This window comes from Phascolarctos cinereus, unplaced genomic scaffold (assembly GCF_003287225.1).
Source record: "Phascolarctos cinereus isolate Bilbo 61053 unplaced genomic scaffold, phaCin_HiC Scaffold_2;HRSCAF=192, whole genome shotgun sequence".
Taxonomy (NCBI): domain Eukaryota; kingdom Metazoa; phylum Chordata; class Mammalia; order Diprotodontia; family Phascolarctidae; genus Phascolarctos; species Phascolarctos cinereus.
Window position 1 is genome coordinate 49082331 of NW_027555625.1, and position 288358 is coordinate 49370688.

General features: G+C 42.3%; 2 protein-coding genes across 2 annotated transcripts; both read right to left on the reverse strand.

Moving 5' to 3' along the window:
* Positions 1–3578: 3578 nt before the first annotated feature.
* TANGO6 (transport and golgi organization 6 homolog) lies at positions 3579–211254 on the reverse strand. Its single transcript, XM_020989092.2, is given in 20 exon segments — positions 3579–5788; positions 43303–43416; positions 54081–54232; positions 109085–109225; positions 135580–135637; positions 137882–138436; positions 149522–149656; positions 153298–153461; positions 153464–153488; positions 154658–154784; positions 159630–159806; positions 164300–164412; positions 192714–192799; positions 197153–197176; positions 197179–197314; positions 198058–198194; positions 200228–200369; positions 202546–202662; positions 205633–206279; positions 211082–211254. Coding segments are annotated over 20 exon segments (3306 nt in total). The 5' UTR covers positions 211161–211254; the 3' UTR covers positions 3579–5611.
* Positions 211255–220679: 9425 nt separating this feature from the next.
* CDH1 (cadherin 1) lies at positions 220680–278126 on the reverse strand. Its single transcript, XM_020989093.1, is given in 17 exon segments — positions 220680–222423; positions 223989–224132; positions 224926–225056; positions 227679–227909; positions 230530–230754; positions 231905–232050; positions 233866–233982; positions 233984–234108; positions 234299–234481; positions 235273–235401; positions 236313–236488; positions 238176–238320; positions 240226–240381; positions 240525–240668; positions 244998–245245; positions 276809–276923; positions 277937–278126. Coding segments are annotated over 17 exon segments (2682 nt in total). The 5' UTR covers positions 277994–278126; the 3' UTR covers positions 220680–222213.
* Positions 278127–288358: the final 10232 nt, after the last annotated feature.

Consider the following 288358-nt stretch of genomic DNA (forward strand, 5'->3'; position numbering starts at 1 on the left):
AGGCTGGATTTGAACTAGGGTCTTCCTGACTCCAGGCCCTCCACCGAGCCACCTAGCAGCCTTCAACATAGGGAGTCCTTAATTAATACTCGTTGAGTAACTCAATTGATTAACTGATTTGGGAGATGGAGGGACAAAGAGGAATAAAAAATGATTCCAAGGTTTTTTGAGTCTGGGAGAACAGTCTAACATAGTAAGTGCAACTAGAGGTTATGCTTGCAATGCCTATGGGGGCACTGGGAAACAGAACAACCTCAGGGAGGGGAAGAAGAGTCTAGGGAGGGAAGGAGTTCCTTGGATATCCATGTTTCAGGAAGGAAGGGCATCTGCGTGGCACCCTGCAGCTCTCAGTTCATAGTTTGTGGGGGGGAGACAATTCTCCCACCAAAAAGGGTAGGCTGTTCTTTATACCTGCCCTGGCTCCAGAATTATTACAGTTTCATAATTATTAGTGGAACGAGCCAGAACGGAAACCAGAGGATCGACAGGATTATCCACAGGATGGCACCAGCCCACTCTGAGGTCCTTATTGGCTGAGTCTCAGACTCTCGACCTGGTGGTAAACAGTGAACCAGGTTGGGGAAGGTACTGAAGGAGGCTGAGAGAGAAATTTTAAGTGATTTTAACTCCTCTCTGTGCTATGATGATCTTTTTGGTCTAATGAAAGTGAGGGATGTGTGAGAGGAGTGGGATGGGGTGGGAGTGGGGCCCTGGAGGAGGGGGGGGAGCAGGAGCCAGAAAGGAAATAAGGGGAGCTGTGGAATCCCCCACCCCCTTTTAACAGGGGGTCCTCTTCCCCATGTAGTGCGGTTGGTGGCTGGCTAAAGCAGACGTTTGGGCATTAACTGAAGCCCCCAAAGAAGCCTAGATTTCAAGTCTTTCAGACAGGTGACATCCCTGTAATTCCGGAGTGTATGCACCCCCAGACTCTGGGCTCTGCCTCATTTTGTAAACCTTACACAGGGTGTCCCAAAAGGCCTAGTGAAGGTTTAAGCTTTAATAGATTAACACTGAATTAAGGCTTTTGGGACTCCCTGTACAAATGTGAATTACTATGATCAAGTATTTATATATACATACACATACATACAAACATACATGTGTACACACACACACACACACACACACACACACACACACATAGTATAATACAGGCATGGGAGCTAGGGTGAAAAAGAGCCTGAAGCCGGTCTAGAGATTTTCTTTTGTCTGGTCTTTTCTATAAACGCTAAGTTCTTCTTTTCTAGGGAGAGCCCTTGGAGAGAGGTGGGTAAAGTATGGGGGGGTCCCTTTATTCCAGTCAGGGTTGACTGGCAATTAATAATGTGGAAAGGAGAGGTCTAGTTTTCTTGCATTCATAGCCCTTTGAGCCCAGCACCATTCTTTAGTGAGAAAAGAAAAGTGATGTTACGGCCTTAGGCTCTAAGTAACATAAGACAAAGAGATGTATAAAAGGGGTCAAAGCTGAAAGATCTTGGGCGGTGGGGTAGGTATGTGACCTGGGAAAACATAGAGAGATGGTAGTGAACGATCAGGACAATGTGTACTCAAGAGGAGCACAGAGCCCCAGCATCATTAGTGGAGAATCAGAGGACGGTTGCCAGGCTTGGTACCACAACATCTCAAGTTAAGTGACCCCAGAGACCCCGTGACTTTGCTGAAATAGGCTTTTACCTGAGGATATGCCTCAACTCCTCATTTCCCAGCATGCTTGGGACTGGCTGTGTGTGACCTAGCTGGCCAGCAGGATGAGGAGTGCAGCAATGAATAAATGAGAAAAGAGGATTTGCCAGCCCTGAAGCAGGCAGGCAGCCGAAGGGGAGGTGGGTGAGTCTGAGGAGCTGCACTGTCGCAGTTGACTGCAGGGATTTTACTGCAGGTGATTGCAGAGTTGACTGGTTTGGATATGCAAAGCCGCAGAAGGGTCATTCGTTGTCTCCTGCTGGTGCAGGGACCACTGCAGGTGCATCATCTCCCTCGGGTGACAGCTGGCACCTCATCTGACCCACCCCAGGCTGCCAGCTCTGAAAGAGGCCAACTCTGCTTCTCCCCAGGCATCCTCTCCCTTTGCCTAGGAACGAAGGATCGAACTCCCACCTCGGACTGGCTAATTTGGTTTCTTTTCTTTCCTTCTTTCTTTCTCCCAGTTAGTTAGCCTAACTTATTTTGAGGAAGGCGACAGACAGGACTGCATTGTTTCAGATGTCTTAGACATAGAGGCCCCCACAAGTGTCAGACAAAACACTTCACCCCAAATGGTTCAGAGACAAAGGGAATGAATGAGGTGGAGGGGTGCTCTGGGGGCAGATTCATTCATGGGCTTTTCCTTTTCCTTTTGAGTGAGAGATGCTCAGAAGAGGACAAATTAACACTGAACAGTCTCAGCTGATGCTAAGTTATAGGGGTGATGGCTGAGAAAGGGTAGGGGAAGTCAGAATTTCAAAACAACATTTGCATTTAAAAAGAAGAAAGTTGACTTAAAAAATTCAACAGGACTGTCGAGGCAAATGTGTGCATTTGTTTTCTGTTTGACAGCATTTATCATCTTGACCCCCAAAGTAATTTTTCAGAAAGAAGGCAAACTAGAAGGATCTGTGGCCCGAACAGGCCTGTGATTTGGTACCCAACTCCTCAGGGCTCACCACCTGGACTTTAAAGATGGATGGGTGGACAGAACGATAGAAAGTTGGAGGCAAATTGAATTATGAACAGATGAGACGTTTGTAAAAGGATAAAAGGGAGATTATTTAGTAAGTGGAAACATCAATTATGGGAGGAGGTTGGGAGGAGCAAAGTGAATGTTGTTATTCAGTCATTTCAGCCACGTCCAGCATTTGGGGTTTTCTTGGCAAAGATACTGGAGTGGTTTGCCGTTTCCTTCTCCAGCTTATTTTAAAGATGAGAAAACTGAAGCAAACAGGGTTTAGTGGCTTGCCCAGGGTCACACAGCCTCAAGTGTCTGAGGCCGGATTTGAACTGGGGAAGATGAGTCTTCGTGACTCCAAGCCCAGTGTTTGATCTACAGTGTCACCTAGCTGCCCTGGGTGAGCAGATTAGTACTAACAACGAATACACAGGCTTCCCATACATTATTTGAGCCGCGAAGCAACCTGTTATTATCTCTGTTTTTCAGAAGTGGAACCTGAGTCTCTGGGAGGTCTCAGAGTCACATGGCTAGTAAGTGTTTAAGGTGCGACTCAGACTCAGTTCTTCTTCACTCCAAATGCAGGAATGCATCTACTGTGGCACCTTAGCTAGACCACAGATTAGTCAATAAAAGACCCTGAGAGCATGGCGGATTCCATGCCAATGCCTGGCTAGAGAACAGTGAGTGAGACTGCCCTGGGGCGAGGATTGGGAAGGCCTTCCTATCTCTCCAGTTGTTGTCTTTATGGACTTCCCATCCCATGATGCTGACCACAGGGCTTTGGAAGCAAAGAGGGCGACAGCACCAAACCTTGGAAAGAGGAAGAGGAGGAAAGTGGAGAAAAGAAAGGAGGAAAGGAGAGTGGGGCCTGGTAGAGAGATCTGAGCGACATGCAGTCAGGCAGGCCAAGAAACCGAAATACACACGTGTGTATAATATAAACACATCTATTTATTTATCAATCTTATTCATCCATCCATCCATCTTATCACCCACCCATTCATTGAGCCATCCGTCCATCGATTCATCCATCCATCCATCCATTTATCTCTCTCTCTCTAACTTCTCCTTAATGTGGTTTACTGGGCAAGGTTAAGCAAGGAGTGAAAAAGCAGACAGAAATAAGGGGAAGGGTCAGTTAGGTGGCATAGTGGATAGTGTGCTGGACTTGGGAGACAGGAAGACCTGAGTTCAAATTCTGCCTCAGACACTTACTAGCTGTGTGATCCTGGGTAAGTTGCTTAGCCTCTCTCAGCCTGTTTCCTCATTCATAAAATGTGGATCCTAATAGTACCAACTCATAGGGTTGTTGTGGGGATGGCAATGCATAAAGTACTGTGCCAATTATATAAATGCTAGCTATTATCATTAATTTATATATACTTCAGAATAATGTCACAGAGTCTGGGTTACTCAAGCCTCTAAATTAGCCAAGGTGAAAGTGATTGTGCTGGAAAGGCAGACTCTCTGGCAGGTACGTCACCAGAGGATACTTTCACAGAGATTGTCCTCGTGCGCACAGCACTGTGTTCAATGTACTTACTATCAATCCAATCCACGTAATGGCATCTTTCTCCTAAATTTTTTTATTGATTTTTTAAAATATCACCTTCATTTCTAAACCTATCCCCTCTCCCATCAGAACCAAGAAGATCGTCCCCTCTGTCAAAGGGAGGGAGGTGCAGCAGGGAGATGCATTTAGGAAAATGCATTTTTCTAAGATGGGGAGAAATTGGACAAATGCTGATCTGTCTTTATCATTGGCACCTGCAAATACCTAAGGTACTTCCAGCCCCATTTACCATGGACAACGCTGTAACGCACAAAAGGGTGGGAAAAGGAGGCCAGGGAGAGAATGGAGTTTGCCCTTCTTATCTGGAGGATTCGACAGGCTCGGGAGGCTTCCACTCGGGAGTCGTCTGTTCCGTGACTATCCCTTGGGAATGCCACCAGCACTGCTGCCCAGGGTGGCAGAGGGAAAAGACGCCTGCCCAGGCTGTCAGGAGGCCACTAACTCACCCTGAGACCTCTCTCTGGGCTTCAGTTTCCTCATCTGTGAGATGAGGAGGAGGGCTGGACTAGATGGTCTCCCAAGGTCCCCTTTCTGGCTCCCTCCAGCCAAAATCAACCTATTCTATGGGGAGTGTTCCACAGACATTGGTCCCTTCCTCCCCAGCTGTGGGAATGACCGCTTTCATCAGCATCAAAGGACAGGTGCTCCTCACTGTGACTGCCACTGAGAGTAATGAGCCTCTCACTGGGGAAGGATGTCACAGGGAGAATCTCTAGGTCATCAAATGCCACCACCTCCTATAAAAATGTTTTCTTTACAAAAACACTTCTTTTTTTTGTTTTGTTTTTGGCTAGGCAATGGGGTTAAGTGACTTGCCCAGAGTCACACAGCCACTAAATGTTGTGTGTCTGAGGCTGGATTTGAACTCAGGTCCTCTTGAATTCAGGGCTGGTGCTCTATCTACTATGCTACCTAGCTGCCCCAACAAAATCACTTCTTCCCTAACGGGATCGGGGCAGGAATGGGGAGGGATGTGAGTGTGTGCCTCAAAACCCTTCCCCCTCATTTCTACATGGCAGGCTGGTTATCGATGACTACATGAGCAGCATCTTTAGGCAGGGAGACCCCAGGTGACATTCTTGGGCAGGAAGCTGTCTCTGTGGCCACCTGTGGTGTTGGGTTTTTTTTGTTTTTGTTTTTAGGCAATTGGGGTTAAGTGACTTGCCCAGGGTCACACAGCTAATAAGTGTCAAGTGTTTGGTGTGAGGCCACATTTCAACTCAGGTCCTCCTGACTTCAGGGCTGGTGCTCTATCCACTGCACCACCTAGCTGCCCCCTCTGTGGCCATACTGTTAACAGCAGGAGGGGAGGGGGACCCCTTTCTGGAAGAAGTTTGCCGCCCAGCTTGTCTTGAGGCTCCAAACTTGACCATCCTCTGTGGAAGGGCATGTTATGGGAGTACCACTATCTTCTTTTCCAGCGTCTGTGGTGGGAACAGGAAGCTTCTCATAATTTCATCAAGTTCTTCCAGGGCGAGCTGGGCATGCAGCTTGGCTGCCTCATCTGGCTCAAAACGGACCACGTGCTTCAGCAGGTGGTAAAGGTCCTTCAGGACATCTCTCAGCACCTGTGGGGAGAGGCACACACACTTCCATGAAAATGTGGCCAGGAGAACAAACCTTTCCAATACTACCCAGCTTCCCCTGACTAGCGATGAGTTACCTTCACGGCCAGCAAGCTCCAGAGAGCAATACTTGCCAAAACTTAATGTTTTTGCTTTACAAAATGGCAGGGGGCTGCCCATATTCCAAGTAGGCGTTCAGCTCATGGGGCCCAGGAGGCCCCCAACTTTCCCCTGCAGCCACTTTCTGAGTCACCCACACTTCAGTTCTCTTCTCTCACCTCAGTGATTCTCTAGCTCCAATGTCTCCTATTTCGACTTTTCCCTGGGAACCAGGAGATTTCTTAGATATCACCCCTCCTGTCCCTCATGACGAATACTCTGATGTCACATTATGATAAGGATTTGTGAAATCTTTGGGAGCGCTCCCAAGGATACCCCCTCTTCTCCTCTCTGGTGCCATAACTTATAGCAAGAACAGGATACTGAGAGGACATGCATTAAGCAGGTTGTGCATTTCCCCAGCCTCCACTTGTCACCCAACTGAAAGGGTGAAGAAGCCCCATAAGAGTTAGGCGGCCAATCTTCACTTTGTGTTTTTGATCAGATATCTTTTTTTTTTAATTAGATATCTTCCACTCAATACAAGAACAGACTGCTCTTCTTCAAAGACTTTTTCCTTCTTGCTGATCAGAAAGTAGGGGTACCATGGGGATGGGGGGAGAGGGAACAGGGAAGACACAGATACACATTGGTTCACTTTCCCTCTCCTTCCTTCCCATCTCCGTCAGAGGTAAACAGGTGAGAGGAACCCCTGAATGAGCAACCTTCCTTAAGGGGCAGGGGTGCACCCTCATTCTGATAGATTCTGTGCCTTATCTGTGACAAGGGCACCTTTGTCCCAGGAGAGTCTACCACCCAGCCAGAGAACACCAGTGGTTGTGGATGGGGTCCTCATTTCAAACTAACCTCATGCCTGTTGGGGCAGAGAACTTGGAAGAGACCCCTCATTTCCCTACAGGGAGCAAGACGGAGATTCTAAATTGTCCCCAGCCCACAGCACGCCCTGTATGATAAGAATAGCAGCAACGTGCACTTCAATAATGCTTCATCCTTGAGTGTGAGTCACCTGTAAAAGGGCAAAGGTTGCTCCCACCAGCTGGAGGATCTCCCCTTTTGGCACCAAGTGTCAGGCACAACTCCTTTTTAATTAAAAACTTAATCCCAATAACTCACCACAGTGCCCTTCCTCACTGAATCCCTGTAACTCTGGGAATCCCACACATCACAGCACTTCCTCTGGACTCCCCATGGATCAAAGCACCATGTCAAGGAGGGATTGTCATCAAATCCCTCAGATCACAGGCTGAGCATGAAGAGAGTTCAAAGGTAAAGCTACACACAGGAGTCTCTGTGGTGGGCAGGATACAGGCAATCCCACCTGGGAAACCTCTCATTAACAGTTCAGCACACCTGCCGCTCATCCCACTCTGTACCGAGGGTGGGGGCTAATTCGTCTAACTCGTTTTACAACAGTGGGTGGTGAACATGAACCTCTTTGCTATCTGAGAGTCAGTTTGATTGGGGATATCCTTAGGAAGTAGTCAGAATTCTTTGAGGAATGTCAAGGAGGGATGGCAAGGGCACTTTGCCAAAAGCATCTGACATTTTTTTCCTCTTCCTGGCATGGACGACTTGTAGCAAGTAAGATGGATGCTGCAGGGATAGGGATGGTCAACCACAATGGACTTGGCCTAGAACACATCATGGAACTCGTGGCTACATTCAAAAGGGCAGGGGACAGCTATAAGCTCTCACAGGTGCACTCACAATAGAAAAGACAAAAATGAGCACTTCTACTTTCCTCAAAGACCCTGATCTAGAATATCCTAATGCTGGATGAGATAGTGAAAACCAAAAGGAAAAAAGGGGCACATTCAAAGTGATTTTCACAAAGTGAAGTCAGAAGAATGTCTCCGATTCTTCTGTTATTATCCTGGGATTAAGTTATCATAAATAATTACAAATGAGCACAATCCCCAGAGAAGGAGCTAAATTAGATCCAGCAGATTTCTCTCTCTCTTTTTTTAAAATAAATTTTAAATGGCGGAGTTTGAACAAAGTAATCTTTAGCACTACAATGTGAAATATAAAAAAAATTAAGCTATATCTCCCTATGGCTAAGAACTATAATTAGTGAATTCTTTGCTCACCTGTCCTATTACCCACTGTTCCTTTCCAGACCCCAACTCTAGATTCCTCCTACCATCTCCTTTCAACCCTCTTATGTTGCTGAGCAAAGACAGAGGAAGTCCCATTACAAATGACTGGATCCATTACAGATTAATGCTGTCCAGTCTCATCTGGGCCCTTGCTGTTACTTGTTAAGCCTTTCACTTTTCCCTGATTGACTTTATATCCCATTGTCTCTTCTAAAGGCACCTACAATATCACCAACACCACCTCCTTTCTGCCAGCAGAGGACCTTGTTTCATCTTTCACTGAAAAAAAATGGTGGCACTTATCCTTAATTCTTTCTTGTCCACTTCAATGTCCTCTCCTCCTTCGGTCCAGTCTTGAAGAATAAGTTGGCCAGCTCCTTCAACCATCCCCTCTCTCTCCATAATTATAAACTTCTACTTAGCCACTGAGTCTTTTCCCTGCTGCTTACCAAGCTGCCCAGAATTCCCCCATTCTTAAAAAGCCTTCACTTGATACTACTATCCTCCTCAAGCTAGCATTCTATAGCTCTCTTTCCTTTCAGAGTCAAACTCCTGGAAAAGCCCATCTATACTTTTGTCTCCACTGTTACCTCCCACTCACTTCTCAACCTTCTACAAACTGGCTCCATTCTCATGATTTGATGGAAACTGCTCTCTTTAAGGTTACCAATGATTGTGTTCATGCTAAGTCCAAAGACCTTTATTCACTCTACTTTCTTGACCTTTTTATAGCATTTGAATATTTTGATCACTCCCTCTTTCAGGAGAGTCTTTCCTCCCTGGGTTTTCATGGCACTTTTCTCTTGTGCTGTTCTCTTCCTACATGCTGAACTGATTATTTTCAGTCTTTTTTTTCAGTTTTATCTTTCACATCCTGGCCTTTATGTGTGATGGGCTATGTCCTAGATCCAGTCTAGTCTTGCCCTCTGCTCTCCCTCTCTGTCTCTCATATCAAATCAGTTTCCATGGATTCAACAACCATCTCTATGCCATGTCTACATAGCCATCTCTCATCTCTCTACAATAACATTCTCTTATCTTCAACTGGTCATCACCTAGAAGATCCACAGGCATCTTAAATTCAAGATATCTCAAATATAACAAACTATCTTTCCCCTTAAACTCACTCCTAGTAACTTCTCTATTTTTGGTGAGGATAGTTCCACTTTTCTTGGCTTAGGTTCATAATCTAGGCATTATTTATGACTCTCATTCCACACTCTCCCCCATTCCAATCCAATTAGTTGCCAAGTCCGGTCAATTATACTCCTCAATATCTCTCTTTTCTCTCCGCACCATAACTGCCCTGGTTCAGGCCCTCATTACCTTTCATCTGGACTATTACAACAGTGTCCAAAATAATTCCCCTGCATCCAGTCTCCCTCCTTCTCCTCCTTCCTCCACAGACATGCCAAACTAATATTTCTTTTTTCTCACTTAATACGATTTTTTATTTTCCAATTACATGTAAAGACAGTTTTCAACATTCATTTTTATAAGATTTTGAGTTCCAAATTTTTCTCCCTCCCTCCTCCCTAAGACAGCAAGCAATCTGATATAGGTTATACATGTACAATCATGTTAAACATATTTCCACATTAGTCACGTTGTGAAAGAAGAATTAGAACAAAAGGGAAACACCATAAGAAAGAAAAAACCCCCAAAAAAACACACACCAAAAAAAGTGAAAATAGTATGCTTCAAACTGCATTCAGACTTCATACTTCTTTTTCTGGATGTGGATGGCATTTTCCATCATGAGTCTTTTGGAATTGTCTTAGATCACTGTATTGCTGAGAAGATTTAAATCTATCACAGTTGATCACAAACTGATTATTTCTAAAGCATAATTCTGACCATGTCATAAGAAATTAACCTTTTGTATAACATGTACACATCTCTACTTGGCATTTAAAGTCCTTCACAATCTGGCTCCGGTCTTTTTTTCTAGACTGGTTACACATCATTACCCCTCAGATGCTCCATTCATCCTTTCCAGGCTGCATTCTGGAATTCCTCCACCATGCCTCTGAATCCTCTTCATCCTGGAAACTCTCTGTTAAGTTGTTGTCCAGTTATGCCCAACTCTCCGTGACCCCATTTGGGGCTTTTTTGGAAAAGATACTGGAGTAGTTTGTCATTTCCTTCTCCAGCTCATTTTATAAATGAGGAAACTGAGGCCTGCCCAGGGTCACACAGCTAGTAAATGTCTGAAGCCACATTTGAACTCAAGAAGAGTCTTCCTGTCTTTAGGCTTGGCACTCTATCCACTGTGCCACTTTGCTTCAGTCCTGGAGTTCATACACGGGAAGTACCCTCTGCCCCTACAGTCCTTCCATCTGGCCAGATGGCTTCTCCCAGAATTTCCATTTCAGGAGGGCGCCTGGTCAACGAGGTCTCATACCTCTCCAGACTTTCTCTAACATTTCCTCTCTCCAAGGTACGCCCCTCCCTTTCCTTTCCTCCCCTCCTTTTCATCTTCCTTCTACCTACTGTTTTCTCCCTTTAGGATGTAAGTGCCTTGAGGGCAGGGAGTATCTTTCTGCTTTTTTGGTTCCCACAGCTTAGCAAAGTGCCTGGCATATAGTAAAGGCTTAATAAGTGCCTGTGGCTGGCTGACTATGCTCCAACCAAATCTGTCTGCTTGTGTTTAACTGTGTGACATTCCATCTCTTGTCAATATACCTTTGTATAGGCTGTCCCCTATGCCTAGAATGCTTTTCCTCCTCACAAAGTGGGGAAGGACTGAACAAATTCTGGTACATCAGTGAAAATGTAACATTATTTTGCCAAAAGAAACCTGGGAAGACTTGTGTGAACTGATGCAGAGTGAAGTGAGCACAGCTGTTAAAGAAAACAGCTTTGAAAGACTTCATGATTCTGACTGATGCAATGACAATCACCACTCTAGAAGACTGATGATGAAGCAGTTTTCCCACCTCTTAGCAGAGAGGCAGATGGTGAAGAATGAATAAATTCAAAAGCATCTGCTAAGTGCTTACTATACACCAAATACTGTGCTAACTGGGAAGACAAATATAAGAGTAAAGGCAGTGCCTTCCCTCAAGGAACTTACAGTTTAAAGTGGAAGATGACAAATAGAAGAGTGATGGTAAAGAAGGGAAATACTGATTTGGAAAGTTACAAAGATGGTGGGTGGGGTTATAGGGGAACAGGCTGACATACTTTTCCCAGAAACAATGACAAAATTAATTTGATTATGCTTCCAGAGCTAGGTAGGAGAGAAGGGAAACAGTGGGTAAGACAAAGGCTGGGAAAGAAACAAAGGATGTCTAGAGAACTGAGCCAGGAAGTAGGGGAAGACCGAGGACATCAGTGCTCCAGGGTGAGACATACATTTTCAGGCAAGACTAAGGTGAATTTGTTTTACTTCAATAAACTTTTTATTTCAAGTGAGGGCTTTTTTTTTTTGCAGGTGGAGTAGAAATATAAGGGGGTAGTACTAGAAATGTAAAGAAAGAAAATAGTGTTAATGAAACATTTAAAAGTACACAGAAGGGAACAGAAAGAAGTTCAAAAGGGGTCACATGCAAGGAGGACAGTGTTGTTATGACCATGTTAAATTTAAAATCAACTTTAAAAAAAGAAACAAATGTGCATAATGGAGACTCCTGGTTTCATGTCCAAATCTCTTTTCCTGTTCTTCACATATGGAAATATTAATACTTAATGTTTATCAAGTTCATGATTAAAAAAAAAGGAAGAAGAAAAGAAGAGCAGCAAATATGCTGTGAGATCATTTGGGTTCTTGGAAATCCTGGGGAATCAGTAAATCAGGTTTCAGTGTAGACAGTAACCGTTTATTAAGTAGAATATCTGTTCAGCTCAAATACCTGGACCAAGCCAAGTGTCATATAGCTAGAGAGAGGAATTTCTCCTGCATAAACTGGAAAGAAGCAAACCACAATTAGTATTAAGGGTTTTACTGTTTTTGTCCAAGTGATGAATAATCTGAGATAATGTGCAGTGAGCAAACGAAAGGCAAAGGGGAAGAAGGTGCAGGTGCTCCTGACCTCATGGAGGAAGCTTCTGGCTGGCAGAAGAATCAATTCTTTATCAATAAAGCTTATACCTCCTCTTTGATGGGCATGGAGCAAGAAATCTCACCATTTTAAACAAAAAGACCAGGCTCTTCAGACATTTCCCTGAAAGCTTTGGGAGAGTCAGAAAAGAAAGCCAGGATTACTAATGTAGTCTGGGGGGTGGTGTTATCCATGCCTGACAGGTATAGAATATTGAATGTGCTCGAAGTTCTACGCATTGTTATAAATCGAAGGTGGCTGAGCTTTTAAAACATTTTTTTTTTTCAAAGCATTTTCTCCGTTAGACCCAGAGATAAATGCAGTTTTTACCCTTTCTGGATTGTGTCTGACTGTTACAAATCGGCAGAGTGCCTCAAGTGCTGATTGGAGGCTCCAGTAGGCACGGTATTACTAACTACCTTCATTGAAGAATAAAGAGAAAGGGATTAACTGCTGAGGCACCAAAAAGGCTATTGGGAGGCAGACTGGCTGGGCAGCCAAAGAGCCAGAGACCAAGATGGCAGCTATCAATTAAGTGCTCTGAAAGGAGGCAAGAGGAGTGAAGTCAGATGGCACTTGGGTATGAGTCCATCTGGGCTGCTCCTTGATACCGAAGGGCTTCTCAGGGTCATGCATCAATCCTAAAATGGTGTGAAAAGAAACCCTTGCAGCAGCAGCAGCAGCAGCAGCATGAAGAATGTCTTTAAATAGCAATCAGAGGACTGCAGCAGCTTTCCTACACTCCCACAGGCACAGAAATAGAACAAAGGAGGCTCAAAAGCGGTTCGGTGTATGCACAGGCAGCAGGCTGCTGCTTTCTGGGTCTTGGGACCATTGTCCTTGGAAGGTGATTAAAATCTTGGCATTTAAACTGAACTCAATTATGACTCACGACTCGGGGAGAAAGAGCTTCATTTCTCCTTACCCCTGATAATCATAATGCAGATATCCTGCAGAGAAGAGGCAAGCGATGCCTTCTTCCCCAACTAACTCAGAAGCAGGGCTGGTGCAGAGCAGCAGTGATAAACAGGACTTAAGGAGTCTGATGCGGAAACGAACGCTCTGGTGAGATGGCCCCAGAGAAGGTCGTCAGGTCTCATCACTCAGGGCTGATCTGCTGCAAACCCAGCTCTGGTTATCTGGGCTAGCTCTGGGTCATTCCTGGGCTGCAGGGCGCCAGGAGTGAGGAGGCAGGTCAGCGTAGAGGCTATTGAACAGGGAGAACCTGGCACTGTTTTAGGTCTGAATGGAGCTCTGCTTGGGTACCAAGCAGCCTAAGCCACCTCACACATGTCTTGGTCTCAGGTCTTCAGGTCAGAGAAGAACTGTCCCAGTTTCTAGGGATGGGCCCAGGGAGACAGGGAATTTCCCTAGCAGTATTCAACACCACGCAGTATGGGGTATTTCACAGGATTCAGAACCTTCATGGAAGGAATCTTAGAGCGTATCTAGTCTAACTCTACAGACTTTGGGAGGATTATGCTTTAGGAGACAGGTCAGAACTCTGGACGACAGGCCAAGGGAAAAGCAAAATTCATAGAACGTGTAGGAATCATCATCAGCGACCATATTTAATACTCCCAGACACACAGCGTGTGGTGAAAGCCCAAAGAAAGCCTGTTAACAGTAAGCAGCCTGACCTTGGCAACCACCTCCCTAAACACTGATTCTTTGTGTTAGGCTCAGACCGAACGTGTGATATACTACAGGTCTGAAGACAGAAGACTTTATCAGGACGCCACCACACAAACCTAGAGAGCCAAGGAATGTGGAATGCAAGCATGGAATCACAGAATATCAGAAATGGACGGGCCACCTGAGGCCTCTGGACACCAATCTATGTCTGATCTAAAATGGCACGTGCAGAAACTGAACCCAATATGCTGAATGTTGGCTGACCAGAACAGAGCAGAGGGACTTACCTCCCTTAAGGCAGCCCAAGATCATATCAGCTCCTCTGGCTGCCATATCACACTGCTGACTCATACAGATCCTTTCATCTGTCCATTAAACCTCTGGATCTTTTTTCAGACAAACACAGTCCAACTCTGCTTCTCCCCTCATCTTGTCCCTATGAAGCTGCTACCCACATCTAAACCCCTGCTTAATTCCTTCTCAAATCCAGCCTGGTGTTCTCACCTGTCAATACTGTTTTGGATCCTAACTCTGTGACTCAGTGGGTTAGCAACCCCTCCCAGCTTGGTGTCACTGGCCAATCTGATAAAGATGCCATCTACATCTTTATCCAAGTGACTGACAAAAATATGAAACAGCCCAGAGCCAAGCACAGCTCACTGGGGTACTACACTAGAGATCCCCTGCCAAAGGACACTGAGCCATTAATGACCATTCTTTGAGGCCAGTCATTCAACCAATTCCAAGTTCACCTACTAATTGAACTGGCATCCAGTCCACATATCTCCAACTTTTCTTTTTTTTTTCTTTCTTTCTTTCTTTCTTTCTTTCTTTCGTTAGGCAATGGGGTTAAGTGACTTGCCCAGGGTCACACAGTTAGTAAGTGTCAAGGGTCTGAGGCCGGATTTGAACTCAGGTCTTCCTAACTCCAGGGTCGGTGTTCTATCCACTGTGCCACCTAGCTGCCCCTCCAACTTTTCAACAATTATAGCTCAAAATATTTTATCAAATGCTTTGCTAAAATCTAGAGATAATATATCTATGGTACTTTTTTGCTCTACTGATTCACTAAACCTATTGAAGAAAGGAAGTAAAATGAGTCCAGCATGTTCAGACTTCTTTATGAAGTCATCCTGATTCCTTGAAATCACAACGACTTTTTCTGTAACAATCAATCTGCAATCATTCAGTGCCAGGCTTGGTGCTGGGTCTTGGGGGTTAAAAGATAAAAATTAGACAGTTTTGTCCTCAAGAAACTTAAATTCTATTGAGGGAATCAAATGTTTAAACGTAAGCTGACACAAAATGTATGGTAAAATATAAGCCATCCTGGGGTTGGGGTGGGGTAGGGGGAACCATGAAGGAACTGGTGTAGGGGAGTGGTGTCTGGCCTGACACCCGACACCTTCCTTTTGAAGGAAGTGGGAGATTCTGAGAGGACAAGGAGAGGAAGGAATAAATTTCAAGCTTGGTGAAACATCACGTAAAGACTTGGAAAGAGGAGATGGAATGTCATAAAGGAGGAATAAAAAGGCAAGTTTGGTTGTATAGTGAACTGTGTGAAGGAGACCAATGTGTAATGAGCTTGGGAAGGTAGGCTTACTTTAAATGACAAAGACATAGAACATCCAGAAGGAGACAAAGACAAAACCAAACTCAAAGGTCTAGGACTTCAGAGAGCTCCACTAGGTTGGATGAGAGGTGGGGGAAGAATACAACGGGTACCAAGACAAGCAGTGGCCATGGGGAACTACAGAAAATTTTTGAACAAAGGAGTAACATGATCAGATGTGTGTTTTAGGGATAGCTCACTGGCCTCAATGTGGAGGACATACCAGAAAGAGGAGAGACCTAAGGCAGAGAGACAATTAAAAGGCTACTGTCCAAGCCAGAAGGGGGGGGGGGATAAAGGCCTGAATGAGAACATCACTAACGATCTTGTCAATAATAAGGTTTAGAATTTCCCCAGGAAGAGAAGTCAGGCTCACTGGCCTGAAGTCACAGGTTCCATTCTCTTTCCTTTTTTTTTGAAACTTGGGGCACCTGCCCTTCTCTGGGTGTGCAGAACTCCTCCCATTTTCCACATTCTTCAGATATCATTGACAATGCTTCAGCAATCACATCTGCCAGTTCTCTCCCTGCTTTAGGGCTAATATTTTATACAGTTCTTCAAGGTTTTCGAAGCACTTCACATAGAGACTGCAGACCCTCTGGCAGGTGACCTGAATGAATCAAGGGATGCAAGGTGCTATCTTACTAGCTCTTTTTATTTATCTTGGCTATCAACATCCCCCAAGAATTTCTGTTCTGTTCTCTCTGGTCCAAAGGTCATTCTTTGGCAAGATAAGAATTAGGCAACTCAGAACACTGTATACAGTAACATAATTTTTGTAATGATGATTAACCATTAAAGACTTAGCTACTCTGATCTATACAATGATTGAAGACCTTTTTAAAGGACACAGGATGAAAAATGGTATCCACTTTTAGAGAAACTAGTGATGAACTCTGAGTGCACATTGAAGTAAAATGTTTTTTACTTTATTTTTCTTCCTTTAATTTTTTTTTGTAACATAGCTAATATAGAAATATGCTTTGTATCATATTGCTTGCTTTTTCAGTGGGTGAAGGAAGGACTCAAGGAAAAGAATTTGGAATTCAAAATAAAAAAATACATGGTAAATGAACTTAAAAAAAATAATTAGGCAACTCAACCTTTCCCGGTTGTCAGTTACCAACCATTCCATCCACCCTGGCTAGTGGTCCTCTCTGCCTTTAATCCTGTCACTTCCCAATATCCCGCTCTGTCGTGTGTCTTCAGCTTTTGCCATTCTGACTGTTGGCCTTCCGAACACTGTCCTTACAGGACCCTGCCACACTTCTGCATTCATCCTTTGTCACTTTTCCTTGCATCCATCTTCTGTATGTGACTTTAAAAAATCTCAGTTTGCTAGTGAATTCTCTGTGCATCTGCATTGCTTTTTTCAGACAATTTTCATTTTTCTTCCTCACTGGAATTGCTTCCCTCCATAATTACGTTCTTGAGAGTCTTTCTAGCCTCCTTGGCTCATTTCTCATGTGGAATTTTGGTCCTTGGCCTTTTATCTATCATTCCCTCTGTATCTTCCAAAGGTTGCCCTCCTGACACCTACCCAGAATGCAGGTTACACCTTGCTAGTGGGCACTTGGCCTGGAGATTCCCATCATTTCTACCAGAATGTCCAGCTCCTCTCTGTTGGGGAGAATCAGATCTGTAATAGAATCCCCACCCTGTTGGTTTCTTTGCTTTTCAAAGAATGAAATGAAGGCAAGCCAGAAAGTTGTTAAGTGTTGTGCTCTTAGCAGGCAGAAAGCTCCAGGAGAGCCTGGACAACTGGTATCCCATCCCCATGATGTTCTGTGATCTAGACTCTGACTCTTCATCAGTTTTCTCTTTCTGCCCTATGGTTTCTAGTATATGCCAACTAATTAACGAAAAAGTATGTATGAGGAGTTGGGTCAGAGGAAAGATAGAATTGAATTCTATACAGCAAATGTTTATTATTATTTATCACCTCTCTATACAGGGCCACTAAACAGGCCAAAACAGTTCCTACCCTCAAGGAGCTTTTTTTTTTTCCTATTAAACATATTTTCCCATTAGTCATGTTGTAAAGAAGAATTAGAAACAACAAGAGGAACCACGAGAAAGAAGAAGCAAAACACAACAGAAGAAAAAATAGCAAATAGTATGCTTCGATCTGTATTCAGACTCCATTGTTCTTTCTCTGTATGTGGATAGAATTTTCCATCACGAGGCCTTTGGAGATGTCTTAGATCCTTGTATTGCTGAGAAGGGCTAAGTATCAACGTTAGTCATCGAACAATGTGGCTGTTACTGTGTACAACGTCCTCCTGCTTCTGCTCACTTCACTCAGCATCAGTCCATACAACTCTTACCAGGTTTTTCTGAAGTCTGCCTGCTCATCATTTCTTATAGCACAATAGTATTCTATTACATTCATATACCACAACTTTTTCAGCCTTTCCCCAATTGATGGGCATCCCTTTTGTACATGTGGGTCTTTTTCCCATTTTTATGATCTCTTTGGAATTCAGCCCTGGAAGGGCTATTGCTGGATCAAAGGGTATGCACATTTTCATAGCCCTTTAGGCATAGTTCCAAACTGCTCTCCAAAATGGTTGGATCAGTTCACAACTCCACTGACAATGCATTAGTATTCCAATTTTCCCACATCTTCTCCAACGTTTATCATTTTCCTGTTTTGTCATGTTGGCAAGGAACTTTTTTTTGAAGGGGATAACACATGTATACAATTAAGTAGAAAGGGGGATCATCAGGGATCTCACACATGATGAGGTGGTACTTCTTCCTGCCAAGGCCAACCATTCTCTACTGGGGCAAGCCATCCCAGCCCATGCCCTCTCCTCCAGCAGACTGCCCCTGTATGATCCTCTCTCTCACTTAATCTTCAATCTCTCCCTGTCCAATATCTACTTCCCTACTGCCTACAAAGATATCTCTCCTCCCTTGGTCCTCCAATCCCTGCTAACTACTGACTGATATCTCTCCTCCCTTTTGTGGCTAAACTCCTTGAGAAGGTTGTCTACAGCACTATAACAGGTGCCTCCACTCTCCTCTCCTCTTAACCCTTTACTATCTGGCTTCCAATCTCATCATTCAGTCAAAACTACTCTCTCCAAAGTTACCCATGATCTCCTAATTGCCAAATCCAATGGCCTTTTCTCAGTCCTCTTTCTTGACCTCTCTGCAGCCTTTGACACTGTCAATCACCTTCTTCTCCTTGATACTCTCTTCTCTTTAGGTTTTTGGAAGTACTACTACTAGGTTTTTTCTGGTTCTGCTTCGATTTGACTGTTCCTTCTCAGTCTCCTTTGCTCAATCTTCCGCTAGGTCATGCCCACTAACCATGGGTGTCTTGCAGGGCTCTGTCCTGAGTCAGCTTTTCTTTTTTCTTGAGTGTCAAACTCAGATAGAAATGGGGGCACCAATCCATGCATAAAGATCTCTGAGGACTGTATATTACCAGTTTTAAAATGTAATGTTAAAAAAAAGTAATGATATTTACATTTTCTTGTATTTTTATTTATTTTGTTAAATATTTCCCCAAAATTGAGAGGATGCCCATCAACTGAGGAATGGCTGAACAAGTTGTGGTATATGAAGGTAATGAAATACTATTGTGCTATAAGAAATGATGAGCAGGTGGACTTCAGAAAAACCTGGTAAGAGTTGTATAGACTGATGCTGAGTGAAGTGAGCAGAAGCAGGAGAACGTTGTACACAGTAACAGCCAAGTTGTGCAATGACTAATGTTGACAGACTTAACCCTTCTCAGCAATACAAGGATCTAAGACATCTCCAAAGGCCTCGTGATGGAAAATGCTATCCACATCCAAAGAAAGAACTATGGAGTTTGAATGTAGATTGAAGCATACTATTTGCTATTTTTTTTTCTTCTGTTATGTTTGGTTTCTCTTTCTGGTGGTTCCTCCTATTCTTTTTTTTTTTTTTTTTGCTTTTTGGTGAGGCAATCAGGGTTAAGTGACTTGCCCAGGGTCACACAGCTAGTAAGTATCATGTGTCTGAGGCCGGATTTGAACTCTGGTCCTCTTTGATTCCAAGCCTAGAGCTCTATCTACTGCACCACCTAGCTGCCCCCTTCCTATTAGTTCTAATTCTTACCTACAACATCATTAATGTGAAAATATGTTTAATAGGAATGTATATGTATAGCCTATATCAGATTGCACTCTGTCTTGGGAAGGGAGGTGGGGGGGGAATTTAAAACTCAAAAGCTTATGGAAATGATCATTGATAATTAAAAATAAATTAATTAAAAAAATAAACATTTCCCAATTACATTTTAATCTGGCTTAGGCCACAGTTGGTGGCCTAACAGCTGCTCACTGTTTGACACCTCTGCTCTCTATCATTTCACTTGGTGATCTTATCAGCTCCCATGGATTCCATTATCACTGCTATGCTGATGACTCTCAAATTTACTTATCTAGCTCTATCTCTCTGCTGATCTCCAATCTCACATCTCCAACTGCCTTTCAGACATCTTGGACCCGGAAGTCCAGCAGACATCTTAAACTCAATAGGTCCAAAACAGAACTCATCACCTTTCTCCCTAACCCGCCCCCCTCATTATTGTCAAAGGCAACACCATCCTCCCAGCCCCCTAGGCTCACAAGCCATCTTGGATTCCTTACTACTCTCACCTCCCCTATCCAAGCTGTAGACTTCACCTCTGCAATGCCTCTCAAATAAGCCCCCTTCTCTCCTTGGACACTGCCAACCCCTTGGCCTACTCATCACCTCACTCCTACATACATTTCATAGCTGTTGGTGGGCCTGTCTGCCTCAAGTCTCTGCCCATTCTGGGTGATCCCCCACTCAGGGGACAAAGTAACCTTCCTAGAATGTAGGTCTCCCGTGTCACTCCCCCTTCTTGATATACTCCAGGGATTGTCGATCGCTCCCAGGATCAAACACAAAATCCTCTGCTCGGCATTCATAGCCTTTTATAACCTCGTTCTTCACGCTAGCTCTCTCCCCTTTTCCGGTCTTCTTAAACATCACAACCCCTCACATTCTCTTCTGATCCAGTAACACCTTCTTCCTCGCCCTTCCTTGCCCAAGAGCCTCCATGGCGCAACTCTTTTTTTCTCTGGCTGCCGCCATGCCTGGAAATGCTCGTCTTCCTCATCTCTCCACCTCCTGGCTTCCCTGGCTTCAATCCCACCTTTTATGGCACTGATATCCAACAGAAGGTCTAGGGTCTTCATGCAAATGAACCAGACTGAAATATGACTGGGAAATATTTTACAAATTAAATAAAAATACAACACAACACAGATAATATTACATTTTGAAATTAAGTCAACATGCCTGGCCTGCAGAGATCCTTATGCGTGAAGGAGAGGCTCCATGTCTATCTGAGTTTAATACTGCTATTTTACATGAAGCTCTTCTCAATCCCTTTTAATTCTAGTGATTCCCTCTGCTGATGATTTCCTGTTTATCTTGTATACAGCTTATTTGTGTATGGTTGTTTGAATACTGTCTCCCCCATTAGATTGTGAGCTCCTCAAGGGCAGGGACTATCTTTTTTAGTACAATGCCTGGCACACAGTAGGAGCTTAATAAATGTTTACTGACTGACTATTTATGAAGGAAGGCTTGGCAACTGAATGGGTAATAGGAGTTATTTACTTCTCCCGAGTTTTACTCTAATGTCTTTTACTTTATTTTTAAATTTTAGTACTGTCCTTTACTTTTACATCACATTCATTTCCAAATAAACCTTGCAATTTCATATCCAGCAAGAGATCCCTCGTAACAAAGATTTTTATTTTGTTTTTAAAAAACATTTTACTTTTTCTCAATTACATATAAAAACACATTTAAATATTCATTAAAAAATTTTTTTTGAGTTCCAAATTTCTTCCCTTTCACTCTTCCCTGAGATGATAAGTACGCTATGTATGTGTAATCATGCAAAACATTTCCATATTAGTCAGTAACAAAGATATCAGCAAAATCTACTAACACAGAGAGTGTATGAGACAAGCCCACAGTCCTTCACTTCTTGGAGAGAAGGAAGGTGTATTTTCTCATTGTTCCTAATGCCTTTTCAAAGATCCTGCTTTGTTTTGTGATGTGCCCTGACTGAGATCTTTGGGTGCAAACTTCTAAAGAAGAGCAGAGTGATGCATTGAACAGGAGGATGAAAAGATCTACGAACCCAGCCAGCTGCATTCATCGCAGGATCCTCTGTAGTCCCGCCATCCAGATGGGGGGAATTAAAGGGCGTGCGTGTGTTGAGTTTTTGACAGTACAATACAGAAAGTGGGAAGAAGCCAAGTTTGGAGCCTAGACTCTGTTTGCCTTTCAATCATCATCCATTCTGTCATTCTGCCTCAGGACTCCTTTCACTCTCAGATAAGACAGAGAGCTTGCACACTGACTTTTACAAAAACTAGGAGTTTCCAAGGAAGGGCAATTCAATTACCTCCTAAAGCAAACCTGTCCAGGCAAATTCTAAACTCTGTTCTTAGGAAATCTAAAAACTGGGGGAGTTTTAGGAATCCCAGAATTTCCAGTTTAAAAACTGAAAGGCTATGAAACTCATTCATTACCAAAGGAATTACAGGAAAATTCCACAGGGAATTTCCTTACCCACTTATTCCTTGTGTTCCTGGGTTCAGATTCTTATTCCTTCACTTCTTTCCTAAGTGACTGGAGAGAGCCCTGTTGGCCAAATCTGGGCAGCAATGAACTGGCTGCAAGCCTAGGTGATTCCAAGTCCAAGAAACTGTACTTGATAACACTTAGATATCACCTTATACCGCCGAATTGGCAAAGATAGCTTTTTTTTTTTAAAAAGTCACATTGTAGGAGAAACAAGTACATTATTGACATTGCAATAAATGGATACAATCTTTCTGAAAATCAATATGGTAATGCAAAATCTGAAGCAAAAAACTCTTCATGTCTGTTAACCACGTGATCACACTAGAAGGACTGTACTGGAAAAATGTTACTGAAAAGGAAAAAGGGACCTTTTTTTACAAAATTATTGAGTAGTGCTATCTGGAATTACAGAAAACTGGAACCCCTGGCTCCAATGACTGGTGCATGGCTGAACAAATCATGGTATACAATAGTAATCAAATATTATTGTGCCATAAGAAATGACAATTAGGAAGAATACAAAGAATTATGGGGAAGATTCATGAAGCAGAGTGAAGAAAGCTGTATCTGCTGAATACAATTGTATAAAAAGAAAGACTCAAACAAAAGCAATAATAAAAAATCCCCCCCCAAAAAAATGAAGAAAAAAGTTCAGAAGGAGACGCAGAGGCAAATGGGACTTTTTTGTTATCCTGTCAAATTAAAATTTAAAAACAAATTGTGGTTTATAAAAATCTTATGAAGCATGATAAGTAATTATAAACAGCATCATCTCATAAACAGTGGAAGGTAAAACCAGTTTAAAGAAAGCTTGGGGGCAGCTAGGTGGTGCAGTGGATAGAGCACCAGCCCTGAAGCCGGGAGGACCCGAGTTCAAATCCGGCCTCAGACCAAACACTACCTGTGTGACCCTGAGCAAGTTGCCTAGAAAAAAAAGAAAAGAAAAGAAAAGAAAAGAAAGCTTGGACAGAGATCCAACTAAGCAAAGTCATTTTGTTGTCATTTAAGAATAAAAATGGAAGGAGGGGAATAAGTAGAAGAAAATGAAAAACAGGCAGATTGTTTTTAGGAGGGTGTGTCACCATCCCTGGACCCTGACATGACAGCCTTGGGCTGCTCATAGAGGAGTTGGAACTAATATTAAAAAAAGATGGGAAAAGTAGCTGGATTAGCCCAACTAGCCACAGAGGAAATACATGTGGGAGTTGACATAATTTGAGGGCACTGAGGAATTGATTCACAAGATATTTGAAGGAAGGGAAGATACTAAAGACATGGAAAAAATTGGGGCTTTATTAATAAAAAAAAAATTCGAGAACATTGGCAGCAACTCCACACTCCACCGGCTTTCTCATCCATACAAATCTTTATGAGATTTGTCTACCCACGCAGTAAGGGCTTCCTCAAAGAAGGTATTAGTAAGGGACAGGTAGACTTTTTCAAGTGATGCTCTATAGCAGACCTCATCTTTATCATCACAAAATTGACTGAAAGATATAAAGAATACAAGAGACCGCTGAGGTTATTTGTTGATTATGAAAGAGCATTTGATTCAGTAGAGCAAACACTGTCTTAAGGACATTCCAACAAGTAGTCTCTATCTATAAGCCAAATCATTCAAGATTTCTTGAAACATTTAACAACAGAAATAACCTCATTCAATGGCCCTCTGTTCATAAATATCACGTGAGGCATAAAGCAGAGAGGTGCTCACCACTGTGGCGGAGTAGGTCCAGAAAGGAGCATAAGATGAATGAATGGATGCTGCTGCTGCTGATAAAGCACTAATTAAGTGTTTACCATGTGCCAGGCACTAAAGACAGATAAACACAAGAAAGCGCAATGGTCTGTACCAACAAAGGCTCGTGGTCTAATATGGGAAGACAAATATATAAGAGGGAGGGGCAGCTAGGTGGCACAGCAGATAGAGCTCCAGCCTTGGAGTCAGGAGGACCTGAGTTCAAATATGACCTCAGAAACGTGACACTAGCTGTGTGACCCTGGGCAAGTCACTTAACCCCAACTGCCTCACCAAGAAGCAAAACAAGAACAAAACAAATATATAAGAGGGAGCTAGAAAATGAGCAGAGGAGTCCATGCATGACAGCATGGTTTGGAGACGGTAGCTTGCAAGTGAATTTGAAGAGGGACTGCCTGTGGACGGTGATGTTCTCTGGGTGTTCCTGTTTTGGATGATGCCGTGACACTAGTGGCATCCAGCTATAGGACTTGTAGAGCCACCGGGAAGAGATCATGCCACTCAAAAGAGTTTGGGCTGCCTATTCTCCTAAGGAAGACCACATGGATGGAGAATAGCAGCATATACACCTGGGACAGATAATAAAAACGAACTACAAATCAGACCCAGAATTAAACAGCGGAAGGGGAGCAGGCTAGATTGCTTTTAGGAAACTGAAAAGCTCTTTCAATAACCCCAAGCTTCTCCCAGAAACAAAAATCTATCTTTCAAAATACCGATACCCCATCTGTGTTGCCATAATGAAGAGAGGTGTGGAATACGCTAGTTTGCAAAGAATTAAACGTGAATCTCATGCAGAGAACAATGGAGAAGCGTGCAGTGAGTACAGGTGGGTTGTACACCATGTAACCAATGAGCAATCCTGAAGAGCAAGAGTAAAAATATCTCATTGGGGAAACATCTGATAGGAAGAGAGTCTGGGCTGGTCACGAGACTGATCGGTGACAGGTACCCTCTCAATGCTCTGGGAAAGGAAGCAAGGCCTCCAGCAAATGTTGGGTACCCCAGGGGAGGCCTCATGGGAGGGGATGTACAAGAATGGTCACAAGACAGGGAGGCACGGAAGGGTTGGGATCTGCATGGCTGAAAGAGATCACAGTCCATTCAAACACTTGTGTATATTTCGTGTGTGTGGGTGTGTGTGTGTGTGTGTGTGTGTGTGTGTTTGATGCTTGTTTTGGTTGATGTTTACTAAGTCTGGAATAAAATGTTTAAACAGAAGCCGCAATTGATAACCAGACACGCAGTGTACAGCCTTGTGTATGAAGGCTCAGGTGGGAAGGGTGGGTTGGGCAATGGCCTTTCTCCCAACATATCTCTAATAATTTTTCCCTCTAAAAGAGATTTTATACTATTGGGGAATCTGTTAAAAGGATGAATCCTTCCAGTGCTAACAAGTCTTCCTAGAACAGCCAAAATGGCCTATCTATATCAAGAGCTAAATCTTAGAGAAGAGGAAATACTTTGGTGGAGACCAGGAATAATTCAGCAACGAGCTGGACTAGCAGAGTCCAGACCATTCATGAAGGTTGGCATCTGAAGCCATCATGGTGTGGAGGGAGGGCAGGGTGAGTCATATTTTACTCTCTTCACTAAGAAAGGGGCTAAGATCACTATGCTGTGCAATGCAGAGATCACTTTAGGAATCAGCATATGTAGAAACAGACTGAGAACAAAGCCTGAAGGCAAAGATGGAAGAGGAAAGTCCCTGTTCCAGAAGGAAGCCCTACCAAGCCTGAGAGCCCTCAAGGGACTGTCTGCTCCATTCCTTGTTTCTCCAGACACAGTCTTTGTGAGTTTCTCTGTTGTAATAGAGTGGGCAGAGGCCACATTTAGGCCATGCTTTCCCTAAGACATGCTCAAACTGGAGAAGGGGGAAAGATAACAGCCTGCGTGCTGAAAGTGATGATCCCTCCGGTTTCTTTTCTGTGTTCTAAGGAATATGCCGGCCTGGCAGATCCTGGGAAGGACATGGGTTCCAGGAGAGGCCCAACTAGTCTACTAACTGTTGCTGTTCTTTCTGCTTCCCCTAAAGATACAGTAGGTGACCTTTAAGGAGGTGGCTTTTCCTTGTTGGAAGAGAGGCAACCAGGTGAAATGATATGCCGAGGGTCACACAGCAAGTAGGTGTCTGAGGCCGGATTTGAACTCAAGTCTTGCTGACTCCAGACCTAGTGCACACAGCCACCTAGGTAATACTGGGTAATCCCTCATACGAGCAGAGGACTGCCCTGACACCTTCAGTTTCTTAATTTTTCAAAGTATGACACAATTTCCAAATCCCAAGACTGAGAAGGGGTCCACCAGATGACTCATCTACACTAGAACACAAGCTTGGCTGCACAGGCTTTCCCAAGCTTATCGCTTCTCTGGATCTCCAGCTCCCATTAATATTCCTATAATTTTCTGAAAAGCAGAAAGCACCCAAAAACTCTTCAAAAAATAACTGGTCTTTTTAACTTTTTATCAGATTGGGAAACCGGAAGCATCTTGTGAACTCATGGTCATTCAGTCCATCTCAGTTACCAATGACAAATGGAACCTAGAAGCTAAGTTTAAAGAAGTGATTCTCACAGGCTTAATTGTCAAATGAAGTTGTATATTGGCCTGTTCTAGATCAGGATATGAAAAATGGAGAGATAAAAACAACCAAGGAATGACAATCCTATAACAAATAAAATATCTTAAATTTGCTGAAGAAGAGGAATAACAACCGAGCCCTAAATTATGCAGATCTATGCAAATCACTACGCCAGAGAGGGCAGGAAGGGAACACTTAGAGCTGCTCCCTTCCCAAGCTGTCACTCATGTCAGCTAGGGGCTTGTCACAGGGAAAGGCTCAGAATTTCAGTCTAGCAGTCGGCCTTGTACTGAGCATCTGGTTCCAAGCTTGATTTCCCAGACCTGCCACTCACCTAGCGCACTCTGGACAAACTCCGTCAATTTTCTCTGCCTGGCCTTTTCATCAGCCAGGTGGTGATGGGGGATGTGACTATACTTCCATAGCTTGCTCATTTTGCCAATGCTAAGCTCAGAATTAGGGGGGCCGCCCAGGGGAAGCTGGTCCTATCTTCCCCAGTGTTTTTGTTTTCTCATCACTTACGTACTGACACTTTATTCTTGCCAGGGTTCAGTTTCCTTGCTCAGCATTCTTTTCCTGGCTTAGCCCAGCTCTGTTCTCTTACTCGCTAGTTTTGTTTCTGGCCTCAGTCATACTTCTCACAGGTTCTCCTCTGGCATGATCTGGCTAAATCTCACCCCTTCATTCGGAGGTTTAAGCATGTGAGTCTTATGCGGTATTGCCCTAAGCACCCCAAAACACATTTGACACAAATCGTAGAGATGACCGGCAGCGAGGGAAGTGTCTTAGTTTCCTCATTTGTAAAATGTAAAGGTGGACTTGATGATCTCAGGATCCCCTTCCACCTGCGAACTTTCTGATCCTATGAAATGGTTTCTATGCAAGGACAAAACATTAAGCTGCTGATGTTCATGAATCAATAGAATACTCTCCTATTGATATCTTTTATTTTAACATTATCTTCATTTTCCATTTCATTCCTCTTTCTCCCCCTCCCAAAGACCCATCTCTTATGAAAAAGAATCAAGGCCAGGTTCCCTTTACTTCCTTGTTGTTCAGTCATGTCTGACTCTTCGTGACCCCTTTTGGGGTTTTCTTGAGAAAGATACTGGGGTGGTTTGCCATTTCCTTCTTTAGCTCATTTTACAGATGAGGAAACTGAGGGAAACAGAGTTAAATGACCTGCTCAGGGTCACACAACTTAGTGTCTGAGGCTGGATTTGAACTCAGGAAGATGACTCTTGATGACTCCAGGCCCAGGCTCTATCCACTATACCACCTAGCTGTCCCTGACCCCCTTTAAGAAGGGTAAAAACAAAACAGGTTAGCAAACCAACCAACCCACCTATCAAAAAAGTCAGACATCATATGCAATGTTCATCCCTACAGTCATCCAGCTCTGCAAAGAAATAGCAGGAAGTGCTTTCTCATGGAGCTTCTTTGGGGCCGAGTGTGGTCATTCTAAATCATTTTAATTTTGTAGCATTCAGTTTGGATGGTTTTGTTTTTCATTCCATTTACACTGCTGTAGTTGCCGGAAAGATTGTTTTCCCTGGCTCTGCTTAGCTCACTTTGCATCAAATCACATTAGACAGACGAACAATTTAAAAGTATGTGTGCCTTCTGTTTGAAAAACAGAGCTTTGCACATAGTGAATACTTAATAAACGTTTGTTACGTTAATTAGTTAGGAGGTGAGGAGCAAACAACCTGCAAGAGAACTGATTTCACACAACATAGAATAAGATGGGCCTGTAAAACATAAGCAAAAGATTTAAAAACACAAACAATATTTTCCTAACCAGGCAACATTGCCACCCATATACTGGTAGCACACCCAAAGATGCCAGCAGCCCTTTCTGCCCACTGGGGATGAACTGTTAGAATTCTCATTGTTCTGTATTCAGGACTACAGTAAGAGTCCTGCTACCCAGGAGGCAGGAGTATCTAGACCTTTGCATAAAGCCTTTTCTACTGACCTGAGAGTCACATTATGAAAATTCTTAGCAAGCTACAATTTAGAAATGAAAAACCCACACTGGCTAGAGCAGAATTGTATCTAGTATTACATAATCTAAAACACCACCCAAAACCTTAGTTCATCTTCTACTAGCTCCAAAAAGTTTTCCTTCTCAATTTTGAGTACAACGAGGTTTTATAATGTTCGGTTTGCTAGCAATAGACAATAGACAAAACAAACTGTTCGTGGCCTAACCTACCCCCAAGAGATGGTCACCTTTGAGTCAGTAGACACACAGCACCCAAGTCCCTATATTTCTGCTAACCAGTAGTCACTTCCCACTTGGGTTTGTGGAGGGTGTAGTGACTGAGAAATAGGGCAGGAAATGGCATGTACAGACATGGAATTTCTTGATAAGAAACTCTAAAGCTTGAATTCTATCCCAATAGGCAAGTCCCAGAAATGAGAGAAGACCACCCCAAGAAAAACGGGATTTTGAAGGTACTTCAAGAAGAGTTAAAATGGCCCATCCTTTCATTTTCCAGATTAGGAAACTGAGGCCTTAGGGAAGGGAGGTGACTTGCCCCATTTCCCAAGGCAACAAGTCATTGCTGGGGTGTGCTGCGCCAGCAGGCCTCTTCACTCCAAAGCTGCCTCCCTTTCTACTCCGCCATATTGTCTAGTGCTCTAGGGGAAGCCTGACAGCTGTAAGCTGGGAAATAGGAATGGTGCCAGTTAGGGGAGGAGCAAGCCGCCCGTTCACCTAAATTGGGGAAAGAATTCCCTTAGGTGGGAAAAGAAAAAAAAAAGGCAGCTTTTAATGCTCTGATTACTATCTGCTCTCTTAAACTGCCCAAACTTGTTTCTCTTAAGAGAGGTATGACAAAAACATTATTCTGATAGTTTTATTCAATCATTCTTTCATTCATTTAACTAGCACTCATTAAGCAGTGCTGTGTGCCATATGCTGGAGATACAGATACTAAAAAGAAACAGTTCCTGCCCTTAAAGAGTTTGTATTTTATTGAGGCAAACAACTTGTATGTAGATAAGCAAATATGAATATGCACAAAGTAACCACAAAGCAGCTGGGGATGGTATTAACAGCCCTGGTGGGGATGAGGCCAAACCTCTTAGCACCTGAGTTGGGCCCTGAAGGAAGCCAGAGATTTTACCAGGCTGAGGTGAGCAGGGAGGGTATTCCCAACGTGGGGGAATAGCCTATGCTATTATATGTTAGATGGAGAGACAGAAGATGCAAAGTTGTACATGCTCATAGAAGCCAGTCAGTCTGTCTAGACCAGAGTGTGTGAAGAAGAAGGGAAGGGGATACGCTATTAAATGAAAAGTAAAGAAAGAGAACAATCTAAACTATTCACATGAAAGACAAGTGACAGGTCTAGTGGTAGAGGAGCAAACTTAGAGAGCTGGGCAGTCAATCACTATTTATTAAGCACCTACTAGGTACTCAGTACTGCGTGCAGTGCTAGGGATACAAAGCAAAGCAAGAAACAGCCCCTGCTCTCAAGGAACTCATGGTCTAAGTGTGGGAGACATCATAGAAATGACCAAGGACACAGAAGATGTATAGGGTAAGGATGGGGAAGCTGCAGCCTCAAGGCACACGTGGCCCCCCTAGGTCCTCAAGCATGGCCCTCTGACTGAATCCAAACTTCACAGAACAAATCCCCTTCATAAAAGGATTTGTTCTGTAAAACTGAGACTCAGAAGGCCGCACCCAAGGACCCCCGAGAAGGCCACATGTGGCCTCGAGGCCACAGGTTCCCCAGGTCCGGTATAGGGGATAAACTGGAGAGAAGGCACTAAGATTAAGGAGGTCAAGGGAAGCCTTCTTGTAGAATGGACTTTATCTGAGACCTGAAGGAAGGCAGGAGGTGGAGATGAGTGATGGAGAAAGCTCCAGGCAAGGGGACAGTCACAAAAGGCTTGGAGCTGGTGGCCAAATGAAGGATGGACTAGAGCAGAGAGACACTTGCGGCAGCACACATTCTAACAGCTACTGCCACAGTCCAGGCATGAGGTGATAAAGGCCTGCACTATAGTGAGGGCAGCATCAGAGGAGAGAAGGTGGTAGCGGGTCAACGGAGATGTTATGGAGGCAGAAATGACAGGACTTGACCAGTCGTAGGATATGGAGGCGGTGAGAGAGAGAGTAAGATGTTGAGGATCTTCCTAAAGCCCAGGTCTGACAGTATCCCCTCCCCCCCATCCCCACTCCCTGGCTAATCAGTCAGCTCTAAAGGCTCCTTGTTGTTTTCCAGCAAAGGGGAGAGAATAGGAGCAGTCTGGCAGGCAGGAGAACCCAGAGAGCAAGCGGCAGGCAAACCTAGAGAGACGAGGATGACCGACGAGTGAGAGGCTGCAGAGGGGTCAGAAGTAAGAGGCTCCACAGCCACTAGAGGCCCTGTCATCCTAAGGACTGAGAGGATTTTATTTAAAAAAAAAGTATGATGTAGTTTAGATTTGCACTAGAATAGTAATCAGGGTGAAATGAAAAGCCCTGAGGGAAGAGAGGGAATTTGTAAATCTTTTATAAATTTTAAAAAAGTCAGCCCTAGCCCATATGGTCAGATGGAAGTGGGGTATTTCATAAATGTCCATGGCAGGCAGTAACAATTCTGCAGATGAAACCATCAACAAACATTTATTAAGCACCCAGTATGTGCGAGGCATGTGCTAAGCTCTAGGGATACAAAAAGGGGCAAAAGACAGTGCCTGCCCTCAAGGAGCTTACAATTTTGTGAAGGAAGACAATATGGAAACAAATACATGTATTTATTTATATGTGTGTGTGTGTGTGTACACACACACACACACACACACACACACACACACACATAATACCAAGCTATATACAGGATTGGAACTAATTAATAGAGGGAAGTCACTGGCATGATGAGGGACTGGAGGTGGGATTTTAGCTGGGACATGAAGGAAGCAGGGAAGCCAGCAGGTGGAGACGAGAAGGGACTGCATTCCAGGCATGGGAAGTCAGATAAAATGCCCTGAGCTGAGAGATGGAGACCAGTGTCACTGAATGGAAGAACACCTGGTTGGGAAGGAGGGTACCAGAAGACTGGAAAGGTAGAGGACAGGTCTGAATGCCAAACAGAGGATCCTGGGGGTGATAGACAGCTATTGGAATTTATTGAGTAGGGAGAAAGACATGGTCAGATCTGAACTTTAGGAAGATCACTTTAGTGGCTGAGTGGGGGACGGACTGGAGGGGGAGAGACGTAAAGCAGGCAGACACCCCACCCTTACCCTCCACCCATTGTAATAGTCCAGGTGTGAGGTGATAAGGGGCTGCACTGGAGGGGCAGCAGTGTCAGAGGAGAGAAGGAGGTGTGGGTGAAATTGACAGGCCTTGGCACCATCTTGGATATGGGGGTGAAGAGATAGTGAAGAGTCCAGGATGACTCCTAAGCTGTGAGCCTGGGTGACTGGGAGGAGGGTATTGCCCTCCATGGGAAAAGGGAAGGCAGGAAGAGGGGAGAGCTTAAGGGGAAGATAATGAGTTCTACTTTGACCATAATGAGTTTAAGATGCCTACTGAATATCCATTTTGAAATGTCTGAAAGGCAAATGGAAATGGGAAATCGAAGGTCAGCAGAGAGTCTGGGACAGGATAGGCAGATCTGAGAATCGTCAGCATAGAGATGGTCATTAAATCCAGGGGAGCTGATGAGAGCCCTAAATGAAGTAGTATAGAGGGAGAAGAGAAGAGGGTCCAGGACAGAACCCTGAGGGACACCTACAGTTAGAGGGTGGTATATGGGGGAGGATCCAGCAAAGGAGACTGAGAAGGAGTGCTCAGAGACATGGAAGAAGAACCAGAAGAGAGAAAATGGCACCTAGAAAACCTAGAGAGAAGACTATCAAGTGATCAACACTGTCAAAGGCTGCAGAGAGGTCAAGGAGAATGAGGATTGAGGCCTCGAGGCAGGACTGCACATTGCGGCTAGCTTTGAGGCAATGAACTGGAGGAGCTGGTGGCCCCCCTGCCAGCCTTGGGATGGAGCCACCGGGGAGGCTGATGCAGCAGCAGCAGGCTCGGGCCTCCCTGGCTCGTGGCAGCTGACCAGGTGCTGCTGCCTGGCTGGACCTGCCAGTGCTCCACGTGCTAAGAAGACTGTTTTCATTCCTGCTAAGGCTCTGGCGAGCATTTTTTCCTAAGTCTGCAGGGGGAATAATTATAACCTGGATCTCAGTTTCCTCTGCATAAATGTCCTTTTCATTTACTCTCCACACTGAACCTTCTGTCTCTTGCATGTAGCAGTGACTGTGCAAACTGGCCGGGCCAGTTCATAGTACGAGTCACACAAAAACACACCAAGTGATGTTAAAATAGCTTTCAGGGTGAGACACAACCCACAAAACGCAAAAAGCTTTCCATTCAATGTGTCCATCAGCTTCTGACTTGCCTTTTGTGTTGTGGAAATCCTCTGCCAGTCCTCCTGAGGCAGGCAGAAACAAGCAAGCTAGCCATCCTGCCTCAACTTCTGGGGTGGACAATGGGTCACTTCTGAGATGAAAAAGGTATCCCTCCTAACAAAAATACTGCATTTTTCCAGTCTGAGCTCTTTGGCAAAGGAGCCTAGGGGGCTCCATTAATTTCCTCTCCAAAAATGTTAGGAAAGCCACTACTCAGAGTGGTCTCGGGAAGACACGTCTGCCATCAGTCCAAAGGAAGAGTCAAAAGAGGACATGAATATGATCGCTTGCAGGAAGTCTGAGGCTGGCTCAGCACCGGATTTGCTCGTCAATCATTATTAATGAACTGTCCTTCCCCTCCATGCTGTTGCTGCTGCCATTGCCAGGCTCTGCAGACCTAATGGGCAGCTGTATATCTACTCAGTGGATAGCTTAAAAGACTCTGAGTAGGGAAGACCTGAGTTCAAATTCCAGCTCAGATACTAACTATACAACCTTAGGTAAGCTGTTATCTATCACTCGTTTGCCTCCATTTCCTCAACTGTAAAATGGGGGATGATAATAACCTCTCTCCCAGGATTGTTGTGCGCATCAGACGAGACAGTAACTGTAAAGTGCTGAGCATGCTGCCTGGCTCTTAATATGAAATGAGATAAAGCACTTTGCAAACCATGAAGCACTATACAAATGCTAGCTATAACTACTGTCGCATGTCATTGTCCTGCACTACGGTCCTCCTTTAATGCTTCCTGTTAGTGTGGAAGTCACCCAGTTTCTAAAGCATGAGACAGCAAACCCCAAGCAGGATTTAGATGTGGGTAAATGAGTGACCTGTTGTCTGAGAATAAGCCTCGTTAACTAGCTGCAAGATGATGAACTTTTTCAAACCAACCAACCACTGGAGACCATCCTATGAAGAACTGGTGATTTACACAGGAGTGTTCAGAGTGACAAGATCATGAATCACTAAAATAGCTGATGTTATCTGGCCGTGAATCATGGCATGCCACTATCTCAGACGCAGGAAAGCCCAGGTGACCCCAAAGGAAAAGTTCAGATGCGGCAGGACTTAAAAGGTGCCGAACATTACCAATGATGACTTGCATGCAAGAAGCAGCCCAAAAGGCAACCTGCAGGACACACACAATTGGCGAAGGAGGTAGGTTGGCCATGGAGAAAGAAGGGATAACGGACAGGAAGTTAGGTTGCACTGGTTTCCATGAAATACAACGTGTCCCCAAAGTGTTAGGTAAAAAAATTTTTTTTTGGCTAGGTAATGGGGTTAAGTGACTTGCTCAGGGTCACACAGCTAGTAAGTGTCAAGTATCTGAGGCAAGATTTGAACTCAGGTCCTCCCGACTCCAGGGCCAGTGCTCTATCCACTGTGCCACCTAGCTGCCTCTAGTGCAATTTTAAACTTTAATAACTTCGGAAATATAAATGCTACACACTTACAAAAAACAACATTTAAAAGGTTAGTTATTAATAGTTTACCTATCAGACTTATGGAGAGCAGAAGAATTCATGACCAAACAGGAAACAGAGAACGCTACAAAAAGCAAAACGGATAACTTTGATTACATTAACTTGAAAAGCTTTTGCACAAACAAAGCCAATGCAACCAAGATTAGAAGGAAGGTAGAAAATTGGGAAAGAATTTTTATAACCAGTCTCTCTGATAAGGGCCTCATTTCCAAAACATATGGAGACTTCAGTCAAATTTATAAGAATACAAGTAATTCTTCAGCTGATAAATGGTGAAAGGATATGAACAGACAGTTCTCAGATGAAGAAATTAAAGCTATCTATAGTCAAATGAAAAAATGCTACAAATCACTATTGATTAGAGAAGTGCAAATCAAAACAACTCTAAGGTACCACATCACACCTATCAGAATGGCCAACATGACAAAACTGGAAAATGACAAATGTTGGAGAAGATGTGGGAAAAGTGGTAGATTGGTACCATTCTGAGAAAATATCACTCAGAAACCGTTACACAGGCAATGCATAATGACAAAATGCCTCATCTTATTAAAATTAAAATGAAAAATTCATTATTCAAAATCCACAAAACTAAGTAAAATACATTTAAATAATTAAACTTTCACATGATCTTTTTTGTCAGTTTATAGCACTTGTACATCTGAAGTTACTAAAGCTTGAAACTGCCCTTTGGGATGACCCAGAGAAAGACTTCCACACACTGGGAAGAACCTTTGCGGAAGATTTCTAGAACATTGACAAGGAATGCACAAGACGAGCTGGCTCCGCTGTTCTGTGATCTGTTTTGGCAAAGGGAATGATCTCCTTAATGAAATCAGCCATCCATTACAGTACCTGATACTTGGGCTGTTTTTGGTTGGTAAAGAACGATGTTTACTTACAATGTTATTTTTCCCCACGGGAGAGAAGAGATAGCAGAGGCTTTTAAAAAATAAAAACAACAATTTAACTTTAATTTCAGATTTGGGTACAGAATAAAGGCATGCACTAGAAAGTAACTTATTTAACTCCAATGTTAAAAATGACAGAAAAGGTGCTGCAGTGAAAAATATTGACAGGCAACTATCATAAATCTGTGTGCCAAATTCTTAAGATCTTCATCATTCCCAAATGAAGTCAACTTTATTATTTTTTTTTTAGGCAATTGGGGTTGAATGACTTGCCCAGGGTCACACAGCTAGTAAGTGTCAAGTGTTTGGTCTGAGGCCGCATTTGAACTCAGGTCCTCCTGACTTCAGGGCCGGTGCTCTATCCACTGCGCCACCTAGCTGCCCCCCTGAAGTCAACTTTCAATGATATATCCTAATAGAGGGAGGACAGTGGCCAAGGTAATCTGAAATAATGGACCAACTAAAATTTACTTACATTATTCTCAGAAAGTATTTCTGTTCTTCTGTCTGAATAAGGAGGTTTTGGGAAATTCATGACATCAAACAAAATTTAAAGCCCCATCTTTTTTTTTTAGTATCTGAGTAGTTTATTATTATTTTTTAAATTTTCCAAATTTTCTCCCTCCTTCCCTCCCCTCTTCCTAAAATGGTAGGCAATTCGATATGGATCAGATCTGTAAAAAGCCCCATTTTGAAGATCCTGGGCCAACTCTGACAAAAGCACAGGTCCACACCTCACAGGGACCTCAGAGACGATTCGGTCCAACTCCCCCATTTAACAGGTGAGGTAACTGTTGAAAAAGACCAGTTGAGTGACCGGCCTAAGGACACAGAGGGAGGGGCCGAGCTGGGATCTGAACTCGAGTCCTCTGACGCTACAGCTAACAATCTCTGCACTGAACTGAGCGTACAACAGCTCCCCAACCCTTACTCCATGAAGGAGATATTTTCAGCTCTGAGGCTGATGCCAATCATCAGACAAACTGCAGCTGATTTCCCAATCTAGCCCTCTCTTCTCTCCCATGCAGAGTAACACCCCAATAATGGGGAAAAAATAAAGAAGGAGGAAAAAAACTAAGCAAAAACCGACCAATAACACATCAGCCAGCAATGCTGCGCTCTACTTCCACAGCCCCCAAGTTCTGTGCAGAAGGGGGGGTGGTACATCCCCGTGTCTATTTTAGGGGACCGAGCATGGTCCCTTGTTTCTGCCTGCCTCACAAGGCCTGGCAGAGGATCTCCACAACACAAAACCCCCTCAGTGCTGATCTGTATGGTTGTTGCAGTCATTGTGATATCGTTTTCCTGGTCCTCCCGATTCATTCTGTGCTGGGTCATGGCTTCCCCTGGCTCCCTGTACTCTTCATAGCTCCCACAGAGCCTTGTAACATTCCATTCCATTCAGGTACCATGGCTTGTTATTCATCTCCCAAATGATGGGCATGCACTTTTTTGCTACTGCAAAAATACAGCAGTTTTCTAAGCTTGTCATTATCTAATTCACCCTCTATCCAAGGGAATGAGAGGCCGTTCCAAAGGTCTTTCTTTCCAGCTCCTTTTGGGCTGCTGACCAAATGTGGGAATATGGGTCAATAGAAACACTGCTGATGTCACCAAAAAACTTCAGCAAACAGAACAGGTATTATGGTCAACACGATATTGAACATAAAATTTCCCACAACTCTCCACGCATGAATAATTGAGAGCTAACTGTACAGCACACGGGGCACCTCACTGCTGGCATACGTGATGAACCCTAACAATGCAGTCAGGAAGAGTTTGCATCCTTCTTCCCCTAAGCTGTCTCTAGATTTCCGAGGGACGTCTCCTTCAGACTCCTTGTAATTCTTTTACTGGTCCCTCCATCTCCTTTTCAGGACAATGGAACAACAAAGGTGCTTGGCAGACTTGTGGCAAACAAAAAGAAGCACAGCGAAAGCCCGTATTATCGTGTGGTGCTTTCTGGAGGAGAGACCAGCGATTAGGAAAGTGCCTCCATCATCAAAGTGGCATTTTTGTTTCAGCTGCTCCCGAGGGCAAAATAGAAGAGTCGAGAGCAAATCCCAGGCTGAAAGCTTTGTGGTTATCTCCGCTTCTCAGTAAAATGCCCTGATTATAAACATACCTACGATTACAAGATTTAACACACCTGCCCTCAAGGACGCACCAGGAAGAGGGTCCATAATTCATCCCTTCCCATTTCCTTTTCTTGATTAAGTAAGCACAGCTTATAACTTTAGATATCATTTCAATAGGGAACAGATGGTAAGTCAATTGGAAAAGAGGGCAGGGGGCTTTCACTAACATGGCTTTGGCAGAGTGACTAATGTCACATACAACTCATGCGATAAAAACGTCATTAAGGAAGTCCTTAAATTCGTTCTTTCTCTGTCTCTCTCTCTCCTTCTGCCCCCTAAGGTCTGTGCACTCCTTGTCTGGGGTATCTGATATACATCTGTATACTAATGGGCCCAAACATAACAGTCTTCCTTAGTTCCCCACCTGCTGAGCAAATTCTTAACCAAGAGCTATGTGTCCACTGCACCCCCTGGCAATTGTCGGCAACATGCTAGTTAATTATTTGAATTACCAAGCTCTGATACACTCCTTTCTGTGGACCTGGGTAACTATATGGTCAAGGAGCCTCCATCCCCCAAGTGAAAGTTCTCTCTCTTCTAAGTATTTTTGTCACTAGGTATGACACACCTGCCTCTGAGGGGCTGCCAAACAGCTCTTGCACACAGAGAAGCTCTGAAAGCCCCACAAGACAGAAAGGGCTGGAAGTGAAATTCCACACACTATCAGGAGCCCCCCCCTTCCAGCCCACGGAGGGCAGTGAAACACCTGCAGGCAGGAGACTCTGAGAAAAGGCAAGTGTGGAAGGGAAGACTGCTCGTACGTTCATGAGGAAACGGCAGTAAGACAGAAGGATCAGGAACTCGATGCAGGCAAACTCTGGCTTGATGAAGCCCATGGGCTGACTGGTTCAAAATGCCAAACTAGAAAGTGTCACCTGCGAGGCTCCGTGGCAGTAATACACACCTTTGCATTCTGTCTCCTGGGTCTGCTGTTAAGAGCTGCCTTGCCGAGTCAGAGCCATGGGGATTCTAGCCCAGCAGTCTGTGTGTCTGACAGCTGGAGAGTGCCTCATGGGGCAGGACAGTGATTCTCCATGATATCAGACCTCTAAGGTAAGAGATGCGTGTCTCGACATTTCTCATTTCCCCACAGGCCACTAAATTCATGCATGAATTTATCTCAAACTTTTTTTTTCCCTTTTCTGGTGAGGCAATTGGGGTTAAGTGACTTGCCCAGGGTCACACAGCTAGTTAAGTGTCAAGTGTCAAACTCTTCTTGAACTTATTTTCATCCTTCACAGCACCTAACATGACACCTTCCACATGGTAAGAGGACCAAATAAATATCTGTTGAAAGAATAGCATAGTGCATAGGGCCCTATACATGTTCAAATCCTATCTTGGCCTTTTACTAGTCGTGGGATCCTGGGCAACTCACCAGACTCCCTTATGCCATTGTTTCCTCCTCTGTAAACGAAAGGCTTGGTGGCTTCCAAGGCCTCTTCTAGGATCCTATGAATGAGTCAATGACTGCCTGGAAGTCTGCGACAACCGGACACTAACCTGCCCCAGAATCTGTAAGGAAGGAGAGGGTTACGAGGACATGGGGCTTCTTTCCACACACAGGGATCACGTAGGAGTCTGGCAGTGACAGCTGCCTCTGGTATCATCCCCTGCTTCCTACACCACTGCCCCTGATGTTGATTTCCTGTTCCAATCACCTGGTACTTTCCCCGCCCTATGCTAGGAAATTCATACCTCCTTCTTCCTTGATCCCTACAGTTCAGAGGAAAAGAACAAAAACAAAACAACTTCCCCTTCTACCTCACCTCAAACTTTTACTCTCCCTGGCTCAGCCTCCTAGAGTCCCTTCTACTGCTAGCAAACTCCTCTTCATCTTGGCCGGCTTCCTCTCATACTCTTTGCGGCTTGTGGCACTCAAGGAACCTTGGCTTTTTCTGGAAGGGACCTGGTTGCTGCCATCCTCTGCAGCTCTGGCTGCTTCTTGTAGAAGATGCCGAGCAAGCAAGAGGACTGGCATCTGTTGCTCCGTCCAGACCCTGCCACCACAGCTCCCTGCTTAGCCTTCACATCACTCTCCCTCTTTACTCAAGCTGTCAATAACAGTCTCACAGTATTTAGTATTCTCTTCCACTCAACTCTGGCCCTCATTCTTGGGGAATCTGGCAGGCACAGTGAAACAGCCTCATCTCCCTAATTATCAACTCCATTATTCTACTTCAGGCACTCACAGGGCAAACGTAATTCAGACTTCACCATCACCCCACCCTGGTTCATGGGCATGATCCTGACCCCTGGAATGCCCCTCCCTGACCATAATACCCTCCTGCCTCACTCTTCTTAAACCCACGCTTGATCCACAGGACAGCCCTGTTCTCCTATGGTAACTTGATTATACCCCTGCTCTGGCCTCACTTTCTTTCCTTCACAGTCTCAGCCCTACTTACTGGTAACCAGTTCAGCAATGCACTGTCCTCCACCACTGAATCCCTTTTGCCCCTTTGTCCTAAGGCCACTCACTACTCAAGAAGCTGCTGGCAGAAGTCAAGAACTATGATTGCTTGATCCACAACAAATTCATGCTATCTATTATCAACTGGGTCCTCGCTGCTACAAGGCAAACCTTTTACCTTGCCCCAGGTAAAAGCGGCAGCCTTCACTAATCAATCCCTACTCTGTCTAAGCAGATGATCTTATATTCTACTTTACTGAAAGAATGGAGGACATCTTCCACATCCTTCCTTCACCTGTCTCTTCTCATGCCCCAAGTCTCTGAGCCCTGGAAGAAGCTGGGTGGCCTTTCTCCTTTCCAAGGCCAACTTCCTGCTTGTGCCCTTGACCTCATACCCTCCAATCTGCCTTCCAGGGGCTACTTCTATCTATCATTCTCTTCCCTGGCCAATGACTACTTCCCTATAAAAATGACATGGTCTTTCCTATCCTTAAAAGAAAACAACCCTTCATTTGACCCTGGAACCCACTGTCTTATTTCTCTCTTCTCTTTTACTGCCAAGCTCTTAAATAAAAGAGCAGTCTACATTTTGCTGCCATCATTTCCTCATCCCCCCATCACTTCTCAGTCCCTTGTAATCTGGCTTCAGACTTCCCGACTATGATGAAACAGATCTCAAAAACTACTAATGAACTCCAAATTGCTAAATCCTATCGTTCTTCCTTGTCTTCTCTGTAGCTCTGGACACTGTTTGCCATCTCTTCCTCTTGGATTTGAATGGTTGTGAGAAGGAGGGCTGCATCTAGAGTCAGAGGGCCTAGGTGCAATCCTTATCTTCACCACCAATTACTGGGGTGACCTGGGGCAAATCACTTCATCTCTCTGGGCATCAGTCTTCTCTTCCGTAAAACGATGGCTTTGGAATAGATGACATCTAAGATCTCCTCTAGCTCTCAGCCTACAGTCCGCTGATCCTTGGCCACAGTGACCCCCTTCTCTCCTGATTCTTCTTATCCCATGGTACCTTTGCTGGCTCACCATCTCTAAGTATCAGTCCCCTCCCCCCCCACTACATTTTTTGGTGGCAAAGTCCTTTGTTCCTCCAAAATCAAGTATCGCTTCTCTGTGGCCTTTTCCCAAAGTGACATCGCCAGACCTAATCTTCTCTCTCCTGTATTCTGGTCCACACATCTCTAAGCGCCTACTGGCCACTTCCACGTGGAGGTACCACTGGCATCTCAAACTCAACATGTCTACAAGAGACCTCATCACATTCTCCTTTAAATCTTCCCTTCCCAAAGACTTCCCAGTTCAGCGGTGGGCACCACCACCCTCCCAGTCACCCAGGTTAGTAACTTCCGAGTCATATTTGACTCATCCCCTTCCCTCAACTCCCACATATGGTGAGAACTGGCAAGTCCTGTGGATTTTGCTTCTGCAGTGTGCCTCCCCTCAGCGCCCATGCTCTATTCACATAGCTTCCGCCATAATGTCGCCTCACATGGAGCCTCTTAATTGGTCTCCCTCCTTCCCGTCCGTTCCCTTTCCAAACAATTCTCCATAGAGCTGTCCAAATAATATTCCTGAGGCACAGATCTAGTCATGTGTATCACCTGTTCAAAAGCCTTCAGTGGTTTTTCTTACCTTCAGACTAACTTCTTAGCCTCATATCGAAAGCCTTTCACAATATGGCACACACTTTTCTTTCCAGCCTTATTTCACACTATTTCTCTTTATATGCTCTACATTTCAGCCGAAGGGGTCTATTACCTTTTTTTAAAAAAAAAAAATTAATGGCATTTATTTCCTGTCCCTGGGGAAAAAAAGGAAAACAAAGCCTTTACCACAAATACATATTTGTTGCAAAAAAGCAAAACAAATTCCCACACTGGCCCTGTCTAAAAATGTGCATCTCATTTTGTACTCTTAGTTCACCTCTTCTCTGTCAGGAAATGGTTACTATTCTTTTTCATCAGCCCTCTGGAATTTTGATTGGTCACCGTGTTGATCACAGTTCTTAAGTCTTTCAAAGTTGTTCGTTTTCACAAGGCTGTTGTCATTATATAAACCGTTCTCCTGGTTCTGTTCACTTCACCCTGCATCAGTTCATAGAAGTCTTTCCAGGTTTCTCTGAAACCATCCCTTTCATCACTTCTTATGGCACAACAATATTCCATGACATTCGTCTGCCATAACATTTTTAGCCAATCCCCAATTGGTGGACACTCTTGAGTTTCCAGTTTTTGCCATGACAAGAATGGCTGCCGTAAATGTTTTTATGCATGCGGGTTCTTTTCCTAAGAATCTCTTTGGGACAGTTAGTAGTGCTACTCTCGGATCAGAGGATACGCACAGTTTAGTTACTTTTTTGGGACTAGTTCCAACAACGCTTTCCAGAATGGATGGGTCACTTCACGGCTCTACCAACAGTGCATGATTATCTGTCTCCTAAACTCAACCTCTCAAGCCTGCGTCTGTGAATTAGCACATACTTTCTCCTATGAAGGGTAGCTGATGGCACATGGGATAGAGCACTGGGCCTACAGTTAGGAAGACCTGAGTTCAAATTCAGCCGCAGATACTTCCTAGCTGTGTGATCCTGGGCTCCGCAGTCTCTTCCTCCATGAAACTTCTCCTTATCTCTTCAGCTGAAAGTGTTCTTTCCTACCTCAAAATACCTTGTGTGAACATGGTTCGTCCCCTAGTAGAATGTAAGCTCTCTGAGGGCAGAAACTCTTGCTTTTGTTATTGCATCCCCAACACATAATAAGGATTCCCTTATAACAGTCTGTTGAATTTAATTGAATTAACCTTGAACAAGTTACCTGGGGCAGCTAGGTAGAACAGAGGATAAGAGTACTAGGCTTGGACTCAGGAGGACCAGAGTTTGAATCCTGCTTCAGATGCTAGCAGGGTGACCCTGGAAATGTCATTTAACTTTTCTTCACTTTAGTTTCTTCATCTGTAAAATGAGGTTAATAACAGTACCTGTTTCACAGGTTTATTGTGGGAAACAAATAAGATAATACAGGTAAAGTGCTTTGCAAACCTTAAATACTATATGGATATTAACTATTATTACTATTAGCTATCATTACTTATTATAATTATTAAACTTCTTAGGGCCTCAGTTTGCTCCCTGTAAAATGAGGGTGCTGAATGTGAGGATTTCTGAAGTTCCTTCCAGAGGGATATAATTCTCTAACCTTTCTCCCTACTTTGTCAGGGATCTAGGGAAGAATCCCTCGAGGGCAAATGGTTCATTTAAAACGCAAAATAAAATCCCATCCACCACACCCTGGTCTGAATGGCTATCAGCAGCCTCTCAAAAAGAAATCTTCCTACTGGGTTTTGCAGTGATTCAGCACCAGTAACCACTGAGTCAAGGCGAGGAGTCACTAAAGTTCATGTCAGAGAGGCCGAGGCACGTTCCAGCTAACTCACCTCGTGAATGTTACTCTTGGAAACTTGTCCCTACAAGGTGAATTAAAGAACTTGTGGCATCTAAGTGCGAGCCGCGGCACTGGCATTCCTGGCAGTCGGGGTTCTGTTTGGCACACATGTCATAGAGAAGACAGAGAGGCACTCGCTGAGGATAAACCCTCCGGACTGATGTGTGCATGAAAGGGCATCTGCATACACCAAACCTGCCGCCCGCTCCGCTGACGGCCAGATGGGTGTCGGGACACACTTACTTCAGTGGCTCTCTGGCTGAGCCCACGGAGCAGAAGCACCACCACGTGGACAGCGGCTCTTCGCACCTGGGCCTCAGGGTCTGTCTTCGCCACAGCTATCAAGCAAGATGTCACCTGGGAAGACAGGAAAGGTGCAGTCAGGGAACAGCCAGCCTTTCACCGAACTTTACTTTAAATTTAATAGCAGCGGTCCGGTTTAAAGTAGGCAATAATGTCTGTCATTCTCAAGACTCAACCCTCATTCTGCATTCTCAATTTCCCTCCTTCAATGGAGGTAAACCAGCTCCAAGTCTCTTGATTTTGAAGGGAAAAGTGACGCCAGTGTCTCAGAGGCATGTAGGGGAATGGGAAGGAAATGGCAATACATATAGAGACATAATGACTTGTTAAAGGGAAAAAAAAAAGCAACATGGAAATATTTCCCCTGGAAATGAGAGGATCTGTCACTTGTCAAAATAGGGCAAAAACAGAGCAAACAGACTGACAGTCGTGGAAACTCTTCTGATCAGGCTTCAATGTTCGAGGCCAAACGTGATTCTGCACATGCTCTGGGACACGGGAAGCCTCAGACGGCTCACTGGCATGTCCGGACTACCCAGCCCTCTCTGATCCAATGTTAGCCCCAACCTCACAGCATGAGTCACCGAGGGCAGGTTTCTTAGGCTGTAAAACAGGAGGGTAATAAGACTGCCTGGGAATGATGTTCCCAAATCCAGTACTTCAGAAATATCTAATAACTAGGGAGCACTGAAACAAGTAGCTTTTCCCCTGACCTCCCTCCTGCTTGGGAGTCCTCAGAGAATTCTAGGCCCTAGAATGACACACTATAAAATTAAAGTTCCTAATTCCCTTCAGCGAGAAATTCTGTTTTAAAAGATCCAACACTGTAAAAGAGAAAATTCAAGTGTGAGAACCTGAAAGAAAGAATCAGTGTTGTTAACAACGTTCACCCAAGTCAAAACTGCAGGATGGTTATCTGCTTAAAAAAAAAGTTGTGTTAAAAAAAACTCTATCTATCTATCTATCTATCTATCTATCTATCTATCTATCTATCTATCTATCTATCTACCTAACACAAGATTTAGACCTTCAAGGGAAGATTAGGGGCAAATGAGTCCAACCTCTCATTCAGAGCTGACTGAAGGGTAAGGGACTCACTCTAGGCAACCTAAGGAATGGAACAGCATTTGAACTCAGATACTCTAATTCCAAAATTAGCATGCCTTCTGCTAACAATATCTATTAATATATTTCTTAGCCAACAGAAAAGATAATCTTTCTGCAATAAAGAAACAGGCAGACCGTGTGTTTGTAAATATGTACAAATACATACTAAGTTTTCTTTAAAAATGGCTTAAAAAAAAGATCTCAGGAATGCACGGGAAGAGGAGCTTGTCGGAAATTTAAACTCTGCAGGTTGTATTTGTCACAGCTTTCAAACAGTTGGGCACAGTTCAAAGTGCCTAATTAATCAGCGACAGCAGAGAGGATCAGCAGAAGCAGCGTGTTCTTAAAGATAATTGCATCTGGGATGCACTGGCATTCAATCAAATTCTAATTCTAATAGATAAACTTGCAACCCACAACAGAAGGGAAAACTCCAAACAGCTCAAATCTGGTGTCTGCTTCTCAGGAGACCCAGCCAAGTCTTCTCCATGCCACCACTTAATGCTGTTGGTCACCTCAAATGCAAGACCCAGAGAAGCCTCGATGGGCCTGGCATTCACGGGATCCTCAGGCTCGTCAGCCCAAGCAGGAATGTGTTTGGGTGTCCTCCAAGCAGGCAGCAAATATAAGAGCTAATTCCATGTGGAGGTAGAGGGTTTACAAGGTAAGAGCTAAAATCAGAGAGACAAGTTTGAGCTGAGCCCGAGTCCCTCCTGACACACAGAAGCCCTGGGGTTGATGCAGCCAGGTGGGACCTGGGGTGAAAGTGCGCGTGGGACAGAAGGAAGGGCAGGCGCTTCTTTTTTGCCTCCCTCCCTTTAGGTCTGGTTAAGGAGACTGCGGTCCTTCCCCTTGACAGATTTTGGTCTATCTTCTTCCTAATCTAGAACACCCACTGGCTGCCTGTTTTTTGCTGAGTTTTTTTCCTGGCTCTGATTCATTACGTTGTGGGGACCATGCCTTTATAGCAATTCTCAGGGTTCAGAACTCACTTGTGATTCTAGCAGCATCTGGAATCAGGGGTGGTGAGGAGAAGCACAAAACCACCTACCTATAAAACTGCTTTCCTCTTAGACAGGTCAGCCCTCCAACACCCCCTCCTCACATACACACACGTGTAGGCCCCACCTCACTGAAATGAGCTGGAAAGCAGCCGCCTGCTTTCCACCTGGTGAGGGGTGATTGATATGCGAGAGGGTACCAAGCCTTGGTGCACTCAACCATCCAGGAAAAAATAGGAAGGGAACTGTGAACAGACGTGGTGCTGCTCCTGAGGTTTCCTGAGCAATTCTGGAAGATCAGGCCCAAGTCCCATGACACACAATGGCTTCTGAGAGTCTATTTTAAAAACCTGACAACTTCTAAAGATAGCAGAGCTGGAAGAATAAAAAGAATTTTCTTTTTCCCTTTTATGGTAGACTCCTTAAATTCCCTACCACCTCAGCCCCTGCACCTCTGGAAGAAAGATATCTTGTTAAAAACTGGGAGGAGAGGTGCTCCCTAGGCCACGTGGTCATTCTCTCCTGTCTGTCCTGCTGGAACATGGGAACTAGCTCAGCTCCTCTCTCTTACCTCCACCACTCCAATTATCGGCTTATCCCTGCCTTCTGCCCTAAAAGCCTTGACCTACATATGATGTGAAGTCTATTTAGTCATGCATTGGTTTAACGTTTCTTTTCTACTATCTCTAATTCCTCCCAGAGGCTGAAACCAGGTCTATGTGACCTGTGCGCCACCTGTTTTGAGTCGCTGAAAACATCTTATTAACCATGCGGAGGAGTGCTTCTTCCTTCCTGATTTAATTATAAATCATACCTACTTGTGGAGAAGAGAGATAAGGATGAAGGAAGCTCATGGCTATTGAGGTTCAATTTCATGGGATGTCAGATCTAGGAGAAAAGTTGGAGAATGTCTATTTCAGAGGTCTTTAACTTTTTTTTTTTTCGTATCACGGACCCCATAAGCAATCTGGTGAAGCTGATGGGCTGCTTCTCAGAATCTGTTTGTTGTTAAATTTCAGTGAGAGGTTAGTGAAAATAAAAAATGCATATTTTTTTTCCCACTCAAATTCACAGATCTCCTGAAATCCACCCATGGGCCCTCGGTAACAACCACTGATATAGTTTAACCATTTCATTTTGCAGAAAAATAAAAAAAAGTAAAGCCAAGAGCGGTGAAGAAACTTATTCAGTGTCACAAAGGAAGAGTCATTCTCCTAAGCCCAAATCCAATGTTCTTTCCACTGTACCATACCGTCTCTGTGTTTTCAAGTAAGACAGCTCTTGACAGGAACCAGCAGAAAGAGAGAAACAAAAACGCTTCCCAAGCATGTCAAATCTTGACACTACATAGAAGAAAAACCTGAATTCCTTGTATAGAATTTTAGAACAGTTGAACCTGAGTCCTGGATATTTCTATTAGTGAGCACATCAGATCATACAGTCTAAATGTGGGCCACCCAAATCAAGATCTTCCCATAGTCTAGAGAGACACACATTCATGGAGTAAGGGCACTGATGATGATTTTGAATGTGCAAGCCACAAAGCCCTAATTGATTAAATAAAAATACACATATTACGCAAATACTGTGTGCTAGGCTCTAGGGACAGAACAATAAGTAAGCAAGACAGTCCTTGCCCTCAAGGAGGGCATTACATTCTAAGGGAGGAAGATAACACATCAGCAGAGTGGTAGTCAGGATGGAGGGTCAATTGATATATCTTGATTTGATTTCCATTTTCTGAGCTAGTAAAATAAGGTGAAAGCTCATCAATCAGAGCCACAGGTAGGAAGAGAAGGAGGAGGAAGAGAAGGAGGAAGAGGAGGAGGCTGGAGTATAGGCAGTGAGGTGGCACAGTGAAGAGAGTATTGTCTTCAAGCTAGAAGACCTGAGTTCAAATCCTACCTCAGACACTTACTAAATGTGTGATCCTAGACAGATCACCTAACCTCTCATCCTCAGTTTCCTCATCTGTAAAAACAGGGATTACATTACTATCTATCTCATGCAGTTGGTTTTGGTGAAGCTCAAGTGAGATAATATCTTTGCAAACCGTAGAGAGTTATTATTATTATAAGCTATGATAGAGATTTCTAGAAGTGGGATGGTGAACTTGGAACAAGGTAAAGTGAGAGCTAACCCCAAGAGAGTCTGTGGTCTGATGATTTCTGGATGGAAGAGGAGGCCTGAGTGTGGACAGGATGGAAAAGAGATGTCTAGAAAGTGGTTAAGACCAAGATGGCAACACTTTGCTCTATCTAAAGCACAGTGCCTGGCACGTGTAGGTGCTTAATAAATGTTTATTGATTAATTGAAGAGAACTAATTGTTCGTATCTGAGTTTCCCAATAATACATTGCTAAGGTCATGCTAAATTTAATTTCCTCCCAAACTCACAACCTCTTCCTAATTTCCCATTTCCATCAAGGGCACCACCACACTCAGAATCGCACAAGCTTGCCACATCGGTGTCGTCACACCCCGACATCTCCTGCAGATACTGCTCCCTTCTCTCCTCTGACATTGCCACCACCCTGGTGTAGGCCCCCATCATCTCACACCCGGATTGCTGCAATAGCTGCTGCCCTGAGTCTCTCCCACTTGGCACTTCTTAAACTATGGGTCTCCTTCATCTTCACGCCTTCTCTCTGAGACGACCCCAATTTGTCCTGTACACATCTCTTTGCACACAGGGGTTGTCATGTGGTCTCTCCTGTCAGTCTGTGAGAGAGCAAGACTGTTTTCCCCTTTCTTTATATCCTTAGCACTCTGCACAGTCCCTGGCACACTGAAGACACTTAGTAAATGCTATTTGACTGACTGAGCCAGGGGAGTCATCCTGGACTCTTCCCTCTCACCCATCTGGACAAGACCAGACCACACCATGCTGTACAGCCCAGACACCCATCTTCTTCTCATCTGCCCAGACTCCACGAGGCCTCTCCCTGTTCCCCACTTCCCCATGTGGCTTAGCTATCCTATTAGAAAGTAAGCTCCTTAAGGACAGGGCCTGTCTTGCTTTTCCATTTGTATCCCCAGCTTGGCACTGTACTGGGCACACAGTAGGTGCTGTTCATTCCCAAGTCAGGCCTTCATCACCTTCCATCTGAATGATTCCAACAGCCTCTTCAATGGTCTCCCAGCACCCGGCCTCTCCCCCCCGATCCATCCTCCACACAGCTTCCAAATGGGATTTCCAAATCCACAGACCTGACAATGTCACTTTCCTACTCAAGAAGTCTTGGTGATCTCAAGGACAAAGCACAGACTTCTCTGTTCTGTGTTTAGAACCCTTTATAATTTGGCTCTAGCCTATTTTTCCCATCAAACTGGACTCCTTGCCATTCCTCGCAGGTAACATTCCAAATCCTGTCTACACACCTTTGCACAGGTTTTGGCCCATGCCTAGAGTGTTCTCCTTCCACATCTCCAGTGCCACCTGCTTCAGGAAGCCTTCCCTGATTCCTCCCACTAAAATAACTCTGTTTTTCATATATCCTGTATTTAGTTGTCTGTGAACATACTGTTTCTCTCAGTAGAACATAAGCCCCTTGAGGCTGGGGACTGTCTTACTGAGCCACACAATGCCTGGCACCCAGTAGGTGCTTAATACATACCTTGCTAGAAAGAAAAAGTGGTCACTTAAATAAATAAATACATTCTTGTTGACTGACTGCTGCCTCATAGAGCACCTGTGCAACTGAGCTCACTGGACCTAAGCATTACTGAGATTAAAAAGTCTAAGCCCATCAAAGTGATGGTAACAGAAGAAGTGATGAGGAGAGGCTGAGCTCTCCCAGAACAAACGATCTCAGAGCTTCAAAGGATCTTAAGGGATTATCCGGGAAACAGAAAAAGCTGTCAAAGAACCCCTCAAAATCCAGAGAAAAATGTCCCCTTTCTCAAACACCTGGGGAAGGGTCTCCAGCCATGGCCACTTAGGAAAGTTCTCCTGACAAGGACAGCTGTTCACACTTGTTGAGACCTGCCATCTAGTGAAGGTAAAATGCAGCCCTTGGCAGCAGCCTGGCTGGTCTTCGATGACAAGGCAAGTGTGGGATGCTACATAAGAAGGAACATCTAAGAGGAAGAGACAGCGGCTGTGTGGGATGGAAACACCTGGGTTTTCAAATCACAGGGAATATCCTGCCTTCTGATGTTTCGTGGCTAAGAGCGGTTCCATTAATACTAAGATACATGACGCTTCTTGCCACTACCTTTTCACACGCCACAAATCTATTCTCACGAGCAACCTGGGTTCTCCGCCCGGCAGGAGAGGAAAAAGCCAATTTTGGGGTCTGCAGAAATTGCACTTAAAAATCTACACTTACAATCATCTATCCTTGTGCAGAAATTTTCATGCTTTTAGGGCCACAGAAACAGCTTTATACATTAAAAAATACATACCAGGCTTTGTCTCTCCAATGAATGCACTTAATTAGCCTTCTCTTCTTTAGAAACAGTCGATCAATAAACATTTATTAAGTGCCTAATATGTGCACTGGGGATATAATAAACAAAAGACAGTCCCTGCCCTCAAGGAGCTCACAATCTACTGAGGGAAACAACATGCAAATAAACAGAGAGAGAGAGAGTGAGCGAGAGCTACCTATACACATGATAAATAGGAAATAACAGCAGGCAGGCACTGGAATTAAGAGGGGTTGGGGAAGGCTTCCTGTAGAAGGTGGGATTTTAGTTGGGACTTAAAGGAAGCCAGGAAGGGCAGTAGTCAGAGCAGATGAGGGAGAGTGTTTCAGGGATTGGAGACAGCCAGAGAGGATTCCCAGGGCCGAGAGATAGGCTGTGTTGTTTGTGTGACAGCCAGGAGGCCAGTGTCACTGAATGGGAGAGTACCTGGTTGGGAAGTATGGTGTAAGAAGACGGGAAAGGCAGGAAGGGGCTGGGTTATGAAGGATTTTGAGTGTCAAACAGAGCATTTTGACCCTGGAGGTGACAAGGAGCCACCGGAGTTTATTGAGTGGGAGGCGAGGAGAAATAGTCAGGCTGCACTTTAGGAAAATCACTTTAGTGACTGAATAAAGGAAGGATTGGAGCAGGGAGAGACTCGAGGTAGATAGATCCCCCCCAGAAGCTACTGCAACAGTCCAAGTGTGAGGGGATGAGGGCTTGAACTACAGTAGATAGTGTCAGAGGACAGAAGGGGATGTATTCGAGAGACACTGCAGAGGTGAAATCAGCAGTCCTTTGCAACAGCTTGGATATGGGTGGGGCGGGGGAAGCACAGGATGAGAGATAGTGAAGAGTCTAGGATGACTCCTAGGTTCTGAGCCTGGAGGACAGGGAAGATGGTATTGCCCTCTATAGTAATATTAGTGGAGGGAGGAAGGGAGAGCTCAGTGGGGAAAATAATGAGTTCCATTTTGGACATATTAAATTGAAGATTGGATAATCAGTTTGAGATGTCTGAAAGGCAGCTGGATGTTAAACTGGAGGCTAGCAGAGAGTTTGGGGCAGGAAAGGTCGATGTGAAAACCATCAGCACAGAGGTGGTAATTAAATTCCATGTGAGCTGAGGAGATCACCAAGTGAAGTAGTATAGAGGGAGAAAAGAAGAGGACCCAGGACAGAACCCTGAGGGACACCTACTGCTAGAGGGCATGATCTGGAGGAGGTTCCAGCAAAGGAAACAGAGAAGCAGCGGTCAGAGAGGTAGGAGGAGAACCAGAAGAGAGTAAAATGGTGTCCTGAAAACCTAGGGAGAAAAGATGTATTAAGGAGAAGAGAGTGTTAAACAGTGCCCAAGGCTGCAGAGAGGTCAAGGAGAATGAGGATTGAGAAAAGGCCACTGAATCTGGCAACTAAGAGACCATTAGTAACTCTGGAGAGAGCAGCTTCAGTGAAATGATAATGTCAGAAGCCAGATTATAAGGGGTTAAGAAGAGAGTGAGAGGAGAGAAAGTGAAGGTACCTATTGTAGATGGCCTTTCGAGGAATTTAACTACCAAGGGCAGAAGAGATATAGGATGATAGTTAGCAGGTGATGGAAAGCTCAAGTGAAGGCTGGTAAGGGGGAAAATATGGACATATTTGTAGACAGCCAGGAAATGAGCCAGTAGAGAGGGAGAGATTGAAAATAAGTGAGAGAGTGGGAAAGACAGAGGACGGAATGAGATCGATTGAACCTAGTGGAGGGGTTGGAGTAAAGCCACTTCATCATGTGAGATGGGGTGAAGGAGAGAATGGTCAAAGGCTCCTAAGTGATAGGATATAAGAAGAGGGAGTTCACAGCCAATGGCCTTAATTCTTTCAGTAAAATATGAGGCGAGGTTCTCTGCTGAGAGAGTTGGGGGAGGGAGAGCCATGGAGGTCTGAGGAAGAATGAGAAGGTTTGGAAGAGCCTGTGGTGAGCAGGATAGTTGGTAAGTGGGATACAGCAGGATGGCCTAGCGACAGTGAGGGCCCAGTTGAGGTAGGGTGACCTAAATCCACAGTGGAACCAGTTGCGCGATTTTCTCCAGTTTCATTCAGCAGCACGTTGAGAAGGTGACAAATGGTGGGAGTGATCCATAGCTTGGCTGGCTGTAATCAGTGATGTGATAAGGGGGTAAGGGGAGGAGGACAGTGTAGAGTTGGACTGGTTCACTTAAGGGCCAAGATGGGGAGAAGAAGAGAGAGTGACCAGTGCAGGGGAGATGGTCTGGGAGACAAGGAGCGCGGAGGAGGAGGAGGTCAAGGGACTGAAGGTCAGTAGGGATCTTAGGACGCAGGAAGGTCAATGAGCAAGATTTGTGCTCCTGCCCTTTAAGCCTCCAATGGTGGGTCAGTGATTAGGGTAAAGGCAGTCTCTATTCCACAGATTGATATCACATATCAACATTCAGGATAATGATGAAGACTCCTTCCCATTCCACATGCCCATTCCAGTAGTGGTTGAAGCAATATTTGGTTCTGGTTCTAAGGCGAGCGATCTTGGTGTGATGAGGGACATACACTGTGTGCTGGGGGGGAGGGCTCAGAACAGCATGAAGGGCAGTAACATCACATTAGAAAAACAATCTCTCCAGGCTTTTCTCTTTCCCTTTTGTTCCAGCTAATGACAGAGTCATCACATAGAAGCCTTAACCTAGAGCTACTGTTAAATTCAATTCAACAAAACTTTTATTAATCGGCTACTACAGACAAGCCACAGCCTCAGGCACTGGGGATTCATAGATTATGAGAGTCCAGAGCTTACAACCACATGGCTTGGAAAGGGGGTGGAGGGCAAGAATACACAGACCGGAAATAGTCATGGTACAAGGGATTTTAACAGATGAAGACTGGGGGTGTGGGCAGACACAGACTGCAGGTGTAGGGGGATAATATGAACAGAGCAGAAACGGAAAAGGGCAGGAGCAGAAAGTCAGATGGCGAGAAGGAGTCTGAAGTAAGGCTAGGGAGGTGACCTGGAGGCACGTTCCACAGAGCCTGGAATGCAGGAGCTACTCAGCAGGCAATAAAGAAGGCACTGAACGCCTTCGAGATGAGGAGGGACAAGCGGCGTAAGCGGGAGAGCAGCCTGAACAAGAGAGGCTACGGTGGAAGAGCAGGGTGTGACCAATAGGCATTGATTCACTGATTGATTGATTCATTCAAAAGATATCATGGGGGAAGAGAAAGCAAGACATAACCACTACCAGACACCTTATTGTTTGTTAGATATCAGGACTTCACATTCGTTAAGTCATCTATTGGCAAAGTAGTATTCACAATTGTGACTCAGAACCATGGTGCCTGACCATCCAGATGTAAGGGAGGGCCCTCAGGTTTCTAAGTACCTGAAAATTCTGGCATGAAGAACAATTTCTAAGAGATTAAAGATCAAATTCAGACCCTGGGTATGAGAACAAGACTTGTAGACCTTCAGGAAAAAGCCCTTGGGGAAAAAGGAAGAGCCAGCTGATGTGGAAGCTACATGTGATAAAAGCCGTAGGTCACCATTACATAACAGCAGAAGCCCTTGTAATTAGAATCCGATAACAGCCAAAGTACCTTATTACCAATAAAGCAAAGGCGCTTAATAGCAGGGAGCAGAGGAATTGCAGCAAATAGAGGAAGGTGCCTATTTATCTCTCTGCATGGAGTGTCAAATGCAGATTCAGGAAATAACGTATTTCTCATGAAGTAGATTCTTCTGAATACAATATTCAAGTATTTAAAATTAGATAGTCAATAGGCACATTGCCTCCCAAATCACGCACACTCTACCCAGCATCCCCTAAACTTTCATTCTCAAAGCCTTTTTGTGCAAAGTAAGCAGACACATGAGTAAACCAAAGTGTGACTGACACAGATATCTATGCATGTATGTTAAACAGACACATGCAGATAGACACACATATATATATGTGCACACACATACATGCAGAACAAAAGAACTGCAGGTCACGTTAATCTGTCTTTTCTCCCCATCTAGAGACACCATCAGCACCACCACCATCCTCTTCAAAAACAAGAGTGACACTATTAATGAGGATGGTGAAGGAGGGGACTCAAATTCAGAAGGACAACGGCATAATTCATGCTTATAGCAACATCCTAAAGGTCATTACATTCCAGTGAGAGATACAAGCTCAAAGGAAGCCGTGCAGAAAGCATCATATGATACCTCGTGAACCACGGGACCCAAAAGAAAGTGCAGCCTCTGACAGAGTTCTCCGAGGTTGGACAAACTGCTGGCCCTGTGGCTCCCGTCTGGATCTTTTGCTCCCCTCAGGAAGGTGTGAATCAAAGGTTCTCGGTACTTCGAGACCATGTCCCCTGTTGGAGAAAGAGAAGAAATACAAGCTTACTTTAAAACACATTTCCAACCTTTAAAAAAGGAAATACCTTCTATTTGTTCAGTGTTTCATACTTTTAGGGGGTTCTATCATTCATATTATTTCATTATATTCTTATAACAATGAGCAGATGAGACTCCTGACCTCAGGGGATTCCCCAAGGCCCTATCCTAAGTTCTTTTCTCCCCTCTCTCCATCCTCTCCCTCTTGGGGGCCTCATTAGATCCCATGGGTTAAACATCGTCCAGGCATTCATACACTAAGCTCCTGGCTCTCTCCTGACTTCTAGGCCTAAATCACTGTCTATTGGATATTTCAAACTGGATATTCCATAGATACCTTAAACTCAATATGTCTTTATCAAGACTTGTTATCTTCCCCCCTCCAAAACCCAGCCCTCTTCTAAACTTTCCTAAACAATAATAAGGATAGCTAGCGTTTATAGAACACCTACTACGTGCTAGGCACTGTGCTAAGCTCTTTACAGATATTATCTCATTTGATCTTTACAACAATTCTGGGAGGTAGATGCCATTATTACCCTCATTTTATAGTGGAGGAAACTTAGGCAAACAGAGGTTAAGTGACTTACCCAAGGTCACACAGCCAGTTAGTGTCTGGGGCCACATTTGAACTCAGGTCTTTCTGACTCTAGGCCTAGCACTCTATCCACTAATAGCACCACCTCAGTCTGCCAAAGGCACCACAATTCTTCCATTCTCCTGGGCTTTGCAGTCATCCCCAATTCCTCACCTCTTTTTTCCAATTAGTTACTGCATCTTGCCCTCCATAATATTCATCCCCTTCTCTCTCCTCACATGTACACCCCTTATTGCAGGCATTCGTCAGCTCTTGTCCACACTACAACAGTGGCCTTCTAATTGGTCCCTCCACTCTTATTCTGCACAGAGCAGCCAAAGAGCATTTACTTATGGATATGTCTGGTCATGTCACTCAATAAACTCCAGTGACTTTCCATGACTTGTAGGATCAGGTACAAACTGCTATGTTTGGCTTTCAAAGTCCTTCACACCTGGCCCCAATTAACTTTCCAGCCTCATCATATATTACTCTCCCACTGGCACCAGACCATTCAACCCAACTGCTTTTTTCTCTCTCTCTTCTTTTTAGGCAATTGAGGTTAAGTGACTTGCCCAGAGTCACACAGCTAGTGTCAAGTGTTTGGTCTGAGGTTAGATTTGAACTCAGGTCCTCCTGACTTCAGGGCCAGTGCTCTATCCATTGTGCCACCTACCTGCCCTCTCTTTTTATACACACACACACACACACACACACACACACACACACACACACACACACACACACACACACACACCATCTTCTCTCTTTGGATCTCTCCTCTGTCCTTTTGTGCCTGGAATGTGCTAACCCTTCATCTTTGCTGCAGATTTCTCTTCAAGCTTTGCCTCCACTGCCACCTTGGACAAAAAGACTTCCCTGAATCCCCCCATCTGCTAGTGCCCTCTCTACCTATTTTGCATGCCATATGCATGTGTGTATGGATGTATGTGTGTATGGATATATGTATAGATACATATGTGTGTGTATACAGATACAGAAATAGTATGTACTTATCTACATATATACTGTGTCATCTCACAGAATGTAAGCTCCACGGGAGTAGGAGTTAACTGACTTGTATCAGGGCAGCCCAATGGCTCAGTGGATAGAGCGCTGGGCCTGGAGTCAGGAAGCTGTTCAGTCCTTTTTCAGTCTGACTTTCCATGATGTCATTTGGGATTTTCTTGGCAAAGATACTGCAGTGGTTTGCCATTTCCTTCTCCAGATCATTTTACAGATGAGGAAACTGAGGCCAACAGGGTTAAATGACTTGCCCAGGGTCACATAGCTAGTAAGTGTCTGAGGCTGGATTTGAACTTCGGAAAGATAAGTCTTCCTGATTCCAGGCCCACAGCTCCACCCACTGTGCTAGGAGCCAGGAAGACCTGGGGGGGGGGGAGAGAGAGAGAGAGAGAAAGAGAGAGAGAGAGAGAGAGAGAGAGAGAGAGAGAGAGAGAGAGAGAGAGAGAGAGAGAGAGAGAGAGAGAGAGAATATGTACGTATATGAGTACATATATAATCATATTCAAAAATTATGAAACAAATATGAAATAATTTAGGGAAGGAGGACATTAGCAGAAAGACTTCATATAGAAGGCAGTGCTCAAGCTGAGCCTCAAAAGAAGCAAAGGATTCTGAGGTGGAGGCGAGGAGGTAAAGCATTCCAGGAGTGGGGGTACAGTCAGGGTTAAGGGATGGAGAGCTAAAGTACCATGTGTGAGAAACAGGAAGAAGTCCAATCTGACCAGCCTCTGCAGAGTTCTGCCCTCATCCCGGGAGATTTCAGCATGTGTGCGCAGATTTCTAAGTGCTTAACTCCCTAGTTCCTCTGTCTAGACAGCTCCCACGACCTGTTCCTCCACTCCACCTTGGCTACACACTGGGACAGACACATCCTTGATCTCACCCAATGTTACACTTCTATGTCCAAGAACTCCAGATTCCCTCTTATCTTTTTTCATAAATCTCTCTCTACACCTCACGACCCTTAACTCTATTCTCTGTCCTCACTGTGTGCTCCAATCGTTCTGTCCTTCCTTGGGCCATCATCCCTACTCTGGCACATTCTTTGCCATCCCCAATCTCAACCTCTTGGTGAACCGGTCCAGCTCTACACAATTCTCTAATCTTGAACCCTCGTTCCCTCATTGAATTGTTGAACATGCCTTGCTAAATCCCAACCCTGGATTAAATCCACTATCCACCTTCCTTGTTCCTACTCATGTGTTGCTGAATAGTTAGAAGATTTTATGCAACCACTGAGCCTAGATCCACTACCAATTTAAATTATCTAACCTCAGATGGGTCTTCACTGTAGCAGGGCAATCTATCTATTCCTCCCTAATCAATTCTCTGTCCTACTCACCACAGGAGCTGTTCCAAACCTTCTATCTGAACCTCAAGACTCCCATGGCACCCCCACCTCCACTCTCCCAATATGAAGCCTTGCTTCATATTTAATGAAAAAATTGAGGCTGTTCAATGAGAGTGTCCTCTTTTTTCCTTCTCTTCCTTCTCACCATTGACATCATCTCCTGCTAGGCCCTCCTTGCCCCCACTTCATATGAAGAGGTGGCCCTTCTCCCTGCCAAGGCCAGCTTCTCCATGTGAACACTGATCCCATTCCCTCCCACCTCTTCTGGCAGACTGTCGTCATTATTATCCCCCCTCTCTAATCTTCAGTCTTTGTGTCTACTGGTTCTTACCCTGCTGCCTATACGCATCTCCCACCCTTAGAAAATCTTCACTGGATTCTGGAATCCAGACCCTCCTCTACCGTTATTATCCTTGTAACTCTCCCTGTCTTTCTCAATAAAACTGAAAATGTGGTCACACTTGGTGTCTCCATCTCTCTCCTCCCAGTCTTCTAAACCCTCTGCAGCCTGACTTCTAACCTCACCCTACGACTGAAGCTGCCCTCTTGGTTTTTCTCCTTCCTCTCTCAATACCCTTTGCTGTGTCTGTACCCATGTGGGTATGCCCCAAGGCTCTGCTCTGGGCCCTCTTCTTTTTCTTCTAGACACTCTGGGTTGACTATCTCATCAGCTCCTATGAGATTCAATTATGTTTAAGCTGAAGATTCCAGAATCCACCTATCCAGCCCCCTCCTGAGTGCCAGTCCCGTATGACCAAGTTCTAAACTTCTCTATTACTGTCAAGGGCACCACCACCCTTATCCGTTGCCCAGGTTTGGAAATTTTTTTAAAATTCAATTTTATTTTCAGGTCCACATTTTCTCCCTTCACCCCTCTTTGAGAAAGCAAGAAAAATAAAACCTGTAACAAACATGTATGGTCAAGCAAAACAAATTCCCACATTGGCTACGTCCACAAAAAAGTCTGAGTCTATCACCTCTCTATCTGGAGTGGGATGGCATGTTTCATCATGAATCCTCTGGACCTATGGTTGGTGATGGTGTTGATCAGGGTTCCTGAGTCTTTTTTTTTAGACAGCTTTTTGTCTTTACAATGTTCTTATCATATAAGTTGTCTCCTGTTTCTTGTCACTTCACTTTGCATCAGTTCATACAAGTCTTCCCAGGTTTCTCTGAAACCATCCCCTTCATCATTTCTTACCACACAATAGTATTCCACCATATTCACATACCATGACTTGTTCAGTCATTTCCCAATTGATGGGCATCCTGTCAGTGTTCCATTCTTTGCCACCACAAAGAGCTACTAGCAATACTTTTGGACATCGGGGTCCTTGCCTCTTTCTTTGATCTCCCTTGGGGCAGAGACCTGGTAGCAGTGTTACTGAGTCATAGGGTACAGACAGTTTAATAACTTTTGGGGCATAATTCCAAAACGCTTTCCAGAATGGCTGACCAGGTGTGAAATGCTGATGATGGCTTCCCTGACTCTTTAATCTCAAGCACCCCATTTATCTAATTGGTTATCAACCCTTGTCACTTCTTTCTCCCAAAGAGCAGCTGCATATAACCTCTTCTCTCTACTCACGCAGCGACCACCCTAGGCCCTATATGCTGTGCTGCCTGGGTGACTGCAGTAACCTTCTATTTGGGATCCCTGCCTCGCGCCTCTCCCTACTCCAATCGGTTGTCCACATAGATGGCAGATTCTGACCATGTCACTCAGTAAACATCAGTGGTTCACTGTTTCCAGGGTATGCTATGGGAAAGGTCCAGGAGGCAGGTTCTGTCACCCTCCCAGACCAAATATAAACTCCTCTGCTGATCATTTAAAGCTTTCTATAGCCTGGCCCATCTCTGTACTTCCAGGATCCACATATTTTATGTCACCTCCGCCTACTCTATGGGTCAGCTGTACCGGCTGACTTGCTACTGTCCCTGACACATGATGCCAAGTGGCACGGTGAATATAGTGTTGGATTTGGGTACAAAAAGACCGTAGTTCAAATCCTGTTCTAGACACTTATTAGCAGTGTGATCCTGGGTAAATCATTGCCTCAGTTTCAACATCTATAAAATGGGGATAACAGCATTTAACTCAGAGAGTTCTTAGAAAGATCAAATAAGATAACACGTAAAGAGCCTTGAAAACCTTAAAGTGCATTATAAATGCTATTTACTGGCTATTATCTCCTGTCTCTCCTGCCTTTGCACTGGTGGTCCCTCATGCCTGGAATTCTCTTCCTCCTAACCTCTGCCTCTTGGAATCCTTGGCCCAAACGCCATCTTTGGCAGGAGCCCCTTCCCAGCCTCCCAAGATGCTAATTAGTAGAATGCCTTTCATCTCCTCTGTATTCATCTTCAACATAATCATTTATTGACATGTTGTCTTCCCAGTTAGGAGGCCAGTTACTTGGTGTTGCTTGGCCTTCATTTTTTTTTTTTTTGGTGAGGCAATGGGGGTTAGGTGACTTGCCCGGAGTCAAACAGCTAGTGAGTACCATGTGTCTGAGGCCCGATTTGAACTCAGGTCCTCCTTACTTCAGGGCAGGTGCTCTATCCACTGTGCCATCCAGCTGCCCCTCTGGCCTTCACTCTTGAAGAGGACCAATGACATCACAAAGGTGATGTCTTGATTCTTACGTGAACTAGATGAAGCGAGGCAGAGCTGGGCAAAGTCTTCAGCCTCACTCTCTCCTGCAAGTCACTGAGGTCCAGTGGCAAGACTTGAAAGCAGGGATGATTTTTGCTTTTCCTGAATATCCTGAACTTTGCACATATTAAGCAGTCAATATGCTTGTTGACTGTACAATGTGGTTGGAGCTAACACTGAGCTAGCTTGGCATGCCCACATCAGAGAAGGTGCTGTGCTCGATGAACAAATTTAGAGAATCCACCCAAATGTCCACGTGGGCTATCTGTGCCCGCCCCTGTGGTAGAGCCTCCCGAAGTCCTATTGGTCTGATCAGCCACAGGTGGACACATGGTGACTTGACCCCAGCACAGTGATGTCATTTTGAAGGACAACAGCCAGTGTGGTTGGAAAAGCAAGGGAGAGCCAAGTTGTCAGAGGCTTTACTAACTAGGAGTCCTTTTTAGCTTACCGGCAATCCTCAGGAAGTTATAAATGAATGCTTTCTCCTTCCTCAAAGCGTGATCTCATGAGTCATTTTGCCCTGGTGTTTCACACCATCTTCCCTTTCTTCCAGATCTGTCATCTATGCATTTCCCTGATGGAGGTGGTATAGAGAAGCTGGCCCTGAAGCCAGAAAAGAAGACCTGGGTTCAAATTTTGCCCTGAGACATCCTGCCTATATCAACCTGGGCAAGTCATCTCAGTGGTCTAAGAAACTAAGACTGTAGGTTGCAGAAAAGGTTCTGACCTGCACTGGGAGAGGGAGTTTCCTCACTAGTTCAGTAGGCCAATGAAATCAGAGACCCAGCCCCGATTGCTCTCCTTACAGGTAACAGGGATTATTTCTGATTCTTCTTCAACTCATCTATTCCACTAATCTACCTTTCTATTTTTTAACCAGTACCAAATGGTTCTGTAGAATTTCTGCTTTTCACATGTGATCCCAGATTCAGACCTGGAAGGGACACTGTTTGTTCTCTTTCAGTCCTATCTTCCCCATGAATTCTATTTCTGTACTACAGATCTTCTGCTTCTCCAATGGAATTCCATATTGTGTTTTGCTCTATATAGGATACCTTTGGTTGATATAGCACTGAATGTCCCTCCAATAATTGATGTTTTCTTTATTCTTTAAGGAGTGTTTTCTAATTCTATCTATACAGGTACTGACTGTGCTTTGGTAGGCTCATTCTCAGATATCTTATGTGTTTTATAGTTACTTGGAATGGAACTTCCCTTTCTATTACTGCCTCCTGGGTTTTGTTATTGCTATAAAGAAATGCTACTGAGGCAGCTAGATGATGCAGTGGATAGAACATCAGGCTTAGATTCAGGAAGACCTGAGTTCAAATCTGGCCTCAGACACTTACTAGCTATGTGACCCTTGACAAAAAAAATGCTATTGATTCCTGTGGGTTTATTTTTTGCCTGCAACTTAACTGAAACTATTAATTAATCTCAATTAATTTTCTTGCTTATTCCTCAGAGTCTTCTAAGTAAGCCATCATGTCACTGGCAAATAGGGGTAGTTTTATCCTATCTTTTCTCTATATTTATGCCTTTATTTCTTTTGTCTTATTGACAAGATCTTAAGGACTGGTATTTTTCACCTCAATCAATGTTTCTAGTATTTCTAAAACTATAACAAATAACAGCAGGCAAAAGGGACATTTTTTTTTTGGCTAGGCAATGGGGTTAAATGACTTGCCCAGGGTCACACAGTTAGTAAGTATCAAGTGTTTGGTCTGAGGCCGCATTTGAACTCAGGTCCTCCTGACTCCAGGGCCGGTGCTCTATCTACTGCGCCACCTAGCTGCCCCCAAAAGAAGCACTCTTGCTTTACTCCTATATTTACTGACAAAGCTTCTGGTGTTCCCCCAACAACTACAATTCTACTTTTGATTTTAGATACTTTTTATCATGTTAAAAATATCCTATCTTACAAATATGCCCATATTTTGTAGGTTGTTTTCTTTTTTTAAAGAATATGTGAATGTTGTACTTGGTCAAAGACTGATTCTGCATCTGTTGATGTAATCATGTGGCTTTGGATGTTTTTGTTTTTAACAATTAATTATATTGTTTTCCTTTACTTTTTTGGTCTAAATTTAGTTTGATCACAGTGAATTATTTTTTTGGATAAATTTCTGTAATTTTTTTGGCCAGGATTTTACTTAACATTTTTGAATTAACATTCATTAATTGCTCTAAATTCTCTTTCTTTTCATTATTTTTTTCCTGGCTTAAACATTAGAACCACATATGTCTCAAACAACAACAACAACAAAGAAGTTTAGAAGAAAGCTTTTCTCAATTTTTAAGAATGATTTGTGTTGTATTAATTGTCTCTTAAAATTTTAACAGAATTCTCCATGTCTCCATGGACAGAAATCCATGTGAAGCAGGTTGCTGGGTTCTTCCCACCCCCTCCCCTTGGGCAGTTACTTTATAGAAGTTCAATTTCCTTTTCTAAGATTGAATTATTTAAGCTCTTTCCTCAGTGTTCATTACATTATGTATTTCTGGTTAATCTACTTCTTTAGAATTCTCAATTTTTTTTGACATTTTACCCACGACTCCTAACTACTATAACTGTGTATAGTAGGTTCTGATAGTTCTTTTTATTTCTTCTCTGTTATGATTTCCTCTTTTTTATTTTGTTAATTTCACTTTCTTTCCTCTTCTTTTAATCAAGTTGGCTAGTTTTGTTAGTCTTTTAAAAGAACCAGCCTTTAGTTTTGTTTTACTCATTCTCTTTGATTCCCAATTTATTTTTCTAATAAGACCTCCTCTTGATAAACCTGAAAACATAAATTATGAAGAAAAGACTATTTGGCAATAATTGCTGGGAAAACCGAAAATCAGAAATTAGGTTTAGACCAACATCTTGTACCATCTACAATAATAAATTCAAATTAGATATGACTTGAATATCAAAGATCGAATCATGAAAAAAAATTAAAAGGGAAACAGATCATATGTTTTTCATAGCTACAAATCAGGAGTGGATCCCTAACCAAAAAAGGGATACAGGTGATTAGAAAAGATAAGATCAAAGTTTTGATTACATGAAATAGAAAGGATTTCATATGAACAAAATTAATGCAACCGGGGTAAGAATGGAGATGGTTTACTGAGGAAAACATCTTGTATTGAACATTTCTGATAAGAGTCTGATATTCAAGATATGTAGACAAATAATGTGTAAAACCAAAAGCCGTCCCTCAATAGACAGATGTTCAGAGGATATGAACACTTCTCAGAAAAGAAATGTAAATGATTAGAAACCAAATGAAAGTGTCCCAAATCAATATAAAAAGAGAAATGTAAATCAAATAACCCTGAGGTTTTAGCTCACACCCAGCAAATCAACAAAGATAACAAAAGATGATAATCAATGCTAGAAGTGAAGATGAAAGATAGGTGCATTACTGAATTTTTGGTGGAGCAGTGAATTGTTCTAATCATTCTGGAAAGCAATTTGGAATTATGTGAAGAGTGTGACTAAAATACACTCTTTGACCCAGAAATCCACTGCTTGGGCATATAACCTAAGAAAGTCATTGCCAGAAGGGACTCAATCATATAATATTTATAGCAGTATCAAAGAACTAGAAACAAAGTAGACATCTATCAACTGGGGAGTGATTGAATAAATTGTGGTATTTGGACATAATGGGACATTACAGTGCAATACATATATATATATATACACAATATATATAGTATATATTATATATAGTGTATATATACTATATATATTATATATTATACAGAAATTAATTCTGACTCTTTTGACCCCTTTTGGAGTTTTCTTGGCAAAGACACTGGAGTGGTTTGCCATTTTCCTCTCTAGCTCATTTTACAGATAAGGAAACCAAGGCAAACTGGGTTGAATGACTGACTAGCTCTCAGGGGCCCACAGCCAGCAGCAGGTGTCTGAGGCCAGATATGAATTTGGGTCTTCCTGACCCCAGGCCTGGTGTTCTATCTACTGTGCCACCTAGCTGCACACGTATAATCTATATCAAATTGCCTGCCTTCTCAAGAAGATGGGAGGGAGAGAATTAGGAACTCTAAATTTTAAAAAATTAATATTAAAAATTATTTTTATACATAATTGGAAAAAAATATGAATTTTTTAAAGAAATGAAAAGTACAGAGAAACATGGAAAACTTTTATGAACTGATGCAAAATAACCAGAATCAGCAAAACAATACATAACACAATAATCAAAACTGAATGCTGTAAAATGATCATGACCAAGGTTAGCCCTAAAAAAATGGATATGAGAAGCCGTGTCCCCCCACTTCTTTGCAAACATGGGGGAATGTAAGATTGGACTTTTTTTTAACATTCTAGTTTTGTTTAACTTTATTTTCCTCTACTTTTTTTTTTCTTCTTTACTATAAAAGATGGCTCTCTGGGAGGGCATTGGGGAAGAGATGCAGTGGGAAATATAAAAACAAAAGCTATCAATAGTATTTATTTTAAAAAAATAAAGGCCAATGGAGAGCCAAAGGAATTTACTGAGAAGAGTGGTAAGGTCAGATCTGTGTTTATGGAAAGTCACTTTGGCAGCTAAATGGAGAAGGACAGAAGTAGGGGAGAGGCTTCAAGCAGAGATCAATTAAGAGTCATTATAATAGTCTAGGTGGGAGGGGATGAATACAGGAAACAAGGTGGTAGCTCTGTGAGTAGTAAGAAAGGTACCTACATGAGAGATGCTGTGGTGATGGAAGTGGCAAAATTTGGCAATTGATTAGAAATGTGAGTGGAGAATGAGGAGTCAAGGATAACTCTATGGTCACAAATCCAGAAAACTGGAAAGACTGCTTCTCCCAACAGAAACAGGGAGGGGAAGTCTGGTAGATGAGTAGGTTTGGGGAAAAAGATAACAAATTGTTCCGGATGTGAGTTTGCCATGCCTCCAGGTCATCCAGTCTGAAGTACCCAATACGTAGTTAGCGATATAAGACCGGTGGTCAGGAGAAAGCCTGGGGCAGGACAGAGAGATGTGGGGGGTCATCGGCATAGACTGAGAGATAATCAAACCCGTGGAAACTAACTTTAAAGAGTAGGGGGAGGGGCTTTGGTCTGAATGTTCTACATTTGAGGGTCAGCCTCAAGCCGAAGAGCCCCAAGACAGACATTTCTCAAAAAAACTGAGACACAGACCCTGTTCGGTTCAGAAGCCTCTGGACAGTCTTTTCCCCACACATGGGAAGGCGTAGATGAGAGGTAGACAACACCACTTACTTAAAAGAGTGCTGTCATTTGCTGCATGAATATACAAATAGACATTCAGGGCCTCTAACTTCCTGGCACACTGAAGGCTTTTCTCCAAATTTCTGAGGTGCTGCTGCAGGACTCAAATGAGCCCCCAGAGCTCTCTAGGCTTTGCCCCAGGTGCCAGGTGGAAAGTGGAGGTTTCTCGGCATGCCTGGGTGTGGGAAGAGTTGGCCTAAAGCCAACAGAAGAAGAGTTGAGCCCTGGGAAAGATTTGTAATGAAAGGGAAGGTCTCCAAAGAGAAGAGTCAGGCTTTGGAGGATGTTTTCAGGCTGCCTCCTGTTGCTGCAGGTCTGACCCAGAGTCCGACTGCACTGTCCTGCTAATGACACCTACGATCCTCAGCTATTGCTGACGCAGAGAGCCCGTGGCTGTCAGCGTCCAGGGGGCTGGGAGCGGCCGAGGAGTCAGACTCACACGTGGGATGGCCGGAAGGGGGTTTGCAAGCCATCTCCTGCAATCCCCTCATTTTACAGATGAGGAAACCGAGGCCCACCGAGAAATGCATCCAGGTCTTTTGACTTCAAAACCAGTGTTCCTTCTACTGTACCACACAAAGAGCCTTCTGATTTCCCAAATTAAAATATTTTGTTGTTTTATGTTAGAAAATATTTCACAGGTACCTAAAATTAGGTCTAGTGCATAAACGGGAGAATTAAACAATTTAAATGAACTAAGATGTGTGACAGGCCACTGAACTTTAAAGGTTCCTAAGCTGTAGAAGTAGGGCCTGGCCCTGGTAATCTTCTGGTCCCTCTGAATTCTGTGATTATTTACTAAGCCATTAAGGATCTCTGGCTTATTAGTAAATATTATATTTAATTTAAAAATTTAAAATCTCATCTATACATTAAGATATTTCTAATTTTGGGAGAAATATACTCATTCCCATGTAAGTGTATATTGGTTTTTTTAAACCCTTATTCTAGCTATATTATGGCAGGTGCTAGTGAGTGCCAAGCCTAGAATTGGGAATTCCTGAGTTCATATCTAGACTCAGACACTAGATGTGTGGCCCTGGGCAAGTCACTTTACCTCTGTCTGCCTCAGTTTCTTCAACTGTAAAGTAGGGATAATAACAGCATCTACCCACCATCATTGTTGTGAGGATCAAATGAGAAAATATTTATAAAGTGCTTAGCACAGTGCCTGACACATAATAGGCGTCATATAAATGCTTATTCCCTTCCTTCCCCTTATAGGGAAGTGACTTAATAATTCGAGAAATAAGATACTTATCTTATATTCAATTAGTCATCAGAGTTGAGAAGGATGAGTAGGATACTCATCAGTCATAGAGTGGGAGGCTGTTTTAGTCAAAGGAAAAAGACTTACTATTAAGGGAAAGGAAGAAACGGAAAAAAAGAGAGGTTGGGAAAATCCTAATGCTGGGGAAAGGTGTTTGAGCAGGGAAGCTAAATGCATAAAAAAATTTTCCATTGGTGGTATCACCATTTTCCCCTTTACTCAGGCTCAGAAACTTGGAATCATCTTTGACTACTTCCTGTCCCTCCCTCCCACAACATTCCAATAATCTTTAAGTTCAATCCGTTCTTACTTTGGACAGTTTCTCATTAATGTCTTTCCTAGCACCCCATAGGTGGGTTCCAGCACCAAACCTTTCCAATTCATCCAACACAATGCCACCAGATTAATCTTCCACTACCATTTTCATCATGTCACTTTTTGGGTTCAAAATCCCTCAATGAGGGGCAGCTAGGTGGCGCAGTGGATAGAGCACCAGCCCTGCAGTCAGGAGGACCTGAGTTCAAATCCGGTCTCAGATGCCTAACACTCGCTAGCTGTGTGACCCTATTGCCTCACCAAAAAACCAAACCAAAAACAAAATCCCTCAATGATACCACATGGTCTAACAAATAGCCTGGAATTTAAGGCCCTCTAAAATGTGGTCCCAACCTACTTTTCCAGTCTTAATTTCCTCCCCCTCTCCCCCCCATCTCTGTTTTAGCCAAACCGAGCAATAATCTAGATTTTGTCCTTCCACCTTTGTTCCTACTATTTCTTCTGCCTGGAAGTCCTGACCTTTCTACTATTTTTCCTTATTATATTGCTGCCAACTCAAGGACCAGATCAAATGCCTCCTCCTCCATGAAATTTTCTCTGATCCTCCCAGCTCAAAGCGCTAGCCTCCTCCTCTAAATTCCTAATGTATTTTTTTTTTGGTCCACTCTTATAGCTCTTAATACTACGCCTTGGATTCATCATTTCTTCATGCATCCTCTCCTCTACTAGGCTGTAAGTGCTTTGAAGGGAACAAACATAATATATTATCTTTATAATTTCCATTCCACTTATCACACAGTAGGGAGAGGGAAGAGTCTGGACCTATGATTTCACTGACATAGGGAACTCCAGGATAAGAAAATTTCTTCTACTAATTCAGGTTTGGAACACTGAGATATTAGGTGACTTGCCTAGAGTCAAAGGGTCTGTATGTGTCAGATGAAGGACTTCAATCCAGGTCCTCTGGTCATCAAGGCTAGCTCTGTTCACCACGTTACTCTTCTTCCCCTTGCACATAGACGTCCAAGAAATATTTGCTGAATTGATCAGGAGGCAGATGAGATATTTCAGTAGGCTGGTAGTTAAAGCTGATGCAGTCTGTTTGAGTGTATTCCTTCTCCCTGCCCTGCTCGTGGGAGTAAGAGGAGCAGGTTGACAGAAAGAGCCAGCATGACCAAGGAGCTCATTACGTGCAGCTTCTAACATCAAAGGGTGCATGACTGGTGTATTCAAAGGTACCTGGGTCTGTCTGCTGACTCTAGTTTGGCGTATTTATAATGGACTCCAGCTCCTTTTGTCTAGGGGAGTTTGCTAAGCACACAGATGCTCCCAATCCGGGTCACTCAGAATTAGCCTGCTGAGCTGCCTGGGCCTATTTCTTTTGCTGATTCATCTCTCAGAACCAGAACCAAAATCAGCATCTGGGTATACTCATGCATCCTCCATGTCCTTGGTCCACAAGGTCAGTTTTATCCCACAACCCTGTGGCTATTGTTCAGTTGTGAATGGCTCTTTGTGACCCCATTTGAGGTTTTCTTGGCAAAGACACTAGAGTGGTTTGCCATGTTCTTCTCCGGATCATTTTACAGATGAGGAAACTGAGGCGAACAGCGCAGCGTCACACAGCTAGTAAGTGTCTGAGGCCAGATTTGAACTCATGAAGATGAGTCTTCCTGACCCCAGACCCAGTGCTCTATCCACTGTGCTACCTAGCAGCCCAATCCTCTACTTGGATCAATTAAGTATGAGGCTCTGTCTCCGTACTTTGAAATCTCAGAGGTATCAGGGGAGTAGAAAGGAAGTGAGAATTCAGCTCTGTTCCCTGAACGGATTTACTCACCAAGTGCTCTCTGGAGGTGACCCATAAGGCCCCATGTCAGAGGCATCTGCTGTCACAGTGTAGAGGAAAGCAACAAGGGATGTAAACACAGAAAGGCTGAGCTACTACCTGGTAGATGTGTACCCCTGGGCAAGTATTATTTAACCCTCAATTTCCTTATACATAAAAGGACGATGATAATACTTAAACTACCTACTCTTAGACCTATTGTGAAGATCAAAAGAGATAATGTATAGAAGTGTTTTGTAATGATAAAGTGTGGTTATAAATGTAAGTTACTATTAATAATAATCTACACTAATAAATTGATGTTACTTATACATCCATCCCTTGTGAGCCTGGTTATTGCAAACTGTTTTTCCCAGGGCCTGGTCATCTAAGCTACTTACCACCTCAAGCAAAATACCTCAGTATGCCTCAGTTTCCTCATCTGAAAATAAGGGAATTGGACAAAATGATCTACAAGATTTGTTCTAGAACAAAATTCTATGATTCTTTAATTGCCATGTGATAAAAATTCTGAGCTGCCAAAGCAGAGGATTAGATTTGGACTCCAGCCAATCCCAGCAAGGCGGTCACCCATGAAGCCTTTCCCTGGGCTAACCTGCTGGTGTGTTGTCTTTACAGATCAAAACCTGAACTTACAACAAATAAAAGAAAACAACCACAAAAGCTTCAGCCCGCTCTCTTCTTCCAAACAATGGCTCCCCTGAGGAGCAATCTTGGCTTAAAGCATGATCATAATATCAGCACATCCATTCCCTCATTTCCCACTGGGTACCCTGCTTTGGAACTTCTCTGGACCTCGCCACCCTGTCTTCCTTCCCCAAGACACACAGCATCAGCAAATGTCAATATCCTTAAATACTGACTCTGCCTGGTCCTCACAGCTCATCTGTCCCCTCTGCCACTATGATTGGACCTTACGACTAGAGGGCAGGGCCATGAGCTCCTGGGTGTCTATTTAAAGAGGGGGCTCAGCAGTCTTCTCCCCATTTCCCACCAGCTTTTGGACATCTCTGGAACTCTCCACCATGCCTGTGCCGGGTAGGTACCTTCCTCCTCCCAGTGCTTTTCAATGTCTTTTGGTGTAATGGGGGACCCCTGGATTGGAAGTTCCTTGAGGGCAGGGGCTGTCTGTTTTTATTTCTCTTTGTATCCCCAGCATTTAGCACAGTGCCTGGCACAGAGTACATACTTAGTAAATGCTTATTGACCTACTTATCGACTGATAACTTCCCCAAAGGACTGAACTGCCTTTCTGTATCTGTCAAATTAAAAGCTGAGTAAACTCGCTTAGCTTATGCCAGCGTGTGATGCAACTACTGGCAAACTTTGAGCTTTTTAAAAAAATTTGAATCCAGGACTATGGAAAGGAGCTTACTGAGACAGTAGTGTTTCTGACTGAGCAATAAAACCACATTCCTCATTCAGCTTGGCCTTCTTTGCACTCCTGCCCCCACCATCCAAACAACCGGGTTTTAGATGTTCTTGTCAAGGCTTATTAAAACACAAAACTTCACCTCTGTCTCAAAGACTTGGCCCACATTTTGCCAAATATTCATTATCATCCTATTAGGTTATTTCCTAATATTACTTGGCTTCAGAGTTGAATGGTTGCTTTGGGTTCCCCCCCCCCATTTCTAGAGAGGAAGAAGAGATATGATCTAGCTTTCACCATATCCTAGAAGAGTCAAATTAGGAAACTCCCCTTTAGGCTTGAATCAGAAGATTCTGGACAAAAAGAAGCACTCTTTGTCTGCTTTGTCTGATACATCATTGTAGAATGAAGGTGACCCAAGGTTCTTAAACCCCATGCCAGGAATGCAGCTTCTGGCTGGTCCTGCCTGGAGCACACTCTCTGTGGCTGAGGGTGGTGGGGCCCATCCACCAGGTCAAACATGAGATAATGAATTTTTAGCCAATAAGCCATGAAACAGATAAAAACACAATGGTCCAATGCCCTCAGTCTCCTTCAGCTATGACTGTGGCAGAGCAGAGTAAAAGAGGATGCTGAGTGAGTGCTAAGGATAAGATGACAGAAGGTGCTGAGGTCCTGCTTTTCTGAGTGTCTAATGACTGTTGGTATTCTTACTGTGCAATCTTTACCCAGAGACTGATGAATTAATAAGCTACTGCAGGAAGCGAACCATATGAATATCGGCTTTCTTGATACAGATGAGTGAAGGACAACAGGGGATCATTGGCTTAGAAATGACAATTAAGTTCCTGGTTGCTGAAGAGATCACCAGGAGAGTGACTGTAGAGGGAGAAGAACAGGAAACCTAGGGAAAAGCCTTGGGGAGCACCCATAGTTAGGGGGTGTGATCTGGATTTTGTTCCAGCAAAGGGACTGAGGAGGAGTGGTTAGACAAGAGGAGAGCCAGGAGAATAGGGTCCCAAAAGCCCTTTGGTCAGGCTCTCATCCCCTCTCACCTCTGTTACTGGCACTTCTAGGTTCCTTCTTAATTGGTCTCCCTCTACAGCCTGGAGTCTACACAGCTGCCAAAGTGATTTTCCTCAGTATAGATTTGGCCAGGTCACTCTTCCTACTCAACAAAATCCAGGAGCTTCCTATTACTTCTAGAGCAAAAACAAACTGCATTGTTTAGCTGTTAAAGTGCATTACAACCTATCTTTCTAGACTTTCAGGACACTATTATTCTCCCTGCTCTTTACACACTACAGTCTAACCACCCCATGCCCATATCTACCCTCGTCATCTCCTATCCCTGGGGTGCACTCCCTCCTTACTTCTCTGCCTCACCAAGAACACACTCCAGCTTAGGCTTAGAGAAGGGAGTCATGGAACCTCCATTTCCAGAAGCAGTACCAGACCCCTCCATGCCAATAAAAAATTGAGCAGAACAAATCTCAACCTGATTCTCAGACATATTCAGGGAAGGCAGCTCTGACTTATCATCACAATTCAGCTCTAAATGGCTCTGATTTGTACCAAGATAATGGTTAACACCTGGATATTTGAATCTTTGGATTCCTCTCAGGAACCCAGAAATCATCAGTCTTATTGAGAAGCAAGCAGCTGTGTGTTCAGCAAACAGGAGGATTCAGATTTACTTACATGAGCTTTAAAAGGATGGCAAAGACTTTAAAGGTGAGAAGTATAGAAATGAATAGTGAAAAGAAGATTTGAAGAATTTTCTGTCATTGGGCTGATCCTAAAATACTGAGGATAACACCAAGAAAAGGATCCTTTAACAAGTGTGAATTTGAAGGATCTCTTGATGTCTCATCAAGCTTTTCCTTCCTTGTCATTCATATGATTGATGTCTCAACTAACAGAGTATAAGCCCCTGGCTCTTCTGATAGTAGGGGCCCAACCCTTCTGAAGGACTTGGTAGATGTCCCCATCAAAATAAGCCAGCTGAGGTTGGGAGACTGAAAACAAAGAGAACACTGAATATTCTACTTTTACTATCACTCCCACCAAATGTCATTATTTATTTCTAGGTCCTCTTTCCTAGGCCAGAAGAGGGTGAGGTATGGAGAGAAAACCATTTCCCATCTCCCAAGCCATTCTCTCCCTTCCCTAGCAGCCAAAAGTAGGTGGTAAAAGGAATATCCTATGTATTAAGGAACTGTTGGCAGTCTCATACACAGTGTAAGTGTGGAGGGCAAGATGATGAAGTCTAGATTGGACAAGTTGAATTTGAGGTGCCTACAGGACACCCAGGTGTCCATGACTGGAGTTCAGGATAAAGACTAAGGTTAGACAGGTTTGGGAGCCACCTGCATCTAAAGGATCACTGAACCCATGGAAGTTGATGAGGTCACCAGGACAGAACAGAAAGAAAAAAAGGGCCTAGGGCAGAGTGCTAAACCTACAGTCAGAGGATGGCCTATGGAATATAACCCAAGAAAGGAGACTTAACCATTAGACAGGCAAGATGACAACAGCCTGGAGAGAGCAGTGTCACAAAAAACCCATTCAGGAGAGGAGGATGGTCACGAGGTCAAATGTTCCAGTGAGGTCAAGAAGGCTGACTGAAGAAAGGTCATCAGATTGAGAAACTGAGAGATGAATGGAAGATAATGTCTTCCATGGGATTCTCTCACTAAAGACAAAGGAACTACCAGCCTTCCTTCTGGAAGGAAATGGATTTGATAACAAATATCCCAGGAGATAACACAAATTTGATGAACGCCCAAGTAGAAAAGGAAAACATTCCCTTCACCTGGTGGAACAGAAAGGAACGCTGCCTTTGGAATCAGAAGTTCTGGGTTCAAATAATGGCATTAACGCTTAATTCCTGTGTGACTTTGACCGAGTCACTTTCCTTATATTCTCCTCGGTAAAATGAGGGACCTCTAAGAACCCTTCCAGTGCTATGATTGGAGATTTTCTGGAAGACTGAGGAACAGGAAGGGTAAGAGAGGGACCAGGCCACTGATAACCTAGTTCACTACAAGGTATGGCTTTGAAAGTTCACAAGTTCTGATAATCACCCACTCCTACCACATCACACACACAAAAGTGCTCCACTTGGTAATGATTTAAAGCGACCAACATATCCCAACTTGCCTTGGAGTCCCATAGCCAGCCAGGTGTCAGAGGGGTGATGGGTGGGGAGGAATGGGGAGAAAGGGTGGAGAAGCCATTTTATAATGAAACTGTCAAAACTCCCGTTTACTGGAAAGAACTTCACTTGTTAGGAGATGAGAGGTGAGGTGGGGTGGGGTGGGGGTAGGGGTGTAGAGCTCTGTGTCATCCCCCATCCCTGCAGCTCATAACCATGGGTTGTGGGCTGGTCTCACATATAGTCACCTATTTGCTACATCTTTTGTAAAAGAACCAGTAAATAACTTGATTTGTTGGAGGCTGCAAGGTTATTGGAGATTTGAGCCTGGCCTTCCACAACTGCTGTGGATGAACCCATGGAGTTCTTTCCTCTCTGACTGCGTACCTTCTAGTGGATGGTTATATTCTGCCAGTATTTTATCTTCTAGCAAGGAGGAGAACCAACATAATTTTAGTTTTCACTACCTCAAAGTTCTGCAGGTAACTTAAAAAGTCCTTCCACATTAAGGTTCAGTTTTTAATGCAGTCACTATTCAAAAACCTCTTCCTATCATATGAATAGGTCAGCCAGCGAGGTGGCACAGGGCTTCATCTTCCTGAGTTCAAACCCAGCCTCAGACACTTCCTAGCTGTGTGACCCTGGACAAGTCACTGAACCCTAGTTGCCTCAGTTTCCTCATCACTAAAAGATCTGGAGAAGGAAATGGTAAACCATTCTAGTATCTCTGCCAAGAAAACTCCAAATGAGGTCATGTAGAGTCAGACACGACTGAAACGACTGAACAATAACATAGCAATAGAAGACTTATTGTTAAAAGTGACCTTCACAAAGCCATCTGATTCACCTTTTGCCTACAGGTAGGACTGTCCTTTTACTTTGGAAGATGACAGCCTAATGTTCATTTACTCTTATAATCTAGATTTCTTCACCTTCATGTATAATCTAAATCTCGTCCACTGAGGCAGTTAGGTGGGACAGTGTACATAGATTGCTGGATTTGGAGTCAGCAAGACCTGAGTTCAAATCCTGTCTCAGACGCTTACTCGCTGTGTCATTCTAGATAAGTCACTTAGCCTCTCTGACCCTCATTTTCCTCATAGCACCCACTTCTCAAGGCTGATGAGACAGAACCCTTCACAGGTCCCAACGCGGTCCTAAAGCACTCTGCAAACCTCAAACACCACACAAATGCTCTTGTTGTTGATATTTACTATTACAACTCCATTTCTTTTTGATCAGGCTTCAGTGGAACTAGAGAACAGCTGGCGGTCTCCTCTTACATCCCTGCAGCCCTCAACGTCTCCAGGCTAAATGATCTCAATCTCAGCACTTCCATCTCAAAGTGTCTACGTTCCAGCCCTTCAGGCGTTTCATCAGACCTGGATCCAGAGTCCCTAACAAGTTCAGGCACTCCCTTTTCCCCTCCTGTCTGGCACCTTGGGGTGAAGAAGAGAGTCAGGGAGCAGAGCTGTCAAAAGTTGTATTTAGCACCCCACAGCAATGAGGTAGGATTTCTCTCTTTACCAAATAAGACGACATTGACAGGCATATTCTTCCTCTTTGGGAACACAACATATTTCTCTGTTGACATGTTTGACAAATATCCCTCAACCTTTTTTTTTAAAAATGTTTTTATTTAAAGTTTTGAGTTCTAAATTCTTTCCTTCCCTCTATCTTTCTCCTCCCCCTTCCCTGAGACAGTAAGCAATCAGATATTGGCTATACATGGTGCAATTATGTATAACATTTCCATACTAGTAATTTTGTACAAGAAGACTTGAATAAAAGAAAAAAATGAAAGAAAGAAAGTGATAAATAGCATGCTTCAGTCTATATTCAGACAATATCAGTTCTTTCTCTGGAGGCAGATAGCATGCTTCATCATTAGTCCTTTGGGATTATCTTGGATCACTGCATTGCTGAGAATAGCTAAGTCATTCAGAGCTCTTCGTACAATGCTGCTGTTACTGTGTACAGTGTTCTCCTGGTTCTGTTCACTTCACTATGCATCAGTTCATGGAAGTCTTTCCAGGTTTTTCTGAAATCAGCCTGCTTGTCATTTCATGTAGCACAGTAATATTTCATTACAACCATATACCACAGCTTGTTTAGCCATTTCCCAACTGATGGGTATCCCTTCAATTTCCAATTCTCAACCACCACAAGAAGAACCGCTATAAATATTTTTGTATAAATAGATTCTTTTCCCTTTTTTTGGCTGTCATTGGGATACAGATCTAGCAGTGGTATTGCTGGGTCAAAAGCTGTGCACAATTTTATAGCCCTTTGGGCATAATTCCAAATTGCTCTCCAAAATACTTGGATCAGTTCATAGCTCCACCAACAGCGCATTAGTATCCCAGTTTTCCCATATCCCTGCCAACATCCAACATTTTCCTTTTTTTTGTCATATTAGCCAATCTGATAGGTGAGGTGGTACCTCAGAGTTGTTTTAATTTGCATTTCTCTCATCAATAGTGACTTAAAGCATTTTTTTCACATGAGTATAGATAGCTTTGATTTATTTGAAAGCTGCCTGTTCATATCTTTTGACCAGTTATCAATTGGGGAATGACTTCTACTTTTATACATTTGGCTCAGTTCTCTACATATTTGAGAAATGAGGCCTTTATTAGAGATACTTGTTGCAAATTTTCCCCCCTAGTTTTCTGCTTTCCTTCTAATTTTGGCTGCATTGGTTTTGTTTGTGCAAACCTTTTTTAATTTATATAATCAAAATTATTTGTTTTAAATTTTGGAATGCTCTCTATATCTTCTTTGGCCCTAAATTCTTTCCTTATCCATAAACTATTCCATGATCTCTTAATCTGCTTATGGTATCACCCTTTATGTGTAAATCAGGTACCCATTTTTGACCTAATCTTGGTATACAATGTGAGATGTTGGTCTATGCCTAGGTTCTGCCATACTATTTTCCAGTTTTCCCAGCAGTTTTTGTTACAAAAGCCTAGATCTTTGGGTTTATCATACACTAGGTTGCTATGGTCAATTACTATAACGTAATTTGTACCTAATCTATTCCACTGATCCACCACTCTATTTCTTAGCCAGTACCAGATTGCTCTGATAATTAATTACTGCTTCATAATACAGCTGGAGATCTGTTTCAGCTAGATCACGTTCTTTCGCATTTTTTTCACTGATTCCCTTGATATCTTTGAGCTTTTGTTCTTCCAGATGAATCTTGTTATTTTTTCTAGCTCTATAGAATAATTTTTTGATAGTTTGATTAGTATGACACTGAATAAATAGATTAATTTAGGTAGAATCATCATTTTTATTATATTGGCTTGACCTACCCATGAGTGATTAATATTTTTGCAATTGTTTAGATCTGACTTTATTTGTGTGAAAAGTGTTTTATAGTTGTGTTCATATAGTTCCTAGGTTTGTCTTGGCAGGTAGACTCCCAAATATTTTATACTGTCTACAGACATTTTAAATGGTATTTCCCTTTCTATCTCCTGCTGCTGGACTTTGTTGGTAATGTACAGAAATGCTGATGATTTATGTGGATTCATTTCATATATTGCAAAGTAGTTTTTTTAGTTGATTCTCTAGGATTTTCTAAGCATCACATCATATCATCTGCAAAGAGGGATAGTTTTGTTTCCTCATTGCCTATGTCCTTCAACTTTTTGAGGGTGACATCACAGAGCTCCACTGTGTCCTCTTACAAACTACCCTGGACTTAGAGGAGGTCACAGCTATACCCAGGTCAGAGACAAAATCCTGGGCTAAATGGATTGTAAATAGGTATTTTGTTCAATGTTTCTTTGGGATCCTAAAATCTACTCAAATGTCAGAGACTGCCACTCCAACTGATTATGGCTGGAGGACTACCTTGTAATCTCATGATGTCATATTCCATTAATCCCTTCACTGCGGGCCTTACTGTCATATCTAGAACAACATCAAAGTTCTTATTTCATTGGACATATTATAGCAGCTGCCAAGGTCAAAAGAGAAAACGACACTGGACTGGGAGAATTTCCCTTTGTAGTTGCTGAGATAAATAATTTATAGTTAAATACCTAGATGAAATTCACAATTTTTGAAAATGGGTTGGTCAATCTTGTCTATTAACACCAAGCATGTTCCATGTTTTGTCTATTAACACCCCAGACAGCTCTGGTGGCCTCAATCAGCCTTCCCAGGGCAGCTCCTCTTCCCTTTACCAGGCCCCTTATTCAGGAGAGTTTTCAGTCAAGTTAATTCATTCAGGGGGCCTGGGCTGTACATCACACTTAGAGTTATAAGTCATTTTACACTCCTCAAAGTGCTTTCCCACCCATTATCCTGATTCTTACAACCAGGCAGGTATCATCCCCACTTAACAGAAATGGAAACTGAGACAGAGGCTGTTAAGTTATTTATTCAAAGTCACAAATTAATGAAAGAGCCAGGACTAGAGCCCAGGTCCCCTGACTGCCAGCCTGATTCTCTTTTCCTTGTACCAAGATATCTATTTATTCTTTATAAAGTTCTGCAAAGACAGAAAACTACTATTCTAAAATAAAGACCACAACATTTATCCACTATTCAAACCTGGTGAAATCTAGGTCCTTGCAATCCTATATTCAACCACGTAAGATACACAATGGAAGAGATGCTAAGGACTCATCTGTATTATTCATCACCTGAACAATTAAGGTTCTATGGGAAGAGGTATGTGAGTACACGTCCATGTCTATGTACTGAAGGGCGGGGAGAAAGGGAGCGTGACCAGACAAGGAAGTTCTGTCCTTCCAGCACGGCCAGTGTTTTGCCTACTACGTTCCCCCATGTGAGGTGGGCCTGCTTTGGAGTGTGTAGAACGGGGGGGACCCTGCTCTCCACTCCAGAGCATGCACAGGTATGCTAGGACTGTTTCCCATCTGCCTACTGTGTGATAAAGAAGGGCCTTTTAACTGACTTTGGAGCTGGAACTGGGTACATATCCAAAATGTATTAGCCAGCCAAACTGACCTCTCTGTTCATCAAGCAAGCAGGATGAAACACTGGAAGCCTTCAGGCCTTTATCTCCCCACCTGGGCCATGGTCCATGAGCACATGGCACCATTGTTGCCTCTGTTTCTATTGTGTCTTAAGGCGAAGGAGTACTGGAGATGACTATGACCCTGTGTGTGAGCTTCAGAAGGTCTGAAGACTGAGTGGCCAGAGGTCCGGGATCTGGAGTCCATACTACAGTTGTCTGGCAGCTAATCCCAGTGGGTCACCAGGGTACCTCTGAGAAGTGACCTGCTTGACCCAGGAGAGTGGTGGATAGACTGGAAGCTGAGCTGCCACAGGACTTGTCTAGCAGCTCTACCATACTTGGAAATGACTCTGGTGTGAGGAAGGCTCTGAGGCAAACTTTAAGTTTGAACCCAATCTCCCCAGGGTCTGAGGTGGTATGGGGAGAAAATTATGTCCCAGTTCAGGGAGATAACTCTGTACTTTGGGTCTTGCTATATCTTTTCATTAAATATTCCTTTGTAAAAGCTAATTAATATTAATTAGTTAAATGATACTGGGGTTCAAATCATAGGGTGAATCAAAGATATGGTGGAAATGTTAATTAATTAATTAATGCCATTAGAACAATATCCCTAAGGCCTCAGACATACTCCTAGGACTCTGAGGGGCAGATGTAGCCACCTGCCCTCCAAGGACCCAACTTGAGAGTGCAAATGGGAATTGGGATAAGGATCCCTAGACTCTATAATGGGCCGTGTGTGTGTGTGTACACACACACACACACACATATATATATATACATGTATATATATATATATATATACATGTATATATATATATATACATATATATATACATATATATATACATATATATATACATATATATATATACATATATATATATATCCATATATATATATATATATATATCTATATATCACATTAGTGAATGTGGAGGAATGGTTGTTATTATTATTATTTCTCTGAATTGTGTTCAGAAAACAGGATTGTCGCATGCGTACGAATATGAATGTGATTCATTCTTGCGTGAAACCCCCTTCCCCTCCCAATCTTCTTCCCCACTCTTATAAGGAATAGGGAAGAATGGCGTGCTTCCTGTTTCCTGACGGGAGGAGGATGACTGACAAATGGCCTTGTTAAAGGCGTTAGTACCAGGTACTTAGCGCACATACGAGGGTATTATGAAGCCTTCCAGCTAACGCCAGCCTTTGATCTTGATGGGGCTTGTCAGCAGAGCAGGTGGAAGAGTCACTGGGCAGGAATGCTGGGGTAGTACCTGGACAGATTCCCCCTGCTGGTCTCCACATGCCAAAACTCATTTTTCCCCATAAGCCAACTGACTTTTGCTTTCAGAATTCCGTTCAGGCTGTTATCCCTGTAAGGCATCATTCTCCAAACTATGGCCCCTCAACCATTAGTAATCCGGCAGATGTCAACGACTCACTTCCCCCCCTTCCCAGGGAGGGCTCTACAACTCCTTCATTCCTGATGTATACTTCTAGTGGAAGATAATTTCATAATTTTATTGTGTATAATTTTATTTTATAATTTTACAATGATAATTTTAACTTTTATCACAGATCATACAGGAAGAGTCATTCAGACGTCAAGTATATGCAGATAGATTATTATAAGATAATCTTATCCACAAACCTGTGTATTATAAATAAATTATAAATGAATCATTTTAGACTTTCAAGGGATCTTGGAGATTGGAGATTATCTGGTTCAATCCCCTTATTTTGCAGATAATTAAAGTAACAGCTGACATTTATATATAATTTTTCTGTTTACAAAGTGCTTTAAATATTATTTCATCCAACCTTCAAAATAGCCTCATGACTATGTATAGGGAAATTATTATTATCCCAACTTTACAAATGAGGGAGCTGAGGTTCAAAGAGATGACGTGACGTACCCAAAGTCACCTAGTGATGTAGAAGCAGAGACAGGGCTAGAAAACAGGTCTCCTGGTTCCCAGGTCCAGGGTTCTCCCCACTATATATACAAAGTCTCTCTATTTAAGTGGGAATCAGTTTTTTAATGTGAGTCAATGTATTAACTAAAATTTCCTGGTGTTGCTCTTTCTATAAGAGTAGGGGATCTACAGAGTACAGGAAATTCCTCCTTGACCCAGGAGCATTTCCTAGTAAAGTCCACTATCTCAACTTCTACCATTAGAGATTTATTCCTTTAGTGAACAACAGCCATTTAAAAAAAATGCAAATATCCTCTCTCACCATTTCCTACAGAAAGTTGTAAAGTAAGCACTTCCACAAGGAGTCCAGAAGAGCCAAGAAACATCCTCATCCAGAAAATACCCGATTTTCCTTCCCAGATTTTGATAAAGACAAAGAACATAAATTCATTTGTAAAACATGACAAAGCAGGATGGTGGAAGAACACAGGTATGCTGATTCAAAAAATATCAAACAGCACCAGAGAGGAAAATGAGTTTGCAAAAACACCATTAAGGGATCCAACTAGATCAGATTACCACTTATTGATTCAACCGGAAGGAGGATGACAAACAGACAAAAACCGTGACAGATCTGCTTATGGTTCTACAGCGATTCTTCTTCTTCATGACACGGAAATGACCACATTTTCCATAATAAATCTAAATGGCACTTAAGAAGATGAAGATAGGAAGAGCAGTTGAACCAGATCAAATATATGTGGGGGAAAATTATGCTGGAGGAAACACAATTTAGAAAGAAAAGAAGAATTCATTTTTAAGATATCTAAGTGAGAGGATGATACCAAAGAAATAGAAAAAAAAATTACAGATCCAAAAAGGGAAGATCAGGTGGAATGATGTAAGTAGCACCAAAAGAACAACATACGTGACGGCTACAAAGTAAATGAAAAAAAAATTATTAAAAGGCAATTGAATTCTAAGCAATGGGGGAAAAAAAGGATGAAAATCCATGAGAAGAGATAACAAAATATACTTTTCCCAGTGAAGATAGGGAACTACTAGGAAAGATTATTTTATACAGTGACAAATAAGGTTCCAAATCTGATGTTTTCGCTTAATTGTTTTGCTTTACCACAAAGGAGAGTTTAATCTGGGAGGTGGAGAGGAAAAATGATTATGATGTAAAAACAAAATGCATCAGTAAAACATTCTTCAAGGGATGATAAAATAGGCATTAGTAACTACTGCTCCAGAGGCTTACTTTCTTTTCATTTTCAAGTTTTACTGAGGCCTTTTTACATCAACAGGCCTTTCTTATTATATCACTCTATCCTTCCTCCCCATGGACTCTCTTTTGTAATACAGTTTCTTTTTTTCCCCACTTAATAGTATTTTTTTTTCTAATTATGTGTAAATATAGCTTGTAACATTCACTTTTATAAGTGTAACAGTTTCTTTAAAAAAAAAAAAGGTAGAATTAAACCAACCAACACAGCCACTATATTTGACAGCACATAAAATATTACATATTGGTAGTTCCTCACTTTTCTATGAAAAGGAGGGTGGAGTAGCACCTCCTCTGGAGATACAATGAGTCATTTTAATTAATGAGGTGGCTTTTGCATTGTTTTCATTAACATTTACATAGTCCTATATGTTATTATCCTGGTTCTACTTACTGCACTCTGCATCAGTTCATAAGATGAACTTCCAAAGCTTCTCTGAATCCTTCATATTTGTCATTTTCTACAGCACAATAATATCCTAATTATCTTCAGACCTGTGACTTTATCAGTGTAGGGAACTCTTAGTGAGAAAATACCTTCTAGTAATATAGATCACTGACTGTTAGTCAATTAAGCACCTACTATGTGCTAGGCACTGTGCTCAGCTCTGGAAATACAAATATGGAAAAGAAAGACAGTGTCTGCCCCCACGGAGCTTACAATCTGATAGGAGAATATAAGTCATGGTCACGGGGGCAGAGGATGCTAAGTGTGCTGATGAAGTTTGAGTACCAAAGCTGATGCAATCTTGCAGGATAATGAGTTTCCTGATGATGACTGTCCTGGGCATGATCATGATGGAGTCCTGTTCAAAGGAGCATAGCTGAGGGAGAAATGTTCTGCAACTTGACATCTCAGATTGTTGTCTGGACACTGAGAGGTCTCACAGGCAGTGTGTCCAAGAGGTGAAACATAAATGTAGGACTTCCTGACTCTGAGGCTAGCCCTCTATCCTCTATGACCAGCCAATTCTCCAATTTACAGGCACTCATTTTGTTTACAATTATTTTTTTCTGCTATAGAAAGTAGGATTATGAATATTTTGGCATATAATGGAACCTTTCTTTCTGTCTTTGACTTCCTTGGGGAATGTGCCCAGGTGTGGGATCATTATAAGAGTACGGATAATATAATCACTTTTCTAGTATAATTCCAATTAAAAAAATTTTTTTTCATAATTCCAATTTTTTTCTAGAACAGTTAGAACAATTAAAAAATCCAACAGTATAACAGTATGCCTGTCTTCCCTCAGCCTTTTGACACTGAGTGTTCTCATCTTTGCCAACCTGATAGGCATGAGGTGAAACCCCACAGTTGTGTTAATTTTTATTTTTCATTATTAATCATGTGGGATCCTCATTATATGGCTATTGCCAATTTGCAAATTTTCTTTTTGAAAACTGTTCATATCCTTTGAACCTGTATTGGAGGATGGCTCTGTCTTTTATATGTCAATTCCAAATACATCTTGGATATCAGACTTTGGTATTCGACGTAGTTTTGTTTTTATCATTCAGTAATTTCTCTTCTTATTCCAGTTGCATTGATTTTGTTTTACCACCTTTCTCATCCTTAAAAAAATTTGCGAGAAAGATCTATGTACATATTGAAGGAGTCCGTGAAAATATCAGATGGAAACTGGCAGACTCTTAAGAGTTATTTCCTACAGCTGGGCAACAAAACTGATCAATAGATAAGGGGAATATAAGATTCTGTAGTATATTCTGCCTACTGTTTATAAAAAGAGAGGTTGTATGGTATAATGCAGAAGTGTTAAACTCAGGGCTCCCAGATGTCAAAACCAAGTATGCCCCATATTAAAATGGAATGGGGAAATGCTCAGTAAAGTAAATAAAAACACAGTATAAGACAGATACAGTGAATTTGTGGTTTTCTAAGTCAGTATGAGACTCCTGATCCCTTTCTATTTGAGTTTGATACTGTGGATAGAAATCATGCCTCAAAATCAGTCTTGTTCCTGCCTGGGTGAACCTGGGCAAGGCAATGAACCTCTCTGTGCCCCAGACAACTTCCAAGGACAAGAAGTTATAAAGAAGGTGCTGATATGCTCTGGTAGAGGAAGTGTCCTCATTTAGGAAGGTATCCCTATTCATTAAAGAAGCATTTGAATCTAAAGATCAAAATGCAACATTAGAAGCTCTCCTCCACCGCGCTGTCCCCTGTGCACATCTAAAGGCCTGACAAGGTTCCCAGGCAGATGGAATGAAGATAACCTGCTCATTCAGCTTTCCTCTGATTATCAGTATCAAGTGACTCGTTAAACAGGGAACAGCATGCTTACCATTGTGATGGAAAATGTGCTAGGCTGACACCATATAGAATAAAAGTCTCCTCAATTTAATTCAAGAATTAAGGAAGAATAAGAAAACGAGAAGCCTTATAAAGCACATACTCTATGCAGATGCCGCATTAGGTGTTGAAATACAAAGATGAAACCAAAACATCCCCTGCCCTTGAGGAGTTCACACTCTGCTGGAAGAGGACAGACACCTAGGCAGATAAAGGAATATAAGGAAATTGGATAGGGGAGAGAGGACTAATAACTGAAGGGATCAGGGAAAGGTTTAATGCAGAGGCAGTACTTGAGCAGATCCTAGAAAGGTGAGGATTCTGAGAAGCAGAAATGAGAAGGGAGTCCAGGGTAACAAACCTCTGCTGAAATAGGAAGGCTTGGGGAAGGAGAATACAGAGATGCAGTGGGATAGAGTGCCAGGTCTGGAGTCAGGAAGACCTGAGTTCAAATCAAGGCTCGGACACTTACTAACTGTGTGACCCTGGACAAGTCACTTAGCCCTGTTTGCCTCAGTTTCCTCATTTGTAAAATGAGCTGAAGAAGGAAATGGCAAACCACTCCAGGATCTCTTCCAAGAAAACCCCAAAAAGGAATCACGAAGAGTAGGACACAATTGAAAAATACTAAACAACAACAACAATCATGAGTTAAGTTACTGACATATGTTGAGTCGGAGATGTTGATCAAGTAGTGGCCATCTAGAATGATTTCTGTATTGAGATGATTGAACCAACCTAAGGGCTTAAATGAGATCATTGAGAGTATAAAACAAAAAGAGATACCAGGACTGAATGTGGAGGGGATACACACATGTAGGTGACAGATGATGGACGATGATGTTTTGGAAAGAAGGCTGAGAAAGCAAGGTCAGACAGGGAGAAGGAGAATGGTAAGAGTGCTATGATGTCCAGCGCTTCAGAGAAGTCAAGGAAGAGGACTGGAAAGGGCCATCAGAACAAATGGCTAAGAGATCACTGATAAATTCTGAGAATTATTTTCAGTTGAGTGGTGGGAGTCAGAAGCCAGACTACAGGGAGCTGAGACAGGAGTGGAGAGTAGGGTAGTGGGAGCAGTCAGAGAGGCATCCTCTCTAAAAGTTTGACCGTGAAATATAGACAAGTTAAAGGATAAAGGTTTGAGAGGAAAAGCAAGGCCAACTGAAGGGTTTTCCCTCTCCCAACACTTAAAAGTATTTTATTTTTTCCAATTATAAATCAAGATAGTTTTCAACATTCACTTGTATAAGATTTTGAGTTCCAAATGTTTCCCCCCCTCCTTTTCTTCCTTACTTCCTCCTCAAGAAGGCATGCAATCTGATATAGGTTATACATGTGCAATCATTAAACATATTTCCACATTAGTCACGTTGTGAAAGAAGAATCAGAACAAAAGGGAAAAACTGTAAGAAAGAAAAAGCACAAAGAAAAAGTGAAAATAATGTTTCGATCTGCATTCAAACTCTACAATTCTCTCTCTGCATGTGGATAGCATATTCCATCATGAGTCTTTTGGAACTGTCTTAGATCACTGTACTGCTGAGAACAGCTAAGTCTATCAAAGTTGGTCATCACACAGTGTTGCTGTTACTGCGTACGATGTTCTCCTGGTTCTGCTCAGTTCACTCTGCAACAGTTCGTGTAAGTTTTTCCACATTTTTCTGAAATCTGCCTGCTCATCATTTCTTATATAGCACAACAGTATTCCATTACATTCATACACCACAACTTGGCCAAATAAAGGTTTTCTAAAAATAGATGAAACCCGAACATATTCCTAGGTAGCAGGAAAATAGACAGAGAATGAAAATGAGAACAAGAGAGAATGATACATAGGACAAGCTTCCAGAAGAGAGGAGAGGGGAAGGGATTAAGATTGCCTTGGGAAGAAGTATCATCTCTTCTTCAGACTTGATCAAAAGAGGAGACAGGGGAATATGGAAGGGTGTAGAGGAGAAGTAGGAGCTCATTTCAGATATTACTGATCTTTTTTTCAATAAAATATAAAGCAAGGTCACATACTGAGACAAAGACTGGGAGGGTTTTGGGGACAGAGGAGATGTTGCAGGGAGGACAAGAGAAAATTAATCAGGGAAGAATAAAAGGACTCCCTTGCAGGAGTGAGGGCTCTGTTGATATTCAATACTTGGATCATGGTGGACTGTGTTACTACCTTCAGTGGTGCAACAGCTACAGAGGAGGAGCTAAGGTCAATGGTAGGGGTAACTCAGAGCTGAGGACTGTCACGTACCAACAGGACAAGAGGGCAAGGGATTCTCGAGTAGGTGCATAACTGAATTAGTCATCTATACCATCAAGTCCAAAAATGGAGGTAAGCGATAGATTGAGAAAAGAAGGAAGGGCAGAGGGACCTTACGCTACATTTTGGAAGAGTTAGGCAGAAGGAGAGATCAGTGGATAGTATGATCAAACTGGTAATTTTAGAGTTCCAGATTATAGAGATGGCCTGGTTAGAGTGGCAGTGAGGCTGAAGGTGTTATCATCTCTGTGAGTGGCTAAACCAGTACAGAAGTCATAAGACTTCAAGAGGTTGATGAACTAGGAGAGAAAGGTATTGAAGAAGTCATCAGTGTGCATATTTGCACTGTTGTGGATAAGGAGAGGTGATAGGCTAACGGTGAACACTGTAAGGCCAGTCCTGAATTCAGTGAGAAAGGAGAGAGAGTGACCCAGTAACTAGAAAATGACAACAAGAATCTGGGAGGGGGAAGATATATGGATTGATGTTGATGCAGGAGCTCTCAAAGCCAAAGAAGCGATGAGTCAGGCAACAGTAAAAGGGTCTAGGAATGGCAGTGGGGAGCAAGGAGTAAGCAGACGCCTCCTGGCTTGTGCAGGACCCTAAGAGAAGGTATAATACATCCTGGACAGGGTGACCATGGATGAGGTTTTCTAGATGCATCTGTTTGCAGATGATACTGTACTGACTACCTCAGTTTCCAGAAAGAGAACCAGGACCACTCAAAAGATGTTTTAAGAATCCATAGGGAGAAAGAATGCCTGCCACTCAAATCATGAACTGCAACTGGCCAGGGATCCCATCTAGTCCATTATTATCGATACCTTGGACCAGTACTACATACAGACAATGAACTGGCTCAAAAATAAACAGGAAAAAGAGAATGTACTGGATTATACCTGGAAAACCGAGTAGTGCCTTCAATGATGCCAAGCTGCTTACTGAGACAAAACTCTTTTTATTTGGCTGCAAATCATGGAACACAACCCAAACTCAGAAGAACCAAAATCGTAGGTGACCCAAATGGTAACATGGAGATCACTGGTGGGTATTAGTAAGATGGGGCATGTTATTAATAATGACATGCATGTAAGAAGTGGTATAAAATATGTCATCAGGGAAATGTGATAGGAAAAGTCATATTAACAAATGTGATATGGCACTGGAACCCAGAGAATCTTTTTGAAAAAGTCCTGGAGAAAAAGGAAGGCTGGGCGAAATTATCTCACTTAATAAGGGGGGCACAAGTAGATATCGATACAAACACAGAGTAGTTGGTCTACTCATCTAAGCTGGTCAAGAGAAAGAAGAATACACAATTGGGTACAGAGATATATTTCACTCAACAGTGAAACAGGAAGGAAAGGGGAGAAGGGGAATTAAGAGGGAGAGTAGAATTAAGGGAGTAATTAGTTCTAAGCAAAACAAATTTTAAGAATGTACAAAAATATTTATAGTTCTGTTGGAGGTAGCAAAAAATGGAAATCTGAGAGGGTACCCATAAATTGGGAAACAGATAAACAATTTGTGGTATAAAAATATAATGGAATACTATTGTGCTGAACTCTTATCAGCATAATGACCATCCACAATTCCAGAGGACTAATGATGAAACATGTTGCCCATGGTTGCAAGAAAAAGGTCAAGGACTCAGAGTATAGAATGAGCATCCTCATTTTTTAGGACATGGCCAACGTGAGAATTTGTTTTGACTGACTACACATGTTTGTAATGAGTTCTGTTTTTGTTTCCTTGTGAGTGTTGAGGGAATTGAGGGGATTAGGACAGCAAGTAGTTAATTGTGGGAATTGAGTGAACCACACTGACTCCATCTTGTGACTCAATCCTGGAGCTAGCACAGTTCTCTCTCTATCCAATTATGTGTCTGGTCCAAATTCTGTCCTGTGAGAAAACTTTATTTAACTGTGCAAATTGAGAGAAAAACCTTATTGCACTGTTTGAACTTAGCTCTGTGTGGCTGGGAAGCTGGACCACTTCTACCTGCTGCTGAGAGACCCTTAACCAAGGACCTCAGTTATGCTGACTAGAAAACTCAGTCAGATCCAAAGACTGATTGATAAGCAAGGAGTTTTCTCACACCTGTACTTCTCAAGTAACCCATATATCTTACATGAAAACTGGCCGCATAATGATCAATCAATTATTGTTTCCAGGTTCCTTTGATTGTTTAGGGGGGATTGGGACACCCCTTTTGTCTGAATTCAGGGAACTGCACCTGTTTAATCTCCCCCTCCCAACTTGGAAAGTCCCTAATCTTTCATCCAATTAGAAATCAGATGACCAAATGTTTATTGTTTCCTTTTAGTTAATTGGCCTTATTTGATTAATTGTTTTTTTGTGCACAAAAGTCTGTCTCTCCCTGTATTCAGGGTCCAAGCCTAAGCAGAGGAGGTCTGGTCCCACTCTGTTGGGTAACTGGCACACAATGCTTAATAAATCCTTATGTTCAGAAGATCGATCCTTTGTTTCCTCAGTTATTTCATCTTTCACCTGCCAAATGTGTGTGCAAACATAAAGAAAAGTTGGGAACTCTGATTACCACAAAGACCAACCAGCTCCCGAGGATTCATGATCAAATATAATGCTCACGAAGACGGAGGCAGACTAGAGATTTTTTAGACGTGGCCAATGAGAGATTGTATTTTGCTTGATTACACACCTTTGTACCATGAATTTTGTTTTTCTTGCTTTCTCAAGGTGTGTGTATGGGAAGTGGGAGGGAGAGAAGGCTGACCTTTCTTTGAAAACAAAAGGAAATTTTATTTATTTAATTTTTTGCTAGGCAATGGGGTTAAGTGACTTGCCCAGGGTCACACAGCTAGTAAGTGCTATGTGTCTGAGGCTGGATTTGAACTCAGGTCCTCCTGAATCCAGGGCCGGTGCTCCATCCGCTGTGCCACCTAGCTGCCCCAATAAAATTTAATTTTAAAAAAAGGAAATCCTTTAGTATTCAGGACAGATCTTTGGCACAGCGCCTCATCACCACTCTCTGCCTGTGATTAGAAGGTAGAACCATGGACTCCAAAGCCTTCATTTAAGGACAGAACTCTGCCCACTACTTCAAGACTTCTTTGACTGACTTCACTACCATGTCTGCCTCATGTGAGCGACTTCCCTGGTGTGCAGCCCCCTCCCCTTCTATTCAGCTGCCTTTTGTGGCCAGTCTTCCCTTGCTAGATTATCAGCTTCTAAGAGCGCAGGGACTGTCTTTCTTGTTTCATATTCCCAGTACTTACAGCACCTAGCATGAGCTTAATAAATGTTTACTGACTGTTACTGACTGACAGATCCTCTATAGAAGACTGAAGAGAAAGAATGAACAAGAATCCCATAGGATGAGTAGGTATGGATTGTGTGGGAAAGACTAACTAAGAGTAAGTCCTTATCCATAAGATCCCAATCTGCTAAGTACTGGTTTCCTGAAAGGCAAACTCTTAAAATACCAAGCTAATGATCATTCACATTTTGGTATAAATTATTTTAAATATAGACAAAGCATGTATAAATTTAGGGGTAGCTAGGTGGCACAGTGGATAGAGCCCCTGGACCTGGAGTCAGGAAGATTTGAGTTCAAATCCAGCCTCAGACACTTACTAGCTGTGTGACCCTGGGTAAGTCACTTAACCCTGCTTGCCCCAGTTTCCTCATCTCGGTGAAGGAAATGGCAAACCACTCTAGTATCTTATCTTTGCCAAGAAAACCCCAAATGGGGTCACAGAAAGTTAGAAATGACTGAACAAATGCATATATTTTATGAGATGATTTCTCTTTATAACTAGCTACAAGCAAGGCACCAAGAGAATGGACATTTTGAGAGGGCAGAAGAAAAGTAAAGTAGAGGGCCTGCGATGAAGGGGATTCACATCTGTCAGAATTCCTGAGCAGATCCAATAGAGACCCCAAACCTACGGATGAAAAAGGTAACAGAGCAGGGGTCCTAAACTTTTCTGTGACATGGATGCCTTTGGCAGTCTAGTGAAATCTAAGGAACATGGAGAGTTGGGGCTCGGATGAACTGGCTCTTCCTTCATCCTCTAAGAGGCAAACTGACCAGCTGTATGACCCTGGGTAAGTCAATGTCTCTGGACCTCAGTTTTCTTATCTATAAAATGAGGGGATGGAATGACCTCTAATGACTTCCAGCTCTAAATCTATGATCCTATAAAGTCCTCCTTGTGAGTCACTATCACCATCTCCTGATACAGAAACCCTTGCCCTATGTTGGCCACACCATTTCTTCATCTTTATCTATCTAAGCCCTATACCTCTCCATAGTCCGTATCCTCCTATTTCATTGTATCCTTTGGAGCTCCTGCCTCCAGCTATATGGGCTGCTATCAAACTCCCCTTCATCCTAGGTCTCTTTATCTTATACTCTTCTATCTTCTATCATAGAAACATGGCTTCCATGGGGACCACAAAGATGACTACCAAGTTTATATATCCAGTCCTTATCTTTTTCCTCCCCTCCATTCCTGCACAGCCAGCTGCCTGTTGGATACCCCCACTTAAATGTCCAACCAGCATCTCAACCCAATACATCAAAGTCTAATTTCACTAATGTCTTCCCATCCCCCCAAATGCCCCTTCTCTAAACTTCCCTATATTTGTGGAGAGTGGCACTATCCTTCCATTCACCCAGGTTTATGACATTGGAGTCATCCATGTCTCTGACCTCTTATTCCTCCCTTCCCAGTTCCAGTTATTTGCCAAGTTTGTGGATCCTTCCTCAACCCTACCTCTTACATCCCTCCCTTTATCTCTACTCATGTGGCCTTTGTTACATCTTACCTGGACTAATGCAACAACCTCTTAACCAGTCTCACAGTTCCTAGTCTCTCCCATTTTCAGTCCGTCCTTCACACAACTGCCAAAACAATATTCCTTTAGAGAACTCCGTTCATATTTGGTGATCCATTGGGGAATGGATCTTCTTATATATTTGTGTTCAGTTTCCTACATATTTTAAGTAGCAGACATTTATCAGAAATGTTTGATGCAGACTCTTCCTCAATCAACTGCTTGCCTTTTTACCCTAGTCAGACTGAATTTGGTAGTACAAAGACTTCAATTTCATGGAACCAAAATTATCTAACAAATTGGTATTCCTAAACCTCTGCTAATGAATCTTCAGGGACACAACAATGTAAACAAAATGAACAAAACCCCAAAATTGAATACTATATAATTATAATGATCAAGCCTGGTCCCTAGAGAAGGGTTGAGAAAATATACCTCCCTCTCTTTTACTGAAGAGGCAGGAGTCTATAGGCATGGGATTTGCAGATGCTGTCAAATATAGCTGATGTGTTGCTGAACTGCATTTCTCCCCCCGCACTAACCTCTACCAAGTCATATGGGAAATCCTTCAGTTTCCTCACATTTCCATTATGATGGATTCACCCCAAGAATACCACTAATACGGCATCAGATTTAGCCAGAAAAAGGTGGGATTTTTCTAGGATGCTAGAGCTAACAGTATGATACCTAGAAGCAATGATTACAAGGATGGAGATATTCCAAGTTTATGGCAAAGTTATTTAAAAAGATTAAAGAAAAAAAGAGATAATTTAAATGAGGGAGCTATTCTTTTCAATTTTGTAATGATTAAAGTGTTAAAGCCATTCCACTCATTTAATTAATTTAATTTGCTACCTAAAATGTTCCAACGAGTTAAAGCAGGTCCTAGAGGTTAGCAGACAAAGAAATATAGCCTTAATATTGACAAACACAAGTCATTAAGTCTATGACTTGAGAATAAACTTCAAGTTTAAATCATATAGAAAAATTCCAAGCATTAAGAACTCCTGTTTTATTCCTACTGAGGAAGTATAAGTCACATAGTCTTCCAAAACATATAATGTACTTTGATTATAATTATATAGCTAATATTGCCACATAGTATAGATCACTTGAAAACCCGCACACACAAAAAAAAGGAGAGAGAGAGAGAGAGAGAGAGAGAAATCTTGTTATCCCCCCAATCTGCTTCCCAACGCTTTAATTTACCTCTGAATTGAAGGGGGGGGTAAGAGGCACTAAGGCTGGGGAGGAAGAAGCTGCTTAAAAGAAGACAACAGAATAAAAAACGTTGACACATTAAAGTGTAATTATGTTATTATCTTTAAAGAAAGGGCCCTTTGCCAGTTCCATCTTGCATCTAAGAGCCACTGAATCCTGCAGCTGGTGATTGCTGAAAAAGAGCTAGAATATCTTAGATCTATTTAAGGGGATCCAAATATAAAAGGTAAGATCTCTGACTTTAAAAGGGAAAAAAAAGGCTCCAGCTTAAAAAAATAATCAACACATGGATGGTTATGAAACAGGAGAAAGTAATTTCTAAAGTACCTTCATTGAGAAGCCGGCAATGAATGCTTACGTAACAGTTACTCTTCAGGACTGGTTGTGTCTTTTTAGTATCAAAAAATAGGTTAAAAAAAAAAAGACAATTTCCCTATGCAAAAACCTAATGATATTCCTGCTGTAACCTCTGCTTGCTCTGGCCAACCTCCCTCAGGCAAGCTGGCAGTCACTCTGCTTTTTAAAAGTCTAGTTTTAATCAAAATACAAAGAGGTAGAATGGAGTACTAGATCACCAACCAGCCTCAAACCGGGTAAGCCTTGGATTCAAATCTTGCCTGGGACACACTTTGGCTGTAGGACCCTCCGTACTCCCACCCTCTCCCCTTCCTCTAAAAGTGCCAGGTAACACCCTAACTCTATTCTTTGCTTATATACGTAGATAGAGGGACCTTCCATACCTGAAATTAAAGTCATACTTTTGAATCTAAAATAAACAAATTAACTGTGTTTTTTCTTAAAATGGGCTGAAGTTGAAAAGGAGAAAGAATGAAATGGATTTGGGGGACAGGTGAGTCAAAGACGATACCAAGATTTCTAAAGTAGTGAAAAGAGAATGATGGCATCATAAAAAAATAATCTTTACCACAGGTGATATTTAAACAGAATTTTCTGGTCAAGAGGGAGGAAAGGGGAAGGGAATAAGCATTTACATAGAGCCTACTATGTGCTAGGCACATGCTTTATAAATATAATCTCATTTGAGCCTCACAACCCAGGGAGGGTGGTGCTCTCCTTTTCATCCTCTTTTTACAGTTGAAGAAATTGAGGCAGACAGAGGTTAAGTGACTTACCCAGGGTCATAAAGCTAGTAAATGTCTGAGGCCAGCTTTGAATTCAGGTCGTCTTGACTCCAGGCCCACCACTCAGCTGCCTCACCAAGCACCTTACAAAGTACTTTACATATATTATCTCTTATCTCATTTAATCATGGCCACATCCACACCAGGTGGGCAGACAATGTATTATTCCCATTTTATAGATGAGGGAAGTGAAGTTGATGGAAGTTAAATTACTCCTTCTCCTCCCCAGCCCCACAAACAAGTGGACTTTTAGGAACTGTATTACTCCTTTGCCACACACCTTCTCCAAGCTTGAGCCCACTTTCCCCCTGCCTCTCCATGCAGAAGTGGCAGAAAGGGTCACAGACTTCTGAGGGGATATTTTGTGCCAACTGCTCTTTATACCTCCTTAATAAATATCTCTTTCGGGGGCAGCTGGTTGGTGCAGTGGATAGAGCACTGGCCAGAGCACTGGCCCTGGATTCAGGAGGATCTGAGTTCAAATGTGGCCTCAGACACATAACACTTACTAGCTGTGTGACCCTGGGCAAGTCACTTAACCCCACTGCCTAGCCAAAAATAAACAAACAAATAAATAAATAAGTATCTCTTTTTAGGGGCAGCTAGGTGGCCCAGTGGATAGAGCTCTGGCCTTGGAGTCAGGAGGGCGTGAGTTTAAATCTGGTCTCAGACATGTGACACTTACTAGCTAAGTGACTCAGGGCAAGTCACTTAACCCCCATTGCCTCACCAAAAAGCAAAAAATAAAAAAATAAATAAATGTCCCTTTTTAAAAGTTAGGCTGACTCATTAATATAAAAGATACCACTGTAGGCTTATAAGCTATAGCACTAGAAAAGACAGCCATCCTCAGGGTTAACTCTGAGACCTAAGGGGATGTTGTAGCTGAGCTGTCCAGGACCGAACCTGGATGGCAGAATGACAGTTTGGGAGAGTAGCAGGGGCAGATCAGTCCTGCCCATCACCTGCTTTTGGCCATGACCTAAGAATGGTCTTTATATTTTAAAATAAATATAATAAAATAAATGCTTAAAAATGCAAAAGCCATTCTTACCTGCCACCCTGAAGCCATAGTTTGCTGACCCTCTACTCTGGAGCATGTGCTACAGAAAGAAAAGTCAGAAAAAAGAAGGGATATGGTGGAACACTAGCAGTTCCATTTTGGACCTAGATGTTCAGCATGAGGTGGCTGTAATACACAGGGATGAAGCTTTAGGAGAATGGTTTTAGCTAGAGATAAGCACAATAAATCCAAAGGCCCGACCAAAGTAGAAGTTAGTTCTCAGCTATTTTTCTGTCTCATCAAAGCTAAAATACCACAATGTCTTCTAATGAGCTCCCTACTTAAATCAGTGATAATGCAGAAGTCAGATAACTTGGCACCTGCATTGCTAATAGAGCTTTTCCAAGCATACAAAAGGGCCTGAAAGGCCCTAAGCACTTTTCCTGTTTGGGCTGGGCCAATGGTAGCATTGGCTGCACTGATAAACAAAGCCAAACTGGGCTAGCTCATGTAGAATATACCAAGTGGGCACAGTTAGAACAGATTAGGCCTTAACAAATATAATAAACGTTTAAAATTTTACCATTAATAAATTAGCATACCTATTTCTCTAATGACCCACAAACACTGAGTTTTGTTGTTTCTAATTGTTTTTGCCATTTTATGGGTATGAAGCAATATCTCTGTTGTCTGACCTGTATCTCTTTTGTAGAGAGGTTGACCATTGATTCAAGGGATTTTTAAAAACAAAATGTGTTGGGCAGCTAGGTAGCACTGTGGATAGAGCACCGACCCTGGAGTCAGGAGGACCTGAGTTCAAATCCAGACTCAGACACATAATACTTACTGGCTGTGTGACTCTGGGCATGTCACTTAACCTCAACTGTCTTACAAAAAAAAAAAAAGCAAAACCAAATATATGTTTCTTCTGAAGCTCTAACGCTGCCTGGGAATGTCTGGGTGGTCCCCTGAAGGGCAGCCTAGTGACGCTGTATGTGCACAGGAATACATGAATCCTGACTGGCAGAGAGTCTTCAGAGAGGACAGACACAGGGAGAGGCATGGACTTTGGATGGGAAATGGAAGACCTCCCTGGAACCACAGGCTTGGGGGGAAAGCTGGAACCCTTGTATGTCCTTCAGCTCCCAGTACATGCGTCCTCAGAGACTTCAAGAGTGAGATCACCCTCTCCTTCGCTGGGCTGACATTTCATTTCACTCCTGAGTCAGAGTCCTTTTATTCTAGTGTTATCTTATTGCCTAAATTAATCTCTGTGACTTCCCCTAATTTCTGTTTTACCACTTGCTTTGGTAAGTCTGTTTGCTCCATGTCTCTAATTTTTTGTGTGTGTAATAAATATTTGGTGGGAGAGCTAAATGATGAGATCAAGCTAACAGTTAACCTCTCAGCCTAAGGCAGGGCCTCTTTCCACCCACCACAACCAGGGAAAATAAGTCTGATAAGGAACTCATGGACATAATTATAGCCCAATACTTCTCTTGAAGATAAGAGAGCAAAATGATTTTCCCAATTAAGGACTTCTAATCTCCACCAAGATGGAAAGTGCAGTGTGCCTAGAGTGAGTGGGGCACTGTAGGTGTCCCTGTAAATCCATGCCAAATGCAGCCAGGTCTTTGTGGCCCTGTTCAACTTGCTACTCTTCTTTTGACTATTTTTTTTTTAAGGCAACTGGGGTTAAGTGACTTGCCCAGGGTCACACACTTTTGACTATTTTCCATTCGTATTTTTTTACTTTGCTCATTTGGATTAGAACTTACTTTGGGAATTTTTAACAGCTTATATATATGTTTTAAAATTTTTTAAGAGTTATATTTAAGATATTCTTCTACTTGGCACATTTGTTGTCAATATTTTTACCAATCTGTTAGTTTTTTTCTTTTAAAAAAAATTTTTGGTCACTAATGTGAAAATATGTTTAATAGGAATGTATATGTATGGCCTATATCAGATTGCATATGGTCTTGGGGAGGGAGGTAGAGAAAAATTTAAAACTTAAAAGCTTATGGAAGTGATTGTTGATAATTCAAAATAACTTAATTAAAAGGGTTTTTTTGGTGTCTTAGAGTAATTTTTTATTTTCAAGTAGTTAGGTATATCTATCTTGTCCCCAGTAATCCTATTTATTGAATAAGAAAGAAAAATCACTTCCCCTCTATGAGATATTTTTATTATTCCATTTTATCCTATCATTCTTAAAATTCGGTAATACCAGCTTCAATAACTTCTTCCCCAGAAACCAGATGGTGACAATATAAACTGTAACACTATGAGCAGTCTATGAAGAGGAGACAGAGTTTAAATGTCATTCTGGAGACAGTTAATTGTGATGGCTGAAGAGAGGACATAAAAAGGACTAAGGGAATTTATTTACTAAAAGAACAGAATTTAACGCTTATGTTTTGAGAAAATATGAGGATAATTCTTAAGAGATTTTAAATGTATTAAAATGGTGGGGCTGTGTTTCCAGAATGGAGAAGTCACGTAGTGATGGTTAAAAATGATCTTTCTTACAGCTGATATACTATAAATAATTACTTCTGTCTGTTAGTTAACAACAATTAATTAAGCGCTTACTACGTGTCAGGCACTATGCTAAACACTGGGAACACAAGAAAGGCAAAAACACACTTTAAATTTAAGGAACTGGCTGGGTGGCAGCACATTATGGCATCTCTATGGTCCACCACCTCCACCTTCTCCCTGCTGCTAGCCTGGACTCTGCCTCTAGGTTACCTAATCCCTGATACTAAGTTTCTGCCTTATCCTGCTAGGGCGCAGACCTCCCCAGTGCTCCCCAGACCATTGTACATCATGCTCCCAGATGTGTACATCCCACCCACATTTTCCAGTTCCTCTTCATGTATTATCCTCCTTCCTTTGGGAAGGAATTCCTTGAGGCAAGTAATTGTATTTGTATCCTGAGTCCTTAACACGTGCTCTGTCTACCTTTCTATCCACCCATCTACTTGGTACATGGTGGGCACCTAATAAGGTGGCTAAATAACTAGGCACATACAGAATCTATACTAAGTATACAGAAGGCAATGCGAGAATGGAAGGCATGAGTAGCAGGGAGAACTGGGAGGAGTGAGGCTTCCTACAGAAGGTGGGGTTTGAGCTGAATCCTGAAAGAAGTCAGAGAAACTTTAAGAGGCAAACCCAGTGTGTGGGACTGTAAGCCAAGGGCGAGGGCAGGGCCATGCTCAAAGGGCTAGAAATGCCAGAGGAGTTTCTACTGGATCTTGGAAGTGCTGAGGAAGCATGGGAGCTCACTGACTAGAGGAGTGACACGGCCAGAGCACGCTGGCAGAGGACGGCATGGAGCCAGGACAGACTGTCAGGGGGACCAGGGAAAAGGTGCTGCAGTCATCCAGGTGCGGACTCCGCAGGAAGTGAGGAGGGCCTCACCCAAGGCTGTGGCTAGGCCAGCCAAAAGAAGGGGAAAATACAAGATACTGTGAAGAGAGAAGTGACAAGTGACAAGATTTGGCAACAGATTAGCTATTTTACTGTTTGATACTCTGTTAATAGATAGTATAGCCATTGGGGCAGCTAGGTGGCTCAGTGGATAGAACACAAGCCCTGGAGTCAGGAGGACCTGAATTCAAATCTGGCCTAAGACACTTACTAGCTATGTGACCCTGGGCAAGTTACTTAACCCTGACTGCCTCCAAAAAAAAAAAATGTCATAGCCAGTAATGTTTATGTTTATGTAAGCCCAGGAGAATTAGGGAGTTTGACACACAGAAATAAGCAAATGCTTATTATCCAAATTTTACAAATAAATAATATTTTCTTATGGAGAAGAAGCCTCCTGCCCCATTGTTAGTGTCTGCAGCTGCTTCCTGGCCCCAACCTGCTCTGATCCCTGAGCTCTGCACAGTGAGGTGTCTCAGCAGGAAGCTGGAGTCACCTTGGCATGAAGACGGTGGGGCTCAGAATGCGGGTGGGCACAGCAGGGAAGGGAGCGGGGCTGGCTGGTCCTAGAGGAGGCCCTTCCCCCCCTCCAATGTGTGCTGATGAGGACATATCCCGGCCCCCCAGCCAGCTGTGACCTCGTCCCTGGCAGAAGCAGCCCCGTCACCCTGTCATTTGAACACTGATTATTTCTTGGTCACTTATGGCGTACCCCAAAGACGAATGTCAGGTTCCCTTCCGTCTGTATTTAAAATACTCATCTCCAACTCTACAAACACCTCTTACACACTTACTAAGCTTCCCTCAGAAGCACAGAGCTATGAACAGGACTTACCTCTCCTGGCTCACATCTTCAAGCCTATGCTCTAAAGTAACCTAGAACTTGTCTGAGCTTGTTTAGAGCGAAGTTTAATCTATGACTCAAAAAGCAATAAAAATATTCCGTTCTTTATATATCAAGATGATACTGCTGGACTATTTTTTAAAATTTTATTTTCAGTTCCAGGTTTGCTTCCTCTTCCTTCCCCTCCCCCATGCATTGAGAAGGCAAGAAAACCAAAACTACTACACATATGTATGTAGAGCGCCCAGAGCACCAGGCCTGGAGACAGGAACACCCGACTTTGAATCTGACCTCAGACCCTTTAGTAGCAGAGCTACAATTGTTAGAATTTCTGGGAAGGCTGTCCAGGGTTCTAAGTATAACCTCCTTAGCCATTTAATCAGTTTTTCTCTGTGAAACTTACCTGGCCTGGTGATCAAACTTGAGACTGAGTTTCATTAGCACTAACCAATTAAATTACTGGACCTAGGACAACAAAGCTTGTAGACAAGACCTGGTTGGAAGCACTTAATTTAGACTGCAAAATTTCTTAATTTGCAGGCCACTGACCCACAGAGAAGAAAATCAAATGAGGGTTACACACAAACGAAAGTGTTTTAGTTAGCATGTTCTTTTTCTGTAAAGCAAGAAACATAAAACACTAAATTCATATAAGAGACAGAGAGAGAGAGAGAGAGGGAGGGAGAGAGAGAGAGAGAGAGAGAGAGAGAGAGAGAGAGAGAGAGAGAGAGAGAGAGGGAGGGAGAGGAGAGAGAAAAAGAGAAAGAGAGAGAAAGTATGAGGGAAAGGGAGGAGAAAGAGGAAGAGAGGAAAAGAGAGGGAGTGTGTGAGAGAGAAGACAGAGGAAGAAAGAATGGATGGAAGGGGTGGGAGTGACGAAAAGAGAGAGGGACAGACAGAGAGACAGAGGAAAAGACAAAGAAATGAGGTAGAAAACCCGAGACTTGATTCTTTGTTTATATTTTCTGTCAGGGTGATGTTTTGAAGAAGTGCTAGATTTAAAGCCAGAAAGTCTGTGTTCACACTCTAGAGCTGCCACTTGCTACCTTTGTGACGTTGGACAAACTACTTAGGGGCCTCAGTTTCTTCACCTGTAAAACGATGCAGTTTAGACTAGCTGATCCCTAAGGTCCATGATCCTATAATCTTTATTCAATTAGAAAGTCAAGTCAAAAAGCAATTATTAATTACCTACTCTCTACCAGGCACTGTGCATGTATCCAGAAATACAACCACAAAATAAACACAATAGTAAGTACAAAGTAATGAAATTTAAGGTAATTTGGGAGGGAAGGCACTAGCTAGAAGGTGATGTTTGAACTCCAATTTGAAGGAACAAGGTGATTTTATGAGAGGGAGGTGTCCCGGGCATGGGGTACATCAAGTGCAAAGGCGTAGAGATGGGAGATGAGAATTGAACGTAAGGGCCTGGGAGAAGCCAGTTTTGCTCGATCACAGAGTACAGGAGTCATGTCCAAAAAGGCTGGAAAGACAAGTTGGGGCAAGGGTTGTAAGGGCTTTAAAAGCTAAACAGTCAGGTTTATGGTTGATTTTAGAAGCAAGTGGAAGCTAGTGGAATTTATGTCAGAGGTAGCATGCTACACCTACCACGAACCTTTCCGGTGCCCACTGCTTCATCTGCAATTTGGATTCTTCTGAGGTCTCGGTACTCCATGACTCAAAAGCACCTCTAGATGAAGACAGGCATTAAAAATTGGGCTTTTGTAACAGTGTAGGATCACTGAAATTGCTGCAAGTTTTCCCCAGTGTGACCTGGCCGATCACCCCTAGCATCAAGTATAACTTTCTCTGGCATTGAAAGTTCTTCACAAGCTGGCTCCGATCTACCCTGCTAGACTTATTACAGGTCACTCCTTCCTACGCAGTCTAAGGTACAGCCACGAGGCCTGTCCTAGGCCCTTCGGGCACTGGTGCCTTTGATCCCAAGGACACTTGGTATGTGTTTTGTCATTACCTATATGTATGCATGTTGTCTCTCCTTATTAGAGAGTAAACCCCCTGACAGCAGGTACTGGTTTGCCTTTGGCACTGCCTAACAGAGTCACTGTGGCAAAGTGGCCCTTAATAAATGTTTGTAGATTGGATTTAGGCACTATCCTCATACAGTACATAGGTGTTAACAGCATAGATGTGCTCATGGAAACGGATTCCATTAGAAACACCAGGAGACATCTTCGATTTCACTTTTAGATACTGTTCTAGCTTCATCTACAAAGCAGGGATAATCCAGTTTGCCTAGGCCTTGTTAAAATGCCTTTAGGCTGATCTTCCTGAGTTACTTTTCCCTATACCACAAGCTGTGCTGCTTATGAAGTCTTCTTTATCCTCCTCCCCTGTTTTTGGTTCTTTTTGGTTCTTTTCAAGTCAGCTTGTTAACCATCCTGTCCTTGGCTGTCACTTTGCCTTGTCAGGAGACCAAAGGTTTGCTGGCTGCTGGGGCTGCTGCACTGCTGTTCTCCTCGTGCTGGCTGCTTTACATTAGTCAGACTTCTCTAAGACATCAGAGCAGGAAGTGTGTCTTTATTTTTGTGTTTGGCATGTGTTGAGTCGTTTGGGCTTTTCTTGGCAAGATCCTGAATGGTTTTGCCATTTCCTTCTCCAGCTCATTTTACAGATGAGTAAAGTGAGGCAAAGAGGGTTAAGTGACTTGCCCAGGGTCATACAGCTAGTAAGTGTCTGAGGCCAGATTCAAACACTGGAAGATAAGTCTTCCTGACCCTATGCGCTATGGCGCCACCTAGCTGCATTTTTTCAGTATAACCCTTTACTTAGAGAAGTTTGGTTGGAGTCACTTAATTATCAAATGCAGTGTCTTCTTCCAAAGGAGCCAACAAGGAGGTACATTCCTGGAAGAACCGAACCTCATCAGTGTTGACACACTATCAATGGAACTAGAATAGGGGTGGAGAACCTGAGGCCTCGAAGCCACATGTGGCCTTCTAGTCGTTGGGTGCAGCCTTTTGACTGAGTCCAAGTTTTACACAACGAATCCTTTTATTAAGGGGATTTGCTCTGTGAAGTTCAGATACAGTCAAGGGGCCATACTTGCGGGCCCACATGTGGCCTCGAGGTCGAAGGCTCCCCACCCCTGAGCTAGAAGACATAAAGACGCTGTAGCTCCTCTGAAGTCAACTAATATCTTGACTCCTGGTCAGTGAGAAAGTGGACATACGAGAGGCCAATGAAAACTCATTTGGAAAACATGGTTCAGGATCAAGATGTGTCAGAGGCCAAAGACTCTAGAAGTAGACTACTCAGAAGCCACATCCCTATACATCGTTAATACTTTCTTGGGAAAAAAAAAAGTCAAAGTGTAAAATGATTCTTAAATTCTCTCTCCATGACCTGGTTTCCAGGTCAGTTGTTTTTGAAATCAGATATCTTACACTTTCTCCTATTTTACAAACTTGTGATTTTCTAATTATATTTCTTGCTGCTTCATAGAGTCATTGATTTCTGTTTGATTTACCTTAGTTTTCAGAATTCTATTATGTAGGTAAGGGGAAAAAAAGAAAAAGCAAAACAAAGACGTAGAATCTAAGGGGGTGTCCATTAATTGGGGAATGGCTGAATAAACTGTGGCATATGAATGTAATGGAATATTACTGTTTTGTAAGAAAGACAAAAGAGATGACTGCAGATAATCTTGGGTAGTATGAACTGATGCAGAGTAAAATGAGCAGAATCGCAAGAACTATTTATATAAGGACAAAAACAGTGAAGAAAACAATCAACTTTCAAACTCAAGAATGTTGATCAATGAAATGACCAATGAATAGGCATTGCGCCTACGATGCAACATTTTACTCACCTCCTGAAAGAGAGGAGACAAGTTCATTTTGGGATATGGCCACTATACGGACTTGTTTGTTGGAATTCAGACCTATGATTTCATCCGTTTTGGAAACTTCCTGATGGGGAAAATTCTTCTACCAATAGAGATTAGGCACGTTTCTGCACCTAACATTCCTAGAGAGTCACCTAGGGCACTGAACGATTAAATAACTTGCCCAGGGTCACACCATCAACTGAACTGAACAACCATTTATCTTTCCTATTATGTGCCAGGCACTGTACCAGTCTTTGTAATACAAAGGCAAAAACAATCCTTGCCCTCAAGGAGCTTCCATTCCATAGGGAGAAAAGTATGCTGTTGTTCAATCATTTTTTCAGTTGTGTCGATTCCGACTCTTCGTGACCCCAAGTATACATTTCAGGGGCAACTCACAGATCTGATAGGACGAAATGAATGAATGAATGAATGGACAGATGGATGGATGACAAGCATTTATTAAGCATTTGCTATATGTCAGGCACTGTACTAAGCCCTAAGGATAAAATCAAATGCAAGACAGTTCCTGCCCTCAAGGAGCTGACATTCTTAATAGTGGGAAAAAGTACATATAGGGGACTGGCTGCCTAGGAAAAGCATCTTGGTCAGAGAAGCCCCGGGTATAGTGAATGGACTGACATGCTATTTCCAGAAACAATGTCAGTACACCACTAGGTTTAATCATGGTTTTCAGAGCAAGAAGTAGAAAGCTATTGGGGGGAAGGGAATGGGTGTGGGGAGGAAATAAGGGAGAGAGGTGTAGAGTAAATGGCAAGAAGATTGCTGGTATGAATGGCTGGATGGGATGTGAGCCATGGTTTGGTGTAGGGCCAGCTAGGTATAGTTGCAGCTTATTCATTTACCCATCAGGACAGCTCAGGGATATGAAAAATAATTTGTTAATAATACACAGGATGTCAGAGACGAATACTGTAAAAGGACGGGTATCAGAGAGTAGGTACTTATCATAGAGCCAGTGTGACAGAGGCAGATCTGAACTGAGGTCTGTCTGACTCTGGGCTGGGCTCTCTATGTACTATGCTCTTCTACCTTACCTAATACATTTGACCTGCTAGGCATACAGTTTTCTGTTTGTTGGGTCAATACAAAACAGTACACAAAATACAGGCTGCATGTTCCAAGAGATGGACGTTGCAAAGAACTTAAGTTAAGGTCAAAAACAAACAAACAAAAAATGACTCCATATGCAACAAAATCATTAAAGCAGCATTTTAAATTAAATTAAAGTAGGCAAAGAACTGGTAACAAAGTAAATGCCAATCAAACAACATGAATATAATGGAATATTATTGTGTTGTAAGAAATCATGAAAATGATAAATACAGAGAAGCCTAGAAATATTTATATAAACTGATGCAAAGTGAAGTAAGAAGAACCAGGAAAACAACATAAACAATGACTATAACACTGTAAATGAAAAGAATAATAGCAAATTAAAAACTGGTAAGACTTGTATGAATGGATGCAGAATGAAGTAAGCAGAAGTATCATTAATTTGATAACAACAGTGTTGTTAAAATGAACAACTTTGAGAATTGAAAACCCTAATAAACAAAATGACTATGATTGCAGGGGGATAATGATGAAGAATGCTACCTATTTCTTGAGAGAAGAGGTGATGGACTAAATATGCAGAATGAGATACACATTTTTGGACATAACCAATGAGGGAATTTATTCTCCTTGACTAAGAATATTTGTTACAAAGGTTTTGTCTGTCTGTCTTTCTTTCTTTCTTTCTTTCTTCCTTCCTTTCTTTCTTTCTTGCTTCCTTGCTTTCTTTCTTTCTTTCTTTCTTTCTTTCTTTCTTTCTTTCTTTCTTTCTTTCTTTCTTTCTTTCTTTCTTTCTTTCCTCTCCCAGTCAGGAGAGGAGATGGCAAGGAAAAGAATAACTGCTTGTCAATTTAAAACATTTTAAACTAAAAAAAAAAAAACCCTGAATACTATGAAATTATAACCAAGCCTGGCCCCAAAGAGATATAAGAAGGCATCTCTCTCTTCTTTGCAAAGGACTATGGGTATGGTACATTACATATTTTAATACCTGGTTTTGCTGATGTATTGATTAGTTTTTCTGAACTGTTTCTTTCCCCTTTTAAAAATTCTTATATGAGATGGTTCTCTGGAAAGGAGAAGAGAGTGTGATATATTGTAATATATAGGTGACAAAAAACCAACAGATACCAATAAGCATTTTAAAGGAAAATCAATTTTGAAAAATTTTCACTTTGGAAATCTGGGCTTAGTGGCAGGATTTCATTTTCTTTTCTTTAAAAAAACAAAACCAAACCCAAAACCATGAAGCCTCATGGCAGCTGTTACTGATCAACATCTGTCTCAGACTACATAAGAGGAACAGATGGAGAAAGATTTAGAGTAACTGTTAATTCGATACTACACTGGGATTGATTTTTAGCTAAACATGTCCTTAAGCAAGAATAAACCATATAGACATCATAATAGTCTGTATCTCAAAAAATCATTGACAAATTAATTTGAACCATAAATATAATATAACTGGGCTATAAAACAGCTTCTTACTATAATGATAAATTTAGTTCAAATTATGTCCCTGGAAATCTTACTACATACAGTAAAATCCTAATGGAACAGGGTTAGGCTACAGAGGGTTACAACTAATACCTGTCAACAGTATTAGAACAGTGTTTTAAATGGATTGGAGGGACCATTGTTTTGGACAGGGACCGATGAATTGCTCATTTGCTAGTCTGTCTAGGGATAGTAACCTATGGGTTAGGAGATGGATAGCAGTATACTGTCAACGACTCCCAACCAGCTGTTGACCATCCCCTCTTCACTAGGTGGGAAGAAAGAGTAATACAGGGTTCAAGGCAAGGCTGGGGTGTACAGGTAAGGATGATACTGAAAAATCACACTGAGGGATTACAGGGATTTCCCCTGCACCACTGAGCTGGGAAGATGCTCTAAGACTGGTTATCACTGCAGAAAAAGGCTTTCATTTCACTTAAAGGATTTAAACAAGCCACCCCATCCATGCACCTGGAGCTGGCAATATGAATTAGAAACCTTGGCATCAGCCAGGCTGTGTTTATAGTTTGATATTTGGAAGAATGAGCCCAGAAAGATTAACACTTTGAGAATTGGTGGAATTTGCTTTGAAATGCCAGAAGACTATTTTGGAAATGTTGCTAATTACAGTATCTGCTTTAAAGGCCCCCCTTAGAACCACCTCAACAGCCCAATGGAGACAAGTCTCATGCATCTTCTAAACTGGTTAGTTGTGAACCATTCCAGCAGCAGAAGGCTAATTAAGGGCACGGGAGAAATGGAGGAGATTTTCACCAGAGGGGTACACACCTGCCTCAGTGTGGACAGTGTCGAGACACAGTCAAGCCAAAGACAGAAATTACAATTCAGCTTGTTATATTCAGAGCCCAAGATTCACACTTACTATTGAACAACCCCTGACATTTGGCACCTTGTCCAAGCAGTGTCTAAGACCCAAGTGGTGTGTCTAAGACCCAAATTTAGTAATAAGGAAAACAAAACTGTTTATTTATTTAGCTCTTTCCTCAAAGAGTGGCAGGTTTATTTTTCATTTCCTTCACAGATTCCCTTCAGGCTATTTCTGGGCCCTGGAGGCATGGAGCCCATTCCCTTCCCTCAGCCTAACAAAGAGCTCTGAACTTACTGGTAGGTACTTAAATGCTCCCAGGATTGAAAGGCCTGGTTAAATTGCTCTCTGAAGGAAAATATGGTCAGTTTTTCATAACATGACTACTATGGAAGTGTTTTGCATGACTACACATGTATAACCTGTATCAAGTTGTTTGCCTTCTCAATGAGGGTGGGTGGGGAGGGAGGAAGGGAGAGAATTTGGAACCCAAAGTTTTAAAAACAAATGTTAAAAATTGTTTTTACATGCAACTGGGAAACAAGATATACAGGCAATGAAGTATAAAAATCTATCCTGCCTAAAGGAAAATAGAAGGAGAAGGGGATAAGAGAAGGTGGAGGGGGCTGATAGCAGGGAGGGCAGGTTGAGGGAAGAGGTACTCAGAATGCATGCTGTCTTGGGGTGAGGGGAGTGTCAAGATGGGGAGAAAATCTGGAGTTCAAAATCTTGTGGAAGTGAATGTTGAAAACTAAAAATAAATGTTTAAATAAATCTAAAAATAAATAAATAAATAAATAAATGAATGAACGAATGAATAAATAAATAGATAGATAGATAGATAGATAGATAGATAGATAGATAGATAAATAAATAAATAAATAAATAGATAGATAGCCCTCTGAGTCCGAGAACTGTGGTCTTCAGTCAGAGAGGCAACTGGAAACACAGGGACCTTAAACTTGACTGAAGAGATGGTGAAAGTGGCGAAAGAAGAGGTATAGTGAAGGAGAGGGATGGGTATGTGGGTGTTTAATAGATGCTTTCTGAAGGAGAAGATGAATGACTGAAATGTGGTCAACCTGGTGGAAATGTTGAGGAGGATCTGTGTTTCCAAAGTTTTCTCCTGGGTAAGCAGTAAAATTCACAAGTTTTACTACAGCTCACAGGTCAATTATTAAAATTGGCGTTGAGATCATTGCTTCTAATTTAGTCTTCGGTATTATGTTAATGGATACGTGAGGAAAGTACAGTGAAGGGCAGATACAGCCACACCTAAGAAGAAAATTCAAAGTCTGATGGCTGGGATAGAACTGAAAGGCCTAGTCTGTCTAGGGACAGATAGGGATAGCCGTACTTGGAAGATTAGGACCGGTCAATATTTCAGTCAAAATGTTTACTGCTGAAGGATATGCCTCACTTGATCTGATACAAGAGAAGGACGGACGGCTGGCATTCAGCCCCAGTACATAACAAAATACCCAAAACTTCACCCAGGAGCTGGTTGGGGGAACACAGAAGAATGCCTCCCGTGCCACACCTCAATGACTGGGGAAGCTACAGCAAGCTTTACTTGGTGGCTAAGCATAATGCAGCAACTTTCACAGATAAGCCGGGGTGACTCAGGTTGATAACAACTAATAACACACCAATTTAATTACTTTAGGCAGCCTGCCTCTATGCAAGCCTTCTTCCAATGGCTTAGTTGTTATGATGGTGACTAGGTTCTTGAAGGTTATGCCATGCAAGGCAAGTCACCAAGCCAACAAGTATTGATCAAACACCCACCAATGCTCAGATGGGTCTTGATCTCATTCCTTTCAATAATGCAGACTGCAACCCAGCCACGTATGCCTGTCTTGTACAACTCATGACCACATCTCTGAGTTCAACATGGGGGTCTGATGGGGTGCTTGGGTGCCTGTGCTTGGACCCCAATTTCTCCCTGGCCTCAGAAACACTACCCCTGCCAGTTTTCTCCCAGGCCAAGGACACTGTGCCTGGCAACTACTCATAAGTGGGCCCCAGCAAAACACTTATCTCTCTCCCTGGTATGGTTACACAAAGCTGGGTGAGAGAGTGATGGGCTGCTCAGGCACCAGCCTTAAGATCATGTCTCTGGACGCCTTCCAATTTCTTAGTAAGCTCTTATCCTGTGAGAAAGTTTTCTCTTGTTGCAGAGCATTCTCTAATCAGCACACAGAGAGAGAGGGGTGTCTTATCTGGCCCAAGGACCCTTCCTCCTGCCAGATTCCCAAGATCCTCTGACATCTCCCTCCCTGTCTGGTACATTCCCTACACTTTCCCATCCATAGCTCCCAAATACACCTGGACTTTTAGATTACCTAATTAGTATCCCTGGCATTCCTTTCCCATGTCCCTTTTCCATATAAACCCCAGCTCTACCCTCAGTCTCTTGAAGGTTCCTTAAGAATCCTTGCCTGAGGGGCAGCTAGGTGGTGCAGTGGATAGAGCACCAGCCCTGAAGTCAGGAGGACTTGAGTTCAAATCCAACCTCAGACCAAACACTTGACACTTAGTAGCTGTGTGACCCTGGACAAGTCGCTTAACCCCAACTGCCTAAAAAAAAAAAAAGAATCCCTGCCCACTGTATAGTGTAAGAATAAATCTTTACCAGCTTGACTTAAAGAATGCTTGAATCTGTGAATTCATTCCAGATGACCCCATCCTGTACTCCGGTCTTTGAGGGGTGTCTGAACCTCTCAACCCGTTACAGGTCCATTCAATGTGCCCAGGGCCTTCTTCAATTTCCCTTAACATTAATAGGACACCAGTGGTGAATGTAGACTGTACACTGGTAATCCCTCTTAACACCTATTACACGCTTACTAAATACACAACTTACCTCCTCTTTAGCTAACACCTTTTCTGGATGATATCTTGTATTCCACCAAAAGAAAGTGGCAGTCCATTTTCAAGGTACCAGAATCAATACAGAGTGCTTTACAGTGTACAGGATAGGGACTGGATCTGTGATTTTAGTGGTATATGAAACTCCCATGTAAGGAAAGTCCCTTTGCCAACGTAGGTCAACACCTTCTCTGTGACTTACCATCTAAGAGAGCTGCCTAGGTCACTGAAAGGTTAATTGGTCTGGGTCCTTCAGCCAGCAAGTCTCAGAGGTGGGACCTGACACAGCTGGCCTGCAGTCAGCTCTCCTTCTCCCACCTTATGCTGCCTCTCTCCATGGCCTACAATGCCCACATACGCATCACCTCATCTGAACCTTACAGTCACCCCATGAGGCTGGTAGCATAGCCCCGTCTTACACAGAAAAACTAAAATTCAAAGTGGGTGGCAAGCCCAGGACCTGAGATCATGCTGGTTAACTCCAAACCGAGTAGCTTTTCAAGGACTCCGAACGCTGTCGCAGCACCATCCGAGTCTCCCTCTGCCATGGGAGCTCTGGCGACTCTGGAATCTGTCGGTGGGGCTGCGGTTAAACCTGAGCCAGCGAGGGGCTGCCCGTGCGTCACTGGCGGCCGAGATCACTCTTTGAGAAACTGAAAGATCCACACCACTCACCTAAAGCTCGGACAATCCTCATCAGGGCTTCTCCAACTTTCATCCTGGTCTCTGGCGGGCACTTTCCAGGGCAACTCCCATACTGGGCCAGCAGGGATGGAAGGATTTCCTCAGGATAGACATCGGCCAGCAGGGCAACACCTGGGGGGGGGCGGGACACAAGAGTGCTTCATTTCTGGGACTGAGAAAGCAGTGAAAATGGAGACTTTAACACAAAGCTATGACAATATGAACAAAGAAATAAATACAGCCTACGTCAGTGCCTTCCTTCTTTTCAAATATGGGGCGCCATCAAAAAAAATGTCATGGACTCCCTCACAATGGCAGCTGAATTCTAAGTGTCCAGCGAATAAGAAAACACATGATCAGATGTTTGGTGGCTCTGTGGATCTGCAGACCCCTTACAATACTTGACAGCCCCAGGAGTTTGTAGGCCACAAGTCAGGAGCCCCCCAAAATGGACAGACAAGCCATCCTTCCCAAAGCTCCTTTGATATTGCTGTCTTCTCTCCCCATGTTTGTCATTCTGTCCTTGGGGGCCGAGAAGCCCGCTCAGGACAAGAAGTCAGGCCACTGCCACTTCTAAGGCTCACTTACAACCTGACCGAAGCAAGTCAAACTTGGCTGACTGAGGCAGACTTAAGGCTGGGACGATTTCCTCATTATCATAAATTATTCATATTGGTTAACAATGAGTGCTGCCATCCTTTACGCCTTCCACACTCTATTTTTTTTTTATCAGTTTTTTAAAAGGACAGGTTGACATTGTTTTAATTACATGCTTTTTTCCCTTCTCATCTTAATTCTTCATGTCAGCTGTATGCAAGATCAAAATCTTGTTCTGATAAGCTGGTGGTCTGACTGCATCCAGACAGCTGATTCAGGAATGACTCCTACATCAGTAACGAGCAATTTGCTGCCTGCTAAACTATATTAATCCCTTTCACTTTTGTGACATTACGAAGAGCTCGTCACCTTTGAACTTCTGTTCCCGCTGTGACAGTGTCAGGACAGGGGAGAAGGTGGAGAAGAGGCCGTGGGGTGTGCCACCTCTGAGCCTGCCGACAGATGTTAATCGAGCTGCTGGGACTTATGGGTCCCTGGACGAGGCTCTGACCGGGAGAGTACCAACAGCTGAATACATGTTTACAGAGTCAGGAAACAACATGACTTGTAGGCCCTTCTTCCACCTTCACTGCAGAAGGGGAATGGCTCCACGAAGAATGAAAGGCTAGGTTGTAATTTTCTTTTTCCCATGAATTGCTATGGCTAGAGGATGCACTGTCAAGTGACCAACCAACTAGCGAGGAGTTTCCTTGTGCATAATGAGGCTGGTCTTCATAAAACAGACAAAATGGGGCAGCTAGGTGGCGCAGTGGATAGAGCACTGGCCTTGAAATCAGGAGGATCTGAGTTCAAATCTGGCCTCACACCAAATACTTGACACTTACTAGCTGTGTGACCCGGGGCAAGCCACTTAACCCCAATTGCCTAAAAATAAAAAAAACCCAAAACATAAAACAGACAAAATCTGTGGCCAGGGTCATTTCGAAAGTCTTTACAGCATGTCAGAATCCTCCAGACCTCTCAAGCCACTGGCCTAGCCTTCAAGAACCCAGCGTCCCCTCTCTGACACAGTGAGGGAGCAATGAAGACTTTTTGGGGGAAATTTATTATTAAAGGTTTTTAAAAGTCACTGGAAAAATACTTTTTAACACAAATCATATTTTGGCACTTACTTTCAGTATAGTATAGTTCCCGCCCCCCAAAAAAACCAAAATGGCCTCAAGGTGATGGTGTGGAATAGTTAGGGTTGATAGAGACAAGAATGGGTGTGTGTGTGTGTGTGTGTGTGTGTGTGTGTGTGTGTGTGTGTGTGTGTGTGTAGAGAACCATAATGCTGACGGTTGACACAAGAAAGGAAGGAAAAGGACAATAAGTAGTAATTATTGAATCTCTGGAAGTAACTACTAGTCTACTCATATGGAGCAAGTTATGTTGCAATTTACCTTGAGAGAGAAATAAAAAATGCTAACTTTGTTCATTTTTTAAAAAAATATGCCTGCCAAAGAGTGAAAAAGACGGTTGAAAATGTCCTTTAATTTACAAAATTCCTTGAAAAAATAAATAGGAAAAACGCCTTCTGATTTCCCAAACCACAATGGTGGTTTGACCACTGTACCCAGGTAAGAAGAGGAAACGCCTCCTATGGAGCACCTAGAGAACTGCCCATGTGTGGTGCTGTAAACGGAGGCTCCACACTGGCCTCCAGAATCAGCTTCTTAAAGCTTGTAACCAACACTCTACCTCAGGCTTCTTTCAGGCTTATCCAAAAAGAAAGTGCAGGATCAGTATACTAGATGATGACATATCAATCTCTCTGCCTTGGGGAACAAAAAACCCCCAACCCGGGACTGGCTTTCCCACTCTTTCATGTCCTTCAGCAACTCTGGAGCGATGCTGGCAAGGTCACTATAAACTGGTCATTTCCAATATTATACATTCTTCCATCAGCCTAGCAGGTGCCCTGATGATGCTATTATGCAAGAATGTGACTTGAATCTTAGGCTGGGGATGCCTGAGAACAAGTGATAATTGTGAAATCTGGCACATACAAGATGCCAGAGGTTAGTAGCAGCCACTCATACAAACAGAGAGTATACAGTTGCTCTCCAGATCTTGTCAATCGGTCAATAAACATTTATTAATCACTTACTCATGTGCCAGGCATCATGTTAACCTCTGGGGATGCAATCCCTGCCCTCAAGCTGCTCGCTATCTAATGGGGGAGTATGTATAAACAAGCTATATGCAGGAAATAATTAACAGAGTGTAGGCACTAGAATTAAGAGGGGGTAGCTAGGAAAGGCTTCCTATACAAGATGGGATTTTAGTTGGGACTGGAGGGAAGACAGTTAGTGGATGATTGCCAGAGAAAATGCCCAGAGCTGAGAGATGGAGTGTTGTGTTCATAGAAAAGCCAGTAGAATGGTGTAACTGGATGGAAGTGTTCACGATGAGTAAGGTGGAAGAAGACTGGAAAGGTGGGAGGGGACTAGGTTATGAAGGACTTGGGATGCCAAGCAGAGCATTTTGTATTTGATCTTGGAGGCAATAGGGAGCCACAGGAGTTTACCGAGTAGGGGGACGACGTGGTTGGATCTGAGTTTTCAGAAAATCCCTTTAGTGGCTGAATGGAAGAAAGACTGAAATGGGGCAGGCAGACCTCACCACATGCTATTATAACAGTCATACTGTAATAGGCGTGAGGTGATGAGGGCCTGCGCCAGAGTAGGGACGCTATCAGAGGAGAGAATGGGGCATATCTGAGAGATGCTGCGAAGGTGAAATTGGAAGGCCTTGGCAACAGCTTGGATATGGGGGAGGGGGTGAGAGAGAGTAAGTCCAGGATGACTCCTAGGTTGTGAATCTGAGGGATGGGAGGAAGAACAGAGAAAGTGGAGGGGGGTCAGGCAGGGAGGGTCTAGAGGGAAAGATAATGAGTTCTGTTTTGGACATAATGCAATCAAGACATATACTTGACATACAATTTGAAATATTGAAAAGGTCCCCCAAGCTGCAGAATGGCAAATGGCAATGGAGTTGAATGGGTGGAAGTAGGATGTGGCATCCCTACAGACACCCCAGTGATTATAGGATTCAGTTTTTAATAATCTTCATATAGGGAAAAAAAGGGGAAAAACAAGAATCTGAAAGGTGAAGTGGCAAATAATGTCAGATTGTTCAAATCGCAGCTACATCTGGGAACCAAATGGTAGTTTTCACAGTCACAGATATACCACGTGTAAAAAAAATGTATTGATCTTTTCAGCCAAATTCACCAAGGCTGACTAAGGGAGGTGACAGGGAGAAAATGGAATTCTTTGCTAAAGCAATCAAAGATAGAAACTTCTTAGCCACAGATGAGAGACTTGGGACCTCAACATGATGTAGCAGGAAAAAAGGCTATGGATTATGCAGCACTAGGCAAGTTACTTCTAATTTCTCTCCTGTAAAATGGGATAACGACCCATTCACTATCCACACTTGACAGGACTATTAGGAGGAAAGCCCTTTGTACTATGCAAATATGAATTTTTAATATCATTACTCTGGGATTTAAAAGTGCTATTGCAGTTAGTAAGAGTATTGTATTAAATTACTCATTTGCAAAAAGCTCTATTCAGGAGGACCTGAGTTAAAATCCAACCTCAAACACATACTAGCTGCGTGACTCTGGATAAGTCACTTATTTCTCTTTGCCTCAGTTTCTTCTACTGTAAAATGGGAATAACACTAGCACGTACCTCACAAGGATCAAACAAGATAACAGTTGTAAAAAGTGCTTAGAACAGTACCTGGGACATAGTAGGTACTATATAAATCTTTATGCCCTTCCTTATCTCCTCGGGCAAGTCAATGCATCGCTCTGAGACCAGATTTCCTCATCTGTAAAATAAGATGACCGGACCAATTGATTCTAAGATCTTTACCAGGTCTAAGTGTTAAGACACCGAAACAGACAAAAGCTTTCATGCTAAATGGACATGTCATCCTCTGAGTTCTTCCCTCTAAAGCGTTAGTTTCGTTATCCTTAAATTTCAAGCAAATCTGACATCGAAAGAAGATTATAACTTCTGTCAATTAAATAGCATCTAGTGAATATACCATTATTTCTAAACCAAGCCAGAGTCACATCGGAGTAGACAGGTTTATAAGATTATCAGTTAACTCACAGCACACATGTTCCTTGTCAGAAATGCAATCTTGTCCCACGCTGTTAAAGACCCTGCAAATACCATGAAAGCCCACAACACTTAGGATTACCTACCAATTAGCAGCTCTGGGAAGAAGGGAAATAATGGATAGATTCTTTTCTAACTAAATGGGAATTTTTTGCAATTAACAAGGCAACCATCACCTAAAGGCAGGAAAGCTGCCATCCTGACCTAGTTTCCAAGCAACCGTTCATTACTAAAAGCTGCACTCAGGTGCGGCATCTTGTCTGTCCAACAGGGTGTGCACACATCAGCAGCGGAGTCACAGCGGTCACCGAGGATGACAATTCCTTGTCATGAGAGAGCCAGCTGGAGTACAGCAAATGGGTGATCAGCTGCTCCTCTGCGCCCGTCACAGAGCTCTGTCATCGTCCAGTTGTTCTGTTTCCCTATGAGTCTCTTTTTGAAAAATGCGTCACGTGGGGTGTATAGATGGAAAAAAACTGAAGAGGTCATTGCCTCCAGCCTTCTCCTTTTATTAAGGGTGGTTAAGAGACGTTCTCAAAGTCACACACGTAGAGCCCTGATTTGAACTGAGGGCCTCTGGCTCCCAATCCCCAGAGTACCATGCTGTAACAGACACCCCAGGGCCAGGGGTGAGGAAAAGCAGTGTTCTCTGCACATTTATTTTCAGCAATTTTTTCAAAGCTCCTCCCAATTACACTTTCTCTTTATGTTTTGTTACCTAAGATATTAGGGTTTCAGCTATTTGTTGTGAAGGTTTCAAAGCTGAAAAATGAGTTCTGAGGAATGAATATTATTTATACACTTAAAATAATTTTAAAATAATAGTGCACATGCATAATCTATATCAAATTGTTTGCCTTCTCAAGGAGGGGAGGAAGAGGATTTCCAAATCCTCAAAATTTTAAAAAGCAAGTATTAAAAATTGTTTTAACATTTAATTGGAAATAAATATAATTTTTTAAAAAATTAAATAAGAGTCAGTCAACCTAGCACCCTGTGTTACGCACTGAGGATACAAAGGAAGGCAAAAGACAGTCCCTGCCCTCAAAAAGCTTATGGTTCAATGGGGAAAGCCAATATGCAAATAACTATGTACAAGAATGGTACAGACAGGGTTGGCAGAGGGAAGGCACTAGCATTAAGGAATAATAACCTAAGTTTTCAATTTTTAAGTACAATTTTTTGGTCCTTAGGAGTGTCTCTGAAGATGTGTGTTTGCTGGATGCTTAAGTTTGCTATTTTTAGGAAAGGACATCAAATCTTTATTATTTCAGGGGGGCAGCTGGGTGGCACAGTGGATAGAGCACTGGCCTTGGAGTCAGGAGGACCTGAGTTCAAATCCAGCCTCAGACACTTGACACTTACTAGCTATGTGACCCTGGGCAAGTCATTTAACCCTACTGCCTAGCCAAAAAAAACCCAAAACCACCACACCCAAAAAAGCACTTTATTCAATAATATTACTGGTTTTGCAAACTTCACATACCACAGAGTAAACTCCAAAATTTGTGCATTACTTATCCAGCAGATTTGTGACTATCTGACCCCTTTTTTGTTTATTTCACTTCTGCTCCTTCCTGTTAATGCCCTTAGCCTGCATTTCATCACCCTCACTCCTATGCTTTTTTCCTCTTTTTAAAAAAGAAGTAACATTAAAAAAAGAATACATTTATTCTTTTTTCCTTCTTCCCCCTTTTCCCTTCAGCCCTGATTTAGAAGTCATTCAGTAGTTACCCAACAAAATTGGGTAATTGGGTAAAAAAAAAAACCTTGGTTTTTGTTCCCCTATTGTGAATGAAATGAGATGGTTACTAGTTAGGTTGGAAAAGTGGTGCTGCGGAGAAAGGGGACAGTGGGAGGAAGGGAATAAGCATTTATACAGCCCCTACTGTGTGCCAGGCACTGTGCTAAGCACTTCACAATTATTATCTCATTCAACCTTCACAACAACCCTGGGAGGCAAATGCTGTTATTACAGATTTTGCAGAGGAGGAAACTGAGGCAAACAGAGGTTAAGCGACTTGCCCAGGATCACACAGCAAGTCAGTGTCTAAAGCTAGATTTGAATTCAGGTCTTCCTAACACCAGGCCTGGAGCTCTTACTCACTGGGCCACCCAGCTGTCCCACACAGGTCACTAAACTTCCCTGGGTATCAGTTTCCTCTCCTATAAAATGAGCCAATTGGCTATACGACTTTGAAGGCCACATCTAGCTCTAAATATCTGAAACTGTAAGAAACAGAGAAGAACCAATTAAGTTACATTAGGATGGTAGTAGATCTTCAGAGTTATCTGGAAGGTGTTTTTGCATATATGTTCACCTTTTCCTTCCTACTGCTCTCCTAAGTTTTAGATATTCACCGCTCTGAGTAACACCCCAGCTAAAATGATGGAGTATTCGACTCAATTCCAAAAGGACTTTGTCAGGGTTAATAGAAAATGCAATTGGGTTATTCAGGCTGTGAACAGCTTAAAGAAACAGAACCACCATTTCTAATGAAGCTGAGAATTTTAATTTGCATTTCAACTATACCATAACTCCCTGTTTGTTTATGCCTTAGTTTTTTTATTCAGAGATAAGAGCAAAGCAATTGCTCTGGGGGTATTTTGGAGTAGATATCAGATTAGAGACTGAATCACATTTTTAAAAATTCTTTTTTATTATGAATTTCAAGATGGGCTAGCTAGGTGGCAAGGGATAGAGTACTGGGCTTGGAGTCAGGAAGACCTGAGTTCAGATCTCACTTTAGACATAACAGCTGCGCAAAGCTAGGTAAGTCACTTAATATGTTTGCCTCAGTTTCCTTATCTGCAAAATAAGGATGATAATAAGTGAGGATTGAATGAGATGATAAATGTAAAATGCTTAGCACAGTGCCTGGCACACAGTAGGCGCTATATAAATGTTAGCAACTACTGCTACTACCACTACTATTACTACTACTATTACTAATAGAACTACTACCACCGCTACTAATCACAGACATTTCTTGTTTTATGTCTACATAAAGCAATTTTTACATAACTTGAATTTGCTTATGGACATGGAGAAGGGTGGGAGGGAGGAAAAGAAGGAGGAAGGGGATTGCAAGTCCATGGAGGGAGGGGGCTGGCACATGGTTCAAGGATATGCAGGGGCTGGGGAAAAAAACAAGAGCAGGAGGAAAACCTGAGGGCTGGGGCCAGTGATGGCCCCAGGAAGGAAGAATAGGTTGCGGCAGACATGTGGGGGCTAGACACAGAACCCAGACAGGAGAGGATGGGAGACATGAGGGTCTAAGGAGTGGAGGAGGGGGGTGGGTCAGGGCAAAAGTCTTCTCTCTTGGCCCAGGAGGTCTCAAGCCAAGCCCCCCATCTGGAAGCATCAGCGGTTATCTCTCCTCCATTCTTCTGCTTTCACATGGAGAGTGGTTTCTTTTAGTTAGTTTTTTTGGGGGGGGGTGGGAAGAAGATGGGGGTGGCCACAGAAAGCACAGTACTGTACGGTAAAATTAACAGAGGGTTTTTTTTTTTGAATGCAGATTTCTTTCAGAATTCCTTAGGTAAACTCAAATCTGCATAATGTGAATTTATATAAGGTGAGAACTACCTGTATAAACAGTAAACAGCAGTTTACACTCATGTAAAAAGTTGTGAAGGAGTCATGGAATTTCACTTTTTACTATTTACTCATAAATGGATACTTTTTTCTTCTCCACAGTGAAATTCAACAAACATATATTAAGCACCAGGCACTGTGCTAAGCACTGGGGAGACAAAGAAAGGCAAAATCCTCCCTGCCCTCGAGGAGCTCACACTCTAATGGGGTAGACAACACCAGACAGCTACATACCTACCAACAAGCCACAGGAGCACAAATGGAGATAATCACAGAGGCAAGGCACTACTATGTCTTTAAATTCCAAGGTAAAGTTTAAAAAGCTATTTTGGGGAAAAAAGATTTGAGTTTTTCCCCAAATATTTGTACAACAGACCAAGTTTACAATCCTGTCGTCCTCCCTCATCCCTTTTGTGGCTAAACTCCTTGAGAAGGCTGTCTACACCAGTGACCTCCACCCCCCCTTTCTCTCACTCTTTTTTAACTCTCGACAATCTGGCTTCTGACCTCATCATTTGACTGGCACTGCTTTCTCCCAAGTTACCAATGATGGCCCAATCCAATGGCCTTTTTTTCCTCATCCTTCTGGACTTCTCTGCAGCCTTTGACACTGCTGATCTCTTTCTTTCCCTTCATTCCCTCTTCTCTTTAGCCTTCTGTGACACGGCTCTAGCCTGGTTCTCCTCCAGCCTCAGTGATGGCTCCTTCTTGGTTCCCTTTGCTGCATCTTCACCCAGCTCATCCTCACCAAAGGTAGGTGTCCTCTGGGCTCTGTCCTGGGCCCTTTTCTCTCACCTCTCTATACAGTTTACTGAATTATCATCTCTACGCTAATGACTCTCACATCTACTCGTCCAGCCCTAACCTCCAGACTGGCATCTCAAACTGGGCGTCCTACAGACGTGTTAAACTAAACATGTCCAAAATTGAACTTATTATCTTCCCCCCAAACCCCTCCCCTCTTACAAACTTCCACATTTCTGCTGAGGGCACCACCATTTTTACTTACCTGTGGTGAATGAGCCGCATCACCCAGACGTAGTGAGACCCAGGTGTCATTCCTAACTTATCACTCTGTCTCACCCCCCATATCCAATCTGTTGCCAGGGTCTGTCAATTATACCTTCATAACATCTCTTGCATATACCCCCATCTCTCTGCTGACACTGCCCCTAAGTCCCGCTGGTGCACGCCCTCAGCACCTCACACCTGCACTACTACAAGAGCCTGAAGAGGGGTCTGCTGGCCACTCTGGTCCACCCTCCACTCAGCTGTCAAGGGATTTTCCTAAAGCACAGGTTTGACCAGTGACCCCTCCCATGTCCCCATCACCTCCAGGATCAAACACAAAATCTCTTTTTGGTGTTCAAAGCCTCTTATAACATGCCCCCACCCCTGCTCCCCACTCTTTCTAGGCTTCTTATTCTTTGCACCTAACACACCGACCTCCTGGCTGCTCCTGAGCCAAGCCATCGCTGGACTCTGGGCATTTCCTCTGGCTGTCCCCTGTGCCTACACGTCTCTTTGTCGTGTAGGGCCTCCAGGCTTCTCTGGTTTCCTTCCAGTCCCAGCTAAAATCCTGCCTTCTACAGGAGACCTGATTACGAGAGCCTTCCTTCTATTGATTATCTCCAATTTATCTTGTATGTATCTTGTCTGCACAGAGATGGTTTCAGGCTCTCTCTCTCCCATTAGATGGAGAGCTTCTTGAGGGCAGGGACTTATCTTCTGCCTTTTTTTGTGCCCTCAGCATTTAGCACAGTACCCAGCATACAGTTGGTGTTTAATAAATACTGACTTTAGGGGCAGCTAGGTGGCGCAGTGGATAGAGCACAGGCCCTGAAGTCAGGAGGACCTGAGTTCAAATCCAGCCTCAGACCAAACACTTGACACTTACTAGCTGTGTGACCCTGGGCAAGTCACTTAACCCCAATTGCCTAAAAGCAAAAAAAAAAAATACTGACTTTATGGTCTACAAAGCACTTTACATGAATTGTCTCAACTGATTCCCATAAAAACCACTGTGAAGACAATAGGGCAGGTTACATTATTCTCCTAATAAAAACAAATTATTCATCATCATAAAGATGAATTAACCAAGGTAGAAAATGACTTTTTCAAAACCATGTGCCTAGAAGGTGACAGAGCCAGCATGCGCACCGGACCCCACCTTCTGATCCTAAGTCCATACACTTTCCACGACTCCAGAGGTGCCTCTCTGAAATTCAATTAAATTCACCAAACGTTTAAGCATTTACTATCCAGGAGACACTGTGCTAATCACTGGGAACACAAATATGAAGAAGAAAAAAATCAGAGTCCCTGCTCTCAAGGAATGCCCAGTCTATTAGGAAGGATAAAGCCAACAGGTGGCTCAAAGGAGAGAAAATGTGAAGAGATCATACTTCAATTAAATGTAGCAAGTATTTAAAAAGCACATATGTAATGTCAAAGGCACTGGGAAACCAAGAAATAGAACCACCTGGTCCTTGCCTGCTGAAAAGCTCAGGCGATGTGTCTCTAGACAAATGAGTAGGACACAGCAGACAGAAGAATGTGATGAGAGCAAGGGGGAGAGGCAGGGCTCTAAAAAAAGAGGATGGGATGGAGACAGAGGGGATGGGGAGGGAGAGATAACTGGGGAGACTCCGGGCCTTTTCCTATATACTGATCACTCCTATTCCAAAGATATAGTGGCTCACCTGCCAGCTAAGCATACTCCTCCTCTGTGGCCTGGTGCCTCCTTCCCCATCCCCGAGTCTCTTCCTATTACTGCATCTTCTCTTCCCAAGAGCTACACCCAACACCAAGTCTTCCTCCCCTCACCCGCATGATGCCCTCCTAGGATGCTGTGGCTTAGGCCCAGAAAGCCTCTTCTCTTCACCCATCGAATTCATTATCTCAGCTGCCACTTTCCTGGAGGGCAGCCACCCTCCTCTCAGACTTCACAGAACACTTGTTTTGTAACTCTCCAATGCACGTGCCATGTAATGCTGTACAGAAAAGTTATCTGTAGAGACACCTCATCCCCCAACCATAAAATCCAACGGGCAGGGACTGGGTCTTAATTAGACTTTGTATGTATGTTCTCCTAGAGAGCTGGCTCAGTAGGCAGTCCTGGACTTCAGAGTCAGGCAGAGATGAGTTCAAATTCTGCCTAGGACACTTACTAGATGTGTGACTCTGGCTACGTCACTGAACCTCTGAAAACCTCAGTTTCCTGATTTGTAGAATGGGGATAATAACAGCATCTACTTCACGGGGTTGCGGTAAGGCGCAATGAGATAACATAGGTAAAATGCTTATTAATCCTTAAGAGTGCCACAAAGTACTTAGTTCCATAGGAGTGTTAGCTCTGATGATTATTACAATGTAAACACAAGAAGCATTTAGTGTTTTTTTGTGCTGTACCTTCTTTGGGAGAGGACAAACAATTCTTGCTTCCTCTGGTTAACGAAGGGAAATGGTTGCTTAGATAATCTAGAAGCCAGGTGATGTATGACTCAGATGATTCGGGGCTCTGAAGGACACCATGTGATTTTTTTTGGGGTGATGAAGGAATTTTATTTTGCATGTCCAAGGATGGTGGTTATGACAGACAAGTACACATAAAGGGACACTGGGGCCAGAACCATCTGGGGCAGTGACCCAGAGAGGCTTCCAAGGAACAGAATGTGAACTGACTTCCAGAATCATTCTTCTTTGAGGGGAGTTTCATAATTGACGTGATCCACAGGGAAAAGCCTTCCAGTGACTGTCCCATGATGCTCTCATTGGAATCCTTCACAGAGAACAGCAGCCAATTGCATAATTAATTTTTTCTGGTACTAAGTGGAAGGGAGGGAGGCAGTTGCTGACAGCTCAGCAAGGCAAGCTGGTGGATCGGCACGATGATAGACTGACGAGTGCAGACCATGAGTTAAAATTCAGAAAGGCAGCCAGCATTATCCAAAGCCACAGACGCGGTAAGCACCAGAGGTAAGATCAGAGTCCAGGCGTTCTGATCACTGAATCAGCGACCTTTCCACCGTATCGTGTTGCCTCAAAATAATTCTAGACTGTGAAGGAGGAGGTCCCAGACATGAAGAGATCCTACATAAGAAGAGGCCCCCTCCCCGTGGTTTTGTGACTAATAAAAGGAAGAGTCGCTTGACTGGACATTTAAATGTCTACCAGGTGGTTTTTAAAGGGGATATAGAGTCATCTGTACACTTACTCTTCGGCAAACTCTACCCTCCAGCCAAACTCTTCCCCAGGACTAAACAAAGAGTTCTGTGGACAACAGCCACTTACTCCATTTTTGTAGCTCTACCATATTTGTATTCGTTGTCACATCTGAATGAGACTATTAATAAAATTGATCTGTGCCATCAAAGAATACATCGTCCCACTTCCTGGCAGTATCAAAAGTATATTAGACGACCATGGAAAACGTATTTCCTGCTTAAAACTTGTTGCAGATGCTTGAGAGTCAAGTACGTCTGAAGAGTGAAACATCAGTCGATCGCTCAGACAAGTATGCGGTGAATGCTAACCAGGTGCCAGTGAAGGCACAGTCCCTGGCCACGAGGAGCTCACAGTCCGCTGGGGAGAAGGCACACAAATAACGATGAACAAACTAGATCTACGCAGGCTAAATTAAAGAGTCAGGGAGGGCAGCACTGGCATTAAGGAGGACTGGGAAAGGCTTTTTGCAGAAGGTGGGATTTTAGCTGAGACCCAAAGGAAGCCAGGGAAGCCAGGAGGCAGAGATGAGGAGGGAAAGTATTCCTGGCATGGGGGGACAGCCAGAGGAAAAACACAAAATTGGGGGATGGAGGGTCTCGTGCAAGGAGCAGCAACATTGCATGACATGGAGGGGAATAAAGTATAAGAAGGCTGGAGGGTTGGGAGGGGGCCAGCGCAGGAAGGGTCTTAAAGCCAAACAGAAGATTTTACATTTGACCCTGGAGGGACAAAGGAGTCACTGGCATTTACTGAATGGAGTGGAGTGATGCCGGCAGACCTGTGCGTTAGGCAGGGAGATCAACCAAAAAGCTACTGTGATAGTCCAGGCACGAGGTGACGCTGTGAAGACAGAATTGACAAGACCCGGCAACTCTGGGAGGGGCAAAAGATAGCTCTCAGTACCCTGGACAGAAACAGGGAAGCTCTGAAAAAGGGTGTGGGGAGAGGTGAAGTGTTCTGTTGTGGATGCATGGGATGCCTATGGTACCCCAAGTTCAAATGTCCAACAGGCGGCTGGTGATGGAGGACCAGAGCACAAAAGGACTATTGTTGGAGTTTTCTGGATAGATCTGACAACTGAACCAATGGGAGATGATGAGGGCCCTATGATGAGACAATGATGACCCAGGGAAATGAAGGAATTGACCCATGGGTGGTAAGTTTTCCAGTGAGGATTCGCACCTAGATCCTCTGAGGTCACAGTCACAGCACTTTCTGCATTCCCAGGGAAAAGACTGCTCAAGCCATTTACTGGATGGCTGGAATTGGACAATGAAACAAGAGCTGTAGGTTGCTGAGGAGTTAAGACTTGCAAACTTGCTGTGTCTGAAACTGTTTGCTTTCCCCTCGGACCTAATTTCCTTTCACTGAGCTCCTGCAGCCCTTCTGCCGTGGGTGGAAATATCTGTGTAATCCGTTTGGGCACGTCAGTAGCCTGAAGCAGTTTCACGCCACAGATACACAGAGCACAAGGTGACTTGCTTGGCTCTGTCCCTGTCTTCTAATTTCAGAAATCAGCACTCTATTTTTGTCTAAAGCTCTGAATGACATAACTACAGGAATCTAAGAAAGCCATCTCTCTTTAGAGTGAAATTCAAGTTGTGTTCAATAACACAGAATGGTCCTGGAGAGGGCTGTTAGCATAGATCCTCAATCTGACATGTTCCATTTGAAAGGTCACGCCATGTCTGTCTTGCTCATTTGTGATTAATCTGTTTCTAAATTCAGATCTGAAAAGTGCCTCCCCCATATGTGTAGGATACACAAACAAGCAGCGTGCCCACCCTAAGGTGATGACTCTCTTTGGGACTTTCACATTTTGATCAACACAGTTGGGAAGGATTAAACTCTGATCTCTCTGCTCAGGCTGCATTCAACGAAACCCAATGCTTTTCATCACCATCTGTTTCAGTCATGTTCATTTTGTTAGAAGCTAAAACAAAATGTATCAACAATTTTTAAAAGGGCAAGTATTTGGAAAAGGTAGTCATCAGAATCTTGATTCCGGAGAGCAAACAAAGAAATACATTTCCCTTCTCGATACAGAGGTAGTGATCTGTAGCCACAGAATACCATGTATACCATCAGACAATGAATGTTTTTGCTTAACTTTTCTTTGTCACAAGGGAGGGTAGTTATCATGAAGCAAGAGAGAAGGAAAAAGAAATAGGGCACGATGAACCATTTTTAGGTGATGGTCAGCCTCCCCTAGAAGGGCTCTGTGAGTATCCAAGGTAGTCATGGAATTGTTGGGGTTTTTTTATGTCAATTTTTTAAATATTAATTTATTTATTTTTAGTTTTCAATATTCACTTCCACAAGTTTTTGAGTTCCAAATTTCTCACCCCCCCACCCCAAGATGGCATGCATTCTGAATACCCCTTCCCCTGTTCTGCCTTCTCTTCTATCTCTCCCCCCTCCCTTTTCTTATCCCCTTCCCCTTCTATTTTCCTGTAGAGCAGGATAGACTTCTGTACCCCATTTCCTGTATTTCTTATTTCCCAGTTGCATGTGAAAACATTTTTTTTAAAACATGTGTTTTTAAAACTTTGAGTTCCAAATTTTCTCCCTTCCTCCCTCCCCACCCACCCTCATTGAAAAGGCAAGCAACTCAATATAGGTTGTACATGTCCAGTTATGCAAAACACTTCCTTAGTAGACATGTTGTGAAAAACTAACTCTATTTCCCTTAATCCTATCCTGCCCTCCCATTTATTCTATTCTTTCTTTTGACCCTGTCCCTCCTCAGAAGTATTTGCTTCTGATTACCCTCTTTCCCAATCTGCCCTCCTCTCTATCACCCCCCTGCTCTCTTGTCCCCTTCTCCCCCTATTTTCCTGTAGGGTAAGACAGATTTCCATACCCAATTGAATGTGTATGTTATTCTCCTTAAGCCAAATCCTATGAGAATAAGATTCCCTCATTCCCTCTCACCTTCCCCGTTTCCCCTCCACTGTGAGAGACTTTTCTTTTCTGTTTTTTTTGTGAGATAATTTACCCCATTCTACCTCTCCCTTTCTTCTCCAGTATCATCCTCTCTCATCCCTTAATTTTATTCTCCAGATATGACCCCTTAATCTTCAACTCACCCTGTGCCCTCTATCTATCTATCTATATATACATACATACAATTTTTTTCCTTCAACTACCCTAATACTGACAAAGTTCTCATGAGTTACAAATATCATCTTTCCATGCAGGAATGTAAACAGTTCAATCTTAATAAGTCTCTTATGATTTCTCTTTCCTGTTTACCTCTTCATGTTCCACTGGAGTCCTGTATTTGAAAGTCAAATTTTCTGTTTAGCTCTGGTCTTTTCATCAGGAATGCTTGAAAGTCCTCTATTTCACTGAATGACCATTTTTTCCCCTGAAGGATTATACTCAGTTTTGCTGGGTAGGTGATTCTTGGTTGTAATCCTATCTCCTTTGCCCTCTGGAATATTATATTCCATGCCCTGGGTCCTTTAATGTAGAAGCTGCTAAATCTTGTGTTATCCTGATTGTGTTTCCACAGTACTTGAATTGTTTCCTTCTGGCAGCTTGTAATATTTTCTCCTTGACCTGGGAACTCTGGAATTTGGCTACAATATTCCTAGGAGTTTTCCTTTGGGGATCTCTTTCAGGAGGAGATCTGTGGATTCTTTCAATTTCTATTTTGCCCTCTGGTTCTACTATATCAGGGCAGTTTTCCTTGATAATTTCTTGAAAGATGATGTCTAGGCTCTTTTTTTGATCATGGCTTTCAGATAGTCCAATAATTTTTAAATTCTCTCTCCTGGATCTATTTTCCAGGTCAGTTGTTTTTCCAATGAGATATTTCACATTGTTTTCTAATTTTTCATTCTTTTGGATTTGTTTTACAGTGTCTTGATTTCTCATAAAGTCACTGTCTTCCAATTGCTCTATTCTAATTTTTAAGGAAGTATTTTCTTCAGTAATCTTTTGGACTTCCTTTTCCATTTGGCCAATTTTTCTTTTTAGGGCATTTTCTCCTCATTGGCTTTTTGGACCTCTTTTGCCATTTGGGTTAGGCTGTTTTTTAAGGTGTTATTTTCTTCAGTATTTTTTTGGGTCTCCTTTAGCAAGCTGTTGACTTGTTTTTCATGATTTTCTTGCATCACTCTCATTTCTCTTCCCAGTTTTTCCTCTACTTCCCTTACTTGCTTCTCAAAATCCCTTTTGAGCTCTTCCAAGGCCTGGGACTGATTCATATTTTTCTTGGAGGCTTTGGATGTAGGAGCTTTGATTTTTGTCTTCTTCTGGTTGTATATTTTGATCTTCTTTTCACCAAAGTAAGATAATATAGTCTGACTCTTTTTGCTGCTTGCTCATGATCCCGCCAATTACTTGAGTTTTAAACTCTTTGTTAAGGTAAGAGTCTGCTTCCAATGTGGAGAGTGTACTGTCCCAAGCTTCAGGGGTTTGTGTAGCTGTTTTCAGAGATACTTGTAGGGACCTGTAAATTTTCAGTTCTTCCAAGGTGGTATGATAAGGGGCGAGGTGTTTACTCCTTTCCTGGCCTGTGACCACAAGTATTCCTTTCTGTCCCGTAACTGTGAGGAGGGGTTTCTCTCCACAGCCACTACAAGCTCCACCACGCCAGCGCTCCTCCTCACCCCAGCACTGCCGCCCAGAACTGTGACCCAGATCCACACATGGGCAAAGCAAGAGATTCCTGCCTCAGCACTGGCAAAGAGATCCCTGCAGTCCCTCTCTGATCAGCCACTGGATTCCCCCTCAGTCTGTGGGCCGGAAGCTCGGGAAGCAGCTGCCCCCCCAGGGCCACTCTTGGGGAATGGAGCTGAAACCCGCCTTCCTCTCTGACCACCGACAGAAACAGACTTTTCCCACTGACCTTCTAAGTTGTCTTTGGCATTCTGGATTGAGGAGTCTGGAAACCTCCACAGCTGCCTGAGATTCAGTCCTCTGAGGCCCGCTCCAGGTTTGCTGCGGCCTGCCCGCCCACGCCGAGCTGTGCTATGCTCCCAGCCCGGCGTGATACACCTTTCTGATCAATCATCCAGGTTGTCTTGGGCTGGAAATTTGTTTCACTCTGTCTTTTTGTGGGTTCTGCTGCTTCAGAATTTGTTTAGAGCCATTTTTTATGAGTATTTGGAGGGGTTTGGGGGACAGCTCAAGCAAGTCACTGCTTTCACTCTGCCATCTTGGCTCCGCCCCCCCATGGAATTGTTTTGATAACCAACGGGTACTACCAATGACCTGACCCCAGGGGCACTTTAGGAGGTACTGGCCAGATGAACAATTCTATTACAGAACTGGCCTAAATGTGGAGAAGGTTAATTATTCAAAACAATATGACGAAATTCTCCAAATCTGAGTAACTTTTTTTTTTCTGAGTAACTTCTAAAGGAAGAACATACCTTTTTGGGGGATCCTTGAACACAGTGTAACAGGAATACCATAGAATTGCTTAGTCAGCTGTGCACACAGGCAAAGGACAGCACCTTTTTACACACACACACACACACACACACACACACACACACACACACTCTCAGAAGTAAAAAGGGCACCCTTGCAATGCTTAACATAAAAGTTTCTAAAGCACCATCTTTTGGTTTTAAGGTCAAGTGTGTAGAATCCACAGAGACCCCTGGTTGAGGGGTGAGTTCCTTCAAACTTCTCCTCAGGGGGTTCTGTAAAAATGGTTTTCCCACAAAATATCTAACAATGGAATGTGAAGGAGGTGAAAGAGAAACATGGAATCTAGGGACAAGCATTTGGCAAAGCATCATCCATTTCCCTTGAAGTAAAAGAGAAGACGGTCCACGGAACGCTGACGTCGGCACGTGGAGACGGCATAGAAGCTGGGTCAGCTAGGGCCTCCATGGATCTGTGGATGGCAAGGAAGACCGCTATGGAGTGGGGGGAGGGCATCAAGTCAGATGTCCCTTCTTGGTTTTTCCAAGGCTTGCTTCTCTGTCACGCGGCTCCTCCACAGCTCTTCTGGACTCCTTAATCCTCGTCATGATTTCTTTTCTCCTTCTCCTTTTTTTACTCCTCAATAAGTTGTCTTTTGTTACCCAAGCTATTCCTTGCACACTCACTGTGCTTACTCTACCTCAGCAAACATTTCCAAAGATCCTGAGTCAGGGAGAGGAATACCAAAGCAACAAACACTCCAGTCCTCTACAGAAAAATTCTTAGAATTTAGCAGGAAGGGGAACAAAGACGAGAGGAGAGATTAAGTATGTGAGTCAATATATAAACTAATGAACACAAAAGAAAGGGAAGGACTCATTTGAGAGTGACTGTGTCTAAAGCAGTCATGCAAAGGGAATTCTTACATAACTGTGACCTTAGACAAGTCACTTTTTCCTCTTTTGATCTGTTTCCTCATCTATGAGAGGAACAGAGTAAAAGATCTACAAGAATTCTTCCAGTTCTAACTTTCTGTGATTCTGTGAATTGAAAACTACATTTATACAGGGATCAGTCCTCAGACAAGTTACAGATCAAATCCATCATTTACTCATTCGTAATCCGAAGTCCAAAAGAAATGAGTCAAAGCAAAAAAGAATTAGGGGGAAAAACAACTATAGTTCCGATTACTAGAAACAAGGTCTGGGTCACACCATAACCAAGGCTGTCTGTCACTCAGCCAACAGCTGGGGAATTTTCAGCTCAATTTTCCTGTCCCTCTTCACCTCAATTTCTTCATTCACTGTAAACATTAAAGTTCCATATAAGTGCGAGCTGTTTTTAATCATATTGTAGCCTAAAGAAAATAAGCTAGTTCTCAACTATCCACAGTGAAAAACAATTAGAACATAGATAATGAAAATTCATAGAAATTGTTTTAAAAACTTCATTTCTTCAATTTTTCTCTCTCTCATATATACACACACCACATATATTCTTATAAGTCCACATACGCGTGTACATATATGTTCTATCACCAACAGGCTTCCCAGGTTCCAAGATGATATAATACAGATGCAAATATATACATTAATTCAATAGACACAATTGTGGTTGAGCTATCAATAAATAGAACAGCTCATTGTTTCTTAGAAAGCTAGGTGGAGCAGTGGATGTAGAGTTAGGAAGGCCTGAGTTCAGATCCTGCCTCAGATACTTCCTACCTGTGTGACCCTAGACAAGTCACTTAACCTCTCTCTGCCTCAGTTTCCTCCTCTGTAAAATAGAGATAACAACAGCCCCTACCTCCCAGGGCTATTGTGAATATCAAATGAAATCTTTGTACAGCACTTTCCAAACCTTAAAGTACTACACAACACTAGTTGCTGTCTCTAGGTCCAGTGGGTTAGATTCGATAGCAAATTCATCTCAGCAAATATTAGTCTGGAATCTGTGTGCAGGACACTCAAGCCAGACTGCAACGGTCCTTGCCATGAGAAGCTGATGATGGGGTGGGGAGGTAGAGTGGAACAGCATGGACATAAATAATTGTGAGACACAGCAGAATGTGATATGGGGGAAAGAGAGATCCTGGCAGAGAGTTTTAGGAAAATTAGAGGAGGGAATGATCAATTTCAGCTACCGGGATCTGTGCAGGCTTAATGGATGAGGTGACAATTGAGCTGCCTTGAGGGAAGAAAAGGATTTCAGGAGGCAGAAATAAAACACAAGTGGAGTGGAGTTGGGCTGCCATCTTGGTTTCCTCTTTTCTAAATGGTAACCAAGAAGAGAAAAACAGGTGGATAGGGTTAGAGTTATGTTGCCTTGTTCTCCTGCCATCTGCAGTATGAGAAACTCCAATAAAAATTCAAAGTATTAAATCAATTAAAAGAAGGATACAGTCTGTTTCACAGAGAGCCACTTATTTAGGCTACTTTGAGAAGAAAAGTTAAAAATAAAATAAAAACCATTAAACAAACTATCATTTCTAAAATAGATGCTACATGAATCACAACATGGTAAACCTTGTGGTGTGGGATCATTTACAAGGGGTGGGCCTTGTGAGGTTGTGAGACCAAATCATTAGATCTGCCTCTGGCAGGTTTTAGTCATCTTCAGGTGGGTGGAAGTGATAGAACAACTACCATTAACAGGGCCGGGTACCAGGTAGGAAACTCCTGCTCCATCTTTTTTATTAGAAATTCACCCAGGGCATTAGTCCCTAAGTATATGTTACAGGTACCTAAAACACCAAGTAGCTTCAAACTGTCCATCTTGGAGAGTGGAGGGCCAAAACTCCAGGCCCTCCATCAACCCAATTAGCTAGTAAATGACTGGTACACAGGCATATGCTTTGTTACAACTCTAAACTCTAAAAACTTGGATGCCCAAGCCATGGGCTAATCATTAAAGAAGCAAATGATGATGGGCAACAAATATCATCTCCCGGTTGGGGTGACCTGCCACCATGTCAGGAGCCTCTACTCCCAGAAATCAACAGGTAGTATCTCCTCAGCCTTTAAGTTTCTTAGAAAGGAAACCAAATGGGCCAATGGATTCCAGGCATTTTAGATTTTCATTTCATCTGCAAGGTCAGGCCTCCCTGAGCATAGGACCTTTTCCTGGTCATCTCTATACTACTGATCTCCTCCCTCTTTTTCGAAATCTCTTCCCTTGGTTCTCTATTCCTCCATCATTTATTACTTACAATGATTATTCATCTTCTTTAATGTTCCCTCCTTCTCCCATACCTAAACCATGGTAACCCTAGATTAGTCTAGTCCTGGCTCTCTGCCCTTTCCCTTCTACCTTCTATCAGTCACTCAACTTCTCAACTACCATCTCTATGCAAATTATCCTCAAATCACACCAAGACCCATTTTCTCAAAGCAATTTTGAACATGAAATTTGTGTGAAGAGTAAATTTTACTAAGAACACAGGGAACCAGAGGCCCGCCCGTTCACTCTCTCTTTCTTGATACTTTCTTCTCTCTAGGTTTTCAGGACACTCCTCTCTCCTGGTTCTCCTCTGACCTACCTGACCACTCCTTCTCAGTCTCCTTTGCTGGATCTTACTTCAGACTATGCCTTTTAACCATAGGTGTCCCACAGAGGTCTGTCTTGGCCTTCTCTTCATCTTCCTCCATACTACTTCACTTGGGAATCTCATCAGCTCCCATGGAATTAATTACTATCTTTACGCTAATGATTCTCAGATCTATCTTCCCTGCCCCAATCTCTCTGCTGCCCTCCAATCCTGCATCTCCAGTTGCCTTTCAGACATCTCCAACTGGATGTCCAGTAGAAAGCTTAATCTCAATATGTCTAAAATTGAACTCATTATCTTTCTCCCTAAATCCTCCCCCCTCTTACCTTCTCTGTGACTGTAGAAGGCAACACCATCCTGCCATCCCTCAGACTCACAACCTAGGAGTCATCCTGGCCTGCCTGCTATCTCTCATTCTCCCCCTCCTCAATTATCAAATTTGCTGTCAAGGCCCCTAGCTTTGGTTTCACCTTTGTAACAGCTCTTGAATATGCCCGTTCCCTCCTCTGACACTGCCTCCACCCCAGGGCAAGCCCTCACCCCCTCACACCTGGACTACTGCCATGGTTGTCAGTGGGCTACCTACCACATGTCTCTTCTCACTCCAGTTCATCCTCCATTCAGCCACTAATGTGATTTTCCTAAAGCCCCGGTCTGACTATGTCACCCCCCTACTCAATAGATTCCAGGGGCTCCCTATTGCCTCTGGGAACAACTACAAAATCCTCTGCTTGGTATTCAAAGCCATTCAGAACCCAGCCCCCTCTTACACCTTACCCCCCACCACATATTCTTCCATCCAGTGACACTGGTCTCCTGGTTATTCCATTAAAGACCCTCCATCTCTTGGCTCTGGACATTCTCTCTGGTTGTTCTCCCATACCTAGAATTCTCTTCCTCCTCTGTTCTGAGTACTGATTTCCCAGGCTTCCTTTAAGTCCCAACTAAAATCCTACCTTCTGTGGGTGGTCTTCCAACTCCTCCTAATTCTTGTGCCTTCCCTCAGTCAATTATTTCCTATGTATCTCGTAAGTAGATTGCTTTGTAAATATTTGTTTGCATATTATCTCCCCCATTAAATTGCAAGGTCCTTGAAAGCAGGGACTGTCTTTGGCCTCTTTTTGTATCCTTGGCCTTTACCATAGTGCCAGGCAGGTACTTAAGCAATGGTGATTGATTGATTGTATATCTGACCATAAGACATTAGCCTATCTAGGCCTAACAGGGTGACAGAATGCCCATGATAAGGTCTACCAAATAAAAAGTGGTCAAATGATTTCTCACTCTGCAATAGATCTAAAAGGGCAGCACAAATCACTACTATTGCTCTGCAATCCCAGAATAGTGACAAAGCAAGGAGAAATTAGTGTAAATGTAAGCTTTCTACCAAAGACAAGTTTCAACCACCCAGCTCATTCTAGGTCCTGACCAGCTTTTAACTAGTACATTGTTTATATCCTTTTTTTTTTCTTTTTTTGGTGAGGCGATAGGGATTAAGTGACTTGCCCAGGGTCAAACAGGTAGTAAATGTTGTTTTTTTCCTTTATAAAAGTTAACAAAAACGGGCAGCTAGGTGGCGCAGTGGATAAAGCACCAGCCCTAAAGTCAAGAGGACCTGAGTTCAAATCCGAATTCAGACCAAACACTTGACACCTACTAGCTGTGTGACCCTGGGCAAGTCACTTAAGCCCAACTGCCTAAAAAACAAACAAACAAAAAGTTAACAAATAATACTAGCAGAAGGAAAGATTAATAACCACGAAGGTAAAAGGCACCCTGGGGAAGAAAAATCACAGAAACTTAAAACATACCTGACTTTAAGAATGAGGTGTTAACTTTTTTTAAAAGGTCATGATATACTGGGGAGAAAAACAAATGAAAGTATATTTTGTAGGCCCTCTTAGATAAAGCCCTCACTGTGCTGTGCCCTCTCCTAAGGCCCCTAACGGAAGATTAAAGTTCAGGCAGTATGGGCACACAAACTAATGGGAAGGTGGAGAATAAGAAATGGATTCAGGAGACCAAATGACTAAACAGTCAAAACATCCAATCAATGGGGAAAAAAAAGGACTGTAAGATTTGAACGTCTTTGGCCTGAAAAGAAATCTGAGAAATGGATTAATACTATTCAGGTGTCTGCGAGGACACTGTATAAAGACATCACATACAGACAAGTCTCCAAACAATGAACAGACTGTGCTCCAAAAGTTTCCATAGAAACCATGTTATACACAGTGGTTAGGCTCCTAGGCTGGCCCATTAAAGCCACTTTAACCTATGAGGCACCTGAAATATAACACTATGCCCATAGTACTACAGAATTTAACTATCACCACCATGAAATTTCTATGAGAAAGTGGATCCAAATCCCAGTTTGAGATGTTAGACAGGTAGTCTTTCCCCCTATCATAGACGAAGGAGGCCCCCTAGTTCTCCCACGGACTGGACCTAGGGAGCTGATGGAGCCTCCCTGAATTTGGAGGGGGGAGTCCTCCCCCCTTTGTAAGCCCCTGGAATCTTCTCCAAGCTAGCTTTCTATCAGCTCTTTTCCTTTTTTCTTCCAAGAGCACCAGGTGTCTGCTTTCCTTCCTCTCCCCCCACCCCCACCTCCTACTGCTTGCAATCAAGATTTCCCTCACTAGCTGAATGAGGTACAAAACAGATTATAATCTGAGAGCTTCTCCTCAATCCTTTCTGGGTTGCCATTCCCCCATAAGAGACGTGGGTGAGTTAGTATAAGCTGGTCAGAGGTATGAGTTGTTGATATTGCTGCTGAACTGTGTAAATAGGCTTGATCTAGTGACTTATTAAACAATTAAGTACAAAGAAAGCCTTCTTTATTACTGTAAGACACTGAAGGAGATGGTAGAATTTACTCCTCTGTAGTCCTTCTGAAATTATTGTTGAAATAATTTAAGGAGAGTGTCTTATACACTAACATGGTCCCTAACTTTACAGTATTATGTATATTTTTCTCAGAGGGACAATAATGGCACCAAAGGGAATAAAAATGGGAAAAGTAGCCAAACTGGACCAAGTATACACAAAGAAAGTCCATGCAGGAGAAGATAACTGTGAGACAATTGTGCTAACAGATCAATATGAGAAGTAGCTGAAGGAGGGTAAGCTATATAAAGCATGGAATGAATTTTGGACCTCATGAATACCAAAAAATGAAGACTGGGAAAAAACATCAATGACTACTGATGCATCTGCCAGCTCTCTCATCTACAGAAAACTGTTATGCGATTCCTTTTATACATAAATACACATTAGCAGGGAAGGAGGCAGGCTTTTGTAATCAATGTTCACCAAAGGACTATGTCTTTGCCATTTCACACCTGACTGCCTAGAATATAAGATCCCATTGTGTTAACTTTTTTGATTATAAAAAAACATTCTATTTAGTAGAGCAAAATGTTGCCTTAAAGACTCTTTTGGAACAAGGTTTATCCCATCTATACATCAAAATAATTCAAGATTCCTTAAAAGAAATAAAACAAAAATAATCTCATTCATTGCCCTTTCGATCATAAATATCAGGAGAGGTATAAAACTGGGTTTAGCTTGCAAAGTGTGTTCAGTAATCGATGATGGAGAAGATCCAGAGCAGAGTGCAAGTTGAAGAGGGATTATCTACGGACGGTGGCGTCCTCCAGATGTTCCTGTTTGTGGATAACATTGTACCAGCAGATGAAGCAACTGCTTGCAGTGTTTTACCCAAATAACTTGTCTCCACCATTAGCTCAGAAATCCTTGTATAGGAATATCTGACAATTCTATTCTTCTGGTTAGCACTCTAAGTTGAATCAGTGAGTTGATTAGTGGAGATTAAGTTTTTTATTTCTGTTCTTTCATGTCTATATGTGTGTATATATATGCATATATACATAATGTGCACACACATATACACGTATATACATACATCATACACATATAGTGGACCTTTAAATTAATTAGTTATGAATCTAGTTGTGCTCCAGCTAACCCAGAGAAAATTCCTTTCTTAGCTAGCTGCTCAAAAACAAGGAAAGATTTTCAGCAATTTTTTGAAACAAATGTCTACTTATATATAATTAAAGAAGAAACACAATTATTCTGAAAAAAAACAATGAAGCACTGGAACAATTCAGAGTCTCCTGGATGAGACTTACAGCCACTCAGAATTTAAGTTTGGACTAATCATCCATCCACACAGAATGACCAACTGGATGAAGAATACCCACTGCCCAGTTTTGACATACATTTAGAAGGGCAACCTGTATCTGGGACAAAAAGGGCTGAGGGACAACAAGTTGGGCCTGGAACTGAACAGGAGAAGAGAGGGCTGAATTGCCTTTGGGAAATTACAAAGCTCCATCAATGACCCCAAACTTCCCACGGAAACAAAAGTTCATCTTTGAAATACTAATATTCTACCCATGTGGGATTTTGCTGTATGAGTGAGACATGAAATATTGCCTCTGGAAGAATTAAAAATGAGTATCACACAGAAAGGAACGGAGAGAAACATAATGGGTGAGAGCAGGCTGCAAAATATAACCACTGAAGAACTTGTAGGATAAAGAGAAAAAGATGTCAGCATGGAAACACATGACAGGAAGAGAAGATGGGTAAGGAATGACAGGTGTACAGCCAAAGCCCTCCACTGATACCCTCTTAACATCAAGAAAAACGCAGGAAGGCTTCCAGCACACTGGGCAGACCCCTGTAGGGGGATCTGGGAGGACATGGACCAGAGAAGCAGCCACAGAATAGGCATGATAGAGGGGCTGCTGCCTACTTCACTGGAGAGAACACATCCATTAGAGTACTCAAGTAAAAGGGAGTGTCGCCTACTTGGCAGGAGGAAGTCTACGGTATGATGGATAAACTATGGAACTATGAGCCTATGAACACAAAACTCTTGGCAAACACAAATTCTTGAAAATATGAACAAAACACCAGAGGAAATATAATAATAATAAAATGCCTTTTACCAGGACTAACTTACCTTGAATAGCAGACAAATACACAAAGGTGTCTTCATGCTCCATATTCTCTAAAAATACCTGAAATCACAAAACACAGCAGCCTTAATGTACAAAGAACAGGCAAAACTTATGAGACCTATACCAGCCATTTCAACACAATGATTAGTTTTCTTTTATTCACTTATGTATTTATTTATTTATTTGTTTGTTTGTTTGTTCATTTGTTAGTTCATTCATTCATTCATTCATTCATTCATTTTTGCTAGGCAATGGGGTTAAGTGACTTGCCCAGGGTCACCCAGCTAGTAAATGTCAAGTGTCTGAGGCCGGATTTGAACTCAAGTCCTCCTAGGGCTAGTTTTCTTCTTTTTCTCTTTTCTAGACAATGGGTCCAGGAAGTCTATAAAAGTTCTAGAGCATTGTAAAATAAACAAAATGCAAGTTTGGAGTCCAATTTTTAAATTTAATAAACAAAAGCTCTCCCACCTTCCTTTGTTAGCAAGATAACCCATTTCTGGTTCTGGAGCAGGAAAAACAAAACTGTCTGGAGTGGAAGGTAAGCCCTTTGAGGCCAGACACAGTGTGCTCCGCGCCCCTGGTATTTGGCACAGGTGGGCACTTAATAATTTGTTGAAATGAATGAAATCACTGGTGATGCCATTACATATTGATAGGAAAGTGACAGTAAAACAGACAAAGGAATAAAGTCATCAGTACTGTGACACTGTCATCACCGGTGGCAGCTGAGCTCATGACAAGTGGAGACATTTTGTTTCATGCTTATCCCAAAGGAGCTGAGAAGAATGTTATCAGCTTTGAGTGACAGAATGTTACCTGCACTTTCTTGGTCGAAACGCTTAAAAAGGTGACCAGTTTCTGACTAACACTAGTTAGTACTAATGTGATTCTTAGCCCCATGGGAAGGTAAATGGAAGAGGGACATATGTTGCCAGGGAAACACTCAGCAAAGAAGACAATTGGGTTGTGTCCCTAAACTAACAAATGCACAATTCAAAGTCACTTTTTCTCCCCCTGATTGGTGAGGGACTGTGAGGGGCACGCCCTCCAGCCTCCAGAGCATCACAGATCCCCTGGATGATGAGATCAGGGACAACACAGGACACTTCCCAGCTCTGTCCCACACTGCTCCAAAGAGCAGGGGCGTGAAAGGGGGCAGGAGGGCCGTAGAAGGGGCAATTTTTATTCACAGCAAAAGGTTTTATTAAAATTAGAGTCATCTATCACAAAAGGGTCTCCCCTTGCCTGTGCACTTCTGCTCCTGCTGTCTGTCCGGAACACCCTTTCTCTTCACCTTCCAAATCCTAACTCCTCCTTCCAAATTTCCAAAGCCTAGAGTCAACAGCACTGATGCTCCGGAGCATTTGTTACCTAGTCTACACATGTGGACACTATGACTGAGTTTAACTGAACTGCCTCACTCTCTAATAAGGCAGTAGGGCACAAAGACTAGTGAGCTAGTCCGACAGTTAGGAAGAGCTGGGTTCAAGTCCAGCCTGTGGCACATCTAGGTTGTATGACCCCGGGCAGGTCACCTAAACACTCATTGGCATAGGCAACTCTCTAAGATCACAGGCTGAAGAACAGCAGCCAATCTGCCTTGGGAAGGGGAGTTAGTTCCCTATGCCAACAAAGTCACAAGTCCAGTTTAAAAAAAAAAAAGAATTATCAAACTGGCTCGTGTGTGTAGGTCTTAGTTCCACAATTATAAGCCTGTCAAAAGCATGTCATCTGTCTGCTATGAGAGCCTAACATAAAAGACACCACAGAGGATCTATCCAACCCCAAAAGGAGGTGCTGGGTCAGTCTTACAGCAGGAAGATGCCGTAACAGATGGGAAAGCCCAGTGAAGTCCTTGTGTCCCCAAATATTAAGAGAACCAAAGGGAGGTCTCCATTGCACTGACTGGAATCTATATGGAGGATCCATGGGACAACACGACCAAGAGCTACCCAGGATCAAAGGGATTTCCATTTGTATCCCATACTGATGAAGTAAGAAGCCCACCCAAGTGTCCAGTCCAAGTTCAGTGGGACAGTCAATCAATCCTTGTCGAAATGAAACCTTTCCCAATTTCCCCAATTTCTTAGTGCTTTCTCCCTCTTCAGTTTACTGTGCTATCCTCCTTGCTTACATGCTGTGGCTCCCCAAGCCCCTTCAGAATGGAGGGCACTTGAGGACGAAGGCCTATTCTTTTGGACTGGCCCATAGTAAGTGCTTAATAAATGTTTGTGGAATTCAACTGAAGTGGTTTTCAAGCCACCCTCCCCTGCCTGGATGGTTTCTAGAGTGTGCTCTGCTCACCTTCAGAAGCTTCTCCTGGGTCTTAAGTGCCTGGGGAGCTCTTTGTTCTATCCAGCAGGAAAGGGTCCTCAAGGCAGCAGCCCGTGTTGGAATTTCAGGGTCGTAGGCTGACAAGAGAACCTCCTGAAACTGTTCTGGGGTGGCGCATCTGGGCCTCCGGTTTGCACTGGAACTCTCGGCCGAGACGCGCTGCTGCCTGGGGCTCACTCCTTGGGCCTCGGGGGACGTGGGTGGAGCGGCAGAGGGGCTCTCTGTGTGGCTGGCTTTCTCGCGCTGGGGCTGCTGGTCCGACTGTGTCTGGACCACATCAACCTCAGAACTACTCTGAGGTTTGATATGAGGCTGTCCCTCCGTCCTGCCCCCTCCTGGATCTTTGGTCTTCACTGTGGCTTCCGCAGCCGCGCTGACTGCATCAGTGGAGAAGGCACCGTGGGTACAGATGGTGATGCGGAGATCGGTGGCAAGTTCTTGAATGACAGGCTCTGGGTACGTGCAGGACACCTCTTCTAGCAGAGGCACCAGCTTCTTCAGGACATCAAAGTCACTTGATTTCAACTACAAAAAACCAATCAAACAAACCCAAATGAACCCAACCAGAATTAACAGACAGCCCGGTAAAGATGAGACTTGTATGCTAAACACTGGCTGATTAAAATGTAAGAAAATCAGGCTTAGAAGGGGCGAAGAGATTCCTCACATTTAGTTTCCTGATTCCAGCTTGGTTCTCTATCCAACCCATCCTGTACAGAGTGACAGTCATTTTACTTACTATCGAAGGCAAGGGTAAGGATTACAACAGCTTGCATTCTCTGAAGAAACACTGTTCCTTAATCTCATATTTTTTAGCAATAAAACATGGTGTACTAAAGGGAAAAGAAAATAATGGAGACACATGATAAGAGGTGTGATAGGAGGGCCTGGAAGTTGAACCTTCATAGGTTTGGGGCCTTTTAAATCACATTATTCATCAAGACTTGCTATGCCCTAAGCACAGGTGCCATTTTGAGGGCAGATTTGTGGTAGAATTCCACTGCAGACCTTTCTCAGATTACTTCTGCCAACACCATGAGGTGGTGGTGCTCATGGTGGTGGTTGTCCTTCGTTCTTGAGAAAGACCAAAATGACATCACTATTAGAGTCAAATTTCGGTGCGTCAGACTGTGGCTGATCAGACCAATACGAGCTCGGAATGCTCTACCCACAGGCTGGGCACGGATAGTCCACCTGGACATTTGGAGCGGATTCTCTAAATCTGCACACCTTGCGTTCCTTTCCAGCTACTTCAATTTTGCTTTGCTCACAGAGCATAGCACGTTCTATTAAACCAGTATAACAACTGATAAAAGGATGTAACTTGCCCCTCCCCCTCCAGTGCTAAGATTGCTGCTAAAGGATCCAGACTAGAAGCTTTTATAATTTGGGGGAGGGGCTTCATGTGTAAAACAACTGACAAAGCTGATGTTAGAAAAATCCAGAAAAATAAAAGGGATAAAAATGCATATTGTAGGATAATATGGGTATTCCTTGGGGACAGGACGATTTTTCTGGACTATAAAACTAGAAAAAAAGCCTTCAAAAATAATATTGTTACTCTCACCATGCCAAATTTTTATTTCTGTCTAAGCATTCACTCATAACCTTGGTTTCTCCTCAAGCAACTAAAGTAGAAATATTAGATCTATCTACAGCCTACACAGTCTCACATTACTTCTTTTCCTTTTTCAAATTTAAAAAATTCTAAACAGCAAAAAAGAAGCATTTTCCATATATACAGCAGAACACACACAAAAAACCATATTGCATAGGAAACTGAATTTCCATTTCATATCACTTGCTTTTTTAAAAAGGTAATAATAATTACAACGTTACTTTCAAAACTGTACGTACAGCTTGTCTGTGCTTCCTTCTCAACTCCCTTCTGTTGGCTTTTCTGAATTTCTGAAATGTGTCAATGGCCCTCTTTTTTTGGTATTACTATTTCTAACTCACTCTTAATCCTTCTCCAATTAAAAACAGAAAAAGGAGGAGGGAAAAAGCAAAATGAATCCACACAGTGGCCATGTACAAAAATGTATGTCTCTTTCCACACCTAAGTCCATTCATCGCCTCTCTGTCAGGAGGTGGGTGACATAGTTCATCACAGTCACTGAAGACAGAGCTGGTGACTGCATTTAGCACAGATCTTAAGTCTTTCAAAGTTGTTTTTTCTTTATAATGTTGTTGTCCTAGTACAAAACGTGCTCCTGGTTCTGCCTTCACTATGTTCAGCAGGATTCTTACAGCACAATAATCCTCCGTGACATTGCTATACCACCATTTGTCCAGCCATTCCCCAATGGATGGGTACTCCCTTAGTTTCCAATTAATTTCTTTTTTTTCCTTTTAATCCTCCCCTCCAAGGTTACCATGTTTATTTTGCTTGAGACTCTTCCCTTCTCGGTATTATCCTCCCTCCTGGTAATTTTCATTTCAGAATTTCTTTTAGGAAATGATTAGTAGGTTCTTTCTACTTTTACTTTGACCTCTGGTTCTAAGTGATCTGGGCAGTTTTCACTTATGATTTCTTGGAATATGGTATCCACACCTTTTCTTTGTTCACAGTTTCAGTTTCCAGCAAGTCCAGATGATTCTTACATTATCTCTCCTTGACCTGTTTTCCAGGTCAGTTTTTTTTTCTTTAATAGGAGATAACTTAATGTTTTCTTCTAGTTTGTTTTCAGTCTTTTGATTTTGTTCTAATATTCCTTGCTGTTTGTTCCCTAATTTTCAGAGAGTCTGTTACTTGGGTAAGCTTTATCACTTTCTTCCTTGACCTTTCTGGTCTTAGGACAGAGTACTAGGTACCTCTGGGCACCATGGCTCTCCTGGTATGAGGGCTACCATGCTTGGTGGGTCACTCCTGCTACTGGTCACTCTCACAGTGGTTTTTCAACTAGTCTGGGGCTTTCTTGGACAAGCTTTCCCTGCCTCCAGAAACAGAACCTTGAAGGCTACATGTATTCCTGGTCCTTTCTAAGGTTGCACCAGGAGGCTGCCTGTACCGGGGCTGGCTTTACTGGTGGTCTCTCTTCTACTGCCCAAGGGCATCAGCTACCTATTTGTGCAGTTCTCAAGAGGAAGAAGTCACCCACTGCTAGTTATAAATAATATACACTTTCAGCATTGCACAACTAGATTTTTCGCTATGTGAAAGGAAAGGGAGCAGTAAATGGAATAAGCCCAGAGGCTTGGAAAAGAATTTAGGCGCTGATTACTTATCACAAATCATGCTCTAATTCTGGATAGGAATTTGGAGTAGAAATAAACCCTAACTAAAAAATGAGAACGGTCAGGCACAAGGCAGTCAAAGCGAGACAGAGAATCCCTGGGGGCTTACTTTCCATCCTCTCTGCTCTCACAACTTCTCCGGCACAGATCTCGTAACCAAATCTTGGAATTTTTCTGACACCCACTGCAGATGGAAGGGACTGTTTGCCAATGGGTGACAGGTCCCCTTTTTATTCGGCTGCTGCTGCTCTTGCATTTTCAAGTGGGAGAGAGGAGCAGAGCCACTGTAGCCCAGATAGAATGCCCATCTGCCCTATCTCCTGTTAGGAAGCCTGGTGGGAAAGCTGCAATACTGGGGTTGTTTTTTTTTTTAAAATCTTCTCATTTTTAAATCAGTTCAAAAATTTAAAGTTGGAATAAATAATCTCTAAAGATGCTTCCAGCAACAAAACAACTTATGCTTCAGAAATATTTGCCTTTATTCTCTATAGTCTCTTTTTCTAGAATTAATTATTTTTCTTTAAAGATTTAGCTGAGAGGGCAGCTAAGTGGCACAGTGGATAGAGCGCTGGCCCTGGAGTCAGGAGGACCTGAGTTCAAATCCGGCCTCAGACACATAACACTTACTAGCTGTGTGACCTTGGGCAAGTCACTTAACCTCATTGCCTAACCCCTCCCCCCCCCCAAAAAAAGATTTAGCTGATACTTGTTCACCGTCTTATTTATATTGGGGCAAAGAACTGATTTCAGTGCTTAGCACAGTGCCTGGCCCATAATAAGCCCTTAAGAAATGCTAGTGGACTGACTGACTGATTTGCTAATGGGACTTGTACATTATAATCTACAGGACCAGAAAAGAAGAGTCTACACTTTATGGTGAGCTACAAAAAAAGAACAACATAGGGGCAGCTAGGTGGCACAGTGGATAGAGCACTGGCCCTGGAGTCAGGAGGACCCGAGTTCAAATCTGGCCTCAGACACATAACACTTACTTAGCTGTGTGACTCTGGGCAAGTCACTCAACCTCAATTTTCTCACCTAAAAAAAAAAGAGCAATATAGCAGGAAGAGTGACAGATTTTATTTTTTTAAATAATTATACTTTTTTTAATTTTTGAGCTCCTAATTAGCTCCCTCTCACCCTTCCCCCCATCCACTGAGAAGGCAAGCAATATGATACCAACCATACATGTGAAGTCATGAAAAATATATTTCCATATTAGTCATGCTGCCAAAAAAAAAGGCAAGAAAAATAAAGAAAGTTAAAAAGTATGCTTTGATCTGTACTCAGAGTTCATCAGCTCGTTCTCTGGAGGTGGACAGCATTTTTCGTTGTGGGTTCTTTGGAATTGTCTGGGATCGTTGCATTGGTTAGAGTAGCTAAGTCTTTCACAGCTGACCATCATTACAATGTTGCTGTTACTGTGTATGATGTTCTCCTGGTTCTGCTCCCTTCACTTTGCATCAGTTCAGATAAGTCTTCCCAAGTTTTTCTGAAACCATCCTGCTCATCATTTCTTAAAGCACAATAGTATTCCATCATAACCACGTGCCACAACTTGTTCAGCTATTCCCCAATTGATAGTTATACCTCACATTTACAATTCTATCCCACCACAAAAAGAGCTGCTATAAGTATGTTTGTGCCTGTGGATCCTTTTCCTCTTTCCTTGATCTCTCTGATGTACAGACCTATTAGTGACATTACTGGATCAGAAGGTATACATAGCTTATAGCCCTTGGAGTATGGTTTCAAGTTGTTCTCCAGAATGGTTGGCCCAGTAAGAGTGATAGATTTTAGCAGTCATCATGGATACATTTTTATCAATGAACACATTCTAAGACAGATGGTGGTGTTGGTCAGTTGTGTCCAACTCTTGGTGACCCCATTTGGGGTTTTCTTGGCAAAGATGCTGGAGTGATATGCCATTTCCTTCTGCAGCTCATTTTACAGATGAGGAACTGAGGCAAACAGGGTGAAGTGACTTGCCTAGGGTCACACAACTAGTAAGTGTCTGAGGCACAGGAAAAAAATGAAGCTAGATTGACCAACAGGGCGTAACCTCAGGACACAGGATAGAACAGAACAGAATAGAAAGAAAATGAGTTTTTATAATGAATGGCATTTGGGGAAATAACCTTCAAATCTGTGCCAAACAAGTAAAGACTTAAGGACTGACTGGTGCCTGGTAAGGAGGCATCTTTTCGTAGCTCTGGAAGATATTAAGACAATTGTGCCAAGCACTTACAGTGATATGAAACATATAAAAATCTACCTCAACCTAAGAGTTAACAGAATTAGGACTCCACCAGGAGTTTGGAAAGACAATGACTAGTGGACGCTTGTTCCAATGAACAAGCAGTTCACTACAACCTAAGAGACTGATGAGGCTCCCTCAGAATCTTTTCTATCAGATGGATCGCCTACACGGATGCTTAGCATTGCTCACCGTCCCATATGGATAACCTGTAATCAGTATGAGATCTAATACACAGAGACACCAGACATTTGTCCATGGAATAGCTGAAATTTTTTAAGGGACAGGTAGGAAATAATAATGATTTGCTACCCTTACAAACTTCACATGGTAGTGTTGTACCCTAAAAATATTCCCAATCTGCTCTATGGTGTAATTCTGGTCTGGTGTAAAAGGACAGGGTACATACTTACTCTAGGGAAGAACTGATCAGCCACCAGGAATCTGTTGAGCATAACAACTTCTAGGAGTGAATTAATGCAAGGAATGGCTTTTAGGAAAAAACCAATAAGATTCTGATCTGAACAGTGGGCATAAGAGCCAGGCAAAATGCTTTGCTCCCCTAAATTTGAGCACTATTTTGGTAGCCTCATGTGAGGATGGAATAGCTGTCCATTTAGTAGCTAGCATTGATATCTCCCTTCCCACGCACCAGGCACGGTGCTAAGTGCTTTACAAAGATCACCTCATCTGGTCCTCACAACAACTCAGACTGCTCTAGTCACTGTGCCATATCAAGCAACTATGTACTTACTACCTATACATACGGATGTGTGTTTCTGTACATACAGTATACATGTATATATAATATACACATACACACAGCACAAATGGTACGTGATCCCCACTGCTTAACACAGTGCCTGGCACGCAGCAGGCACTTAATAAATTTTGACTGACTTACATGAATGCATATATGTAACCTATTAAAATTCTTACTTTTTTTAGGAAGGGAGGAGGGGAGAGAGAGGGAGAAAATTTGGAACTCAAAAACTTTTAAAAATGAATGTTAAAAATTATTTTCACGTGATTGAAAAAAATAAAATACTATTATAAAAATTAATGTTGACTGATTGTCTGATCTCAGAGGGAAGGCACTATTAGCCAGGGAAGCCAGGAGGCAGAAGTAAGGAGACATTCCTTCCAGCCATGGGGCTCAGACAATGAAAATACCTGGAAAGTCTTATTCAAGGAGCAGCAAAAAAGGTCAGTGTTGCTGGATTCCTCAGTACATGGAAGAGAGAAAAATGTAAGAAGCCTGGAAAGGTAGGAAGGGGCCAGGTTCTGATGGGAAGGAAGCTTACAATATTGTCCCCTGACCTTTCTCACCATTAACCTGTCAAAGTACCTGAAATGCACATAATTAATCATTCTCTTAACGTAGAACATTAAAAATCCTTGTTACAAATGCAAATGCTACTGAACCCATTAATCTATTATGACATGAATGTCTCAGTTTATCAAATTAGCTTTAGTCACCTAGGTACTAGGGACAGGGAACGGGACAGGTAAGCATATTTACGGAACAAGGAAAACTCCACAGATGTTCTCCTAAAGGAGAAATAGTCAGGTACCTAAGGCTACAGGGACCCTTGGCAGCTCAGAGCAGCACATCACTTAGGAGTCATGGAGACACAGCCTTGACATTAGCATTAAGCAAGACACAGTACCAACCAGCCCTTGGGTGTGGCGATGGAGGAGCATGCAGAAACTCTGTTTATGAGGCGTCAGACAGTGGATGCCCAGGAGGAGGGTTGGCGGGTGTCACAGGGAAGGGCTGGTTGCAGTGGCTGGCTGAGGACAGGATTGGGTGAGCTCAGACAGGAGAGAAAGTACATGTCAGCCTGGCTGGCAGGGAGCAGAGAGTCAGTGAGGACAGGGCAGGAAGCAATGATGAGCCACTAATGAGCTTCTCTGCATCAGGCAGCTTCTGTATGCCAGGGACGGCAAGCAGCCCCAGGGATGAGTGCAGAGGGGTCCTGACGTGGATTGGGAAGCTCTGAGGAGCCCTGCTGAGGGGGGATACACAGAGACAGGCATCAGTATCTAGGACTGGCTGAACCGACCAACTGGGCAAGGGGAATCTCGTGAGATCTTGGGAGCAGAGACAAGGAAGACTGCACTCACTTGGTACTTTGGCCAAGGGACGGCCCTGCCCTTGAGAAGATTAACTGGGAGTTCAGAGTGTTCTACTTAGTAACTACCTTCTCCAAATTCTGATTTTCAACTTAACTGAATAAATATAGAAAGGAAAAAGAAAAATCTCAAAGTCTGAAAAGAGCAAAAGAGTAATATATAACAACTAAATAACTTTAAAACAAAAGTGTTCAAATTGGCAAACAAAAATCAATCCCTCTTTAACCTAATGGTAAACACACACACACACACACACACACACACACACACACACACACACATTCCAAAAATACAACAAACAAGGCAAAATACCCCATAATTTTGTCATTCTCTAAATTGTGTGCATATTCCATGCATGACTCTGGGAACTCTGAAACAGAAGCCCCTAAAATGAAAGATTAAATGGGCCAATTCTCCAGGAAAACTATAAAGCAAAGAATGCTGAGCAATGAAAAGAAGGCCTGGCCCCAACAGTCACTCTACAAGCATTTACCAGCAGCTTACTCTGTGCCCTGGGGATACAAAGAAAGGCCCAAGCATAGTCCCTGCCCTGAAGAAGCTCAAGTTCTAACAGTGGCAAGAACACGCAATAACCATGTACAGACACGCTATGTGCATGCATGCACGCACACGCACGCACACACGCGCGCACACACACACACACACACACACACACACACACACACACACACATCCCGTTGAGCTTCTTTTCCATTTTTACTATATAGACACGCACATCTATTTTCCTCTCTCTCTTTCCATGAGAAGGCCCTAACGGCAAGAGCGAGGCAGGGCTTCTGCAGAAGGTGAGATGTGAGCAGAGGTCAGGAGTCTGAGGTGAGGAGGAAGGGCACTTCAACCACACAGGAAGCTGGAGTGGGGGAGGGAATGTTGTGTGTGAGGAACAGAAAAGGGCCAGTGAAGCAGGCTCAGGGCACACGCAGGGGATGGGACCCGAAAGGGGAGAAGGGGCCAGGTTGTGAAGGGCTTTAAATGCCAAACAGAGGAGCTGCTATTTGATCCTGAAGGTAATAGGGAGCCATTGGAGTTTCTTGAGTAGGGGAATAAAATGGTCAGACATGCGTTTCAGGAGAATCACTCTGGCAGCTGAGTGGAGGAAGGATGAAAGAGAAAAACTGATGCAGTCCCTTTTTTCAATAGGACAAAGTATAGGGAAATACTTGAACAGGTTCTCACCAATGAAATGGATTCTCTCCCTATCTCCAGCTGCTTGTTCTCTTCAAGACTGCACCGCTCTTCCTGGATCTCACATCCCCTCTTCCACCCCCGACCTCCACTAGAAGTGGTTCTTTCCTACCCGATGTCGTCCATCCCTGTTTGAGCTCAGCTACGTCATTTATCACATCCTAACTCGAGTTACCATTATCTGCATGTGTTTCATTCTCTTTTCATTCTTTTCAGCTGTCTGGCTACCGTCCCCTAAAGACCAACAAGGTTTACTGTCTGCCCTCCACGCCCACAGGCTTTGCCATCTAACCGGCTAATACACCCTAAAGATGCCCAGGCCTTCCTATCTGCCCCTTAAGGACTGCCCTGCCTTTCCACTTGACATGCAGTCGATCTTCCTGTGTGTGTTGTCTTCCCCCAGTTAGAATGCAATGTCCTGGAAAACAGAGACTCCCCCTTTTGCATTTGTATCCCTGACTTTTGGCACAATGCTTGCCATGCAGTAAAATGCTTTTCATTCATTCCTCTAACAAACTGTCAGTGCTTTGAGGATGGAGACTACATCATTTTTCATCTTTGAATCTCTAGTACCTAGTAGAAGCCACTGCATACAGTAGGTGGCTAATAAATGCTTACTGAACTAAACTGAAGCAAATCCTAATATTTCAAAAATCAGAATGTTCAAAAATGAATATCATTTCATTGACAAAAGGCCTCATGTTGATTACTGAGTTTATTCCAGTACAGTCTGGAACACAGTCAGATGTACAATCACTTGCATTAAAATGCCTCCTCACAGCTGGGTCCTAGCCTATACAAATACGTAATTAACTGATCACTCACACTCCTAGGCATCTTAAAGGCACACTCATCCTTGAAAGTAGCTGGAAACAAAGCAACTACATTATACCGAATGTGATAATAGCCCCAGTGTTCAGCTGGGGCTCTTCAAAGTAAGAAGCCAGCAGCCCAGGAGGGTCAGTATCTTTGGTTGAAGCTGTCTCTGGACAGCAGTGACAGGAATAGGAAGTGGGTTCTAGATGGGCCCCAGAGCAACTGCTATTAAGGTATATACCCAACCAATGCAGAACCAAGCTTCTAAATCTGACGGACAGTTAAATAACAGCAAAATAAATCCTATCTATAGAGCTGTTTAGGGTTTACAAAGGGCTTTCCTTAAAAAATATCTGTCAGATCTGTGGATAAAACAAAGAAGAATATAGAAGGTGAAATAAATAATTTTAATTACATTAAATTTTGAAACTTTCTACACAAACAAAACCAAATGCAGCCAAAGTTAGAAGGAAAGTAGGAAACTGGAGGGGGGGGATTTACAGTGAGTTTCTCTGATCAAGATCTCATTTCTCAAAAATATAGGGAACTGAGACAAAATTATAAAAATAAGAACCATTTCCCAATTGATAAATGGTCGAGGGATATGGACAGGCAGTTTTCAGAAGAAGAAATCAACGTTATCAATGGTCATGAAAAAATGCTCTAAATCACTAATAATTAGTGAAATGTAAATTAGAACAACTCTGAGGTACCACCTCCCACCCAGAAGATTGGCTAATGTGACAGAAAAGGAAAATGACAAATGCTGGAGGTGATATGGAAAAGAAAGGATGCTAATGCACAGCTGGTGGAGTTGTGAAGTAGTCCAACCATTCTGGCAAATGATTTGAAACTAGGCCCAAAAGGATATAAAACTATGCATACCCTTTAACCCAGCAACACCACTACTAGGTCTGTATCCCAAAGACATCAAAGAAAAGGGAAAAGGACCTATTTGCACAAAAATATTTATAGCAGCTCTTTTTGTGGTGGCAAAGATTTGGAAATTGAGGGAATGCCCATCAACTGGGAAATGGCTGAACAAGTTGTGGCATATGACTATGATGAAATACTACTGTGCTATAAGAAATGATGAGCAGGCAGATTTATATGAACTGATGCAAACTGAAGTGAGCAGAACCAGGTGAACACTGTACACAGTGACAACAGTATCGGCACGATGATCAGCAGGTAAACGCATATATTTCTTGATTTTATTTATTTTTCTTGTTTTGTTTTTTTTTTAACTCCCACAACCTGACTAATGTGGAAGTACGTTTTGTTGACTTCATATGTATAATGGATATCGCATTGGTTGCCTTCTCAATGGGTGGGGGAGGGTGGGAGGAAGAAAGAAAATTTGGAACTGAAAATAAAAAAAAAACAAACCCTAGAAAACAAAGTACTTTCCTCACAACAACTCTGGGAAGTACAGGTATTATTGTTCCTATCTCAGAGAGAGAGGTGGGGCCTAGCTCTAAGGTTTCACTGGTATAGGGAACTTTCTCTACTAGGTCAAGTGACCTGCCCAGGATAACAAAGACAGGATATGAGAGAGGCAGGACCTTGGCCCCAATCTTCCTCGTTTGTCTACAATGCCAAACTGTCCCTTAACAGCTGAGGAAACTGAGGCTGAAAAGTTAAGTGATTTTACCACAAGTCAAGAATGTCTTACCCGGCATTCAACCCTCCAGTCTTTGGATTTCAAATTGTTCTGCCCTCTTTAGGTGGAAGTTTGAGATCAAATGAAGTCTCCAAGAAACAGGAGGGATTCCTTATTCTCTGAACTTGTAGGAAATTCTTTGGAGAGTCGGGATTGTTTATCCAAGTCACATAGGATGCCCCTCTCCCCCAAAAAATGTCCATTCCCAATTCTAGTGAGGGTAGGAGAGTAAGTCATATCTTTCCTCCCTCCCCTTTTGCCTCCAAATAAAGCTATCCTAATTTGTGCGACTTACCTGAACAGCACCTCCCAAAATGGCAGCCACCAGTCCCATCGACATACTCAAAGTCTGTGCTTCCACAACACTCTCTGACTCCTGCGTTAAGCTGAGACAAGCTCTCTTCAATGTGGCTGCTACAAATTCCACCACCTGCCACAGAAGAGGAATTTAAAACCACGGGCTGGTTAAAAAAATATTCCTGAAACTCAAGTTAAAAAAAAAAAAGGCTGCTACAGACCTACTAAACGTCGTGAAGCACAAGAGAGTACGCAGAACAGTTAAGACCAATCGAGACAAGGGACCATCGGCAGAAGGACGTAAGACGTCAGGGGCAGGTCAGCAAGCGCTCATTAAGCAATTATTCTGCGCCAGCAAGTGCGTTACCAGAGTGGGGCTGCTGCTGGGCTATCAACAACAGTTACTACAAAAGGACCCCGGCACAACGTGAGAGTACACACCAGCAATACCTTATTTTTATGTAACACTTTAAACTCTGTCAAATTTAACATACAGAGCAGTTACCTCTTTTGCTGCCTCGTCAATTTTACCAAGAAATTCCAAGTAGAAGATGAACATATCTGCCTGTTAGCTCAGGCGATATCACACATCAACTTCATTAGCAAAACCCCCTTCAAGTGTGTCTGGACCCTAATGTCCTCAAGGTGTCACGACAAAGAATCAACATGATACAATTCTGATCAAAGAAAGCCCATTCACAGGTTTGTGGGTACCCTAGGGTCCTCAACATATAAAACAGAAGATTAATCCTTAAAAAAAAAAGCAATAAAAAAGAGCAGACCAGTGTTAGATAAACCAAGAAGACAAATCCCTGGAGGAAAGACACAATCAGTCAGTTTTGTTATTCCCTCCACCTCCAAACAGGTAAAGGGACTCCACAGCTTGTTAACATGGAAGTGGGATGTTGGCGGGAGATGGCCGGCTCAGTGGCGTGAGGTGGAACAGAGGAGTACATCACAGGAAATAAGGACACTGAGAAATTGGGAAGCAGAGATATTCGAGGAAGCATTATTGTGTATGTTAAAGTCCCCTACACTGAAGTCAGGAGTCAGGGAGGAGAAAAGTACTAAGCCAGGCACTGAGCTCATTGACTAAGGAAAGAATATCCTAGAGGCAGAAGAATAATGACCACCGGGATATGGACTGGGTAATGAATTTGGACAGCACGAACCTCGAGGAGGAGGGATGATGCTGAGTGATGTGACAGAGGGAGGGTCTGGAAGAGACACTGAAAGCAAGGAGGATGCTCATCCCCTGCGATGACCAGTAAGTCCGGGGGGTCCATGAGAGAAAGTACAGATCATACAGGAAAGGACGTCAAGGGAAAGAGCGGTATCAGGAGGGAGCCAGGCCTCAGTGAGTACCAGAGGACTGAAGAAATGAGAAATGAAGAGGTTTAAAATAAAAGAAAATTTGGAAATTATGGGGCAGGCATTCCAAAAGCCACAAAAGCAGACAGATAGGAAGTGGGACAGTGGGGGACAGGGGTGGGGGCTGGGAGGAGGCGAGTAGGAGGAAAGGACATTGGAGAAAGGGAATACGATTTATACTTCCACAGCCAGGGGTTCAGAGATACTGCCATGAGGAGAGCGTGAGGCAGTGGGGATATGCTAAACCCTGAGGAGTGAGTCTTGCAGATTATCAGTAGCTGGAGAGAGGTCCATTGGGGAGGCATGTGATCGGACTGTCTGAGGTCCTCCCTTGAGGTCCACCCAGCGGCAGGAGGTAATTTTTTTATCTTCTGAAGCCCTAGGAGTCTCAGCTCACGGCAGGCAGGGGCAGGAGGAGGCGGGGTCCCATCAGAAGGAGTCAGGAAGTGATGATGCCTCCCATGCATTAGAAAAGGCCATGGGTGGTATGAGGAAGAAGGAGCCTTGGCCTTCACTGTCATACTGTTGCTACCACTCTCTTACAAAGGGTTAAGGATGAATGCGTAACACTAGGTGATAGCACTGTTGCGTTATTTCCATTCCCAGAAGTACTCTGAGACAAAGAGCTTCAGTTTGGGTAATAAAGTCTCTAGAGAGTTCATGTCAATACAGGAGGGAAAAAATCACCTAGAGGGGATTAGTTAATTCAGAGAATAAGTCTAGAGAAGAAAATATCACTATTATTCTCTTTAGAGAGGTGGAAGGTATAAGAGTTGACAGGTGGCTACAAATTTTCCCATCAGGAGACATGATAAAGTACTGCCTGATAGAAGAAGGTGGATAATACTGGGGTCTCAACAGAGACCAGGGATTCAGAAATTTTCAAGCAACAACCCAAGTCTGACATGTAGGGCAATACAGTCCATTCTGGTCAAGGGGTAGTAGGTCAGACACATTTATCACAGACACATCGGCCAAGGCCACCACTGAGGATGACACTTCCTTGGACAAGAAGGTCCTCTGTAGGGGCAGCTAGGTGGCACAGTGGATAGAGCATCGACCCTGGAGTCAGGAGGGCCTGAATTCAAATCAAAATTCAAATCTGACCAAACACTTTACTACCTGTGTGACCCTGGGCAAGTCACTTAACCCCAACTGCCTAAAAAAAAAAAAAGATCTTCTGTAACAGGCCCAGAGGGGTTGCCCCTCCCCTACTGGACACCTGTAGTGATAAGGACACATTTCCATAGCTCAAGCCAAAATATGCCTCTTTGTAACTTCCATTCCTCATTCCTGGCTCTCCCCTGCAGAACCGAGAAGAAAAAGCAAGCCCTCTTTCACCTAAGAGCCCTTCAAATACCTGGCAACAAACCTTATGTTCTCCCCATCCCCAGCTTCTTTGACCTTTCTTACATGGCCAGGCTCAGAAGCCTGTCATCCTCCCAGAGGTTTTCTGTTAGAACCTCTCCAGATTATCCCTGTCCTTCCTAAAATGTGGCCCCAGGGCTGGACACAATACCAAAAACTATCCCCTCCCCTGTCCTGTGTACTTTGCCTCTTGATGCAGTTTAAGACAACACTAACTTTCCATTACGGTATCCCTGCGTTTTAGCTAGCATTTTGCCAGTGTTTGTTACGTTATTAATTCTGTCACATTATTCAGTCTGTATTATCGTATTTCTGCTGTTATTGTGATGGTGATCAGTATCCATATTTACATTAGAGATAGAAAGACATTTTCTGGACCTTTTGACCATTAGATAAAGTATGAAATAGCATACCTTCCCCTCATCTATGGAACACCTCCTCTCTCTAGAGAATAAAACAACTTCATTAACTGTGCTGCCAGAACTTCCTGCATTCCTACAAATGCTGACTTGGATTGCTAAACTTTTTATATTATTGGTTTGCAAAGCAGCCCTGTGCCCTAACATTTCCTTAGAACGCTTTCAAATGTCACAGGACAGAGTGGAGATAAAAATTAAGTAAACACAATGTGAGGAGGAAAAGTAATTTAAAAATCTAAAGTACCATCATTATTGCCATCAGTGACAAAGAGAAATCAGATTTTCTAAAATATGCTTAGGGACCAAAACAACAATTTTACTGATTTACATACTGGTTTACATACTGTTTTGGGGTTTTACAAAACACTCTTCCAACCAGAACCTTGTCAGGTGGCTAGCGCCAGCATCATTCACTCCTTTTGGACAGGAGGAAGTGACGATATCAGTGAGGGCAAATGACTTGCCCTCAGTCTCGCTGCGAGCAAGCTTTTCGGGGACCCCTCCCCCACATCTTGGTGCTCTTTTCACAACCAGACAGGCCAACAAGCATGAGCCTGGCGACTTCCTCTGGCCTGACAGTGGGCCACCAGGGTTCCGGGGCTCAGGCCTGACTGACCTGGGTGATACTGGTAAAGACCGTTTCGGACATTCTTTCGCACAGAACGGCCACCACGTGCAAGGTCAGCAGCTTCTTCTCCTGCTCTTCAACGAGAAAACTTCGGTATTCTTCCAGGGCCAAGAGGCTTCCATGGGAGAGGGGCTCGGGTGGAACCCTGCTTTATCTTCCGCTGCTACATGTGTCAGCTCCTGGAAGAGCAGGTCAAAAGAAAAAGTGACATAAAAAGCAACAGAAACAAGCATTTCAGAGACAGAAATCTAAGTAATCAGCACTGAATATCATTATGCCAATCACCCTACATGGAGTCATCTGCTTAATATATCAATACTGTATAATCTATCATTTAGCCTTCCCAGGATTCACTTAAGGATATTTATTCATATCCCTCCACTGCAGACCAGTTTCTAAGAAATACCACATTTACTAGGGTTCAGAGGCAAAAACAAACAAAACAGAAAACCTCAGGGGCCTTCAATTCTACCATTAGGTAGAGTTGCCCATTAAAATGCAAACATTGCTGTAAGTGGCAAAACCTTAAGCCCAGTATCAGCTAAGGCCCCATCGAGATTAAATGACTGAGAACAAAATCTCTGGAATGAAATCAAATCTATGGCCAGGAAGATGCAGGAAGCTGTGTCACATCCCAGGGAGGTGGACCCTGGGCCCTGAAGCAATGTCCCTCTCCAGAGGGGTACTTGCCTTTTGTCACCCCAAACCCTCTATGCTTCCCCAGGAGCACTGCTTCCTCCTTCTAGAGTGGAGGTAGCTACAGACGGACCCTCTTCCCCCCCCCCCCCCGCTCAGGTTATCAGCATAAACACCATGGAAGATCTCAGAGCACCAGAACACAGCTGAGATTGAGTAAGGGGTAGCACCCTCATCTCCCTCTTGGGAGCAGGCACCCCAAAGGTTCTAAGCTGGTATGAGAGAGGCTAAGCTTCTAGGGCTCCCCCCAAAATCCCTCACAAAATAAGTCAGAAGGAACAGGTCTTACTCAACAGCTGCAAAACCTCCTCCCATTAACTTCAGAAGGGTCCTTCCTATCCACCTACAGCAATGATTAACCCTGGCACAGACTAAGGGTCAGCTTTGTAGGTAAAATCATAGCTAACATAGTCTTGGAAAGAAGCAGGGTTAGTGATGACATCTGTGCTGCTGAAGAAAGATCATCCTCCTTCCTATCTGAATGAAGGGCTGCCAGCAGACCTGCCTTCACACTCTCTGGTAACCACCCTGTTAGTGGTGAGAGGAACCTGTAATTGTGGGCAACCTCCGTGGGATGGCACGGGATTCCACCTCATCAAAACTCGAGGGCTCTCCGGGACCCTGCCGCTGCAGTGCTGTGTGTAACTCTTACCTCCAAACAGCAGATGAAGAAGTCTCCTGCCAGACCGCACTCCTGGCACTGAGACAGCAGGTCCACCAGAAACTCTACCTGATCCTGCTCCGAGGCGACTTTCTGATACAGAACTTCGTCCTCGTCACTGCAATGCAGGACAACATTTACTTTGTCAGCATCACCTATAAGCAGGACATCAAAAAAACCCAAAACAACCCGTATTTTTCCAAAGCAACACTTTTTTCTAAAGCAACACTTTACTCCTATACAGATTATCGTCCGAAAGATTTCAGATGGAGGGGGGGATTTCAATAACCTTATGAAGTATACAAATGAATAGCATTTCCCATGCTGGAAATTTAAATGATTAATTTTCAATAACCAGGCTACAGCCCTGTAAACATAATCATTTGCTTTAATCTGCACATATAATACATATGCCCTAAAGAAATATACAACTATTAATAGTTATGATTTACATATTACTTTAAGATTTGCAAAGCACTCCCTCACTCTCTCTCTCTCTCATATATGTGTGTGTGTGTGTGTGTGAACACACACATATATAATATAAAATCCCATTTGATCCTCACAAAAACCCTGTGAGGTAGGTGCTATCATGATCCACATTTTACAGTTTAGAAAACTAAGGCAGGAAGATACTAATTGACTTGCCCAGGGTCACAAACTAGTAAGTGCAGAAGGCTAGATTTGAATCGAGGTCTTCCTGATTCTAGTCCCAGCATTCTGTCCATCGTACCACTTAGCTTCCTTAAAACTAAAAATTGATTTAGAGAACCTATCTATTGAACCCCCTTAATTCGCATTCTCTAAAGTTCCTACTCTCTCATTCCTAGGAAAAATGAGTTGGAATAGCTTCCTACAAAAGACTGAAACAGAGGCAGCTAGGTGGCACAATGGATAAAGCACTGGCCCTGAAGTCAGGAGGACCTTAGTTCAAATCCGGCCTCAGACCGTACACTTGACACTTACTAGCTGTGTGACCCTGGGCAAGTCACTTAACCCCAATTGCCTAAAAACAAACAAGCAAAAGACTGAAACAAATAAAAGTGGGTAGTAGCTGAGACAGAAGCCAAAGTGGGGGTGCTGAAAGGGCAGGTGGAAGAATCACTTTCCTCCCAACGCACACCAAGTCACCTGTAATATTTTTCCTGCTCTACTCTTCTTCCCTGATGCTCTTTACAGCCAGCCTTGGCTGTAAAGCCACCAAGGGGCACCAGAGGAACATCGGACAGAGGGGCCACACAGGTAAAGAGGATGGGAAATAAAGTGAAGGGGGATTCTGAGGGAATTTTCCTGTTCCCCAGGGACCTCCTACCTCCCCATCCTTTACCACTTCTCTCTGATTTCCTGCTCAGTCTACCACATCCTGAATCCTTCCTAGACTTCCTCGCCCTGCCCTTCAGTACACTTCTTAAGGGGAGTCTGGAGATAGTAGGGTCGGGGCCAATCAGGTATGTGGCTCTCTCCTGCTTCCCTGGCCTCTCAGCCTCAGGGGAGCTGCCCCCTTGGTTCTCCTCATTAGATGACCGGGCACTTCTACCAGGAATGGCAGGGGCTCCCTGTGTGAGAGAGCCCCCACTTAAACTGCACTATCGTTGAGGGGAAGGAGGAGACACCCATCTGGTAACTGAGCAGAGGCGACCTGCTGCTGGTGATCCCCAGGGAAAGGGGTGGTAGTCAAGAAGATGGAATGGGAATTTCTCCCTGAGCTGTACAGGATCACAAAGCCCCCAGCTCCTGAGGGCAGGCATCACACTCACTGCTCTGACCGTCACTGGTTTATCAATATTGGCACTCTGAGATGTGCTGGTCCATTTCTGCAACTACTACCCTCCAAAATCCAATCATCATAGGTAAGGAATGATACCTTTTGTTTAGCAATGTGAAAAGATCAGTTGAGTTTAGAAAGCGAATACGAAATCCTAACAAAAATGGATCTGCCCCTACAAACTTTTCATGAGGGAGTAATAAGAGGAGGAAGAGGATTCGTGCAAAGAGACTTTGTGTATTATCCCGAATAGTGTGGGACTGTTAGGAGAAGTAGAGAGAAGTCAAACATATTTACAGTGATAGCCTGCAGCGACTGTGGCTGTGATCTTTTTCATTGCTAAAATATTTTAAATAATTATGCTTATTATTAATGATTTTTCACTGTTGGCCAGGTATACATTTAGTAACTTTCCTATTTACTTAATCCTAGGTGTTTGAGAGTTGTAATAGAGAGATATGAGTAACTACTTTCAGGAAAGGTGCTTTCTCCAAATTTATTAAATAAAAAATAGCAACAGTTAATTTTTACATGTAGCTTTAAGGCATGAAAAGTGCTTTATTATCTCGCTTGATCCTCACAATAGCCAAAGTGCTATGATTAGCCCCATTCTGCAGATGAGAAAATTGAGCCTGACAAAAGTTGTCAGAGTCACACAACAACTAAACTTCTAAGGCACGATTTAACTCAGGTTTTCCTGATCCAATGATCTAATTACATCACCGAGCTGTCTGGATGAATTGTGATGGGGGCTCTAAGCCTAACTGATTAATAGATATGTTGACATTTTTGATAATGAATGAGGAAATATCCAACATACTCTTACATCAGCTTAGAATCTGGAATGATACAATTAAACATAGGAGTGAACAAGTGAACAAAGACGAAGAAACAAGTTAGATGGTGACTGTGTAACCCAATTAGATGTGGAACCCATCTACTTTACTCTGTCACATGTGAGAGCAACTCTTTCCCAACTTGCTGCAGAAGAAGATAAGATTTGAAGCTATTTTTCTTCGGTCAGCAACATCACACTTCCCAATGAGCATCTCTGACCCACTCATAAGACACCTAGAGTGAGGAATCTGGGTATTTAGCTTTTGAATTAGCTGGTTTATCAGCCCATGGTGTTAGATTACTCACATTTTCCCTAATTTATATATATTTTTTTAAATAAAGAAAAAACTGAAATGTACTTATGCCACTTCCAAATGTCTGTCTAGTGGCAGCATTATTTACATCTATGTACAATATTACATTTGAAAAAGCATGATATATTCTTTGACCCAGCTAACATACTATTGGACATACATTCCATCAAAGACAGAGAAAAGGGCGCCTGTGCAGAAATGTCCATAGCAGGTCTTTTTTGGTAACAAAGAAATGGAGGCAAGGTGGGCAACCATCGATTGAGGAGTGGTTGAACAAATGAGGCATGTGAATGCAATCGAATACTACTGAATCAGAGGCAGCAGTGAATATGAGGAGTGCAGACAAACTGACGAATTACAAAGAACCAAGGAAAGAAAACAACCCTAAAGATATGAGAACTCTGAGCAAGGCAATGTCCAATCCTGACACCAGAGAACTGATGGTGGAATAGGCCTCCCTCTACACAGGGGAAAGATTACGGACTACAGGTGCAGAATAGGTTTCCATGAAAGGGTGGGCATCATTAAGAAGGGGCAGAAATGTAAAAATGTTTTTAAATAAATATTTATTGAAAAGAAAAAGGCACGATAGTAACTAGTGGAATAACACTGTTTTATTGTGTCAATATTTGGCTGCTAAATAGTCTACTAATTAGCTTATGTGCAGTTCCAAAAATAATACAACCAAAAAAAAAATCAGTACTGTTCTTCTCTTTGATTTATTTAAAGCTATTTATAAATTCTTTATTATCAAACTGGTACTGTAAAGCTAACTCTATTACACACTTGCCTTTTGCTCTCTCATTAAAATGCCTGAATTATGCCCTGGAGGGATTACCATTAGTGGCAGAAATAGCAGCAATCTTAAACATAAATGATAGAAGGGGGAAAAAAAACCCACCTCACATATCCCTCTAGTGGTAAAAGAGGAATTTATTTCCTCAATAGCTGCCTATTCAATTCTTTCCCTCTTGGCAAGGAAACCTATTTATTCCCATCAGTACCAACAGAACCCTATCACCACTTGATGATTTGGATATCTCTTCTTAACGAACTGTATTTATGACTCTCCTATATCAAATCCAGTGGGACTCCCAGTTAAAAATGGTTCAAAGAACTGTTCAAACACCTGAAGTATTTAAATATTTCAGTATGTGTGCACATCTAAATCACAAAACCTGATAACATTCACCAAAAATTAGACAATTTGAGGACTGGGTCTCAGTTCACTGATTTATTTACCAAAAAAAAAAATCCTTCACACTAAAATGGTTCTTAAAAATGTCATTAAATGAACCTTGGGAATAAGGAGACATGCACAATGTTTCATTCAACAAATGCCTACACGTTGCATGCGATGAAGGACCCCAATAGGAAACACAGTAGCCACTAGTTAAACATATTTACAACGTGATTTCTGAACTGGAAGTGTATATTTTAGGGTGGCATGTACTACACACGTCACATAGATGTTATAGGATCCAAAGCACACACACACACACACACACACACACACACACACACACACACACACACAGAGAGTTTGGCGATCTCCACAAATCAGACCGGGCACAGTACTATGGCTCCAGGTCAGTAGGTAAATTCCAGGCACAGAAGACTCCTGTAATTTTCTCCTCTGAACTCAAAAATAGAATAGATGAAGACCATCAGACAAACCTAACACACTAACCCTGCACCTACTTGAATCATTTTCAGGGAGAATGATTTGGTTTCCTGTAGTGCTGAGGTTAGCTGTGAGCCTGCCCTTCACTCTGATTCACTGATGTGAAGGCTCTATGAAGAGCTAAGTTTGTCTCTATGCAGAACTACGAGTTTCTAACAAGCTGGGCCACCAATTCCTCAGCTCTTAGAAAAAAGGCCCACCCAGGCTTTCTTAATGCTCACATTCAGACAGCACACGGCAAGGATAACAATCACTAAAGAGAATGTTCCAGGCTTCCTTTCTATGGGCTCCCCTTAGTGGTTAAGCCAAAGAATGGGTTAAATCAGGTGTTGAGAACAGCGAAAGGGAGAAGGATGTACTCACCTGCTCGTCTCTTTGATGGTTACCATTGTGCTGCCTTCACTGGCAGCTCTGAATTCACACAGAGGATGGAGAGAAGGCACTGACCTATCCAGACCCGCCAATCCCTTCAGAGCGGCCAGAGCTGCCTTTCTCTCCAGCTTCTTCAGCATCCACAACAAGATCTCTTGGCAAAAGGACCTGGCAGGAAGAACAGTGAGGCATAAGCCTGTCTCCTACACTGTGAATGAGCGAATACAGCCAAAGAATATGGCCCCTGTCACTGAGCAGGGCTGCTCTGCTCACCAACTTCAGACTGCAGGATCCCCAAGCATCCAACGGATGACTGATGACTCCTTGGCTCTGGAGGCAAATCAGACAAACATTTATCAAGTACTTACCAAGTGTCAGGCCATGGGCTAAGAGCTGAGGATGCAAAGAGGGGGAGAAAAGAAAAAAAAATCCAGCGTAGTCCCTACTCTCAATGAGCGTACATTGAATAGGGGAGACAACATGAAATACCAATGTATACAAAGGTCATCTGTGAGGGGAAGGCGCTAACAGCTGGGGAGACCAACAGAGTAGTGCTGAGGACCCTAAAAGGGCAGCAGCCGCCAGATGACATATTTACCTCATGATTTTTTATGTTGAATTATTTTTTTAATTAATTTATTTTGAATTATCAATGATCACTTCCATAAGCTTTTGAGTTTTAAATTTTTCTCCCCTTCCCTCCCCAAGATGACGTGCAATCTGATATAAGCTATACATATACATTCCTATTAAACATATTTTCACATTAGTGATGTTGTAAGTAAGAATTAGAACCAATAAGAGGAACCACCAGAAAGAGGGAACAAAACACAACAGAAGAAAAAAAATAGCAAATAATATGCTTCGATCTGCATGGAATTATTTTATTTAAGGTGGTATGCATTACACATATCACATAGATGATATAGAATCCATAACACACACACACACACACACACACACATACAAAGTAGGCTGGGCACAGTACCATGGCTCCAGGCCACTAGGGAAGGCTTCCTGCAAGGTGAGGCTTGAGCTGAGTCTTGAAGGAAGCCAGGGATTCTAAGCGGTGGAGAGAGATGAGAAAGGAGAACATTTCAAGCATGTATTACTGCCAGTACAAGTGATACACATGGATTCTTTTCCACTTGTTTGATCTCTATATTCTAACACAAATCCTACAGGGACTGTATTTTGGATAAACAAAGCAAATATTTGTAATAAAGTCACATACCTTCCATGGGGCCAATACTTATGATTAGGAAGTATCACAATTATGCTACAAAATTCCCCACCATTAATGCAACCAAGATTTAAGAGAGCAAGACAGCAAAGGAGGAAGTTACCCTTTGATCCAGTCATACCACCATGAGATGAGGCCCCAAAGAAATCCAAAAAAGGAGGAAAAGGACCAATAGAACAAATATAGTTATGGCAGCTCTTTTCATGATAGCCAAAAATTACGAAGTAAAAGGGTATCCTATTGAGGAATGGCTAAACAAATTCTGGGATATGCAAGTGATGAAATATTGTTGTACTATAAGAAATGATGAAATAGTTTCACGGAAAACTGGGAAAACCTTGATGAACCAATACAGAGGAAAGTCAGAACTAGAACAATTTATATAATGACACAACATTATAGAGAAAATCGACTCTGGGAGACTTTAGAATTCTGATCAGTGCAATGATAAATGATGAGTCCCAAAGTCTGAAGATGAAACCTATCATTCATCTCCTGCCAGAGAGGTGATAAACCTAATGTGCGAAGGAGATGGACATTTCCCAAATGTGCGAATGTGTTTTGCCAGCCTATGACATGTATGAATTGAAGGCTTTATTATTTTTTCATTTGCTTAATGGGGAGAGGGGAGGTAGTGGGAGGGGCAGAACAAAATTTTTTTAAAAAAGAAAAAAAATATTTGCAGTTAGGGAAAAAAATTTAAGTGATATTTAAAATAAAAACAGATCAACTGCAAAAAAAAATTAATAAGCAATAAAAAAGGAAAGGAGGAAATATTGGCACAAACCAAATTCACTCAGTCACTTAACAAATATTTATCAAGTACCTACTGTGTGCTGGAGTTTGTGCTAGTATTGGAGGAGATTCCAGGTTTACATGTGAACTGGTTCCCTGTTCTTATAGATGCTTAAAGTCCAATAGATAATTCAACATTTGTATGTAATACTATGAGGTCAATAAAGCCCTTTGCTCTCAACAAAGATACGCAATGTCATATAGTTATCATTATCTCCACTTTACAAATGAGGAGTCTGACAGGCCCAAGATCTCATAGCTGGTAAATGTCAAACCCAGGGTCCCTGCTGTATACAAAGGAAGCTGAGTAGTAGCTTTCTGGGCACTACCAGTATACCAGCAGAGCATGAATCTACTAACAAAATGGGTCAACAGCTACCTCAATAATGCCAGACACCTCAAAGGCAGGATACCGAGGTATTTTATAGCAATGAACAAGACAACAGAGCAAAATTCTGAGCTACATAGATGTGCAGATACGTTGAATGGCCAGAAAGTAAAAACCCTCTGACCTCGGTTTGATATTACCATCGCCTGGACCTCTCCTAAGAACCCCTTAGCCATAAACAAGACATGTGAATCAGATCACCGGGCAAAGGTAAGACAATGACACCTTGGAAGATGGGAGGAGTCTACAACAGTTTAGGGTAAGCTTGACTTTTCCCCAGAATGTGGGTGGCGGGTGAAGTTGCAGGGGTGGAGACATAAGACACAAGAGAAGAATTATGAGAAAAGTGACCTGGGGTTACCCGAGTAAAACTTACAGCAAAGGAGAATATTAAATCTAGCTGACTAAACCTTAAAAATAGAATTAAAATCAATTTTCATTTTTACACCAGGTCTATCCTGTCCAGGCCTGGTTCTCTTTCTACGACATCCTAGCTATCAAGTCAATCTGATGAAGACATGAAGGTACTATAGCACTCCTCTCAAAACAAGTTTAAGCCAAAGTTACCAGACAAAAATGGTAACTTTCCGTTGCCAATTTCATGTTATTCCTGAAAAGTAGGAGCACACCAAGAGACTGGCTAAGACGTTTCAGTGCCTTCACCAGTGTTCCTGACTTCCTATGACCTAGCTTCTGTCTTCTGGTCTGTGCCAGACTTTGTAACGCAAACGTCCCGAATGGTGATGGTGAGGGGCAAGATGTGACGGGATGAACACGGGACTAGGGGTCGCCAGGCCTGGGCTCTATGGGTACCAGAAGACTCGGCCTCTGACCCCAGCTCTGTCTACATGACCTCTGCCAAGTCAAGTCCCCTTTCTGGCACTTACTAGTTAACCTTGCACAAGTCATTTAATAACTTTGCTTAGCTATAAAATGATGGTGACACCCACCCTACCTAACCACTGTGAGGATGAACTGTGATGATGTGAAATGTTTTATGAACCATAATGCATGAAACAAACAGAAGCTATTACTATGAAACTTGAATATGAAAAACTAGGAGGAGGGGAAGGGAAACATAAGTACACATTATGATACAGTTTGTCATAATTTCTAAAGCATATGACAAGACTTCAGCCAGTCTTTAGAATCGAGAGTTGCTAAATAAGCTGATGGTAAATGAGTTGATGTCATTTCCTCTGCAGCCTAAAAAGCATGAGTGAGAAACTCCCTCCATGAACAGCTCTTTAAACTTTTACTCCATCACAGAAGATTACCATGTAGACCCTTAAGTATTTCCTTCACTATAAATAAGACATTGTAACTGCTATGAGCCAATTCCTCTATCAGGTTTTTTCTCCCCACAAGATGGTTATCAGCCAAGCTCTATTTCCTTCTTCCCGTATGCTTAATTCCTGTATTTCTTGATAGTCAAGCAGTGACATGTTTACACAAGAAAATGTAAAGTCCCTTTCCTAGGAGGAGAACTATCTCAAAAGCCTCACTGCTAGCAAGTCAAAGAATAAAGTAAATACAATTTCCAGTCACCCATGAACCACCAACATTCTCTCTTCCTTCAAACGGTCAGAAAAATGTGTTTTCCAATCTATCCTCCACACAGTGGCCATAGTGGTTTTCCTTCAGTGCAGGTATAACTGTGTCACTCTCTGCTCAGGGACCCATCACCCCTATTACCTCCAACATCAAATACAAATTCCTTTCCAGTCTTCTCACTCCCTTCTACAATCCAGAGATGCCAGCCTCCTGGCCGCTCCTTCCACACAAGCCCCATCTCCTGACTGTATGTCTGTCTGTCCGCCATGATAGGCATGCTCCCCACCCTGCCTATCTCAGCCTCCTGGCTTCCTTTGAGACTCAGATTGCAGGAAGGCCTCACAAGTCCACTCTATGTCTATGCCGTCCATCTAAGATGACCTTCCACTTACACTGCCTATGTCTTGTGGGTATGTGGTTGTTTGCACCTTGTCTTCCCCATCAGACCATGAGCTCCAGGAGGGCAGAGACCATGTTATTGGCTGTTTTGTAGACCCACACACACTTGACACAGTGCCTGGCACAAAGTGCTTGCTAAAGGTTTGTTGACGGCTGACTGTTCCAGAATGCACTTCTGACATCAAGAGAGACAGTCCTAGCTGTAGACCCACTTCTTAGACTGGAGAGGAGAATCACCCAGAGTAAGACTGTGATGTTTCCCAGGTCAGACAAGACTCTTACCTTAAGGGAGACACATTCTGCCGAGTAAAGCAATAGAGAGAGAAAACAATCCTCAGATCTGGAAGCAAGGACTCCAGCAAGGCTGCACCAAGCTCATTCCCAACCACAAACACCTATGGAGAAAAGGGAGTGACAGGTTTAACATCATGCCGAACTGGAATATCAGCTTGGCGGGGAAGGATGGAACCCACCTCTGCCGAGGCTCTAACGGGATCTTCCACAACACCAGAGTCCTACAGCCCAAGACTTTAGCCCCAGTAGTCTTTGACTGAGCCTAATATGGATTGCTAGTAGAAAGCCTGGCATAGAATAGCAGGCAATTCCACAAAACAGTGGAAACTGAATAGGGTACTCTCACACACGCTACTTGAAAAAAGCTTGAAATGTTGGGTAAAATCAGTAACATTTACAAAGTCCCTAACTTCTTTCCCTCCCATGTCTACTCTCCACCATAACCTTTTCCTCTAAAGAGACTGATGTGATCTGGCCAAGATGGCTGCCTGGGTGGATCCAGACCACTCTGCTCCCTGTGTACCTAATCCTGCAAAACACTGAAATTCACGGTAAAGTGAACAGATTCCCCAAGAAATTCAATTACAAACTGTTCAGTAAGGACTACTTCCATCTCAGTCAGAAGCCCGCAGGCAATATGAGAAGGGGACACCAACAAAACCAGCAACAGCACAGATAACAAGTCAGCATCCTCCCAGAACGATCAGAGAAGGGCCAGAGACACATACAGCCTGGGGGCTCTGTGTGTGGAGGAAACAAGAGTGGAGATCTGTGTCCCTCAGAGAAGACCAACCACAGAAGCACTGAGGGAGTGGCAGGGACCAAGGAGGTGTGGCAGCACTAAGACCAGAGCAGCAGCCCAGGCAAGCAATGGCACCCACGTCTCCATCCTGAGACACCCTAGAGGACCTGTTAGCACAGGAATTCAGGGGATCCAGCATGAGACCAAGCAGGGCCTACCACCCCATCCAAAGGTCTATGGGAGGCAGAGCTAGACCCTGACACAAAACCCTTATTCAGGAACTAAGGCTACAAAGTTAAGCGAACAGAAAGAGACCAACTACTAAGAAGAAATATGTAAAAGATCCAAATTAGGAGACCAGAGCTCCATAACAATTACAAGCCAACATTTAAAGGAAAAAACAACAACCAGATATTCCATAAGCACTACACGAATACCTAGAAAAAATGAAGCAAGAGATTAAAAATTAAATAAAAGGTCAGGAGAAAAGAATTATAAAGGGAACAAACAGCTTAGAAAAGATAGTGGTAAAGCTTACCCAAGTTAACAGTCTTCCTAAAAATCAGAAAAGACCAAACAGAAATCAATGATTCATAGAGATAGAAAGGATTAGTGAACAAAATCAAAAGTTTTTCTTAATGAAAAAAAAAAGTAAGGTATCAATAACAATTACCTAGAAAACAGCTCAAAGACAGAGCCTAAGAACTGTTGCACTCTCTGAAAACTAAGATTTTTTTTTAAAGCGTAGACCAGGCTAGACCCACCCCTGGAGTAGACACTATATTTCAAGAAATCATAAGTGAAAAGTACACAAATCTAATAGAACCAGGGGCAAAGATAAAAAGAACCTATCAATCTCCTTGTAAAAAAAACTCTGAAATTTAAACTCCCTGGAATGTCATAGCTAAAATTCAAAGTTTCCATGTTAAAGAAAAAATACTCCAAGCAGTCAGAAAGAGGCAGTTCAAGTACCAAGGGACCAGATGGGATCATATAAGACCTAGAAGCTTCTACCCTAAATGAGAGGAAATATTGGAATACTATTTTCCAAAGGCAAAAGATATTGGCTTATAACGAAGAAATATCTACCTTGCAAAGTTAAATATAAGTTTGTGTATCTTTCAAAGGCTTTCAAGGATTTCTAATAAAAAAGACCAGAGATGAACATTTAGAAGGGGCATATGTATAATGCAGTGCTAACATTCTAATGCAGAAGACATGTGTCTCTTATAGACTTTAATAAACAGTTAAGTAAGAAAACCAGAGGACTTGGGGGTGGGTTGTTCTGAGGGTCTGAAGAATAGAAACAGAAGGAAATACAAAAGGATTACATTAGTGCAGAAAAGAGGAAAAATAGGGTAGAACATTCTATCTCATAATTGGGGTGCATGAGAAGAGAAGACTACAAACACAGAGAAAGGGGTTGGGAAGAACACATCAGGTTAACCTCACTTTTAACTGACCCTAGAGGTAGGTAGGCGGCACAGTGGTCACAGAGCTGAGTTCAAATCCTTCCTCAGACCCTTACTTGCTTTGTGACCCTGGACAAGTGACTTCATCTGCCTGCCTAAGTTTCCTCATTGGTAAAATAGGGATAATAGTATCTACCTCCTAGGGATGCTGTAAGGATCAAATGAGATACCAATGATAGCTAGCATTTATATAGCATTTTAAGGTTCACAGAGCACATTACAAATATGATCTTATTTGATCCTCACAATAACCCTGGAAGATAAGCACTGTTATCTTCTTATTTTACAGATGAGGAAACCAAGGCAAACAACAACTAAGTGACTTGCCCAAGGTCACAGAAGTAGTAAGTATCTGAAGCAGGATTTGAACTCAGGTCTTTTCAACTCCAAGCCCAATAATGCATCCATCTGGCTGTCTGATAATACTTGTAAACCACTTTACAAAACTTACAGAATTCTGATTAATAGTATTATCAGCACGTCCGATGGGATCTAGGATGAAGCACTCTGCTAACTGAGAGGTAACACTCAAGGTGAAGAGAAACGGATTTTTTTGAAAGGGTCACTGTACAGATTCATTCTGCTTGATTGTGCTTACATGTTAAAAGAGCTTTTTTTTTTTTCCTTTCTCTCCCTGGGTTTCAAATCAGGGAGAAAGAAGAGTAGAGAAAGAGTAGAGAATAGTGATACCAAAAAAAAAAAAAAGAGGGGCACTGAAACATTTTTTAAATGCACAAAGAAGCCAGGCATAGTAGTACCAAGTTACCAAGAGGATGAGGCTGGCAGATCACGTAGGTGGGGGAGTTGTGGGCAAACCCAAGCAGGTGTCCACACTCAATCTCATGTTAACACAGTGGGCCCAGCTGCTGGGGTCCACCATAGTGCCTGAGGAGGGGCATACCAGCCCAAGTCAGAATCATGGCAGGTCAAAGAGTAGGGCCGGGCCCATGAGTAGCCCTACACTTCTAGCCTGGATGAGAGAGGAAAACCCAGTCTTTAATATAATATATAAACAAATAAGTAAATGAAATTAAATGCACAGAACTGAATGGAGTTCAGAAGGAAGCACAAACAAGGATAGTTTTAAAAGTAAAATGTAGAATTTGTTATACGTACATATATATATTTTAAATCAAGCAATATGAAAAAGAGATTCATAGTTTCATATATAAACCTTTTTATGTTCTGCTGTGTAATTTATGGAAATGCTCTTTTTCGGAGTTCTAAGTTTAAATTTTTAAAAAATAATTAAAAAAAACCAAACTGATATGAATACAGGGGAAACTCACTGACCAAGTTTAATTATAAAAACACCTGTGGAGAAATGAAAGCAAAGACAAGTAACAGAAGATGACTATAAAAACATGGCACAAAAACTCTACAAAGTAAGCACTTTAATGAATGCTTTTTCGTTCATTCGTTCATTCATTCATTCATTCATTCATTCATTCATTCGTAAACCAATCTGAGGAAAATCTCAGGAACATTAAAGAGCAGAATGAACTGAAGCAGGTAAGGAAAACCAAGGATTAGTGTCTGCAAAAATTATAGGCCAGCAAGCTTGACTCTGATTCCTGGCAAAATTCTAGAATGAATTATTAATGGAAGGGTTAGTGAGGAAGCAGTGATCACAAAGAAGCAGCATGAACAGTTCATCCCAGACTAATCGCGTTTCCTTTGTTGGCAGGTTGAGGAGACTGGTAGAGCAGTGAAATGTTGTCGACAGATTTTATACAGATCTTAGTCAACAAAGTCTCTCACGCTATTCTCGTGGAAGAAACGAGGAGATATGGACTAGACAATATAAAGCCGGGTGGATTCGAGACTGACTGGCCAGACCCAAAGAGCGGTCACTAATGCTTGTTTTTGGGAGTCTCTAATGGAACTTCCCAGAGATCTATTCCTCCCTCTGGGCTAATATTTTATTTAATAACTTGGATAAAGGTAGAAATGGGAGGCTTATTGAATTTGAAAATCATGCAAAGCTGGGAAGAAAAGTTAACAGGTTGGATGGTAATCAGGATCCACAAAGATGTCAATAGTCTAGAACCGGGGTAGGGAACCTGTGGCCGCGAGGCCACATGCGGCCTTCTAGGTCTTGGGGGCGGCCTTTTGATGAAGCCCAACTTTTAAAGAACAAATCCTTTTATGAAGGGGATTTGTTCTGTGAAGTCTGGATTCAGTCAAAGGGCTGTACTTGAGGACCTAGAGGGCCACGTGTGGCCTCGAGGCCACAGATTCCCCAATCCCTGGTCTAGAACTCTGATCCAAATCCAACGTGGTGAGATTTTATCAAGTCAGAACGGTACAATGGAAAAAGCACTCAGGTCAAAGGGTCTGAGTTAAAACCCCAGCTCTGCCACTTGCTAGTGGTGAGACCTTGGTCAAGCGACTTAACCTCTCTGGGCCTCAGTTTCCTCATCTGCACAGTGAGGTGGTTGGACTAGATGGTCTCCAGGACTCCTTCTAACTCAAAAGTGATACCCTCATCAGAATTAATGTAAAGCCTTAGACTTGGTCTTAAAAAATCAATTGCTGATGCAGCTAGATGGTGCAATAGATAGAGCACTGGCCCTGGAGTCAGAAGGACCCGAGTTTCAATCTGACCTCAGACATGTGATACTAGCTGTGTGACGCTGGGCAAATCACTGAACCCTGACTGCCTCACTGGGGAAAAAAAAAAAAGGAAGAAAAGAAAAAATCAATGGTATAATGTTGGGGGTATATAGATAGCCAGCAATTAGTTTGAAAAATTTCTAGAGATTTTAGTTGGCTATGTTGAAGAAGTGACTGAGTACTCTGCTCCGGAGCCTGAGTCAAGGCAATGTTCATTATTACTTACAGCTATAAGTATTTATAAACAGGATACAAGGTTGTTTGCTTGCTTGATTCTATGAGGGTAGTTCTTGGACCTGTCAATGCAGTTCGGACAAGGCCATGTTCACTTGAGTACAGTACTGCCCATGTAAGAATGTTTTCACTTCTTTCTGGTTCTACCTATTGGAAAGGCTTTCATAAGTCAATACTTCAACCAATCATATTAGTATTTCACAATACATTATTATTATAATACAAATTAGGCAGCTGTGATAATAACAACTAAGACTCAAATTTAAAGGAAGTATGCAGGAAGAAAGATAAAAGTAATTGAATGCAGACAGGAAAAAATTTTATTCCAAAGCTGTAGAAGGTCAAAATCAGGATCAAATGCAATTATGTATGTAAAATACACTGTAAAACCTAAAAGCACCAAATGAATGTTGGCAGTTTTCATCTGATGGAGATAAGACTCAATCCCATTCATGGAAAAATCACAGTTCATAGAATCACTACTGAGAAGCTGGAAATTCTAAGTCTTTCCAGAGAACACTGTGCCTTTAAGCCAACCCAAATCTTTTTTTATATACCATAAGCCTCCAGACTCCACTCTGAGGCTTGATGACTGAAAAGTTGTTTTCTTGTGCTTGAACTAATCTCAGTAAGCCCAGCTAAGTGAAATGTATCGTATGACAGCGTTCAGAAGGAATATTCAGGCCTAATTATGAGATCACCCATTACATGAGGAAAAGAGGAGATTTTCCTGACAACGTTTGGGTCCATTGTCTGACTGTAGATGGTATTTTTCCCATGGTAATCCCTGTGGAGCCATCCTTCCTTACCATCACTTTTTATACCAAAAAAAACCACCCTGGTGGAGTCATGAGAAAACATTTTCCATTAGGGCACTATTTGACCTATATGAAGGGGCAAAAGCCCACAGACAGGAGACAAATCCTCATCATTTATCTGCATTTAACCAGGCCACCTTGCCTTTAATAAAAATTTAATTCAGCACATTTATAAAGAATGAACTTTTTATGCCTCTACCAAAGCCCTAGCACGATGACCCTGGCAGACTGAAAATGATGCCAGCTAAATCCAATCTCTGGGTGTCACCTGAGAAACAGCATGGATGAGCTGGGAGAAGCTACACAAAATGAGATAATTTTTTTTCAGCTACAGCACCTTGCAAAGACCTTCAGCTAAGGTGAAGAGGGGTTGCTATGTGAATAAGGAGAAGCACCCCTACCAATGAAATCATTGATCCTCGATCTAGTGAAATGAGCACAAATGGGATACAATAGTTTCCTACATTTTGAAATCTTGATTAAAAACAATTATAATTCTAAAAAATGCAATGCCCTATGACTACTGTCTAGGTCCTACTATTACGTTTTTACAGCTTTTGTATCAATGTTTCAGGAAGCATCCTTTAAGTACAGTACATAAAATTCATGTTTCTCAAAAAAGATGAACAGAATTGAGAATTAATTAAAAAGTAAGAGTTCATTATATACCTTTAAAAAAATCACCAAAATGTCAATGAACCTTTCTTCTAAATTAAGGTTACTGCTCAGGTCAAAATATGGGATGAGAGAAGAAAAAAGTAAAAATATTTTCTATTTACATTAATCTAGTGAAGATTACTGGTGACTGGATACACACAGAAACAGAAAAGGTTGGAAGGACAGATTTAGGAAGGAAGATGAATTCCATTTGGAACACTACAGGCATTGGGTTAGAGATATACAACATGTAAGGCTTAAGAGGGAGAATACGGCTAAACAGAGCTTGGAATTATCTGCATAGAGATGATAACTGAACCTATGAGTTCATCAAGAAAGCAGCTAGGGGCAGCTAGGTGGCGCAGTAGATAGAGTACTGGCCCTGAAGTCAAGAGGACCTGAGTTCAAATCCAGCCTCAGACCAAACACTTGACACTTACTAGCTGTGTGATGACCCTGGGCAAGTCACTTAACCCCAACTGCCTAAAAAAAAAAAGAATGAAAGCAGATAAAGAGACCAGTGGGTCAGAAAACACTGAAGTGCCTGCTATGTGCCAGGCACTATGCTAAGGGCTGGGGATACAAAAAGAGAGCAAAAGACAGCTCCTGCCCACAAGGAGCTTACAGTCTAATGCAGGAGACAAGAAACAAACAATTGTGTCCTCACGAGCTATATAAAGAATAAATAGGGAATAATTAAAAGAGAGAAAACAAAAGAATTAAGAGAGGTGGAGAAAGATTTCTTGTAGGAGATGAGATTTTAGTTGGGGCATGAAGGAAGCCAGGGGAGCCAGTAGATATAGACAAGGAGGGAGAGCATTCCAGGCATGGGGGACAGACAGAAAAAATGTCTGGACCCAAGAGACAAGGTGTCTTCTTCATGGAGCAGACAGGAGGCCAGTGACACTAGATCAAAGGTGTAAGACTAGAACGGTAGGACTAGGGGGCTAGGTGACGAACATTTTGTATTTTATTCTGGAGGTGTTAGGGAACCAGAGGAGTTTACTGAGGAGAGGGATGACATAATCAGACCTACACTTTGGGAAAATCACTTTTAGTGACTGAATGGAGGATGGATTGGAGTGGGCAAAGACTTGAGGCAGGCAGACCCACCAGCAGACTACTGCAGTAATCAAGGCGTGAGGTGACAAGGCCTGCACCAGGGTAGGAGGAATGTCAGAGGAGAAAAGAGGGGGCGTACTTGAGAGATGCTACAAAAGTGAAATCGGCAGGCCTTGGCAACAGCTTGGATATGGGGGTGAAGAGATAGTGAGGAGCCCAGGATGACTCCTCAGTTATGAACTGGAGGACGGCGTTGCCCTCAACGGTAACATGGAAGTCAGGAGGAGGTGCAAGGTTTAGTGAGAAAGATAATGAGTTTATTTTTGGACAGACTGAGCTTACAATGTCTATCGGATGTCCAATTTGAGATGTCTGAAAGGCAACTGGAGACGCAAGATTGGACGTCAGCAGAGAGACGGGACTGGTAGATCTGAGAATCATCACCTGGCTGACAAAAGGAAAGGACCAGAAAGCACCTTGGGAGAAACTCTGATGTGCAGGACATACCGATCTAGCAAAGGAAATTGATCAAGGAGTGGTTAGATAGGGGAGAGACCCAGTAATATCACAAAAACCTAGGAAGGAAAAATTATACAAGAGGACAGGTTAAGCAACATTTAAAATGTTGCAGACAGGTCAAAAAAGATGAGGTTTGAGAAAAGGCCATCAGATTTAGCAATTCAGAAACCCCAGTTGTCTTGCAGACAGCAGTTTCAATTAAGGGGAAAGATCACAAGCTAGACCACAGAGGGCTGAGAAGGAAATAAACCTCAAATAGATAACATGACCAAAAGACCACATCATTCAAGAATTAGAAGAGAGCAGAAGGAGGTACCTGGTACAACTGTGGTTACTGAGGAGAAATCCTAACCATTTAAGGGACAGAGATGATCACAGAAAACAAAATGGGTCATTTTGACTTTAAAACTGAAACGCTTTTACATAGAGAAAATCAATGCAGCTAGAATAAAGTCGGGAGGAAAAATAAACCTCTAAAGCAAATCGGATATCTGTCTGACACCTAAATGATAAAAGGAAGTGATAGAAATCTGTAAGAACAAGAGCCATACCTGGATCAGTAAACAGTCCAATAATATGAAGAGTCAGTTTTCAAAAGAAGAAATGCAAGCCAACAATAACCATGTGAAAGGATGCACCAAACCTCTAATAATACCAGAAATGCAAATTAAAACGACTTGAGATTCCGCCCCAGACCTATGGGATCGGACAAAAATGATAAATGCTGGAAGGGATGTAGGGAAAACAGGCACACCAATGCACTGTTTGTGGACTTACTGGTCTAACCATTTCAGAAACCACTTTGGAATTACATCCTCCAAATCACTAAACTATATATAACCTTTGTCCTACTAACACCATTAGTGTGATTACAACCCAAGTCAAAGACACAGTCAAAGGTACCACAGAAATACACACAAACACACACATATTTATAAATATGTTTATATTACTATTTTGTTTATTCAGATATTTATTTAAACATTTATTTACTACTTTTTGTAGCGGCCAAAAACTGGAAACAAAGGGAGTACCTATTGCTTGAGGGATGCCTAAACAAACTGTTACCTGAATATAATGAGAAATATAAGAATTGACAAACATGAAGAATTCAAAGAAACGTGGGAAGACTTGTATGAACTGAGACGAAACAAAGCAGGCAAAGGAAGCAAAACAAAAACACGACAAAAAGGTACAGGATGACAGCAAGAATGTCAAAGAAAAGAGCAATGAAGGACATCACCACTCTGATGAAGGCACGCCTCCCTTCTCTTGGAATAAGAGTGGTTCATAAGAAGTGCGAAGGAAGACGTGCATTTTTCACATCTGACCAAAGTGTTAATTTGTTTTGTTTGAATATATTTATTAGTTACATGGGAAAGTTCTACTGAGGGGTTAAGGGAAGAGGGTCATTGGGAAATAGCTATGCCATTATAAAAAGAAAAGTATCAGTGAACCATTTTAAAAAGGAATGAGGGGCAGCTAGGTGGCGCAGTGGATAGAGCACCGGCCCTGAAGTCAGGAGGAACTGAGTTCGAATCCAGCCTCAGACCAAATACTTGACACTTACTAGCTGTGTGCCTGGGCAAGTCACTTAACCCCAATCACCTAAAAAAAAAAGAAAAAGAAAAAGGAACGAAGAGGAGGAAAGGAAGAAGAAGCACCAAATGCAACCAACTCTTTCTCAGAATTTGTCTGAGAAGGGAATTGGAAAAACAAGATAATAGCTTGAGGGAATGATAGGGTCAAGTGAAGGTTTTTTAAGACAAGAGCAGGGAGACCTGGGCATGTTTGCTGGAAGCAGAGAAGGAAGGAGCCACTAGAGGGGGACAGCAGAGGATTAGCATGAAATCTCAGAGAATAGACACTGGATTAACATGCAGAATCAGACTGGTGTTGATGACCCCCACATCAGAGCTGCCCCGTCTGTGGGCTTCCTCATTCCTTTCAGTTTGTGATCTCCCGTTAGCTGTAATTCAGACCTACTCCATCACTGCTGAGTGACACACCTCAGAGTTCAAACATTGAAGAAGTCAGAGATATATGCAACTGCTTAAAGAAAAGGTTGGTTTTTTCAGAGATGAGCCTAATGGAAAGATATATCCTTCAACAATCTAGTGACTGAATTTATCTCTGTGGAGGACGGTTAAACAGAAATAAAAGTAGAAAACAAACGATGGTGAGGGAAAGCAAAAACAATAACCTGTATTTTCATTTTAAATCTATGAAAAAAATACTAAGTTAACAACCAGAAAGAGGTATTGATCTAACTCGGATGTCATTCCATAGTCTTTTACTACGTTGTTAATAGTTTGTTATTATTTCTTATTGTAATGCTGAATCATAATCCACTGCAACTCCTGAAAGCCACTCCAAAACCTTGTGTTCTAATGTCACTTCCTTAAATATATATTCTATCTGAACACAGAAGATGTGGCTAGAAAAGGATTTTTTAAACCTTGTTTTTTTCATGGTCCCCTTTGACAGATTGGTGAAGCCTATAGACCCCCTTGTCAAAATAATGTATTGAAGTGCACAAAATACATAGGAATGAAAAGGGAAAAAATTATACTGAAATACAGTTATCATATTAATTTTTCTTAAGTTCACAGACCCCAAGCGAAGAACCCCTAGACTAAAGAAACTAAGGAACGGACAGAGTTGGGCAAAAAGAGCTTATTAAATTGGAGATCATGTAAAACCCCCTGTCCTGACAATTCATTCACCCTCTCCTTCCCCAAAAATGTACAACTCGTCAAGATCCCAACCTCTGAGGCTTCATCTTCATCTAAGTCACTGTCTTGATCCAAACACTGAAATTAAGTACGTGCTAGGACCTGAATGAACCACTGAGAGATTAAATGAGTCATGTGTTATCTTCAAACACCTAACAATTTGACACCTGATCCCTGGGTTAGCAGAATTCTGGTCCTTCTAATAAAGTGCTTACTGAAGCTATTTAAAAACTGGGATGAACAGCAGCATATAAGGAAACAAAGCAAGTTGCCCTCAGTGGCCCAGGTCTTTAGGGTTACTGTTAACCTTCAGATGCCTCCTTTGTGGATGAGGAAGTAGGACGGGCCCTTTGAAGTTCTAACATTGGATGATTTTGATTCATTCAACAAAAATTTGCTTGAATTCAGACAAGAGTGAAACCATGAATCTCATGAAATAATTTCAATTTCAAATTCCTTCTGATGGATGCAAAAAAGGACCCAGTTTATTTAAGCTATAATTTCTAGAATTAATAGCCTAACACACGAGATGAGAAGATAGCAGGGTACTTACATTCTCTCTTCCTTCACCAACATCTAATTTCTTTTTTTTGATACAAATTTATTTATTTTTAGTTTTCAACATTCACTTCCACAAGTTTTTGAGTTCCAAATTTTCACCCCATCTCCTCCCTCCCCCACCCCAAGATGGCATGCATTCTGAATATCCCTTCCCCTAGGCTGTCCTCTCTTCTATCTCTCTCCCCTTCTCTTATCCTCTTCCCCTTCTATTTTCCTGTAGGGCAGGATAGATTTCTGTACCCCATTTCCTGTATTTCTTATTTCCCAGTAGCATGTGAAAACATTTTTTTTAAAGATATGTTTTTAAAACTTTAGGTGTCAAATTTTCTCTCTTCCTCCCTCCCCACCCACCCTCACTGAAAAGGCAAGCAACTCAATACAGGTTGTACATGTGCAGTTATGCAAAATACGTCCATAGTAGACACAACATCTAATTTCTAATACCTAACAGTTTTAAGGAGCACCTGGGGTCCCAGTACAAGGACTACTAACATAAGATACTTCTCAATTTGGAATAGAGCTCATTTTCTCCTGGTAGAAAACAAAGTCCATGAAGTGGTCTTACCCTCTCTAAGTTCTGAAACTTAGCTCAGTGTAAAATGGGAGCTCCAGATACCCTTCTAAATGAAGAAAAGAAAAAACCCAGGAAACCTACACTCAAGCATTCTGGGAATCTGGTGCCAAATACAGATAATATTTGAAACCGTTAATTTAAGGTTGTTTGCTTCTTCCTTCCCTCTCTTTTTGACTATATTAAGTTTGCTCTAGTGAAAAATGTGGATGGGTAAGAGTGAAATGTTCTGTATTTCCAAATAAAGCACTGGCAGAATTTCCAGGGTCTCAACTCCATAAGATGTGGGTGCCCACTAGCATTAAGTACTTTTTATACTGTCCGATTACCTTACACCATCCTAACTGTACCATCCTGACCCAGTTGCATAAATTTTAAATCCTTAAGCAAAACTTGTAGAAAAAGCTTCACCTATAACCCAACATATCTCCCACCACAAATTGTCTTCCATCACAGCAACCTTTAATTACCCTTGTGGATATGAAAGGGCTGAAAAGGAAGCAAAGACTGAATGGCTGAAAGAAATAAAAACTTCCATTAAAGGTGTTAACTGCTTTTGATTTTAAGTATGAAAGACATTATATCACACACAGCTCATCATTGCAAAAACCTGATATCACAGAACGTAATAAATCAAATAATCCAAAACACATTTGACACTATGGAGATATTCCCATGCTTCCTATCCATGTTTCCATGCATGTTCTGTCCAGTGATTTCCTATCACACAGGCTCGGGAAAAATGCTTCCCTATTGGTTCATTTCTAGCTGCATTCTGAACAGCTGTCCTTCTTAGGCTTCTGATTTAATTCCTTGCTTCAGTCCAGATCAGCCTGTTAATTTCTAGGTATCAGCACAAATTCCACAAAAGAAGAACGAAGTACAGAGAACAAAAAAAAAAATTACCTATCTTCATACCAAAGGGTATTTTGGAGGGGAATCTGACAGAAACTGACTTTTCAATCCAATGCAGTCTATCCAATTAAGCCATCATTTTCCCCTCAGGAGACCTTTCAGGGATTATCTCAGATATAAGAAGGACCTCAGCTACTTTGCAATTATATTCAGCAAAAATGAGCATCATATTATTAATAAAAAATCCTGATGAAATCAGATGTCCAGGCCAAAAACAGTATTACTCCTACTAATACCTAACATTTATAGAGCACTTTAAGGTTTGCAAAGTGCTTTGCACACATCTCATTTGATTATTTTTAATAATAATAAGGCAGACATTTTAATTTCTCTTTTAAATATGAAGAGTGAAATAAGTAGCCCCAAAATAACAATAGACACAACCACCACAACAATGTAGATTAAAAGATCAGGAATACACAATAATGTTCCCAGAAAATGGAAATATCTCCCCACTCAAGGTAGAGAGCTGGGGGGGAGGAAGAGTGGTCTAACTAGGGCAGGAGAGGCAGAAGAGGTAGAAGAGGCAAGGTCACTCTAACAGCTGTTTTTGCTTAATTATTTTCTTTGTTACGAGAGAAAATTCAACATTTCCCTTGGAGAAAGGGTGGGAGTATTCCCAGAAATAACTGTAAACCCCCCCCAAAAAAAAAAGGCATCAGAAAAACTAATTTTTAAAAAATAGATTTCAATTATACAGATTTGTTGCACACCTTCAATGTGATTTATCAGTTCAGTGGGGGTGGGGTAGGAGTAGTAAAGAGATGGGGGTAAAGGAGGAACAGAGTAAAACGATGACAGATGTAGCTGTTGCTGCTGTTATTGTTTTTACCGTAAAGGAGTATAGGTCCAACTTTTGCATCTAAGTCAACAGGAAGCTTCTCAAAATATGGAAATTCAGTCTACACACGCTTTTTCACGTATCATGTAAAGTCGGGTTCAAATATGATTTGAAAGCTATCCTCCACCCTTACTTATTTATCCACCTTCCTGGGAGAGAACTCTCAAGACCAGAAACTTCTTGGAGGCCTCTGAGTAAGTCTGTGTGTCTCAACCACTCCCACTCACTGGACTTGTTAGGAAAGAATTTGTACGTATTCCCTAATCCTACCTTGGCAAAGATGAATAAATTCAATATCTCCTAGTTCAGCCAGGAAGCACCACTTTACAAAACTCATTAATAATTTCTTTTTTTTTCTTTACTATTTTCCAGATTTATCATTTATACCAGAATGAGAGTAACTTGTAGAGACAGGAAAAGGTCTTGTCTCCCAAAATTCTATCCCATTTGTACAGATGATCACTTCCCATCTATATAAACATTTATCAATAAATGATTTCAGGATCAACACATTTTGGAAGTCTTAAATATTAAAATACACTTGTTTCTAATTTGTTGTAGGCTTAGAAAGCAGAACTCAAATCTGTTAGAACTATATACAAAATAAGAGTAAGTACGCTCAGAGTGAGGGCCTGAGAAAACTCTCACCTATCAAGAGGGATACTTTGTGACACATAAGTTGGGGGTCTACTTAATAACCCTTCCTGATTCTTACAGAGGTCCTGGGTATATACTTCCAAACAGTTGAGCTCCAGATGGATAAGGTATTACCAAACATATTTTAACAGTGAAATTTCCAACAACAATAAAATCATTTAAAATGGATGGGATGACTAATACGGTAATGTTTTACATGACTGCACATATACGACCTATATCAAATTGCTTACCATTTTAGGGAAAGTGGGAGGAAGAAAAATCTGGAACCCAAAATCTTATAAAAAATGAATGGTAAAAATTGTCTTAACATGTAATTAGAAAAAATAAAACATTATTTAATAAAAAGAAAATGAGTGAATGCTTAAATGTCAAGTTTGGAGTTTCGTGTATTAGTAAGATACTTATACTTTCTCATAAGCAGTTTGTTTACATGTACCTACATGTTTACATATGTGTACAACTTCTCTGAAAGTCAGGAGCATGGTTCCTGCATCAGTGAATAGATGTAGCATGCTGAAAAGGTACAGAAATTAGGGAAAAGCCCTTCTCTTCATCAGTAGTGTTTCTGCAGCTCTAAAATAGCTTGGTGTTTTTCATTCTAGTAGTACTAGCCCAAAAATGTGAAACCAGTTTTAAGCAGTATTGGAATGGCATTTATTCATGACTGGGGTTTCTCTCTCATTTTATGAATGCCATTCCATTATTATTTTTCTGATGTAATGTGCATACATGTGATATCATTTGGGGTATCTTTAAAAAATGAAATCTTAAGCTAAAAACAGAATAAAATAAAATGGATGGGGACGAAAATAGGTTTCAGACTATTCCACTGAGCACCAGAAAGAATTATACCATACCTAGTTAGGGGGTAGTGTTCTACATCTTACTGCCACAGCAACACTGGAAAAGTGTCAATAGTGAAAAGAGGGGCCTTTGCTTTCACAGGAAGCTGGAGGTAAGTAAAAGAACTTGGAATTTCCTGGCTGGCTGCTGTTCTTTGCTCTTGAAGAAGGACCACAATGACATCACTAATGTTGGAGTCAAGATACCCTGTGTCTGACCGATTGTGGTTGATCAGACACACCAATATGAGCTTGGAAGGCTCCACCGCAGGTCAGGTGCAAAGAGTCAACGTAAATATTTGGAAGGGAGATGTCTCTCAATCTGTACATCTCACATTTCTTTTGAGCTACTTCATTCACTGAGCACAGTGCCGTCTTTGAAGAGGACATGCCAAGCTGGGCAGTCCTGGGCCAGCATCTCCCATGTCACACAACTGATTCCAAAGTACTTCAGAGAGACCTCGAGAGTGTCCTTGTATCGCTTCTGACCACCATGTGAGTGCTCGCCCTGTGTGAGTTCTCCATAAAATAGTCTTTTAGGCAAACGTGTGTTTGGCATTTGAACAACGTGGCCAGCCCATCAGAATTGTGCTTTCTGCAGCAGGGTTTGAATGCTTGGCAGTTTAGCTCCAGAAAGGACCTCAGTGTCCAGTACCTTATCTTGCCTGGTGATCTTCAGAATATTCCCAAGATAATTTAAATGGAAGTAATTCAGTTTCCTGGCATGGCACTAGTAGACTGTCCAGGTTTCACAGGCATACAACAATGAGGTCAGCACAACGGCTCTGGAGACCTTTGGTCTGGTAGGCAGCCTAATGCCCCTTCTCTCCCTCACTCTACTTTGGAGCCTCCCAAACACTGAGCTGGCTCTAGCAATGTGTGTATCAACCTCATCATCTATATGTATATCCCTGGAAAGTACACTGTCAAGGTCAGTGAATGTATCCACAGCGTTCAATATTTCTCCATTTGCCGTAATCGACGGTTGCACATATGAGTGATGTGGTGCTGGCTGGTGGAGAACCTCTGTTTTCTTCCTATTAATTGTTAGGCCAAAATCAGCACAAGCAGCAGAGAATCAATCCATGCTTTGTTGCATCTTGGCCTTAAAGGCTGCATTGAATGAACAATCATCTGTGAACAAAAGTCACGCACCAACTCTCCCTCCACTTTGGTCTTGGCTTATAGCTTCCTCAAGTTAAATAATTTACCATCAGTGCAGTAGTTGACCTTCATGCCATTTTCATCGTCACTGGAGGCATCTGACAACATCACTGAAAACATCATGCTAAAAAGCAAGCACACAGCACTTTCATTTTTTTAAAATTTTATTAATTTATTTTGATTTATCAATAATCACTTCCATATGTTTTTGAGTTTAACATTTTTCTTCCCCTTCCTCCCCACCATCATCCCCGAGACGGCGCACAATCTGATACAGGCTGTACATTTACATTCCTATTAAACATATTTTCACATTAGTGGTATTGTAAGTAAAAATTAAAATCAATAGGAGGAACCATCAGAAAGAGGAAACAAAACTCAACAGAAGAGAAAAAAAACAGCAATTCAACATTCATTGTTCTTTCTTTGGATGTGGATGGCATTTTCCATCACGAGGCCTCTGGAGATGTCTTAGATCCTTGTATTGCTGGGAAGAGTTAAGTCTATCAATATTAGTCATCGCACAACATGGCTGTTATTGTGTATAATGTTCTCTTGGTTCTACAGCACTGCTTTCTAAAAGCAATCTGGCCCTTCCCTTCTCCCTGTTCCACTCTAGCTCCAGCTCACTGCCCCAGCCCATTGCACATTGAAATATAGGCAACAGACGTTCTTCATGCACTTCATCTTTCCTGTGTGGTGGACTGCCCAGACTGCTTGGAGTGATTACAGATCTCTTCTAAGAGGCTTGATGCAATCAGAACAATGCCTTTCCATCCACAAACCAGAGCATTTCAATGGCCTCATTGTCCCCAGGGAAGCCCCTTGCCACTCAGATACTGCTAGCTCGCCTTCATCACGGTAGTTGTGGCTAGTGAACACCTCCCGCCTGGCTTTAGGCCTCCTTTGATGTTTACTGCCTGAGGAGTGCTGAATAGAGTTCCTAATCTCATTAAATCTCCCAGAGAATCTTAAATGATAGTCATAGATGGACAGGAGACACCTGGTTATGAAAGAGCCTGAAAAGGACAGTTTTGTTCTACAGAAAATTCAAAGGTTCTCTCTTCATCAACAAACTAGCACAAAGGAATCTGACATTCTCTCCATCTCTCAGTTAACTGTGAAATGGTAAAGACGTGGTTCATCAGTGAATGTTATTTGGGAAAGCTTTCTTGGTCCCTACTAAAAGCCCCATTAAGGATCTGTGCAATTCGTGTGAGGATAACAACTCTCAAAGACTTTGGTATGGACAGGCAGAAAGCATATATGTCAGCAGCTACTTATGTCTTCTTGGTATTAAAAGGGTCTGAGATTTCTTGGTATACTCTGTTCATTGAGATACCTTAAATGTTGTTCCCTCAACATCCTCCTAACTTTATCTCCTCCAGCACAGATGTCTATATATTGACAGATTTTTTTTCACCAATAAATGTATACTAGTATACAGTTCTACCATTAATTATAAGAGGGCATCGGGGGCAGAGCCAAGACGGAGGAGTGAAAGCAGTAACTTGCTTGAGCTCTCCCCCCAATCCCTCCAAATATCTATAAAAAATGGCTCCAAACAAATTCTAAAGCAGCAGACCCCACAAAAAGACAGAGTGAAATAAATTTCCAGCACAAGACAATCTGGATGGTTGATCAGAAAGGTGTATCGCGCCAGCCTCAGAGGACTGAATTGCAGGCAGCTGTGGCAGTTTCCAGACCTCTCAACCCACAAATGCCAAAGACAACTTAGAAGGTCAGTGAGAAAAACTCTGTTTCTACAGTGAGAGAGAAGCATGGTGGTCTCAGCCCCAGTTCCCAAGCTAGCACAGGCCCAGGGCGGTGGCTGCTTCCTGAGCTTCTGGCCCAGAGACTGAGGGGGAATCCAGTGGCTGATCAGAGTAGGATTGCACGGATCTCTTTGCCACTGCTAAGGCATGAATCTCTTGCTTTGCCCGTGCTTGGATCTGGGTCACAGTTCTGAGGGTGGTCCTGGGGTGAGGAGGAGCACTGGCGCGGTGGAGCTTGTAGTGGATGCGGAGAGGAAATTCTCCTCACAGACCAGAGCTCAGGCCAGGAAAGGAGTAAACACCTCGCCCCTTATGATACCACCTTGCAAGAACTGAAAATTTACAGGTCCCTACAAGTATCTCTGAAAACAGCTACACAAACCCCCAACCTTCCACATTGGAAGCAGACTCTTACCTTAATAAAGAGTTTATAACTCAAGTAACTGGCTGGGAGCATGAGTAAACCTCGCAAGAAGTGTCAGACCATAGAATCTTTTTTTGGTAAAAAGAAGATCAAAACATACAACCAGAAGAAGACAACAAAGTCAAAGCTCCTACATCCAAAGCCTCCAAGAAAAATATGAATCAGTCCCAGGCCTTGGAAGAGCTCAAAAGGATTTTGAGAAGCAAGTAAGAGAAGCAAAGGAAAAACTGGGAAGAGAAATGAGAGTAATGCAAGAAAATCATGAAAAACAAGTCAACAGCTTGCTAAAGGAGACCCAAAAAAATACTGAAGAAAATAACACCTTAAAAAATAGCCTAACCCAAATGGCAAAAGAGGTCCAAAAAGCCAATGAGGAGAAGAATGCCCTAAAAAGCAAAATTGGCCAAATGGAGAAGGAAGTCCAAAAGATTACTGAAGAAAATACTTCCTTAAAAATTAGAATAGAGCAATTGGAAGATAGTGACTTTATGAGAAATCAAGACACTGTAAAACAAATCCAAAAGAATGAAAAATTAGAAAACAATGTGAAATATCTCATTGGAAAAACAACAATGACCTGGAAAATAGATCCAGGAGAGAGAATTTTAAAAATTATTGGACTATCTGAAAGCCATGATCAAAAAAAGAGCCTAGACATCATCTTTCAAGAAATTATCAAGGAAAACTGCCCTGATATTAGAACCAGAGGGCAAAATAGAAATTGAAAGAATCCACAGATCTCCTCCTGAAAGAGATCCCCAAAGGAAAACTCCTAGGAATATTGTAGCCAAATTCCAGAGTTCCCAGGTCAAGGAGAAAATATTACAAGCTGCCAAAGAAACAATTCAAGTACTGTGGAAACACAATCAGGATAACACAAGATTTAGCAGCTTCTACATTAAAGGACGCAGGGCATGGAAATATTCTGGAGGGCAAAGGAGATAGGATTACAACCAAGAATCACCTACCCAGCAAAACTGAGTATAATCCTTCAGGGGAAAAAATGGTCATTCAGTGAAATAGAGGACTTTCAAGCATTCTTGATGAAAAGACCAGAGCTGAATAGAAAATTTGACTTTCAAATACAGACTCAAGTGGAACATGAAGAGGTAAACAGGAAAGAGAAATCATAAGAGACTTATTAAGTTGAACTGTTTACATTCCTGCATGGAAAGATGATATTTATAACTCATGAGACCTTTGTCAGTATTAGGGTAGTTGGAGGAAAAAATTATATGTATGTGTATATATATATAGATATATAGATAGATAGATATAGATAGATAGATAGATAGATATAGATAGATAGATAGAGGGCACAGGGTGAGTTGAAGATTAAGGGGTCATATCTGGAGAATAAAATTAAGGGATGAGAGAGGATTATACTGGAAGAAGAAAGGGAGAGGTAGAATGGGGTAAATTATCTCACAAAAAACAAAAAGAAAAGTTCTTACAGTGGAGGGGAAACAGGGAAGGTGAGAGGGAATGAGTGAATCTTATTCTCATAGGATTTGGCTTAAGGAGGGAATAACATACACATTCAATTGGGTATGGAAATCTGTCTTACCCTACAGGAAAATAGGGGAGAAGGGGACAAGAGAGCAGGGGATGATAGAGAGGAGGGCAGATTGGGAAAGGGGTAATCAGAAGCAAATACTTCTGAGGAGGGACAGGGTCAAAAGAAGGAATAGAATAAATGGGAGGGCAAGATAGGATTAAGGGAAATACAGTTAGTTTTTCACAACATGACTACTATGGAAGTGATTTGCATAACTGGACATATACAACCTATATTGAGTTGCTTGCCTTTTCAATTCGGGTGGGTGGGGAGGGAGGAAGGGAGAAAATTTGGAACCCAAAGTTTTAAAAAAACATGTTTAAAAAAATGTTTTCACATGCTACTGGGAAATAAGAAATATAGGAAATGGGGTACAGAAATCTATCCTGCCCTACAGGAAAGTAGAAGAGGAAGGGGATAAGAGAAGTGGGGGAGAGATAGAAGGGAAGGCAGACTAGGGGAAGGGATATTCAGAATGCATATCATCTTGGGGTGGGGAGAGGGGCAAGATGGGGTGAAAATTTGGAACTCAAAATCTTGTGGAAGTAAATGTTGAAAACTAAAAATAAATAAAATATACATTAAAAAAAAATAAGCCACCTTTTCCTTTTTTAAATTCGGTCATTTTCAGTCATGTCTGACTCTTCATGACCCCATTTGGGGTTTTTTGGCAGAGATACTAGAGTGGTTTGCCATTTCCTTCTTCGGCTCATTTTACAGAAGATGAAACTGAGGCAAACAGGGTTAAATGACTTGCCCAAGTCACATTTAGTAAGTGACTGAAGTTTTTTTTTCCTTTTTAATTTTAACCAAATCAAATCAATATACAATGATATTTGGTGGCTTCAATGCGGAAGAGGGAAAAGCTGGGCATGGAGAGAAATAAAATCGGTCCAATACAACTGCTCTTCTCAATTTGCTTTCTCTGGCACTATTTCTACCTCCTCTATCAGCACATCTCAGATGGTGATGCCAGGGTCCAGGTGTGGTGGTTCTACTATCTCCAATGAAGAAAAGTTTATCAAAATGGCTTTTGCCAGTCTTTTCCATTTTTCTCCTTTCTACAATCCTCCTTCCATAATCATCCTTCAATGGTGTTGGGATGACGCTGCTCAGCTGGAACTCTTGGCAAGCTTTCTTTAAATTGGTTTTGCCCTCCACTGTTTCCCTCTGCCTCATGAGACAAAACTGTCCATAGTCATCCATCAACCCTCTCTGTTAAAGTTTTACAAACAAGTTTATATTTTAATCCAATGTTGCCTTTGGCAGCCATCTCTCTCCATTTGGCAAATAGCTCAAACGTCTGACTACTAAGTTGCTTTCTAAGTTCTTTTGGTCACCTTGTAGTAGCAATTAATTCATACCAGATGTAACTATTACATTGGATGAAATTATTGTAGTCAGTGCTCATGTCATTTCTGTTGTTCCTTTCTCATTTTTTATTTCTAATTACTTGTTAAAATAATTTAGGGTAAGTGGTTTCAATGGGACAGTACCTTTTTTCTCACACTCATTTTTTCTTATTTATTACTAATTCTGACAAGGTAATTGATTGGTCTGACTGTATACAGATACCTGACTCTGGGATAATTCCCATATCGATAACGAATCTTTTTCTCTTTGTTAAAATAGAATCTACTTTATTTTTATGGTGTTATTTGGTACTTGTAACACCCAGCACCTACCAATACTTTCCCCCCCAAAAAAACCATTCATGATACAGAGGCCTGAGGCTTCTATGTCATTTATAAGTCTTTCATTTCTGTTATTCCTTCTTCCTTAATCTTGTTTTCTCTCATATTTTTCTCCACCTTCATTTTTTTCTACCTTTGCATTGAAATCATCTGATATACCAGTGCATACTGATCTGATATTATTAAAGTTAGTGAGAAATCAATATTATTATTATTGATGGTGGAATTGTTGATTCACCAATGACCATCTGGCAATATGTGAAAAGAATCACAAAGCTGATCGTACTTTGACCTAGCAATACCACTGCTTAACACTTCATCTTAAAGATAATATTAAATAAAAGGAAAAAAAGACCCTAGTTATACCAAGATATTTTCAGCCCTATTTGCAAAAATGAAAACCCTGAAACAACCTGTATATCCAGTAATGATGAAGGGCTAGATAGATTATGGTACATTAATGAGATGGAATATTATGATGCTGCAAAAAAAAATGTGGTAAATCAGTAGAAAACATGGAAATACAAGAATTATATATGTAGAATAACACTGACCAGCAAAATAAGAATAACATACATTGATCACACACACACACACAAGCAATGGAGCTTTTTTAGGTACACAGAGATTCAGGAAGAGCCACAGAACAGTGGACTATTTTTTTTTTAATTTTGTAAAGTGTATGTAATAATCTGGTTTTATGCCTATTTAGTCTCTCTCTATAAATGGTTCAAATGTGGGGGTCTGGGTTGGAGATTTGCTCTATATTATTCTGAGTGTTGTTTTATTGGTGTTTGCTATGAATGCTGAGTTAAAGTAACAATAATAGGATAATAGGATAATAGACCCAATTCCTATGTTCTCAGAGGTACACAGAAAGCAACAGAAAACCACAGTTGGAAATGGTAGCACCACATCCTCACAAATCATCTTTCTCAAATCAAATGCCTCTCCTCGTCCCAGAGTTGCTGGATCAATTCTACCCTCCGAGATGCTTTCCTAATTTCCTGTCTCTGAAGCCACACTCTATAATTTAGTATTAGCAAACGATGAGTAGAGACAATTTGTCCTTTGTTGCAGCATTCTGCACGATATTTACCTTTTTCTCCAACATAAACTCTCCCTCTGTTTTCTCAAGGCAGCTGAGCTGCCAAAACCCGGTCGAAGGAATAATTACTCGTCCCCACTTCCTTCCTGGTTTTGTTACATTCCAGACCCTTTGCGCTACCAAGTGTATCTCCAGCCAGCTGAGAGCTGGGCAGGTTTAAAATGCAGTCACTGGAGGAGGGAGCGAGCCTTTCTTCTTCACACGTGCCAAAGGGCATGAGGAGGCCCTCTGCACTCACCTGAAGGGCAGTGGCTCTTTTATCCTGCCGCCTTTTCACTCAATCTACCTTCTTCCAAAGGGGCTGCTGAGGCATTTGGATCAGGTTTTAGCTGTAACTCTTCACATATAATGAAGGGGATGGATGAGACCATACCTAAAGTCTCCTCCACCTTGAAATCCCATGAATCTTAGTTATATTACTTTGCTGGCAGAAATTTTAATCTATTTTTTGTCATTTCAGACCCCTATATTCAAAGCTATTCAAACATAAGCCTGTGTGTATAGGAGACACCTATATGTGACCTTTCTGGAAGCCCCTGGGCCTCTGGATCTTGAAAATACTAATTTTCTAGACTTGTAATTACAATTCTTTACATCTCCACATTCCAAAAGATCCCAGACCTCTAGATCCTGATGACAAGGCCTATTATTTGAAGGTGATTTTTTTTTCTTTGAGCATATATTTATGGCTTACTTAGTTTCCTTCTCTGAGATGTAGGTTATTTAAATTCTCTATTTCTTTTTCTGTTAATTTGAGTTATTTATATTTTTGTAAATATCCATCTACCTCATTAAGTGATAGCTTTGTTGGCATAGAATTGGTCAAAATTGCTTCTAATAATTTCCCTGATGTTCTTTTTGTTAACTATTTTTTGACAAGGGTAGTTTGATTTTCTTCCTCTTTTAAAAAAATCAAATTTGGTAATGGTTTATTATTATTTTTTAAATAGTTCTTAGTTTTAGCAGTTCAATGGCTTTTTAAAAAATTTTATTTATATACCTAATCTTCACAACTTCTATTTTTGTATTTGGTTGTGGTTTTAAATTACAGTTATCCCTTCCACATCATGGGGGTTAGGGGCATGGTGCCCCCATGATCTGATAAATCCATGTAAAAAGTTTTGGCCCTCTCTTCACACCAAAGAGTCTGAATTATTATGGTATTAAAAGATAAAATATGTTGATATTCTATGATACTACACCTCTATTTTATGCATCTCTGAGTTTCTAAACTTTTTCTGTGTCATCTGCAGCTTCTGAAAAACTCCCAGAAAATTCCCATTTAATTTCTTATGCTGACCCAGGATATATTGAAACTGCAGTGGGGAAAGCTGTGATGCGGAAGGGATAACTAGTTGTTTTTTAGTTGCACGCTCAATTCAAAGATCTATTTTCTCTCTTTTGTTAATGAAACAATTTGATATGAATTCTCCCCAATGACTTTTGCCTACTTCCCCCAAATTTTGATGTGTTGCCTTGTTCTTGTCTTTTCCTTGATAAAATTATTTATTATTTCTGTGACTTGTTCTCTGACTCACATACTTTCCAGGATAATTTCTGGCCTCCATTTAAGTTTGCAAACTTTCTTCAAGTGCCCTTATTATTTTTATTACATCATGCTTAATAAAAATGTGTTTAGGATTTCTACTTTCCTATATTTTATTTATGACGTTTCCTTAATGGTCAATTTTTGTAAAGCTGCCATGCACAGCAGAGGAATATCTACACTCTTTTCAATTCCTGGTCAGTAATCACCAGCAATCTAAAATATTTAATTTTATAAAATTCCATTCCAATCCTAACTTCTTTCTTGCTTGTCTTTTTGTTAGATTTGTGTAGTTCTGAAGGAGAAGCAATGAGGTCTCCAACTATTACAGTTTTGCAATCTCTTTTCCCCTGTCACTTGATTAGCTTTTTCTTCAAGCATTTAGATGCTTTACTATTCAGTGCATGTACTATATTAAGTATTGACATTGTTCCATTATCTATGACACTTTTAAGCAGAATGTAGTATCCCTGCTTATCTCTTTTGAATAGCAATATTTATGCTACTCCTGCTTGTGTAATGTGTCTGAGGCATAAGAAATTCTGCTGCAACTCATTTGAATTCTGCATGAATCTTTATGTTCCAAATGTGTTTCTTGTAAACAATGTATCATTGTATTCCGCTTTCTTAACTGTTCTTCTACTCTCTATTTAATCGATGAGTTCAACTCAATCACAGTTCTTATTATTAATATTAATTACTATTATATATTATTACTTAATATTACTATTAATAGCCAGCAAATTTCCTTATAATTTTTCCCTCTCTTTTCCCTCACTTCTCTTTGGGGAAAGAAAAGCAATAGGATCCATATTAGTAATCTATAAATGAGGCAGTCTGATCCCTTTTCTCTGCCTCCCTTCTCTTCATCCCGCCAAGATAACAATGACCGATTCTTACACTTTCAGTCTCCGCTCTGTGGTGCACATTTCAAAGCTGCAGTTTATTTTGCTTGCGAACTTTTTCATTCCCAACCCTACCTTTCCTCTCAAACACTGTCCTTCCCATTCCCTGTTGAATTGAATGTATTTCTAAAACTGTGTGTGTGTGTGTGTGCACGTGTGTGTGTGCATGAGTGTATGTGCGTTTTCAACCCTCCTTCATCCAGTTCAGCTAAGACTGAGACTCATGAGATGCCAGATCCTCTCCCACTCTCCTCTGTGTGTGTATGTGTGTGTATATATATATATATATATATATATATATATATATATATGTATATATATATATGTATATATATATATGTGTGTGTGTTTGTGTGTGTATGTGTATATATACATATATATATGCTAGTCTTCTGTACTCCAATCATGAGAAATAATAATTTCCTTCCCTTCTTCATTTTCTTCTCTAGTGTATTCTATGTTCTCTTCCTTTTTTCCCCTCTTTTAAAAGAAAACAAAACAAAAAAAGGAGCAGAGCCACCCCCAGATCCTGTGTTTGCCTTTACTCCTTCTGTGACTCTTGAAGACAGTGGGATTCTGAAGGGACCCAAGTACCTTCTCCCTCTATTAGAAGGTAAACACTTAATCATCATTTAACCTCTTCCAAATGCTCAAACATATTTACATTTCCAGGTTTCTCTTATCTCCTGTGTTTTCATTTCAAAGATTCTTTCTAGCTCTGGTCCTTTCATCAGGAATGCTTGAAAGTACTTTTCTATTAACAGACGCATCATCCCCTGTAGGATTATACCAAGTTTTGCAGGGCTAATTATTCTTAGTTGTGCCAAGAACTGTTACAATTGCTTATTACCATCATGCTTGGGTGTTATTATTAACTTCGCATTCACAGCACATTCTTGATCTTTTTCTTTTGCCTTTTGGGGTATAATACTGCAAGATCTTTTCTCTGTTAGAGGTGGTAGATGCCAGGTCCTATGTGATCCTGACTGTGGTTCTTTGGTATATGAACCTGGCTATTTGTTGTATTTTTACTTGGACCTAGAAACTCTGAAGTTTCGCTGACATTCATGGATATTCTCAATTTGAGTTTTTTGATGGGTTTTTTTTTCCAGGAGATGACTGGTGGATTCTTTCTATTTAATTTGCCCTCTGATTCCAACAGATCTGGGCAGCTTTCTTTTATCATTTCTTAAAATACGGTATCCATGTTTTCTGTTTGGTGATGATTTTCAGGAAGGCCAGTGATTCTTAAATTATCTCTCCTTGACTGTTTTCTGTATCAGTTGTTTTTGATACAAATACCTTCTATGTTCTAATTTTGCTTTTGTTCAAACTGCCTTAGTTGACACATTGGCTAGCTTTACTGAACTGCCTTTTCCTCCCTCTCTTTCTTCTTTGATCTCTGTTGTAAAGGGTCACTTTCCACAAAGGGGAAGGAGGGTCTTATTCAGAAATTAAGGTGATGTAATAAACAGAGCATGTTTTTCTTCTTTATTGGACTTAGGATTCCATCAGTTCCAAGAGCTTGTGGAAAAGATATTTCTATGTCAATGCAGACTGGCAGCTACAAGTGCCTGATACTCTTAGTTTTAAAAGGTGAGTCACAAAGGCAGGATATGAACCTAGGTCTTCCTAACTCCTGGTCCATCTTTCCATCCACTACTGCCTCCCCAACAAAAAATGTCGATCAAAATTAAAAAGAAAATAACTTGGTTTCTAGTTGACTAATCCGATTCTCATGGTTTCTCCCATCCATTCCCTTCCTTCCAGCACAGGGACACCAACCTAGTTCAGACCCTCATCATACCTCACCTGGATGCTTGTAATTGCCTCCTAATTGGTTTTAAGTCTCTCCCTTTTCCAATCCATAGCTGCCAAAGTGATCTTCTTAAATCACGAGTCTCACTCAGTCACTATCCTACTCCATAAGTTCCAGAGGCCCCTTATTACCTCTCAAATCAAACGCCTCCTTCTCAGCATTTAAGGTCCTTTACAACATGGTTCCAATTTGCCATCCCAGGCTTCAATAAAACCTCCTGAAATGTGGACTCTCAAAATTCAAGAGCTTATTTTCAAACTTCATTCACAACATACTCTAACGGAATACAAAGGAGACTTCAACAATGAAAATGCCTCTGGCAAATCCTTTAAGATGGTCATGTAAGAGAAAGTCATATTCCAAAAACCAGACTTCAAGACAGAATTCGAGTCTGCATTTCATTGAAAGTACTTTAATCAATGTTGTGAGCCTGCTTTAGTAGTGAAACAGGAAATAAATATCACTAAAATGGGCATGTCTCAATTATATCACTAAAAAGGACAGTTTTACAGTGTTCATGCCTCTGAGGCAGCTTGGGGTTTAGATGTGGCCGCCCAGATTCTCGTGGTGCCAAGACAAAAGGCAAAATCATTTACTTGAAAGACCATACCCACATTTGTACTTTGAAGCATCAGATGAAGAAATTAAGTTGGGTTGTAATTTGCTGTAATGAAAAGAACATAGAGCAAGGTACAGAGCTGATTCCAGTTATGCAACCTTGGGAGTCTGAGGGCGGGGAAAGGGCAGAGAAAGGAAGAAGCATTCATATGATACCTGCTATGTGCCAGGCACTGTGCTAAGTACCTGTTATAAATATCTCATTTGATCCCTGCAACAACCCTATAAAGTAGGTGCTATTATGACCTCCATTTTACAGTTGAGGAAACTGAGGCAAACAGAGGTTAAGTGACTTGCCCAGGGACATGCTGCTACAATGACTGAGGCAGAATCTGAACTTGGACTTCCAGACTTGGACCAGGGCTATATGCACTACACCATCTACTTGCCTTGGGCATCTAACAATCCCTCTGAATCTCAACTGCTTCATCTGTAAAACAGGCATAAAATACTTAAGAGTACCTACTTCATTGGGTTGTGAGAAGAGAATTTTGCCAATCTTAAAAGTGCTATCCAAAAATGAACTATTATTATGAAATTACTTGCCTTAAACACACCTTCCAGACAGCGGCTGAGTTCTTCCTCCTTTACCACGATGGTTCCTGGAGGTAATTCCCGCTCTGATAATACCTCTAGGGAACATAAAATGGGGAAACAAAGACTTCATAACTCGTTAATTAAGACTTCTCGACAAAAGCAATTCCAAACAGTAGCCCAGTTTTTGAAATAACACAAGAACATAAATTACTGGGGGAACGCCCTGCTGGTTGATAAGAAGTAATTGTTAAGAAGACTGCAAAGTCATTTAATAGAAAGAGGTTAGGACCATCCACATGGATAAGTGACTTGAATATAAAAGGTCATAATACATAGCATTAAAAAAAAACCCAGAGTGCAAGATTAGGCGCCTCTCAGAGCTACAGACAGAATTCTTAACCAAACAAGGTATAAAGGACTATCATTCTCATGTTCTTCCTCCCAAACCCAATCTTCTTCTGAACAATCCTCCCAAGAGAACACCGCTGCAGGGTCTAAGAATTGCTTTTGGTTTTGTCTTCCCAGACCCAGCATGGCACCTGACCCAGAGGGGGCACCTAAGTGCTTGCTGATTCACTGAGACCACCAAACACACAAGAGACCATTTCAGCTACTGCAAGTTAAAAAGTTCTTACATTAATGTCTCTGATAAAAGTCTGACATCTAAGCTATAAAGGGAGTTGACATAAACACAGTAAGACCAAGAACTATTTCCCAATAAATAGGTGATCAAAAGATATGAACGGTTTTGAAATTTGCAAAAGGATCATGTTAAAAACAGGCTCCAAGTCACTAATAAAAAGAGAAATGCAAATTAAAACAACATGAGGTTTCACCTCGCACTCTTCAAATTGGCAAAGATGCCTAAAAAGCCCCATCAACAGTCATGGTGGAGAAGCTGTAGGAAACTGGTGCCTTAACACAATGTGGGGAGAGCAAAGAACTGGTCTAACCGCTCTGGAGTTTGATCTGGAATTATGCAAGAAAAGCAACTAAGCTGTTTCATACGCTCTGACCCCGAGATCCCACTTGCAGGCATAAACACCAAAGAAGTGAAAAACATAAAGGTCCAGTACAGACCAACATAATCATAGCAGCACATTTAAGCAGTAGCAAAGAACTGGAAATAAACTGAGATTCCACTGACACGGAAATCATTACACAAAATACGGTCTGTGATTGTAATGGAATATTATAGTGTGATAAGAGATGGGGAATATGATAATTCAGAGAAAGATGGGGAAGACAAATACGAAGTGATACAGAGTGAAATGAGCTGAATCAGAACAATGCTCACACGGGCTACAGTCATGTAAATGAAAAGATCACTAAAAGGAACTGGACTGGGAAGAACTGAAAAACTATTATGGGCAAATATCTTTTGCCCCAAAGACCCATATATACAAAAATATTTATAGCAGTTCTTTCAGTAAAGAACTAGAAACAAAAAGGAGGCACATTAAATGGAGAATGGCTGAACAAAATTGTGCTATAGGAATGTAATACGTGTACCATAAGAAATGACAAAAGAGATGATTTCAGAGCAGCCTGGGAAGAAAATAAAGGAACTGATAAAGAGTGGAGTGAGCAGAACTGGGAGAACAATTTATCCAATAACAAGATTGTTATTAAAAAAAAAAAACTTTGAAAGATTCAGGAACGCTTATCAATACAATGACCAAGATTCCAGAGGCAGGGAAAGCAGGAAACAAGCATCTGTTAAATGCGTATTATACTGCCAGGTAGTGTACTAAGCACTTTACAAATATTGCATTTCATTACTATCTTCATGAGGACTGACCATGAAGCATGCTGCTCACGGCCTGCTTAACTCAACGCGTAAAATCACAGCTACATGTTGGGTGGCAACCATAAGGATCTGTTCTGCTCTGACAGTGCTTATTTTTTAATTTAATTTAATTTCTTTTAGCGAGGCGACTGGGGTTAAGTGACTTGCCCAGAGTCACACAGATAGTGTTATGTGTTTGAGGCTGGATTTGAACTCAGGTCCTCCTGACTCCAGTGCCGGTGCTCTATGCACTGGGCCACCTAGCTGCCCCAGACAGTGCTCATTTTTAACAAGGATCAAATTTTTCTTTTTTTTTTTATTTGAAGAAGAGTAAGGAGTTTAAAAATAAGTATGTATATCATATATGTGTGTCTATGTATGTATATGTGAGTGTATATATATGTGTGTGTGTGTGTACTATGAAGGGAAAATATTGCACATACTGTCAAATATAATCATGTATCAATTATTTTTGTTTAATATTATTCTTTGTTATAAGGGAGAGTTCAGTTCCAAGGGGCAGAGTTTGGAGTTGGAGGAAAGAACATTTTTGTTGTTATTCAGTCATGTCTGACTTTTTGTGACTGCATTTGGGGTTTTCTTGGCAGAGATATGGGAAGGGTTTGTCATTTCCTTCTCCAGCTCATTTTGCAAATGAGAAAACTGAGGCAAATGGAAATAAGTGACTTGCCCAAGGTCGCACAGCTAGTAAGTGTCTGAGGCCAGATTTGAACCCAGGACAATCAGTCTTCCTGACTTCAGGCCCTATGTTCTATCCACTGTGCCACTTAGCTGATTTTAGACATTTCACTTCCTTTTAAAATACTGAAAATTCACATTTTTCACAAAGAAATTATACCCCATGTCTGAATTATTATAATTCTTTAATCAATGAGATATGACTGGTTTTACTGATCATCACTGTTAGGCTACAGATAACTTTGCAAAAGAAACTACTTCATCCAACTGAAATGTCAAACAGTTCCTTCTTTGAACCCACCTCTCCTTAGAGAAGCCCTCTCCCCAACACCAGGGCCCAGGGTGAAAAGGATATTCAATAGCAAGTAAACACATTTCCACAGAAAGAACAGAAGAGGAAAGTGACACCAAAGAAACTGTTTAATGGCCTCATGCTCTTAGGTGGGCTTTATGTGACTTATGTGAGATGGGTAAGGAGTGGAGCAAAGGCCCCCATCCAGAAGGATCCAGCATCAACAGAAAGTAAGAGGAGGAGGACAAGCCGGACAGACAGGAGCCTGCCCACCCAGGGCCAGGAAAGGGCTGAGGGTGGACCAAGAACTGATTTTTTTTATTGAAACTTTTTTTTGTTTTGCTTTTATACCATATATAGCTTCCAGAACAGAGAGAAGTAACTAAAAAAAGTTTAATTGTATGCTAATATATACTTTGCAATTACCTGCAAGCTTATTCTATAACTTGCAGGCTTTAAGTAGATTTCCTTCCACTGTACAAGTCAGAATGGTCAGACTCCCCTGGGGAGGATGTGTAGGATAAGGGACAGGGCCTGGGCTGGACTTGTAATGCAAACTCCCTCCATCAACGCAGCTTAGCATCTTCTCTACAACCTCAAGTCTTGAGGAGGTGCCCAAAACATCTCTGTAGGGTCATGGGACTTGCCCAGGGTCACACTGTCTATATATATCACTGCAGGGTTTTGAACCTCAGTCTCCCCAGTTTCAAAGTCAGCTCTCCATCCACAAGGACACTGCCTCTCAAAGAAATCAAATGTATGAAATGGACTTTAAAACCCTTAGGGAGCTTAAAAATCAATTTAATTCATTCTTGAACCACACCATGATAACTAATTTAAGTGATGCTTTAAGGTATACAAACTCTTTCTGCACAGGAGCCCAGTGGAGTAGGACAAGTATAATTACCTCTATTTTACATTTGTAAATTTGTTTGACTGACTCCAAGGCCACCGGAGAACATTCCCACCAAAGCTGGTGGACCCTCTAAAATCTACTCATGTGACTTCTTACTGTGCTTAGCCATAGGCTATGGAAAGCTGTGGCAACACATAGATTTCTACCTTGCAATATTAATACTCAACATATACCCCAAAAGGCCAAAGACAGAGGAAAGATCCCATAATACTGATAAATATTCACAGCAGCACTTTCGGTAGTAGCAAAGAAGTGGGGAAAAAAATTAATGAAGTGGCCAAAAAAAAAGTAAGAGACAAATGTGATGGATTCTTCTTCTTCTTCTCTAAGGAATGCTGAATATGAAGAATTGGGATAAACTTGGGAAGTTTTATAAGCAGAGGGATGTAAGAAAAAGCAGAATAATTTACACAATGAACAAGTGCATGGCACTCTAATCAGTGCGGTGACCAGCTGTGACCACAGAGGACTGACAATGAAATGTGCCTTCCACCTCTTAGCACAGGGACAGATGTGGTCAGTGTGTTTCTTTGCTTTCCCTCACTGGACTTCTTTGTGACAAATAAGGATTCTATTTGGAGAAGGCAGCAGGAACGGATAGTGATTTTTAAGAAATGTATACAAAAAACCATTTTATTCAAAAAAGAGCAAGCTGTGAGGGGCAACTCCCAAGGTTGCGTTGTAAGACGAGATACAATAGGAATGACTAGTCACTTTCTCCTAGCTGGATAGCCACATCATGGGTCCTTTACCTGCTGTACTTGAACATCGATGACTGGCTCCAACATTGGCTGAAGCAAGTGTTTTGTGGCCAATTGAGGGTGTTCTCTTGTCATGGTCAAGAAGGTAGTGGTGGCAACTCTCTGAAACTGCCGAGCTACCAATTTATCCTGAATATGCAATAAATCTAGAATCTAGAAGGGGAAAAGAGAGGCATCATATAAAGCACTGAAAAATTCCAGATCTTCAACCTGATAGAGCCTTTGAATAACCAATGGCCAATCGACGGCTACAGGTGTCACAAAAAGACCGTTAATAAATTTTTAAGCACCCAAGCTATTTTAGTTGTTAGCCACTGTTTAGAAATTGCTAGCTTTATCTTCATTTTCATGTATATAATTCATGTATATACATTACATGTATATAATTCATACATTTATAAATTTGCATCAGGGTTTTCAATTTTGTCTGTAAGCCTACTCTTCAGTAGCTGGGAACCCTGAAGAACAGAGCAGCCCGAGAGCAGAGCTTCCTGTACGAGGAATTCCAACTGACAGGTCACTGCAGAGCCTTATGACTACTCAAGCTCATGCAGCGATAGCTAGGCTGTAAGATGATCATTCCATCTACTGAAATGAAATTTTAATCTCTACATTCAAAAGATCAGGAATAAGATGATAACTTCCATTTGACATTCCAACCCCGAAGAAAGACTAATCAGTCCTTCAAGTATGCCTCACTGTGAGTTCTCATCTAATGACCAACCTCCCTGAGGAAGCCATCAGACCCCAAAAGAGAGTGAGTGCCCTTTCACAACAGACTAAAGTACTATCCTCCTTTTCTCCCCTACTCCCTTCAGAAGATGCTCTGGGATGCTCAAAGCTCCTTTCACGAAGAGTAGAGAGCCTCCAGGAGGTAAAAGGCAATAATGACTTACCTGAGGGCAGATTTGCTGATAGTAATCTTCTAAGGAAAGGGACTGTTGGGGGCAAGAGGCCAGAATCTTAGCAACCATGTCACACTTCCTCCAGTCCGCAGCAGCTGCTTCGGCACCAGCACCACCAGCTGCTCCAGCTGTTCCCAATGGATGAAAACATCAGATCAACTCGAGGAATGTACTTAAGACCAAAGAGGGGGAAGAAGAGGACTCTGTTCCTCGACCATTTATAAAAGCATAGAATTTGTGTGCCTCACGCAACCTAATGCAATGCATGCCAACACTGACCTTTTCCTATTTTGTTGACCACTCACCCGCCCCAGACGCACAACAGCAGAACAGCAATACATTTCCAGCTACTGAATTTTGTGAGTCCTACCCACTTTTGTCACATGCAGAACTAGTCCCATGAGGTCTCTCTTATCTAACACTGAAGAGTTTTTAAAAATCATCAAAAAGTTAATGGCTCAACAAAGTATTTAATTTCCACCCATCAAAAATAAAGTAACCAAGGAGATTAGTAGAATACATATATTCACTCAGAAGTTTGAGAACAAAACAGCATCTTATAGGAATCTTCAAGATTCCAAACTTAAAAAGACACATTCCTAAAAGACTTAAAAAGAACTGTTTCTTTAGTCACGAAGTAACATCATCTTTAGCACCCTTGCACAAATAAAGTTCTTTTTCATAAAGAATTTCACAATTCCTTTGGCATTATGCCCTGGAATGTCTGTGTAACGAATTGCTCTGGTATTGTAAATTATTAATATCGCTCATCTATTGTTCAGCAACTATAAGGAGTAGATACTGCCCTTTTCTTATGTGGACATTTGTATAAGGCAGAGAAAAGCAGCCTGAGGGGAAAAACAAACAGTTCTGATGCTCTGCAGTTGACACAGGGAACTGATAGGACTGAAAGAAAGATATGATGCTGAGAGCTGATTAAAGAACTTAGTCTTCTATGCTATTTGAAGAGCTGGCTGGAGAACAGCTAACTTACTCTCTAGCACCATCTAGAGCTTGAAGAAGGAGAAACTTCTCCAAGGCTTGCTTTATTGCTCTCTAAGGCTCAAAAGGAGAAAATCCCTTAGAACCTGCAGAAAGCATACCTGAATAACTTGGTAGATCCCCAGTTTAAAGAGAACTGCTTTTCCCTAAAAGAATGTTGCACAAAGCTCTATAATTTATGAGCAGTGGTAGTAAACATGATGCAGTGGATAGAGAGCTGGGCTTAGAGTCAGGAAGACTCATCTTCCTACGTTCAAATCTGGCCTCAGACATTTACTAGCTGTGTGACCCTGGCCAAGTCACTTAACCCCATTTGCCTCAGTTTCCTCATCTGAAAAATGATCCGGAGAAGGAAATGGCAAGCCACTGTAGAATCTTTGCCAAGAAAACCCCAAATGGGGTCATGAAGAGTTAGACAGGACTGAAAAACAAGTAAACAACAACAGGAGTAAACATAATTATTAAAAGAATACAGTTTATAAACATTAGTTTCACATAAACTATCTCTGTTGAGTCTCACAACAATTTTGAGAAATAGGGCCAGAACTATTACTTCTCTTCTGTGGACAGCTTCAGAGAGGTTTGGTAGGTGACTTTATTCAGAGTAACACAGCTAAGAGGTGGCAAAGCTGAGAATCAAATCCAGATTTATTACCACTACAACCATGTGCCCAAAATAGATTACATCTACGATTACTTTAGATTAATAGTAGAAAGATGAGTTATTATGAATAGGAACTCTTTTTTTTTTGCCTTCATCTCAACCTGTGATTTCTTCAGCGTGGAGAACTCCCGATGTACAAAAATACCTTTACCCACAGATCAACCATCTATAATCAAGCCCTCTGCCTATTTTTGGATTGCCTGAGCTAAGAACGGTTGTTACTTTTTAAAATAAAGTTTTATTGTATCTACAATAACAGGCAGGCTGTGGTCTGCCTCCTCCTGCTTACAGACTTGGAAAACTGCCTGGGACACTGGTCACACAGACAGTAGATGTGTGTCAAGGACACGACAAATCCCTACCCACAAAGTAAGCTGACTGTTTCAGTTGGTTTTCTTGCACTTAATCTAAGACAAATGCTGAAAGACTCATGATCTATCCTAAATGTGAACTCAAAAGAAAATGAATGCAGAATGGAAATATCTGATTTCTTACCACCGGCTCCTTCCAGGATGCCCTGGACCACAGCCTGAACGCCGTGGGGTCTCATCAACCTTTCTGAAAGCAGCTGTCCACAAAGACGTCGGAGCCAGGCTGGGGCCCGGGCACTTGTCTGTGTTTTCATATCTGAGCCTGTCTGAAGGAATGGGGGACACGGCTTTAGGATGTCATAAAAATAATAGTGAGACGTGAAACTTGGAAAATACTGCACTGTATCTTAACACAGAAAGATGAGATGTGTAAGCTGTCCCAAAAGTCTTCATGCAGCCGTCGGCCTCCATAGCTTTAAATGTCTCAAGCTGCATGAAGACTTCGGGGACACTTTGTAAAGCAAGTAAAGCAACATCTTTTTCTGAAAACAAAAACAAAAAAGCCCTTTACAGAAATTAGTGAAAGCTCCTCTTTCCTTCTTTAAGGACATGAATGGGCAGTTTTCTTAGGAAGAAATCCAAAGTATCAATAACCATATGGAAAAATGCTCTAAACCACTAATGATTAGAAAACTAAAATTAAAGCAACTCTGAGGTTCCACCTCACACTCGTCAGACTAGCAAAGATGATGAAAAAAGAAAACAATAAAAGTTGTAAGGGCTTCAGGAAAACAGCGACCTTCACGCACTGTTCACAGAGCTGTGAACTGGTCAATCCATTCTGGAAAGCAATTTGGAACTCTGCCCAAAAAGTGAGTGATCTGTAGCAATATTCTGACTCACCGATATCTTTACTAGGCCCATACCCCAAAAAGGGCAAAGAGGAAAAGGATTACGTTATACAAAGGTATTTGTAGGAGCTCTTTTTGTGCTAGCAAAGAATTGGAAACTGAGGGGATGTCTATCAACTAGGGAATGGCTGGAAAAGTTATAGTACCTGAATGTTTTGGAAGATAATTGTCCTGTAAGAAATGATGAAAAGGGAGCGTTTCAGAGAAACCTGGGAAGCATGAGCTGACGCAGGGTGAAGTGAGGAGAACCAGGAGAAAAATTTAGATCATAACAACAACACTATAAAGACAGCTCTGAATGGCTTAAGAGCATGGATCTGTTTAACAATTTATAATTTAGTGGAGATGCCGTACCCTTCGAGGTCACTTAATGATATTTATTTAACTTGTTTCAACAAGGAGCAAGGGACAGGAAACTTGAAACTAATTAAAGTGGAATCTTCTTTTAGACGAATAATAATGGGGTTGTGGTTAAGAGAACTTTTCCCAAGGGAATAGCAGGACCATTTTTTTAAAGACTTATTGATAAGAAGCATGCTATCTTTATTTTTCAATTTTTTTTTCTACTGGGGGGAACAAGAAAAAAGATATTTTTAATAATTTAAAATTAAAATTTTTTTAAAAAAAGAACTTTATCAACATCAGTTGTCTCATTTTCCATCTTCAATAAAACACAGAACCTTGGCCATACCAAGTAATGGAAATATCAAATCCAGAAGTAGATCATTTTCTGGGCAAAACCCTAACACCCACCACTCCAATTGCACTCACCTAGCTAAACATATCAATATATTTAGGAACTAAAAACAAAGAGTACTAACCAACTGCAATATCCTTCCCTTAAATAATATAGTAACAAAAGAATATTTTTACAGAACTCAGAAATCAATAAGAAAAATATCTTAGGCTTAGCAGGACCCTTCTTAAACTTGGGACTATTTGGTTCATGATGAGAAGTGTATTTTTAATTACCTGATTTTAATGCAGCCAAATTCCCCATTAGACTGATATCCCCAAAATGCTTCCAGCAAAGAATTATTCTTTTTTGTGTGTGATTTTTTTTGGGGGGGCTGGGCAATGGGGTTAAGTGACTTGCCCAGGGTCACACAGCTAGTAAGCGTTATGTGTCTGAGGACGGATTTGAACTCAGGACCTCCTGAATCCAGGGCCGGTGCTCTATCCACTGTGCCACCTAGCTGCCCCCAAAGAATTATTCTTTGAAAATATCTTAACTCTTTGTGAAACGATGATCTAGTTTCAGTGAGAATTAGATTTTAAATAAAAATCTTATCAATAAGTCTTTTAAAAAATGGTCCTGCTATTCCCTTGGGAAAAGTTCTCTTAACCACAACCCCGTCATTATTCGTCTAAAAGAAGATTCCACTTTAATTAGTTTCAAGTTTCCTGTCCCTTGCTCCTTGTTGGAACAAGTTAAATAAATATCAAGTGACCTTGAAGGGTACAGCATCTCCACTAAATTATAAATTGTTAAACAGAGTACTCCAATCATCCCATCTCCTGTTAATCACCAGGGAAAAGGCACAGCACGAGTCCCCATTAATGTAATTCTCCCAGGCTACAGTCTAAGCACCTGTTGAGGTCCTCCCTGGAGGATAATCAGCTCCCGAACAACCAGGGGTTGGTAGACTTGATCTAAAATGCTCCGCAAGGCTTTTCTGGCCCGGGTCCTCTCTTCTTCCTTTAGACCCTAAAAAACAAAAGTCAAGGTTTTCAAAACAAAATATTCACATTCACTACTCTCGGGCGAGACTACTAGAGAATAAACGACCATGGCCTGCAATGAGGTGATGTCTCCCCCTAGTGTATTACTGACCTCACAACATGGTCAAGCAGCAAGTTTCAGGTCCATGATACCACCGGCGATTGTGGCCTTCTAGCCACCCAGGAGGGGTCCCACCTGAGGCACTCCCCATGGGCACTCTCTGCTTCTCCTTTCCTACCCTTCTCCCTCCCCTCCTTCCCTGGGGGAAGGCAGGCTCTCGCCTTGACCCTGCCCCTTTCCTCCACTGGGGCACTCAACCCTGACCAGGGAGGTCCTCTATGCTCTGGGAAGCATAGGCAGGAGGGGAGGCCTCCTGATTAAGGCAAGGTTTTCAAAATCAGCTGCCAACAGAACTGAGGACGGGCCTTAGCTCTGCAAAGCTTTAATGAGACAGAGCCATTAACCGTCATAAATGTCCCTCATGAATTGTCAGAAGGCAGTTTTATGATGGAAATGTATCTTAGCTAAATGCCTAAGAGTAAGAACACAGCCTGAGGCCAGCACTAGTAGGCAGCAGGAGTAGACTCCTGCTTTTAGATTTTTCAGACTGGCAAGTTCATTCACATAGCAGCAAGGCACTGGACTCTGAGTCAGAAAGACTCGAGTTCAAATTCTGTCTTAAGACACTACTAGCTGTATGACCCTCGGCGAGTAATTTAACCTAATTTAGCTTTTGTCTCCCCAGCTATAAAATAGGGGTGATAATAACAGCACCCACCTTACAGTGTGGTTGTAAGGCTCAAATGAGATAACCTTCTGTGAAACACTTTGTGAGCCTTAAAACACTATATAAATAGAGCTAATATCATATACATTTACTTCTAAATTTTAAGTAAGTTTAAAGTTCTATGCAGGCATAATAGTATATTTGGTATAATAGTATATTTAAGAATAGATTAAGGGGCAGCTAGGTGGAACAGTGGAGCACTGGCCCTGGATTCAGGAGGATGTGAGTTCAAATCCGGCCTCAGACACATAACACTTACTAGCTGTGTGACCCTGGGCAAGTCACTTAACCCCATTGCCTAACCAAAAAAAAAAAAAAAAGAACAGATTAAAATCAGGCTTAAAATTTTTAATTTTAAAAAATGGCACTGTTTGATGTGTGTGTATGTACCTTCTCTTGGTAAATAGATTGTAAGCTATTTAAGAGTACAAACAATAGCTTACACCAGGGGTAGGGAACCTTTGGCCTCCAGGCCACATGTAGCCCTCTAGGTCCTCAAGTTCGGCCTTTTCAAGGGCAGTAGATAGAGCTCCAGCCTTGGAGTCAGGAGGACTTGAGTTCAAATCTGGCCTCAGACACATGACACTTACTAGCTGTATGACCCTGGGCAAGTCACTTAACTCTGATTGCCTCACTAAAAAAAAAAAGCGAAACAAAAAAAGCTATTTCAGGATTATGGAACAATTATATATTCACTGTTTGTGTCATGCCTGTCAGAATTGTGGATTTTGTGTCCCCAACCTAAGCTAGAGATACACAGAGAAGGCTGAGAAGCCACAAGAAAAGCTGATCATATAAGCAAGACACAGAAACCAGAAGATGGAAGACCAGACACACTGCGCAATGGAACCGAGAAGCTGACAGAAGCTGAGCACAGATGAGACTGGATGACTAGAGTCAGACTTTGGTGCTGGGAGCTGATTAGAGAAAGCAGCATCCTGGTGCAGGTGGAAGAGCTGGACAAGGAAAGGCAGACTTGCTCCCTAGCACCCTTCTGAACTTGAGAGAGGAAGAAATAACTCAAAGTCCACAGACAATAGAGTCTGGAGTTTCCAGGTTTAAAGGAAACTACTTTTCACTTAAAGATGGTCACACTGCTTCTATACTAAGCCAGGGTAGAGCCTGGGGAAGCTCTGTAGATGTCAGGCTTAATGCTCCTGTTAGCTAAAGAAGCCTAACACTGCATCAGCTCCCCAGGGGTTGCAGAGAGGTGGCTGTGTCCAGCAGAAGAACAAAGAGGCTCAGAGGAGGAGCAGCAGTGCAGACCGTCCCCTAAAGAGATGACAGCCAGCCAGTGCAGAGTCACAAGCGACCCACAGCCGCATGGACTTCTCCACTCCCAGGCCTCACTGCTAGCTTTCTATGCGTTTGTATCCACTCTCTAGCCCAAAAACATTGTGTGAATTGGTGGAAGAATATGACTCAGGTCTACGGTGAACTGTCATGTTTTTATTATTATCAATTCTCTTCTATTTAGTAAATGTTATCGTAAGATTTTCCTTGATTTTGCCTTCTCATTTACTAAACGTTTCATGATGAAGAGTTAATGCCTCTCCAAAGGTCATGATGGAAAATGCTATCCACATCCAAAGAAAGAACTGTGGAGTTTGAATGCAGATCGAAGCATGCTATTTGTTATTTTTTTACTTCTATTTTGTTTTGTTTCCTCTTTCTGGTGGTTCTCCTGTTGGTTCTAATTCTTCCTTATAACATCACTAATGTGAAAATATGTCTGATAGGAATATATATGTATAGCCTATACCACATTGCCTGATATCTTGGAGAGGGGGGTAGGGGAGAAAAATGTAAAACTCAAAAGCTTATGGAAGTGATTGTTGATAAATCAAAATAAATTAATTTTTTTTTAAAAAAGGAACACTAAAAAAAAAAGTTAATGCCATCATTGTGACTGATTTGTATAAATGGAAAGCACATCAGTGGGGCTCATTCAGTATCATTGTATGTCCCCCACTCCAGGGTTACTCCCACAACTCTGAGTATGATGGCCATGGCTGGTCTCCCTCTCAGAACACCCCCAGACCTGCCAACAAGGGTACTAGTTGGGGTAAGTGAGAGAAGGTGACTCTGGGTGCCATGTTGGCACTATTCCTAGCCACATACACACACACACACACACACACACACACACACGTTCTTTATAAACTCACTTCTTGCAAAGGCTTTGCTGGTTCATCTTTCCCTTTCATGGGGCAGAATCCTAGCTGGCACAGCCCCGCTGCAATGTCTCCAAAATGGCGACCAAGAATCAGACTGCCCAGGGACATGTGTTTTGCAATATCCAGCAGTACGATGCAACTCGTGTACAGTCTATGAATCGCCCCGGGCGCCACAGCAAAAGAGACGACATCTTGAATCACAGCACCAAACTCTGTCCGGCATCGCAGGGGTATTCCAACACCAGGCAGAAGAAAGGGACAAATGCCCAAGGTAACCACAAACTGCAAAGCTGACTGAACGGTCTTCTGCTGAGAGACGCTGAGCGTATCAGGACTTAGGGCAGGAGGGGCTTCTGCAGTTCTAGGATTTGGCTTGGGTGGGTGGAAGCTAGCTGCCAGCAGGACCATGCTTTCTTTCAGACACAACAGCAGCACTAAAAGCTGAGAAGTAAAACTCCAGGTGACGTCCAGAGAGCTCAGTGGCCATTCTGCCCTCATAGCGATTTCACCCCACAAGCTCTTCAGTTCCTTCCACTGAGGATCCTCCTCAAACTTTCTGTCCAAAGCTGACAAGTTAGATTTTAAAGTATCCAACAGAACATCGTGTTTTGTGATCTGCAGTGAACTGGAATCTGATCCTTTAAAAGAAGAGGAAAAGAAAAAAGGAAAATTAGACGTGGAGCAGAAGACTGCAGACCATAGAAGAAATATACAGACATTACTTTTATAAGATCCAAGATTAAGAAGACGTTGGGCACAGGGGGGACTAATTTAACACCACTAAAAACAAAACAAAACAAAACAAAAACAAAAACAACGAAAAACTAAAGTTTTTCATGGCCCACAAAGAAAACTCAACATTAAAATGAGTTTTTCTGCCCTCTGCTGGTAATAGAAGATGAAAATCTGGTTGAATTTAAACAGGTATTCCTATAATGGGTAGCAATCTTCACCTTTTAGCATCAGGAGATTAAAGAGCTGGAAAGAACCTTAGAAATTATCTCATCCAGTCATGTCATTCTACAACTGAGGAAACTGAGGCCCAGAGCAGTGAAACAATTTGCTCTAGGTCACAAAAAAATGGAGCCATGAGGATGAGACAATTCTTTAAGTATATATATCTGGTGACCAAATAGCAGGTTTCCTGGCAGAGCAGATTGGGGAAAAACAAAAACTCATAAAGTTAGGAATCGTTATGGAACATTATTATTTATAGATGATGTAGGATGCTATTATGAGACATTAATTAAAAATGATAGCCAATATAAGAAATGATGAGGCAGATATTTTCAGAAAAACCTGGGAAGACTTACACAAACTGATGCAAAGTGAAATGAGCAGAACCAGAAAACATGATACACATTAATGCAATATTATACAATGATCGACTATAAAAGACCTAGTTACTCTGATCAATATAATGATCCAAGACAATTCCATGGACTTATCTACCTCCAGAGAAAGAAGTGATGGAGTCTGAATGAAGATTGAAGCATACTTTAAAAGAACTTTCTTTATTATTCTTGGGTCTTTTGGCCTTCATTTTCTTTCACAATATGGAAATGTTCTGCATGACTACACATGTATAATCTACATCAAATTGCCTGCCTAGTCAGGAAGGGAAGAGAGGAGGGAGGGAATCTGGAACTCAAAATTTAAAAAAAAAATGTTAAAAATGTCTGTTTACATGTAATTGGGAAGAAAATAAATGAATGTTAAAAATAAATAAAATATAATTATAAAAAAAGAATGATAGCCAAATTGGGGGTGAATCGCTATTTACTTTGCAGCTTCTTGGGGAAGACTGTTACATAAACATATCAGATTTCCACAAACACGCCACTGAAATGTCTGAACATCTTTAGATTCCACTTAACACAATCCAGAGAAACCAATTCTTTGAGCATAAAACAGTTTTTCATCTTTGCCTTTATGGATGAGAGTCATGGAAAGGGGAAGAAAGAGAAGAATACTAAGATGCAGTTGAATCTCCAGTAGAATGTTAAGCTGCTTAAGTACAGGAATGGTTTAGGTTTTGTCTTTATATTCACAGCCCCCAGCCCAGTGCCAACTGCACAGAGACCCCCACCCCCAACTTGAGGCAGCTAGGTGGCACCATATGACATAGAGTACCTGGTCTGGAGTCAGGAAGACTCATCTTCCTGGGTTCAAATGTGGCCTCAGACACTCACAAGCTGTGTGCTCTGGGCAACTCACTTAACCCTGTTTGCCTCAGTTTCCTCATCTGTAAAATGAGCTGGAGAAGGAAATGGCAAACTGCTCCAGTATCTTTGCCAAGAAAATTCCAAATGGGGTCATGAAGAGTTGGACACAACTGAAACAACAGGACAAACCCCTCCCCCTTCTCTGACTATTCCTTTTGTCACCTACAACAGCATTACCCTTCCTACTCCCACTCCCTAAAAGAGGGCAAACACCAAGGTTCTGTTCTCAACCATTTGTTTCGGTCTATATTAACTCTTTCCTTTAGGAGATCTCATGGCTTTAACCACATTTTCCAACTACAAAATGAGGGTCATGGCCTTAGAATTTAGAGCTGAAAACAGACTTCAGAGAGCAGTCAAACTCCCTCATTTACAGGGAAGAAATCTGGGGCCCAATTGAGAGGATGCCCATCCACTGGGGAGTGGCTGAGCAAGTTGTGGTCTATGAATGTAATGGAATCCTACTGTGCTCTAAGAAATGATGAGCAGGAGCACTTCAGAAAAACCTGGAAAGAGTTGTATGGTCTGATGCTGAGTGAAGAGAGCAGAACTAGGAGACTGTTGTACACAGTAACAGCCACGTTGTATGATGACTAATGTTGATAGACTTAGCCCTTCTCAGCAATGCAAGGACCTACGACATCTCCAAAGGTCTCTTGATGGAAAATGCTCTCCACATCCAGAGAAAGAACTACGGGAGTCTGAATGCAGATGAAGCATACCATTTGCTATTTTTTTTCTTCTGTTGTGTTTTGTTTCCTCTTTATGGTGATTCCTCCTATTGGTTCTAATTCTTCCTTACAACATCACTAATGTGAAAATATGTTTAATAGGAATGTATATGTATAACCTATATAAGACTGCATGCCGTCTTGCGGAGGGAGGTGGAGAAAAATTTAAAACTCAAAGGCTTATGGAAGTGATTGTTGATAATTCAAAATAAATTAATTAAAAAAACAACTGAGGCCCAGAGAGGTTAATGAGGGTTGGAGAGATGATTTCTAAGGTCCTTTCCAAGCCTAAAAGCCTATATAACTATCACCTCCTTGCAGAGAATTCCCAAACCACTGTCTCGAGTCCTGATTTCCTTCTTGAATTCCATTCCCCACCCTCTAACTGCCTGCTAGACATTTCCACTTTGACATGCTTGTCATTATCTCCAATTCAACCTGCCTAAAACGAACCGTCCTTCTCCTCTAAATGAGGCCCCCTCCCCTATTTCAGTCAACGATGCCACCATTATCCCAGCCTCTATACATGACATCTTCGATTCCTCCGTCTACTCTGTATGAGTGAATGTTGAAAACTAAAGATAAGTAAATAATTTTTAAAAAGCAAAAAGGTAATATTCAGCAAATAACTAGAAATACAACAAAAAATAATATGATATGTGGTTTTCTAAGTCAACATGTGGCCTGCAGGGATCCCTGTGTATTTAGTGACCTCTTTCACTCTGACTCTGACACCATCAGCTTAGAGCATTTAGAGGTTAAATGACTGTCCTGTGTCACACAGCCAGTGTGTGTCACTGGCAAAACTACAACGTGGGTGTTAATGGTTGCATATAACACCCAATCCTTACCCACTATATACCAAACCTTCCTAAAACACTACTTTGATCATCACTTCCCCACTCAAAAACCTTCAATGGCTCCCCCTTGCCTACAAGAGAAAGTGTACATTAATAATAAGGTGTGGCATTCAATACCCCACTATTATACTTCAATCTAACCCATCCACCCTCCTCCCAAACCCTGTTCCCAAACCCTCCACCTCCACTAAACTGGTTTGCACTCAGTGCCCTTATTCAACAAAGATTAGTCAAGGCATGATTATTAAGTGCCTGCTGTGTGCCCGGCATTGTGCCAAGCACTGGGGATACAAATAAAAGCAAAAGACAATTCCTGCCCTCAGGAGGTTACAGTCTAAAATGGTGCCCCCCCCCCCAAGTGAACAATGAGGTGCAAACAAGTGATAAATAATACACAGGTGGAGGGAAGGCCCTGGAACGGAGGGGAACAGGGAAAGGCTTCTTGCTGAGAGCGGGCTCCTCCCTGGCCAGGTGCTGGGGGCACCAACACGAAGCTAAGACACTGTCCCTTCTCTCCAAGGGTATAAGACCAGAGGCCAGCAAAAGTGAGCATAACCCGAGAAGGGTGTGACGAGGGCAAAGCGGGAGAGGCAGGCTGAGGGGGATGATGGGAAGAGCCCTGCATCTGGCCTCGGAAGACCGACTTTCAGCCTACGCCCATCACTTCTCTCTCCCAACCTCAGTTTCCCCATCTGTAAAATCCAGGGGAATCAGATGAAAAGGTCCCTAAATCCCGCTCTGTGTAATCCAGTATCCTCTTGAAGCCTATTTCAAGCCCTCTTCCCTTATTTACTTCCTATTTTATCTGGTACCTAACCCGTTTAAACATATCTGTCTGTTGTCTCATTTGACTGTAAGCTCCTTGAGGGCAGGAATTATTTTCTGCCTTTTTTTTTTTTGCATCCCCAGAGCTCAGCACAGCGCCTGGCACACAGCAGGCACTTACTAAAATGCTGGCTGACTACTGTTGACTCTCCTCCCTCTGGGCCTCAGTTTCCTTTATCTGTGAAATGGGCGTGCTGAAGGGGTAGGCACTCTACGCTCCCATCTATAATGTATGATCTCATTCAGGGAGCAGGAATCGTTTTGTTCCCGGTATTCCTATTCCCACGCACCGGACAGCTGTCTAGGGCCACTGGCCGCAGAAAAAGTGCTAAGCTCTCTTGGGGAAGGGCGTTTCCTTCCCGGGAGCTCCCTGCCAAGAAGCCAGTTACAGACAAAATGGTGGATCTCATCACTGCCAGCAGTTACGTGCAAAGCCCTTTACAGTTATCATCTCACAACACCCTGGGAGGGAAGGGCTGTTAATATCCCCGTTTTACAGATGACGGAGCTGAGGCACACAGACGTTGGGTGACTTGCCCAGCGTCATACGGCTACTAAGTGTCTGAGGTAGCATGTGAACTCGGCTCTCCCCTGGCTCGCCCGCTCTGCGGGTGGTCCGTCGGTCCGAGAGGGGGCGACTCTGAACGGACTCTGCACGGACCCTCGCTTCCGCTCAGGGACGCCGGCTCGCAGCTCCAGCCGAGCCACGCGGGGTGGAGAGGGTGGCGGGGTTCGGGGAAGGGAGAAGGGGCAAGCGGCCCGGCCTGGGAGCGAGCGCCGCCCCGCGCGGGCCTCGTACCTCCGGGGCTTAGCAGAAGCTTCAGGGCCCCCACGATCCGCTCCAGCGCCACGGGCTCAGGCGCCCCCGGGGCCGCCATCACTGCAGCGGCGTTATGGCTCCCAGCAGGCCCTGCGCTTGCTAACGTAAGGGCCGGACGCCGGCGCCATGTTGAGTGAGGCCGCGCAGTTGGCTCGAGGGCGGGGCGGGGCCAGATTCCTGTTTTAACCGGAGGGTTCCGGCGCGGGTCGGTCAGCCACGCCCCTGGAAGGAGGAAACTGTCAATCACTGCTCTGCCTGAGCAGCCGCCCTGCAGGAGGAGGGAGAGGGAGGAGAAAGGGGAGAAAGACGGGGAGAAGGGGGAAAAAGGAAAGGGAGAAAGCGGGAAGAAGAAGGAGGGGGGCAAAGGACGGGGAGGAAGGGGGAGGGGAGGAGAAAGATGGGAAAGGGGAGTGTAAGGAAGAAGAGGGGAAGAAGGATGGGGAGGATTGGGAGGAGGAGGAGGAGGAAAGAATGAGGGGGAAGAAGGAGCAGGGAGAAGAAGGAGGAGAAAGGGGAGAAGGATGGGGAGGAGGAAGGGGAAGAAGGAAAAGGAGAAAAGAAGAAGAAGAAGGGGGAAGGACAGAGAGGAAGGGGGAGGGTAAGGAAGAGGAGGGGAAGAAGGATGGGGAGGACTGGGAGGAGGAGGAAAGGGAGAAGGAGGGGAGGAAGGATGGAGAGGGAAGGAGGAGGATGGAAAGGGAGGGGGAGGGACAGAAGAAGAATGGGAAGGAGAGGAGGAGGGGTCAGGGTCTTAGTTGCCTGAGGCACTGAAGTTAGGTGACTTTTCCAGGGTCACCCAGCCAGCAGGTGTCAGGGTTGAAACTTGAACCCAAGGTCTTCCTAATTCTATCCATTCTATCCATTGCCCCACCGGTTCTCTTTCATGGTTCTTTCCACATCTTTTGATTGATGGATTCTTTGATTTTTATAATTTCAAATTCTCTGAATCCTGTTGGCCAAACAGTCCTTGAGTGCTTCCTTCAGGCTGTGTGGCTTAGTCTATAGGGAGCTGGCCAGGAGTGGGACTGGTGTCACGTCTGTGATCCTGAGCAAACCTGTAATCTCTCTGTGTCCCAGGCAGCTAAGATTACAGATGGCTGAACAAGTACCAGCCCGTGTTGGTAGAGGGAGTTCCTCCCTGGGAATGCCCCATGGACATGAAATGGCGGCCAGTTAAAATAGCAGTAACAAAGAGCTGCCTCTGATGGTGCTGGTCCCTGGGCAAGTCCCCAGATCTCCTAGTTTGGGAGTGTACCCAGTTGTGTGATGCCCTCCAGCTCTGTTCCGTGGCTCAAGTGTAGGAGCAGGAGAGGCAGGTAGTGAAAATCATCAGGGCTTGGGCATCAGGAAGACCAGGGGTGCCCTCTCCATCATCACCCTTTTACTGAGAGAAACAGGCAGAGAAAGGAAGTGATTTGTCTAAGATTATAATCGATCAGGGCTGCTAAAGTGGCCAGACCCGAAAAGTCTACAAGACTCATCTTCTTGAGTTCAACTTCAGCCTTAGACACCTAGCTGTGTGCCCCTGGGCAAGTCACTTAACTCTGTAAAATGAGCCGGAGAAGGAAATGGCAAACCACTCCAGTATCTTTTCCAAGAAACCCCTCAGTGGGGTCATGAAGAGTCAAACATGACTAAACAACAACTAATCCACAAGCATTGATGAAGAGAGTAGAGTCCAAGGTAGCATTGAACTGGCTAGCCTTAGGGAGAGGTCATAGAAGCTAGAGCAGAGGTGATGGCCTGGGAGAGTACTTTGAAGTGGAGGGACTGGCGGTCACAGTGAGGAGGAAGGATAGGTTTAGGGGCAGTGAAACATAAGGAGAAAGGGAATGCAGGAAGATAAATATACCTCGGAATTCTGGACCATGGAAATGGAACATTTACTTGTGGTTGTCAACAAAGGGTCCCACTGTCCCTGTGTATAATTGAAGTGGATTGACTGTAGGAGTGAATTCTTTGCACTGAAGCTGACTAAGGAACTGAGAGATGAGCATGGGTGAGGGTGCATCAGCATGTGTTGACATCCCTAGAACAAAGGCAGATTAGCAGTGAAGAGGAGAACTGTGGGGCAGATACAGAACTCCTTGAGAAAGGAAGAACACCTTGGGGCCAGTGACTGACCCCAGGTAACAGCCCCCAGCACCTAGATTGGGTGATTTGTGTGGATAGAGTGAACCTCAAAATCGGCAATACCAAAGTGGAAGGTCTCTGACAGAGACAAGGGCAGCAGCCATGCAAGGGCGAGCATTCTGGAACAAGAAATGGGTTGGCATCAGAGACAGGGGCCCCTAGAGAGACGATCCTGCTTGGTGATTGATCACACTATGCTCAGCAGAGGTGACACGGAAACTGACTGGTTAGAAGCCTTGCAAAGACTGTGCCCCAGCTTGGCTTGAATACTAGCTTTGCAACTAAGTTGAGTAACAGTAAGTCATCAGATTCTGTTCTAATCATTCTGTGATTCTTGACTGCTTTGGATTCCCTTTCCTTCTGAAAATTAAAATGTGTTACGTTCCCAATTCACATTTGGATGTTGGTTACCTTGTTTACTTTCCCGCTTGCTGCAAGGGAGAGAATCTTAGACTTTGGGCCCATAACCATTGCTATAATCACCTAGTCCATGAGGAGCACTTTGCCTTGTAGTAGCCACAGGAGGGTGAAAGGCCAAGGTTGGTGACAGCTGGGGAGCCTACTTTCTGTGTTGAGAAGGTAACAGCTCCAGAGCAGTAATATGGGCTGAGGGCGGAAATTGGCACGGGTCTCTAGTCTCGGCGGTCTCAGCCAAGGGCAGCTAGCTAGCCACTATGCTTGACCACAAGGAGGAGGCTTTTTTTTTAAAATTCACTTTATTTTCTTAAAATTTCCTTTATTTATTTTTAGTTTCCAACATTCACTTTTATAAGATTTTGAGTTCTAAATCCCCCCCCTTCCCCAAGACAGCATGCAACCTGATAGAGGCTATACATGTACAATTATATTAAACATATTTAATGGGGAGGCGTCTGGGGGAGCTGGACATCTGTGAATTCCAGGAGACCAAGAGGAAAAGATCTGAAATGGAGAGAAGCTTGTACATGATGGAACAGGGCTTCCTTCTGAGGGTGGAACGGAAGGGAAGGCCAGAGCTGGAGTGAGGCTTAGGTGGGCTGGAGATGAGATAAATGGAAATGAAAGAATAGGAAGGAAACATTTATTAATCATCTGTTATGTGCCAGGCACTGTGCTAAGCACTGGGTTTACAAAGAAAAGACAGTCCCTGTCCTCAAGGAACTTACATTCTAATTTAGGAAGACGCTGAAAAAGGTCAGGGGAGGGGGAAGCTGATACCAAGTGGGAGAGTAATGTCCACCCTGCACCTTCTCCAATCAGAGGGAGGGAGGGGCCCCATGTGCAGGGGTTAAGTTTTAGAGTTAATGTAATCTTGCAGGAAGATGAACTTTCGGTAGGAAATTGTGAAGTGGCTGCCCTGGGCACCCTCTTTAAATGGAGGCTCTGGGAGGAGCTCTGCGATGTCCACCCTAGGTACTATGCTGAACTCTTTGATCTCACAATCACTCTGTGAAGTAGGTTCTAATTATTATCCCTATTTTGTAGTTGAGGAAACTGAGGCAGACAGAGGTCACGTGCACCTCTCAGATGCCTCTTCAGCAGAATTAAGAGATTGAGGAGTGGGGGGAGTTACCAGCCTCACGGGGTCTGAGTCAGGTGGACTCAGGGTATGTTGTCAGATGCCAACAGCCCCACGGATGATGGTAAACAGTGTCTTAGCCCTGCCTCCAAGCGCATCTTCTCAATCTGGTCCTCACCAGGACCCATCTGCCCCTGCCCCCAGGTCCCTCCAGGTTCTTGTTTTGTTCTGCTTTCTCACCTTCTTTGGAACACTTTGTGAGATCTACCATTTGTTCAAGTGTTCATCTTGAGATTGTTCTGAACCTGTACTGTTTGTGAATCACAGTACCTTTCAGCCCACTTTCCTCTCTCTAGGTCGTCTCAAACAACAGCCTCTTCCTTCAATGTGTGGCATCACCTATAATTTTCAATTCAATTAAACAAAGATATTCTAATTACCCATTGTGTTAGATGGGGAGCATATAGTTTGGGTTAGATAGTCCCTTCTCCCTTTGTAGTTTACAATCTAATAGCAGGATATGACATATACATAGCCAGATAGCTAGGTGGTACGTTGAATAGGGCACTGGGCCTTGAGCCAGGAAGACCTGAGTTCAAATGCAGCCTCAGGTATTTAACTTGTTTGCCTCAGTTTCCCCATATGTAAAATGAGAATAATTATAGCACCTACCTCTCAGGGTTGCTGTGAGGACCAAATGAGATAATAATTGTAAAGCGCATGTCTTTGGAACATAAGGCTCCTCACCTACCCCCACACCCACATCTCAAGATATTTATTTCTTCCCTTTTGCCTACTGGTAGTAGAATTCCTGAGGGGAATTCTTCTTCATCACTTAATGAAGAATAATTTTCTTCCATTTACCCCAATCATTCATGGGGTACAGAGCTTACCCTAGGTTCTCAAAGATTATGCCACTGCACTGTGGCATCTCTGCCAGGTTCTGCCATGCATGGCCCTAGTTACAGACTAAATCTGTTTTCTGAGAACCAACCTAGTTAATTAGAGAAAAGACACATCACCAGGAGGCTGGCCACCTGATGGTAAATTTTTTTGGAGCGCCCTTCTAGACCAATTCTAACTTTCCAAGCCACCATGCCTTGGCTGCAATCTCTCTTTAGGACATCATTCAGCACTTGGGGTCTCCACACCCTGGAATACCCATTTGCTCTTGTGGCCTTCTCATCATAAAGATTGCAATCTTCCATTAGTGAGCTCTTCCGAGGGTCCCCATTTTGGGGAGAGACCCAGTCTGGCCAAACTTCATTCGCCTTGTGGCTTGGCTTCTGACTTTTCAGACTCTGACACCATGACACCACCCCCCATACGTGTACACACACACACACACACACACACACACACACACACACACACACCCTCATCTCTTCCCTCCAATATAACCCCACCCCCTCTCATCAGCATCTGTTAGAACCTGAGCTCTCTGAAAGTGGGGACTGTCTTTCTTTTTGCTTGTTTTTGTATATTCAGCACTTAGCATAGTGCCTGACACATAGTAAGCACTTAATAAATGCATGTTGCCTGTGAAAAAGAAACCGGGAAGCCTTTCTGGGCAAACAAATCAACCTTTATTAAGAGAAGCAAAGGTGGGGTCTACAGTCTGCCCCATACAGTCTGAGACCTTGAGATACAAAATTCAGTTATTTATGGGTCTCTTGATTCATGTATAGTATAAATAGGCTAATTATGGCACAAGTCAGTGTCCTTTTGCATCCGTCCCAGTCACAAGCGTCTCTTACACAATAGGTCAGGCCATGCAATCACATCATGAACCTAGGGTAACGGAGTATGCTTTAATATAAAGATGATCATTACGATTACATGTTAATACACACTCTGGGTTAACATAGGTTAACCTGGTACTACAGCGTTATTGCTTATATAGGCTTTTTACCGGGGACTATGACCTTACTATAAATCACAGTTATTTCTTAGCCTAATGATTATAGCTGTTAAAAGATTATCAAGCAAGATGGAACAAAGCACTCAAAGTATTGATTGATCTTTTTGCTTTCATGCCTTGCTACAGCAACCCATGAGAACAAACCAAAAAAAAAAAAGCAGCCCTCAATCTGAGGGTGGAACTCTTCTGTTTTTATAGTGATGGTGGCAAAGTGGTAGGAAAGGGGAGAGAGATTCGGCTAAGAATCACACAAGTTTCAGAGCATCAATAAACATTAATATGGCGTTTGGTAATCAAACATGAGACTGTTGTCCAATGACCAGTTAAGAGGGCATGTTCCTGGAAGAGCTGAATCCTAGAATGCAGAGGAAAGAAGGAAGTAGCTGCTAAATGGAAGGATGGATGGCTCCCAGGTACTCCTTGGAAAGGCAAAGAAAGGACTTGGCAAAGTGGTTTGTCCTACCCCAAAATTCGACAGGCAACATTTTCATGGTCGTTGTGTATTACTATATTAGGGCTAAGAATGTGCAAGTAGACTGCCATGAAAATAATTGAACTTTATGCCCCAACATTCATCGCTGAGAATGTGGTAGAGAAATCCTACAGAGAACTTGATGAGATCCTATAAATCCAATCAATGCATATTTTCCAACTTGGTGACTGTACTGTGAAGAGAAGGAGAGGAGAAGAAATATGTGGGGATGTGGGAAAACATGGTTCAGGAAGAAAGAATGAGGAGTCCAAGACTTGTAGATGAGCTTCATGGCTCTATATCATGAACATTTTCTCTGAAAAAAATTAGTATTAAATACGGGATGTGTCAAGGACTAAATAACATCATAAGGAATGAAATAGATCTCGTTTTAACATTTGTTATTGATATGGGAATCATGCCTGAATCAGCTATCAAATGTAAAGTCAGACCACCAACTGAGTGAAAACTAGTGATAAACCAGAACGAGGAAAATATGTGATGTTCAATTGAAATAACAGATATAAGAAACAAACAATAGAAGTGACAACACCAACTATAATTTCATCCAGGAATTTAACCAATGCAAATTAATTACCGCACCAGTGAGGGAATTTATTTTGCTATACATGTTGGCAAAAGGGGTTTTGATTTCTTTGCTTTCTTGCTGGGGATGTGGAGGGAGGGGAAATGGAAGAGAGAGAATGCAGAACTGAAAATGAAATAAAATTTAACTTTAAGAAATTAATTGGCACAACAAAGAGATCAAAGGAACCTAGAAAGCATGTTAGTAGGTGAACATCTGGCTATCTTGTCAAATGGAGAGACATAGCTACTAAAAGCAAAGTATAAATTTTAAAATATAAATTTATTTAATAAAAACTTAAAAAGGATAATGGATAATTATGAACTATCCTCATAAAGCAAAGAGAAACTGTAAAGGGTAAAAATCAGTTTAAAGAAAGTTTAGTAAGACAGGTACCTCAGCAAAGTCCTCCCAAGGATATCTAAATATGAAAATGGAAGAAAGGCTACAAACAGAAGAAAAATGGAAAGGATTTCTAAAAATCATTTTAACAAGCTGGGTTTTCCATCAACAATGAAGGGTGGAACCGCCAATGTCATAATCCAAGATGTGGTTCTAAACAACGTAGAAATGGTACTAAAGAGAAAAAGACTGGTATGAGTTTTGAGACCTGACTGGCATCTCAGAATTTCTATTTCAAAGGGAGAAGCATTACCCCTCCCACCCTGGAGAATAATTTGGGACCATTGTGAACTTTGAGCCAGGAGGAACTAAGTTAAAGGCCACCTTGGATTTCTTGTGAGAGAAAAATACACAGTCTCAAACAGACTGAGAGGAATAGGGCTGAGCTCTCAAAAGCTGAGCTGGAAAGAATCATGAACATCAGCAATAGGAGAAAGGTGGCAGGGTGGGGGGTGTGGAGCAGGGCTGAGCTTCAACAGAGAAGGAAGAGATCAAGGAGCCAAAGAGGCTCTTTCACCGGAAGCTATCTCCCATCCATATAGCAAAATCATGAGATTCCTTGGAAGGTATAAGGCCACAAATAACCCTGTGCAAAGAGCTGCTGATAATAAACGACAGATGAAGCATAAAACAGCGCGAGCCACGCTTGCCAACGTGATGGAGCTGATCCAGAGCAGAGTTCAGGGAAAGGAGGTATTTGGTAGGGATGACGAGTCTTCCAAATGTTTTTGTTTATGGATGACATTATGTTAATGACACTAAATCCCAAAGGATTGCTCTCTTCTCCTAGAAGAGAGCTGCAATCTCTCAGAGAAAGTTGCCCTTTGGAGGAAGGAAAGACCAAGTGGATGAAGAATGTCAGTTGCCCAGATTTCATGCATTTGGATGGATATCCCAATAGTATGTATGCCTGAGCTAGACTGTACAAACGGACATTGAGCTGGGTCCTGAATGTTAGAGGAGGAATAGAGGAGGCTGGATTACTTTCAGGAAACTGGAAAGCCACTTTACTGACTGCAAGCTTCCCATGAAAACAAAAGCCGGTCTTTTCAATACTAACATCTTATTTGCTACTACATAGCAGTGAGACATAGGCCACTGCCTTGGAAACATTAAAGATGAGTATTGCTTGCAGTTTTCAGAGGAAAAAATTGAAACTATCAATAGCCATATGAAAAAGTGCTCTAAATGACTGACAATTAGTCAATAGTCAATATTATTAAGCACCTACTATGTGCCAGGCACTGTGGTAGAGAAATGCAAATAAATGCAAATCTGAGGTACCACCTTATATCCATCAGATTGGCAAAATTGACAAAAAAGGAAAATGACAAATGCTAGAGAGATTTGGGGGAGGGGTATGGTATGTTAATACACTGTTAGTGGAGTTGTCCACCCATGTCTAGCCATAATGGAAACAATTTGGAACTATGTCCAAAAAGCCATTAAATCGTATGTATATGCTCTTTAACCCAGTGACACAACTATTAGGTCTGTCCTCCAAAGTGATCAAAGAAAGATGAAAAGAACCCATATGAACAATGCATTTCAGAAAAGCCCCAGCCAATCCCCATTTCATTCCCTATCTCCAGGGCCATCTTCTCACCTGGCCAACCTATATCATGCTCATGTCCTTGAGCAATCCCCCACTTTACTTCCAGTTCTGGTACCGTGATAAATTCAACCAGGAAGGGGGAGTGTCACTCTACTCCACTGTGGCCCCTGCTGGTTCAGTGTTGTCTCAGGGGGCATCAAGTCTAACCCCAGATGAAAAAACTGGGGCCCAAGAGAGTTGTTAAATGGCCTAAGGCTCACAGATATCAAGCATGGGGGGGCGGATATAAGTATATAATACCTATAGGTGATGAATACATATGCATACATGTGTATATGCTGTTACTGTTAAGTCCTTTCAATGTGTCAAACTCTCTGTGACCGATTTGGGGTTTTCTTGGCAAAGATACTGGAATAGTTTTCCATTTCCTTCTCCAGTTCATTTTATAGATGAGGAAATTGAGGCAACAGGGTGAAGTGACTTTCTCAGGGTCTCACAGCTAGTAAGTATCTCAGGACAAATTTGAACTCAAGTCCCCCTGACTCTAGGCCTAGCACTCTATCTACTGCTCCACCTAGCTGTATACATGTATATGTGTAAAAATGTAGTCTGTGAGGGGTTAGTCCCTTATTTGTTGGGAAACACCCAATTGGTTAGAGTACAGGACCTGGATTCAAATTCTACTTCTTACACTTACTAGCTGTACAATCTTGGACAAGTCACTTAATCTCTCTCAGCCTCAGTTTCCTCATCTGTGAAATGGGAGTAATGATAATACCCACTTCATAGGGTTGCAGTGAGATCATTGTAAAGTGCTTCGTTAGCCTTAATGCACTGTTATCAACACTAGCTATTATTGTTGTTGTTGCTGTGGGAAAACAAAATGTATCAATTAAAAAAAAATCACGTTGGACATAGAACTTTTTAAATCATAGGGATAACTGAGCCTTGGATTCACCATCTAGCCAGGGTCAGGAGTGGTGCCTACTCGAATAAGATAGCAGTCTGACAACGGTTTAACAAAATTATTTAATAAAATTTATAAAAATGCATTTTCAAGGGTTTAATTCTTGTCGACATGGATCACAGCTGTCTTCCATACCCACACGGTACAAAATTTAAAAGGACCTGAACAGATACATTCTAGGAACAGTGCTAAATCATCACAGACTGACTGCAAAAGACAGAAGACATTTCAGGGGTGTTGCAGACAGGAAGCACCAAAAACCCTTGATGGCCATTCTGAAAAAACGTTTCCTTGGTGCATGGCAATTAGTCTAAGCCAGGGGCGGGGAACCACGTTCCACAGAACAAGTCTTTTTATGAAGGGGATTTGTTCTGTGAAGTTTGGATTCAGTCAAAAGGCTGCACTTGAGGACCTAGACGGCCACGTGTGGCCTTGAGGCTGCAGGTTCCCCACATCTGGCCTAAGCTCCTCTGTTCGGCACCTTACCTGTTCATCTGATGAAAGGGGGAGAAGCCCTTCAGCCAATTTAGTCTATCTCCAGGAAAGATGACTGCTTGCTAACTTCCTGAGTTTTTCTTGTTATCTGTCTGCTAGTGCATGCAGGAGACCTGACCCAGAATGGGTACTTGGGAAATCTGAGGAGAACCTAGAACCTCTGAGACCAATGTTTAACTGCAGCACTCCTCCTGGATGGAATCCTCTTCTCCAAGGACGTGTTAAAGCTTCCTTCTCCGATGCTTCTGGCTATTGCTTCCACTCTAACCTACCATCTCCAGTCTTTAGAGACTGCACCATCAACACCTCCCTGGCTGGTGCATCACTATTTCATTCTATTAATTATGAGACACGGAAAAAAAAAACCCAACACATCCCTATTTCCTGTTAGTTTCTCGTTCTGTGACATCTCTCCAAAAGAATCCCAACAATAATAATGACCCTTACATGACTAGTGTCCCTTCACAAACTTGAGACATACTTGTACATAATGAACTGGTGATAAAGGAAAACTTCTAAACACCATGATGTCGTCAAGTTTATAAAATGGCTGCGGCCAGTCTTGCCCATAAGTACATGGGCAAGTAAGGTATGTGCTTCTGAGAGCTCCTGCCTGGAAAGATGCAATGATAGGAGAGGGAAGGAATCGATTTAGAACCAAAGTAAAAGTAAAAATAAAAACAAACCAAAAAAATTACATACATTTAAAAAGGGGGTGCACAGGTGAGAGAGTGGGGGGGGTCAGCTGCCATCTATTTTCATTATCAATTTAGGCAGAGCCCCAAAGAAGTGCCCAACATGGCAGCTCTCAGACTGGAAAAATTGCCCTTGAAACAGATTTCCTTTACTTGCTGAAACCTTTACTTGTGTCTCTCGAGAAATTAAAGGTGAGGAGTGAGAGTAGGAAGAGAGAACTGATACTAGCCTTACAATAGAAAACTAACTTTGTAAATTAGCAATAATTCCTATTTGTGTTACACAGTTGAGCAAGGCACAGATAGCACTCCTGCCTCTTTCCCCTGGTGCCTGGGGATGACAACCCCTGGAGACTGTTTCTTGACTCTGAGCCCCAGGCTCTGCCCTTAATCATCCTCCCCTCCACCATACATGTCAGCCAGCTTTTTAAAGCGATTGCCCCATTCGTTCAGGTAATCGTAATCCTGGTCTTCGTCTGAGCCAGACGAGTTGAGGGAGCTCAGGGAAGCCGCCTCGGAGCCACTGCCTTCATAGTCAAACACCAACAGGGAGTCATAAGGGGGTGCTGTGGGGTCGCTGTCAGCCGCCTTCAGGTTCTAGGAGAAAGGGAGAACAGATCTTGTAGTCAAAGAAACCTCAAGCTCATGATTAGCGCGGAGGCTTAACCTGCTATGGCAGTTGGGTTATTTCATCCCCCCGTGGTTCTTGCGGCATGTGCACAGAAGGAGCCCTAATATACATAACCAATAATAACAAAAAGCATTAAACAACCTCCCACTTGTCCTTCCAAACAGCTAAAAAGAAAGGGAAAAGGCATTTATTAAGCACCAACTGTGTGCAACAGACTATGCTTATAAGTGCTTTACAAATATTGCCTCATTTGGCCCTTAGAACTGGGAGGTAAGTGCTATTTATCACCTCCATTCTATAGTTGAGGAAACTGAGGCAGATAGAGGTTAAGTGACTTGCCCAGGGTCACACAAAGCTAGTAAGTGTCTGAAGCTGGGTTTGAACTCAGGTCTTCCTGACTCCTGGCCCAGTGCACTGCACAGCTCCCTATAAAGCACCTGTCTTCCACGGCTGCTGTGCCCTCTTGCTGGTTTCTAAGAGAGGGAAGAGACGGTCATCCTTAAAAAGTATTCTAGATACCTCTATACTGCCCTCCCTTTTTAGCAAAAATGGGGGACTATGGGTGTAGACATCAGTATACTTCTGTGATAGATGTTAAGTAATGAGTTCTGAGTCACTGCAGAAAATCCCAGCTATCTGTACATACATGTAGACATATAACCCTTGAGGCTCGGATTTCCTCATTTGTAAAATGAAGGGCCTAGGTTAAGAGCAGTTCTTCTTAGGACAGCTAGGTGGTACAGTGGATAGAATGATGGTTCTGGAGTAAGGAGGACCTGAGTTCAAGTCACTTAACCCTGATTACTTTAAAAAAAAAAAAAGAGCAGGAGTTTTTAATTCTTCTTGTGTCAGTCTGGTGAAGCCTTCTCAGAATAATGCTTTTAGATGCATAACATAAAATGCAGAGGATTACAAAGGCAACCAAAGGTTAGTGAAAATAAAGATGTCAGATTTTTTTCCATCCAAGTTCATGGATTCCCTGCACTAGAAGATCTTCCCAGCTCGAATTCCTTTGGGTCCTGTTGTCTAGCCGTATCTTCCCCCATCTCATTTGGGTTCATCTTTTCAAACCCAAGTACAGACACTAATAAGTTTCACCATCCTTCTCGACTCTCAAGATGTCTCTGAATCATGACTGTCACACAACATCTTAGTTTGGTACAGGTAGAACCATCTGGGCCTTCAGCCAAGACACTGATAAAAACCCTAAAAGGCATAGGCCAAGGTTCCCCAGGTATTTCCCCATTAGCCCTTTGCTGTTGACCAGTTTTTGGTGAATGAATATTCTGATGCTTCTAATTTAAGCTCTTATTCTTGCCATGCAGACTTTCTGGATTCTCTAAGGCTGATCTGAAGTTCAGTAAATCCCCATTAAAATGAAGTAACTCTGAGGTCCTACATAGAGAGAAGAAACCACGGAAAGGAGGAGAGAAGACAACTTGGGGGGTTGGTCCTTCCTTCCCTTTGTTGTAAGGACAATCACTAAGTTTAAACACGAATTACACTTCTGTTCTTGAATCTGTTCTCTTACCTCATCAATGAAATTGCCAATTTCATCTGGATTTGCTGGGCGAGGGCGATACTGGGGGACACTCATGAGTGTTGGTGCCACGTCGTTACGAATCACTTCTGGTCGAGCATCCAGGCCCCGATGCAACTGACTCAAGTCAAAGTCCTTTACAGAAGAAAGTGGAAAACAAACAAATGAAAAAAAAACCCAAATTATAAGCAAGGGAATGTCCCAAAAGGAACCAAATATGTCAAAGGTAAACTTATATTCATATTATATATGTAAGATATAGTATTATGTAATACTATGTAATATATATTATATTCCTTATATTATGATTATAGATCATGGACTATTCTGGCGAAGTTTTTAGCAGGAAATAAAAGGGCATACCAACTTAAGTGCTATAGCAACTCATTATCATAATTAACTTTTTATGCCTTAAGACGTATATAAATAACAGATGATTGGTGCTGACTTACTGTTAAATGTTTGTGCACACCTATCTAAAGAGGCAGCATCATGAGATGGAAAGAATCTTGGGCTTTATGTCAGTAGAGCCCAAAATTTAAATCTTGCTTCTCACATATACTAGCTGTGTGAGCCTCAATTGCCTTATCTGTCAAATGGGACTCCACTACCTATTTGAGAGAGGTATTGGTGGCTAAATGTGATAATGTGCTATAAAAGCCTTTAAGGTATATATAAATGTCAACTCTCCTCTCCATATTAGAACTAGACAAATTTCTAAGAATATAGAGGTAAAGTATACTCAGAGATTGTGGATTGAGTAGGTAATTTCTAGCAAAGCAGCAAAAGGATCTGGGCTTGAGTTTGGCCTACCTAATAAAATCAGATTCAACCGAACAAATAAAAGCCCAATGAGGCTTCTTATTTAATTAAGGTCTAGTAGAGACACATAACTTTGAACTTTTTTCCAGGGGCTGCTGAAACCGACCTGATCTTCTTCTCCACCTCCCTCTTCATCATAATAATAGACGTTGTCCCGGGTGTCATCATCAGGAGGCAGTAAAGGCTCTTTCACCGCTGGCCTTCTTCGGATGAAGAGGAGCAGGAGCAGCAATAAAACTAAGTGATGAGAAATGGGATAATGAGAAGGACCACAAAGCGCGCTGAAGCATAATGAAATGTCAAAAAAAAAAAAAAACCAAACAAACCGATTAGAATCTGGTCCAGGCCCATCTGACTGGGCCGTACGTGAGAATAGTTAGGGATGCTCAGACAAATGTGAAACTAAGGAATGTCATTACGCTACACATTTGATTTTTTTATCTCAACACCAAATGTCCCCTGTTCAGTTATTTTTCACCGTAAATAAACCACAGAGGACATTAATAAGGATCTCTTATCCCTATCAAACATGAAGGACACGTTAAATAAATACAATTATATCCCCAAAACCTATGCTAAATTCGTAAGAGGAGAGGTGGCAAAGTTGAGTTTATTTCTAACCTTATTTCTGACCAAAGAAATGTGTCTTACTACACACATAACTTTAAATCCCTAGTCCAGTGTATCATCTGGGTGTGACGGGGATCCTGAGTCAAATGTAAGCTCCTCTTGGGCCTACCAAGTCAGGAAGTAGTGACAGACTAGGGATAGGTTACTGGATTTGGAAAAGCTCACCTCAAGACTGGATGTTGTGTGGCACACTGGGTAGAACTATCAAAACATAGGTTCCACTAATGTAGAAATATGTTTAACATGATTGCACGTGTATAACCCATATCAGGTTGCTGCTGTCTTGGGGAGGGAGAAAAATTTGGAACTCAAAATCTTATAAAAAATGGACGTTGAAAACTATGTTTACGTGTAATTGGAAAAAATAAAATTGCTTAACCTGTCAGCCTCAGTTTCCTTAGCTGTCAAATGAAGATAAAATTAAATGATGCATATAAAGCACCTAACAGTGCAATGTGAATGTTCTCTGTTGTTATTCTATAGTAGAATGAGGTTTCTGGCCACTCTTTCAAGGACCAGCCAGTCCTCTATAGAGAGCCTGGGATTTGCTTCATGGGAGGAAAGCACCTGGGACACAGGACTGACTAAATCACTAGTGTTCAAACTTCAGCATATTGTACTTATCGTTCCCACTGCCAGACTGATAACCCCTAGAGAGCTCTTCCTATTTGTATCCCTAGAGCACCCAGCACAGTATCTGAGACCTGGTGGGTACTTAATAAATGTGCACCGAAAGACTGAACCAAGTGCTGTGGCAATAAAAATACAACATGGCGTGCTTGGCCACCATCGGGATTTCCTGTCATTCCCATGGCACAGCCCCTCAAGAACTGCTCTAAAGGCCCCTTTTTTGACTTAGAAATGGCATCTCCAGATCCTGAAGCTGCTAATCCCAGCCCTCTCCTGCTTCCAGAGGGTGCAGGGTTTATCACAGGATGAGGAAAGATGATGAAGTCTGCATGTATTGGGGCGCCTAGTGGGGATCTGATATCCACAGACCCAGGAGAAGCAGGACAACATAGGAGAGTGGGTATCTGAACACACCTTAACACACAGGGTCCAGGGTACTGGGCAGACCAGCAGTGGTCAAAGTAGCAGAAACACATTGTAGTGGCAAACAATCACTTCTCATGATTGTTCAACCACAAAATACTTGTTAATAATCTCTTATTTCCAAATTTAAACCTCAATTTCAATATAACTTGGTTTCAACCTATCTACTCCCCAAATCCGTTTTCCCCTCCTATCCACATGCAATTTAAGATGTCTATTAAATGCTTAGTATATGTGTGCAATGCACTGTGCTAATTACTGGAAGGAACCTAACCAATGGCATGATCCCTGCCCCTTAGGAGTCAACATTCTATATAATGGGGGTGTGGACTGGGTGGAAAGAACAGGACCTGTACACAACCATGAATAAAGGATATTCTCTAGGGAGAGTATCATGAGGACAATCTGAAGAGGAAGCCCTAGGGAAATTTAAGAGGAAGGAAACTTTCAGCTAAAGGGTAGAGAATCAGGGAAATCAGGAACCTGATCTGAGACCTGAGAAAAGAGGATTCTAAAACATGGAGATGAGAGGGGAATATGTTTCAGGCATGGGAACAGAGGAAATGAGCATGTCGAATTCAGGGAATAGGTAGTGGACAAGTCTGGCTGTAAGATAGGCTGAATGGGGGCGGCTAGGTGGCACTTGGATAGAGCACCAGCCCTGGATTCAGGAGGACCTGAGTTCAAATCCGGCCTCAGACACATAACACTTACTAGCTGTGTGACCCTGGGTGAGTCACTTAATCCCATCGCCTAACCCCCTGCCCCCTCCACAAAAAGGCTTAAGGAAGTGATGAGGGAAGACTGGAAAGGTAGGATGGATCTGGACTAGTGCCTGTACTTTCTCCTGGAAGTAATCTGGAGTCACTGAACATTTTTGGGAAGGTCAACGCCACGGTCATCCCTTAGCAAAGGTTATGTGACAGCTGCATGAAGACTGGCTTTGAGATGAAACAAACTGATGAGGAAAGAAGGTTCTTAACAAATTTCATCTCCATTTTACATGTCTTCCTACATTACACTATCAGCTGCTGGAAAGGAGAGGTTTGCTTTTAGCACGGTGCCTGGCACACACAAAGTACTTGTTTACTTGACTTAACCCTCCCCCATCTGTAGGAGATGAGCCAATGTAGTCCAAGACTCCCAGAAGATGGCATCTATTAATTAGTCACTTACTCAGCAGTGCAAGGATTCCTCCTAGTATTCCCAGGATAGCCGGTACATCCATGCTAGTCTGTGCAATTATACCCGACTTCACGCACTTGGACACAGCACCTTCACAGTCACACACGTACACCTCCAAGGTGGTCACTTGGTCTTTATTCTGGTTGTCTGTCAGCTTGAGATTTATCTTGTATTCTCCAAGTTCTAATTCTTTCTTTGGCCTCAATGTCAGAGATTCTCTTGCTGTTAAGAAAGCATAAGAAATATAGTTCCCAAAATAAAAAACAAATTCATAGACTCCCTGAAATCTATACTCCATAGGGGTTCAGTGCACACAGGTTAAGAATCTTTGTTCTAGAGTAAAATATGAAAGGAGCTAACCATATTTCAGTGGAATACAACAGAATACCAAGAGAAGTAATTGTAGATCCATAAAGTTTTAGAAATGGGAGGGACCCTAGAACTTAGATAAATAATCCAACCTCTTCATTTTACAGTTGAACAAATCGACAAAGAAAAGTAACTGCTTGCCACCAGAGTCCAATTTCTAGTTTTAGCAGAGTTCTTCCTATTCATAAACAAGCTACCTACTTGTGCTATGTGACCAACATTGGGGTGGTGACATAATTGGGATCATGAAGAACACTTTCTCCCATCTCTGCTCCTTTGAGCTCCAAAGACAGAGACCAATCCTGCATTATATTACACTGTTGGGGAGGGGTAGCAGAGCATGGCTGAAAGAATCCACTCTCAACGTCAAATTCAAATGACATAGGTGTAGTAGTAGACACTAATTTGCTCTGGGGAGTATAAACTGGGCTAATGGATGAAGTGAAAGCCACTGAAAGGCAGTCCCAGGGGCTCAAAGAGGAATTTCTTAACGAGTAGAAGGCTCCTGCTTCAGATTAAGACTGGCCCACAAGACCTTCAATGTCCCTTTCAGCTCTATGATTCTATGACCATGAAAACCTGGTTTTGGCTTGTTATGGAACAGTGTTGGACCTGGAATGCTGTGGAATGCTTTCCAGTTTGACTCCATAAAATGATCCAACCCTTCTAGAAATCAATTTGCAGGTGAGACAAGTCATAAAACCAGTCAGACCCTCTAGACACAGAGATTTTAAATGACAGAGAGGTCCCATGTAAACCAAAATATTCAAAGCAACACTTCTGCCCGTTTGTAGTGGACAAGCAAGAAAAATAGGAGATAGCCATTAATTGGGAAGCAGCCGAATAAACTATAACATGTAAATCTAATGAAAGAGCAGCTGGGTAGTGCAGTGGATAGAGCACTGGCCCTGGATTCAGGAAGACCTGAGTTCAAATGTGGCCTCAGACACTTGACACTTAGCTGTGTGACCCTGGGCAAGTCACTTCACCCTATCGCCCCACTAAATAAATAAATAAATGAATGTATGAACAAATGAATGAATGAGGAAAGACTTGTATGAACAAATACAGAGTGCAGTAAGCAAAACCAGGAACCTGACATTTTAATTTAAACCTGATTATAATGTAAATGATTTAACAAACCCACTAAAACAAAGTCCAACATTAATTATAATAACCTATTTGGTCCCAAAGGAAAGATGAGGAAACATGCTTCCCTCTTTTCCATGGAGAATGGGGGGATATAGGGAGAAGAGGGAAAATATCATGGGGGCAGAATAGTGCACATGTTGAAAAATGTGGCTCCTATGTTGGTTTTACAAGGGAAGGCAAGTATGTAAACATATGGGGGCACTTATAAACAAAAGGTATCAATAAAACATACATACATATATGGTCAATTTAGATTAGATTAAAGGGGAGAGGGAACACCTATGAGAATCAGAATTAATTTCATCTAGCATGGTTACCCCAGCACTCCACTGGGCACAATGATAGAGGGGTGGAGCCATGAATTCCAAAACCTCCATTTAAGGAGGATGCTCAGCTCTGAACATCTCATTTCTCACCTGGCCACACTACTTGGGGATTTCTGACTGCCTTTCCCACCATATCTCCTTGTGGGGAAAATCTCATCAACCTTGGGACTCTCATCATTACCTTCTATCTCTCTGATGGGAGGGTGGAGCATGCATGAACTCCCCAGGAGAGGGCTCCTCATTTCCTCCCTGGCTATATTATTTTCAATTCAATAAATGTTTGTTAAACACCTACTGTGCTCTATATGCCAGGCACTGTGCTAAGTGCTGGGACACAAATAAGAAAAAGAATCTCTGCTTTCAAGGAGCTTACAATCTAATGGGGGAACATAACACACAAAAGGAAGGTGAAAAGTGGGACTGGGGTATCAGAGGACATAAGGTGCTGACGGAAAATGGAGAATTAACCACAAAAACTTAAGTCAATCTGCATAGTGATGAGATTTCAGGTGATCCTCTTATCCAGGATGAGGCATGATATTCCCAAATGGAAACCAAGGGGCAGCTAGGTAGCGCAACAGATAGAGCTCCGGCCTTTAAATGAGGAAGACGTGAGTTCAAATCCCACCTCAGACACTTGACACTTACTAGCTGTGTGACCCTGGGCAAGTCACTTAAAAAAAGAAAAAAAAAAGTTAAGTCCAAATGGAAATCAAGCAAAGTTGCTGATGTGACTTCTCTGAAATCTCCACCATGGTCCAGCACTTCAACTTCCCTGTTTGTGATCTTCCTCCATTAGACTGTAAGCAGCCTGAGGACAGGAACTATCTTTCCTTTTTTGTATCTGTACCCCCAGTGCTGCACACAGTATCTGGCACATAAGAGGCACTTAATAAATGTTAATTGACTATTACTGACTACTGTAGACAGAAAATTGAAGAAGCCATGTCCTTCCAATCCTCAGCTTGCAAAGAGCCTCGGACACGGATACCTACCATTATCATTATACTCAATCGTCCAGTTAACACTAGCTCCGTGTGTTAATTCTGCCATGAAGGGGGAAGTGTTTGGCGGAAGGTCTGGATCGACAATATTTATAATCTGAGGCTCTGGATTCCTCTGGCAAATGTCAAAGTTTCGAGGTTCGGGTACTGGGCCATTATCATTTATGTCCAAGAGAAACAGCTGAAGGGTTCCCGTGCCGGTGGCTGCAGGAGAACCTACGGAAAGGAGCAAGAAAGAGATCTTAGCTGGAAGAAGTTAAGAGCAGAAATGGCACTCCCTCATTCAATAACCTATGACAGATCCTTCTTACTTTCTTTTTTCTTATCTGGCTCTCAACACCCTCTAATCTCCTAAGACCCCAGTACCTATCTTCCTAACATACCCACCCTCCCACAATAAACCATGCTCACCTGTAATCACCATTCCCCCACTCTAAAAAATTAAATGGTAACCATGCCCTCAATATTGATTTTATTCAGCTCCTTTAATTAAGGAAGCAATATTTCCATGGTCTGAGATAAGATTTTAGAATCAGTCTCACACTATATGTGAAGGAATTTTGTCAAGAATGCTAAGTGACTGCATGTCAGATGACATGTATGGAAAACATGTTATTGTAATGGAATATAATCACATTATTTAAAAAAAAAAACCTAAGTATGACCAATTCAGGATATCTGTGAAGATCAGTATGAAGCTATACAGAATTAAATGAACAGAACCAAGACAGCAATCTACATGACCACCCCAAGGAGGTAGAGGAGAACAATCTAGAAGGACCTCAGAACTTTGAGCAATGTAGCCACTAAATCATGATCTCAGAAGACTGACAATGAAATATGCCTCTTGCCTCTTGGCAGAGAGATAATGGACTAGAGGTACAGAGTAAAGGCATATATTTTCAGATATGGCCATTTGCATGCTTGACCATATTTACAAGGGGCAAAGGGGGGAAAGGGAAATCAATGGGTAGTGATATAGATAAGAATATTAAAATACATAAAAGAAAGTAAAAGTAACTTTTGTTATTATCACGTTAAATTCAATATATACTTAAAAACAGAACACCCAAACTACACAGAAGTTCTTCATCTCGTTCATATACATATATACAAATATCCTCTTTTTAAATGCCTTTTATGTTGAAATATTCACCTAGATATGATGATAATTTTCAAAACGGTAAAAAAAAAATTGGAAACAAACTATACAACATACTATGTTCCCATTGAAGTCTGAACCATCTCCTCCTTTCAAAACACAAACAAAACCCCAAACCCAAGGCTACCTGGTTGATGCCTTTGGAGGCAGAAGAACTAGAAGGTAAGAGAAGAGCAGAAAACAATGCAAGTGTAACATCCCTACCATCATCCACGGCCACAATGAGGGCTGTGTAGGTACTGTTCTTCACGTGCTCAAAGTTTTCTCTGTCCAGATTGTCTCGAGTAGAAATGACCCCCGACTCGGGATTGACGTCCAGCCAGTTGGCTGGATCCCTCCAAATCCGATACCTGGAAGGATGGTAAGGAATGTATACATCATTGAGCCCGTCTTTACATGAGTCCATTCAAATACATCTCCAGTGAACTCTTGTTGATACTTATAAGATAGCAAAGAAACCAAAATAGTTCAAAAATAAGACAGTGTCTAGGCTTATTTACTCTTAAAAAAACAAAAACTCAACCTATAATTTCATTCAAGGCAAGCTCTCCATTTACTACATCATACTGCCTGACTTTTTCATGTCCATATTCCTACAGTGGGCAAATGGACAGAGAACGTCACCATACCAAAGAAGGGCCGATTTCTATCAAGTTGGCCTTGTAAGTCTAAGTAATGGAGAACAGAAGGTAATCTCCATCTATGGAGACAGAGAACAAAAACCTTCAGGGCCTATAGATCTCATGCCAGAACTAGTTTCTATAAGATGGAGTCCCCACTATGAAGCATGCTACCCCCTCTCCTGATGGAGGCAATGGACTCTAGAGCTGCCATTTTTGGGGGGCTGGGGTGGGGGTTAGGGAGTGGCATGTAGCCAATGCAGGAATTTATTTTGTGTGACTATACATGTTTTTATCAGAGTTTTTATTTTTCTTTCTCATTGGGGGCAGAAGGAGGTGGGAGAGAGAAGGTGGGTAACCCGGGCAAAAATATACTGACTTCAACCTATCTGAACTGCTGCAAAAGAAACACCATCTAATAACATACAACAAAAACTACATCCCAATGTTATTTACTCAGGTCAAACAATGGGTGGCCTTTAAAAAAATTCACATTAAAAAAATGAAAACTTTTTAACCATTTTAGTGAATTTTGCACTCAACTTTTATCCAACCAACTCAAAATTGGTGTCTCTCAGATTACTTGTGCCACATCTGACTTAAAAGTTATATCTCTCCAAATGGTTTTCTAGCTTCGGAGCCCAGATGGGCAGTAAATGTCAAGATGACTTAGATAAGGTAAAGCCCTCAGCCTGTTACCTAGTCTAATGGGCAGCCTTGATGGGACACTTCTGGGCTAATAGAGCTTTTCTCTTAATCATAGAGTAGGACAGCTAGGTGGGGCAATCAGGAAGACTCCTCTTAATGAGAAGTGTTTGGCCTCAGACACTTACTAGCTGCATGACCCTGGGCATGTAATTTAACCCTGTTTGCCTCAGTTTCTTTATCTATTAAATGACATGGAGAAGGAAATGGAAAACCACTCCAGTATCTTTGCCAAGAAAACCCCAAATGGGGTCATGAAGAGTTGGATACAACTAAAAAACAACAGCATTCCTGCCCCCCCGCCACGTAGTGCTTTCTGCACTACTAAGACCTTTATATACATTATTTCATTATATCCTTGTAAGAACCTAGATCAAGGATTCTTAACCTGAGATAAATGGACCACCTTGGATAGATTTCTGGGGGTCCATGAACTTGGATGGAAAAAAAAATTACTTATTCCAATATAATTTGTTTCCATTGTAATCTTACATATTTTATTTCAGACATTTAACAACATTATTCTGAGATGAGATTCACAGGTTTTACACCAGAATGCCAAAGGAGTCCATAACAACAACAACAAAGAAAGTTAAGAATTTCTAGTGTAAGTAAATATCATTTCCATTTTGCAGATGGAAAAATTGAGGCTCAGAGGTTAACTAATTTGCTCACAGCTAATGATTGAGTCAGGACTAACTAGTAGCTAGTTTTTTAAAATGTTTTAATTCTAGTGCTCTTCCATTTTATAAAAATTGAATCTATTTACAGGCAAAATAATTTGGCTCTCACAAACATAGACACAGGTGTGCATATGTGTGTATCATCTTTCACTCTTACGTTATCTTCTGTGACAGAAACTTGTCGGGATCCTGAGCGGTGTAGGATGTAATTCTTTCACCCAACCCGAAATCCTCTGGTATCTCCACTCTCATAACTGGTGGCATAAAGACCGGCTTCATTCACATCCAAGACATCCACAGTGACTGTGGCTGTAGACGTAGGGAGGCTGACAACAAATGGAACCTCGTTCACTACTGTCACATGAAGGATGTATTGCTGCTTGGTCTCAAAATCCAAACCCTGAAAAAGAAAGGAGTGGGTGGAGAAATGGTAAGATCACCTTTTTGTTGGAAAAAAAAATAAAAATAACAACAATGACAACGATGACCTTGACCCAAACCCACTCTCACCAAATCTGCTGCCCAGGTTACAGGACAACTCATGGCCACTTTCTATGGTGTCTGCCCATCTCCCCATACCACACACAAACCTTGGCTGTTTTCAAAATCCCTTCATTGGTTTCTGGGTTAGTGATAACAGCGAAGAGACCCTGTTCATCATTTAGGACAGAATAGACCGCTGTCCATGCTGAAGTATTAGGAACGTCTGCATCAGTCACTTTTAACTTTGTAATGACTGCATCCACTTCGTTCTCCAACACTTCGCCTACATACTGCAAAGCAAAGGAGAGAACCAGGTCAATGATGACCTACTGAGGCTGAATACCACGAGAGCTTGAAGGTCTCATGGTGCTATCAAATCTGAGTGCAATCTTCACAGAGATAATACGAAAGCTGCCTAAATGGATCCAGATTTCTATACAAGAAATAAACCATCCATAAATGTTAATGCTTCCACAAACTTTGAGGCTACTTCTGACACTCCCATATAGCCACAGAGTCAAGTTTGCAGGAGCCAGGACGTTATCAAGTCTAAAATCCACCTGCAACATGAATCCTCTTTACAATGTAGAATAACTGAACAAGGTTCGAAGCCCTACTCAATCGCTTTATTACTCACAGGACCTTGGACAAGTTGAATGGACCTCTCCAGCCCTCAGCTGTTTTATCTGCCAAACGAAAGCGCTAGACTATATCTAAGGTCATTTCCAGTTCTAATCTGGGACTCCAACAAGTGGTCATTCACCTATGGCTTCCATTTTGAGACAGCTCTAATTATTAGCAAATTCTTCCTTATACTAGCTCAAAATTGCCTCTGTAAACTTCCATCCATCTGTCCCAGTTTCTTGAGGCCAAATGGAACAAATCCAAACCACCTTCAACGTGACTATATTGGAAAATACGTATGCACACCCATACATACGCACATACACACACATGCACCCACGAGTCCCTTCTTCAGTTTCAGTCAGTGAGTCTGTAACCTTGCTGAGCTGTGTTGGCATTTACATACAAAGCTATTGGGAATATCACAAACTACAGCCATCAGCAGCACCAGGATTACCGTAGTTGGGTTGAAGATTGGAGCGTTGTCATTTGTGTCCGTGACCGTGATCATTGCTGTGGCTGTGGTGCTTAGACCTTCCCCATCCAAGTCAGCAGCTTGGACAATCAGTGTATACTCTGGGTTGCTCTGCAAAACAAACACACAATAATCAGGACGAACTTACAGCGTTACTCACAGCATACCAAATTTTTTTGAAACCCTTTCATGGTCAGTGAAGACATTCATGTTCCCCTTCCTTCTAATTATTAAGCTGAGAAGCCCGCACAAAACCAGCAAAGTAAGGGCCAAATCACTCTTTTAAAATTTTTTTTTGGGGGGGGATGAGGCAATTAGAGTTAAATGACTTGCCCAGAGTCATACAACTAGTGAGTGTTATGTGTCTGAGGCCGGATTTGAACTCAGGTCCTCCTGACTCCAGGGACAGATCTCTATCCACCTCGCCACCTAGTTGCCCCCAAATCACTCTTCTTAATAAGCAAATTATTGGATACTTACTCAGACCATCAATAAAGAAACTCATAATAGGGCTCAACAGGGATTCCAATTGGCCCCAGGGATCTGGGTCCATTGACATCTGGCCCTCAACAATCAAATTCTTAATAATGCCCTGAAAAATCAGATTTATCTCACTGGATTTTAATAAGTCATACAAATCATAAATAATGGGGAGGCAGACCTAGGGAGAAGAGCAGGAAAACAGGCCATCTATGGGTTTTGTGATTGCTGAAGTCTGATAAAGAATGATTAAGGTTGTTCCCAGCCCAGAAAAACAGTATCTATGACACGTGTATCCAGTCACCCGGATGAATGGTGATGAGCCCTGTGCTCATGGAAGCCAAGGAAACTTCTTTTCCAAATCATGGTCTGCCCTAAAACCAATAACCCTCCTCCTCCTCTCCAAGCTTAAGTCACACACACCTGAGAACTTCAGGAGAGAGAGGGTCATTTGCCTATCACTTTAGGCTTAGAGATAGCTTTGAGGAACATTGCTGGCTGTGACAACACACACACACACACACACACACACCACACCACACCTCTCTGTCTAGGCCAGGTGTGACCACGCTGATGATTCCATTTGCCCGGTTGATGGTGAACATATTATCATGGGGTGCTTTGGGCTCCTGGCTGAGAATAGAATAAGCGATCAAAGCATTGTAGGTATTTATATCATCATCCTTATCAGTGGCTGACACCTGCATCACTGAGGTACCTGGAAATTGGAAAGGAGAGAAGAGTTTAAGGCACAGGTACTATTCAGGACAGAATAAGACATCCTGGGCAACATTCACCCCCATCAATGATATTCTTAAGTAGAGGCAGAAAAATAAGAGCTTGAGAATGTGATTAGGTGCCCTGTTTTCTAATTCCTACAAAAGGAAATGAGTAACAGACTTTTGTATAAATTAAATTTGTATAAATTTGAATTGTATAATTTTTGTATGAAATAAATTTAAAAAACTAATTGCAAAAAATGATTAAGGGCCTATAGGGTCATTTTAAATTTTATCTGAATGTTTTGTTAACTAACTTCTGAATTTTAAGAGATGCAATGGACAAGAATTAGCTTTCCTTTCATAGAAGGTTTGGGCCTCAACTCTCAGAATGAATAAGATTCAAGAGAAGCAGGAACATGTGTGAAGCTTTGCTTGCCTTTTTTTTTTAAACCATTAATTGTTTGGAGATAAACCTAAGCTTCTTGAGGGCAAGGACTATTTTTAAAAACTATACTCAGTAATTTCATCTGTGTAGGAAGCTCCATTGTAGAAACTTCCTTCTCCAGGGTAGATCAGCGACTTATTAGTTACTTGGAGGCACTGATCGATTAAATAGTCATATTCATCAAAGTTTTACTCACTGATTGTCATCCTACCCCAAAGGAAGGCAACATGATATAGTAGTTAGCATCCCCCAGTGGGGAAGGGATGTTCTATATAAAGATGTGAGCTCGAGTGTTTTTGATATTTTTGTGACCATGGGAAAGTCACTTAAGCTCTCACTCCCAACTAATTTGTAAGTTACACATTGGCATAAGATGAGGGAGTTTCTATATGTAGCTCCTATCGCAGGTCTGGACAAAAAAAGCAAAACTCAATCCATGTGATACAGATATAGATTTTAAGTCAATAGCACCTACCTTATTTTCATGGTATCTTGACCTTCCCCGTGTTTAACATGGAATTATTGTTGTTGTTTCTAATTACACAGTTCTTTTGGCTCTGCTTTCTTTACACCATCATTTCATGTATGCCCATAATTTCCTTCAATTATTCCTAACTTTGACTCTTAGGGTATAGTAACATCCTGTAATGTTCATATTCTAATTTACTTGTCCATTCCCCAGTGATTGGGACACTAAACTAATTCCCTTCATCACACAGTGGCACGGCATGCCTGCTTTACTAGTCATACTGGCATTGAACTATCATTTTATCATTGTCAATTTGATGACCCTCAGGTTGTTTTAATTTGCATTCTCTGGTTACTAGAAATTAGAGGGAATTTTTTCCCACATGGCTGTTGACTTCTTAATATTTTTTAATGTAACTTTTATTTATTTTTCCTAATATATTCCATTTATGGAAGTGTTCCTTTGCTATTAAAGAATGGTTCTTATTTTTATAAAGTGTCCTATGAATTTCAGATGAGGCTTGTCAAAAACATTTCAAGCAAAGTTTTTTCCCCTACTTTGTTTCTTTCCTTTTGATTTAAATGTCTTCTTTGTTGTTGTACATCAACTCTTTCTATAATCAAACATATCAAGTCTTTAAATCATGGATGAATAACTTATCCCCTCTCCAAGGGTAAAGGATATAACAATCTCCTTTATGTGTTTTTTCTTTTATTACATTTAGACTGTTGTTGATTCATTTAGAATTTGTCTTATTAAAAAAAAATACCTGGATGAGCTCCTTCCATCACAGACCCTTTGAACACCTCCTGTATAAACTGAGGACGGTTGTCATTCTGATCCGTTACTCTAATCATTATCTCCATCGGCTCCTCCACAGGTTGGCCATTTGAAGACACAGCATGAGAGAAAAGCTGTAAATTTTGAGTAAGAGAATCAAATGGGGGCTGAGAATGAAGAGATGGGGGAAAGCACAATACAAATGGAGGGTCTCCAAGAAAGTGGTATCTACTCTTGTCTCACTCTGACCTCCCCCCCAAAAAATCCTCCATATCAGGAAATTAATTTTAAATATCTAATGCTATTTAAGCAATATTTCAACTACTGCTACTGCAAACTAGCTTCTGAGGGCCAAGTTATCTCTCACGGTAGGACAGGAAGATATCTATTCCTTAGTCAGCCAATTTCTACCAAATCCTTGCTAACACCAGGCATTTAAATTCATCTTTTCACCTATACTGGCTGGCAAAAGAAACTTTCCTCATAGGAGAGTAAAAAGAAAATTCTTACTCCTAGCAAGGACAAGTGATCTATTTCAGGTCATGGACACTAATATTTTGCCCAGATTCTTTGTGAGCTGGTTTCAACTGTTCAGAAGACAAACAGGGAAATTGATATTCGTCATCTATCCCTGACTATGCTCAGATCATGCTGCTGCCTCATAGCCCATCTTCATGACATGATCCATGTGGTATCAGACACCACATAAACTAAGGAGTGGGTTTGTATTCTAGATCAAATCTCTGCATTATTCGATGTATATAATGCATGGTAATGAACTCTTCCCAGAGCTGAAAAGCTGGCACCTGAGCAAACTGAGATTGGGCATGAGGAGAATCGTATCTCTTCCTCTAAACTCTCAAATAACCCATGACTTTACTATCTTCTCCCAGGGCCTGACTCCTCCCACCCCACCAAATAACTTGCCCATAGGGACAAACATAGTTTCAAGGAGCAGTCTCTAGACTGCTGCGGGAAGGAGGGATACCACTCTCCTAGATATTAGAACCTGGGGGAAAGATCCCACCCACCCATCCTACATAATGGCTCTGCCACATCCTATTTCTTTCTTACTGTCCAAGAAGCAACCTAGACCCCTTAAACATCTTGAGCACTTTAAGTGTTTCTTCTTACTAATGGAATAACAATAATTTCTTCCCAAGACCAGACAAGCCATTTGAATTCAGGTATCTAAATTTGGCGCCTTTTGGCTAAGCTGGTGATGATCTGGATAACAGACCCACATAAGGCCTGTACTCAAAGACCTAGCCTGCTATTAACAGACTGAATTAGTGAGTCCCTGGCATAGCTATCTAACTCCTCAATACCTCCTTGCTTAAAAAAAAAACCAGCTATTAGAATAGGATAGCAATAACTAATAATGATTGTAGCAACTTGTATGTATATAACATCATTTCATCTGTCCATATTTTTAATTTTTCATAAACTTTTTAAGGTTTGCAAAGTGCTTTACATATGGTTATCTTATTTCATCCTCTCAACCTCGTGAAGTAAAGTACTGTTATCCCAATTTTTCAGATGAGGAAATTAAGACAGAGAGAAAGGAAGGAGAGGAAGAGAGAGGGGAAGGAGAAACAGAGTGGAGGAAGAGGGGGAGAAAGAGAAAGATGGAGGTAGAGAAACATAGGAGAGAGATAAGCAGGAAAAGAGAGAGAGAGAGAGAGAGAGAGAGAGAGAGAGAGAGAGAGAGAGAGAAAGATTGATTAAGTGACTTGTCTGGGTCTAATAGCTAGTAAGTATCTGAAGCAAGATTGGAACACAGGTCTTCCTGGTTCTAATTCCTGTGATCTTGCTGCTAAACCACAATTAGATGGTAAGCTCCTTGAAGGCAAGGACTGCCTTTTGCCTCTTTTTGTATCTCCAGCACTCAGCACATTGCCTGGCACATAGTAGGCACTTAATAAATGTTTACTGAATAACTGATTGACTGAATTATAGGGGAATTCTAAATTGCTGACCCAAAATATTTAGAAAAACCTGGACCAGGATTCTCTTGAAATGATCCTGGAGGCACTCACGGTGTAGGTTGGAATGTCTTCTCTGTCCAAAGGGGCTGTCACTTTCAGGATCCCTGTTTCTCTTTCAATAATAAAGACCCCTTGTGGAGGCTCATCTGCCCCTTGGCCTGTGATGCTATAGAAAACTGTTGTTTCTTTATCTCGGTTGGACTTGATCTAAAGAAAACAGAAACAATTTTGTAAGCCATGGGAATTGAAATTTCTTCTCATTCATCAACAATTTCCTTTGCTGTTTCTTCCCAGCAAGACAACTCCTTCCCACCCTCACCCAGCCAAAAAAAAAGTATTTCCTTCCATACCTGAACCAAGGTTTTAGGGAATGGACCCTTCTCATTCTCTGGGCAGCTAATGGGAGGGATAACCCAGTCTCTCTTCTGCCTTTTAAGACCAGAGCCGGGGCTGGGAAACATCAGCACTTCTCTCTGTTCTTCTCGGAGAGATTCCTAAAAGGAGAGATATTCCAAAGAGCTGTCAATCAAGATGGAAACAGTTAACATTTCAAACTTACAATGAATGCCAGGTTCTCTAGTTTTCTGAGCATGGACAAGCTTCTTCAATGATGTTCATCCTAGTAAGAAAGACCTTAGAACTCATCTAATGGGATTTTACATGTGCTTCTTACTGTGATTTTGAGACTCTTACTCTGACAAACATAATATTATGACTGAGAAAGAAGCCTTCAAATGAATAAATAAGATTTTTACCCTGCCATTAAATGGATGCTTGCTTTATGAAGGACACAAAATTGGGTGAGATAATGGTGAGCTTGATGATCTTAGGAAGACATGGAAAGACTTGCATGAAATAATGACGAGTGAAATGCGCAGAACCAAGACAACATCGTATACAGTGACAGCAATATTGTTTTAAGAATGACTTTGACCTTTGACCCAGCAATAGCACTTCTAGGGTTATATCCCAGAGAGATCATACAAACGGGAAAAGGACCTACATGTAAAAAAATGTTTACAGCAGCTCTTTTTGTGGTGGCAAAGAATTGGAAATTGAGAGGATACTCATCAATTGGCTGAACAAGTTGTGGTATATGAATGGAATGGAATACTATTGTGCTATAAGAAATGATGAGCAGGAGGACTTCAGAAAAATCTGGAAAGACTTGTATGGACTGATGCTTAGTGAAATGAGCAGAACCAGGAGAACGTTGTACACAGTAACAGCCACATTGTGCGATGACGAATATTGGTAGACTTAACCCTTCTCAGTAATACAAGGATCTAAGACATCTCCAAAGGTCTCATGATAGAAAATGCTATCCACATCCAAAGAAAGAACTATGGAGTTTGAATGCAGATTGAAGCATACTATTTGCTATTTTTTTTCTTCTGTTGTGTTTTGTTTCCTCTTTCTGGTGGTTCCTCCTATTGATTCTAATTCTTACCTACAACATCACTAATGTGAAAATGTTTAATAGGAATGTATATGTATTGAATGCCATCTTGGGGAGGGAGGTAGGGAGAAAAATTTAAAACTCAAAAGCTTATGGAAATGATTGTTGATAATTCAAAATAAATTAATTCAAAATTCAAAAAAAAAAAAAGAATGACTTTGGGTGATTAAGTTATTTTGACTATTATAAATACCCAAATTAACTATTTAGGACATATGAAGAATGATGTTATCTGCATCCAAAGAAAGAATTGATAAATGAGAATGTATTAAATAATTTTACATACATACATACACACACCCCTATTTGTGTCTAATGGTAACCATTGGGAGGTGGGGGAGGAGGAAAAAGAGAATTTACTAGATAACTTTATTATATATTGCAGGGTTCATATCGGGAAAAAACCCTAAAATACAGTAATAAGTGAAAAGTCATAAAAACTTAAACTCTGTGAACACGGTGACCTGTTTACAGTTATATTTTAGTTGAGTTAAAACTTAAGATACTCTGGATCTATGAAAGTCATAACAAGACTATCATGTGACCAGGATATGATTGATACACAAACGTATATTTGGGCATAGCATAACATTGGCTTAACTCCCAAGTTCATTACTAAACAGAAAACCAAAAATATCCACCAATCAATAGTGATGTACTCTCTAGCTCCTCCTGCCTTTGTCTTCTATAATTATCATGGGGGTTTCGGGGGTCCTTTAGTGGGGATCCACAGAACTGTCTGGCTGCCACCCAAAATATTTATAGTGACTGATTAAACTACTTCCTATAATCCATCTAGAGTTCCATGGCCTCTTCCTTTGGTATAAAAAGAAGTTCCCCACAGTTACGGGGGAGGTACAGGACTCCCCAGCCAGGGAGACTTTACATATATTTAAAAGGAATAGCAAGTTGTACATAATAGATTTGCAGTTTCATGTGCAATCATCTTTTTTATCATATAAGCATATTTTAATATATTATTATACAATGTTATAAAATTGCTTGTTTTAGTCCGTAAATTAAAATTTTTCTTTTATTTTCTTTTATTTTTTATTTATTTTTGGCTAGGCAATGGGGTTAAGTGACTTGCCCAAGGTCATACAGCTAGTAAGTGTTATGTGTCTGAGGCCGGATTTGAATTCAGGTCCTCCTGAATCCAGGGCCAGTGCTCTATCCATTGCACCACCTAACTGCCCCCCATAAATTAAAAATTTAAAAAAAAAAAGGGAGAAAATGGAAAAAAATTGGGTGGGGTAGCTAAGGCACTGGTAGAGAAGTTGCAATTCAAGATCAAGAGGTTAGAACATGTAGCTAAATCTAATTAGAAATAGAGACAAAAATAAAACCTTATACTTGGGCTCAAAAAATAGATGGGAGAGGCATGGTTTTTTTTCTTTTCTTTTCTTTTCTTTCTTTTTTTTTTTTTTAGGCAAATGGGGTTAAGTGATTTGCCCAGGGTCACACAGCTAGTAAGTATCAAGTGTCTGGTCTGAGGCTGGATTTGAACTCAGGTCCTTCTGACTTCAGGGCCCGTGCTCTATCTACTGCACCACCTAGCTGCCCTAGGGAGAGGCATGTTTTGAAGTAGTTTCTCACCCCAAAAAGTTCTAAGTGGTTAAGTTAGCACAATTTTAAAGATACTCAAAGGCTCAATTTTCATCTCAGGAGGGTAAAGGGAAAATTCCAAAGAACAGGAAAGACAAACAGTGTTGCTTTTTTTTTTAGAAGGAAATGACCAAGATCAATAACAATTAACTCACATTTCTATTTTCTCACACCAATTTCATAGAGATACAAATCATCTCTGCACCATCAGATTTTTGTATTCTTAACGAGAAGGGAACAAGATCAAAGAAAAAGGGACCCACCCACATGAACAAAAATATAGCAGAAAAGAACTACACAGAATGTGGGTACCAACCAATTGAGCCAGTCTATGAAGGTAATGGAATACACTGGAAGAAATGACAAAAGGATTCCAAGAAACCTGGGAGGAACTGTATGGGCAACAGCACGGTAAAATAAGAGTCAGGTAAAAACGTTTATGCAATGCATACGACAGTGTAAAGGAAAACAGCTAAAAGCCTTCAGAATTCTGATTAATGTATTTGTTTCAAGTGTATAGCAGGGGATGTGTGTATGCTCGCAAGCACAACACACAACCTGAATGAAGGCTCATTTAATAAATGAAAAAGTACTTAGTAAGCACTTACTACGAGCTAGGCACTATGCTAAGTTCTAGGAACCAACACAAATAAGGAACAGTCCTTAAATCTCAGGGAGCTTATATTCTAATGGGGAAATCAGCATTAAGGGTGCTATTGCAATAGCCTAATAATCTTGCCTCTAGTAATCTAAAATGGGCTTTGGGGCTTTTCTCCACTATTCAATCTATACTCTAACATAACAAGCACCACATTCCTAAAGCACAGGTAGGACTGTGCCACTCTTGTGCTCAATAAACTTCTGTAGCTGCCTATTACTTCCCTCTAGAATCACATACAAATGCCTCAGTTTGTCACATCAAGTCCTTTGCAATCTGGCTCCAACATATCTTTGCAGCTTTGCTAATATATATCACTCTCCTTCATAAAATCTATGGTCCAACCCAGAAGTGTCAAATATTGTGCTCATAGCCACAACACAAAACTTAAATTACAATTAAATTAGGTTGGAATGCAATTGCAACAAGGATCTCAAAAGGACTTAGGATATAAAATGCTGTCCACCTCCAGATAGAGAATGGATAGATTCAGAAAACAGATTAAGCTTATACATGGCTGATGCAGAGATGTTTTGCCTGACTGTAATGGGTATCAGATTGCTTGCTCAATGGGTTGGAAAGAGGGTGAGAAAGAATCTGAAACTGAAAATAAAAATAAAATAATTTTTTAAAATCTAATTCAGAAATATTTAATGAAATAAAAAATACAATAAAACATAGTTAACTTATGGTTATCTAAGTCACTATGTAGCCCACAGGGGACCAACTAGACTAGTTGCTATTGCTCATAGGATATTCCATCTCTTGCATCTGCCACCTTCCTGATACTTCCTAAAGTCACTTCATCATGAGGTCTTTGTCCTGCTCCCCCCTCAGCTGGTAGTGCCTCCTTTCTCTCCAAGAATTTTGTATGTAATTCCTATGAGTGCATGTGGTTGTCTCTACCTGTAGAACACAAGTTTCTTGAAGGAGTGAGACATCTCTAAGTTGCCTTCCAATTCTAAATTCTAAAATCCTATGAAGTTTAAGGAAAACACAGAGGACTAATTATTTGTCCAGTATAGAGAATGAAGTCAAAAGATAAGAAATCAGAGCTGGAGTCGAATACCCCCAAATCAACAGACAAATGCTCCAACGTACCTCTCCATGCTGGTGGTGGTGGTGGCGGCGGTGGTGCCGTCTATGTCGTATTGATGATGCCTTCACCGTCAATCTGGTTGAGAGTTTTTTACCTGAAGCATCCCAAGCATAGATATTAAAGCTTGTTTCTAAATCATGGAGCTGTAGAGACCTCTTGACAATGACGACACCCGCAGCAGTCACTTTGAATCTTGAATCCTCAGACAAATAGGCATTCAGCTTTCTTTCAGAACAGCTTTCAAAGTGAACTGCAAAGTGCATACATGTCTGATGAGAATTTGTCAGATCAGTATAGAGTGGAAGCTTCTAGAGGGCAGGGCCTGCTTTTTTTTTTTTTGGTCTTTGTATCCTCAGTGTCTAGAAGAAGAGTGTCTAGCACAAAGTAAACTTTTAATAAAGAGTTGTTGAATCATAACAGATAGTATCATACCCTTCCAGGGAGTTCTGAATGGAAAGAACACTCAATTCATCCACCCATCAAGAAGCAAACCTTAATACACCATTTATTACCAGGAAAAAGGAGGTACAAATAGGTAAAGAGTTTATACATTTAAATATCATGCTGCAGACAGTCTTCCAACAGAATGTTTGAGATACAACCCAAACTTCTGTTGTTCAGCCGTTTCAGTCATGACTCTTGGAGACCCCATCTGAGATTTTCTTGGCAGAGACACTAGACTGGTTTGACATTTCCTTCTCCAGCTCATATTACCAATAAGGAAACTGAGGCAAACATGGCTAAGTGACTGTAATAGAAATTAAGGGAGACCATCAGCAGTAGGGTGACTGAACAACTTATGGTACATGAATGTAATGGGATACTATTGTGAGATAAGAGATGATAAAGGGGAGGGCTCCAGAGACTTTAGGAAGACATTAAAAAAAAAATTTAAATATATATTTTCCTTTTGATGGGGGGAGGGAAAGAAGGAATAATTATTAAGTACCAATTATGTGCTTTACAACTATTATCTCATTTGGTAATGAGAGAAATAGGAAAACAAATACATGTTAATTAACTTCTTAAAAAAATTTTTAAATGACATTGACTTGAGTCAAGTTGTGTACAATAACATGCAATGTCACTTGGTGGACGGAAAGCTAGAATTGGAAGACCTGCCTCTGACACAGTAGCTATGCGATCCTTCCAAAGTCACAGACTCACAGGATATTTTCTTCACCTAGAGCTCCTGGTACCAAAGAAATCACATAGCTGGACCTTATCAAAATGGAAGCCCCAAAGTAGGCCCTGTTTAGGGTTCTTAACTTCAAGGGTTGTTTTGTTTTTGAAGTAACTGAAATTCTGAGATGTCAACATGCATCTGTTTTTCCCTCTAAATTGCCATTAGGTTCTTGTAACTTCTCTGCAATGCAATATCTGCTAAATCAAACTGCTTTAACTGTTCTAATTCTGAGGGCCATTTCCCTTTCTTCCACCTGGCCAGGTGCTGAATTTGTTTAAAAAAAAAATCCCTATGAAAAGCTTTGGCTGCAGTTCCTCTTTGTCCCCACATGGTGTCCCCCTAGGCAATAGTTTGGATGCCAGAGAACCACGTTTCTCTCTCCAGCCATAGCAAAAACAAAGCCTCTCTTTTGTCCAATTCACTCATTTCACAGATGAAGAAATGGAAGCTCTGAAAAGTTTAGGACTTTGCCAGTGTCAGAGCCAAGATTTAAAGTCAGAAGACTTGGGTTCAAGTTCAGTATTTTCCTCATCACATACTGCTATCTAGGCCGTGGTATTTCCAGTCTGGACACAAGGACTGATCTAACCCTCTTACCTCCCAACCACCTTCAGCATTGTTTTAGGATCAGCCTCCGAAGGCAGAGATTGTATAGTACCAAGAGAAATACTACAGTGAAAAGAATCTGGTTTGAATCTGGGTTCTGCATTTGAGGAAATAGCTCTGGCTGTGGGCAGAAGCAGCTTTCACAAGTGAGAGTCATGGTAGTAGAAAGGGACATGGACCGGACCTGGTTGCTTTCTCATACCAACCAAGCCAGCTCCACCTGCCAGATTCCTGCCGCAACCAGATGTGGGGGGAAATGAAAGTTAGAAGGAACCCTTGTGGTTGGTAGGTGGTTCAAGACCCAAAAGTCCCAGAAAAGGCAGTGGCTTTGGAAAGAATGTCACGGAAGCACCTAATTCTAAACCCCTTCTCAGCCTTAGTCAAGGCCCCACCCCATAGAAAAATGGAATGGGGAATCGCTTACCCTGCCCCCCCCCAGCCCCAAGGAAAGAGCAGCCTCAACCGGAATTTCCAGATCCAGTGTGGGAACTGCCTTTCCTTGAAACCTGAACCTTTTCTGCTGATGGCTGGGGAGATAAGCATGAAACAGGTGGGAAGAGAGGAGAGGGACTCTAAAGCTGTGGGGAAACTTTGATTAACCCTGCCCAGGGAAGGACAATAAATTCAAAAGCCGCTGGCTAGGGAGGCCAGCAAGTGGTTAGGCCTTCTCCAAAACTACCAATAGTAATGCAGTTCACTGGAGAGAAGGGTGTGATGTAGAAGCTAGGAAGCCTGGGCTGAAGGCTGGCTGATCATGGCTCTCCAAGCTTCTGTTCCTTCATCTGTAAAATGGGGATGAGTCCACAATCTACCCCTATCAATTTTCAGTGGAGAAATCCCATTGTAAATGATGGCAGCTATGGAGGCAAAGCGGATGGTGAAATCAGGGAAAACTGAGTTTAAATCGTGTCTGACAAGTCACTTCACCCATGCCTCAGTTTCCTTACCTAGAGAAGAAGGATAATAATAGTACCTCAAAGGATGGTTGAGAGAAACAAATGAGATGATACATGTGTGTAAAAGATTTTGCAGACATTGAAGCATTACACCATGAGGCCTCTGTGTGACATAATGGATAGAGTGCTTGGAATCAGGAAGACCTGAGTTCAGATCCTGACTTGGACACTTACTAGCAGGTAATCCTTTCAGCCCCAGATTTTTCCCCCAGTGGGGTAAATAAAAACAGCACCCACTTCCCAGGATTGTTGTGAAGATCAACAGAGTATAAGTCCTTGGTGAACCTTTAAATACTATGTCAATGCTAGCTACTACTATCCATTCAGCCATATACAAATGTATGAGGTTCTTGGCTTGTTTGCTCTATAAACAGTGGCATCCTTTACTAAAGGATGAGGAGGAACACTTGGGATGTACAAATCACTTCACTTGCTGGGGGCAAAGTCTACCCCATCCCTTATTTCCTCCAATGAAGACAAACGGAATTACTTGAAGTTCCTCCAGTTATTTTAGTAGAACACATCAGAGGCACAGAAATCATCTTGATCTAAAATAGCAACATCCAAGTTAATTAAGATCTTTCTTTCTTAATTAAGATCCTACTTTCTGAATTTAATATCAGTTCCTCCACACAAATGGAAGGTGAGTGAGTGGGCAACCAAGTCTCTGTCCATTTACAAGCACCTAACCTCTCAAACCAGCCTCATTTGACAGATGAGTAGAAAGAGAAAGGACAACTGGGCCTAGCCTCGTAAAAGCCTGCTAACCAGTTGGGTTATTTCCATGACCAGGTGGAGGAGGGGTAGAGGAAGAGTGATAGGGTCTGGTCTGGTAGAAGCAGTGGCTTTAGCACTACACACAAGGTCTGCATTATTTATTGGTTTTGCCTGGTTTAGGATAGTTTTCCCACAACGAACATAAAAAGAATCCGTTGAATTTCCCGGCATTTTAACACTTAAACTCATAGTCTCACCACAAAAGGAACAGGCATGACCTCAAAGACAAGACCAGAGCATTACCAGACATAGACCAGCTTTCGAAGCTTATCTGGGTCACCTTGAAATTGTACAAAGTGACAAGCATCTGTCTCTAACATTCATATTAAGATAAACAGGAAGGGGAAACTGATCAGGGACTGGGCTTTAGAGGGAGGGAAGGAATAACCTTTGGTAAGCATTTACTCTATGTGCCAAGCATCAAGCTAATCACTTTACAAATTTGAGGTTCAAGCCCTGCTTTTTTACAGAGGAGGAAACTGAGGTCCAAAGAAACCAAGTGACTTGCCCAAGGCCACAAAGATTATAATAGAGCCATAATTCAAATGTAGGTCATCTAACTACTTTGGCCCTTTGTGAACAGAAATACAGTTAAATTTCCTGCCAGGATCAACTGATCTAAGCACTAATAACTAATTACCCAGTTGTCTCTCTTGCTGGGTGGCCCCATGATTTCTAAACATTTACTGAATCAGTGCTCAGCAGAGACTGTATTACAGCATACAGCTATGAAAAAATTGGTATACTTGGAAAATATCAGTTCTTGAAAAGGCCCCTGATAATTCTGACCCAATTTCACGGACCCGAGGAGCGCCCAAAAAAAGCTTTCCAAGGTAGTATACTGGAAAAGCAATTTTGAGAGCTCTCTTGTAGGGTGTAGGATGGGTAATGGGGAAATTAAAGTAAATTAAATTAAAAATTTAAACTGTAGGACACCCCTTCCCACCCTGCAACCTCCTGGAGTATGTATTAGGGACTACCAAACCCTAGTTTAGAGAGGAAAGCCACAGTCACACAAATGGAAGAATTTGGCTTTGGGGTCCCAAGGACTTTAGGTCACAAAAGGAATCAAGGTGTTGTCAATCATCCAGATAAGCCACTTAGAATCTCACATTACACAAGTGGAATTCTTCCTGTGCACATACAAAACTGCCTTTAGAAACTCTCAGGAACAGCCCACCTGAAGCCCATCAGAACCTGTCCCTTGACAGAAGACGACCACGTGACCTTGGGAGTGGGGAGCTGATTTTCTGCGTAATTGAACAAGTTTTATAAACCAGTCTTGTATGAAGCAAGTCATTTATGGCCACCACCCACATCAGCTCCAATCCCAAAACAGACCCCACAGTGAACACAGATCATTTGACAAAAACCAAACACAGTAATAGCTAGCATTTAAATAATACTCTAAGGTTTGCAAGATGTTTTACATGTTAGGTCACCTTACTTGGGCCTCACAATAACCGTGGTGGTCAGTGCTATTATGTCCCCATTTTGAAAAGGGAAATTTAAGTTTCACGGAGAAGTTACCAACTTAACCAGTCAGACCACAAACATGTTACATGTACTTAAGTATCTTATACACATAGTATCAGAGATGTTTTTCAAATCCGGTCTCCATATTGATTCCTTTCCCCACTATATCACACCACTTCTCCAAATAAAATAAAGCAATTCTTCATTTTGGGGTAATCATCTAAATTGATAAACCGTGGGCTGTGACTTGAGGCATCCAGGTAGCGCCTAGAATCAGGAAGACCCGAGTGCGAATGCAGCCTCAGACACTTACAAGCTGGGTGATGACCCTGGGGTAAGCCATGTAGCCTCTATCTGCCTCAAGCGTCCTCATCAATAAAATGGGAATAATAATAACAGCACTTACTTTCCAGGGTTGTTGTGAAGATAAAATGAGGATATCTTTGTAAAGTGTTATTTTATTATTATTAGTTGGGGCAGATGGTCAGGACTAGGATGTCACTATGCTTATGCAAAAGAGTAAAATGAAAGACTAGAGAATGTGGCCAGGCCCATCTGGCTGACACTTTCGGATGATCCCTTGAGCATGATTTCCCTCCCTCTACCAAGGCAATCTGAGAGTTCATCTTAAAAAGGTCAAGTGCAAGTTTTTGTGGGAAGATCTCCTCCTCCCATGCCTCTAACCTGGATCCCCCTAAAGCTCCCAGAACCAGGAAAGGTTGATTCCCTGGTCCTTGGACCAACTTAAGTTTGGCTGCCTGGAGAATTTCGTGTAAGGGCACGGCGTGGTCACCATCAGCTTAGCAAGAGCAAGAACCGCACAGATGAAATCACTGACCCTTGGCAGCAACATTCACCATTTAGGCCTGTGTTCTAACTCATGCTGGTTTCTGAGCACATGCCTGGCTGGTTTTATTTTATTGGGCAGGGTTCCAGCTTCATCCAACCTCCACCTCTCATCTGCAAAGTAGGGATAATAATATTTAGGCCAAAAGCCATGGGCTTTAAATGGAAAAAAACCCCACACATATATGTATATAAAATAAACAAAGAATTATGCAAATTATTGGATTTTAGATGTAGAATTGGAGGGGATCATGAGAGACCATCAAGTTCAACCCTCTCATTTTAACAGATGATAAAACCGAGGCCCAGAAAGGTCAGTTGACTTCTCCAGGATCATAAGTATCTGAGGCAGGGTTTGAACCCAGACTCTAAGTCCAGTGCCCTATTGCTTATCAACGTCAGCTAGTATTATAAATTAATTCAGTATTAATAGTATAATTAATAAATACTCATTGACTTAGCTTTGTATTAAGCACCTACCAAGTGCAAAGCACTACCAAGAAAAAATATGACAGGCCCTTCCCTCAAAGACTTTATATTTTATTGGCTCTGCACATAAGTATGTGACAAAGTAGGCAGTGATTGGGGCAAAGAAGAGATCCAGAAAAGAGTATAAAGAAGCAGGGAACACAGGGAGACAAGAGGAAGGAATCTGGGCAGACTTCTTGGAAGAGGTGGCATCTGAGCCTAGAAGAAATCCTGGAAAGATAGAGATAAGAAAGTGCAAGCCAGGCCAGAGAGCATGGACTGAATGAGGCAGGAATATCTACAATGAGGTCCAGTTTGACTGGAACATAGGATCCATGAAAGATAATAATGCAAAATAAAGTGAGATCCAGTCTTAAATGCCACATGCTAGGGAGTTTATGTTTTAAACAATCAGTGCATCATATGGACATGTTTTTCAAGAGGGAATAACAGGGCCAGGCCTCTACCTCCCTTCCTGTGACTCCAAAAAACTCGGATGTGAACTCCCTAGCAACTGACTCTCTTCTTAGAATTAACATTCCCAGTACGTAGCATGGTGCCTGGCACGTAGCAGGTGCTTAATAAATGTTGATTGGTGGCGCAAATTAATAAAGCTCTCTGGAAAATCATCTGGCAATATGCAAAAGTGGGCCATAAAACTGGCCAAACCTTGGACCACCTACTGGAATTTTGTGATACACCCTCCCTTCTGCTCCTTTCCTTATTCTGGGACAGCCAGGGCCTCATCAGGGAATTCCTACTGCCTGCACACCAGTACCACTGGAGACAGGAAATCAATGAGACATACTTGATTGAGAAACCCTCTTCCCTGATTGTCTACTCAGAAGATGTCCGAGGACCCAGGTGTCTCACACATGTACTAGGAAGGATGATAAGAGTTTTGGCAAAGCCCAGTGTGCCAACCCCGAGGTTGGCATCTTGGCCTGCTGCTGTGGCCTGAAGACCTTTGTGCCTGGGGTTCTGCCAAACTCCTTGGCTGTATCATTGCTCTGACTGTCCCTTGCCCCCTGCTCCCAACCCAGGGGAGTTTCACAAAGGTGAGAAGTTAAAAGTGTCATAATGCAAAAGGAAAAAATAAAGAGGAGCCCTATCAATAAGGGCTTGTTGTTTTATGAATCACTGGCCTGTCTAAACTGATCAAACTCCTCAGAAATGCAGCTGTTACAGGCTGGGATGAGAATAGTCCAAGGGCTGCGAGCCCTTGCCCAAGTCTCAACCTGGTAGGTCTCTATCTCTTTATCTGTAAAATAAGGGTACTACAATTTCATTTATTTCCACGATCAAATATGAAAGCAGTTTAAACATCTTTATACAAAGACGAGATGTCATTATTACTACTACCAGCAGCAGCATGGTATGATTTCATGCGAAATCCACTGGATTTGGGTTCAGATCTCAGCTCGGCTATTTATTAGTGGTGAGATCTGGGCAAGTCATGACCTATCTGGACTTCTACTTCCTTTACTTGTGAAATCAGCTGATCTGTAAGATCCCTAACAGCTCGAAATTTATGATCCCATGACCACCAGGACAGATGGTCCACCAATTTACCTAACTGTTAAATAAACAGTTGTTAAAGGAACCTCGTACAAGGTACAAGAAGGAAGCCCACTTAGAAAAATAAATTTGTTCCTTCTTCTTTTGCTGTTATTCAGTCATTTTCAGTCGTGTCTGACTTTCTGTGATCCCATTTGGGGTTTTCTTGAAAAAAAAATACTGGAGGGGGCAGCTAGGTGTCACAGTGGATAGAGTACCAGCCCTGAAGTCAGGAGGATCTGAATTCAAATCTGGCCTCAGACCAAACACTTGACACTTACTAGCTGTGTGACCCTGGGCAAGTCACTTAATCCCAAATGCCTAAAAAAAAAAAAGATACTGGAGTGGTTTGCTATTTCCTTCTCCAGTTCATTTTACAGATAAGGAAACTAAGGCAAATAGAGAAAGTGACATGCCCAGGATCACACAGCTAGTAAGTGTCTAAGGCCAGATTTGAACTCAAGAAGTGGAGTCTTCCTGATTCCATGCCCAGTTTCTATCCACCATACCACCTAATTGCCCTTCCTTCTTCTAGAGATTCCTACAACAAGTTTTCCTCTTCTCCTCCTTAGTAAAGCTCAATTAAGTCACTTATTCTACTCAATGTTTGGCACCACTTGACAGCAGAGACCCACCTGCCCTCTCTCGAGCCAAAGAGTTGCTGTGGGACCAACACTGAGGAGTCATCCTCAGATCCCACACCTGTACTGCTGGAGGGGGGGAAACTATGTGATTACTTTGTCGTGCAACAGCACAATAAATGGGAAATGTGAACTCTGAGGCTCTTCCTCCTGTAAGACATAGAATTTATATTTCCACAAGATGAAAGCAGTAGCTCAGAAACGTCTCTGACCACAGGGTAGGTAGGCCACCTAAAAACAGTTCTCAGAATTTGGCAGGTGTCAAATCCAAAGGTATCTAATGAAGTAGGCATGCTTAATGGCTTATGGGGAAGGAGGGAATGCATCAAGGGGGGGAAACATGAAGGGGGCATGCTGGGAAGTTGTACACCTCGAAGTACGGAGCCAATGAGGAAATGAGGGAGGGACAGAAATATAAGCTTGCTCTGGCTTCTTCTGCAGAGTGTGTGTTTTGCCTAGCAACATACCCACTTCATGCATGAACATAGAGTTCACCTCATCTATCTTGAGTCTTTGATTTTTCCTTAGAAATTTTATTCCTAACACTCTCTTCCACTCACTGATGTTTCCATGTTAATTACAGCAACCTCCAAAAAGAGATCATTCACAAAAGCTATAAGCTAAACTGACTTCACATCACTCTGAAAGCAGAGATCCATAAATTTAGAGCTAGAGGGACCCTCAAAGAGAAAATTGTCTAAACCTCTTATCATATAGAACAACAAACTGGGAGCTAGAAAGTTTAAATGGATGTGCAGTAAGTCAGTCAGTCAACAGCAAATCAAGGGATTGGAATTCAGGTCCTCTGGCCCAAACCCAGTCTCTTTCCATTGTACCATGCCATAGATAGGGACAGATTTCCTGTGATCAGGTTCGGCCATTCTTTTCGCTCTACTTGGTACAAACTGTATATGGAGTTCTTTGTAGAACTCATTTGATGGATGGACCAGTGAGAGGCAGCAGAAAGAACTGGACTCTGGAATGTGGACCTGGCTGACAGCGTCAAATCACTTGCTTGGCCTTTTGTTTGCTGATCAATAAAAGGATCTCTCCTGTCCCTCCCTGTTCTAAAGCCTAAGATTTGATCTCGGACCCTGTTGTCTAGAAGCACCATTCCCTACCTTGTATGGCCTTAAGAGCCGGCCAATTCTCTCTCTCATCTACGGTCTTCCCTTTTCCTCCTACCTTTTCTTGGCTAACCCTTAAAGGAGCCTTTATGTTAGATTTCCAGGTAGTTCAGGGTGACTCCTGTGTCACACATTCCAGCAGAGTGAGTAAACTCTTCAGATGCCAAACCTTTAGGCAATGAGGTAGCAGTGATGATAACATTGAGCAGAAACTCTGAGCAAAAACTCCCAGAATTACCACGTGAGTGAGAAGCTCCCCGTCTTCTCCCGTCCTCTTCTAGTCAGGGCCTACCCCTCCCCAAAGAGTAGATTAGGGCAGTGAAGGAAAATCAGATGGACTGTACATCAGATGACACAGGTTCTAGTCCTTATACCGATTCGGATATTGACCTTAAACAAGATACTTCCACCAGTTAAAAAATGCTCCTTTTCCTTCATCAGTTAAAAGAAAAAAGATACTGAATCAACTGAAGATGACTGCTAAATTTACAAAAGACTCCCGATTCCCACACCATCCCTGCTAACAACCCCATTTTACAGATGAGCAAAACTGTGGCTTGGTAGCTTCACCCTTCTCAGTCCATTTCCTCACAGGGTGGTGAGGATTCAATGAGGCAAGTACTTTCTAAACCTTAATGTGTTTTAGAAATGTGAGCTGGAATGAGGAAGGTGCTCGTTGTCCATGACTTCACAGCTGCTAAGTGCCAAAGGCAGGGTTCAAACACAGGCCTTGCCCAATTCCAAACCTAAGGACTCTTCCCATGCTGCCTCTTAGACAAGGCCTCCAAGCTCTCAGTCTATTCTTCTCTGAGCTGCTATTCTCTACATCTTTCCACATAACAGATGTTGCATCCACTGGCCAATTCTCCTTGACAAAAGAGGGAAATTCATGATGTAAAAAACCAAAATAAAATAAAACCAACAGGACAAACACCAAGATATTCATTAAAATTTAGGGAGAAAAATAAGTGGTAAAGGGAAGGCAAGATCACATACTAATTCTTTAAGAGGAGCAGCCAGGTAAAAGGTTTTGTTCACCTTTTCTGATGACCACCGGGTGGTCCCGCTGTCTTGCTCATGCATCACAATGCAAAAATGCATTAATCGAGAATGGAAGCTCCCCAAGAGTTAACAGACTTTTGTGACAAAGAGTTTTGCTGACACCAATTTCATAAAAACTAGAAGGCTTTTGCTGAACTCAGAAATCTTGGAACTATTCAATGATTTTTTCTTTCTTTTGCAAAATATCAACATTTCCTCAACAAAATATAGAATAGACTTGAAACGCTTGAGTTTGGCCTGCTGGGAGAAAGTTCAGTCCCCCTGCTTCTGACATTTGGAGCAAAATTCCACAACAATTCAACAGAACAGCTGGAAAAGAAAGCTACAGAAAGAAGCTGGGCGTTTCCCACAGATGATGCTTCGGGTTTTTTTTAGGTCACATGAATTTGCAGATGACTCTAGAACAAGTGCTCGCTTGTCCAACAACTTTTAAAGGAGTTTCTAAAATGCATGTTAGCATCACTTTTTACTACTCAGAACAATGGGGCATTTATATGAAATGCAATTGCTTCCTAATGCAGCTACAGAAACGGCTTGGCTTTAGTGGGCCTCAAGGGCAGGGGATTTTAACACTTTATTCCTTTGGGAAAAAGGAATATAAAAAGATCAAGGCTTTTGAGAATGCAGGATAGTCACAAAGGCCTCGTTCCTATCTTCCACATTATCCAACTCCCTTCTCAACAGCACGGTGGAGAGGAAAGACCAAGGCTGCTAGCTTGGCTATGCTACTTAAGAAAAAAAGTAATTCTGTTCTTTGTTACAAAGGAGAGTACGAAGGGAAATTGTGATGTAAAATAAAAGGAAAAAATCCACCATGACATTAATAAAAATTAGAACAACTAGGGCAAGTAACTCCCCCCTCTCTGAGCCTCAGTTTCCTAATCTGTAAAATGAGAAGGCTGGACTGCTACTAAAGTCTCTTCCATGTCCTATGGACTTTTGAAAATATTCCATACCTCTTTTAATAACCTTATAGAGCTGACAAGTTAACAATTCGCATAATCAAAAGCTTAATAAAACTACTGAATGAATAAAAGCATGAATAATAATAACACCTTTTTACTCCAGGCACGAGGACAAGAAAAGCAGAGATTCCAGGGATTTAGCAGATTATGGGACTCTAACTGACAGGGTTCTGGCCGGCAGCCTCAGGTATTACTCAGCACAGGACTCATTGCAGGCATTACCCTGGGGAATCCAAATTGAGTGCTGGGCACCAAGTCCTCTGTGTGGTATCAGAAAGAACTGAATGGACTCAGTCTGACTCAGGAGACCAGGGCTAATCTGCCACGCCCTAGATCCCAGACTAGAAGAGAGGGCTATGGCCACCAGAATGTTCTCCTAAGTGCTTAGGGGACAGCCCTCTAGCACTTACGCCTGGGTCATGTTTGGTTTTTTGACGGAAACAGCTCCCTACTTGGTTCTATCAGGCGTCAGAGTCTAGGCAAGAACCCAAAAGAAAGGAGGTTGGGTCCCTCCCACTCAGGAATGCATATGTGGTGGTAACCTGCCCACCTAGGATACCCACACAGAGGAAGAAGGGGGGCTTTGAACGTTACAGTCACCTACTGACCTACTTCACCAAAGTGAAGGTTTTGGTAAATTGGAATTGATTTTAGTGATCATCTAGTTCATCATCCTTATTTTACATATGAGGCTCAGAGAGATTAAGAGACTTGCCCAAGGTCACACAGCTAGTTGGTAGTAGAACTAGGCTAGAATCTGGGTTTCCTCTCTCCTAGTCCTACTGCTTTTCTTGGTCTTTTCACTTAACCTCCAAGAGTCCCTTGGAAGAATGTTCTTTACCTATGTCCAAGAGAGTTCTGCTCCAGGCTTTGGGGCATCCATCACTGATGTCACAACCCTCCCCTTTATCTCTTCTGGAAAATGCTATGGCTCTGAGCTGTCCCTTGCGCCTGGACTGTTTGCTCTGCCTCGAGTAGATTTCCTGAAATTGATCGAGGCTGGCCCTATTCATTGGTGAAGGTAGGCTACATGTCTTGTTCCATGCTGGCATCTAGGATTAATCTTCTTAGGTCCTACTGCCCACCAAGAACGGAGTACTTGCCCAATAAGAAAAACCCCCCTTTTCCTGATTCAAAACTCACAAGATGGGCTTTTTCAAAGCTTCTTTTGGGAAGTGTAATTCTGCCTCTCGGCATCACAAAATTTCAGAAATGGAAAATTTCGGGAATTTCAGAAATCTCAATGGCCAGCTAGGTGAACCAAGAACCGGAAGAAAAAAAATATTCACTGCGGCACTTTGGCACCCTGAGAGCGGTCAGGCAAGGTTGGCTGATGACCTCTCTTTTTGGAATGGGGATAAAACCCAAAGACCTAGCTTCTACGTCTGGTCTTTACCACTCACCAGATTCGAGGCAAGCAAGTCACTTAAAAGTCTATCCAAGTGTTAGGTAGCCTCATCTGGAAAATGGGATAACTGAAGCCTGCCTGTCCTTCCCATCTCACAGCTGTCATGAGAATTCAGTCAGCAGCGACAGTGAAAGCACACCTGTGTCCAGAATCAGGGTCCCTGTGGACCTACACATTCTCCTCAAGAGATTTCCTTCTCTTCACAGCAGTTGTGAAAATTATCTATTACAGTACTGTTAAAGCAGTGGCTAGGCCACATAGCCTTCTCATCAGTGCCTCCAGGGGTGGGGGCAGGTCAACAGTATTTTCTTTTATCTGTTTCTAAGAATATCCAAAATGGCCCTAGGCCACAATTCCCTCGCCCTTCTCCCTCCTAAAATAAATGATAACAAATCAGAGTGGGGAGTGGGGGAGGGGAGGGAAAGAACCAAGTTCAACCCAATCCAGAGAGAGAGAAAAGAGAAGAGAAGAGAAGAGAAGAGAAGAGAAGAGAAGAGAAGAGAAGAGAAGAGAAGAGAAGAGAAGAGAAGAGAAGAGAAGAGAAGAGAAGAGAAGAGAGAAGAGAGAAGAGATGAAAAGAGAGAGAAGAGACAGAAATAGAGACAGAGGGGGGAGAGAGAGGAGAAAGGTAAAAAGACAAAGGAGTGAAGGGAAGAGGGAGAGAGAGAGGGTGGAGGGGGGGAGAGAGAGGCAGAGAGAGAGAGAGAGACAGACAGACAGACAGACAGACAGACAGACAGACTCTCACTCTTAACTGATTAAGACAAACCAAATACCACAGAGATCCCTTAAAGGTCTTTCATAGTGGGAATTGTGAGTTAAGACCTTGGAATTTTCAGTTAAACTATTATTTCCTCATAACATGTAGAACAAGTTACTGTCTCTCTGAGCCCCACAGCAGGCTTCGGGAAGCAATAGATAGAGAAATGGACTTGGAGTCAGGAAGACCTGAGCTCACAACCTATCATAGTCCTTTACTAGGCAAGGTACCCTAAGCAAATCACTTAACCTCGGTCTGCCTCAGCTTCCTCATCTGTGAAATGGGAATATTAATAGCATCTTTGTCACAGGGCAATCGTGAGGATCAAATGATATAATGTCAATGTAAAGTGCTTTACAAACTTTAAAGACTAGCTATTATCTCTGCTTCTAGTCCAGTGAAGGATGCAGTGGTCCACTTCACAGTGGGGCCTAGGAAAAAGACCACAGGTATCTGCAGATGCCATATTTACTGTGGGAAGAGTGCTAGACTTGGGAGTCAAATGGGTTTGATGTCCCATTTCCAACACTACCTGTGCAAAGTTTTTTGTCAAGTCACTTCTACTGGGCGCCTACATTTCCCATGCATAAAATGGCGCCAATACCAGCACTAAGGACACCTCTCTCCAGTGGTTATGCACTTTTGTAGACCTTAAAGCTCTACAGAAAGGTAAAATTTTCATATTAAGAATACTGAGGAGGGGCAGCTAGGTGGCACGGTGGATAGAGCACTGGCCCTGAAGTCAGGAGGACCTGAGTTCAAATCCGGCCTCAGACCAAACATTAGACACTAGCTGTGTGACCCTGGGCACGTCACTTAACCCCAATTGCCTAAAAACAAAAAACAAAACAAAACCAAAGAATACTGAGGGGAGATAAATGGCTCATTAAAGCACTTTCTAAAATGCCCAAAAGAAAACAAGTTCAGAAAGAAACACAGACAAACAGGGCAGGTTCGAAAGTACCATCTTTGATGTATTAAATACTTTTAAAAATATCGAGCAGAAAGATCCCTTCACAACTTGCTTCTTTACCAATACATGTGTCCAAATTCGATGTCCCTGATCAGGGGACTCATTCTGTTCATCATTCTCATCCTCTCTGTGGCCACTTCTTTGTCGTAGGCACATCCCCTTCCCTCTCCTACCTTGCCTTTCTCTACCTTTTCATTCTCAGCACAAAAGAAGCCAAAGTGGGTGTCATATTCCAGATGGGAGCTTGTTTGTTGGCTAAGACAGATAACCACTCTTCATCTCATTATGTTTCAGCGGCAGCTGGATGGACTGAATTGCTGACAGTGCAGTTGGTATGTTGACACTTGACAAGGCCCATTTATATAAGGCCTTTGGGGAATTTAAATAGCACAGGAAGCTCCCTCTTTATGTAAATAAAATCAGCTAAACACCTTGGAAATGCTAGGGTGTTTGCTCCCAGGTTTTATCCTGACAAAACAGGTTTTCTGGTCCACCAGGGAGATACCAGAAACCTTAATTAGTCTAAGCCAGAGTTCCCCCACCCTTTTTTTAAAGTGTTAACACCCAGAGCATCTCAGGATGCTTAGAATAAAGTAGCTAAGAGGGCCAGATGCAAAGATTCCTGCCAAGAAAATCAATTTCAGAGGAGAATTATGCATTAACTAAATGCAAAGGCAGTCATGCTGTGGGATGAAGCAACCAGCTAGCTATCAATGCCAGATTTAAATACTTTCTCTTCTCATGCTTAATGCCTGAATTCTGCTTAGTGGGCAGGGGACAGAGGTTACCATCTATCAAGAGTCAAGGGAGGTTAGGACCTACAGAGCTTCAGGTACTCTTTCAAAAACACCCTTTTAAGCCATTAGACAAAGATCTTTGAGAAGCCACAGTTTTGATTATATAATACATCAGTTATCTCTAAGTGTTCATTTTCTTCTGGAGTCGAGTGGCTGTAGTTCCCAGAATCCTTCTGGTTTATGGGAAAACCGTACATATAGCAAGGTCATTTCATACCGGGCTGTTCCATCGAGGGTCACCAGGGAATGTTCTGCAAAGCTCAAGGAAGATGAGCCATTAGTCCAGAAGAATATTGGACTATTTTCTGATTGTTAAGGATGCACAGGAGTAATTTACAGAGAAGAGTGTGTGTTTTTTAAAAAATGCTTAACATAGGGTTTAGTGCTGGAAAGAATCTTGGAGCCCACCTAGCCCAACACCCCCTCCCTCCTTTTACAGATGAGGAAACTGAATTTAAGGCAGTTGTCCAAAGTCCCACAGGTGGGTATGTTGAATAGCCAGGATTTTCCATTACATGCTAGTCCTCCGATTTTTAATCTTGGCCAGTGATTTATTTTCTTTTAAAGCACTTTCCTGGCTGTATAATTATAATGAGTAGGGTTGACCTAGAAGAAGACATGAGAAAATGTTCCATACTTCCTTTGCAAAGATAGGGGAACTATCAGTGTGGAATACTGTTCTTTCCCCACCTCCCACCCCTTCCTTCTTACTTTTGATTTTTTGTTATAAGCAGTGACTTAGGGATTATTTTTCTTTTAAGTGAAAATATCAATTAAGGCTAAAAAAAACCCCCAAACCCTACCTTCCTTACACACCTTCTAGAAAATATTAGTACACAGTACACCATATATACAATCTACGCTTATAGATTTTAGGGGGCCCATGAATTTCAGGTGAAGAAGAAAAAAATGACATCCTTACTTTCCCTAACCATTGATTTCCTTTGTAATTTTCTGTGTTTTATTCTGAAGTTAGAAACATGATTCTGAGAAAGGCTCCATAGGTTTCCCTGGGCCCTCACCATAAGCTAGAACCATCTCTGACCTGCCCTGGTAAAGGAGAAAGTTTCCTAAGCAGGAAAAACCCCACATGGATGAAATCTAGATGGCCACAACACAAATCAGTGCTTTTGGAAGGCAGAAGGCAGCCATGCGTCAGATTTCCACGCCAGCCCTGCTTTATTAAAGGGGAGAGAAATGTGACGTGGCTCCACCAATTAAGAGTCTTAATTACACACTTGGGTTGGGTGTGCATGACTATGCATCCCCATATACAGCCTCTCACAAAGAAAAAGCTCATGTGCTTATAAATGCCCATATTAATATAAAAAATGCCACAACTGATTCCTATAGATCTGAGAGTGAGTCGGGTGAACAGAGACCAGAGAGATGGGGCTGCTAATTAAAAGGCAAAGATGTTGCTGTGTTTTGAACAGACTGGGAAGGTCTCCTCTGTGGGGTCTTGCCAACGAGTAATTCCTATGGATGATGTTGGGGAGAGGAAGATGGCTAGACACAACTCATTGGCAGGTGGTGTAGTGGCAAGAGCACTAGATCTGGTTTTGGAGGACTTGAGTTCAAAACATCTCTGCGACTTCCCACCACCATGGGCTTCATTGTCCTCATGTGTGAAATGGGGGAACGGGATTAAATAATAAAAAAGAAAACAAAACTCCATAGCTATGGAAACTTCCAGCACTAAATCCTATGACCATGACCTTCAATCTATGATCCAGGCTCATCTTTGGGAACTATGCCTTGGACAGAAGAGATAGAACCCCACCCTGGTAATGTCAGAAGCCTCATCTATTGACAAACCTAAATATGATGCATTTTGGTGGCCCAATGGAAAAAATATTGGGAGTACGTACAATTAAGAAGACCAAAGTTTGAATCCTGCCTTGGACACTTACGAGCTGTGTGACCCTAAGTAAAGTCATTTAATCACTCTCAGCCTCAGTTTCCTTATCTGTAAAATGGGGATAATAGCAGTAGCACCTACCTCAAAGGGTTATTTTAAGGCTCAAACATAACATATGTAAAGCATTCTGCAAATCTTTAAAGATAAATATATGTGTGTGTACATACATATACATATATATATACATATATATTTTTAAACTGCTAGCTATTGTTATTGTTATTAAATTCAGAGGTGAAGCTACAAGATCATGCTTTTTATTAAATCCAAACCAGCTTTGGATTTCGTGACTACTATGTTATATGAGGGGCAGCTAGGGTGGCACAGAAGATGGAGTGCCAAAGTGGATAGAGCACTTACTGGCCCTGGAGTCAGGAGGACCTGAAGTCAAATCCAGCCTCTGACACTTACTGTGTGACCCTGGGCAAGTCACTTCACCCTGCTTGCCTCAGTTTCCCCATCTGTCAAATGAGCTGAAGAAGGAAATGGCAAACCACTCCAGCATCTTGGCCAAGAAAACCCCAAACGGGGTCACGAGAAGATTGGACATGAATGAAGCAAATTCAACAACAACATGTTATGTGAGGCATTGAAGTAGTCAGAGAGGTATAAAATACTATTGGATTTTTCTGCTTTCAAAATCAAGGAGAGGACAGTTATTCAACAAGAATAAAAACGAACTCACATTAGAAGTCATAAATCATTGCTACAGCCCACGATAAAGACCTGGGTGTTTTGAACTCTTTTTTGGGGGGCCCTCGAACCCCTTTGACAATTTTACAAAGGCTCTGGACCCCTTTTCTCAGACTCATGTTTTTAAATGCAGAAAATAAAATACATAGGATTGCAAAGCAAACCAACTATGATGGAAAAAACAGCTATTAAAATATTGAAAAAAAAATCTGCTGGTATAGACAATGAAGGCCATCAGGCCAGATCACAGTGGGCTGAAGTGCACTGACACCATGGAAGCCCATTCACTCGAATATTTGGGCAAAAAAGGAAACCAGATATGACTTAAAGTATCGATATATCATTATATCAGGATAGTGGTGAAAGAAAGCTTGATAAGAGCATAGTCAGGGTGTTAGAGAGGTATGAGCTAATTTGCATCAATTATCCTTCCTTCCTTTGGCATCCAGGAAGGGTTTTTTTTGATGTTTACTTTAAAATCCTTTATTATAGTTCTTTCCTCCAAAGTTCCACAGAGGCATGGAAGGAATCCTGGATCCCAGAAGTCTATACGCCTAGTGAACAGAAATCCTGCTTACAGGGCTAGCCAAGACCAAGGAGCCGACCAAAGTTTTCCCAAACCTATCCCCCTAAACTGGCCACAGGATGAATTTGAATCAGGGTGGTTCTTAAAAGACCACATCTCCTAAGTCACTGAGGCAAGACATCTACATGCCTAGGAGGAGTATATGCAAAATGAGAAAAATCAGGGGAAAAAAAATGTAAACTCCAGAGAAGGGCTTCTACCTAGCTACTTTAAGGAACGAACTCAGGCACGGGACCTAGTGTTGCGTTCTCCTCATCTCCAAAACCGCAGAGACACTCCCTGTACATTTCCCATTCCACTCCGTTTTTCCTTTGCTAGTACCACAGAGACACTTTCATGGCCATAAGCATGAGTCAGCAGTGGGTTTCAGTTTTAGCCACTTCACAGTTCCCATGCTCCATACTCTCATTAGTTGATGATGAGTCATTTCACTACTGTTGGAGAATGATCTCCCCACCTTCAGTTATTCACCCACCTGTGGGGGTATGAGTAGATACTTATCAGTTACAGCGGTCAAACCTAGATTTGGTGCTCAACATTTTTAAGGGAACTGGTAAGTTTTTTTATGTTAAGAGATTATATTAAGGCTTATAGAAAATGAACAAGAGTCAAAGTAGAGTCCCACATCTTTTATGTGACAGGCCTCTTGGGAAGCAATCCAGTGAAGTTTATGGACCTGTTCTCAGAATTATGTTTTTAAATGCATAAAACCAAATCCACAGAATTACAAAGGAAACAACGCATTAAAATTCTAATTTTGCCCCCCTCCCCCAAGCCAAGAGGACCAAGAGCTGAAATAAGGCCTAGGTGGAATTATTGCTCCACCTCTTAAAATCTCTAGCTTCCTTCAAGCTCCATCTACTCCAAGAGGTTGATTGGTTATATATGCTTTTCCTTCTAGTTGGTAAGTGTTGACATGGGCCCAGGTTGAAGGCGAGGTCCTTGAGAGAAGAGGCTGTCATTGGACCTACCTACAGAGTGCTGACTACTTGCTAAATGCTCATTGACTGATTAAAAGAAAATGGAGAACCAGTTTGTGGATTATACTTAGAGGCAATAAAGCTAAGATCGCTTCAGGTTCATGACTAAATAAATGCCACATCCCAGATGAGGGCTGGCTTTCTCTCTAAAATGCTCTATACCTCTTTTGAACTCCAGATGATTTAAATTTTAATGCCAAATCCATATATTCCTTTCCATAGACACACAGTGAAACTTTATTCCTCTAAGAAAAGCTTCACACAAGGCAGAATTCCTTCTAGAAAAAAACAAGACTTTGGGGAGTCTTAAGCCCAATACAAAAATGAAATTGTATATACAACAAGACATCAGAGTTTAGAGCAGTTTAAAACCTGTGAATAATCATTAATCAGCTAATTAAAATTTTCAAGGGCAATAAATGATCACGAGTCCTACAATCCAGGTACATTTCAAGATGTGAGCTCTGCCTATTGACAAGCTGTTTTTCCTACCGTATCTTTGTCGTACTAACCAGGCCTCCTTTTCCCCCACTACCTGAGGCGTAGGGAAAGTGGGAACCAGGAGCCTTGAACAATGGACTCTCACACCAAAAGCCTCACCTTCCACATTCCTAAACCAAGAGGATTAGACTGGACAAGATGAAATGTGAGTTTCTTTCAACTCTAATATTCTTAGCTGGTTTGACTGATTGATTAGAGGCTGAGCACTATAGAATGCCCTGTAATGAGGGAGGGGCAGGATGGTAATGAGAGGGGCAGGATCAGGAGGCTTCGGATAAATCCCCTAGTTGGGGGGTGGGGATGGAGTGTGTGTATAACAAAAACAAAAAAGACCAAGACGATCCCCAGAACAAAAAGCTCCTGATGCCTCTAGGTCAAAAATAGAAACTTCTCCTTTGTTTGATATTTAAAATTCTTGACAATCTAACTTGATATTATCCTTTCCCCACTCCCAAACACAGTCTACAGTCCAAATCTATTGGCCTACTTCCTGGTTCCTTCTATATCAGTTCATCTCTGGTCTTTTACACCTTTGCACATTCATGAAATGTATTTCCTCTCTGCCTCCCTATAGACTCTGGACTTTCTCTACCACTCTACCTTTAAAAAAGTTTCCTCGGATTGTTGGGCTCCTCCCAGAACCTCCATCTTAAGGAAAGTGCTTAGGCTAGCCATCTTGCAGGACTCCTATTCTATATCTGGCCACTGGACCCAGATGGCTCCAGAGAAGAAAGAGGCTGGTGACACAGCCTTCCTTCCGATGAATCCAAGTCACTTCCATGTCATGGTATCACCTCCCTGATGTCTTGGTCCTCTTCCAGAATGAAGAGCAAACAGCAACCATTCTTCTCTGGGCTATAGACTTCATCCTGACTATAGACTTCTTTCTCTACCATGCTTCCTTAGGGCATACCTACCTTCTCTCCACTCCCCTCCCCACCTTTATGTGTAAGCTCCAGGAGGGTAAGGACTTTGGCTTATATTTTTATTCCCAAGAGGAGGGATAAGCATTTACATAGTGCCTCTTGGGTGTCAGGTACTATGCTAAGCACACAAAAATTATCTTGTTTGATTCTCTTAACAACCTGGCAAGGTTGTTGTTCAGTCCTTTTTCAGTCCTGTCCAACCCTTCGTAAGTTCATTTGGGGTTTTCTTGGCAAAGATATTGGAGTGGTTTACCATTTCCTTCTCCAGCTCATTTCACAGATGAGAAAACTGAGGCAAACAGGATTAAGTGACATGCCCAGGGTCACATGGCTTTTAAGTGTCAGAGGCCAGATTTGAACTCAAGAAGATGAGTCCTCTCACTCCAGGTTCAGCACTGTATCCACTATACCACCTAGCTGCACCCCTTTTGGCCTCTAGGTACTTAATTACTCAAGGACCATAGGAAGGACGGGAGAGAAAAGCACACAAATCGGACCATACTAGATTTCCAGCTAAAAGGGACCTTTCTATGACAACCACACCCCTTTGTAGTTGAGGACACTGCAGCCCCCAAAAGCTTTAGGTCCACTAACACCAAGCAAACTCAGCACTGCACTGCATTCACCAGGCCTGCTGCTTGTCTTAGGAGAAATGTTCTTCCAATGTAAACAAGATGAACCTTACAGGGGTGGGGAACCTCAGCCTCGAGGCCACATGTGGCCCTCTAGGTCCTCAAGTGTGGCCCTTTGATGGAATCTTCACAAACTGAAACTTCACAAGTTTAGATTTGTCAAAGAGCTGCACTTGAGGACCTAGAGGGCCACATGTAGCCTCCAGGCTGCAGGTTCCCCACCCCTGGCACATTCTCTTTGGGGCCTCCCCCATAGCTCTAAGTAAGAGATCAAAAGGAAATCTTGGCAGCCTAGGTCACCAATGATCCCAAGACCTTTCTCTTCGTATTTCAGGTTTTTCCCTAAACTCCACCCTGGGAGGGGGGGCACCCCAAACCGGCTTCTCCGGAATGCTTGGTTTGATGGTCAAATGCATTCCAGGTTCAGCCTCCGAAAACTGCAGTTCCATCATCAGCCACGTGGCTTACAAAACCCTGTAGAATACAGTTCAGCTTCCCCAAACACTCTTCCTACCAACACAGCCCCACCTACTCGGCCAGGCAACCCTTAAAATATGTCTTCCAGATTTATCAAGTTTGAGGTGACAAGGACCTCCACCCTATCCCCATTACCACCTCTGCCTAAGCAGTTTTCCCTCCCAGGAATGCCTTCCCTCCTTCCTAAGCAAACTCAGTCCATCTTTGAGGGCTGCTTCTTCAAGGAAGCTTTAACTCTTCTTTCTGGTCCGCATTCATCTCTTCCTTCCTCCCACTCACCAATGGGAAAGTCCTTATTGTCTAGACAATCATTTCTTGTTTGGTGTGTATAAGTGACCCCCAGCTTTCAGATGTCTCCAATGCTTCAAGAATCATTCCCTGGCTGAAGAAGTTGTGGTATATAAATATAATGGAATACTATTGTTCCATAAGAAATGATGAGCAGGCAGATTTCAGAAAAAACTGGAAAGACTTGTATGGACTGATGCTGAGTGAAGCAAGCAGAACCAGGAGAACATTGTACACAGTAACAGCAACATTGCATGATGATCAACTTTGACAGACTTAGCTCTTCTCAGCAATGCAATGATCTAAGAAAACTCCAAAAGACCCATGATGAAAATGCTATCCACATCCAAAGAACTATGGAGTCTGAATGCAGATCGAAACATACTATTTGCTCTTTTTATTTTGTCTATCTCTTTCTCGTGATTTTTCCCTTTTTTTCTGATACTTCTTTCACAATGTAACTAATGTGGAAATATGTTTAATATGATTGTACATGTATAGTCTACATCAGATTACACGCCATCTTGGGGAAGGAGGAGGGGAAAAATTTGGAACTCAAAATCTTATAAAAGTGAATGTTGAAAACTAAAAATAAATTTTAAAAAATAATGAAGAGAATAGATTATTTTTTAAAATTAATAAATTTTTAAAATTAATTAAATTAATTTTATGCAGTTTTTAAAAAGCACATTAACCTGCAAAATTTCAGAAAAACCAGGGGGAGGGGAAGACGTATTTTAACGTGGAACTGAGCTTCAGGAAACTGAGGGGACAGCACAGACCTTCCTAGGGCCCTATTCCACAAGCCGGGAAACCACAGCAGTGAAGGAAGGAGCCATGGTAACAGACGGGCTATCAAATACAGTTGTCCTTCATTTTGTCCACAGGGTCCTATTTCCTCCTGGGGAAGGAGAAAGTAGGCCTGGAGCCAATCCCTCGGATCTGAGTGGGATCAGGTTGGGCTGTGGCACCTGTTGGTGTGAAAAGATGAGGTCACCAAGAGCTGATTCAATCTCTCACCTACTAAAAGCACACAAAAAAAGAGACAGCCCATCAGGTGCCAGTGATTCAACTGCCTTCCCTTCACCACCTGTCAATATTAAATGCCCAGTTATGAACATTCCACAATTGAGTCACTGACTTACCTCAAACTAAGAGCGATTGGCTTTCATTTTAAACAGGAAATTCACAAGGGTACAAACGAGGCTATGATCTAACTTCCTTATCAGAGTTCCCTTCCCTCCTTCCCACATAGACATATTAAAAAAAAAAGAAAAAGAACATATGACTTTATTTCTTGTTCCCTCTAGAACCAAGAGAATGAGTTGTGTTTCTAGTTTCCTCCAGAATGACAGAATTAATCTGTGAGGCTGTCTAAAGAGAATGGATCCCTGAATACCCCAAAACACCAACTCTTGAACTAGGAGAGAAGGGAGTCTAGAACACTCCTATTCTATGAAAGAGTCAAGAGAAGGGGCGATCTAAAGTCGTATCCAGCACCAAAAGGGGAGATGACTATTAAAAAAATACAGAAGTGGTTAAGAAAAAAAAGGGATGGGGTGGAAATCTCTTCCTGTCAGTCAAGTAAGTTCCAGACACTATGCTAAGCACTAGACATACAAAAAAAGAGGGCAAAAATATGGTTCCCAATGTCAAGAAATATACATCTAATGGGTGAGACAACATGCAAAGCATGTGCAAACTAAATAAATACAAGATAAATTGGAGATATTCTAATATTGAGATCTAACCAGGCTGGAAGGGGCCAGCTAGGTGGTACAGTAGATGGAGTGCCAGGCCTGGAGTCATAAAGATGAGTTCAAATTTGGCCTCAAACACTAGCTATGTGACCCTGGGCAAGTCACCTCACCCATTTCCTCATCTGTCAAATGGGCTGAATGGAGAAGGAAATGGCAAACCACTCTGTATCTTTGCCAAGAAAACCCAAAACAGGTTCACAAAGAGGCATCACTGAGATCTTCACAGGATGCCTGGGTGCCAATACCCCATCTGGGAAGTCATATGATCTCCAAACCAGCTCAGAACCCAGTGGCCTACTTAGGTTTGAGGAATCAGCAATTCACCAAGGCAGGAAAGCCTAGGGAAAACATAGTCCTTTTCCTGACAAGGGACAATATTTGTAAGACCTGAATCCACAAGGGGATGGAGGTGGATTGTAAGATCACAGAATTCAAGCTGGAAGGAATCTTAGAGATCTCAGGATCATCCCAATCTCATTTTACAGGCCAGGGAACCGAGGCCCAGAGACCTTAAATGACTTGCTCATTGTCACCTTGGAACTAAGTAGAAGAACCAGAAACTGAGTGAAGCTGTCCCAACTCCAAGTCCAGCACTGAATTTAGTTGCCATTCTGACCTGGAATGCTCGTTTGCTAGCAGTGTGGGCCACCAAAAGGTCACCTCCAGCTGTGGGCCACCGTTACCCTAAATCTTTCCCTGAGCCTTTTATTCTCATAACAACCTTGTGAAGTGGTTAAGTTCAAATATTATCACCCCCCAGCTGACAGAAGAGGAAACCGAGGCTGGCTAGGGTTCACATAGCTAAGAAGAAAGACAAGGATTCAAACCCAGTGCTCCTCCCACTATAATGCCCCATGTCCCCCAATTCATCTATACTGGTACCAGATCGAAAATGATGCAGCAAAGGCATGTTTAAGAGCTACAAAATGGATTTTTTCCCTCCAAGAGCATCTCTATTCCCTGTTGGTTGTTTAGTTTAGTTTTGTTTTTTTCAGTCACGTCAGACTCTTTGTGACCCCATTTGGGATTTTCTTGGCAAAGACACTGGAGTGGTTTGCCATTTCCTTCTCCAGCTCATTTTAAAGATGAGGAAACTGAGGCAAACAGGGTGAAACGGCTTGCCCAGGGTCACACAGCTAGTAAGTGTCTAAGGCTAGATTTGAAGTCACAAAGATGAGTCTTCCTGAATCCAGGCCACAGAGGTTCGTTCTAAACCCTACACCTCCTAGCAGCCTATTTCCATTCTATGTCCAATTAAAAAGGATTTTCTTTGGGAATCAAGGCAGTGAAGCTCTTCAAGGTACAGTTCAAATTCAACCTTCTCCCTAAGCCTCTCCAGAATACCTCCCTCTAGGTCTACTTATCAGTGGTCCTCCCGAGTCATCTTTTCAAGTACAAAATGTCTTATGATCCAGTTAGGGGATAAGCACCACCAGGTCAACTCCAACCCCATGCCTGCCCCAGGAACCAGCATACTTTTGTATCATATTCCTATGTCCTGCAGTTCCCAGCAGGGGTAAGTGCCTTGCACACAGTAAGCAAATACTTCTGGGTTCATTAGAATTAAAGGAATTCTGGGTGGCATTTTGCTGAAAAATGATCAACAGTAATAGGAAATTGTCAGACTACAAAAAATGAGGAACATGGGGCAGCTAGGTGGCACAGTGGATAGAGCTCTGGCCTTGGGAGTCAGGAGGACCTGAGTTCAAATCCAACCTCAGACATTTGACACTTACTAGCTGTTTGACCCTGGGCAAGTCACTTAACCCCACTGCCTAGCCAAAAAAAAAAAAAAGAAAGGAGGAACCAAAAACAACATACGTGATGGCATGACTAACAAAACCAAGAACGCCACTGACATAAAATGCTTCCAAATTTGGCTTAGTTGCAATGACCAATATTGGTTTCAGAGAATTGAGGAAAACAAATGAGAGGTGAGGCATTCCAAGTGGGAAATGATGCCTATACCCTCAGACTTCATCGTCTTTTCAAAGGATGGCGTTGCCCAAGTGTTTCTTTATTACAAGGGAAAATGCAATGGGTGTTAGAGTGGGAAATGATCCTGGTGTTCAAAAAAAAACGAATGAAAATTATTATTAGGGAGAAAACAAAGAAAAGAAACATTTGGGAGAAATAGGAATAGTAAGCTTCTTTTGAATTAACTTCTATAAAGATCTTTTGCTAATGACAAGAATTGAAAGCTCCTAAGAAACAGACTCTCAGGAGAATTTTGATGAAAATATTACTTGGGTGGGGGGGAAGAGAGAGAGGAAGACAGAAAGAGAGAAGAGAAAGCAAGAGACGAGGGAGAGAGAGGGAGAGAGCCCGATCGAGCACTTTGGTAGGGCAGCATAAGGTGACTGACCACCAGTGCCATCTGCTTGGTTCCCAAGCCTCCAAAATCTTAACTTCTCATCTGGCGCTTCCTTACTCAGACATGTGGAACACAAGATGCCTCACCTGATCTTCACACCTGGGATGCAAATGAGCAGCTCAGTGCTAGGAATGGGAGGCGGTGGGGATTAAGTGAGATGTCTCCCAAGGAGCTCCACTTTACCTGGATAAGTCCTGCAGCATCAGTCAGCACAGGCATGGTGACAAGAATCCACTGCCCTGGCTGCAGGCTCTAAATTCCAGCTCATAACAGCAAGGTCATTCTTTCCTAACAAAATTCACTTTACAATCATTTCCCTCTAGCAAGGCAAGTTCCTCAGGGAAACACTAGTTCTAACCAAGTCCCTTGCCTTCTAGGACTTCAGTTTCCTCATCCATAAGAGGAAGAGGTTAGATGAAATGATGTCTAAGGTTCCTTTTGGCCCTAACAGCCTTGTTATACATGCCATAAAATGAAACAGTAGTTTCAATGTACCCCACCATGGGGATCTGTCTCAGTGACAACACCTAGGCCAATCTTCCGGAGATGGGATCAGTGAATTGGGAAGAGCTTCAAGTTCCTACTCCAAAAACTACCCTAATCTTAAATGCATTCAAAACTGGGAAAGTATTTTAGCATTTTACTAGTGGTTCTAATTATTATATGCTACGATTAGCCAATTATCCCACCAAGCCCTGAGACAATGACCAATTAGTTCACCCGCAACTTTCCTTGTTTCTTTTATTTTTAATATTCTATTTTTTCCCAATCACATATAAAGACAATTAACATACAATCTTTTAAAATTTTGAGTTCCAAATTTTCTTCCTCCCTCACCTCCCGTCTCCCTAAGTTTACCAGTTTTTCAAAAGAAAGTGCAAACCTTTCAATATGTTCCTATCTCGACATTTTAGAGGATCCTCCCCCAACCCCCATACACACACACTGGAGGAATTCAATTGGAGTAAAATCTCACTGAACGTATGTCTCAATGAAAATTAGTCCAGGAGAGGAAGTTTAAGCTTGCGTATGGGGTATTTAGAATGATGTGAAAAAAGCTAACAGTTCCTAATCTTTTAGCCAGAGTACCTAAGGAGGACAAAGACAGAAAGATTCCATGTATTTACAGCAGGGTTCTTTGTGGCATCAAAACACTGGAAACTAAGCAAATACCCATCAACACGGGCTGCAAATACTGGCTTGTAAGTGAAATGGGACATTACTGCACTGCAGCAAACTATAAAGGGGAAAATCCAGAGAAACATGGAAAACTTGTGTGAACTGATTAGAGTAGAGTAACGGGGAGCCAAGAACTACATGAAAGCAGAGAAAAATTAAGTCTAAAGGCCAAGTGATCATGGTCCTGGAGAAGAAGGGAAGCTCTTCCCTCCTTTCAGTAGAAATGGGGTGAGAGAACTATGGGTGTGGAATGTTGCATACAGTCACTCTGGTGCTTGGTTTTACTTAACTGGCTCTTTTTAATTGAACATCCAAGCATATCCAGAAGCATATTCAGAAATGAATTAGAAGGCATCAAAAGTGGGCACAGGGTGGCACATGCTCACAATCCTTGCTACAGGCTGGTGGACTGATCGAGCTTGGGAGTTCTGAAGGTTAACTGACTGGATGTCCCCACAAAATCAACAGCCCTCTCCCTCTCTTCCTTGTGGAAGTGTGGAACACCCAGCTTCCTAAAGAGTAGCAAATTAGCCCAAGTAGGAAACAGATGGGGGCAAAGCTGGTTAGCCAAGGATTAAGAGCCATGAGTGGCCCCACACTTGCAGTTTGGAAGCCTGCTGGCTTCCCTGACGCCCTTCAAGTCTCTCAAATCTCACGTACGGGAATCCTTCCTTTCCCAATCCCTTTTGGTTATAGTGGCCTTCCTCCATTGATCACTTTCAATTTACCCTGTATATAGTTTGTTTGTACATAGTTGTCTGCATGTTGTTTGCATGATTGTGAGCTCCCTAAAGGCAGAGAATGCCTCTCGCTTTTCCTTATATCCCCAGTCTTTAGCAGTGCCCGGAACATTGTAGGTGTTTATTAATTCTTATGATTAATTGAGATGCTAATAAGATCTTTGCTGTGAAATGTCTCCAGAAATTGGGAGCCACGGACCAACTAGAAAGATAAGGAAGTAGGGGCAGCTAGGTAGATACAGCAGTGGATAGAGCCTGGGTTCACAACCGGCCTCAGACCAGACACTTGACGCTTACTAGCTGTGTGACCCTGGGCAAGTCACTTAACCCTAACCGCCTAAAAGTTAAAAAACATTTTTTATTAAATTAAGATAAGGAAGTAGTCCCCTCTTACCTCTTTCCCCTCTCTCCTTCCCATTAGGTTTCACAATAAAATCAGACTGCTTTTTCTAATCTAAAATGTGAACTTAAAAAAAACCCCCACCTCCAATAGGCTGTATTAATCAAGAGTGGTGGGAAAAACCAGACTGAATTTAATTTTCCAATGAAAGGCATTCTGGTCTGTGGTAGTGTTTGCAGAAGGATGTTTGCTTAGCACACATGGAGAGTCAGGTAAGGAACTGGCCTAGCTTGTTTGATAATCAACTACTAAGGGGGAGAGAGATAGCAAAGAAAAGGAGCCCGAAGGGGCACACATCTGGGGATTCTAAAGCGTGAAAAGACTACTAAAGTAGCTGCCAAATCTTATGGATCCCAACTCCACAAAATCTCTTGCATCACCCCATCCCCCCAACTCTACTCACATAGCCTCTGCCCTGATTTGGGCCCTTCTGACTCACTTAGACTGCTGCAATCAGCATTGGCACCCCCTCCAATTCACTTTTGACCCGCCTGCCAAACTAGCATTCCCAATACCCAGATCCGACCACGTTACTCAGTTCAAAAATGCCTTTATCTAAAACAAAATCCAAACAGCCTAGCATTTAAAGACCCCCTACCATTTGATGCTCATCTACCTTTCCAGTACTCTCCAGATTTAATTACTCTTCATTCCTATCAAGATGTGATGCTCCTTCAAATACAACATTCCCTCTCCCATGCTCCTGGTGTACTCCTTCCTACTCCATATCTCTTGGGATCTGTAACTCTCTTCTATGCAAAGTCTTGTCATCCTCTCTCCCCACTCACTCCTCAGTTGTTAGAGCTCCCCCTCTCAAAATTACAGAACCACAGAATTTCAGAATTGGAAAGCACCCTAATGGTCATCTAATCCAACCCATAATACTACTAAACAATAACATAGCCAAGAAGTGATTGTCTAGCCTTTTGTTTGAATGCCTCCAAAGAGAGGGAATCCCACTAAGTTTTTCCTTACTTCAAGCCTAAATTTGCTTTTTAAAATATAGTTTCTATTTAACTGCACACAGTAGAACAGAAAACCCTTGAGGGCAGGAATTGTTTGTCCTTGTGTCCCCAGCACGGGGACCCACAGAATGGTGCTTAAGAGATGCTTGTTGAACTTAATTAGCATAATTTCAGGAGCCATTTCTTTCTCCCCTCCCCCCACCATGGTTTTCTTCAATAAAGCAACAAGATTTTATGAAGCACTTAGCATGTTATGCTTTGAGGAATGGAAGGAAGAAATGTCTGCTCCTTACAGTGTTGTTATCAGCAAGGAATAAATTTGGATTTTAAAATGGAAAGAGGACAAGCAGCAATTTTCTCTTTAGGTAGTTAAAAAGAAATACAAGACAACACTTTTGAAACGACTAGCCAACTTTTACAATTCCAGTCTCAAAGCTTAAGTTGTTCTTTCTCTTTGCCCACTACAGTTTTCTGCTGGAAGAGCTAGGCCTAATTTCTTTGCCAGAGAAAAAGGTATCCCTATGAGACATTCTTATCCTTTGCACACAAGTCCTATAATATAGTGGTATATAAATGCGTTAGGGAGAAGGCATGCAAAGAGCCTTGAGAAATAGGAGGGGAAAGGGAATGGGAAATTGTGGTGGGTAACCAGAGAAGACCTCCTGAAGAAGGGGGCCTTTGAGATGGGCTTTAAAGGACAGGCAGAAAAACCAAAAGGCTAAGTAAGGGGATTGAGGGAGGGTATTCTGGATCTATAGGAAGATTATCTAAGAGACAGACAATAGTCCAATATGGTTGCAATGGAGAGTCCATGGAGGGGAGTAATTTGAGATAAAGCTGGAATTTTTATTTGGCCTCACCAATTAGGTTGCAAACTGATTGAAAGCAAGAAGAATGCGTCTAAGGTAGGATATGAACTCAAATCTTGGACTTCAAATCCAGTACTACAGGGCTGACATTAGGACTCTCACATTAGGACTCAAGAAGCCCTCCTCCCTCTAAGCACATACACGCCTGTGACCAAGGACCAGCCTTCAGGCAACTATCTAAAACTAAGTTACAGTTAAATTGCTCAGAAAGGAGTGGGAGAAGTTTCAACACTGACAAAAATCACAGATCCCCATTTTTAAAAAAAAGTCAATGGAGAAAACAGCGGCTCTCACACTGAAACTGGAAGGTTGCGTATTTCAATCATTTAGCCAGTGAATAATATTCCAAACTTCCTCCTCACTTGGCCAGCAAGACTAGAAACTCAAACATAAATTCTGATAGCACTGTGATAATGACCAAGAAATGACCAAGTTACTCACATGCCTTTCCTCTGAATCAGTTATCAGGGATGTTTTTTTTTTAACTCAATACCTACAGGAATATTATCAGTTCCATTTTTATCCCTAAGAAGAAAAACTCAATACTTTGCAAAGATGGGGGAGGGGTGGGCTCTTAAATAATAATTTAAGACTTAGATTTAGGTCTTGTACAAGTTAATAGGACAAAAAGAAATGTAGAGACTTTGGCAAGTTCAATAAGTATTTGTTGGGGCGGGGATAATTTCCAAAGAGAAAAGGGATTCCTACACACAGGTTAATTTCAACCCAGGAAACCCAGCATAAAGGTTAATTTCATCAAAACTTCAGCCGGGACAGGAGGGGGGAGGGCCAGTCCTCTTCCTGCTCCCTCCCCCATTTCACTGGCTGATCACTTTCCTAGGTAATCGATTCCCCACCCACCCCCGGGGGCTGGGCACCGGAACAGCAGCCGTCCCCCTCCCCCACAGGCCTCTTACCTTGGCCCAAGATTCGGCCTCGCTCCAGGTGTGCCCGGGACACCTCGAAGGTATAACTTTCGGAGGCAAAACCCGAATGGCAATGCCCAGTGTCCTCGCAACGCCATAACGACGCCTGAGGGGAAGAAAAGGGGGTTTGGGGTGACTGGGAGCTGGAGGGGATTGCCTTCCTCCCCCGCACCGAAACCTGCTAGCCTCGCCCTGTGGGGGTGGGGGTGAAGACGGCCCGATCCCGGGCCCTAGCCTCCCTTCCCACCAGAAATCCGCACAGCCAGCTGCTTCCAGGGGACTCCGAGAATTTTGCAGAGAGGGAGAGAAGCGAAGAGGCAGCTCAGTGCAGACCAGACGGGTCATCCTTCCCAAATCAATGCGGCGTGATTCCCCTCCCTCGAAACCCGATCTCATCCATCCAGAAGCCCTGGGTCACCCTCCCTCTATCCATCTGCCCTCCTCCCAAACATTCACAGGCTCCCCAACTCTCACTCTTAGTAGGAGAAGATTCCCACCCTTAGAAATGTCCCCACCAGTCACAGACCCCCATCAACCCTAAACACAAAAGAGATTTCTCCTCTCCCCACCCCAACCACTGGCTCTCAGTCTCATCCACCCCCTGCCCAGAACCACTCTACCCCCACTTAGTTTGGCCCTCAGGGCTAGTTCAGATTTCTCTCCTAAAACTTTGGGTACCATGTACCAGCCCTCCCCCCCACACACACACAGACCCCAGAGAAAAGGAGGGAGAGGACAGAGGGAGGTGCCAGACCGGCGCTAGGGTCCCCTAAGCCTTGCGTTCCCTACTTGCCCCTTCCGGGGGCACTGCGCCAACTCAAGGGTGAAATTAAAGCCCGTTTGCCCCTCGAAAGCAAACTTCAGTTCTCTAAGAGAAGTCCCGGGTGCTGGAGTTAGTTCGATGACCCGTGAGGAGGAGGAAAGGAGCAGGGGAGATGAAGAGAGGAATCAAAGAAAGGGATGGGCGTGAGGACGGCTGCTCTGGGGGTAAGGGGCACGGGGTTGGGTGAGAGGCCGGGGTTAACCAAAGTTCTCTCCAGGAAAAGGATCAGCGTCTCCCCACACCTCTCCTTATCCACCAGGAAAGTGCCCCATCCCCCGCTCGCTCCGAGGCTTTACCTGCAGCAGCAGCAGGAGAAAGGTGAGGCTGAGCGACAAATTCCGACTAGTGCCCATGGTGGTGGCGCCGGGAGTGCGGCCGCAACAGGGGAAGTAGTAATGCGGCTGGGGCCCGAGCGGCGCAGCTCCTCGGAGGCGCAGGTGGACCAAAGGTTTTCAGTCACTCCCAGGGGCCAATACTGCGGCTACAGGCCAGCGGCCAGCCAGGTGAGCCCCGAGGGACCCGCCCCTCGGAGCTGCTGATTGGTCCGCGCGCACACCTGCGCCGGGAGGAGCCAATGAGCCAGTCGGGATGGTCTAGCCCAGCCCAGGCACCTCTGTCTCCCTCCTCTGCCCTGGAGTTCCAAGCCTGGACCTGGACTGTCTACCCACCCCGGACAACTTAATCACTCCCCTTTCTAGCCCTCGGAGCCGTGACTTCCCACGTCCAGGCCAGAAGTTGAACTTCCGATCTTTCACCGGTGCTTGAGGTCCTCTGCTCCTTGCACTGTGGATTGCCCGCGCAGCCCACAGCCGGACACCACCCCCGAGCGGTATGTCTCATTCTAATGAGTGGCATTGGTAGGGGAACGGCTTGCGTGTACGAGATATCATTGCTATGCAACCTTCTGTATCTTCTCCCTCCGCCGCATATTAGCTGCTGGAAACTGGGGGGGGGGGGAATTCCAGCACGAAGAGAGCTCTGAGCCAGGGATTCCCCCTTTTACATTGTAAGAAACTCATAGGCACCTGAGCCTTTGGGGAACTTTGTTTTGATCATCTTTTATAGAATGGTAGATTCCCACAGGTGAAAATGTTCCTCAGAATCCAACCCCTTCTGAGGCAGGAAAATCCTCTCTTCAGCGTCCTTGAAAAGAGGTTTAAGTGTCCGAACTTATCAAATTCCCAGCCCTTCCCCCCCCCCGTTTTTCTGCTCTTCTTGTTCTCACTGATGTGGGACCTACGTCACGTCAGCACTGTGGGCTTCAGTTTCTTTCTCCGCAAAATGGGGGAAACTGGACTAGATCCATGGTCTTCAGCCTTTCTGCCTATGAGGAACCCTTTTAAGTACAAAAATATTTTCAAAGCACCAGTGATTGTAATTGTACTATTAATGTCAGTTGCTCGAGAAAATGACAAAAAACCTAAACGTTCATAACAACTTTAACGTTATTAGTAAAATAGAAATGTATTCCAAAGCTTTGCAACTGTGTCTACATAATTCCAAAAGGCTTCATATTATTAGTTGGACTTAAATAAAAAAAATCCAAATCACAATGTTTGGTAGGCAAATTACATATTGGTCAAGTGCATCATTTGGAGTCAACCCAACAAGTATTAGGCATTTATTATGTACCAGGCTCTTCTATAAGAGCTGGAAATACAAATGGGAAAAGGTTGAGAGTTTAGGGCCCTGGAACTACAATAACAAGGGAATGTAAATAGAAGCAAAAAAGAAAGTCTCTGCCCTCCAGGAGCTTACTTTCTAATGGAAGGAGGACTAGCTTAAAAGAAAGCAGTGGGAGGGAGGAAAGAGAGAGAAGGTAACTGCTGAGAAGGAACTGTGGAAAGAGAAGTGAAGAGAGTCAGAGGCAGCTCAGAGGAATGAAGGAGCACTATGGCTGGCCTGAGTTGTTCCTTAAAATGAAGGTTTGAGGAGGAACTAACAAATTAAAAGAAGACAGGAAGGAATCTCCCAAGGTGAGAAGGCAGCAAGGTACAGCCACCTCCCACAGTGAAAAAGATGCTTTTGAGTATGGTGGCTATACAACTTCCAAGCTAAGAAGACTGCTGGTTCATGGTCAAGAAAGAAGTCCAGACAGTCAGGAGCAGAACTGGAGAGACTGGAGTTAAATGAAAAACAAAAGGACAGTTTGGGGGGGGTACATAGATTCCCTTATCCTTGGAAAAAACCCTTGCTAGCTGGCATCCATAAGTTGGAAATCCCTGATCTAGACAATTTTTAAGCCCACTTCCAGTAATAAATCCTAAGGCCATCTTCTAATCTGGAAGGAGCTTAATATCAGGTAATTTTTACTCTTAAATGTGAATATAATATCATAATTTAGAGCTGGAAGGGACAAGTCCAGCCCTCTTCCCGGTGTTCCAACCTCCTCTCCCAGTTTTGTTCTGGACACTCCATTTGGGCAGATGTCAGAAGCAAGGCCAATTTTCTTCTTAGTTGTTCAGATTTTACCTCCTCTTTTAACAAGAGGAAAGAACTTTTACTTTAAACAAAATTCGAGATCTTTGCCAACAGTGAAGCAATACTGTTCTTGTTAACTGCATTTATCATATGTGGCAGATTTTACAGGTGGGATCTGTGCAGTGTAGACTTCAGGCAGGGCAATCACAAAAGATACTCCCATTTCAATGCTTTTATCAACCACAGCTTTATTTTTCAGTTGCCTCCTGATGGCACGCTTGCATTTTCAGCTTGTCCTTTGTGGGATTGAAGGCCTGAAACTCTCCGAAAGAGGAAACTAGGGCAGATGGAGGAAGTTTAATATGGGGCGAACACCTGCAATAATGCCCAGAATACCACATCCTCATTAATCAGTTAATGGCCATTTATTAAACACCTACTGTGTGCCAGGTATTGCATTAGGAGCTAGAAATAGAAAGATGATGAATCAACCCCTACTCTAAAAAAGCTTAGGTTTTATAGGAGATGACAAGTAGATAAGTGGATGAATGGATAGCTAGGTAGGTAGATACATGGATGGGTAGATAGATGTATGTATAAACATATATATATATAATGTATAATATATGTGAAATATGGACAGTTGAAGCTTAAACTTAAAACTGCACTAATATTTTTGGAATACTGTGTATTTAACTATTTTGCATTTATTTTCTTTATATTTTTATAGTATATGTCTATATTATGTATTATATATGTATATCTATATCTATACACATAAGCTTTATTAAAGCTTTAAAACTGAACTGAGACTTTTGGGACATCCTGTTCAGGGAGTTTGGGAGGAAGGGCACTATGGGGTGGGTGGAGTGGATCAGGAAAAGCTTCACTGGAAGATGATGCTTGACCTTCATCTTGAGGGAAGTAAGGGATTCTATGAGTTGGAGATGAAGAGGAAGGGCGTTCTAAGCATGGGGGTAGGTAGGTGGTGGGAAGGTACTAAGTATATGAGAAACAGAGAAAAAGTCAGTTTGATTGGATCACAGAGTATGGCCGGAGGAGAAATGTACAATGAGTCTGAAAAGATAGATTGGAGTGAGGTAGGGAAGAGCTTTAAAAAGCAAAAAGAGAAGTTTCTGTTTATCCTGGAGGCATTTATCCTAGATCTAGGGGCCGATAGGTAGCATTGTGGATAGAGTACCTGTCCTGAAGTCAGGAAAGACCTCTTCGTGAGTTCAAATCTGGCCTCAGACACTTACTACCTGGGTGACCCCTCGGCAAGTCATTTCACCCTGTTTGCCTCAATTTCCTTATCTGTAAAATGAGCTGGAGAAGGAAGTGGCAAACGATTCCAGTATCTTTGCCAAAAAACCCAAATGGGGTGTCACAGAGTCGGACAGGACTAAACAGTAAAAAAGGCTACAAGGGATGATGGATCAGTGGCCAGACCATGTTTCCTTTTAACATGTGTGTGCCTGGAAACATGGCACAGTGGAAAGGGAACTTGGTTTCTGATTTGCCTTGGCTTTTACTAGCCCCAGGACCTGTAGCAAGTCACTCCCTCCCTCCCAAGGCTTCCATTTCCTCATTTGCAAAATGAGGGAGCTGGATAAAATGACCTCCATGGTCACTTCTGGCTCAGAGAATCCTGAGAATGGAACTGTCCAAGAAGGGCTAATCCCATTATCTAAGAAACAAGTCACGAAATGGGAAAAGGGGAAATAAGATTAACCAGAGATAGGAATAGCCTACATTTATGTAGGATTTTGAGGTAACAACAAAAATGAAAGTAATTTAAAAAGATTTACAGGGAACTACGTTTTGCTAGAAGGTAGCATAGACAATGAATTAATAGCTATATTAAATATATGCTTTAAATGTCACAGTATCCAAATTCTTAAAGGAAAATTAAATGAATTATTGGGAGAAATAAACAGTAAGAGTATAATAGTGGAGACCTCAATTTACTTCTCTTAGACCTATATAATTCTGACAACAAAAAAGGAAGGTGAAAGACCTGAACAGAGTTTTAGAAAAGTCATATATGGGATAGACCTCTGGAGAATGTTAAATGACAATAGAAACTTTTTTCTCAGCTCTGCATGGTACCTTCACAAAAAATTGATCCTGTTATTAAGGCATAAAAACCTCACAAATAAATATAGAAAAGCAGAACTACTAAATACATCTTTTATGGACCAAAATGCAATAAAATTATATTCAAAGTTGTTTCCATGAAATCTGTAGGGGGAAAATAAAAGCCTTGCTATGTGAATCTCTTTTTTCATTTAAGAACCTACAAGGAGAAAACCGGCTGCAAACGGAGTTAAAATTGTTTACCAATTCTCGTTCCTCTGAACCCCATTCCCTCCTTATTAATGGATTTCACGTCATGTACTGAGGCCATCTGGGTTTATACATTTTAGCACTGGCTACCACCAGGATAGATACAGTATATTTCCTTTCTCAACAAGACTCCTGCATTAAACAAGATAATGGAAATGATGAGAGAGACTTTTCCCCCAAGAGACAAGCTGGTCGGTTTATTTTTTTCCAGTTATATAAAAATATGTACTTTATATGATGTCTACCCACTAAGCTATCAATGCTTTCCTTTCCTCCACCTAGAAAGCCTTGAAGTTCTAATTCCTTTGTGACTTACATCAACTCTTTCCTGTACACAGATAATTCAATAAAAAGGATTTTAAAAAACAATTAGATATGAATTCTGGCAGCTTGTACTCAGTGTTTTCTTTAAAGCATCTGACAAGCATAACTTCTTTACATGTCAAGGAATCTGTAAGCTTAGGAGAGAGAATAATAATAGTAATAATAACAACAGTAATAAATAATAGCTAGCATTTATATAGTGCTTTAAAGTCAGCAGAGCACTTTATTATCCCATTTGATTCCCACAACTCTATGAGCCAAGTGCTATTATTAGCCTCATTTTTATAGAGGAAGAAACTGAGGCTGAGAGGAGGTGTGCCTTGCCCAGGATCACACAGTCAAGACCAAATTTGAACTCAGAACTTCCTGACTCCAATTCCAGAGCTCCATCCACTGCATCACCAGTCTAAGAGATGACCCAAAGGTACCATTGATTCAGTTCAAGAAGCATTTATTAAATGCTTACTATGTTCAAGGCACCAAAGATAGAGACAGAAATGACCAAGGGTTCTTGCTTTGGAGGATCTTAGATTTTACAGAAGATCACACCATGCCAACAAATAAGTAAATACAAGGCAAGTTGAAGAGAGAGGGAGAAATACCAGCTAGGGAGAACAGGAAAAGCATCCCATAGGAAGTGATACTTAAAGTGACCCTTGAAAGAAGCTAGAGGTCTAAGGAGTGGAAGGTGAGGAGAGATTACATTGTAGATAGAGGGGACAGGCCATACAAGGGTAGAGAGGTAGGAAGAGATGGGTTTGAGCATTGGACAAAGGTCAAGTTTGGCTGGATCCTAGAATGAAGAGAAGCTCAGTGTGAGATAAATTTGCTATAGTAGTCTAGAGCCAGCCTTTCTGGGCTTTCAATTTGTATTTTTACAGTTTGTGAAAGAAATGGGTAAGGAGAATTCATTCAGCAAGCACTCATTAAGCACCTAATAGCAAAACACAACAGCCTTCTATGACCTGAAGATTAGAGGCAAAGTAGTTTGGGGGGGAGGGGAATAGACATAACAGTGGATAGAATACTGGTCTAGCCAGATGACTCTGGGCAAATCAGTTAATTTCTGCTTGCCTTAGTTTCATCATCTGTAAAATGGGAATAGACATCTCTATTCCAAATGTTCATGTGGAATACGATTATCCCTTCTACACTGCAACTTTCCCCATCTAGGTTTCCATATATCAAAAGTTGGCATAAGAAATTAAATGGGAATTTTGGGGGGAGTTTTGTGGAAGCCAAAGATGTTTAGAAACTCAGAAATGCACAAAACATGCAGATAGTATAGTATAATATCAATCTATTTTATCTTTTAATATGATAATTCAGAATTCTTCTCTGGTACAAGGGAGGGTGGCAAAAAATTTTATGAGGATTTTTCAGATCAAGGGGTGCTGCAACCCGAACCCCTGCAGTGTGGAAGAGATAATTGTATTTGTGCCCAACCTGTGGTCTGCTCAGCCACAGTCAGACACACTACCTTGACTTCAACATAGTGATGTCATTTGGTCCTCTGGGAATAAAGGATAACAATCAACCCAAAAGGGGATAACAACAGCACCACCTCCCAGGATTGGATCAAACATAAGGATCAAATGAGATAACATTTGTAAAGTACTTTAAAAACTATCATAAATGCTAGCGGTTACTATTACTTCTATTAAGTAGGGTTTATACTACTTTTCCAGTCAAGTCCAAAAATCAATATTCCAATAAAGTCTTCATCCTAAGAGGTTAGTAGATATGTTTCTTCTCCCAGAAGTATCTATCAGTCAATTAGTTAATTAAATACCTACTATGTGCCCTAAGGTAGCTAGGGTCAAAGTGGGTAGATCACTTGGCTTGGAATCAGGAAGACTCATAAATTCAAATCCAGCCTCAGACACTTAGCATCTGTGTGACCCTGGGCAAGTCACTCAACCCTATTTGCCTCAGTTTCTTCATCTATAAAATGACCTGAAGAAGTAAATGGCAAACCACTCCAGTATCTGCCAAGAAAATCCCAAATAGGGTCATGAAGAATCATACATGACTGAAACAACCGAACAACAATGAGCCCCGAACTGTGTTGAGCTCCAGGGATATAAACCAAGGCAAGAGAACAATCAATCCCTGCCCTCAAGGAGCTCACAGTCTAATGAGAGAGACAACATGGAGTGACTATGGACAAACAAGGTAAGTATGGGTTAATATGGAGATGGTCAACAGAGGAGGCACTAGCTTTAAGAAAGATTGGGAAAGGCTTCCTGTAGAAGATAAGATTTTAGTTGGCACTGGAAGGAAGCTAGGAGGCAGAGACAAGAAGGGAGAGCATTCCAGGCATTGGAGACAGCTGGACAAAATGCCTGCAACTAAGAGATGGTGTGTCTAGTGCATGGAATAGCAAGGGAGGCTAACTGGTGTTACTGAATGGAACAGTATGTAGCAGGAAGGAACACTGGAAAAATAGGAAACGTCTGAGTTATGAAAGGCTTTGAATACCAAACAGAAAATTTTGTGTTCAATCCTGGAAATGATAGAGAGCCACTGGAGTTTATTGAATTGGAGAGTAACATGGTCAAACCAATGTTTTGAAATCACTTTGACAGCTGTGTTGGGAATGGATTGGAGTGGGAAGAGACTTGAGGCAGGCAGACCTACCAATGGGCTATTGCAATTGTCCAGCTATGAGTGGCAGCATCAGAGGGGAGAATGAGGGGTGTTATGAAGATAAAATTGACAGGCCTTGGCAACAGGGTGGATATAGAGGGTGAGCAGCTGAAGATCACATCTAGGTTGCAAGCCTGGGAGACTGGGAGGATGGTGGTTTCCTCAACAGTAATAGGGAAGACAATCAGTTCCCGATGTCCCTTGGACAGTTGGAGATTTAAGTCTTGAGATTAGGAGACGTTTAGGGCTGGATAAATAGATTTGAGAACCTCAGCATAGAGATAATTGAATCCCTGGGAACTGATTAGATCACCTACCCAACTTCTATAGAGGGATAAAGTGTTGAGAGCCCTTGACTGAATCCTGTGGCACACCCACAGTTAGCAGGGTGTGACCAGGATGTCACCTAACAAAGGAGACTGAGGAGGGGTCAGATAGGTATGGAAAGAAGGGAGAGGGCAGTTAAGAAAATTTAGGGACAGGAGGAAGAGAATGTCAATGTCAAAAGCTGCAGAGAGGTCAAGAAAGATGAAAACTGGGACAAAGGCCATTAGATTTGGCAATTTCTATTGTTAGCCTTTGACCAAGCAATACCACTACTAGACCTGTATTCCAAAGAGATAAAAAAAAAAAGAGAGAGAAAAAGGACCTATAAGTACAAAAATATTTATAGCAGCTCTTTTTGTGGTAGAAAAGAATTGAAAATTGGGGAATGGCTGAACAAGTTGTTGTATATGATTGTGATAGAATACCATTGTGCCATAAGAAATGACAAACAGGATGCTCTCAGAAAAACCTGGAAAGATTTACACACGAACTGATGCAAAGTGAAATGAGCAGAACCAAGAGAACACTGTACATCGTAAGAGCAATATTGAATGATGGTCTACTATGAATAACTTAGCTATCCTCAGCAATACAATGATCCAAGACAATTCTGAAGGACTTATGATAAAAGAGTAAGAGGAAAGGAAGTGGAGGATCTTATTGGAGACAGGCATCTGATTAGCCACAAAAAGGAAGAAAGAAAGGACAATTGTTAACAGCCAATCAAATGAGGGTTTGTTGAGGATGGGAGATGTAGGCGTGCTGGTAGGCTACAGTAGATGACAAAGAAGGTAAGAGAGAGATGAGAATGATAAAGAGGGAAATCTGCTGGAGAAGACTAGATGGAAGGAGATCCCGGGTGTCTGTAGAGGGGTTGGCCTCAGCCAGAAGAGCCACCTCATTATGTGAAGGTAGAAATAGTGGCAGGAGGTGTATTTATGAAATGTGAGCTGAGGAGGGGACAAGAGGAAGCCCTCGATGAACGACCTCAGTTTTTCAGTAAAATGTGAGTCAGGGTCCTCAGAGGATATGGGAGGAGAGAACTATGAGGGGTTTGAGGAGGCATGAGAAGGTTTAGAAAGAGCTGCAGTGGTGGGTGGGAAAGTGAGTCCATTAGGTAGGTGTAAAATGATTGCTTTGCTACAGAGAGGGCCCAGTTGAGATTATATAACATAAATTTATAGTGGCTCCATTCTCTAGGGTTTCATGATTTTCTTTAATGTCATTTGGCAGCATGTAAGTAGGAGTGTGGGCAGCGGATAGTGGGAGTATTCTTGGACTGAGATTTGGCAGGGAAACATAGGCAATAAGATAAGGGGGTCAAAGGCCTGGAGAAAAGAAAAAAGTAACAGTTGAAGTGTTTCACCAAGAGGTCCAGATGGGAAAGGGAAAAGAGTGTAACAACTGTAAGGGTGAGGGCCTGGGGAAGAAATCAGGGATTGAGAGATAGGAGTTCACCATGAGAAGAGAGAACAGGGTTTGAGGCTATAAGACTGAGAGAGAAGTGGAAGGCAACAGATTGTGATCAGATAAGGGAATTTCAGAGTTCATAAACACAGAAATGGAGCAATCATGGGTGAGGGCATAGTCCACAGTATGCCCATCCCTATGTGTAGCTGAGGTGGTTTGGAGGTGCAGGTTGTAAGAAAGGAGCAAGTTGAGGAAATCAGAGGGAAGTAAGCTTTGAGGGGGCATCAGTATGCATGCTGAAGTAACCTAGTATTAGGGCAGGAGTTGGGGAGGAAAGACCGTGAGCTGGGCACTAAACTCATAGGAAGAAATGAGTCTCTTGGAAGTCGGTAGACAATGGCCACCATAATTTTGATTGGATGGTAGATGGTTATGGCTGTTGTCCTTCATTCTTGAAGAGGACCAACATGACATCCCTATGTTGGGGTCAAGGTTCAGTGTGTCCAACTGTGGCTGATCAGACCAATAGGAGCTTGGAATGCTCTGCCACAGATTGGGTACACATAGAAGGACATATAAGTATTGGGCGGTAGACATGGATAGAGTGAACCAGATTGATGGAGATAGAGGGAGACCCTGGAAGTGGAAATGGGGACCACAGATAATTTCAACACCCCTCCCACAACCAGTGAGTCAGACAATGAGCCAGAGTGCTGCCACTAGTGCTGGAAAGGGTGGCCAAAGAGGCTATGTCGTCAGGATGGTGGTAGGGAAGGGTATGCTGAGACCAGCTGAAACCGGCTTGCAAAATTCAGTTGTTAAATTTTCAGTGTGGGCATTTATAACTCAAAAACTGTCAAATGCTACCAATCAGGGCTTGATTCATTATTTTGTTGATTGTCTAGAGACTTAAAGTGTTGGATAAATTTTTAATAATTCAGATTATATTTAGAAGTATGTGATGGGAGCTTTTTTTTTGGGGGGGAGCTGGTTGTTAAACATTTACCACCTCATTCCTAGAGCCAGGTCTCAGTGAGTGCCAGAAAATAAGAGGAGAGTGGGAAAGGAAAAGATTTAAGATGAAAGTAAGTTTGTTACCTACCAAACTGTATTCCAGAGAGTACAATGGAAGGGGTGGGCAGCTTTAGAAGCATCAGTTTGGAGAGGGTGGGGGTAGATTGAATTGAGTGGAATGGGAGCAAGGGAAGGAAAATGAGGTTTGTATTATTGTGACTGCCCAG